Source organism: Phacochoerus africanus, chromosome 8 (genome assembly GCF_016906955.1).
Source record: "Phacochoerus africanus isolate WHEZ1 chromosome 8, ROS_Pafr_v1, whole genome shotgun sequence".
NCBI classification, from domain to species: Eukaryota; Metazoa; Chordata; class Mammalia; order Artiodactyla; family Suidae; genus Phacochoerus; species Phacochoerus africanus.
In genome coordinates this window covers 17,159,656-17,437,410 of record NC_062551.1, presented here as the reverse complement: position 1 = coordinate 17,437,410, position 277,755 = coordinate 17,159,656, and the positions used below count along the sequence as shown (strand labels likewise).

Sequence of the window (277,755 nt, the reverse complement as noted above, 5' to 3'; positions counted from 1 at the left end):
TTCCTTTTTTTTCACATTATCCTCCAACATGTTCCACCATAAGTAATCAGATATAGTTCCTTATGCTATACAGCAGGATTTCATTGCTTATTCACTCCAAAGGCAAGAGTTTGCACCTACTAACCCCAAACTCCCTAAAATGTTTTAATGGTAGTAAAACATTAATGTTAAAATGTTTTGAATGGTAAATGCCATCTTCCTCTTACTTCTTTTAAGAGCCAGGTCTTCTATAGCACTTAGAATAATAACTCCAAACTAGCCAGCATTAACTGAGGACTCTGTGGCAGGCACTGTGCTGAGTTTTGTTTAATAGGTGACCTAGTACTTAGCTGTAGTTACTCAGTAAATGTTTATCGAAGAGCTCAAAAAAAAAAAAACAAAAACCAAAAAACCCAAAAACCTATGAAAGATTGTCAAGAAAACTACAGAACAGCATTCCTTATGAATATAAACAAAAGATCCCTAAGGAAAATTATAGCGAAATGAACCCAACAATCTAAAAAAAAAAAAAAAGAAATTGGAAATTCCTCTGTGGCACAGTGGGTTAAAGATCCAGTATTGTCCCTTCAGCAGCTTGGGAAATTCTACAAAACAACCATTAGAATTATAATGAGGAGTTCCTGTCGTGGCGCAGTGGTTAACGAATCCGACTAGGAACCATGAGGTTGCGGGTTCGGTCCCTGCCCTTGCTCAGTGGGTTAACGATCCGGCATTGCCGTGAGCTGTGGTGTAGGTTGCAGACGCGGCTCGGATCCCACGTTGCTGTGGCTCTGGCGTAGGCCGGTGGCTGCAGCTCCGATTCAACCCCTAGCCTGGGAACCTCCATATGCCGAGGGAAGCGGCTCAAGAAATAGCAACAACAACAACAAAGACAAAAAGACAAAAAAAAAAAAAAAAGAACCCAACTAGTATCTGTGAGGATGTGAGTTCGATCCCTGGCTTTGCTCAATGGGTTAAGGATACGGTGTTGCTGTGAGCTTTGGCTTGGGTCACAGATGCTACTTGTGTCTGGCATTGTTGTGGCTGTGGTGTACGCTGGCAGCTGCAGCTCCGTTTCAACCCCTAGCCTGGGAAATTCCATATGCTGCAGGCAAGGCCCTAAAAAAAAGAAAAACAAACAAAAAAATAACTATCGGTGAGTTTAGCAAGGTCATAGAATACTAAGTCAATGTACCAAATCAATTGTATTTCTATATTATGGCAGTAAACCATTGGGAAATGAAATAATTCCATTTATAATAGTATAAAATCCATAAAATATTTAGAACTAATTTTAGCAAAAGCTGTAGAAGACCTCTATGCCAAAAATCACAAATTGAGAAGAGATTCAAATTGAGAGTTTCCTGGTGGCTCAACAGGTTAATGGTCCAGCCTTGTCACTGCTATGGCTTGGGTTGTTTAGGGCATTTGTGGATTGTGAGACTCAAGGTTGTTAAGGTGTTCATTCTTTTTTTTTTTTTTTGCTATTTCTTGGACCGCTCCCACGGCATATGGAGGTTCCCAGGCTAGGGGTTGAATCGGAGCTGCAGCCACCGGCCTACGCCAGAGCCACAGCAATGCAGGATCCGAGCCGAGTCTGCAACCTACACCACAGCTCATGGCAATGCCAGATCGTTAACCCACTGAGCAAGGGCAGGGACTGGACCCACAACCTCATGGTTCCTAGTTGGATTCGTTAGCCACTGTGCCACGATGGGAACTCCAAGGTGTTCATTCTTTATACATTCATCTCTAAGCACCTTTACAGAACGTAAGTGTGTGTGTATGACTGGGTCACTTTGCTGTACAGTAGATATTATCACAGCCTTATAAATTAACTATGCTTCAGTACAACTTTAAAAAAAAGGAAGTAACAGGCTAATTTTTAAAAATAATCATATTATTTTGGGATAATTTTAGATTTGCAGAGAAGTTGTAAAATATTACAGAGTTCTTCTTTTTTTCTTTTTTGGCTGCCCCTCAGCACATGGTGTTCCTGGGTCAGGGATCAGATCTGAGCCACAGTTGTAGCCAACACAGCAACTTTGGAATCCTTAACCCACTGTGCCAGGCTGGGAACCTCACAGGCATCCCAGAGTTTCAGAGACACCGTTGATTCCATTGCACCACAGCGGGAACTCCTTAGAGGTTCTTATATACGCCTCACCCTATTTCCCATAATATCTTAGATTACTAAGATGACTGATATCTTAGCTTTATTGTAGTACATTTGTCAAACCTGAGAAATCGACACTGATACATTACCTTTGCTTTAATCTGAATTTCACTTTTTTCCCCTGATGTCCTTTTTTTTTTTTGTTCTAGGATACAATCCAGGTCGCCACTTTGTGTTTAGTTGTTGTCTCCTTAGTCAAAATGGGTCCGTGACAATTTCTCATTGTCTCCATGTCTTTGTTTTGTTTTTCATTTTTAAATGCGTTTGACAGTTTTGGTTGATACTGGTCAGGTATTTTGTAGGATGTCCCTCAATTTGAGTTTGCCTAATGTTTCTCTTATGTTTAGCTTGGGCCTGCAGGTTTGCGGGATGATGTCACAGTGGGGAAGTGCCTCTTTATCACGTACCAGGGATAAGATGCTATGAACATGATCTATAGCTGGAGACGTTGACCTTGACCACTTGGTTCAACAAGCTGATTTTTGTGTGTGTGTGTGTGTGTGTGTTTGCTATTTCTTGGGCCGCTCCCGCAGCATATGGAGGTTCCCAGGCTAGGGGTCCAATCAAAGCTGTAGCCACCGGCCTACACCAGAGCCACAGCAACGCGGGATCCGAGCCGCGTCTGCAACCTACACCGCAGCTCACGGCAACGCCGGATCCTTAACCCACTGAGCGAGGGCAGGGACCGAACCCGCAACCTCATGGTTCCTAGTCGGATTCGTTAACCACTGCGCCACGACGGGAACTCCTGATTTTAAAATTTATGTGGAAATACAGGAGTTCCTGTCATGGCTCAGCGGAGACGAATCTGACTAGTGTCTGAGAGGACAAAGGTTCAATCCCTGGCCTCACTCAGGGGGTTAAGAGTCTGGCATTGCCGTGAGCTGTGGTGTAGGTCACAGATGAGGCTCAGATCCTGAGTTACTGTGGCTGTAGCATAGGCTGGCTGCTGTACGTCTGATTTGACCCCAAGCCTGGGAACCTCTATATGCTGCGGGTGCGGCCCTAAAAAGACAAACAAGCAAAAATTTATTTGGAAATATAAAGGATCAAAAAGAGCAGAAACAGCCTTTTCAGCAAGTATTGCTGGGAAACCTGGACAGCTGCATGCAAATCAATGAAACTAGAACACACCCTCACACCATGCACAAAAATAAACTCAAAGACTTAAATATAAGACAAGACACCATCAAACTCCTGGAAGAGAACATAGGCAAAACATTCCCTGACATCAGCCTTACAAATATTTTCTTAGGTCAGTCTCCCAAAGCAGCAGAAATAAAAGCAAAAATAAACCAATGGGACCTAATTAAACTGACAAGCTTTTGCACAGCAAAGGAAACCAAAAAGAAAACAAAAAGACAACTTACAGAATGTGAGAAAATAGTTTCGAGTGATGCAACTGACAAGGGCTTAATCTCTAAAATATATGAACTGATACAACTCAACAGCAAAAAAGCCAACAACCCAATTGAAAAATGGGCAAAAAACCTGAATAGACATTTCTCCAAAGAAGATATACAGATGGCCAACAAGCACATGAAAAAATGCTCAACATCACTGATTATTAGAGAAATGCAAATCAAAACTACCACGAGATACCACTTCACACCAGTCAGAATGGCCATCATTAATAAATCCACAAATAACAAATGCTGGAGGGAGTGTGGAGAAAAGGCAACCCTCCTGCACTGTTGGTGGGAATGTAAGCTAGTACAACCACTATGGAGAACAGTATGGAGGTAACTTAGAAACTATACGTAAAACTACCATATGACCCAGCAATCTTGGGCATATATCTGGACAAAACATTCCTTGAAAAAGACACATGCACCCGCATGTTCATGGCAGCGCTATTCACAATAGCCAAGACATGGAAACAAACCAAATGTCCAATGACAGATGATTGGATATATACACAATGGAATACTACTCAGCCATAAAAAAGAACAAACGAATGCCATTTGTAGCAACATGGATGGAACTAGAGATGCTCATACTGCGTGAACTAAATCAGAAAGAGAAAGACAAATACCATATGATATCACTTATATCTGGAATCTAATATATGGCACAAATGAACCTTTCCACAGAAAAGAAAATCATGGACTTAGAGAATAGACTTGTGGTTGCCAAGGGTGAAGGGGAGGGCGTGGGATGGATTGGGAGATTGGGGTTAATAGATGCAGACTATTGCCTTTGGAATGGATAAGCAATGAGATCCTGCTGTGTAGCACTGGGAACTATATCTAGCCGCTTATGATGGAGCATGATAATGTGAGAAAAAAGAATGTATACATGTATGTGTAACTGGGACACAATGCTGTATGGTAGAAAATTGACAGAACACTGTAAATCAGCTATAATGGGAAAAAATAAACATCATTTTATGTATAAAAAAAGAGCAGAAACAACTTTGAAAACCAAGAGCAAAGCTTCTTCGATTTCCATTACCTGACTTCAAGCCTTCCTACAAAGCTATTGTAACCAAGGAGTTCCCGTCGTGGCTCAGTGGTTAACAAATCCAACTAGGAACCATGAGGTTGCAGGTTCAATCCCTGGCCTTGCTCAGTGGGTTGACGATCCGTCATTGCCGTGAGCTGTGGTGTAGGTTGCAGACACGGCTCGGATCCCGCGTTGCTGTGGCTGTGGTATAGGCCAGTGGCTATAGCTCTGATTTGACCCGTAGCCTGGGAACCTCCATATGCTGAGGAAGCGGCCCAAGAAGTGGCAAAAAGACCGGAAAAAAAAAAAAAGAAAGCTATTGTAACCAAGACAGTGTGGAATTGGCATAAGGTTAGACAAATAAATCACCGATATGTAATAGAAAGTTTAGAACAAGACCCGCACTTACATGGTCAATCAGTTTTCATCAAAACATGGAAACAATTCAGTGGGGAACTATTTTCATTAAATGGTGTTGGAACAACTGGGTATCCAGTTGGGAAAAAAAGAGAATGAGAAAGCTGGCTAGTTTACAAAGTTGGTAAGTAGCAAGGGTAGGGATCCAAGCTAGACTTTCTGGCTCTCTTGTGCTATAAATTGTGAATATGAAGGTATCACACATACATTTAGGCCACAGTAGTTTTTTGAATCAAATTCACTTTGAAGCCATACTTTTCAAAAATGCCAGCGTTCTTAAAGAAAAATCAAGAAATGTCCTTGATTAAAGGAAATTAAGGAGACATAAATACATGCAGTACATTATCCTGCATTGGATCCTGGCTCTCATAGACACACCAGAATTTCACTAAGGACCTTATTATACTAACTGGGATATAATACAGATGGCGTGTTAGATAATAGTCTTATATGAATGTCAGGAGTTCCCTAATGGCCTACCAGTGAAGCATTCCGCGTTGTCACTGATGTAGTGTAGGTTTGATCCCTGGCCTGGGAACTTCTGCATGCCACAAGTATGGCCAAAAAAAAAAAAGTTAAATTCCCTGAATTTGAAAATCATAGTAAGAGTCTCTCCCTTCCCCCTTCTTCTTGGCTGTGCCTGAGGCATGCGGAAGTTCCTGGGCAGGGATGGAACCTGTGCCACCGAAGTGACAATGCCAGGTCCTTAACCACTAGTTCATCAAGGAACTCCCAAGAATGTGTTCTTATTCTTAGAAGATACAGAAACATTTGGAGGCAAAGGGCCATGATGTCTGCAACTTACTCTGAACTGGTTTTGTTTCACATTAACAACAATAAAAATAGAGATGAGATGGAGTTCCCGTCGTGGCTTAGTGTTTAATGAATCCGACTAGGAACCATGAGGTTGCAGGTTCGATCCCTGGCCTTGCTCAGTGAGTTAAGGATCCCGCGTTGCCGTGAGCTGTGTGCAGATTGCAGACACGGCTCAGACGCGGCTGGGATCCCGCGTAGCTGTGGCTCCGGTGTAGGTTGGCGGCTACAGCTCGGATTCGACCCCTGGCCTGGTAACCTCCATATGCCGCAGGAGCAGCCCAAGAAATGGATAAAAAGACTAGATAGATAAATAAATAATATATATGTGAGAAATCACATATGGAAAAACTAATAATTGGTGAATCTAAGTTAAAAGTAAATGAGAATTCACTGTATTACTCTTTCAACTTTGAAATTCTAAAAAAAAAAAAAAAAGAAATTTAAATACAAATTTTTTTAAAAAACCCACTAATCTGATTCTAATTCCGGTTGCCATGATGGTGACAAATTCAGTCTTAGTCCTTGATGAGCGCATTCCTCTCCTTCTCCCCAGGGGTTTTACACAGTGCAAAACATTCAGGACAGGCCCTCTAGTCTTTACTCCACATTGGTTCCTTCCTGAAAGATCTGCTGCAGAGCTGGCAGCCTCCACACTGGAACTCAGGTCTGTCTGCTAGCCAGGAGCCCTGGTGTGGAGAGTCCAGTCTTTCTGTATGTACCATCCAGCCCTTGGTCTCCGAAATCCTGTCACCTGCCTAGGTCCCTTTGAGGAAGTTTGTGGGGTTCCTGGTACTGGAGGAATCCCAAACCATTTTCCTCTTCTGGGTCTCAGAAAGCCCATTTTTTGCTTTTTGTGGTACTCCAAATGTATTTCTCCAACCTCTCTCTCTTTGCTGAGAGTTTCTTCCATGCTTTCCTCTTAAGGAAAAAAACCCTGTAGGGGAGTTCCTCTGTGCCTCAGCAGGTTAAGGACCCGGGATTGTCCTTGCTGTGGCTCTGAGTGTTGCTTCGGTGTGGGTTTGATCCATGGCCTAGGAACTTCCACATGCCCTGGGTGTGGCCGAAAAAGAAAAAAACAGGAGTTCCCGTCGTGGTGCAGTGGTTAACGAATCCGACTAGGAACCATGAGGTTGCGGGTTTGGTCCCTGCCCTTGCTCAGTGGGTTAACGATCCGGCGTTGCCGTGAGCTGTGGTGTAGGTTGCAGACACGGCTTGGATGCTGCGTTGCTGTGGCTCTGGCGTAGGCCAGTGGCTACAGCTCCGATTCGACCCCTAGCCTGGGAACCTCCATATGCCGCGGGAGCGGCCCAAAGAAATAGCAAAAAGACAAAAAGAAAAAACAAAACACAACACTAAAAAAACACTATCGGATTCGATTTCCTAGGTGGAAGTAGTAAAGGAAATGCTATGTGATTTTAGTAATTCACTGTACAAGCGATAAAGACATCAAATATGCTTCAAAACAGACTCACAGATAAAGAGAGCAAATTAAGAGCTCCCGTCGTGGCTCAGCAGAAATGAATCTGACTAGCATCCATGAGGACGAAGGTTCAATCCCTGGCCTCACTCAGTGGGTTAAGGACCTGGCGTTGCTGTGAGCTGTGGTTTAGGTTGCAGATTCGGCTCAGATCGAATCTGACGTGGCTGTGGCTGTGGCTGTGGCTGTGGCTGTGGCCGGCAACTACATTTTTGATTCCACCCCTAGCCTGGGGACCTCCACATGTTGTGGGTGTGGCCCTAAAAAGACAAAAAAATAAAAAAGAAAGAGAGAGCAAACTCGTGGTTACCAGTGGGGAGTGGGCAGTGCTACTGGCAATACTATTGGGTATAAGAAAGGCTACAAGGATGTATTGTACCACATGGGGAATCTAGCCAATATTTTGTCAAAACTGTAAATGGAGTATAGCCCATAAAAACTGCATTAAAAATGCTTCAAAAAAAGTTGAGCGTTTTCTCAAAGTTATCCACAGATTACTTGCATTGAAATCATTTAAAATACTTGCTAAAAATGCTACTTTCTGATTCTATATCCAGACCCACTGGTCCTGAATCTCTGGTAGTTGGGCCAGGAATCTGCTTTTTTTAAGTGTTTTAAAACAATGTTTTATTATTTCTCTTGATTCTGTGGGTTGACTGGGCAGTTCTGCTGATAAAGCCTAGACACACTCATGTGTTACATTCAGCTAACAAATTGATTAAGGGGGAGGCACAGCTGAGACAGCTTAAATGGCTGATTTTTAGTCCCAGGCTCCTTCATAGTATCATGAAGAGTTCTAAGACGGTGAAGATGGAACTTTTGCTGTGATCTACTAGCCAAAGTAAGTAACAAGGCAAGCCAAGATTCAAGGTGAGCAAGAGATTCCATGTCTGGACAGGAGGGAATCTGCTTTTTTTTTTTTTTTTTTATCTTTTTCTAGGGCCGCACTTGCGGCATATGGAGATTCTCGGGCTAGGGGTCAAATGGGAGCTAGAGCCACAGGCCTACGCCACAGCCACAGCAACCGGGGAACCGAGCTGTGTCTGCAACCTACACCGCAGGTCACGGCCACGCTGTATCCCACTGAGGGAGGCCAGGGATCGAAACCCCAACCTCATGGTTCCTAGTCGGATTCCTTAACCACTGAGCCACGACGGGAACTCTGGAATCTGCATTTTTAACATAGTCTTCTCAATTAACTCATGCTCACTGGGGTTAAGTGTCAATTATTCATTTACCAAATATATGTCAGAGCTGTGTTCCTTTGCATTTGCTGCAAATCTCTATTGCTGACACTTAAATTTCTATGTATGCAAATGCTTTTCTGTCTTTCAGAAATTTCTGAAATGGTAATGTGCTTACATACTCTATGGAGATGGAATCACTGGCGCTCAGAATGGTAGCAGTTTGTGAAAAAGGTGGAATTTGAGGTGCTTGAAAGGTGAGTAGGCAGTGGAAGGGTACCTTTCTGGTTTTTTTTTTTTTTTTTCTTTTTAGGACCATACTGCAGCATATAGAGGTTCCCAGGCTAGGGGTCGAATTGGAGCTGTAGCCTCTGGCCTACGCCAGAGCCACAGCAACGCGGGATCCGAGCCACGTCTGCAACCTACACCACAGCTCACGGCAACGCCGGATCGTTAACCCACTGAGCAAGGCCAGGGACCGAACCCGCAACCTCATGGTTCCTCGTCGGATTCGTTAACCACTGCGCCACGACGGGAAGCCTGTCGTTTTTTTTTGACCCGCAGCTTGCAGCTGCTTGATGTGAGACATCAATTCCCAGACCAGGGACTGAATCTGGGCCACAGCAGTGAATGCGCCTGAGTCCTAACAGCTAGATCACTAGGGAACTCCCTGGAAGAGAGGGGATGGAGCTTGTAAGACCCCAGATGTGAATTTTTACTCGTAAGTTTAGGAGTCAGTGGCTGGTGCACAAGGCTTATAAAAGGTGAAAGAGGGTGGGGGTGGACTATGGAGAGTAGGGGAGAGTGACACGATGAAAATGACATTTCACAATAACCAACTTGGCATTTGCAATGGCAATTAAAAATGAGTAGCTCACTACCCTCCAACTTGTAATTCCAAAAGGCCAGGACCTCTACCCAGCAACAGTTGAGGCGAATTCTATTTTAGAACACATAGAAACAAAACAGTGTAGTTTGTCCTGATCATTAAAGAATTCATTTTAAAATCCAGCCTTAAGATATAGTTGACATGACAAAATCAGATTCTTAGTAGTGGCACAAAGTTAGGTGACTCCATACTGTAACCCCAGTCACTGTCTCAAGGCCTCAGGTCAGTCATTCCGCTTTTTCTAACACCGCCGGTCACTTATGTATTGTTATGTACCAAGCTTTCTGCACTCTCATTTAATCGGCCAAATTACTCTATAAGGTAGAAATTATGCCCATTTTGCTGGTGAGGAGACTGCCTTAGAGAGACGGGGTTCACGGGGGTCACAGCCTGGAGGCTGCAAACTAAAAACGCAAATCTGGGGCAGGAACAGAGAACTGTGCGGATGGTGGGGGGAGAAACGAGCTCCACGTGGCTCAGGAAGGATCCGCCGCGTGGAGAAGGGAAATGGGAATCGGTGACTCGGCTCCCTCTTTTCAGAATTCTGCGGGGCCCTACAGCGAGTGAAGAAGAAACCTCTGGCTCTTTGCCTGACTCGTCTGTCAACGTCTCTCTTCGGCGCTTTTCCAAAATCACAGTATTTCATTGGTGAGATTGGAGAGGATGGGTAAATATGATTGGTTAGTTGGACCTCGAACCAGGCCCACGCCCCTAGGATCATGCCAGTAGTGGGCGGGATTTGAAACTGAGTCCCTCGTTTCATTGGTGAAGAGAAAAAGAACCAGGAACTATCCGAGGTCATGATTGGCTGTTGCCAGGAGCCTTATGGGCCTGGTTACGGAAGCCCGGAAGAACTGAGGGCTATTTCCACCTCGAGGAAGTTAGCGGCGGAAACCGGGTTAGCGGTGGAGAAGAGGTATTGGAGACCCAATGGCGACTGTGGAAGCTAGCGGCAGCGATGGGCAAGGGGTCGAGACCTCCGTCACCTATTACCGGTTGGAGGAGGTGGCGAAGCGCAACTCCTCGAAAGAGCTATGGCTGGTTATCCATGGCCGAGTCTACGATGTCACCCGCTTCATGAACGAGGTGAGGCCCAGGAGGTGGGCAGCGAGGGGTGGTCGGGCCCGAAAACGCTGCTAGGGTCGTGTATAGGAGGGAAGTGAGGCCTCCCTGTCTGCGACCACTCGTACGAAAGCGACCACGAGACGGAGACTGGGGAGGCCTGGTCGGTATGCAATTCTGGTGTCTTCGGTGATATAAAGCGCTGCGTGTCACACATCGAGCACTTTCTGTGTGCTAGGCTAAACTCTGAGTCGTCGTTATCCCCATTTTACAGAAAGGGAAGCAGCCTCACAGATTCTCGTTAACAGAGCCATTTGAACCTCGTTTAACAAACAGAGCCATTTGAAGGCTCTAGAGCCTTTGCTCCTCGCCCTGTACTTTGTGAAGTAATACCATGTTTGGTCTTCGTTTTCTTAAGAAGCTGAGATTTCTTCCCCCCCCCCCCCCCAATCCCTCCATTATGCCGCCTCTATTTTTTTTCTATTTTGAGTTGACCTTGAGGCCGGAGGTTGTGAGTTGGTTTTTTTTTTTGGCCATTGATTTAGGTCTGTCACCCTCTTTTGTAAAGTCTGTTGTGTCAGGTTTTACAAGTTCTCCTTGAGACCTTCCCTGGTATAACTCTTTCTTAAAGGAAACAGACTTCTCTCTCTCTCTCTCTTTTTTTTTTTGCTTTTTAGGGCCACACTCTCAGCATATGGAGGTTCCCAGGCTAGGGTTGAATCGGAGCTGCAGCTGCTGGCCTACACCACAGCCACTGCAGGATCCAAGCTGCGTCTGTGACCTATACCACAGCTCAGGGAAACGCCAGATCCTTAACCCATTGAGCGAGGCCATGGATGGAACCTGCAACCTCTTGGCTCCTAGTCGGATTCGTTTCTGCTGAGCTGCAACTGGAACTCCCAGACTTCTCATTTTTTTAAACTCTATTTTGAGGTGTAATTTACATAGAGTACATTGTGTTCCTTTAAAGTGTACAGCTTGTTGAGTTTTGAAAAATGTATTCACCCAAGTAATAAATCAGCTCCAGTTAAGAAAACGTTTCTAGGAGTTCTCGTCGTGGCACATCGGAAACGAATCCAACTAGGAACAGTGAGGTTTTGGGTTTGATTCCTGGCCTCGCTCAGAGGGCTAAGGATTGAGCGTTGCCTTATGCTGTGGTGTAGGTTACAGACTCAGCTCCAATCTTGTGTTCCTGTGGCTCTGACATAGGCCTGCGGCTGCAGCTGAAATTGGACCCCTAGCCTGGGAACCTAAGTATGCTACGGGTGCGGCCCTAAGAAGACAAAAAAGAAAGAAAGAAAGCATTTCCACTACTCTATTTTTAATTTCCTTTTTTCTCCTTTGCAGTCATTCCCCTCCAAATCCCTGAAGGTTTGGGATATTTGAAATATAAATAAATTAATTAATTTATTCATTTATGGTGTGCATTATTTTGTCTTGAGTAATACATTAGTAATCTTGTAAATAATTCCTTGGAAGTTCTTTCATAATATAACCCTATTATAACTGAGAAAAAAGTTCATTTCTATTAGTTCTTTCTCTGAAGTGAATATAAAAAAGGTAAATATTTTTCCTTTTAATTTGGGGCTTGGGAAGAGGAAGCTTTGCATCCTGATTCACAAATCTATAAAAGTTTTTAAAACTTAAGTTTTCCCCAAAAGGACATTTTATTTATTTTATTTTTTAGAGCCATACCTGTGGCATCTGGAAGTTCTCCCAGGCAAAATTTTTTTCTTCCCTTTTTAGGACCACACCTGCAGCATGGGAAATTCTCCCAGACTAGGGGTCAAATTGGAGCTGCAGCTGCTGGCCTGTGCCGCAGACAAAGCAGCACCAGATCTGAGCCACCTCTGCAACCTATGCCACAGATTGCGGCATCCTCATGGACACTAGTTGGGTTCTTAACCCAGTGAGCTACAATGGGAACTCTAGAAGGACGTTAATAAATCTTTCTAGTGGCCAACAAGTTAACTTATTAGAATGTAGTAACTTTTTGCCTCTGTAGGTTGTACAGCATTTTTTTGCTTTTAAAAGTTCTTTCCCATTGTTTCAGCCTCAAAATAACTAGTTGTGGAGTTCCCATCGTGGCTGAGCGGTAAACGAACCCGACCAGTATCCATGAGGATGTAGGTTCGATCCCTGGCCTTGCTCAGTGGGTTAATGATCCGGCCTTGCCGTGAGCTGTGGTGTAGGCTGGCGGCTGTAGCTTCGATTCATCCCCTAGCCTGGGAACCTCCATATGCCCCAGGTATGGCCCCAAAAAGCAAACAAAAAAACAACTCCCCCAAATCAAAATAACTAGTTGAGAGTGAGTTGGATAGTAGTGGTTCTTATTTTAACAGCGGTATATTAAACAAGTTCAGCGAGATTTGGGGCAAAGAGTTGATTAGTGTGCAGGGTGCGCTCTAGATAAATCCTTTGACTTCTCTAACCTACACAGCATTATTTCAAAATTTTGGCTTTAGCTGTGTCCTTTGGTGTATGCCTCATTATGTAATAAGTTTCAAGTGTGGGTTGTAGCATGTTAAAGCATAGTTTGTAATGGGTAGCCAATAATGTTTTTCATCTGTGATTTCATTTCCCTCCAGTTTCTTCTTGATTGATTTAGAATAGAAAATGAACTTGCAAGGAACACTCAAGTCGCAGATATTAATCTTGAATGGTGGTGGTTAATCTGGTTCACCACATGTGGATGGAGCCAGAGATAGCACCTGCGAGCCAAGGCAGCCCTTGAAGCTTGAGCTGCAGATCTTAACCTGCAGTTAGTCTTTCTTACTTGGCTGTTGCAGAATTGTCTCTGTCCCGGTTTTCTTGTTCATTCCACATCTATTCATTCATTCACTTACTCTTTCAAAGCTTTATCAAGTGTCTGCTAAGCACCAGATGCTGTTCTAGGTGCTGAGAATGCAGCAGTCGGTAATGTTTATGCCCTCGTGGAGATTACAATCTATGGGAAGTGATTACAGTCTATAAGCAAAGTAAATAAAATGTACACTCTGTCAGGTGGTGGTAAATGGTAAGAAGAAAAATAAAGCAAAGAAGAGGACTGTGGACGGTGTTCCCTTTGTGGCTCAGTGGTTAAGAAACTCGACTAGGATCCATGAGGGTTTGATGCTGGCCTCCCTCTGTGGATTAAGGATCTGGCGTTGCTTTAAGCTGTGGTGTAGGTCACAGATGCAGCTTGGATCTGGTGTTGCTGTGGCTGTGACATAGGCCGGCAGCTGCAGCTCTGATTCGACCCCTAGCCTGGGAACCTCCATATGCTGCGGGCGCGACCCTAAAAAGAGAGAAAAAAAGAAGAGGACTGTGGACATGTATGGGATGAGGGCGTGAGGATGAGGGATTGAAATTTAGATATGATGGCCAGAGATGGCCTTATTGAAGAAAATGACTAGTGTAAAGGCCCGAATGACGTTCCAGGAGCTAACAGTGTGGATATCTGCAGGAAGACCTTTTTGCGAAGAGGGAGCAAATTTAAAGGCCTTGATGTATGTCTGGTGTGTTTGAGGAGCAGTGAGCGAGCTCATAGTGGCTGGCTGGAGGTAGATGAGGTTGCCATCATCAGAGGGGCACAGATGAAGTACAGCTTTGCCGGTTTGAGAAAGGATTTGACTTTTGTTTTGAGATGGGAAAGCACAGTGGAGCAAAGGAGTGATAAGATGTGACCTAATGGTTTTGGAGTATCACTCTGACAGACTGAGCGGGGCAAGGGCAGAATTGAAGAGCCCAGTTGTGGGGCACTTGCAGTATTTGGGGCAAGAGATGGTTCGTGGTTTGGACCAGGGTGGTGGCAGTGCGGGTGTATCAGATTTTGGATGTGTTGTGTTGGTAGAGCCAGTAGGATTTTAAATGATGCATTAGATTTGAAGAGGGAGAGAAAAAGAGTCAAGAGTGACCAACATTTTTGCCTGCAGGTCTGGAACAGTGGGGTTCTTATTAGATGAGATGAGGAAGACACATTGGTTTGCATCCTTCTCTTTCCAATTTGAAATCACTTTGGGGCTCCTCCTTAGAAAGGGATTCCTGATCTGAGTATCTTGCAGGAATGCTGGATTCTTTAACCCACTGTGCCAGGCCGGGGCTCAAACCCCAGCCTCCACAGCAACCTGAGCCACTGCAGTCAGATTCTTAGTCCACTGTCCTACAGCGGGAACTGCTCTTTTTTTTTGCCCTTGATTAATGGATATGGTTAGTGTTATGCTGGAGGTTGAATGTGATAATTTAGAATTGGTAGGATAACTGAATTATATTTACTCTAACAGATTAATTTTGCATTTTTGAATTAGTCGTATTAGTTCAGTTAATGAATTACTATTTTTTTAGATCTGTACCTGAGGCCTATAGAAGTTCCTAGGCTAGAGGTTGAATCTGAGCTGCAGCTGCTGGCCTACACCACAGCCACAAATAAACTTGGTTCTGCCCTCTTGAAGCTACCCTTCTTAGGGAGACAAAAGAAGACAAAACAGACAAAAGCTAAATGCTGGTGCTTTCTAGGAAGGAAACAAGGAGTTGAGAAAGAAAAATGGTGGCAAGGGGTAGGTCTGCTTTAGTTAGAGGACCTGGAAAGCTTCCATGAGAAGATGACTTAGTTGATGAGAAGGAACGAGTTTTTCGAAGACCAGACAAAAGAGCATTCCGGCAGCATCTTCAGGGTCCAGCAAGAGTTCGGCACTTTAGTGAGACTGAAAGTGGCTGCGGCTTTAGTGCGTGGGATGAAGGTCGAGAATGGCCAGCGAGCTCAGCAGGAGCCAGAACAGGCACAGCTGGGTAGATGTTACCGATTTGATCCGAAGTGTGGTGGAAAACCGCTGAAGCCTTTTAAGATGGGGTGACAGCGGGAGTTCCTGCTGTGGCTCAGCAGGTAAATGAAAACAGCAAGGCATACTATCTGTGGGGATGGTATGCTGTTACTTTTTGGGTGAAAAAAGAGAAGTGGGAGGAGCTACAGTTTTTGATTATGTGTGCAAAACAAAAACTCTGGAAGGGTTCACAAACAATAGTAGTTCATGGAGTTCCTGTCGTGGCTCAGTGGTTAGCGAATCCGACTAGGAACCATGAGGTTGTGGGTTCAGTCCCTGCCCTTGCTCAGTGGGTTAAGGATCTGGCGTTGCCATGAGCTGTGGTGTAGGTCGCAGACGTGGGTCTTGGATCCCGCATTGCTGTGGCTCTGGCGTAGGCCAGTGGCTACAACTCCGATTCGACCCCTAGCCTGGGAACCTCCATATGGCGCAGGAGCAGCCCAAGAAATGGCAAAAAGACAAAAAAAAAAAAAGAAATAGTAGTTCATTTTAGGATGAGGCAGAAGTGGGTGGATAGGAGGAAGGCTTTTGCCGGTATACCTATGTGACCTATTCAGAAAGTGAAAAAAATGGACCTGCATCCCTGAAAAAAAAGGTTTTTGTTCTAACTTCCCTATCTTGTATCTCCAATCCTTGAAATGATATCAAAAATATGGGAGAAGGTGGCTGTAAAACAGACCTAATTCCATACCCTGCAGCCATGGGGAAAAAATTGAGGCAAATCCTAATGTCATGGGCATAGGCTGTTAGGTTAGCCAGAGTTCAAACTCTTCCTGGACCACTTAACATTATGACTTTGTGATTCTCTGCTCTTCAGTTTTCTCATCTCTAAAATGGGTTATTGTTGGGGGGATTAAAAGAGCAATTACATGTAAAGGCCTTAGAATTAAGCACCCAGGGAGTTCCTGTCGTGGCTCAGGGGTAATGAACCTGAGTAGTATCCATGAGGATGTGGGTTCAATCCCTGGCCTTGCTCAGTGGGTTAAGGATCCGGTGTTGCTGTCAGCTGTGGTGTAGGTCACAGACGAGGCTCAGATTCTGAGTTGCTCTGTCTGTGGTGTAGGTCAGCAGCGATAGCTCCGATTCGATCCCTAGTCCGGGAACTTCCATATGCTGCGGGGTGCAGCCTTAAAAAGACCAAAAAAAAAAAAAAAAGAATAAGCACCCAATAAATACTATTACTACTAAACCAAATCAGTGGTGACACTATAATTTTATTACGGAATACTATGAATCTCTCTAGTCCTACATAGTCAGTATATATTGGTATATTCATGGAAGATGTTGAAGAATTAAAACAAATTATTGGCATTGAAAGAGTTTTACTTTTTTCCCTTCGGTGTTGCTTTTCCCTCCAACCTTCTTTCAACTCAGCAAAAGTAATCTATTTGAAAATAACTGCTTCATTGCCACCCCCATCTTTTTTTCTTTTTTTTTTTTTTAGGGCCACATGTGTGGCATATGGAAGTTCCCAGGCCTAGGGATTGAATCTGAGCTGCAGCTGCCAGCCTATGCCACAGCCACAGCAGTGCCAGATTCACACCACAGCTCACTGCAACGCCAGATCCTTAACCCACTCAGTAAGGTCAGAGATTGAACCCCCATCCTCATGGGTACTAGTCAGGTTCGTAACCTGCTGAGCCACAGTGGGAACTCCCATTCACCTGTTGCTTGACATTTGGGTTGTTTCCCTTTTTTGGCTATTGTGAGTAAAGCTGCTGTGAACTTTGATGTACAAATCTTTGTGTGAATGGATATTTTCATTCCTTACACCTAGGAGTGAGATTTTTGGTTTGTATGGGGTTTGTTGTTTTTTCTTTAAACTTTTTAAGCAACTGTCAAACCTTTTCCCAAAGTGTCTCCATCATTTTTTTTTCCGCATGGCTGCACCCATGGCATATGGAGTTTCCTGGACCAGGGATTGAATCTGAGCTGCAGCTGCAGCCTATGCTAGATCCTTTAACCCAGTGCTCCAGGCCAGGGATCGAACCCATGTCTCCACAGCAACCCGAGCTGCTGCAGTCACATTCTTAACTCACTGAACCATAGTAGGAACTCCCAAATTGTCTTCATTATTTTACACTCCTATTAGCAATGCATTGGCTTTCCAGTTTCTCCACATCCTCATTGACGTAATGACGTTTGCCAGTCATTTTGCTTTTAACTATTCTAATGGATGTGTGCCAGTGTATAATTTTTTTTATTTTTTATTTGTGTGTGTGTGTGTGTGTTTTGAGGGCTGCACCCATGGTGTATGGAAGTTCCCAGGCTAAGGGTCATACCAGCGCCAGATCTGAGCCTCGTCTGCGACCTACGCCACTGCTTAAGTCAATGCCAGATCCTTAACCCACTGATCGAGGCCAGGAATCGAACCTGTGTCCTCATGGGTCCTAGTCAGCGTCGTTACCACTGAGCTACAACGGGAACTTCTATTTATCCATTTTGCATGTGGGTGTGGGTGTGGCTTACGCACTAGAGAGCAAGCCAGGGCAAGATGGGAGGGAGGGGAGGCAGAGTGAGCCCCCTCTTGATCTCAGGGTGTTCCAGGTTCCTTGTTATGTTCAGGAATACAGTCGTGAATAAGACAACCATGGCCCCTGTTCTTAGGGAGCTTATGGTCTAGTGGGGGAAGAAAGACATTAAATAAATAATTGTAGTTATGATAAATTCCATGAAGGTGCCTAAGGAATTGGCAGACTCTGTAGCACTTGGACCTAATCTGGTAGGAATAAGTTATGTTTGGAACTGTAGACCTGAAATTCAGATCCTGGGCAGTGGTGACTGCCAAGATTACACCCTTTCCGGCAGCTATCACGTTAGCTTTCCCTAGGTGACACCCCTGCCTTAGTAGGTTCTTTCTTTCTTTTTATTTTTTGTCTTTTTGCCGTTTCTAGGGCCACTCCCGCAGCATATGGAGGTTCCCAGGCTAGGGGTCGAATCGGAGCTGTAGCCGCCAGCCTACGCCAGAGCCACAGCAACTCGAGATCCGAGCCATGTCTGCGACCTACACCACAGCTCACGGCAACGCCGGATCCTTAACCCACTGAGCAAGGCCAGGGATGGAACCCCCAACCTCATGGTTCCTAGTTAGATTCATTAGCCACTGAGCCACACGACAGGAACTCCTACTAGGTTCATTATAATCCAAATGCAAATACCTGTGGACCTGCACCACTTCCTGTTGTTCACCACCCAGGTCTGTTATCTTTCTCTGCCCTGTGGGGCTGTTTTTTAGGAAGTATCTTTTGTGCTCTGCAAAACTTTAACCTCCGTATCTTATTCCGATGAAGTATTCTGCTAATCTCTTGGGCTAGCCCAACCTCATTTTGCAGCTTCCGCAATCTTAATGTTTCTAGATTTCATTTTCCAAGTCAGGTGGTCTTGGGTACGTCTCTGTTGTTACACTTTTATTACGTCAGTATGGGATTCCCATTCACAAAGAGAAAGTGTGTAATTTTTTTCCCAACACGATTTTTATTCTGTAACTGTCCTTCTTCACCTTGTCTTCTTTTCTGCCCATCTTGTCCCCTATCCTTTTCATAGAGTTAGTAATCTGGAAGTATCATTTTCTGTTGGCAACTTGTCTTCTTTCTTTTCTATAGTGAAACAAATTTTCTGTCCTCCTTTCAATAATCCTTAGTAAAGGAACGTAAGGAAAAGCCACAGGGCTTCCCCTGCTCCCGACTGCATACTCTGTGGACTGATGGAAACGTCACAGGAGGACATTACAAAGTTGCCTTTGTGTCTTTTTCACTTGATTATTGCTGGACTGGGATAGAAATGAATCAGTCACAGTCATTGTTTCCTCAATTGAAAGTTTATGATCTTGGTTGCCGTGTAGTTTATTTGAAGTATTTGTGGTGTTATATAATTGTTCATGTAGTAAGAGCTGAGAAGAGATCCATTCGTTTTAACACACAAGGGCTATCCAGTTCAAAAGACTCTTTTTTGCAAATTTATGTGAGATTTTTAAAAAAGCAAGGCAGATCCTAGAAAAGAATGGGAACTATGTACTGCCTTATATTAGGTTTACTTAGTAAAAATAAGGAGAAATGTATGGTTGTCCAGTAGGTTTATTTTATTTTTCTTTTAGGGCTGCCCCCTTGGCGTATGGAGGTTCCCAGGCTAGGAGTCGTATCAGAGCTGTAGCCACCCGCCTACGCCACAGCCACAGCAGCACCAGATCCAAGCCGTGTCTGCGACCTACACCACAGCTCGCGGCAATGCCAGATCCCCGACCCACTGAGCAAGGCCAGGGATCGAGTCTGCATCCTCATGGATACTAGGCAGATTCATTTCTGCTGCGCCACAACAGGAACTCCCTGGTCTTGTTCTGTTTTGCTGTGATTCAGACAAAAGTAAGATTTTTGGCTTACACTGATGGTAGTTATGTAAACCTAGCTTTGTGTGTGGTGAAATATACATAACATAAAATTTACGATTTTAACCATTTTTAACCGTACAGTTCAGTGGCATTAATTGTATTCACAGTGTTGGGTAATCAATATTGCTATTTCTAAAATATTGCCATTACCCCAAACAGAAACTCTGTAGCCATTAGGTAGTAACCACCCCCTCATCACTTCTCCCAAGCCCCGGATAACCTCTAATTTACTTTGTGTCTCTCTGAATTTGCCTCTTCTAGGTACCTCATATAAGTGGAATCATAAAATATTTGTCCTTTTGTATTTGGCTTCTTTTACTTAGTATATTTTGGTTTTTAAGTTTTTTTTTTTATTGTAAAATGTATATAACATAAAGTTTCTTATTTTAACCATTTTAAGTGTATGGTGACGTTAAGTCCACTCACATCAGTCTGTGCCCATCGCCACTCTCCCTCATCATCCCAAACTGAAGGTCTGTACCCATTAAACCATAACTTCCCATTACCCTCTCCTCCCGGCCCCTGGTAATCCCTGTCTGCTGTCTGTCTCTCTGACCTTGACTATTCTAGATACCACATAAGGATGGAATCTTATAATACCTGTCCTTCTGTATCTGACTTATTTCACTTAGAATACTGTCTTCAGAGTTTGTCCCTAATGTAGCATGTATCAGAATTTCGCTCCTTTTAAGGCTGAATAATATTCCATGATGAGTATATACCATCTGTTTCTTGTCTGTTCATCCATTACCAGTGGCCACCTGGATTGTTTCCACCTTTTAGCTCTTGTGACCAAAGCCGCAGTGAACATGGGCATACAAGTATCTGAGTGAGTGCTTTTTCGGTTCATTTGGATATGTAACTAGGGGTGGAATTTCTGGGTCGTATGGTAACTATTATTATAATTAGCTTTTTGAGAAACCTCCAAACTGTTTTCCACAGCAGCTGTACCATTTTACATTGGCACCAGAAGTGAATGAAGATTTTATTTAAATCTCCGTGCAACTCTTGTTATTTTTATTTTTCTTTTTTTTTAAATTGTAGCCATCCTAGCAGGTATATAGCATCATCTTGTTATTTTTGAATGTGCGTTTCCCTGATGATTAATGATGTTAAGTATCTTTTCATGTGCTTGTTGGTTTTCTGTATATCTTCTTTGGAGAAATGTCTATTTAACTTTTTTGCCTTTTTTTTTTAATTTTTAAAAGTTTTATTGAAGTATAGTTGATTTACAATGTTGTGATAATTTCTGCTGTACAACAAAGTGATTCAGTTATACATGTAAGCACATCCATTCTTTTTCCATATAGATTATCTGTCATAGAATATTGGCTAGAGTTCCCTGTGCTGTACAGCAGCAGGTCCCCATTGGCCAATCATTCCATGTTCCAATCTCAAACTCCCAGTCCATCGCTCCACGTCCCCTGACCTGTCCCCTTTGGTAACCATGAATTTGTTTTCAAAGTCTGAATCTTGGGAGGTCCCTTCTTGACTCAGTGGGTTACAAACCCTACTAGGATCCATGAGAATGCAGTTCAATCCCTGTCCTTGTTCAGTGGGCCTCCTCAGTGGGTTAAGGATCTGGTGTTGCCGTGAGCTGTGGTGTAGGTCGCAGGCGTGGCTGTGGCGTAGGCTGGCCTCTAGCTCTGATTTGACCCCTAGCCTAGGAACGTCCATATGCCACAGGTGTGGCCCTGAGAAGCAAAAAAAAAAAACAAGTCTGTGAGTCTGTTTCTGTTCTGCAAATAAGTTCATGGGTATCCTTTTTTTAGATTCCACGCATAAGTAATATCACAATGATGTTTGTCTTTCACTGTCTACTTTCACTTAGAATGATAATCTCTAGGTCCATCCATGTTGCTGCAAATGACATTATTTCATTCTTTTTTTGTGGCCGAGTAATATTCCATTGTGTGTTATACACATCTTCTTTATCTATTACTCTGCTGATGGGCATTTAGGTGGCTTCCATGTCTTGGCTATTTTAAATAGTGCTGCAGTGATCATTGAGGTGCATGTATTGTTTGAGTTACAGTTTTCTCCAAATAGATGCTCAGGAGTGCTGCCCATTTTTAAATTGGATTGCTTATGTTTTTGTTGTTAAGTTATATTTCTTTGTATATTCCGTATAAATCCTTGATTAGATATATGACTTGCAAGTATTTTCTCCCATTCTGTGGGTTGTCTTTTCACTTTCCTGATAATATCCTTTGAACTATGAACGTTTTTGTGTTTGTTTTCTTGGGGTTTTTTTTTTGCCACACTTTGTGTGATCATTGGCCTGGATCAAACCCATGCCACAGCAGCAACCCAGGCTGCTGCAGTTACAATACCAGGTTCTTAACCCACTGCAACACAAGGGAACTTCCAAAAGTTTTATATTTTAATGGAGTAAATCCTTCCTTATCTGCAATTACTTTAAATGTATATGAATTAAATTCTCTAATCAAAAGACAGAAGAGTTCCCGTCGTGATGCAGTGGAAAAACGAATCCAACTAGGAACCATGAGGTTGCTGTTTTGATCCCTGCCCTTGCTTAGTGGGTTAAGGATCCAGTGTTGCCATGAGCTGTGGTGTAGGTCGCAGACGTGGCTCGGATCCTGCGTTGCTGTGGCTCTGGCGTAGGCCAGCACCTGTAGCTCTGACTTGACCCCTAGCCTGGAAACCTCCATGTGCCAAGGTTGTGGCCCTAAAAGACAAAGATGGGCAGAATGGATTAAAAGTACAAGATCTAACCATATGCCATCTACAAGAGGCTCACTTTAAAATCACAGATACTAACTAATAGGTTGAAAGTGAAAGAATGGAAACATAGTCCATGCAAATAGGAACAAAATGAAAGTAGAGGTGGATATGCTAATAATAGACGAAAGAGATAGTAAATCAAAAAGGGTTTTAATGGGCAGAGTTTTTGCTTTACAAGATGAAAAGAGCTCAAAAGATGGATAGTGCTGGTGGTTGCGCCATCTTACATACCCACCAAGAGGGCACAGGATTATAATATCTTCACATCTTCTTCACCAGGACTTGTTTTCTCTTTTGTTTGTGTGTTTGTTTTGGGGTTTTTTTGTTTTTCTCTTTCGACACGCTGTGTCATATGGCGTTCCAGGCTGGGGATCAAATCCAAGCCACAGTTGCAACCTGTGCTGCAGTTGTGGCAACACTAGATCCTTAACTCACTGTTCCATGTCAGGGATTGAACCTTTGTCTCTGAAACACTGCCGATCCTGTTGCGCCTCAGCAGGAACTCCTTTTTTTTAAATTTTTTATGATAGACATCCCAAAGATGGGGGATGTAAAGGCAAATTTATTTATTTATTTATTTATTTATTTATTTTGTCTTTTTGCTATTTCTTGGGCTGCTCCCACGGCATATGGAGGTTCCCAGGCTAGGGGTGGAATCGGAGCTGTAGCCACTGGCCTATGCCAGAGCCACAGCAACGCGGGATCCAAGCCGCGTCTGCGACCTACACCACAGCTCACGGCAATGCTGGATCGTTAACCCCCTGAGCAAGGGCAGGGACCGAACCCGAATCCTCATGGTTCCTAGTCGGATTCGTTAACCACTGCGCCACGATGGGAACTCCTGTAAACGCAAATTAAAAAAAAAAAAAAAAGCCTTTTTTTTTTTTTTAAAGGGCTGTACCTGCGGCATATGGAGATTCCCAGGCTAGGGATCGAGTCAGAGCTGTAACCTCGGGTCTACACCACAGCCACAGCAATGCAGGATCTGAGCCGCGTCTTCAACCTATACTGTAGCTCACTGCAATGCCAGACCCTTAACCCACTGAGTGAGGCCAGGTATGAGAATCTGCATCCTCATGGATAGAAGTGAGATTCGTTTCTGCTGAGCCACGACAGGAGCTCCCTCACTGTAGTTTTGGTTTGCATTTCCCCAGCATCTTGAGCATATCTTCGTAGGCTTATTGGCCATTTCTGTGTCCATCTTCAGAGAAATGTCTATTCAGCTCCTTTGCCCATTGTGTAATCAGATTATTTGTTGTTTTTGTTGTTGAATTTTAGGAGTTCTTTATATATTTTACATATTAACTCCTTATGATTTATGTATCTTTTGTCTTATTCTCTAGGTTGTCTTTTTCATTCTGCTGCTTGTGTCCTTTGATGTATAAAAGTTAAGTTTGATGTAGTCCCTTTTGTCAGTTTTTGCTTTTGTTGCCTTTGCTTTTGGTGTCACATCTAAGAATGTATCACCAAGTCCAGGGTCATAAGAGCTTTTCTCCTATATTTTTCTTCTGGGAATCTTACAGTTTTGGGTCTTACATCTAGATCTTTAATCCATTAAGAGTTAATTTTAGTGTATGATGTAAGGTAAGGGTCCATCTTCATTCTTTTGCATGTGGATATTCAGTTTTGCTGGTACTATTTGTTGAAGACTGTCCTTTCCCTATTGAGTGGTCCTGGCATGCTTGTCAAAGATTATTGGACTTTACATAGTATATGCCAAGGGTACTTGTGTCTGTGATATTTTGGAACTTATTTTCCCACTATTTATGTGGGAAACATTTAGCCATTTAGTGTCACTCTAGTAAGAGACCACATTTGGATAAGCACCATTTAGAACATTGTAATATCCTGGAACCCCCTCCTGGTACCCCTTCCCAATTATTGCTTCCTTCCTCATTCCCAGAAGTACCACCTGCTCTGGACTTTTAGCACTGTAGATTTATTTTGCCTCTTTTTGGACTTTTTACAAATGAGCGTCACAGTATGTATTGTTTTGTGTCTGGCATCTTTGGTTCTATGTATTATATTCTTTTGACTTGTGCATATTGCAGTGGCTCATTCTTTTTCATTGAGGATTAGGATTCCTTCGTATGATTATATTTCAATTTATTCGTATTCTCCTTATGGACTTTGGGTTGTTTCAAGTTTAGGGTCATCCAGTGTTGTCACTGCCATGGCTCTGGTTACTGTTGTGGCACGAGTTCAATCCCTGGCCCAGAAACTTTTGCATGCCCTGGAAGTGGCCCAAAAAATCAAGTTAAGTGTTATAATGAATAATGATGCTCTGATCACGTGTGTGTATATGTTTGTGTGTGTTTAAGTTAATATATCTGTACATATTTCTCGGATATGTACTTTGAGTTGATTTTTTTTTTTTTTGCCATGCCCATGGCACATGGAAATTCCTGGGCCAAGGATCAAATCCATGCCACATCAGTGACCCGAGCCGCTGCAGTGACAACGCTGGATCCTTAACATGCTGCACCGTAAAGGAAATCCTTGATTTCATGTTTAATTAAAATTTTTATTGAGATAATAATTCATATGAAGTTGTAAGAGAAGTAATAGATCCTCTGAACTTTTTTACCCATTGCCCTCTAGTAAAATTTTTTGTCTTTTTTTTTTTTGTCTTTTCTAGGGCCGCACCCACGTCTTATAGAGGTTCCCAGGCTAAGGGTCGAATTGGAGCTGTTGCTGCCGGCCTACACCAGAGCCACAACAATGTGGGATCCTTAACCCACTGAGCGAGGCCAGGGATTGAACCCACATCCTCATGGTTCCTAGTCAGATTTGTTAACGACTGTGCCATGATGGGAACTCTGCCCTCTAGTAAAATTTCGCACAGTGTAATACACTGTCACTATCAGAATGTTGACATTGATACAATCCACAGATCTTATGCTGACTTCCCCAGTTTTACTTACATAAAATTGATCTTAAAGAGAAAACAAGGGAGTTCCCGTCATGGTGCAGTGGTTAACGAATCTGACTAGGAACCATGAGGTTGCGGGTTCGATCCCTGCCCTTGCTCAGTGCATTAACGATCCGGCGTTGCCGTGAGCTCTGGTGTAGGTCACAGACGTGGCTCGGATCCTGCGTTGCTGTGGCTCTGGCACAGGCTGGCAGCTACAGCTCCAATTCGACTCCTAGCCTAGGAATCTCCATATGCTGCGGGAGTGGCCCAAGAAATGGCAAAAAGACAAAAATAAAATAAAATAAAATAAAGAGAAAACAGTGAGTTCCCGTCATGGCTCAGTGGTTGACAAGTCCAACTAGGAACCATGGGGTTGCGGATTCCATCCCAGGCCTGCCTCAGTGGGTTAGGGATCCGGTGTTGCCATGAGCTGTGGTGTAGGTTGCAGACGTGGCTTGGATCCAGGGGTGCTGTAGCTGTGGCATTGACCAGCGGCAATAGCTGCGATTCGACTCCTAGCATGGGAACCTCCATATGCTGTGGGTATGGCCCTAGAAAAGGCAAAAAAAAAAAAAGAGGAAAAAACGGGATGGCTTAATTTGTTGAGTCAAGAGTTATTTGTTTTTGATTATAATACTCAACAGGCAGAGTACATTTATCTCTTGGTATAGAAATGGTACCCTGCCACTTCCCGGGACATTTAATAAAGACAGAATGATTTCTGGGCATCAGTTATCTATGTATCTGTAAGCAGTTGCCCTCTCTTCCTTCTTATGACAATACATGAACTCAAATTTCCAGAATAACTGGGTTTTTAGTTCAACTGAATGGTTACATATGGTATGGAATAGTTGCTTTTTTGTTGTTGTTTTCCAGTGATTTGATATGTGTATTCTGAGCTCCAGTCAAGAATCTCCCCTTATTTAATCTATCTTTTTTCTTTTTTTTTCCCCTTGGCTGTGGCAAGAAGCAGCTTCTTATGGGAATCTCAGGTCCCAGATCAGGGTTTGAACCCAGGTTGCAGCAGTGCAGGTGCTGAATCCTAACCACTAGACCACCAGGGAACTCCCATTTTTAACCCATCTTTGATCATCCCAAAAGAACTTGAGAATCCATCAGTGTCTCAAGGTCATCAGTTCTCCCTGGACAGTACTGAGAGATATAGAAGTTTTGCTAAGTCTGTCCTGGCCTTCAGTATTCACTCTGAAAAAAAAAGTTTATTTGAATAAAGTTTTGATACCTTTGCTCTTTATGTCATTCTTTAGGGTCAAAATGAATGCTGGAGACTTATTTTGCTCATACATATAGTTTCTAAATTTTCAGTAATGAAGATTATTACTTGGTAAAGGAAGTTATAAAAATACTAGCACATAAATTAAATATAAAAATACAAGGTATTTGGAACCCAAGGAAACAGGAGTGTACTGTGGTCTAGAAGTCAGGCTAATTGCACATGATAATTAGTTATAATTGGCAATGTTTCTTCCAAAGATTGAATTTTGGCTAAGTTTTTATATATTGTCACTAGTTTGAGTTTTCCTCATTCTCTTCCTTTCATTTCTACAGTCACCAGAAGGAAGTTTTAAAAATACCTCTTTCCTTGTAAGTCACCTAGCACATAGTTCTCATTTCTTCTGGTTTCAAACATAGAAGAGCACCTGGCTCAAACAAGAATGATCCTTGTTGTACACCTACTGGTCCGTGCATTCTTCTGTTTACTCTGAGTCTCTAGCACAAACAGGTTACAAGGTGAAGGACTTACTCTGAGTTCCCGACAGTTAATCCCCAGCTGGCCTCCAAAAATAGAGGTCTGTAATTCATTTTCGAACTTTCCTTCAGAATGGAGATGTTTGGCCATGAGCTCTTCTTTTACATCGTCTGATGTCCGCCGGGGATCTGTTAGCTCCCAGACTTTTCAGTCTTCGTCTTTGTTGGTTTCCGTGGGAATGGCCGGGGCGACCCCAGGTGTCTGTACCTGCATCATTTCTGATTAGTCATTGGTGTCATCTTGGCCCAGCATCAGGGTGAATTGCCCTGAAGCTTAAATATGAAGAACTCACCAGGGTGTAGCTGTTGTGGGTAGTTGGATTCCTTGCTGTAGCTCAGGCTTAGGACAGGTCATTGGCAATCGGCCTTTGTGACAAAGTCTGGGAATGTCATGTTGATCCATCCAATAAGAATCGTAGTACGTTGGTGACGTTCCCTTTCACTATGTCGTGAGTGTAATGGACTCAGTCAGAGGAGAAGGTGGTACTGTTTTCCCTTTATTTAATTTTTATTTTTTGAAAAATCCATCCTCTGGGTTGTTAAAGTAATATTTCGTGTCAAGGACTGTTTGGGAGTACAATTTCTATTTTCCCTGAGGGCTGTGCTTTGAATTAGGACTTGACCGACTCAGATATTTGCTCCTGGGTGAGCTTCTTGTCACTCTGCAGTCAGATGGGACACTTCGTGGTGGATCGGCCTGTAATGAAGGTGATGATAAGAAGGGCTAGACTACCCTGAGGCTCACGTTGGAGGTCACAGCAGCTCCCGTAGTCCTCACTGAGAGCCAGACCAGCCAGGATCATGGGCTTCTCCCAGGGCTCTGGGACTTCTCTTCAGAGTCTCCTCAGGGTCTTCTCCTGCCCTACAGCCTGCATACTATCTTGGCTCTGGGCTGGCCTGGGCTCTGCTGCAGCCTCAGACTTAGTGCATGGCCTCAGGCTGGGCTGCTGTCTTATTGAAATATCTGAAGTTTATAGAGTCCTAAAATAGTAACCAAGAGTTCCTTGAAATATTTTTGCCTGCTCTAAACCATCTGTATTAAGACCACATTTTGGAGTGAGAGTAACCAAACCTAGGGGGTTTTTTGGTTTGGCCACCCTGATCCTCCTTGCCTCCCTGAAAATAAAGCAGGCTATAAAACTGTGTATACCCTATGCATTAATTTTTATGAATACACAATGAATGAATGAATGAATGAATACAAAATGAATGCATAGGGTATATACAGTTTTATCACCACCCAGTACATTAAATTCTAATCAACTATAGTTCTAAAACAGAAGTACATATAATTAGTTAACATTCTGGTGCTTAAAACTATTTTATAGGAAAAAATTATGCTATACTTTTTCTTGACTACTTAGAATTATTAATGTACTAGGTGGTGATAAAACTGTATATACCCTACAGTGGGGAAAAATCTATGTGTGTTCTAGAGTATTGCTTATTGATTTATTTGTGATGAGAGCAAATACTTTGCAGTTGGAGAAGGAGCTGTGTAGGAAGTCATAATCTCAGCCATTTTCTGGAATCTCTCAAACCACTAAGACACTTTGTGTCCTTAAATAGTTGGAATGTGTCATTAAGGAAAAAATATCTTCCATAATTGAGATACAGAGCAAAATGGGACACACTCTTTTATATATATATATATATATATATATATGTATTTTTTTTGTCTTTTAGGGCCACACTGGTGGCATATGGAGGTTCCCAGGCTAGGGGCCAATTGGAGCTGTAGCTGCTGGCCTATGCCAGATCCACAGCAACTCAGGATCCGAGCTGCATCTGAGACCTACACCACAGCAATGCCAGATCCTTAACCCACAGAGCGAGGCCAGGGATCGAACCCGCGTCCTCATGGATGCTAGCCAGGTTCGTTAACCACTGAGTCATAACTGGAACTCCTAGGACACACTTTTAAAACGAATAGCTTCCCAGGGCTGAGAGGGTTCAGATGTGACAACAGGTGAGTGATGGCCATCTTGCTCTTGCTTTAAAGCAGGGTGCTTCATGCTGGGATAGGAGACCCATCGCTAGGCGGAGACCTCTTAGGAAAGAAAAACAGAAGTTTCCTTAATCCTCAGGGGGCTCAGAGGCGAGTAACTGCCTGGGAAGTTAACCATTTGTGCTTCAGTTGAATTCATCTTTAAAATAGGAATGATAGGAGTTCCCGTGGTGGCGCAGTGGTTAACGAATCCGACTAGGAACCATGAGGTTGCGGGTTCGGTCCCTGCCCTTGCTCAGTGGGTTAACGATCCGGCGTTGCCGTGAGCTGTGGTGTAGGTTGCAGACATGGCTCGGATCCCACATTGCTGTGGCTCTGGCGTAGGCCAGCGGCTACAGCTCCGATTGGACCCCTAGCCTGGGAACCTCCATATGCCGCGGGAGCGGCCCAAAGAAATAGCAAAAAGACAAAAAATAAATAAATAAATAAATAAATAAAATAGGAATGATAGCGTTATTCCTGCTTAAAAGACTGTTATGAACAGTAACTACTTAGAAGCATTACTTGATATTTCAAAAATATAAATTTGGATAAATTTGGATAAAATATAAATTCTAAATTTTCTAGTTGTAAGTCAGTATGTTTTGAGTGTTTAAGTCAGGGACTGTGCAAAATGTAATTTTTTTAAAAGTTATTTTCTCAGAGTTCCCCTTGTGGCTCAGCAGTAATGAACCTGACTAGTATCCATGAGGATGCAGGTTTGATCCCTGGCTTTGATCAGTAGGTTAAGGATCCAGCATTGTCATGAGCTACGGTGTAGGTCAGAGAATCAGCTTGGATCTGGCATTGCTGTGGCTGTGGCTTAGGCCAGCAGCTGCAGCTCTGATTCAGCCCCTAGCCTGGGAACCTCCACGTGCTGTGGGTGTGGCCCTAAAGAGACAAAAAGAAATATTGTCTTGAGTAGAGTCATTCTGTAGTTGGTAAAATAATTTCAGAAGAATATACAGTGAAGAGTCTTACTCACACCCATCTCTTGGCTGCCAGGTTCTCTTCAGTGTTTCCAGAGGGATTTTTATGCATAGGCATACATATATGTTTCTGCCTTTTTTTTTGTCTTTTTGTCTTTTTGTCTTTTCTTGGACCGCACCCACGGCATATGGAGGTTCCCAGGCTAGGGGTTGAATCGGAGCTGTAGCCACCGGCCTATGCCAGAGCCACAGCAATGTGGGATCCGAGCCATGTCTGTGACCTACACCACAGCTCACGGCAACGCCAGATCCTTAACCCACTGAGCGAGGCCAGGGATCAAACCCACAACCTCATGGTTCCCAGTGGGATTCATTAACCACTGAGCCACGCCGGGAACTCTTGTATCTGCTTTTTAAAATCATACACACTTGCACATTATACAAAGTAACTTTCTCTTCTTGAGAACAAGGTGTTTCATATCCTGAGTTTATTTCATATACAAATAGTTAAGGTAGATACTCATATTGTTTCCATTTTACAAATAAGGAAACAAAGCCATCTCAGTTTCTTAATAACTCATCCAGGGTCATACAGCTTCTCTGTTACAGACAGATCTGCTTCCTAGGTCTAGATGCAGTTATTCAGATACTACTTATTTACTTAACTTTTTAAAGTTTGAAACCATTTCAGACATAGAGAGAGGTTGTGGGAATGGAATGAAGAATTCTGTATACCCTTCGCCCAGCATCTCCGTTAGGGCCTCCGTAGCTGTGTCAGTCGTGGTGGTGAAAGGAGTCACACGTTGCTCCCAGCTGTCATGTCTTTTTAGTTTCCTTCAGTCTGGAGCGGTTCTTCAGTCTTTCCTTGGCTTTCACGACCTTGATATTCTGGAGCTCACAGGCCCGTCATTTTGTAGAACATCTCTGTTTGCAGTTGTGCTGGGTTTCCTCACAGGTATACATACCCATATCACCCATTTTGGGCCAGAAGACACAGAAGTTGTGTTGTGTTCTCCCCATTGTTGTGTACAGTGTTAATTCATCCCATTGCTCCCATTAAAGAGAGAAAAGGGAAAAGGAAGAGGGGAGAGAGGAAAGTAGCTTACTTTAGTCTGCTTTTCTTTCTTTCATTCTTTCTTTCTTTCTTTCTTTCTTTCTTTCTTTCTTTCTTTCTTTCTTTCTTTCTTTCTTTCTTTCTTTCTTTCTTTCTTTCTTTCTTTCTTTCTTTCTTTCTTTCAGGGCCACACCCAAGGCCTATGGAAATTCCTGGGCTAGGGGTCAAATAGGAACTGCAGCTGCTGGCTTACACCACAGCCACAGCAACACCAGATCCCAAGCTGTGTCCGTAACCTGTGCCGCAGCTTGTGGCAATGCTGGATCCTTAACCTACTGAGTGAGGCCAGGGATCAAACCTGTGTCCTCATGGGTACTTGTCAGGTTCATTTCTACTGAGCCACAGTGGGAACTCCATACTAGTCATGTTCTTAATTTGCTGAGCCACAATGGGACCTCCTAATTTACTTTTTAGAGAGCCTTCTGTTCATTAAACATTTTTTCCTTGCAGCATCCTGGTGGAGAAGAGGTTCTGATGGAACAGGCTGGTAGAGATGCAACTGAAAGCTTTGAAGATGTAGGCCACTCCTCTGATGCCAGAGAAATGCTCAAGCAGTACTATATTGGTGATGTGCATCCGGTAAGAACCCACTGAGCTGGGAGTGTTTATAGAGAGGAAGCTGCCTAACAGCTGCAGAACATGGTGAGGCAGTGAATTATTAAAACTGAAATTCATTGGACCCAACCATGAAGCTAAAATTTCTCCCAAATCATCTAGCCTTACTATGCTAGATGATAGCATAGTAGACAGAAGCTTCTTGTTATAAATCAGCATATACAGTGTCTCTGAAAAACTAAGGGGAACTGATTTTGGAGGGTTTTTGATTGATTTTTGAAATACAGTTACTAAAACCTCTACCTAAAATATATGGACTTTTAGGAGTTCCCATCATGGCTTAGCGGAAACGAATCTGACTGGCAGCCATGAGGACGCAGGTTTGTTCCCTGGCCTCGTTCAGTGGGTTAAGGATCTGGCATTGCCATGAGCTGTAGTGTAGGTCACAGTCTTGGCTCGGATCCCGCACTGCTGTGGCTGTGGTATAGGCCAGCAGCTACAGCTCCCGTTTGACCCCCAGCCTGGGAACTTCCATATGCTGTGGGTGTGACCCTAAAAAGACAAAAAAAAAATTAATTAATTAAAATTAAATAAAATATGTGGGCTTTTGAAACAATACCTTTTTTTTAACCCCTGTATCCATAGCATGCAGAGGTTCCCAGGCCAGGGATCAAACACATGCCACAGTAGCAATCTGAGCTGCAGCAGTGATGACACCAGATCCTTAACCTGCTGAACCACACAGGAACACTCAAACCATCCGATTCTAACGAGGGACCCTGATAGGCTCAGAGTCAGGGATGTGGGGCTGAGGTGGGGGAGTGGGCAGTGCCCCTGGAGGCCCTGACAACTCCCAGAACATTGCTGTTACCCGAATGTAGTCTCATGTTCCAAAGCTAGAAATAAGCATATAGTAAGAGTTCATTTGGATATGTCTTAAAATATTATTTGTTTTCTTCTTTAAACAGAATGACCTTAAATCTGAAAGTGGCAAGGTAAGAAGTCCTCTGTTTCTCTAGTGTGTTTCAAGTGTTTATATTTCTGTTTACTCAAGTAGAGTTGCTTTTAAAAAAAATGTTTTAACAAGAGAAGTGTTTATTCTCCACTCCCCCCCCCAAACAAAAATCCTATTTTTCAGGAATTTGGACTCAGTACCATCGCAGAAAAAAAGAATAACTGAGTCTTGAACAGTAGGAACATTTTGTTCATGCTTCTCTTTGCTCTTTTAAAAAATTGAAACTCTAAAGCCATGCCCTGTGTTGTTTTGAAAGAAATTAGTTTATAGGTTCAGTTGCAGAAAAGTCTCTCTTATTCTTACATTAAATAGCGTAAGTGATAATAATGGCTTCTGTCTTGGAAAAAAAATTGGAAAGTCGATTTTGTCCTACAAGTCTTAGAGTGAGACTGAAGTAATGGGCTGGGACAGGCCTTTCTGTCCCTAGTCCCCAGTCTAGTCCTTTGAGTGAGGTGGCTCAGACAGGCCTGCACACCCTTCCCCTCCCCTCAGTGATACAGCAGAAACAAAATGTTAAATATTTGAAAACCTTAACGTGTGCTGCATAATGTACCAGGAAGAAAACACGAATGCCTTTTTGCTTCCCACAAGCTGGGGTGGTTCATCTCCCTGATTCCCTCCCTCTTTTCCTGAAGCTTCTCCTTCTCTAGTGCCCGGCCCTCTGTGTTAAAGGGGCCGCAGCTCAGTTCTACCCAGAACATCATGGAGGCGATGCTGTCTCCCCTTTTCCAGCCTCTTGCTTCCCTTTCCTCGCTGAGCTGGAAATACTGAGCATGTGTGACACAGCAGTTCGAGTTGGCGGAGACACAAGAATTCTTTCAACACAAGAGATTGCTTGACAGTGTCTGCCGTCTGTGGCCCTGCCACCCAGAGTGTGCCTGTAAATGAACTCTGCTGCGTTGCCGCACTCTGCGGCTCGGAACCGCTGGCTTGTTTGCGAAAGGGAGTGAAATGGTTCTTTAAACGCTTTGTGAGTGCTGTCGGTTTGTTTGTCCTCCCCTCCTAACACACGTGTACTAGCCATTCTTGAACCTACACTTGTGGAATTAAGGTAAAACTGGACCTGTGTAGTACATTGACCATGTCCAGAAACCATTGCTCTCAGAGGTCGACACTTGATTCAAGGGGTGTTCCCTTGCATACAAGAGCTGCGCCTTGTGTCCAGGAGCCATAAATAACCCTTTGTGCACAGCACTGTGAAAGTGCCCTTTATATTAAAGCAATAAAGACATTTATTTGAGGAGTTCCCGTTCATGGTGCAGTGGATACAAATCCGACTAGGAACCATGAGGTTACAGGTTTGATCCCTGGCCTCGCTCAGTGGGTTAAGGATCCCGTGTTGCCGTGAGCTGTGGTGTAGGTCTCGGGCATGGCTTGGATCTGGCATTGCTGTGACTCTGGCATAGGCCAGCAGCAACAGCTCCAATTCGACCCCTAGCCTGGGAATCTCCATATGCCACGGGTACGACCCTAAAAGGACAAAAGACAACAACAACAACAAAAAAGACATTTATTTGAAATTATAATATCTAGAAGTCTGCAAATTGCTGCTTGTTGCTGGTTTTCTTCTTTGGTAGTATAGTATGTAGTTAGGACTATTCTTAGGAATAGAGAGCAGTGTTTCTCAAGTTCTGTTCTTGGTACCACCTGTATTGCCATCCCTTGGCATGTTTTCTGAAATGTATATTTCCCGGGTTTCCACCACTGCTGATTCCTGAGCTCTGGAGTTGGGAAGTAGGAATTTGCATTGAAAGAAACCCAGGTAAGCCAGGCACCAGAGGTTTTGCTGGATAACATGCCCATCTGTTCATTTGAAACCTTTGGGAACTTTAGTTCTCTTCTGTGGAAAGCACTGTCTGCCTTCTGTAGGCTCAAAAATGCACTAGAGGTGTCGCAGATAATGCAAACCGATGAGCCTTGGACTTTAAGAGAGGTGGAAAAGGAACCACTTTCAGCTGGTGAGATTTGGTGAACTTCTGTGATCATTTAGAAGTTCCCAAAGGTAGTTTGGCCCCTGCCTGGCTTAACCAGTGATTAAAAGCCATGTTTTCAAGGCTCTATTTGCCTTGTGTCTGCTGTACCGAAAGGAGAGTCCACATGAAATAGAGTCTGAGTGTTGAATGTTTGTGGTCACACTGCCATACTTGAGGCACGTCAGCCCAGGAAAACCTTCGGGAACATTTTCAAGACCATCTACATAAGTTATCATAGAACCGTGCCATGGTCCAACCTGACTTTAGTTCCAGGAAGACTTTTTTTTTTGCTTTTTAGGACCCCACCCACGGCATGTGGAAGTTCCCAGGCTGCAGCCTACACCACAAATCACGGCAACACCAGATCCTCAGCCAGGCCAGGGCTCGAACTTGCATCCTCACGTATACTAGTCAGATGTGTTTTCTTATTTTTTTTACATTCACCATCAAGTAAATGTAAAGTTCATTTCATTAACACTTTCCTGCCCTTTGGTTAAGGGTTTCAGAACCTCTGTGAAGAAGTGATTTGTTTGTTTATGCCTAATTAAGAGATGTCTTCTGCCTTGTGGGGCAGTTTCCCTTCTTTATCTCTCCCCCTCTCTCCTTCCTTCCACCGCTCCATATCTCTTCCCTGCCTGAAACTACTTCCCTGCCCTCGCAAAAAAAAAAAAAAAAAAGTTTTTTAAAAATGCGTAAAACATGCTAGTCTGGATTATAAATCAGGAGTTGTCCTCCAGTATACTGCCTTTGCTGGGACTCGGGTAAATTATTGATGCTCCCCTTTGCTTTCACATTCAACTGATAACACCTGAGGTTCAAGACCCTGAAACGTTCTCATACTAAAACTTTGAAAGCTTAGAAGCTACCAGTCTGGCAACAGATGTTTTTCTTAGCTGCTTCCATCAAAGATAACTAACTAGAATTAGAAAGCTGGCTGTCTGTGCATCTCTTCCTGGTTGGATTAGTCTTCTTTCTGAGAGCCATCAGGCATACTTGAGTTAACATTTTCTGGTCTGCTTTGAGTTATGGAAACTCACCTTAGAAACTGTTTTTTTTTTGTGCTAGTTTGCCTGCCTGTTGGCCCAAATGTACTAAGTAACCTAGACACATTCGTGATCCATGAAGTCTCTCTTGATTATGCGTCTACTTCTTGGTTCACATTTTTTTATCACTCATTCGAGAGATAAGGTACATACAAATGCTAATGTGACCAAAAGAATGGCACCATTCCATTCACTTATTCAATAGATACTACCTAGGTGACAGGTCAGCTCTTCACTAGTTAAATCTCATGACAGTGAATAGACCCAATAACCTGACCATTTTGCTCCTTTTTTTTTTTTTTTTTGGCCACCCCACAGCATGTGGAATCCCAAGCCAGGGATCAATCCAAGCTGCAGTTGTGACCTAAGCCACAGTTGCAGCAATGCTGCATCCTTAACCCACTGTGCTGTGCCAAGAATCTAACCTGTGTCCCAGTGCTCTCAAGATGCTTCTGATCCCATTGTGCCACAGAGGGAACTCCTCCACTTAAATTTTTTGAATGGGTAGTTTATGGTGCACGTGGTTAAACAATCATATGGCACAGGAGTTCCTTGGTGGCTCAGCAGGTTAAGGATCCAATGTTGTCACTTGTGGCTCTGGTTCCGCCCCTGGTCCCAGAACTTCTGCATGCTGTGGGTGCACCCCCCCAAAAAAAAATTTCAAAAAGTACAACATAGTTTCCTATAGAAATGACTTCTGTCATCAGCTCTGTCTCCCAGTTGTCCTTCCCAGTTAGCCAGCTACTATTTTCTTCTTTACTCTTCCAACGAGAGTCTATGCATACATAAATACAGATGGATGGCGAGACCAACAATCCATACAATAAATACAGTTGATGGCGAGACCAACAATCCATCCCTATAACAATCTGCTTTTTAGGGCCGTACCTGCAGCATATGGAGATTCCCAGGCCAGGGGTGGAATTGGAGCTACAGCTGCTGGCCTACGCCACAGCCACAGCAATGCCAAGTCAGTTATGTCTGTGACCTATACCACAGCTCATGGCAACGCCGGATCCTTCGCCCACTGAGTGAGGCCAGGGATTGAACCTGCATCCTTATGGACTCTCGTCGGGTTCATTGACTGCTGAGCCACAAAGGGAACTACCCTTTAAAAATCTTACATGTACTGTTCTGCACCTTGCTTCTTTTAACTAAAAATTTTCCTAGTATCGATTATTCCTTATCACTTCATAAGATTGTCCTCATTCTTTACATAGATACTTAATATTTTCTATAAACAAAAGCTTTGATGAGGTGACATTTGCTATAACAGGATTTGATCTAGTTTTTTTGTTTTGTTTTGTTTTTAAGCAACTAAGATTTTCTCCGTTGGAGTTCCTGTGGTGGCTCAGTGGAAGCAAACCCAACTAGTATCCCCGAGGATGTGGGTTCGATCCCAGGCCTTGTTCAGTGGGTTAAGGATCTGGCGTTTTCGAGAGCTCTGGTGTAGGTCGCAGACGAGGCTTGGCCGGCATTGCTGTGGCTGTGGTGCATACAGGAGATTGCAACTTCAACCCCTAGCCTGGGAACTTCTATATGCCCTGGGTGTGGCCCTAAAAAGCAAAAAAATAAAGTCAGATAAATTTTTTTTCTCCCAAGTGCTACAAACTTTTGTCGTGCATATAGTTTTCCGTTACACATACATAAAGTATACGTACATAACATTCAGTTTATCTTCTCTTTTATGGGAGAGAAACTAAAAAGAATACACGCTTTATAATTATGTAATGCAGTTAGTTGTTTGCCGCATACTAAAAGTTTCCTTTTAAGAATTGTTAAATATTCCTGTCATATCTACAACCTGATTTAATGTTCGGAATGAGTATGCGTGTGTCCTTTAGATGAGTGATGATCGCTATTCACCAAAGGATTTTGTTTGGTTGTTTCATTGTTCCGTGGTTTTATCTAACATTTGGATTTTGTAACATAGTCTTTTGAAATAAAACAGGATGTAATGGCAAGATCACTCTTGAAAGACAAAATACCCTTTCTTGGGGAATCTCAAGGATTAATGTCCCTTCTTGTAATGCTTTATTCAGAAATGATGTGTAGTTTTGCAAAACAAGATGTCAAAAGGACAAGGTAACATCCTTTTCAAATCAGCCGTCCAATGTCACAACAAGGTTTTCACTTCTTAGGTCCCGGTAGAAATTATTCTGAGGTTTTTTTGTTTCGTTTTTTTTGTTTTTTTTTTTCCCTTTTAGGGCCACACCCTCAGCATATGGAAGTTCCCAGGCTAGGGGTCGAACCGGAGCTGCAGCTGCCGGCTACGCCACAGCCAGAGCAGGGCCAGATCTAAAGCTGCACCTGCAGACTGTGCCACAGCTTGTGGCAACGCTGGATCTTTAAGCCACTGAGTGAGGCCAGGGATCGAACCTGCATGCTCGTGAATACTAGTCAGTTTCTTAACCCACTGAACCGCCGTAGGATCTCCTGAGTGTTTTAATTTTTTTTTTTCTTCAGTGATGTCTTATGTATCTTATCAGAATGGGTTCTAGTTGTATAGAAATTGATTTTAGTGATTGTTTTTTATCTTCGAACTTTGCTCTTATCTACAGGGAAATATTTGTTTACATGACTGGGCTGACTCTAAGGATTTATGCTTTACAAGACAGTAGTAGTTAAATTGTATTCTCTTCTAGAAAGAAATTTTAGTACCTTGGAGCTTCATGAGAAAGCTATCTTCGAGATCCATACTACATGGCCAGATAGTCGGGACTATAAAATACTGAAATCATGGTTTTTAAAAAATCAAACATTTCAGGTTGGACAATGAACCTAATACTAAAATTCAGTGATAGCTAATGCTCTAAAAATCCATTGTCTTATGGGGAAAAAATCCTTTGCAGTAGTGTTTGAAGCCCAAAGTTCCCAAGGTGCTTTTCATAAGTTACTGGCCTCATAGAAATCAAACTATTCTAAATAAAAAGGTGCAAAAGGTGCCGGACAACCAATACTCCTTAAATTTGCTGAAGGTGTCCTCTGGCTTAAAATTCACTTCTTCCAATTTTAAATGCTTAGAATTCTCTTGGAATGGCAGACATCCAATTTAGGATTTAAAACGTAAGCTTCTTAGATACTTTAGATTTCTCTTTTATTTAAACCCCTGAAGGTCTAAATCTAAACTATGTAGGCCAAAGATACATTTACAAGGCCCTGCGTATTTATTTGAATACATCATAACCATAATTTTGGCACATTTGTTCCTTCGTTTATGTTCTGGTGACAAGTACACCATTCCTTAAGCATACCTTCTCCTCCCATGGTTTTTTCATAAACAGAGTTCATAGTGAAATCACTGTGTATGACCCTCAAATCACTTCCCATGTGTTTGCCAGTTATGACTTTTCTTTGTCGTTCTTGTAACACATCAGAGAGTCAGTATGGACAGTGCATTGCCTCTCAGAAGAGTGTCTGGAAGAAAACAACTTCACCTGCGTGCTTGGACAGAAACATTTCTGAGTGGTCTTGTTCCTCCAGTCTTCCCAGGCGTGGGAAGGTGGTATTAAGTCTCTCTAATCTTTAGAAAGCTGATTTTGTAGATTTTGCTAAAAATGCCCTTGGGTCAGAAAATTGTGTTGAGCTCATTACGTATGACTCGAATTCGAATTCCTGTGATCTGAGTCTTTCAATTCACAAGTGAGGAAAATGATTTAACATTGAGCCTGCAGACACTAGGCATAACTTCATTTATGAGCAGCTTTAATAAAAAGGTTACTCAGATATTGTGACCTAGTTCCTTTTATCCTGCAGAGTACATGTTTAGTGTTTATATGTATATAAATATATTTATTATTTATTTTATGAGGGAATTCAAGCCTTAATGAACTTTGAACTTTAGGAGTCACTTTACCTAAACAGTTAACTTCTCTGTTAATTTTGAACTAACATCAGAGTAGACTTAAAGCAATTTGATTGTTTGGAAGTGTATTCCAAACTCCTTGGAGAATCAAGAACATGCATATTCATTACTTGGTAAGGCTTTTGGTAGAATTCCGGATTTGAACTGCTCTTTTATAACTAAAATCATAGAGCACCACAGTTACTACTGTCCATGCCGAAGATGGAGAGCATTCACTTCTCCTGACCAGTCTTGCATGTAAATTAAAATGTGGGCAAGAACGTAACCAGCCAGCTACGCCTGAACACCCAAAGGGGTACATTAAAGTCAATCATAAACTGTAGGAATTTCAGCTCAGTGGCCATTGGCTTCAGCTCTGGGCTCTGCCTTGGAATTGAGGATGGGGAGCTGTGCACGAAGAGGACAGAAAGGTGGAGGTGAGGGAGGGGTTTGTGTTCATAGAACTGTTTGCTTTTTAATTTAGTTCAATTAAAAATGAGCTTATTTGGCCTCTCTCCAAACGTGGCAGAGGCACTTGGCTACCCAGAGCAGCGCCTTAAACAGCTCTTTCATTTATAGTAGATTAAGAGCGGAGTCACTGCAGTGTGGCGTTTCCTTGGCTGTCACTATGCCAGAAAGGATTCGCTTCTTTCTCCTCACTTTCCTCCAAGCTTAGGGAAGTTGATCTTTTTGCCTCCCAGGATAAATTGATTTAAAAGCAGGGATTGAGGTGTTCCCGCAGTGGTTAACGAATCCGACTAGCAACCATGAGGTTGCGGGTTCAATCCCTGGCCTTGCTCCGTGAGTTAAGGATCCGGCGTTGCCATAAGCGGTGGTGTAAGTTGCAGACGTGGCTCGGGTCCCGAGTTGCTGTGGCTGTGGTGTAGGCCTGTGGCTACAGCTCCGATTCAACCCCTAGCCTGGGTACCTCCATACGCCACGAGAGTGGCCCTAGAAAAGGCAGAAGACAAAAATAAATAAATAAATAAAAGCAGGGATCAAGGTACTTCATTAAAAGAAAGAAAGAGCGGGAGGGAGGGAAGGAAAAGGAAGGAAACTATGGAAATTTAAAGATTTTTTTTATTGCTTATTAGGAAGGATTACATTTCAGCATATTATGGTCTTGGTTCCTTCTGGTCTCTCCCTGTCTTTCGTCTCTCACTTGCTTATTCCATTGGCCGAGGCTCCCTCGGCTTAGCACACACCCAGTGCCTCTGGCTATAGAAGAGGCTAAAAAACTTTGGAATCTAGAGAATCCATTTATATGACTAATGGCTTTTAATGTGATTATAGATTAAACATAATACATATATTACCCATTATGCACTCATGTAAGCCTTTCAAATTACCTGTTTTTTCTTTTAAATACTAATTCTCCATTTTTTTTGTTCTATAAATCATTGGTATATGTGTGGATAAAGCATGGAAGACTGTAGCTATTTTCTTGATAGAATTCAATTACTTCTTGGCTACTGTATGGGAATATTTTATTTTATTTTTATTTTTTTTAATATTTAACTTTATATATATATTTTATTATTACTCAAATGAATTTATCACATTTGTAGTTGTATAATGAGCATAACAATCTAATTTCACAGGATTTCCATCCCATTTATGGGAATATTTTAAAAGGCAATATTATAAACTAGATGCACGCAAAATCATCACTCCCATGACCACCTTCCAGATCTAGAAAACAATTGCTGTATTTCTCAGAGATTGACCATAATTTGTTTGAACTAGCCTGATTCATGCTCTTCCCGGAGAAATGTCCCAGATAACAGTAATCCTCAAGATCTCAAGAAGTGTAGTAATGTCTTAATGTGATTTATCTAAAACTTGTTAGAAGTTTTACTTGCCTATAAGCTAATTTCTCTTCGGTTTGGGGCATGTGCTCATTTGCATGACAATGTTTTAGATATATAAAATTAAAACTCTTCTCGTGGTCTGCTCTAAAGTATCTAGGCCAGTATGTAGGGTTTTGGGCAGTCTTGGCGATTACTGAAAACCGTAATTAAAAAGAATTACCACAGCCGGCATACTGCTACATATTGGCAGAGATGATGTTTCGGGCTGCAATAACCTGTGCTAATGGGCTCTTGTCCTCTGGCAGTAAGGTGGCAGGCTTTTTTTTGTATTATGCAATAAATGAAGTCTGTTAACTTCGTTTGATATGTCTATAAACTGAATTAAAAAATTTAATACCAGCTTTAAGGTCTAACTCACATGCCATCCAACCTAAGATGTACAAGTCAAGGGTTTTTAGTATCTTCAGAACTGTGCAACCATAATCACAAATCAGTTACGGAGCATTTTCATCACTCCAAAAAGAAGCCCCCAAAGCTATTAGCAGTCATGTTCCTTTTTCCTCCAACTCCTCTTCCCCCAGCCCTCGGAAGCCACTAATCTACTTGCTCCCTCTCAATTGGCCTATTCCGAACATTTCGTGTAAATGGATTTATATGTAATACATGGTTTTTGTGTCTGGTGTCTTTCACTTCATATCACGTGGTCAAGGTTCTTCTGTGTTGTCACAGGTATCACTACCTCATCACTTGTTACTGCCAGAATTTTGTTTTTAAGTTTAGTTTGGTATTTTCTTTCCCTTAACTCTGTTGTTCCCATTTTCAATGTGCTAGAAGCCCTAAGGTCTCTAATCATAACTGGTATGATTTCAGAGAGCACACCAGTTCATTCCTCTAAGCCACAAAGCAGTCACCTGCATATGCTCCAGCATTTCCCAGTTGATCTCTTATGTTACAAGACAGCATTTTTTTTTTTAAATATGTTTTTAGAAAATGTAATCTTAGCTACTGCCAGTGACAAGCCCAGCTGAACCAGGCTTATCATTGTGACTTCACATTAGTCCATTGCAATATAGTTTGTTGCATTGGCATTTTTTACACCATAAAAAGAGCTGAGGTCATTTCTCTATGCTTTTGTTAGTGGTTCTTTACTAGAAACCAGTATATTATCACAAATAGAGTTCCTGGTTCTCCCACTGCATATAGATTTGTCAACATCAAATTGCATGAAAGGTGACGTTCTTTTATTAGCTTCAGAGTTTATATGAATATTCAAGAAGATTTATATACTCTATGTTAATCTCTTTTTGTTTGTTTTGATTATGCTGCTTCTTCAGGAGCCTCCGACAAGTGGCGTGTGCAAAAGGTTGGTATTCCCCTAATAGACTTCCTGATGCTCAACATGCTGTCTAGCAAAGAGTGTGCTCCGTAAATATACACGTGTAGCATAACTTAAGAGTGAGGTTTGACAGCTGATTATTTTTTGACCAAAATTATTGCAAATTCAATAGTTGCTTAGCTTTAACAAGATTAATTTTTTACGGTTTCAGTCATTTTGAGTAATCTCAAAGCAGTTCATGCCTTCAGTAATTTTTAAATCTCATTGTGGCATAAATTAGAAGAATCAGATTTAGTAAGAGGCAAGTATGCATGGACAAGTACTACTCTTAATGCAGGCCCTCTGCAGCCCAGCCCAGCTATGCAGCTTCCACTTAAAACCTAATCTCATTTAATCCTCACAATCCAGTCTATAAGGTGGGTGCTATTATTACATTTTACAGAAGAAAAAATAATTACGTATTGCAGTCATATTCAGGAATTCAAAGGTATACTTACAAATATTCCTTGCAGTAATGTTAGTAATATAGTAGTATTAGCTCTGACAGGTATAAATTTGTCATCCTTTAAGTCGTCTACTTGAAATGACTGTGAAATCCTTGGCTTTTAAAAATTCTTTTTTTTTTTTTTTTTCGCCTTTTCCTGAGCCGCCCCGAGGCATATGGAGGTTCCCAGGCTAGGGGTCGAATCAGAGTTGTAGTCACTGGCCACAGCGACATGGGATCCGAGCCGTGTCTGCGACCCACACCGCAGCTCACAGCAACGCCAGATACTGAGGCCAGGGATCAAACCCGCAACCTCATGGTTCCTAGTCAGTTTCGTTAACCACTGCGCCATGGTGGAAACTCCTAAAAATTCTGTATAGAGATTATATAGAGCTATTTGTTTTATCTTTCTGAAATCCCTCTTAAAGCATTTCAGAGAGAGAGAGAGAGAAAATGTCTTTTTTCCCCTTAAAAGCATCACGTCTTTTTTGTTTGAGGTGATGGACTGTATTTTTAAAAGGTGCAAATTAAAGGAAACAGTAAATTCAGCTTCCTTAATTTTAAGGATTTATGCTAAGCCATATGCTCTATAAAGAATTTGAAAATACAGGCCATAAACTTGCAGTAGAATCACAGGGTGTGGTTCACACCTACTGATCGGCAAAAAATGAAAAATTCTAAAAATAAGGGGACTTGTTTAGGGAGTGTGCCACCAAGATTCCTAGACCCTCTTAGGGGAATGTAAATGGGCATTATCTAGTAAATTTGACACTATGATAACTTTTGACCCAGCAATTCTACTTCTGGGGACAGATATATATATGTATGTTCAAAAGAAACGTGTGTGCAAGTATACCAGCAAACACATACAGGAATGCTCATAGCAGCGTTATTTGAGATAGTTAAAATTTGGGAGTTCCCTGGTGGCTCAGCAGGTTAAGGACCCAGCATTGTCATTGCCGTGACTCTGGTTGCTGCTGTGGCACAGGCTCTATCCCTGGCCTGAGAACTTCCACATGCTGTTGCACAGCCAAAATATATATACATATTAAAATTTTGGAAATAACTCAGATAACCCTTCATTTATAAAGTCTGTGAATTCATTCTGAGATATTCATACAGTGGAATACTGCAAAGCAATAAAACTAAATGAGTCACAGCTACATGTAGTAACCTGAATGCATCTCCAAGAAGAGAGTTCTGTGTAATGGCCAGGAAGTTGTTGTTGAACCCGTGCCTCCTTTGGTGCAGTATAGCCACGTTTCCTCTGGTTCTCTTCTCAGAGGCGGTTAAGTGTTATGAAGGATTCTATGAGGCTTGGTGGTCAGCCATTTACAGTCTTTTGCCCTGAAGAATTTATTTTCTGTGTTTTCTCAAGGCTTCAGCTTTTGAACCCTTCTTTGTCATATGGTTGCTCTGCAAGATACCCAAATTCATCACTTTCCTGGGGAGATTACTTCTGAGTTTCCCTATGCCATGTTGCTGTTGTACATGCCAGCCACCTTGGTTTTGGTTGTGGTTTTGTTTTTGTCTTTTTGCCTTTTCTAGGGCCGCTCCCGCAGCATACGGAGGTTCCCAGGCTAGGAGTCCAATCGGAGCTGTAGCCACTGGCCTACGCCAGAGCCACAACAACACGGGATCCGAGCCACTTCTGCGACCTACACCACAGCTCATGGCAACGCCAGATCCTTAACGCACTGAGCAAGGCCAGGGACCGAACCCTCAACTTCATGGTTCCTAGTCGGATTCGTTTACCACTGCTCCACGATGGGAACTCCACCTTGCTTGTGTTTTTAAACAAAGCTCCCTGGCTAACATTCTCAACCTGCCCAGAGCAGCTTTCTGCCATACTTAATGTACAAAGTGCTAGGCGTGTTTAGGCAAAGAGAATCACTTTTGTTATTGAACCTCAGCTGGGTTTTGGGCCCAAAGCCTTTTAGTACCAAGCCTGCATATGTCATAAGTAGAGAGGCAGCCAGGTCATCAGGATCATAGAAGAATTTTGCCTTAAAACTAGCTCTGTTAGAGAAGAAGGATTATTTTAAGGAGAAGAATGACTGTCCTCAAACTCCTGAAAAGGTTTCTTATAAGGCTTTTTAAGCCAACTACTCACTTACTTAACTTTATGGGAACCAGCAGTATGTTCTCTGTGTGTCTGTGTGTTTTTATTAGTGTCCAAATTACACAAGGGATCAAGAGGACAGCTTGGCTAACTTCCCTTTGTGATTTTGGGTGCAAAGCTTGTATTTCTTTTGTATGAAATGAAAATAATAGTAGTATCTTTTTCATAGGACTGTTGTGAGGATTAAATTTTAAAAATACATGTGGGGCAGATATAATATTGCCATCCGTTGTACTAGGTAACATTGCCTCTAAATTTATGATATAGATAATATTTATATAAATATTTGTATATTATATGTGTTTATTATATTCATATCTAACATGGCCTTTTCGTTTTTAAAGCATAAAGAAAAGTTAACCTGTCCATAATCCCATAACCTAGAAATAACCACTGTTATGTCTTTGTAAAAAACAGATATTGGGAAGTGTCATACCATACATTCTGGTTTTAATCCTTTAAAAATTTTTGTTCAGCTTTGTCCCTCTGATCCAAATATTTGGGTTTTTTTTTTCCCAATTACTGTGTGATTAAAAACAGTTCAGTTTCCCCAAGTAAATACACATTCTTTGCTCATAAAAATATTAACAAATGTGAATGTTGAAAGGTAGCACCCATTTGGTCTGGAATGTTCACGATCTTATTGCTTCCTCCCCACCCCCCTACCCTTTTAGCTACTGGTCATACTGGATCTTCCCCATCCTGGGCGCCATCCTCTTAGGTTTTCTCTATCGTTACTACACGGCGGCGGAGAGCAAATCCTCCTGAGGAGACTTTGTTGACGTCGGGAAAGCACATCCACTTGGGAGCAAGAACCACAGACTCGATTGGAGGCTGCGGCTGTGCCCTCTTCTCGAATACTGCCAATTATATCCTCCCCCTCGGAGCCCAGACTGTTGGCCAGACATCCGCCTCAGCCCTGGGGCCAGTTGCGAAGTCATTTCTCAGAGCCTTACTCTCAAAGCACCTGCTCATTGTTCTGCGTCTTTGCCATTGTTTCCTCTCTTCATGGTTTCCACGAGCACCCTTGTCTTTCAAAACTGTGTTTTATAACCAGAGTCCGCACGTCCTCGAGACACTGCCTTTTGGTGTCATTGCCTGCTTTCCAGTACTTTGAACGCACATTAGACCTTCTTAATGGGGCAGCCCACTCTGGTTTTGAAGCTTTTCTTTTTCCCCTTTTGTTTTAAGTAAATAGTATCTTTTAAATTATAACTTCATTCTATCGTTTATCATTGGAGGTTTCACTCATGATGTCAAGTTCCACACCTGTGACTTAAAACACAACTGCAGGATGATCCCATTCCTTGTTTATATTTGTTAAAATTGAGCGAGCGTGGCAGGGAGGTCTTGTCACCCCCTTAGGCCGCCAAATGGTGCTGGGCAGAAAGCTGCCTCCCTCCTGTTTATTGGGAGTGGAGAGAACTGGGAACGGGAGGGCTGAACTGGGATAATAAGCTGAATTTAATCTTTCTTTTGAAAAATAATCGAGAGACACTACTTGAGGACAGGCATTTAGAAAAAGCACCAAAAACTTCATCCTTTATTTGGGTTTCGCACCAATTCCCAGCCATCTCTTTTCTTTTCATTTTTGGCCTCACCCTCAGCATGTGGAAGTTCCTGGGCCAGGGATCTAACCCACCCCATGGCAGCAGTAACAACACTGGATCCTTAACCTGCTGCGCCACATGGGAATTCCTTCTTTCCTTTAAAACCCCTTACCATCTTTTATTGGTAAAATATAAACTTATAGTTATGCCCATAGAGCTTTACAGTTTTATTAAAGGATTTTCCTGTTTTTTTTTGTTTATCCATTAGCCGACTTTTTTTTCTCCAGTTTACAAAAGGAAGAGACTCCGAATGAGTGAAAGATTGAGTGGTTTGATCTTCTGATTGCCCCAGTACAGTAACTTCCACGGAAAAGTGGCAGAGGGAAGGCAGAGAGCATGACAAGAGAATGTTTTTCATTTCATCTGTATTTTACCTCCATGGTTCCAATTTGTGGTTTTGTTGTTTTTCCACAGAGAATAAAAAAGCTAGCAGTTTTTTCTTTTTTCTTTTTTCTCTTGGAAGACTGTCTCATTGAGGAGTAGGTTCTTATTCCTCCTCGGTTCAGGAATTTCTCTGGCATATTTAACTACCTTTTCCCCCATGGAAGCACCTGGGGAGACAGTCCATGGGCAGTTTTCTGCCTCCCACTGTGGTGACTTTTTTCCCCATCCTTTGAGGGTCACCAGCCTGCTCTGAGCCATTGTCACGGGCAGCAGGGAGCAGCAGGCAGTTCAGGAAGGACCACAGGCACTGTTCAGCATCTCCTCCCCCCTTCAGCCTGCCAGGGACTTGACAGGGCAGGAAGGTACACAGAATACCAGTGTCTGCCCCTGCAAACTATTTAAGAAGTTCAACCTGGGTCTTATAACCTGTGATTTAGCAGTTGAGTGACTTTGGAATTCATAAAAATGACATTGACCTGGTTCTCGCACACTTGGTCATGACATAATGGAGTAATTTTAGGGGGTTTCTGGCTGACTTTTATGTCAGGGATATGGGTAAAGTTTTAAAGCTTTTATCTTTAGAAAATGTTGCAAATGGATTATAAGATGCCACTTTAAGACAGTCTATTGAAGGAAAAATCTTTGGTGTGTAACGGAAGTGGTGTGGCTTTTGATGCTCCTATTTGAAGGCAAGGGAGGGTTGCTTTGAATAAAAATTGATATGTAATTGCTGTGATGATTAAGTTGCATGATCACATGGGGCCACCCTGAGGTAGAAAGGACAAAGGAGTATTGAGGAGCTGGAAAGGGAGCATTCAGGCTGAAACTAAGCCAGAAGATAACTTGGGTCAATTAAAAGTGTGTTGGCAGTCCCCAAAACGGAATGAAAAACATCTGGCTTAGAAGAAACGTTAAAGAATGATATTTGTAAGTAAAATGTGTGTTTTTGATATTTTTAGGGTAAAGATCAATGCAAAAGATAGGCTTTTCTATTTCATATGGGTTGTCTTTTTCCTGTTTATATGGGGACTTGTTTTTATTCAGAGCCAGAGGAAAAGATTTTCAGACTTGGTCTCACCATCCATGAAATCCATCCAGTACCCAGGGCTTCTTTTCATCTGTTGCTAATGTGATGTCACTTTGTATTATAAAAACCACTTGTAGGTCCATTTACTATTTTCCTGCTTCCTACAGAAACAGCCAGGTGAAAGGGAGAGCTTGTGTGAGAGTTTGCAGAGGTTTTTCTAAACAATAAAGTAATACAGTATGTGAGCCAAATCCATCAAAAAGGACTTTTGTTTTAAGAAGTAGACTCAAGTTCTCGAGAAACAGTCTCAACTTTGCTAGGTTGTGAATCCTGCCTGGAGAGCCAGTGGAGCCAGTCCCTGCTGGATGGCGGAGCCTCCTGGGGGGGTCTCTGGGGTGTTTGGCTGTTTATTCCCAAGGAGGACTCAGTGCTGCCACCCACCGTTCTGTACTTGTAATGGCTGCTGATCCCAGGGAGAAGGTGAGGGGAACTGACTGCCCCCCAAATGGGGATGCTAGTTCGGGGGCCCGAATGTCCTTGCCTCTGTCTCTCAGAATTGGTTTTGGTTTCTTTTTTGTTTTGTTTTGTTTTCTTTTCTTTTTTTTTGTTATTGTTGTTTGGTTTTGGTTTCTAAATGACTTACATTTGTAAAGACAGGAAAGTGGTGGGGACAAAGTTTATATATACTGTGTTTAGTTCTTATGTGACCACTTGAGCAGAAGCAAAAATGCATTGGAACCTATCATTTGAGCCTGTGAAGTTCTTTGAGCAGTTGTCATGAGGCCCATGTTGGGAAATAAGAACATTGTTGAGTGTATACTCATTCAGTTCCCATGGGGAGCAATGAAAAAATGCTTTACAGGCCAGCTATGTCATTACTTATGTTGTATCTCATGCTTAAAATCTCAAGCGATATCTCTCTGATTAAATTCCAGTTTAGAAATGTACACCATTAATGCTCATTACTTCTGAGGGAGAAATGGATTCAGACCTGTTGCAACAGGAGGTTAACACTTTTTTTTTTTTTTTAACCATCTTATTCTTTTGCCAGATATCACAAAAGTAATGGGGAAGTTAGTCCCGTTTGGCTCTTGTGCTCTGAAAAAGCTGGGTTTGGAACTTGTGGGAGTGCTCCCAGCGGGAGGTTCCAAGAAGCAGAGAGGTTGTCAAGTTACCCACCCTACATCCAGCCTGTCACTCGAGAATTTTCAGAGCTGCACGTTGCCTGCACCTTTTTTCTACATTGGCTATTTTGGCAAAACATGACTATGATTATCCCCCCCCCCCACTTTTTTTTAACTTCACCCTCAACTATGAGCAAGTAATATTAACATTCCTTTTGTGTATTCAATAATGGAGTTTGTTTACCTATTTTATTTCAGCATATTTTGAACAAAGATCTTTGTCTCTTTCTGCTGGAATGTGCACACAGTGAATGTTTGTTAGAACGACACACAATAAAGATACTGTTTTCCTTTTCTTGCCCTGGCTATGGTTATTTAAAAAAAAAAATTTTTTTTTTTTAATTTTATTTTAAGTAGAAATGTTGGCTCTGGAATTCTCAGGTGTCTGGAAGAAAAGAACTTGAGAAGCATAAAAGTCATCTCTCTCTGTGCTAATCTTGTGTTAGCGTAACTTGATGGGGGGAGTTCCACGCTTCTTCGGGAGTCATGCTGCTGCTCTTTCCCCAAAATGAAAGGCGAAGATTGTGAGACGCACAAATTAAGAGTTTTGCTGTATTAACGGATGTGAAGTGGCAACCAGGTAGACAGCTTGGGAGTTCTGTTTTTACTGAAACCATCTGATAAAGAAGTCATTTCAAGGTAATAATACTTGTTATCTATAGCGCCACTCTTTAAATGCTTGTTTTTCTTGGAAATGGCTGAACTGTTGGGGAAAGTGAAACATTGAGCTCGAAGTTCTAGTGACTGTGTTAATAAAACAAGGGAAATAAACCATTTTTATAATTACTTTTAAAACCTACTGATAGCCTTCTAACATGACCAGTGAGACACAGTTCGTTAGGGCTTGGTATTTTCGCTGTCACGTGAATTGATGATTATTAACAGGAAAGGAAAGTCCCATTCTTATTACTCGTGTTTGAATCTGTTGTTTCAATGTCAGTCCTCATAAGGCACATGTCTCTTCCTGATGCTGAGTATTTGGCAGGTACTTGACAAATCCTGGTTGACTGGTTGAAAACTTGAGGTAGAAGATTGTGATTTCAGTTACGTAAATTTAAGGTAAGAAACACCCACACAATCTCCTAAATGATTGGTAATTGTAAGTAACATCAGTCACCTAACATTAATTAGCTTAGTGGATGTCTATATACTCTATACAGATCTTTCTTCACTTACAATGTGGTCATGTCCCAGTATGCTAGAGAGTATCGTACTGGGTCTCACTAGCACAGAAAAAGACCAACATTCAAAATACGGATTTTGCTGAATGCATATCACTTGCACCATGGTAAAGCAGAAAAATCCTAAGTTGAACCATAATAAATTGGGGACTGTATTTTAGGGACCGAGTTAGCTTAATCATGTATAACAGCATTTTAAAACAATTCTTTAAGAAAAAATTTTTTTTAAATTATAGTTCATTTAGAAACAATTCTTGTATGTAGCATTCAGGAGAGGCTAGAATTGCTTTTGGGGGAACCATGAGGATACAGCTGTAATATATTTATCACTTAGGTGCCACCTACTATGTGCTGTGCAGTATCTTTGACAGCTTGCAAGCTTTTTTTTTTTTTTTTTTTGGGTGTCTTTCTAGGGCTGTGCCCGCGGCATATGGAGGTTCCCAGGCTAGGGGTCCAATCGGAGCTGTAGCCGCCGGCCTACACCAGAGCCACAGCAACTCGGGATCCGAGCCGTGTCTGCGACCTACACCACAGCTCAGGGCAACACCTGATCCTTAACCCACTGAGTGAGGCCAGGGATCAAAGACATGTCTTCATGGATGCTAGTCAGGTTCATTAACCTCTGAGCCACGACAGGAACTTTTTTTTTTTTTTTTTAGGCATTTCTGATTCTTTGTGCCATGTAACGTGGGATTTAGAAACTATGTATGGCTTTTGAAATTGTTGTATCGTGAAAGGGTGATTCAGGCTGATTGGAGGAAGCACAAGATAATGCAAACACAAATACTCCTGTTTCAAGTTTGACAAGTGGCTTTTTTTTTTTCTTCAGGGCCGCACCTGTGGCTTAAGGAAGTTCCCAGGCTAGGGGTCAGATCAGAGCTGCAGCTGCTAGCCTAGACCACAGCTCCTGGCAACACCACCAGATCCTTAACCCACTGAGCAAGGCCAGGGATCAAACCCACATCTTCATGGATGCTAGTTGGGTTCATTACATTTAATTTCCCTCTGGAAAGATCCTTGTCTGTATTGGGTCTTGGCATCATGAAATGTTCAAATTGGGAACTCCACAAGTGGCATTTTTGATCCATCAGTTCCAGTCTCAGAGCAAAGTTCCTATTATCTGTTCCTGGTCCTAATCTCTGTGACTGAAACACTGATACTAAGTTTAGAACTACCTGGACCTGGAAAGAGACAAATTTTTAAATCCAGGTGCCTAAATTTCATTTTCCTTAGAGAAGCTTGCTTTCGGAACCTTTTCCTCTGGTTTCCTCATCTAAGTTTTGCAGAAGGGGAGGTGGCATTACCTTACAAACAATAGGATGATGTCCACAATAAAATCGGATCTTCTCACAAACCTGCCCGCTCTAATTTAATTATCCAAAAAATCTAATCAGGAAAATGGGGCTTTCCAAGCCTGCCAATATGACCCCCTTCTCCATCTCTCTCTCTCTCTTTTTTTTTAAGGTTTTTAGTTTTGTTGTTGGCTCTTGGATTCTTCCTACACTTTCATCCTCATCCATCTTACCCCCTATTAATACACCGTGCTCTGTCTCATGTTTTACTAATATGACAAGGTCACATCTCAGCTGCGCTTCTCTTCATTTTTAAGTATTATGGTACAAAAATGTACTCGCTAGCCTGTCCTACAAAACATTTGGAAGACATAAAGCTGATTTGTTTATAAACTGAACCATCCATGTAAACTAGTGCAGATCTGTTTGAACATCTTTGTTGACCTTCGTTTAAGTTTTGCTAAATTCTACCTCTGGACCTTTCGTGTATGAGTCAATGAATTTGCTTTTTGTCTTAAACTAGTTCAAATTTAGTTTCTAAAGCATACCCTGACTACAGTGACCTCTGCAACTTGCCTGATCTTAAAATGCTTGCCTTGGTAGCATCTTTGAAGGGATTCTGCCTCTCTAAGTATACCATAGGGCAGAGGCTCATTTTTTTCTTCTGTGCTAAGTCTTGAGCATCTGTGAAGAAGAAATAGTCTTTTTTTTTTTTTTGCCTTTTCTAGGGCTGCTCCCACAGCATATGGAGGTTCCCAGGCTAGAGGTCTAATCGGAACTGTAGCTGCTGGCCTACGCCAGAGCCACAGCAATGTGGGATCCAAGCAGCATCTGCGACCTACACCACAGCTGACGGCAATGCTGGATTCTTAACCCACTGAGTGAGGCCAGGGATCGAACCTAAAACCTCATGGTTCCTAGTCGGATTTGTTAACCACTGAGCCATGATGGGAACTCCAAGAAGAAATATTCTTTAAAAAGGTATGCACCCAAGATTATCTTTGTCATAGAATAAGATACATAAATAAGAAACGTATTTAAGCTAACAGAGGTAAAAGGGAACTTACTCGTTAGTGGGTTAGGAATGCGTGACGGAACTCAAGGGCAGAAAGCTCAACTGGACCTCGAGAGGAAGCAGGACCAGGAATCGAAAGCTGAGAGGAATCAAAGTGGCTCCATTATTTTCCAGTCCCAACACCCAGTGAAATTAATTCTTAGAAGTGAGAATGTGATTGGCCAGATAGTATCAGTGTCTATTTCTAGTCCCATTAAGGGCCTGGGGACCCATTCCTCATGTTTGAATGGGAGGGGGATTGTACGGGAAGCAGACACTCAAGGTAGATACTTTGATCACATACTTTGTGTATTTTGTTGATGTATCCTCATTACTGGACTATATATCCTCTCGAGGAAGCATCTTCTGCACCCCATAGGGAGGGTTAAGTAGATTCAGGATGGTTCATCTGAACGAACAGTCATGGCCAAATTTGTTCAACTATCTAGCTCTCCCAAGAAGGCTGTTGAGATCCCAATGCTACTGCCCCCATCGCTAAGAACCAAAACCCCCATTCATGCCTCATCTCCACAAACCCATTGTATTTTCTGTAAATACATTCAGCTGCCGGTATTCATTTCCTTCATAGAAATATTTTAAATAAATTCTGTTTTTTTAGAACAGTTTTAAAGTTGGAAAAATTTTGAAGGTAATACAGAGAGTTCCCATAACTGCAGCACTGGGTTTCCCAGTTTCTAACATCTTAAACATTAATGTGGTTCACTTGTTACAATTAAGGAATGAATATTGACACATTATTGTTAAAGTCGTTCATGGTGCCTCAGTTTTTATCTAATGTCTTTTTTTCTGTTCCAGTGTTTCATTAAGTCATCCTGTTTCCTTAGCCTCCTCTTGACTGTGATTCTTGTTTTTGTTGACCTTGACAGTTTTGAGGAGTATTGGTCAAGTACATTGCTGGATGCCCTTGATTAGAACGTGATGTTTTTATTATAATTAGGCTGCGGTTATAGATTCTTTTGGGGTTCGGGGAAGGCTCTAGATGTAACTTGCCGTTATTATCCCATCATATCAAAGGTATGTATGTATTATCACTATGCTTTGTGATTGGTGAGATTGGCCTTGATCACTGGGCTGAGGTCATGTTCATTGCATTTCTTTCTTTTTATGTTTGACATATAATTGATATATATAGTATTGTGTTTATTTCAAGTGTACAGTTAAGTGGTTCGGAGATAAATATATATATGCTTTTTCAGATTCTTTTCCATTAAAGGTATTTATTAGGTTTCTTTACTATAAAGTTACTCTTTGGAAGGAACCTTCTAGACTGTTCCACAGTAGGAGGAAATCACTATGGGCAGCCCACATGTCAGGAGAAGGGAGTTATCTTCCACCTTCTTGAGGGTGGAGTATTTACAGAAATCATTTGGGGAGTTCCTGTTGTGGCTCAGTGGTTAATGAATCCGACTAGGAACCATGAGGTTGCAGGTTCGATCCCTGGCTGTGGTGTAGGTTACAGATGCGGCTTGGATCCCGCGTTGCTGTGGCTCTGGCATAGGCTGGTGGCTACAGCTCCGATTCGACCCCTAGCCTGGGAACCTCCATATGCCACAGGAGCGGCACAAGAAATGGCAAAAAGAAAAAAATAAGAAGAAAAAAAAACATTTGGAATTCTGTATGGAAGATTGGTTCATAGAAATTTATAGATTGTTTTTGACCACTCTAAAAAAAAAAATGGCAGTTAACAGGCTTTAGATTGAACACAGTAGTTTGACAAACTTGTTTATCTCTGTTCCCTTCCAAAAGCCACATAAGAGAGTAGACCTCTGTTGAGGAAATTTCTCAAACAAAATTTGGAAGATTGAAGGCCAGTAAACTTAGAAAAGTATAAGTAAACAAATTAATTAATTTATTTGTCTTTTTGTCTTTTTAGGGCCGCACCCGAGGCATATGGAGGTTCCCAGGCTAGGGGTCTAATTGGAGCTGTAGCCACCGGCCTACACTTCAGTTCCCTACAACGCCTGATCCTTAACCCACTGAGCGAGGCCAGGGATTGAACCTGCAACCTCATGGTTCCTAGTCCGTTTTGTTTCCACTGCACCATGACGGCAACTCTCAAATTTAAATTCCTAAAGGAGGAAAAGGCAGTGAGAATGAAGTCATACCACAGATGTTGGAAAAACTCATCCATAAGCACCATCTACCTCTGAGCAAAGATCCCCATCCCACCTCCATCACTAAGTCTAGCCTGTATAGCTAGGCAGTGACCCCTCTCCTGTGATAACAGCTGGGGGTTTAACCCCGGGAAAGAGTGAACCTGAGAGCATCTTGATGTGAGATTACAGGGCAAAGCTGAGGGCAGTGATGAGGATGGAGCTGCAAGTGGGAATCGAGAGGAAGTTCAAACTAAGTGTTGAGATACCCTGCCCCCTTCGCTTGTAGAATACTGACAGCCAAGTTTACACCCCCAGGCAGGGGATAGAAATCTTCCTCTCTGGAGCAACCCACCAAAACGAGAGAAAAGATCAACAGACACTGACACTTGGTGGCTTCCTGACACCTGAAATCCTGAAATCCTTCAATCAACACGCCCTTCTGGATGCAAAGCATCCAAAAAGGGTTTTCGTTTGTTTGTTTGTTTGTTTGTTTTTTGTCTTTTTGCCTTTTCTAGGGCCGAATCCTCGGCACATAGAGGTTCCCAGGCTAGGGGTCTAATTGGAGCTGTAGCTGCCAAGCCTACGCCAGAGCCACAGCAACACGGGATCCAAGCCGAGTCTGCAAACTACACCACAGCTCACAGCAACGCCGGATCCTTAACCCACTGAGCAAGGCCAGGGATCGAACCTGCAACCTCATGGTTCCTAGTCGGATTCGTTAACCACCGCGCCACGACAGGAACTCCAAAACCCCCAATGTTCTTCAAAAGTGTCAAAGTCATAAAAGACAAGGAAAGACTGAAGTGTGACAGCTTGGAGGCGATTAATGATACGTGAAAGGACATCAGTAGAAAGACTTGTGTGTGAATAGGCCATACTTAGTGGTATTGTCACAATGTCAGTTTCTTAGTTTTGATAATTGTACTTTGATTTTGTAAGACGTTAACATCAGGGGAAGCCGGGTGAAGAATCCATGGGGAACTCTCTGGATTATCTGCAAATCTTTGTAAGACTAAAATTATTTCAAAATAAGGTTTTGTTTTGTTTTTCTTTAGTGAAAACAGAAGTTTTTTTTTTTTTTTTTTAAAGGCATCAGAAGGGTTGGAAAATAAAAATGAGAAACTCTCCCACGTGGTAGAACAAAAAGGAAAAGAAGGAAAATGAGAGGTTCTTACAAGGGAATGCCCTTATTAATTAAGAGATCTAGAAGTAAGAAATGAAGAAACCATTATGGAAATAATACAAGAAACATCCCGGAACAAATTATGATTTTTGAGGTTGAAAGGATCTCTGAGTGCTCAACACAATAATGAAATCTGACTTTCCAAGGCATATCCTTGTGAAATTTCAGAACAGAGGAGACAAGAAGAAAATCCAAAGCCACCGACCATGGCCACACTTTGGATGGTCTTGAAATCACCTTGAGTCAAAAAATGTTTCCTGCCAGGGGTCAGTTAAAACAGAAGCTTTCTTTCAGGGAATGCCTGCTGAGGGTTGAGAACCACGGTCCTAAAAGCTTCCAAAGAAAAGAAAAGCAGATCACTTAGAAAAAGTCAGGAATCAGTATCACAACTTCCCAAGAGAGGCAGGGTAAACAAGAATCCCAGAACCCAGTGGAGCAATGCCTTCTGAAAGAAAATGTCTTCTAACCTGGAATTCAGATTTTATTACCTAGACAGTCTGCTCTCAGCCAGCTACTTCTCCTCCTAATAATTCCACCTTGCCCTTTCCTATCTCTTGCACCCTTCAGAGTTCTTTTCCTTGAGCCATAATATCCAACCCCCACCCCAGCCATCCCTGGCGCCAAATGGGTATTGTCTTGAGCTTTGACTCCAGTTGACTGGTCTGGTTTCTTGTAGCGCTGTGTTTGATCCGAGCTCAGCGGCAAATGGAGCCACATTGGCATTCATTCACTGTGCCTGCCGTGGGCATGAAGAGTGGCAGACTGCAAAGTCCAACCCAGAGCCCACTTTCTCCACGGAATCTCAGATTGCTCCAATCCACCATTCGCCTTTCCCTTTTCTGAGTGCCTGGCACACTTAGAGTGATTTTCCTTCTTTGGCACCATGTTAGTCTTCCCAGCTAGATGGAGAGTCTTCAAGGACAGAGATTGGGCCATCACTGGGCATTATTTTGTGTTTTTTCCCTGCACCGAGGGCCATGCTCTAGACACTGTAAATGCTCAGAATACATTTGATTGGTTTGTGGAGGTGAAAGTGAAGTGGAAAATGTGCCCTCTGCAGGTATGGAAGGAAAGCATTCCTCTGAAAACTTCCACCACCTTGATCTGACCTTTACAGAGCAAATTAACAGAGGCTTCTTCATAACATTTAATATCCTCCCCGGACATTCTTGTCTATATTGGGTCTTGGCATCATGAAATATTCAACTTTCAAAAAGGCCTACCTATACCAAAAAAAAAAAAAACCCAAAAACCTGGGGTAATACTGACTTATAAATAAAATACATTCCCAGTTGACATAAGAGGAAATAGTAAAATATATTTGCCTCATATATCATTCTTGAGAAAGAACTGAAATTCTAACAAGAATGGACCTTGAAACATCCAGGGGATATTGGTTGGCTCTTGGGTATCAAAAATGCAGCTAAAATGATTGATGATCACAGGATATTATATTTTTATTGAGTAAAAAACAATGCATTTTCTGGAGTTCCTGTCGTGGCTAGATGGTTAACGAATCCTACTAGGAACCATGAGGTTGAGGGTTCGATCTCTGGCCTCGCTCAGTGGGTTAAGGATCCGGTGTTGCCATGAGCTGTGGTGTAGGTCAAAGGTGTGGCTCGAATCTGGCGTTGCTGTGGCTGTGGTGTAGGCCGGTGGCTACAGCTCCAATTCAGCCCCTAGCCTGGGAACCTCCATATGCCACGAGTGTGACCCTAGAAAAGACAGACCAAAAAAAAAAAAACATTTTCTAAAAGATGAGGGGGTTTAGGTCCATTGAGATCAAGTGTGTTATAGTGATGTACTTTCTCATATTGGAACTGTACTTATTAGATACTTTAATATTTGTGATCATATAGTAGCAATTAAAATTAGAAACATCTGTGAGAAAAAAATTTCCTCAAGAATGTTAGTTTTTTGGCAAATATTTTTCTGAAAGGTAGGCTTTCCTACCTTTGGAAATTGTAGGAAATTTTACTCTTCCTTTGGAATTGTCCTTGCTTTCATCCTTTCTTGATGGTGCTAAGAATACTATCAGTTGTGCCTTTATTCACTATGAATGATTATTTGAAGACCTTTTTGTTTTCTTTTTAAAAAATTTTTTTTAAAAATTTTATTGGAGTATAATTGACTTGCATGTTGTATTAGTTTCAGGTGTACAGCGAAGTGAATCAGTCATACATGAAGACTTTTCCCTACAAAATATAAAATTATTAGTACACATACACTAATGTATATAAAATGTATATACCCTTGCAATGTAACTTGTTAGCTTTGAAACCTATTATTTGTCTGATCTTCCATAGGGCATATATATTTTACCACTTATAAAAAGTATCCAGATTTCCCATTGTGGCTCAGTGGTAATGAACCCAACTAGTATCCATGAGGACTTGGGTTCAATCCCTTGCCCCACTCAGTGGGTTAAGGATCTGGCGCTGCTGTGGTGTAGGTGGGTGCGGCCTTAAAAAGAATATATGTATATATCTCACTCTTGTATCTATTGTTATTATGATTGCTTTTCCTTGTGTGTATAGCTCACTTACCCAGATCTTTTTTTTTTTTTTGGTGTTTTTAGGGCCACACCTACGGCATATGGAGGTTCCCAGGCTAGGGGTCCAATCGAAGCTGTAGCTGCCCAGATCTTTGACAATAGATTTCACCAGCAGGTATTCATCAGATAATATGTGACTAGCACATTGGTAAAAGGCATGTAAACATGTTACATTCCCAATAACTGTAAACAAATGAACATATAGATAACTTTCATATTAATTCAAAAATTGATATATATATTTTTTTTTTTGGCTGCACCTGTGGCATGTGGACATTCCCAGGCCAGAACCCATGCGACAGCAGGACCTGAGTCACAGCAGTGACATCGCCGAATGCTTAACCTGCGAGGCCATCAGGGAACTCCCCTAAATTTGTATTTTTAACATGGTGAATATTCAAACATCTAGGGGGACAGGATGGCTGGGGTCTTACCGAGGTAACTGAGGGCGTGGGAGCATTCTGAGGAGCCGTGACTCACACCTCATAGCGTTTAAGTGCTGTGCTCCGTGTGCCCTGCCTGCCATCGTGTGATTTTTTAAAGGGGTAGCATTTGTCCCCCGAGGATCCTGAAACATTATGTTCTGTGCCTCACATGACTGGTAACGGGCGCTATCCTGATAACTTTAAAAAATATGTTTATGATTCAGTGCCCAAATAGGCAATTCAGAGAGGAAGGATCATTGACATTCAGAGGGGAGAGGGGGGCAAGGGCTGCTGTGTTTATTTTGCCATGGTCAGTTTATTCTTTCCTCCCAGAGAGTTACGTAGCCCTAACCTTGAACCTCCAACAGTATGTTCAGCCACAAATCTCTGTTTGTGACCTTTGTTACCATTTATCAATATAAAGCATATTTATAAAAGAATGGAGTTAGGCATTTTCCTTTTTTTTTTTTTTTTTAACATGGCTTTCTGTATGGGGCGGTTGCTGAGGGGGCGCTTCCCAGCATCCATCCCACACCAGATGATAAGTCTGAGACAGGTGGGGCAGTTCTATCCCACATGGTCACACATGTGACCTAGTTCTCACCCGCGGGATGAAACCTCTGGGAGAAGTTTCTTCTCCAAAGAGAGACTCAGAGAAAACTGCTGTAGCTACCCTGCTGCCAGCCAGAGAATGAAGCAAACCCGAGATGGGAGCAGGAAAACACCCAAGACTTGGCTGACTCCAGGGGCTGATGCAATGACCCCTGCAGTGCGTTTGCGCCCCACAGCAGGTCTTCCATTTATGTGGCGGTCATAAATTTCCGTATTGGTTAAGCCATTTGAGTTGGAGTTTCTATTACTTGCAGCTGGAAGCATCCTCGCCCGATAAACTATTCTTAAGAGGAATGACTCACGGGGAAAGAATCCTCCTAGCTTCTGATTAACTCTGGCCTCCAGAGATAATTATCTGGGCCATCAGATACATAAAAAATATGGAGGTCATAAGATTAAAATTATGGTGGTTACATTTAAGGAGAGGGTGGAAATAGTGACTGAGAGGGGGCCTGAGAGGGGCTTCTGGAATGTTGGTACTATCTTGACCTGGGCGGTGGTTAAATGGGTGTTTACTTTGGGATAAAGGCATTGAGCTGTAGATTTATGATTTGTGTACTTTGCTGCAGGTAAGTTATACTTCAGTTTAACAAAAAGTTTACTAAAAAATATTATCTTGTAACTAGACCTCCAAACCATTTTATCTTGACTGAAAGGATATGAATGACATAATGTGGTCATTTTATCAGGCCACAAAGCTAAGCTGTTGGGATATGCTTTCTCCAATAAATTTCCTGAAGCTCATTTTAAAGACCTCCTGTCCCTGCTGTGTGGCCACCCTTCTCTAATTTCAGCCAAAAGTGTGTTCCCTGAGGGTTCAGATGGGAAAAGCCTTGCAAATGAAGGACTTCATTAAGAATTCAGTCACAATGACTATTAAAAACCAGAATAAAAACTAACAGGATGGCATCCGTCCAGGTAGGGCTTTGTCAGGCAACATCCTCACAGAGGCATTTTTGTTACAGGAGGGTCCACTCCCTGGAAACCACGAGTTTGGAGGATGCACAAACCTCAGGCGGTGTAGGTTGAGTCCTCAAGTTCATGGAGGAAGAGATGGAAGATGTTTAGTTAGCTGTTTATGAGAGAAGATACACGCTTTGGGACCAAATTATCTGGAAAAAAGAGTTGGCTCCATTGGAAGAAAACTGGCAAAGTAAAGTTACCATAACCCATAGGTTGGAGGGTGGAATTGGACATGGGGTAGCAGGTTCCTGCGACTCAGTCTCTATGAGGGAGAGGATTTGGAGAGTGATCACATGGGACTAAATGGGGAATCTGATTGGTTGATGGCCAGACCCATGGAACTGAAATTTCTTAGCTCTGTAGAGCCCTGGCCTGATCAAGGAGTTGGAGTCACATTGATCCACAGAGCTGGAACCTCGGAAGAAGGCAGAGACCTCTTTTTTTGATCTTTTTAGGGCCGCACCTGAGGCTTATGGAGGTTCCAGGCTAGGGATCAAATTGGAGCTGTAGCTGCCAGCCTATACCACAGCCACAGCAATGCAGGATCTGAGCTGCATGTGTAATCTACACCACAGCTCATGGCAATGCTGGATCCTTAACCCACTGAGCAGGGCCAGGCATCAAACTCGCGTCCTCATGGATGCTAGTCAGATTCGTTTCTGCCTAGCCACGACGGGAACTCCCATAATCATTTATTTAGTTATGTTCCGCCTCACACTTCAAGGTGCTTGCACGTTCAATATATCCTCACTAAACCTTGTGAGGTGGGTGAGGCAGGTATGATCATAAGAGATAGTGACTAAGAGAACAGGCTTTAGAGTCGGACCAGCCTGTGTTTGAATCCCATCTATCTTACCTGCAGAGGATATTGTGAAATTGACTCAGCCTATGTCAGTGGTTCTCACCTCCAGCGGCATTGGGCAACATACAAAGATGTTTCTGATTGTCATAACAGGAGGAGGGCCATTAGCATCTAGGGGGTGGGGTAGGGGCCAGGGATGCTGCTAAACATCCTACAGTGCACAGGACGGCCCCTTACCACGAGGAACTGTTCAGCCCAATGTGACAGCAGTGCTGCCATTGAGAACCCCTGGACCCCATCTGATTCTTAGTCTCTTCATCTATGCAGTGGGGATATTGACAGTAAGTCATCTGGTTGTTAGAGTAGACGAAATAACAGTTGACGTTTGGTTGTCTGTCCTTCCACTCTCCTCACTGTTCTAAGAGTTGCCCTCTAGGACTATATATCTTTACAGAATTTAATTTCCGTAGGCTGACTGCAAACCCTATAAGGTCCCCATAGTTTCATGATGTCGGTCCCCCATAGGCATTTTGTGTAGTATGACTCTGTGTCTGCCACAGTCGATTGGATCAGGGGTTGGCCTCGGGATCCAAGCTAGAGCCGGAAGAATTCTCTTTCCAAGGAACTTGGTGATTTGTGCTGAGAGATGCCAGGCTGAGTCTGGCTGGTGCCTTGAATGGAGAAGATATAAACCTGGGAGTTGTGGGTGGTCACTTTCTCACATGTGAATGGGAGGCAGAGACAGTCAGTTTATAGAAGAAGAGAAGAATGCAGCAGGTACAGAGAGAAAAGCAGTAACAGGAGACAGAGCCCTGAGTATGGTCCCTGCTGCCCCCTTGCCCTTAGGTTCTAGAGGCCCTTTCTGCATCCATGTCATACTTTTTTTTGTTGTTGAAAAGTAGTGATTTTATTTTTTTTTATGCCATACTTTTTTTTCCCCTTTTTAAAAAATTGTGTACCCCTGATATATGGAAGTTCCTGGACCAGGGATTAAATCTGAGCTGCAGCTGTGGCAATGCTGGATCCTTTAACCCACTGTGCTGGGTCAGGAGTCAAACCCATACCTCTGTAGTGACCCAAACCAATGCAGTCAGATTCTTAACCCACTGTGCCATGGAGGGACCTCCCATGTCATCCTTTTTGCTTATATTGGCTTCCCTTAGGTGTTTCTTGTGCTCAAGGGATACATTACTAATGTCTGATGACATATGTAAAAGCACTTAGCATGGAGACTAGGAGTAGTAAGCCCAGAATCAGTGGCAGTTGTTATAATCATTCCCATTTTAGAGATAAGAAAGTTGAGGCAGAGATGAAATAATTTGTCTTATGTCATACAGCTCTTTGGTGGTAACCTGATCTGGGACCCAGGCATCCTGATCCCTAGACCTGGGTTCTGTTTTGTCTCTTCTTTGAATTGTGAAATAAAACGTTCAGAATAGGGCATGAGTAAGTAAGTACCTATGCACGGTTAAAAATAATTCAAAGTGAACCCTGGTGTATCCATCACCCAGGACAAGAACCAGAAAATTGGCTGCCACTCAGGAGAGCTTCCTGTGTCCCTCCCTGACACGTCTCCTGCTTTCCTTGCCAGAGGTAACCAATATCCTGTGTTTTTTTTGCTGAAATAATTTTTAATAGTTTTTCCACCTACACTTGCATCCCTAAACCACATGATTTCCTTTTGTTTTGGAACTTTATATAAATGAAATTGTGCTATACGTATTATCTGATGAGTTATTTCTTTCAAGCCTGTCTTTGCAAGGCTCATCCATGCTGTTCTGTTCATTTATTTCCTTTGATGTATAGTCTACAGTGTATTTATGCAAGCTACTCCCAATGGACATGAGGTTACTTCTGATTTCTGGCCAGCAGTATTACCACAAGCATCCTTGTTTGTATATTCTGGTGCACATGTGCAAGGACGTCTCTTGGCTGTGTAAGTAGAAGACCTGCAGTGTTGGAGACTTCCTTTGCTTCACATCCATGTCACGCCAATACCGAGGCCACAGGGGGGAAAAAAGTTCTGCTGTAGTGCTGTGGGATGCACGGATTTAAAACACAGTATCCTTCCTCAAAAAGTTACACATAGACTTTCCATGTAACCTAGCAATTCCACACCTAGGTATCTACCCAAGAGAATTCAATACGTATGTTCATATGTTAATTTGTACATGAATGTTCGTAGTAGCATTATTCATAATAGCCAATGGGTAGAAACAGCCCAAATGTCCATCAGCTGATGAATGGATAAACAAAATGTGGTATATCCATACAATGGAATATTATTCAGCATTAAAAAGGAGTGAAACACTGACGTAGGCCACAACATTACGCTAAGTGAAAGATACCAAGCGAAGAAACACAGATCATATGATTCTGCTTCTATGAAATGTCCAGAATAGGCAGGTTTATAGAAACAGACATTGCCAGGAGGTGGGGGAAGGGGAAATGGAGAGTGACCCTGCTGGGTACAGGGCTCCTTTTTGAGATGATGAAGATGTTCTGAACTAAGCTAGTGGTGCTGGTCTCACAAATTTGTGAATATACTAAAAACCACTGAATCGTAGGCCTTAGAAAGGTGAATCTTATGGTATTTGAATTATATCTTCATAAAAATGTGGATAAGAACACAGTATCCTTATCCATAACCACTTTATTCAGAACACATGTATTTAGTATCTAAAGACGCGGCAGACGTTACTTCGCCCATCGTTGGGGACAGTGGTCCATGAGTTAGACATGGCCTTTGTGGCTGACCAGGACCCCAGTCAGGTAACCAATGGCACACTTAAGTAAGGTCACTGAGGAGAGTTTAATGAAGGGACTATTTGCAGAAGTGTGGGCAGGGTTAAGAGATCCCTGGGGAAGGGATGATGAGGCACTTTGGGTTGGCAACAGATGGCAGACCTCACCCCCAGGGCCTGGGAAGACAAGGGTAAGAGTGGTTACCAGAACCCCGCGGAGCTGTGGGAGCAGGCTGCTGCGTGGGCGCTGTGGCGGGGGGGCGCCCCCACCCCACCATCCACTGTCCCAGGAATGTGGGAGCTTGGGCAACAAAGTCCCCATCAGTCAGCCTCCCGAGGGCTAGAGGAGAGGGGAGCAGGCTGGGCAGTAGCTCTGGAAAAGCAAATGGAGACTGTCTAGGAGTCTCTACTCTCATGGACTTTAATTTTTAATTTTTTTTAATCCTCATGGGCTTCATGTTTCAAGTAGGGAGACACAGAGCAAGATAAAACAATTACAGAATGTGATCAGCAAACAGGCTGACGTGAAAGAGGGCATCTCAGGGTGGGAGTGGCTGGGCTGGGGGTGGGCGCTTTGAAGGTGTTGCCTGGGGAGGTCTTTCCAAGGAGGAGGTGCTGTTTAGCTGGGACCTAAAGGATGAGCCCCGAGGGGATGGAGGTGCCATGGACTGAGGCGAAGAAGCCTGGAGGAGAATCAGATTTGGGGAAATCAGGAAACTCCTCTGGGATATATTAAAGATAGAATATATCCAAACACGGGAAAAACAACAGCTCAGGGCGGAGCAAGACTCCAGGGGACTCTCAGAGAGGCTGAGCAGGAGAGGCGATGGCTGCAGGCTGACACCCAGTGCCTGCCTCTCGGAAGCCAGGAGGACGTGTGTGGACTGCACCCTCCCTGGAGGTTACACCAAGTGCTGGCACAGCGTGCTGGCTCTCGGCCTGCCCGCCTGCTCGTGGGGCTCCTTCCAGCATTTATCGGGCCTTCTGCCATGTCCCAGGTCCTCCCCTTGCGAAGGCAAGAAGGGCCAGGGGAAGGGAGTGTCCCTTCTGAACACCAGATGTGACACATAGCCTTAAATAGGCAGGAGCTCCAGTCTGGGGTGGCCGTAGGGAGATACCTGGGTCTGCCAGTCATGAAGGGTCCAAAATCTACTTAGAAAGGCACCCAGGCTTGTGATGAACACTGTGGCTCCCAGAGCACCCAGAGGAAAAGGCAGGCCCAACTTCCCGGCTGGAGGCAGGTCAAGGAATCAGGAGAGAATGGAGTCTCAACCACTATGTTCTTTCTCACCTGTCTGCTGTCGTGGCAGCAGCCAGCAGCCCACCTTCGGGTGCTTCTAGCCCACACATCTCTGTATCTTCTGCCATAAAGCTTTCTCGCCTCTGGCTCTCTGCCCAGCCAGTTGCCCACAGACTGGAAAACAAAGGCTCAAAGCCTTCCCTGGAGACCTGGGCTTAAGGGATGGGCCTTGGGCAGGCTGGGCGGATGCTCTGTTGATTTTTTTTTTTTTCCAAGTGCAGAGAATGTGACAGCCAATTCCTGTTGGAAATAGCTTTTGTTTTCTTTGGCGCACAAAGCACTTTTCCTTTCTCGTGATTGTTTCATTTCAGGTCATGTTTAGGATGGAGAGGATTCGCTAACCTAATTGCCTGCAGTCCAGATCCATGGTTCTTAACCTTTTAGGGCAGAGATTCTATCGCAACTCTGGTAAGAACAAAGGACCCTCTCCCTAAAACGTACATACACGTATGCACACAAATCCCCCCAATTTAATACTGACTGACCCCTGATCCCAGCAGGTTAAGATCCTCTGGGTTACTGAGGGTGAGTCCGTTCTGCTCCCCTCCCCCTCCAGCTTTCTTTTTCAGTCTATATCTTAAAATTCCCTTTCTTTAGCCCTTCTCAGGGGCCAGCATTTCTTGCTTGGCTCCTGCCGGAATTAATCCCATGTGTCCAGCCTGCTGAGGAGCAGAAGCTCTGGCTAGATTTGGGCTGCCTCTGGTTCGAAGGCTCCAGTCCAGTAGTGCTCTAATTTTTCAGGCGGCAGAATATTCCAGTGGGATTTGTAAAATCTCTGTCTCATCCAGCCTTCGCTACTACAGAAGAGCCAGGGGGGCCAGAGTCCCGGCAGATTCTAGAAGGGGTGGCACAGCTCTGGATGAGACCAGGGAGACAGGCGTTGTCTGGTTTTGTTAAATTCCAGAAACAAATCACTTTGCCAAAAATGCCAAAAATGAAAGGACTGTCTAGACACTTACACACTAGAAGCTCAAATATGAAGAAGGACCATCCTGAGGACCATTGATTTATGCCTCAATGGCGAGACAAAAGGGTTCCTTTACTTAACAGACATGGATCGCATCCCTTCCCTGTGTCAAGCAATGTTCTAGGCCCCGGGGTGCACAGTGAATAAGAGAGACAGAGAATCTTTGATAGTGACAAACACAAGGGTGAAAATAAAATACAGGGAAGGGATAGATGTGATGGCGGAGGGGCCTGGATCAGAGATGTCTCTAAGAAGCAGACTCTTGAAGCATCCGTTTGGAGGTGGAGAGCTCCAGGTTGGGGTGTGTTGGGCGGGGAACAGCTGCTGCAAAGGCCCTGGGGCTGGAACAATACAGGCTGCCTGCGTTAAAGGAAAACACATGTGGCTGGTGCAGCATGAGGGAGTGAAAAGGTGGCTGGGGCCGAGAGGTAGGCAACGGATCGACCCCTTCCGGCTTTGCTGGAAAGACGCGGAGCAGGCGTCCGCAGGGATTGGATTTGCATTTTAGGGCCGCCTCCGAGCGAGGAAGTGCATTCTGGGAGAGCAGGAGAGAGGGGCGGATGGCGCATGGCTGCCGGGCACCCGGTCCAGGTGAGCGGGAGGTGGTGGCTCGGCCCTCTTGGTGGCAAGACAGAACGGTTCGCCCGTGAGCACAGTTGGTTCACGTCACTTTATTTATAACAATTCAGGGCCCTGGAGCCCTGGTGGGAGCTTTACTGCGTGGAGGGACCAGAGTTACAGCGTTCTTGCCTGTCCAGGGTTTCCTCAGTGCACCCTTCAAGGAAAAGCAGCAACAAAAATACAAATCCCCCTTCAGAGAAAGTTGCTTGGCTGTATTTGCCTGGGCAGAATGTTAATCTCCTTGGCAGGCAGGAGGAGGGGAGGAGAGCTGGTATGTATTAAGTGCTGACTGCATACCTTGCTTTCATCTAATCCCGCAATAACCCTACAAGGCTCCTGTTATTAGCCTCTTTTTTTTTTTTTTTTTTTTTTTGAGCGGAGGGAACTGACGTTCAGAGAGGTGAGGTAAATTGCACAAGGTGACATAGCTAACATGTGACAGAGCTGGGTTCCAAACCCCAGGTCTGTGTGATTCCAGTTCTTTCCACACCATCCCAGGTGAATACACTGAGGAAACTTTAACGACCTTGAGGCTCTTGGGGTTTTAGCTATTCCTGGGGTGACAACTAGGCCTCGTTAGGCTTCCACTGATTTCTTCAGACCATGCGTGTGCCGAGGGCAGTGATAGTGAAGACTAGCCTTTCCTTGATGGTTAGCTTTAATGATGAATCTAAGGGAGAAAGAAGGAGTTTGGGTTTTGAGATAGACAGGCTCATTAATGCACAATAAGTCAATTAGAGTGAAATCAATTAGGGCTGGTGGAAAGTAGAACTTCTGCCACCTGGCTTGACCCTTTTGAAATGAGAGACCGATGGTGGCTACCAGTATTTCATGGAGGTGCAACTCAGGGACACAGACCCCAATGACAGAGAAATTCTCTGCTTTATATCCTGTCCCTGCTGCTCTGTGGCCAGTTGCTGGGTAGGATGGCTCTGGAGAGTTCTAGAGAGTTCTGGAGGGTTCTGGAGGGCCCCAGTGTTTCCAGCAAGACCTCTGGCCTCAGGTCCTCACAGCCTTAGGACTCTGTGTCACCAGAATTTCTAGAGGTCTTGGGCCTTCCATGACAAGCCAGAAGAGAGTGGGTCTTGTAGGGTCCTCCTGGCCTGATTTCCCAGGACCATCTCAGAGAGAGACTGGGGCCCCATTCCCGGTGACTGCACAGAGGAAAAGCCATCCCCTCACATCCAGGGTTATACCCAGAGGAACATGACTCTGTGCTGCTCTCTTTGGTGCTTTAAGCAGTTGGTGGTGTGCACACCCCTGACTAGACTGCAGGCTTCATGCAGGAAGGACTGTGTCTTCTTTTTTCTCTCTTATTGTTTCCGCTGTGCTTGAATGCACGAGCAGAGATCGACAGACTTTGTCTTTACCTTCTAGGATTTGACATTTCAGCTGAAATTATAATCCTATAAAAAGGAAACTGAGGCATTAAGAAGAGTATGTTTTCTGGAATTCCCATTGTGGCTCAGTAGAAACGAATCTGACTGGTATCCATGAGGATGCAGGTTCAATCCCTGGCCTCGCTCAGTGGGTTAAGGATCCGCAGTTGCCATGAGCTGGGGTGTAGGTCACAAACATGGCTTGGATCCTGAGTTGCTGTGGCTGTGGTATAGGCCCGCGGCTATAGTTCCCATTCAACCCCTAGCCTGGGAACCTCCATGTGCCGAGGGTGCAGCCTTAAAAAGGCAAACGAAAACAAACACGCACAAGGAGTATTACTCAACCATAAAAAAAAGAAATACTGCCATTTGCAACAACATGGACAGATCTAGAGATTATCATTCTAAGTGAAGTAAACCAAAGACAAATATCATGTATTATCACATGTGGAATCTAAAGAAAATTATACAAGCGAACTTATATACAGAAATAGAACCACAGACATAGAAAACAAACATATGGTTACCAAAAGGGAAAGAGGGGGGAGGGATAAATTAGGAGTTTGGGATTAACATATACACATAACTAGATATAAAATAGATAACCAACAAAGGCCTGCTGTATAGCGCAGGGAACTATACTCAATATTTTCTAATAACCTATAAGGGAAAAGAGTCTGAAAAAGCATGTATATAAAATAAATAAAAATTTTAAAACAAAGAAAAAAGAACAGCATTTTTTTAAAATTTATTTTATGGACATACAGTTGATTTACAATATTGTGTTAATTTCTGCTGTATAGCCAAGTAACTCAGCGAAATATATACGTAATTTTTCAAAATTTTTTCTATTATGGTGTTTTACGGGATATTGAACACAGTTCCCTATGCTAAACAGTAGGACCTTGTTGTTTATCCAGCCTGTAGCTAATAGTTTGCATCTCCTCATGCCCAATCCCAATCTGTCCTCCCCTCCTCCCTCCCCCTTGGCATCCACAAGTCTAAAGAGCAGTGCATTTTGAAATCAGGTAGGTCCAGCTTCCAGCAAAGATTGTAAAGCCTTTATTTTTTGGTCTGCAGAATGAGATGATAAGGCACATCCTAGAAAGTGGCCGTAAGGAGTAAATGAGATGACACATGGAAGTGCTTAGCAGAGAGCCCAGCACATGGCATCCCGCAGAGAACATACCATTTCTGCAGCTGCCACCTATGCCTTCCATGGTACTTTGTGTTTCAGAAGGACAAGGCCAGATCCTTCACTCCCTGAGCCATGGGGGGGACTCCAGGAAGTTTAAAGTGTGTGTATCTTTAAATATAACTCAAATGTAAATTCTATGAAAAATACCTTCACTCTGTGTGATGTACTCTGATAGTTTCTACTCTATTCCATTTTGTTGGGAAACAGTTGATGAAGGGGCACAGGGGTGCTTTCTGGGATGATAGACATGTTCTGTATTTTGATTTAAGGTGGTGGCGGCAGGGGTGTTTTTGTCCAAAATCACTGATTTCATGAGTTCCCGTTGTGGCTCAGCTGAAACGAACCTGACTAGTATCCGTGAGGACGCAGGTTCAATCCCTGGCCTCGCTCATTGGGTTAAGGATCTGGCGTTGCTGTGACCTGTGGTTGTGTAGGTCACTAGGTCACAGACATGGCTCGGATCCTGCATTGCTGTGGCTGAGGTGTAGGCTAGCGGCTATAGCTCCTATCCAACCCTAGCCTGGGAACTTCCATGTGCCGTGGGTGTGGCCCTAAAAAGCAAAAAAGCAAAAAAAAAAAAAAATCGCTGACCTCTACATTAGAATGGAGACATTTTATTGCATATAAATTACATCTCAATAGATTTGCTACTCTCCAAACTACTTTTTTATTGAGATACAATTCACATTCCATGAAATTCATCCTTTAAAAGTGCACAATTTGGTTATTTTTCTTAATTCACAAAGCAACCATCATTACTATCCGAGACGTTTTCATCACAACAAAAGTAACCCTGCACTGGAGTTCCCATTGTAGCCCGCAGAAACAGAGCCGACTAGGAACCATGAGGTTGCCGGTTCAATCCCTGGCCTTGCTCAGTGAGTTAAGGATCTGGCGTTGCCGTGAGCTGTGGTGTAGGTCACAGACAAGGCTCGGATCCTCCTTTGCTGTGGCTGTGGTGTAGGCCAGCAGCTGTAGCTCTGATTCCACCCCTAGCCTGGGAGCCTCCATATGCCGAGGGTGCGGCCCTAAAAGCAAAAAAAAAAAAAGTAACCCTGTACCTGTTAACGGTCACTCCCCATCCCCCCAACCCTAGCCCCGGCAACGTTAATCTGGTTTCTGTCTGTGGATTTGCCGGTTACAGTCCTGGGGGGCCAGGATTACAGTCTTTGTAGCTGCGCCAGTGCTGCCCTCTCAGGAGAGGGGACATTCACCCCTGCCCCCAAAACTGGGATTTCTCTTTTGGTCCAGGAGCATCATCGACACCTGTAGGTGATGCACACCCTCTCTCCCCCCTTTTTCCTACACCCTCCTCAGGCCCACCTGATCCTCTGGAAACGCCCCTTACTCACTCACTGCCCTCCCGTGGGAGACGTAGACACTGGAGCTCCCAGTGGGGAGTGGGAAACCCATCACAGAAATGCAAAAAAAGAGGCCTTGTGTCCAGCAAGGTGGGGGCTGAAAGTGGATTTGGAACTGGGGTTGGACAAGAGGTGGAAGCAAGGGGGATGCCACTTGGAGGTGACTCATGCCCCATTTCCCTGCCTCTCTCCCATCCCAAGGCTCCACCTAGACGTGCTCTACCTTCATCCCCCTGCCTCTGAAAGGCCACGTGGACAGGAGGCCCCCCGAAGAAGGGCAAAGGTGAGAAGTAAAGAACTGCCTGTGCAGCGTCAGCGAGGATGGGACTGACCTGGACCAACTGATGCTAGCTCTGCTCTCACCTGGAAACTGGTGTGACACAGGGGTTTTCAAAAGAGACGTGGAGGTGTTATCAAGGGCCATTGGAGAGCTAAGAGAAAGATGTCTTGGAGCTTGAGAAGCCCTCTTTTCCCAGCTGTTGTCAGTAGGAAGGGAGGTGGGACTCTGGTGGTGTCTGAGGAATGAATGCACCTGACAAGATAAAATGTCTTGAGATGGGTTAGGCCCACTGCAGAGCATGAGTGCCCATGATCCTGTTATAGAGGTATTATGTGTGATTGTCCATAACAGACCCAAGTCTGGAAGGCATCTCACGGACCTGCCAATAATAACCTTCAGGGAAAGAAATGTGCACTGTCTACTATTTAAAAATAATTTTTTTTTACAGTTGTATGCTACTTGTATAATATAAAAAGGAGATATATTTAAATTTATGTTTAATCCATTTTTAAATAGGTGGAATGGAGTTTAATTTTCATTTTAAATTCACGTGGAAAATTTCCCTCTGATCATCTGCAGCTGAGGATCTGAAATTGTTATCTGCAAAGACACCTACTCCCCATGCCATAGGTAAGCAATGCTCCTAATTTTTTTATGTATCCTTCCAGAATTTCTTTATGCATATATATGTTAATTTGTCTAGAGATTCTTTTTCTTTTTAAAAATTTTTTTATTAGAGGATAGTTGATTTACAATGTGCTAATTTTGGATAGAGATTCTTAATACAGCTTTTTTGGAGCTCTATCTCTAGGAAGGAAATTAGTCGAAACCCAATGACATAGGGCTCTGAAGATTTCCCCTAATCAGGCGTATGTATCGGGGGCGAGTGGGCATGAGGTGCACCTCTCTGAAGGGGGAGAACTTTGAAACATGAATATGTAAAACAGTAATTGATAAAGCTCATTACGAAGTGGCCAAGGAGTGCACTAAAGCGGAAAGTTGCCCCAAATCTCTCTACCCCCAAATGATAATAATTCATATCAATTGAATATCACATCTGGGCCAGTGAGGTCCAGGAGAACTTTATGTGATAGTGGAAATATTTTCTCTGCTGTTTACAATAACTACTTATGCCTGTGGAGTGCTTGAAATGTGGCTAGTGCAACTGAGGATCTGAAATTGTTTATTTTACTTAATTTTAACTTAAATATACCCAGCCACGTGTGTCTAGTGCCTGTCGTACTGGGTAGCGCAGCTCTAGACCCTTTGCAATGCATATGTGTTAGTGGAAGAATGTAAAGAGGCCGGGGAGGCCGACTATTTGAGCACTGCCTGCCAGAAGCCTCAGAAGTGTGATTACTAATTAGCCTAGGAATCCTGCTTGTGGGAATTATCTTAAAGTAATGGTTATGAATTTGCTCAAACCTAGCTCTGAAAGTATTTATTAACATGAAAAACCAGAACATTGTAGAAAAATGTTTATTGATGTGGGAATGTGTTCACAACTGTCTGTTAAGTGAAAGGCAGGTTATAAGGCAGGATGATTTCATTAAAATATAAAGAGCCTAGAAAGATATACTGCAAACTGCTCAGTAAATGGCAGGTACTCAGTAAATATGTGTTGATGAATGAGTAAAGGTTAATAAGAGTTAGCACTGGGTGGTGAGATGATGAGTGAGTTTATATTTTTCTTCTGCTCCCTTATTTATATTTTCTAACTACCCATGGTAAATACATATACCTTTGTAAGAAGAAAAAACATGTATTGAGAAGTATAGTTGCTGGGTCGTAATATTTCAGAGCTGGAAGGAACTTTGGAGACAAAGGCACACATGGCCAGTTAATGGCAGAAACCCAGATTTCTCAACTATACACAAACATCTTCTGAGCCAAGGAGAAAAGATTGCTGGATGGTCTCCTGTCCTGGACTGTCCCTGGCCAGGACAGAGGCTCTCAGCATGGCAATTCAGGAGTGGATTTAGAGAAGAAGGAACAAAGGGTATCATGCTTCTCAACAAGATACAAAACAGGATGAAAAATCTCCCTAATAAACTCTGGGCATCATGATGAGGCTTTAGCTGGGCCTGCTTCCCCCCAAAGCCCCCTCACTGGTGAATTCTTCCAAACATTTTAAGAGGAATTAATCTGATCTTTCTCAAATTCTTGCAAAAATTAGAAGAGGAGGGAACATTTCCAAACTCATTTTACGGCATTAGTCTTACTCTGATACCAAAACCAGACAAAAACACCACCAGAAAAGAACATTATAGGCCAGTATCCCTGATGAGCATACATACAAAAATCCTCAACAAAATACTCACAAACTGAGTTCAACAATAAAAGGATCATACGCCATGATCAAGTGGACTTTTTTCCAGGGATGCAAGGATGGTTCAACATATGCAGATCTATCACTGTGATACAGCACATTAACAAAACAAAGGATAAAAGCCACATGATCATCTCAGTAGATGCAGAAAAAAACATTTGACAAGATTCAACATCCATTTATGCTGAAAACTCTCAACAAAGTGGCTATAGAGGGAATGCATCTCAACATAAAGCCGTATGTGACAAGCCCACAACTAACATCATACTCATTGGTAAAAAACTGGACGTTTTCTTTCTAACATCAGGAGCAAGACAAGCATGCCCACTCTTGCAGCTTTTATTCAGCATAGTATTGGAAGTCCTAGCAAGAACAATTAGGAAGCTATATTATCTTCATAATTTTTCTGATTATCTAAAACAATTCTACCAAATAAGGTCTATTAAAACATTAATAATCTAGGCCCTTCTCTCAAGGAATGAAGTAGCTGGAGGCCTGAATTCCAAGTTGGTTTCCTGGGTTCAAACTTTGGTTCCACCAGGACCTGGCAGCGGGGCCCTAGAGAGGGCCCTTTTGGCGGCCAGTTTCTTCTTCCATCAAGTGGGGTAATACGCAGACCTACCTCACGGGGGCGCTGTGAGAACCAAATGAGATACTTGGTACAAAATGTCACCTCGTTTCCATTTAGAAATCAAGGCAGATAATAAAGGGGTTGAGAGCGTGCATTTACGACCAGACGGTCTGGATTCAAATCCTGGTTCCTCCAGGGCCTGCTCATAAAATTGTGGGCTGGTCATTTGTTCTAAGCCTGTTTCCTTAGCTATCAAATGGGATGAATAGCACTCACCCACAAGGGGGGTTGGGAGGATTGATTGGGCCCCTGCGTGCAAAGCACCAGCACAGTGTGTGTGCAACATAAGCATTTGACCCGTCGGAGCTCAGCGAGGAAAGTAGATGTGCAGCAAGAATCCAAGAGGGGAGGAAATAAATACGAAGGCTTCCCCCAGGAGGCAGTAGAAAAGGGCCCACTCTGGCTTCTGCACTGGGGCAGCTGATGGGCCCGCTTGACTGTCCTCCCAGGTCCTGTGTGACCTCTTCCTCCACCCCGTGAGGTCCTCTCAGGTCCCCAGCATTGGAACAAAGCCTCGGTCTGCTGTTCTGCTCCTGTTCTCTTTCTGAACTCTGATTCGGCCCTTATCTCAGCCAGCTTTGCCCTGCTTGGCTGCCTGTCACATTCAATTCCATTCCAGGGCTTTCATCCTGCCCTCGGCCGAGTGTCCCTGAGTCTGAGGCTCTGGGACGTAGGGCCTGGTCTCTGCTGTCCTTGGCTTACACAAGCCTGAGCACTGTGTCTGGAACACAGCAACTTCTTGGTTCATGGAGGCAGAACAGAATAAAATAATTGCAAAGCCAATTTCCAGGCCTTGATGTAGCTGGGTTTCAAGGCACTGAGACAGAAGGGCACACTTCCCCCACCAAAACATATCTTCCTTCTCTGGATTCCCTCTAGTCCCAGATTCTACGAGTAGAACTTCTTTGCTTTGGTTTAGGCTAAATTAGGACCTCGCGCCTGATAAAAATGCAACGTTTTCTCTATCATCGTCTCAGCAGGGAACAGACAGTACATTCAAAAGGGTTTAAGTGAAAAATAAAATCAGGCAATTGGTGACAGGACTCTTTCCGGTGAAATGGGCAGGATGGAGGAACCATCAGGGTTGGCGAGGGGCTCTGGGACTTGTGGCAGTGGACAGTTGTTAGTGTCTTAGGATGGAAGGGCCAAAGGGAGCCCCATGAGCGATGAGCTGTGGAGGAGCCACCTCAAGGGGGACGAGGCTGCAGAGATGCAGCTGCTGCCCAGTGGTGTGAAGCTGCAGTGGGGATGGGACATGTCCATGCTCTTCTCCCCTCGCCCTCAGATCGCCTGGCAGTGACCTCACTGGCCAAACCCAACCAGAAGCCAGAGGGTGAGGGGGCCTGGGTAACACGGTCCCCAGCGGTCAGCCTCTCTAGAACTGAGAAAGAGAGAAGAGGAGTCTGGGTTGGGAGTGAGGGAGGAAAAGGAGAGAAAGCCTTGAGAGGTGACATAAGCTAGTTTTATCAGTCGTATACAATTCAGTGTAAATAAAGGCATCAGATCCTTCAGGAAGCACAGAGAAAGGAGACTAGGGGCCAGGGTCCCGAAGTGTTAGAAAGAAAAGAGCATCACTGACGGGGAACTGATTTCCCTAACCCCGACCCCCGCTTAAAAAAAAAAAAAAAAAGTCAAATGTTGCTTGTTTCCAGTGGTGGCCCCGGAATGTCCATATGAGAAGCCCTAAGCGTGGCCATCTGGGTGGATGGGAAACAGCCATTGCCTCTGCACAGCAAACTCTGGGGCTTTACCTAGATTTGGGTGCCTGGGGGTGGTGCTGGTGAGGATTATAGGGGCATTAAGTCTCTTCCCCGTCCCACCCTGTCAGCTCCTGAACAAAACTTGGTCATCGCAGGCCTTCTTGAGCCTCTTGGAGATGCTGAAGTACGCTGAGAGCCTGAGTCCTGGGGGATGTGACCTCTCATCTAGGAGTTGACCTTGACCACAGGTGTCCTCTTACCACACCTTCTTTGAGACCAGTGGATCACACTCTGTGCCCTTTGCAGGAACTGCGTGGCTTTGGCAGATTATCTTCAAACTTGGTTTGAAGATAACCTGGGAAGGAGGAGAGAAATGGCATCAGTGGCTAAGGCTGTGTGAAGGGCATTAGGAGAAGTGCAGGGGCCAAGATTGAGAGTCTGAGGGTGGAATGAGGCTCTCTTGGGGTTGGGAAGGGCCAGAGATCATCGAGGGAGGGTCTCACTACTCAAATGGGGGTGCAGGGACCAGGAATATCAGTGTCACCAGCAAGACTGTGGGAAGGGAAGAATCTCTGGCCGCACTCCACACCTCCTCAATCAGGATTTGCATTTTCACAAGATCCCTGGGTGATTCTCATACATCCTTAGTTTGAGAAGCCCTGCTCAGACCCACACTGCTCAGGCACGCCTGCCTGCTCATTTCTCTTCAGTACACCGGTGAGGTTTTTCCCCTTCACAGGTATGCTGATGTCTTTTTTGTTCAGAAGGTCATTCAGCAAACCCCGAGTGACTAGTTCAAACAAACAAAGAATTCCCATATGTCCTTCATCCTGTTCACATTTTGATGACTTTATTGTGTCTTATTCCATGTATATGTATGTGTATATGTATATATGTGCATGCATTAATGTGTGTACTTAGGAATACACAGAATTTTTTTTTTGGCCGCGCCGATGGCATGTGCAAGTTCCTGAGCCAGGGATCAAACTTCAGCGACAATGCTGGGTCCTTAACCCACTGTCCCACAAAAGAACTCCCAGAGGTCTATTCAGAATGTGTAGACACATTTACCCCTTCATACTTTAGTCTGTGTTTCCTAAGAACAAGCGCATTTTATTACATAACCACAATACCATTATAAAATTCAGAAAAGGTAACATTGATCTAATGCTGTTATCTACAGTTTGTATTCCAATTTCACCAATTTCCGATAATACATTTGTAGTTATTGGCCCTCCACCCAGGATCTCATCCAGGATAAGCATTACATTTTATAGTTAGGTTTCTTTAACCTCTTTACTCTAGAATTGCTCCTCGTCTTTCTTTGTCTTTCACGTCCTTGTGCGTTTTCTAAACAAAAATAAATCTGGAAGCATTCTCATGGTTGTGACTTCTCTAAATGCTAACTCAAAAGAAAAAAAAAAAAAAAGTCCATTTCAGTTCCTTGCCTTTGAAGCCTCAAGACAGATGGGTTTGACAACAGTCTATTTTGGTCATGCCTGGGCTTTTTGGCTTATCCATCTATACTGGTCTCAAATGATTCTGGGATTTGCTCTTGGGTACACAGTAGATGCTAATAAGTACTTGCTGGTTTGCCAACGTGGATTTGACTTCTGGATTAAATAGCCCGAATGACATTCCAGAAAGATTTTGCTGGTATGGATAGCAAGACAAAGGGTTGGCTCTTCCAGAGGTGAATACCTAGGGCATTAACCCAAGGACAGCAGTAGGCTTGGAGTTCTTTGTCTTATTTCTGTTATGTACTAAGTACACTAAGGCTCTCCTCCTCAAAGTCTCCAGCAGGAAAATCAGGAGACTCCACTTCTGGTCAAATCCATCACATGGAGGGAGTGAATCACAGTGCTGTCAAGATCCTACAAACTTTGGCCTGTATTTTTTGACCTCCTGCCTGGGGTCTGTCAGTTTGGATCATCTCCTTAGAAACAACTGAGAAGAGAGCTTCGAGGTCCACCTATTGATAGTAGCCAGCCTCCAAATTGGTCTCCAACTTTGCCTCCCCAGGTTTCCCCCCTTCTTGTATCGTTAGTCCCCTCCCATACAAATCGGGGCCGGCCTGCGTGAACAGAAGAACATAGTGAAAGTGACACAGTCCGATGTACAAGGCTAAGTCATCAAAGAAAATGCAGCTTGCACCTTGGTCTCCCGGCTAACTTGATTTAGAGGAAGCCAGCTGCTCTGAGGACACTCAGCCATCCCAGTGGGGAAGCCCGTGTGTAGAGGAACTGAGGCCCCCAGCCCAGAGCCACCACTAACTTAATGAATGTCATCTTAGAAATGGATCTTCTGGCTCCAGCCAAGCCTTCAGGTGACTGCAACCTCATGAGAGACCTGGAGGGAAAACCTGTTGCAGGTGCTCCCAAATTCCTGACCCTCAGAAATAAGAGCTAACAAATTATTTTAATCCACAAAGCTTTGGAGGTTATTTCCTCTGCAGGAATAGTTTCAATGTAATTATTGCATTGAAACCGTAAAGAGGCACAGGATCCAGCAATTCTACTCCAGGTTAAATACCCACGAGGGAAGTTCTGTTGTGGATCCGTGGGTTAGGAACCCAGCTAGTATCCATGAGGATGTGGGTTTGATCCCTGGCCTCGCTCTTGAGTTAATGATCCAGCGTTGCTACGAGCTATGGTGTAGGTCGCAGATGCGGCTCAGATCTGGTGTTGCTCTGGCTGTGGCATAGGCCAGCAGCTACAGCTCCGATTTGACCTCTAGCCTGGGATCTTCTATATGCTGCAAGCATGGCCCTACAAAAGCAAAAATGAATAAATCAATAAATACCCGAGAGAATTGGAAACATATGTTCAAACAAACACATACACACCATGTTTATTGCAGCATTACTCACAATAGCTCCAAAAAGTGGAAACAACCCAAATCTTCACCAGCGATGAACAGGTAAATGAAGTGTGGTTTATTCCTACCCTGGAACACGCTTTGGCCATAAGGAACGAAGTACTGATACATGATACAACATGGATGAAACTTGACAATATTAGGCTCAGTGAAAGAAGCCAGCCACAAAAGACCACGTGTTGTAAGATTCGTTTATATGACACGTCCAGAATAGGCAATGCTCTGGAAACAGAATGTGGATTACCTAGGTCTGTGGGGCATGGGAGAGTGACAGGTGACTACCAGTGGTACAGGGTTTCGTTTTGGAGTGGTGATAAAAATGTTCTGAAATTGATTGTGGTGGTGGTTGCACAACTCTGAATATACTAAGAGCCATTGAATTATACACTTGAGATAAATTGTATATGTGAATTATATCTCAGTAAGGCTGTTATAAAAAATTATAGAGACAAGCTATGCTAGGGACCTCTTCGGGTTTCACTCTTGTTCTTTTTGGTTAAAATATTAGTTTTTTTGGGGTTCTCTTGTGGCCCAAGGGGTTTAGGATCTGACTTTATCACTACAGCAGCTCGGGTCACTGCTGTGGCTTGGGTTCAGTCATTGCCCAGGAACTTCCACATGCCATGGACGTGGCCCCAAAAAAAGATAATAGTTTTTCCTTTTCCGGGTGCTTAGAGGAGGTCCTAAGAGACTTACCTGGCCACAAGGTGGAAAAGAACTGCTGCAACTGAAAGGAAGGAGCAAAGGGAATGAGCTGCTGAAATAATTAAAGAGTAATTCTAACCTGCCAAAAATGCTGTACAATCAGAATCACAAATCGTAACCCTGACAAGATTAGACTTTGGAGAGGAAATTAATAATAGAACCTGGATTCCTAATTAAGTCCTGGGGAGAATGTGATGTTCCCACCGTCTAAGAATGACAGTCAGCCACTGCGGAGAGCAGTCCTATTCCTCTGCCTGCTGGTTGATGTTAGCAACCCAGACCGCCAGCCCAGAGCATCTGCTCTGAACTCTTCTAAAGTTACGGATTAGAAGTGGTTCCTGTTTCCCATTTGGCATATGCAGACCCATATGTCAGGCTCCAGAAAGTTTTGTAATCATTCCTTTTTTTTCATTGACTGCACCCAAGGCATGTGGAAGTTCCCAGGCCAGGGGTTGAACCTGTGCTGCAGTTGCAACCTCGGCCGCAGATACAGCAATGCCAGATCCTTAAACCAGCTGTACCACATGGGAACTCCTATAATCATTACTTTTAAAACCATACTGGGCTCAACCTCTTTCTGTCTCCTTTTTTCACAGTGTTCCCTAGAAATAATTCTTTATTTTTCAAAATTAGCTTTCATGGTTTTAGAGATCAAGCGTAATCAAGATAGCCTGTAATTATTTAGCATAAATAAAGGATGGGGCAATTATGAGTTTTTTTCCCTATACTCTTTTAGAGGTTTTTTCATTTAGATGTCATTAATGTTCAGATTAAAATATTTTTCTAGTTTTATTGAGATATATTTAACATACAGCACCCTATATAAGTTTAAAGTGTGCAGCATGAGGTAACTTACATATATTTTGAAATAATCACCACAGTTAACTTTCATTATCTCATATAGATAAGTGGGTTTTGTTTTTTTTTTTTTTTTCCCCGCTTTTTAGGGCCGCACTCGCCACTCGCAGCACATGGAGGTTCCCAGCTGCTGGCCACAGCCACAGCTGTGCAGGATCTGAGCTGTGTCTGCAAGCTACACCACAGCTCATGGCAACGCCAGATCCTTAACCCACTGAGAGAGGTCAGGGATCAAACCCTCGACCTCATGGTTCCTAGTTGGATTGTTTTCTGCTGCGCCACAATGGGAACTCCAAGTGTTTTTTTTTTTTTTAAGTGACATGGTATTTAAGGTAAGTTGTAACATCCTTTTACAGATGAGGAAAGTGAGACCCAAGGACATTTAGTGATATGAGTAATACAATTGGGATTCTCAATCCAGAGTTCTATTGTTATGCCATGTTATGCCTCTATACACAGGCAGTGGCATTGAATAAAAGGGTTAAATATTTTATGAGTGGCACCCGTGATGACCATACTCAACCACTAAGTATCTGACCTGAGATTTAATTAATCTATCCAACTGAAGCCTTGAATACATAACACATACATTAATGTGCATTATAAGAAACAGGATGAAACATACTCAAATTTCTTGAATTTCTCAGCCTCAACCCTTCGTCTTTTATGTTGAACGAGAAGTGTTAGGATCGTTTTTAATTATGAATTTTTACTCTGGAACCCAGAAATCTGTTAGATTTCCTACTTATAAAACTGCTAAATGGATTGTGCCAGGAACTTACCCCAGTTCTTTATTTGGCTGGTATTATTGTCACCAGTAAGCTTTTTATTTTTATATATGAAAATGCCTTCTTATCATCATGGTGTGCTGGCAGATTTCTTTTGGTGGGATGGGGGTGTGGAAGGAAGGATTTTAAAGAGGTTCTTACTGATGTTCAGGGCTGCTTTGAGAGTGAGGCAAGTGCAGAATTTAAGGATGTGCCAAAAACCACAGTAATCAAGATCAATGCCATTTTAATGGAATATTTTTGAGAAATTAAAATTAATTCAAAGAATCCACGATGAACAAAATACTAACATTTTAAGTAAAGGCAAGTCCTGGCAGGGTTGGGATCACGAGATGACAAATGATGTGTTATGCAAGTGCGGAGTCAGATTCTGTCTTATTTAAAAGTTTGGTATTTTGTTCATCATAGAGGTTTCTTTTTCTAAAAGAAAACATCACTGTAAAATATCATTTGTCTTGATTGCTGAGTTTTTGGCACCCCCTTAAATTCTGCACTTGAGACACATGCCTCTCTTGCCTCACCCTAGCTTTGACCCTGCAGATTGGGTCCCGAAAGTCTTTCCAGGGAAATCTGAAAAGAAGCTCCCATACCACTCGCCCCATGTGTGTCTGGCTTTGGTGAGCTGAACAGCATGTGTCTTGGGAAAAGCTCTTTCCCTGGTATCACTGATGGTGAGAGGAACCTTTTTTTCACCTCTTTCCGTTTGCGTCCCTGGACCTGGGGCGCATCCAGCAGCCTCTGGCTGGCGGGCAGCTTTCCCAGGTGTTGTTGTGGAGTCAGCTGACCTCATAGATCAACTCCGGAGGGAATCTTCCTGCTGAGTCTTCACATTCCCCGAATGAAAAGACTCCTGAAAGTCCTAACAGAGGCCCCAAGCTGCCCATTATGCACTTAATGATACTTCGCAAGTGGAACTAAACTTTTCTTTTGTGCAACCTTAATGTTCTTAAATGTTCCATATTTCTTTTTTCTTAAAAAAAAAATTTTTTTTAATGGCCGTACTTGCGGCATATGGAAGTCCTTGGGCCAGGGATTGAATCGGAGTGATAACTGTGACCTGTGCCACGGCCGAGGCAACCCAGGATCCTTTAAACCACAGCAGTTGGAGCCACTGCAGTCGGATTTTTTTTTTTTTTTTTTGTCTTTTTAGGGCCACACCTGCAGCATATGGAAGTTCTCAGGCCAGGGGTCAAATCAGAGCTGCAGTTGCCAGCCTACGCCACAGCCACAGCAACGTGGGATCCAAGCCATGTCTGTGACTTACACCACAGCTCATGGCAATGCTGGATCCTTAACCCACGGAGCAAGGCCAGGGATCAAATCTGCGTGATCTTGGATGCCAGTCGGGTTCATTACCACTGAGCCAAGATGGTAACTCCTGTAGTCGGCTTCTTAACCTCCTGCACCATAGTGGGAACTCCTTGCTCCCCCTTTCTGAGATCACTTTTTCTCTAACAGCCAGATGAGAGACTTGGGCATCGTCACATAAACCCTGGGATGCTCCCGAGGGGAGAGGAGGATGGTTTGCATTGCCTCTGTGCTGCTCTCAGTTTCTGCTACCGTGACTATCCCTGCAGGATGGCCTGGGCATGCAGTTGTGGTCCTCTGGGCAACGCCTTTTGCCCCATGCAGACACTTCTCTCACAAGCTCCCCAAGGTACCAGTAACAAAACTTTTTGTGAAACAGGCTTTTCCTGAAGGTTAGTGTGAAACAGAGAAGGGCACTCCAGTGTAGTCCAGGACAGCAAACTATTTAAACTTTTAAAAAGAGGGAGTTCCCGTCGTGGCGCAGTGGTTAACGAATCCGACTAGGAACCATGAGGTTGCGGGTTCGATCCCTGCCCTTGCTCAGTGGGTTAACGATCCGGCATTGCCGTGAGCTGTGGTGTAGGTTGCAGATGCGGCTCGGATCCCGCGTTGCTGTGGCTCTGGCGTAGGCCGGTGGCTATAGCTCAGATTCGACCCCTAGCCTGGGAACCTCCATATGCCGAGGGAGCGGCCCGAGAAATACCTAAAAAGACAAAAAAAAAAAAAAGATATGTTTGGGAAAAAAAAGCCTAAGAGAATTCATTACCAGCAGATCTGCACTGTAAGAAATGCTAAGGGGGAGTTCCCGTTGTGGCTCAGTGGTTAATGAATCCGACTAGGAACCATGAGGTTGCAGGTTCGATCCCTGGCCTCACTCAGTGGGTTAAGGATCCGGCGTTGCCGTGAGCTGTGGTGTAGGTTGCAGATGCGGCTCGGATCCCGCGTTGCTGTAGCTCTGGCATAGGCTTGGCAGCTACAGCTCCAATTAGACCCCTAGCCTGGGAACCTCCATATGCCAAAGGAGTGGCCCTAGAAAAGGCAAAAAGAAAAGAAAGAAAGAAAGAAAGAAATGCTAGGGGGACAATTTTCAGGGTGAAAATAAATGGTATCTGATAGAAACTTGGATCTTCAGGAAGAATGTAGGGCAAGTAAATATGAGTAAATACGAGAAACCATTTGAAAATACTTCATTTCTTTAAAATACTCATGAATATTTAGAGTGAAACTTTTACCATTGTGAAGTTTACAATTTGTGTAAATTTAGCATTTTATTTTACATAAAATGACATGATATTAATTCTAAAGAAATCGTGAAATGTGAATATATTTTTTAAAATCCATAGAAGCATAACAAAAAGGCTAACAGATCGATGAAAGTAGATTTCTGAAAAAATAGAGTTCTTGCTGTGGTACCGTGAGGTGGATGGCTTCTGTGCAGCACCAAGATGTAAGTTCCATCCCTGGCATGGCAGAGTGGGTTGAAAGGATCTGGAGTTGCCACAGCTGTGACATAGTTTGCAGCTGAAGCTCCAGATCTGATCCCTGGCCTGGGAACTCCATATGCCTTGGGATGGCGAAAAAAGGAAAAAAAAAATCAGTTAATTCAAAAGAAGGCAAAAGAGGAAGGTGAGAAACAAACAAAATAAGGGGCAAAGAGAAAACAAATAGGAAAATGGTTGTACCTGCATCCAGCCGTATCAATAATTACATTAAAAGTTAATAGTCTATAACACTTCAATTAAAAGACATAAATTGTCAGAACAGATAAAACATAAACCAACCACACTTTGTTTATAAGACACACAAGAGAGGTTTACAGGAAATGAATGGAAAAAGATGATCCTGTAAACGTAAGCATAAGAAAGTTGAAGTGGCTAAATTAATATCAAATAAAATAAACTTCAAGACTATCCTCAGAGATAAAAAGGGAACTCTCTTAACAGTAAACATTACCAGGAAGGTATAGCAATCATATGTAACAGAGTTTCATAACACATGAAGGAAAACCAGAACGGCAGAATTTAAAGAAATATACAAATCTCCTGTCATAGTTGGATAGGTAACATCACAGCAATTATAAAACACCTAGACAGGGAGTTCCCGTCGTGGCGCAGTGGAAATGAATCCGATTAGGAACCATGAGATTGAGGGTTCCATCCCTGGCCTCACTCAGTGGGTTAAGGATCCTTTGTTGCTGTGAGCTGTGGTATGGGTCACAGACACGGCTCAGCTCTGGCATTGCTGTGGCGTAGGCCAGCAGCTATAGCTCCGATTAGACCCCTAGCCTGGGAACCTCCATACGTTGCAGGTGTGGCCCTAAAAAAAAGAAGGCAAAAAAAAAAATCCAGCTAGATGAAAAATTAGTAAAGACATAGATTTGATTAGTACTATCAACTCTCTTGAGCTAATTGATATTTACAGAACAATGTATGTAACAGAAGGCACGTTATCTTCACATTCAATGCCCGTGATATATTCACCAAGATAGATCCTATGCTGAGCCATAAAACAAGTCCCAACAAATTTTTTTTTTTGTCTTTTTGCCATTTCTAGGACCGCTCCCGAAGCACATGGAGGTTCCCAGGCTAGGGGTCTAATTGGAGCTGTAGCCGCCGGCCTACACCACAGCAAAGCAGAATCCGAGCTGTGTCTGCAACCTACACCACAGCTCACGGCAATGCTGGATCCTTAACCCACTGAGCAAGGCCAGGAATTGAACCTGCAACCTCATGGTTCGAATTCGTTAACCACTGAGCCACAACGGGAACTCCCCAACAAATTTAAAATGGCTAAAATCATGAAGGGAATATCATCTGACCACAATGAAATGAAATTACTAATCAGTGACAATAATATATGTAGAAAATGCCAAATACTTGGAACTTAAAGTTTACAGATCTAAATAATTAGTCCAAGAACCCTCAGAGACTATTTTAAAATATTTTGAATTGAATGATTATAAAAATAAAATGCACCAAATTTTGTGATATAAAACCAAGAAATTCTTAGTGATACATGTATAGCTTTAAAACCAAGTAACAGAAAAAAAGGCTTGGGTTTCCTTTCAGAAGCTAGAAAAAGAAGAGCAAAGTAAACCTAAAGTAAATGATAGGAAGAAAATAATAACAAGAAGGACAGAAATCATAAAAGAGTAAATAAAGAATAAACAGATTTAACAAAGCCCAAAGTTGGTCATTTGAAAAGATCAACAAAATTAATCTCTAACTGGACCAACTGCTTTCCTCCCACTCCAGGTAAATTGAAGACAAATTATCAATATCAGAAATAAAAGGTTTATCACTATAGATATTAAAGACATTAAAAGGCTAATAAAAGAATGTCATAAACAACTTTACACTAATAAGACAATGTAGATGAAGTGGATAAATTCATTGAAAGTAACATCTTAGGAGTTCCCATCGTGGCGCAGTGGTTAACGAGTCTGACTAGGAACCATGAGGTTGCGGGTTCGGTCCCTGCCCTTGCTCAGTGGGTTAAGGATCCGGCGTTGCCGTGAGCTGTGGTGTAGGTCGCAGACGTGGCTCGGATCCCGTGTTGCTGTGGCTCTGGCGTGAGCCGGTGGCTATAGCTCCGATTCAACCCCTAGCCTGGGAACCTCCATATGCCGTGGGATCGGCCCAAGAAATAGCAACAACAACAACAACAACAAAAAAGACAAAAAGCCAAAAAAAAAAAAAGAAAGTAACATCTTACCAAAAACTGACATAAGGTAAAAGAGAGGGAGTTCCCGTCGTGGCTTAGCGGTTAACGAACCTGACTAGTATCCATGAGGATGTGGGTTCGATCCCTGACCTTGCTCAGTGGGTTAAGGATCTGGTGTTGCGGTGAGCTGTGGTGTAGGTCGCAGAGGGGCTCGGATATTGAGTTGCTGTGACTATGGTGTAGTAGCAGCTGTAGCTCCCATTAGACCCCTAGCCTGGGAACCTCTATATGCTGTGGGTGCGGCTCTTTAAAAAAAAAAAGGTAAAAATAGAAAATCTATATGTTGTTTTAGCTAGTAAATAAATTGAATTCATTATCAAAAACCTTCCTGCAAAGGAAACTCCATGACCAGATGGTTCACTGGTGAATTCTATCAGATATTTAAGAAAAAATATTACCAGCGTAACAAAAACTCTTTCAGAAAACAGAAAAAGATGAGTGCTTTCCAGTTTGTTTTGTGAGGCCAGTGTAACTTCGATACCAAAATTTGAAAAGACATTAGAAAAGAATAAAAGAAAAGAGAAGAGGAAAGTGGGGAGGGAAGCAGGAAGGAAGTTACAACCCAAAGTCCGTCGTGAACGTAGATGCAAAAACCCATAACAAAATATTAGCAAATAAAATCTGGCAGCATATAAAGAGGATGTAATACATCATAACCTGTGGGTTTTATCTCAGAAATGCAAGACTGCTCTAATATGGGAAAATCAATGTAATTCACTGTATTAGCAGGAAAAAAAGAAAAAAAAAGATCATCTCAAGTAGAAAAATAACTTGGGAGTTCCTGTTGTGGCTCAGCAGGTTACCACCCAACTAATAATCCATGAGAATGCAGGTTCGATCCCTGGCCTTGTTCAGTGGGTTAAGGATCCGGTGTTGCTGTGAGCTGTGGTGGAGGTCACAGACTCACCTCAGATGCGACCTGTGGCGTAGGCCGGCAGCTGTAGCTCCGATCCAACCCCTAGCCTGGAAACTTACATATGCTGCAGGTGCGGCCCTAAAAAGACAAAAAAAAAAAAAAAGGTAATTCCATTTACAATAATAACAAAATCATAAAATGGTTAGAGATAAGCTTAATGAAAGACAAATCCTGCAAAATGAAAACTATAAATTTTTGCCAAGAGAAACTCAAGAAGACCTGATACATGAGGAGATGTACCATGTCATGGTTTGGAAGACCCAGTATTGCTAAGACATCAGTTTTGCCCACGTTGATATGTAGATTCAATGAAGTCTCCTTCATAATCCTAGCAGACTTCTTTTTAAAATGCCAAGCTGGGAGTTCCCGTCATGGCTTAGCAGAAAGGAATTTGTCTAGTATCCATGAGGACACAGGTTCGATCCCTGGCCTTGCTCAGTGGGTTAAGGATCTGGCATTGCTGTGAGCTGTGGTGTAGATCACAGACATGGCTCAGATCCCGTATTGCTGTGGCTCTGGTGTAGGCTAGCGGCTACAGATCTGATTGGACCCTAGCCTGGGAACCTCCGTATGCCATGGATGTGGCCCTAAAAAGACAAAAACAAAAATAAGAAAAATTTAAAAATAAAACAAGCTGATTCTAAAATTTATATGGATAACCTAGACTATCAAGCAATGTTGAAAGAAAAAGAAGATAAAGGAGAAAGAGTCATGCCTCTTGACTTCAAGAATTATGTAAAGCTGCAGTAATTAGGACAGTGTGATTCTATCATAAGGATCCACAAATGGGGTTAAAGGAAGAGTAGAGCTCTCAGGGGAGTTCTCTTGTGGTGCAGCAAGTTAAGGATTTGGTGGTGCTGCTGCAGCAGCTTGGGCCACTGCTGTGGTATGGGTTCGATCCCTGGCCTGGAAACTTCCACGTGCTGAGGGGTGCAACCAAAAAAGAGAGTTCAGATATTCTTATATGATCATTTAATTTTTTTTAATGCTTTTCAGGGCTGCACCTGTGGTATATGGAGGTTCCCAGGCTAGGGGTCAAATCAGAGCTACAGCTGCTAGCCTGTGCCACAGCCACAGCAATGCAGGATACAAGCTGTATCTGCAACCTACACCACAGCTCACGGCAATGCCAGATCCTTAATCCACTGAGCGAGGCTAGGGATCGAACCCACAACCTCATGGTTCCTAGTTGGATTCGTTTCTGCTGTGCCATGACGGGAATAACCATGATCTTTTAATTTTTGACAAAGGTATCAGCAGTCTAATTGAGAAAGGAAAGTCTTTTCAATAAATGACCTTTGGACGAGTGGATATGCATATTTTTAAAAAATAATCTCAAAATTACCTTATATGTAAAAATTAATTTGAGAAGAATCATAGACCTAAATGTAGAGACTGAAACCATAGGGCTTCTATAAGAAAACCTAGGAGAATATCTTCATGATTTGGAAATAAGCAAAGATTTTTTAAAAAAAAGACATTTGGGAACATGAATAGGCAACTCATAGACTGGGAGGTATTATTTGTCAAGGAGGCATTTATCTGACAACAATATCTAAGATCGGTATTTGGGACTTCGAACTCGTATAACTCAAGAGCAAAAAAGACAACTTAATAAAAACTTACAAAAATTTAAACAGACACTTTACAGAGGAAGATGGATGAATGGCCATAAGCACTTAAACAAGTGCCCAGTGCCATTAGTTATCAGAGAAATGCAAATTGAGTACAGTGAGGTACCACCCCACACGCACCAGAATAGCTTAAGTGAAAAAGGCTAAGGCCCCCAAATATTAGCAAGGGTACTGAATGACATTAACTTTCCTGTCTCGTCGATGGGAGTGTCAGGGCCTACAAGCACTTTGAAATGAAGCTCTGGCAGTTTCATGTGAAACTACACATCCCCTTATGGTCCCCCAGCAATTTCGGTTTTAGGTTATTTACCTAAGGGCAAGAAAGCATGTGTCCACAAAAAGACGAGTATGAGAACGGTAATAACATTTCTCTTTATGAAACCCCAAACTGGAAACATCCCAGATGTCAGTCCACAGGAGGATAGATAAACAAATTGTGGTACATTCATGCGATGAAAAGAAACTACTTATTCATGCAACACCGTGAATGAATTTCAGAAACATTATGCTAAGTGAAAGAAGCCTTAGACAAAAGAGTGCATACTGTAAGGTTGCATTTATGTGAAGATCTAAAACAGGCAAAACTAAGCTATGTTAAAAAAAAAACAAAAACAAAACACAATGACTGCCTAGGGAAACTGGGAAGAGGCATGATGGGACTTCCTAGATGATAGCGATGTTTTAGATTTTGTTAGGGGTTTGGGTTACACATGTGTGTGCATTTCTCAGACTCGTGAGTGATAGTGTTAACATGCATGGATTTCACTTTGTGAAACGTTTTCCTCAAAGAAAAACCCATAAGTAAACAATAAACTTCTGTCAGTGATTTGGATATTGAAATGCTAGGGAAAGTGCAGCTTGCATCCAAAGGAGGGAAAAAGGAAAACTGGCTTTATGGATGGGTAGGGGGATAGGTACATGGTAAAGCAGATACAATAAAATGTTAATTTAAAAAGTAAGTAGTTCATGTATAGATGTCCACCATACAATTATTTCAGTTTTCTGTGCTTGGAAACGTTCAAAATAAACAGTTGGGAAAAAAATTAAATGCCAGATATGTCCAAATGTGTTTGTAGCAGCACTGTTGGCAGTGGCCTCCAAATGGCAACAACTTTTATGTCCGTCAACATTAGAGGGGATAGCAAACCAAAACTACTGTTAGGTACCACTTTACATCAGCCAGAATGGACATCATCAAAAAGTGAATAAATGCTGGAGAGATTGTAAAGAAAAGGGAACCCTCTTACACTGTTGGTAGGAGTGTACATTGGTGCAACCACTATGGAACACCATATGGAGGTTCCTCAAAAAAAACCTAAAAATAGGAGTTCCCATCGTGGCTCAGTGGTTAGCGAATCCGACTAGGAACCATGAGGTTGCAGGTTCGATCCCTGGCCTTGCTCAGTGGGTTAAGGATCTGGCCTTGCCGTGAGCTGTGGTGTAGGTTGCAGACGTGGCTCCAATCCTGCCTTTCTGTGGCTGTGGTGTAGGCCTGCAGCTGTAGCTCTGATTGGACACCTAGCCCGGGAACCTCCATATGCCGCAGTATGGTCCTAAAAAGAAAAAAAAATATATATATATATATAGGCAAAACTAGTCCATTCTGTTGGGTCAGGATAGTGATTGACCTTGGATGGAGTCACGATTGAAAAAGAACACGAGGAGTTCCCGTCGTGGCACAGTGGTTAACGAATCCGACTAGGAACCATGAGGTTGCAGGTTCGGTCCCTGCCCTTGCTCAGTGGGTTAATGATCTGGCGTTGCCGTGAGCTGTGGTGTAGGTTGCAGACGCGGCTTGGATCCCGCGTTGCTGTGGCTCTGGCGTAGGCTGGTGGCTACAGCTCTGATTCGACCCCTAGCCTGGGAACCTCCATATGCCGCGGGAGCGGCCCAAGAAAAGCAAAAAAAAAAAAAAGACAAAAAAAAAATGAAAAAGAACATGAGGGGGGCTCCTGGAGTGCCTGAACTTGGTGCTGGTTATAACCAGTGTGTGAAAATTTATCAAGTGGTACATGTTTATCTCTTCATCTATTATTACTTCAATACAGAGTTCCAGAAAAAATTAATGTTAGACCTTGTTAGCTCTTAAAACAGATACCTCAGCTCAGCCCCTCCCCTGGGAATTCTTTGCCAGCCGTCCTTCTCCCATCTCTCTTCTCCCAGGTCCCAGGCTCTGACACGCCTGTCTCCCTGACCTGCCAGGGAAAAACTCAGGGCAGAGGAATTTTGTCTCAACCTCTTCTCTACCCTATTTTTGGTTCCGGGATGGAGCCGCCTAGAAGAGGCTCATTAATGACTTTACTTAAACCAAAGAGCTGGCAGCCCCAAGGTAAACTGCTTAGCTTCCTGACAACAACAAAATTGCTACAGGCATTTCAAAGCAAAATTATCTTCCTCTACTGTCTGCATCTTCTGCTTCTGCCCCACCTTCAGTACATCCCTTATTCCCTCTCCTGTTTGTTTGTTTGTTTGTTTGTTTACTAATTTGTTGCTTTTTAAGGTGACACATGCAGCATATGGAAGTTCCCTCGGCCTGTAAGTCCATCCTCAGATCACAGCCAAGTCTGAGGTGGGGCTAGGGTGGGGGTGGACCACAGGAGGAAGGGAGGAGAGGGGTTCAGAGGGGAAGGGAGGGGAGTAGCTTCCGAAACCCCAAAGGGGTTGGGGTGGGTGAACTCTGTGGATTGGTTGGGAATTGGTTGGGAAGTCGAGAGGAATATGCATCTGAACAAAAGAGAAAAACCCTTTAATGAAATTAAACAAAAAATCTGATGGGTGCACTTTCCATCCTCTTGTTACTTGACCAATGGGAAGCATTTGACAGTGGATCTGTCTTTCCCCCTTCCTTGAAAGACTCTTCCAGGTTGCTTCTTGGTCTCCTGCTGGTTCCTCTTCACGTCTTTGATCTCCAAATGCTGGAGTGCCCTTGGCGTGACCCGCATACCTCACTTCTTTAGTTACTTTCACTCTCTTGATGATTTCCTTCAATTTTATGGCTTCAAAAAATACCATCCACACCCTAATGTCTCTACATTGGTATTTCCAGCCAGATCTCTCCCTGAAACTCCAGAACTGTTTGTTTAACTACCTACACACCTAGATCTCGAGTAGTCATCTCGCATTTCTTGTATCCAGTCCCCAGCTCCTGATTTCCCTCCTCCAAACCTGTTCCTCCCACAGTGAGCTCAGTAAATGGCAGTTCCATTCTTCCAGATGCTCAGGCCAAAAACTTGGGTGTCATTCCTGACTCCTCTCTTTCTCTCACCTCCCACCTCCAATCTGTCAGGAAATCCTGCTGACTTCAGTGCAGAACACATCCAGAATCTGACTGCTCGCACTGCCTTCGCTCGCTCCCTCCCTCCATCGCAGCCCTGGTCCTTTCTCTCTAGGATCCCAACCTTGTGCCCCTGCAGCCTGATCTCAACCCAACATCCGGAGTGACACTATTCAAATGCACGTCTGCTCAAAACCCTCCCAGTGGCCTCCCTGTTCACGCAGAGTGAATGCCAACCTCCTGAAAATGGCCTGCCAGGCTCCGCACAGCCAGGCCTCCTCTCTTAACCCCTCTCATCTCATTCCCGACTGCTCTTTCCCTCGCTGGTTCTACGCCAGACCCTCTGGCCTCGCTGCCATTCCTCCAACACACTGGACACACTCCTGCCTCTGTGCCTTTGAGGCTGCCCTTCTCTCGGCTTCAAGTACCCTCCCGCCTCCGAGGCTCAGTCTCCTATTAGAGCTTAAGGCTGGTATCATTTTCTCAGTAAGGCCTGCCCTCGGCCATTCTGCCTAGAATTGTATGTTATCTCACACATTCTCTTATCTCCTTTTTCTGCCTTAGTTCTCTTTAGCACTTACAGCCGTCTAGTGCATATATTTTTATTCTTTAGGATCTCTCTCCCTCCACTAGAATGTACAGTCCACGGAGGCAGGGATTTTTCCGTGTTTTGTTCACTGCTGAGTCTCCTAGAACAGTGGCATGTACCAGTGTGCAATATTTGTTGCAGGAATGAATAATTGTTTCAGAATGGCCTGGGCGGAGCTAAGAGATAAGGGCAAGTCAATCAGATAAGGGAAGGCCAGAGAGGCCTGCAGATACCTGGGAGGGGGTAGGACTTTCTGCAGCCTTTAGAGAATGGGGAGTCCTTGGAAAGGGGACCAGGGAGAGGGAACCATTAGCATAGCGAGTAAGAGCTTGTGTCACTGGTGTGGGTTCAAGTCCTGGCTTGGCCGGTTACTAGCTGTGGACAAGCCACCTAATTCCTCTGGTTCTCAGTTTCCATGTCTATAAATTAGAGATGACCATAGCACCTGCCTCATAGTTTTCTCTTTGTTTGTTTAGTTTTTAGGAACTAATGAGATAACATATAAACAATATTTATCAAGGGCAGGGTACTTAGGAAGGCTTTGCTCCAAAAAATGATTGCATTTAGCATGGATAAACAAGGAGGTCCTATTGTACAGCACAGGGCACTATATCCAATCTCTGGTGATAGTACATGATGAAAAATAATAGGAGAACAAGAATCCATCTATGTGTATGACTGGGTCACTTTGCTGTACAGCAGAAATTGGCACAGCATTATAAGTCAAATATGCTTTATGTTTTAATTACCCAAAGAATTTTATTACATTTATAGTTGTGGGAGTTCCTGTCGTGGCGCAGTGGTTAACGAATCCGACTAGGAACCATGAGGTTGCGGGTTCGGTCCCTGCGCTTGCTCAGTGGGTTAACGATCCGGCGTTGCCGTGAGCTGTGGTGTAGGTTGCAGATGCGGCTCGGATCCTGCGTTGCTATGGCTCTGGCGTAGGCTGGTGGCTACAGCTCCGATTCAACCCCTAGCCTGGGAACCTCCATATGCCAAGGGAGCGGCCCAAGAAATAGCAACAACAACAACAAGAACAACAACAAGAACAAAAAGACAAAAAAATAAAATAAAATAAAATAAAAAAATATATAGTTGTGCAGTGATCATCACAACCAAATTTTATAGCACAATCAAATATACTAATAAAACTTTTTTTTTGTCTTTTTGTTGTTGTTGTTGTTCTTGTTGTTGTTGTTGCTATTTCTTGGGCCGCTCCCGCGGCATATGGAGGTTCCCAGGCTAGGGGTCGAATCGGAGCTGTAGCCACCAGCCTACGCCAGAGCCACAGCAACGCGGGATCCGAGCCGCGTCTGCAACCTACACCACAGCTCACGGCAACGCCGGATCCTTAACCCACTGAGCAAGGGCAGGGACCGAACCCGCAACCTCATGGTTCCTAGTCGGATTCGTTACCCACTGCGCCACGATGGGAACTCCAAATAATAAAACTTTTTTTAAGACAAAAACCAAAAACAGCTAATGATTATTATTGGGTAGAGATACCTATACAGTAAGACTTCCTTACTTGAGGAGAAGCCCTTGTGGAGAAACGAAGGACACAGAGAGATGGTGCTAGGTGGGCTTGATCTTTAGACTCAAGAGGAACAGTCCCTAATGGGTACAACAGTTTCTTCCTCAGAACCATCAGTCCCTGGACTCAGCCAGCTGGGTTGAACCTAACTCCTGTCCTGCCTTAGTTAAGATGGCCCTGCTCACACACAAAAGTGGAATCACGATTAGCCGCAAATGTGGTGTGAGGCCTCTGCTGGGGACCAAGTAGCTCCTAGCCGCCTGTTGCTGATGCAATCAGAGCAAAGAGAAATGATTCACTTGGATCCTGCCATCGACCTCAGGATTTCAGCCAAGTGCAGGTTTGGGAGTTGGTGGGTGGATTATTTTTTTCCCTCCCTGAGTTGAAAGAGTAACTTTGTGTTTCAAAAAGGTGCTTTCTTTCTGCGGAGAAATTCTGTGGTGAGGGCTGCTGCGCCGGGTTTGGGATGAACCCCTTTTGCTTATGTCTGGGGAGCGAATGCGATCTAGTGCCCCGATTTTTCTTCCCTCCCACCCAGTAGAGACACCGAGCTGAAAGGTGTCTTTCAGAAGGCCTGGAGACAGGGGAGTTGACTCGTAAGTAAAAGGACGTGGTACGGGAGGCTGCCAGAGAGAAGTGGCTTCTTGTTTGTTAGCTAGGTTTGCGGCGTGGAGGTCTGTGAAGGCCTCCCCCAGAGTACCTGGGACCAAACAGAACAAATGAAGCCTCTATTTGTTCATCTCTGCCCTGGATTCAGATGGTGCTTTATGGTCAGGGTTATTGGGATCAACTGAAACCCAGGCTGGTATTTATTCCTGGGCTTGCAAAGACAAATACCTCTCTGTCCTTCCATTTTCCAGGCCAAGAGGGCAGGAGACACTCTCAGTCAAGCAGCCAGGCAGTGAAGGATTATTTTTGAGGTGCCCACTGTGTCCCCAATGTGGAGCCACACAAATATAAATAGAAAAATTACAAAATTCAGGCTCCAGCCCTCAAGGCACATAAAATCCAGTTACCAATAGACTTGGTGGGCAAAACAGACCCAGAGAAACTAAACAAACAGTGGTGTGAGGTACTAAGAATTAATCTTAAAGAGGTAAAAAGAGGGAGATGAGTGGGAGAAGGCTTTGTTGACAGGAAGCAACAAGGTGACAGCCTAGCTGCTTTGTTCCCTGCCATAGCCTGGCTCTTAGCATAATGCCTGATATGGAGTGGGCCTTCAGTATATATTAAAGGAATGAATGAAGAAGGAGGGGGCTGATATTAGGAGGATAAATAGGTGGAGAAGAGGGAGGAGGGCATGCCAGCATGAAGAAAGGCCCAGAGACATGAGTCGGATGTCTTGGTGAGACTGGTTTAACCACAGTGAAGGGTGTGTAGTGAGGAGTAATGGGAAATGAGGTTAGGGATGGGGCCAGATGGGGAAGGCTGGAAAGCCAGGCAGAGAAATCTAGAGGAGGTCAATACTCCTCCATCAAGCTTCTATTGAAAGCAGACCATTTTGCTAGGTGCCGAGGCGAGGGAAGGTGGTGATGAATTAAAAGGCATCACCATCTGTTGGCGAGAGGCAGATTAGCTGCACTTTATTGTAATAACTGCAAATGATGGTATGGGTGAAATATTTTGATGCTCTAATCATAGTTTGTTTGCAAGAAACCGAGGCCATGTCAAACTTGCTCGGATTAATTGAGAATCTATTGAAAGGTATACCAGGTATCCACGGCTAGGAAGTAGAGCCCAAAAGGGAGACCAGGAGGCTCAGTCTGGTAACTGGGGCTGCTTCTCCTCCCTTCCTTTCTGCCTGCAAGACGACCTAGATGGTCTCTGATCTCTACCACTTTATCCAGGCCTGACTCCATTCTCCTGCTTCCCTCTCTTACCAGGATTTTACTCTGTGCAGGCTTTAGCACCACAATACCCTTCCACTCACGGGCCAGCCATCCTTGCCAGCTCTCCCAGCCTTAGATCAGAATATCAAGGAAAGTGAAGCTGATTGGTTCAGCTTAGCCTATGAGTGGGTACCCTGGGTCAGCTGATCCCTCACAACCAATCAGCTGTGGCCAGGAGGCAGAGCATGTGATTAAAATATGGCTGCCTGGGAGTTCCTGCTGTGGCTCAGTGGAGGCAAATCTGACTAGTATCCATGAGGATTCGGGTTCGATCCCTGGCCTCCCTCAGTGGGTTGGGGGTCTGGTGTTGCTGTGAGCTATAGTGTAGGTTGAAGATGTGGCTTGGATCCTGCGTTTCTGTGGCTGTGGTGTAGGCTGGCCAGTGTACCTCCAGTTAGACCTCTAGCCTGGGAACTTCAACATGCCACAGGTGCGGCCCTAAAAAGAAAAAAAAAGAGAAGAAAAGGCTGCCTAAGCCTAATAGGTACTACTACTGCCAATAAAGGAGAATTCCAGAGAAGGGATGTGAGCCAGAAGCGAATAATAGGTTTAAGATAAAGATACAGAGAGCAAATCCACATAGTGGGGGGTGGTAAAAAGAGAAGGATATCAGACTTCTACGCAAGCCTGGATTTAAAAGTCTGATTTAGTCTTGGGGGAAAAATTGACATTCCCGGTGTGGATGAAACCAGCATTTTAGAGCATTTAGGCTGGCTACGGCCCACAGGACTTTTCCAAAAGTCTAAAAACTGATGGGACCCAGACCATAGAGAAAGTTTTTGCCTAATCCAGAATGGAGCGATTTAGAAATAGGGATTTAAAAAAAAAAATGCAGCCTAAATTTTTTTAGGGCAGAGTCTGCTTCTCATTTAATTGCTATAACCCTGGCCTCCTAGTTAGACTCACAGTAGAAATTCCCTACACATTTGTTGGACTGAATCAAATTCCCCTAAAACCCAAACAAGGAACACATTGGTATTTGTAGTCTGCTGGAGATGGAGCCAGGACCAGGAACACGAATCAAAACAAAACAGAGTCAAAATATGATTTTTCTGATTCTTGATTCAGGGCTCGGGTCACTGGATAAAGACTTGGTGAGAAGCAAAAATGGAGCAGGAGACTCAGGGCCAAGCTGCCAGGCAGAGGACGAGATGCACAGATAGCCTGTGCCCAGTGACTCGGAGGCAGATCAAAGCTGGCCTTCCCAGCACAGGCAGCAAGCATAGCAGGAATCCGGGGGACCTCTCACCCAATCCCCCACCCACACTCACAGATGGAAAACCATACCATTAATGATCACACCTTTGAACACTGCCAGCACACAGGCATTTGTGACAAATCTTTTATGGTCTAGTAGGTAGCCCTGTCCAGATAGGCAGTTGTGGTACAACTGGGCCACGTGATTTCTGGCCAGACTATCTGGGTTCACAGCCCAGGTCTGCCACTTGGGCACCTTGCTTTACTGCTTAACTACTTTGTGTCTCAGTGTCCTCATTTGTGAAACAGGAATAATAACCTCCCTCAGAGGGTCAGTGAGGAGATTAAATGAGATAATATATGCAAAGCAATTAAAACAGTACCCCGGTACATAGTAAGCGTAATTGGTACCGAAAAGTTGGACTGCAGAGAAGAGCTTCCCAGACTGGAAGGACCTGGCGATCATTTAAACCTACAGAGAGCAATCTGTCGGTGGCTGTGTCCTGGGCCCATATAATACCCATCCGTCTTTTCCTCTGGGAATAGATCCAGGAACAGCCATAGAAACCAAGTGAGACCAATCAGAATTTTTCGCTAGGATTTTTCCAAGTGGATCTTTTTCTTCTGGCTGTGCCCATGGCATGCAGAAGTTCTCAGATTGGGCTAGGGATCAGGCCCTAGCCACAGCAGTAATCTGAGGCCCAGCAATGACAGTGATAAATCCCCCAACTGGATCTTTTAACTGGTAGAAAAGTTAATACCAACCCCACTCACCACTCTGCCCCACTTTGGGGTTCACAAAGTTAATATGCGGAGTTCCCACCGTGGCGCAGTGGGTCAAGAATCCAACTGCAGCAGCTCGGGTCGCTGCAGAGGTGCATTTGATCCCCAGCACAGTGGGTTAAAGGATCTGGCGTGGCAGCAGTGGCAGCATAGGTTGCAACTATGGCTTGGATTCAATCCCTGGCCCAGGAACTTCCACATTTCAACAAACAAACAAAAAGTAAAGATGTGAGTCTAGAGCTACTTTTTCTTCTTTCTTCCTCTGTGTACAGACCCTGGCCTCAGAGACTAAAGCTGATTTGGAGAGAGAACCTGGACCAGGGTCCTAGCTGGGCAGACAGAGCTAAGTCTCTGAATCCTGGTGACCCTGAATCCAAACCTCCACTCCCACTCGTCTGCAGTTTGGTTGCAGAAGCCATTAAATCAGTCTCTCTTATTCTCTTTCTCCTTCTCTCATTCTCGCTTTCACTTTCTTACTTTTCCCCAACCCCCCCCTCCTTCTCTCTTCCTCCTTAAACTGCTTTAGATGACATCTCTGCTACTTGCAAATCAAATTTGTGCCTGAGGAGGAGAATTCAGGAGAACATCCGAGTTTGCATTTTCTTTTACATTAGAAAATGACAGTACGTTAAGTTTTATGGCAAAACAATATAGGTTATTACAGTTTACGTTACTTCACTTTCTAGTAAGAATACTAGTGGAAAATTGATGGTGCTTTGTAGCCACTAAAGTGTTCCTGTCTTGGACCATTTGAAAGGGAGCAATCTAGGGGCAACATTTACAAGCTTCATCTCCTAAATTTTTAAGCTCTTCAGAGGTCAGAGGGAGTTTACACCAAGAGTTGCATACCTCAGTGCTATAGGAGCCAGGCAGGTAATATGAGTGAGTGAAGTGGATGGATGGTGTAACACAAAAGGGAGTGATGGGGCCTGTGGCAAAGGGATGAGTGTTTGACGCATCTTAAAAAAGCTGCTACCACTCAGTCCAGCCCATTGCTTCCATGTATAAATATGGGCGCAGAGTTGCCAGATCCCCTAGTTTTTAAGAGATTCTGGACGTTTGGAATTTTTAATGTGAACTTCTAAATTTTGAACTTTGGCTCTTAAAAAATGGATGTGTAGGTAGGGTGACCAGCTGTCCCAGTCTTCCTAAAACTAAGAGGTTACCTGGATGGGGAACCTTCATTGTAAACCACCACAGGTTGGTTACCTGACGTGTAGGCCAAATAGAACTCAGGTGAGACCTGTGACTCACACACAGGGTCTCATTTCCCCCCAAAACAATCCAGTGAGGTAGTATGTAATCATTAAGGCCTCTCCCTACTGCTTCCTCTCCATGATTGTAAAATCTCATCTCTGCTTAAAGAGGACAGGGCCCTCTGGGCAGCCAGGAGATTAAGGATTTTCCCCCTTAATCCCTGTGCTTTAGGCTGAAAGAAAGGCTCCATTTATAATTACATTCCATATAGTAAACTTGGACCTGGTCCACTTTTATGAACGTAGAGACCAAAGGCACACAGTTGGGAGGTGACTTGCTTGAGGCATACAGCACGTTGGTGGTAGAGGTTAGCCTCTGGTGTCTTGTTTTCTGGCTTCGTACCTATCTCCTCTATTAGGGAAAGGGAAGAGGGCCACCATTTGCTGACTGCCTCCCGGCACCAAGTCCCACGCTGGGCACTCACACAGCCCTCCTAATTCCCAGTAAACTCCCGGGGGGAAAAATTAGAGTCCCAGACCTGTGCCCTTTCCAGGCCACCACCCTGCCAATCCAGGCGTGCCAGGAGGGCGTTCGGAATTGCCAGCTTATTGTTGCACAAAAAGGAGGGGTGTGCAACTCAGGATAGAATGAAATAATAAGGGTCACAAATAGGCTCCTTCTGCCCAGTGCTCACCAGCTGTCAGCAGCTCCGTGGGTGGGTCTCAGGGAGAGACAGGTCCGCCTCCTTGGGAAATGATTCTCTGATGAGATGATGCATGTCAAGTGAACTATAAACTTTGAAGAGCGTTCCAGACCTGCTCATGAACATTAGGAATCATCCCCTTTGGGAAAGCTGGTATTCTTGAGGCAATAGACCGAGCTACCAGCCTAGAGAGGGCCCCGCTGGGATTTCCTCTCAACTGGAAGTCTAAATTCTTTTACACTTTTGTATGTCTCTGACCTCTTTCAACAGAGTAGCAGAAAGCACTTAGCAACAGTTACCAGACGAGGCTTCTTCTCTCAGATCTGAGTTGGCATCCCAGCTCTGCCACTTACTTGATGCATGATGTGGGACACAGCCTGCTAAACCTCTCTGGCCCTCAGATTTCCCCTCTAAGAATGAGGTGAACAAGACCAGAACATGGGGCCATTGTAAGGATTAAAAGTGCGATGATAGGAGTTCCCGTCGTGGCGCAGTGGTTAACGAATCCGACTAGGAACCATGAGGTTGCGGGTTCGGTCCCTGCCCTTGCTCAGTGGGTTAACGATCTGGCATTGCCGTGAGCTGTGGTGTAGGTTGCAGACGCGGCTCGGATCCCGCGTTGCTGTGGCTCTGGCATAGGCCGGTGGCTACAGCTCTGATTCAACCCCTAGCCTGGGAACCTCCATATGCCGCGGGAGCGGCCCAAGAAATAGCAACAACAACAACAACAACAATAACAACAAAAAAGACAAAAGACAAAAAATAAATAAATAAATAAATAAATACATAAAAAATAAAATAAAAGTGCGATGATATATACTCTCCATACAACCCAGAAGTACCATTCCTATATATTCAAAAGAAAGGAGAAGGCGTATTCACACACAGTAATAATTCACCCAAAATTATTTGTGAATGCTTATAGCAGTTCTGTTCATAATTGTCCCAAGCTGCGAACAACCCAGATGTCCTTAACTGATGAATGGATAAACACACTGAGGTGCCTCCATACAATGGAATATAGCTCACCCCAAACAAGAAATAAACTATAGTTGACCCTTGGATCAACATGGGATTGAATTGGGCCGGTTCACTGATATGCCCATTTTTTTCAATATGAATACTGTACTCTCTGACTTTGATCGAATCTGTGGCTGTGGAACTGTGGGTACTGGAGGAACTGCATTTGTGGAGGAACCATGAATATGGGGTGGGGGGGCGGCGACTTTTAAGTTATACATGGATATTTGGGTGGAGGGTTGGCGCCCCAACCCCTATGTTGTTCAATAGTCAATTGTATTGATACAACATACACAATAATAATGGGGATGAAGCTCAAATGCATTCTGCAGGTAAAAAAAGGCAGACATAAGAGACTACCTGTTGCATGATTCCATTTATATGAGAGTCTGGAGAAGGAAAAACTATAGGCCCAAGAACATATTAGTGGTTGCTAGGGCTGGAGAGCAGAGTGTATATGGAGGGGCTGGGGTGGGGTTAGTGGATGGCTACAGAAGCTCATGAAAGAATTTTTTCCGGGGAGGGTGATAGGCCCTTTCAGCATCTTGGCTGTAGTAGTAGCTGTACAAGTATATACATTTGTCAAAACTCACAGGACTCTCCACTAAAAAGGGTGAATTTGGGGGAGGTTCTTGGTCTGGTGATTAGGATTCCGTGCTTTCATTGTTGCAACCTGGGTTCAGTCCCTGGTCTGGGAACTGAGATCCCATATCAAGCCACTCTGCGCTGTGGCCAAAAAAAATAAAAAGGGTGAGTTTTCCTGTGTGTAAGTTATGCCTGATTAGACCTGACTTATAAAAGGTCAAAATGGGGAGTTCCCATTGTGGCTCAGTGTGTTACAGACCCAACTAGTGTCCTTGAGGATTTGGGTTCGATCCCTGGCCTCGCTCAGTGGGTTAAGGATCTGGCATGGCCATGAGCTGTGGTGTAGGTTGTAGATGTCACTCAGATCCTGTGTTGCTGTGGCTGCGGGGTAGGCCGGCAGCTGCAGCTCTGATTCCACCCCTCCCTAGCGTACGAACTTCCATATGCCGCAGGTGCGGCCCTAAAAAACAATAACAAATGAATAAAAATAAAATGTCAAAACAAAGGAAAAGGGCCTGCTTTAGTGTCCACAGGAAGAAGATAGCTATAGATTCCTTTCTACTGAAGTGTTAGTAACAACGTGTTCCTCTCTCTAGCATTTTAACTTTTGTAAAAAGAGTCTGAAACTTTAGTAGAAAAAGAAGGGAAGCAGTCTGTGTCCATGTGCATTTGTGTTTATTTGTATATGCGAAAAAGATACACTAGAAACTAATAACAGTGGTGAAGTGACAGGGGAGTGGGGTAGGCAGATGAGGGACCCAATCCGAATCAGTCTTTTCAGTATCACTTTGTGTGTGTGTGTATAATATAGTCACATGGTTTAAAATGTATATAGTTTTATTTACATTTGTATCAATGGTGCATAATTTTTGAATTATGTGAATGTAATTCATATAATATCTATATGTATTATCTATAAAAACAGTAAATTACAAAGAGATATTTAAAAGGTTTAAAAGAAAGGAAATCTTTAATCCCACGGCATGACTCCCCCCACCAGTGGAATCTCTGAGGGGGTGGCATTCTGCGGCAGCCACATCACATGAGTATCTGCTTACTTGGCCTCGGCCCCACCCTCCCTGCTAATAGACTGAAGGAAAGACTTGGCTCCTTGAGTAGGTGGGCTCCTCTTCTCCGGAGGGAGCAGGACTGAGAACCCCTTCGTTCTCCCTCAGGTCTCTCTCCCACGGTTCTCCCAATGGCAGGAATTCCTTCTAGTCTTTCACCTTGCAACTGGAGTAGGACTTCACCTACAGATGCTCCTTCACCTGAAGAAGTAATTATAAGCCGGAGTTCCCCTCATGGTACAGAAGAAATGAATCCAACTAGGAACCATGAGGTTGCGGGTTTGATCCCTGGCCTTGCTTAGTGGGTTAAGGATCTGGCATTGCTATGAGCTGTGGTGTAGGTCACAGACGTGGCTTGGATCCCACGTTGCTGTGGCTGTGGTGTAGGCCTGCAGCTGTAGCTCCGATTTGACCCCTACCTGGGAACCACCATGTGCCATGGGTGCGGCCCTAAAAAGCAAAAAAAAAAAAAAAAAAAAAGAATTATAGGTCTAAAGTCATACTTTGGTGTAAATGTGTGATATTGGACTCTTAGACTCTTTCCCAGAGACGTATTTTGGGAGAGAGAAGCAGACCACCTATGTGTCAGGTGCCTGGACATTTGAGGGGACCTGAAATACAGGGCAATGAGGGGACACAGGTTAATGACTTCTTCCTCTTGTGGGGATAGACCTCCGTGAGAGCCCTAGGAGAGGCCAAGCTGCAGGGCCTGCCTTGTTTGGCAGCACTGGCTGGAGGCCAGGCCTGGATTTGAATCTCGCCTGGGCCTCTTCCTATCAGACACTTTGATCAAGGATCTCTGTACTTCACTTTTCGCATCTTTGACGGAGAGAGCTAATAACACCTGTGTGGAATGGGCGGCTTTGCGGGTGAGAGATGATGTGGGGACCACAGGCAGCACCATGAAGGATGCTGCTTAGGTCCTGGGCACCCAGGTGCCCTTCTCAGCCAGCTCTGCCTAGGCTGTCTCAGGGCCACACATGTGGTTTAGGGGGAAAGGGTGACAGACAGAGGAGCAGTGAGGTGGAACAATACCAAGAATGAGAGCAGGGCAGCGGGGCTGACTCATGAGATGACTCATTTCCTTGCCCAGGGATGATCTGAGCATCCCCGGAGCTGCTCCTCACAGCCTCCTCACACCCTCTGTTCCCTTTTTGTGGGGAAGGCCCCGGGGAGGGTCGCCCCGCCCCTACAGAGAGCGGGGAGCCGTGTCAGACCTTCCCTCGCAAACCCGAGACCCGAGACGGAAGGGGAGCTCGGCCCTCTACAAGATCATCTACCTCTCCACGAAAGAGCAGTCCCCGGACGATGCACTCATTTTGAGAAAGGACAGTTTTTGTCCTGGAATACAGGAGAGATTCTCGACTCTTTTTGCCCATTTTCAGATTAGCACAAGGCTATCTGCATCCCCACAGAATGCTTGGAAAGCACAGAAAGGTGTGAAGAAGCTGAAAAATATCACCCATCATCCTTTCATTTCGATACAGTTATGGTGATGAGTTTGGTATTTTTCCATTCTTTTTTTTTTTTTTTCCTCTGTGTTTTTTTCCTGACATGGGTCAAGTTTATGTTGTTTATACTTGCAACAGCAGTATTCAGAAGAGATATGTGAATCAGAAATGTGAGCCACATGTGTAGTTGAAAATGTTTTGGTAGCCTCATTAAAGAACATGAAAACAAACAGGTGAAATCGATTTTAATAATAGATTGTACTTAACCCAAAAGATCTAAACATACTACCATTGCCTCATACAATCAATATACAAATTATTGATGAAATAGTTTACATTTTAAGTCTTTGAAATCTCCCCCACCCCCACCCCCAACTATAGTGCATCTCAGTTGGGACTGGCTACATTTCAAGTTCTCAGTAGCCACATGGGCTGGTGGTGAGTATATTGGGCAGCACAGCTGTACACAATTTCTCTCTCGCTTTAGTTTTTGCTTAAATCGCATCCTAAATATTTTCCTCCGATCATAAAATATCTTTGAAAAGTAACGTGTTTGAGTTTAAGTAATACACATGCACTAATTCCAAAGGTAATTTGCTTCTGTTTTGCTTCTCCTCACTCAGGGACAATTTATGTTAGCCATTTGATACAATTATATCTAGACTTTTCTTGGTAGGTATTCATACTGAGCAAAAATTGGACACATACAATATGTTCTATTTTATAACCACTTTTTTCACTTTATGATACAATGTGAACGTGCAAACAGTAATAGTGACAGTGTCACCTTTGAGTCTGTACAAAGAGTCAGGCGTATTCATACACCTGTCCTCATCTCAGCCGTGGGAGGGGGGACATTTCTATCCCCATTTCTCAAGAGTGGACGTGGGGGCTTAGAGAAGTCAAGTGATTTTCATTATTGCAAAGTTGGAATTCCACCCAGATCTTCTGATTTTATATCCACAGCTTTTCATTTTCACCATATGGTCTCCTTCTGGAGGCAGGCAGGCAGGGGATCCAAGACATGCCAGTGAAGTATTTACAAATTAACTTTTGGAGTAGATGCTCAATACACTGGAGCTGTCTCTACCCATGGGTTTGCCTAACAAACGCTGAAATCACGCAGGTAAGTCCTCTTCCTCCCAGGGCGTACACACGACCCCAGGGCTGCCATCTTCTTGTGGGACATCCTTCTCCTTCCACTTTTCGTCTTCTCTGTAACCTCCAGGAAGGAATCCTGAGAGTCTCTCTAAGTCAATTTTCTCAGCCTCATCACTGTTGACGAATGGGCCAGATAATTCTTTGTCTGGGAAAGGGTGTGTGCAGCTGATCTGGGCTTTAGAGGTTGTTTAGCAACATCCCTGACCTCTGCCCACTAGACACCAGTAGCACTTCCCCCTAAGTTGTGACAATCAGAAGTGTCTGCAGACATTGCCAGATGTCTCCTGGGGTTGGGGGGAAGCCACTGCTCTAAGTATTATCAGATGGAGGAGGCTTTCCTAAACCAGTCCCTTGGTGTGATCCAGAGACAAGGTAGGAGGATTACTTCCTACCTAGACTGCCATCCTCCACAAAGGGAGGAATCTTTTCTCTCTACCACTGAGTCTTGGTGTCTGCATCTACTAAGCACTCAGTAGATTTGCGCACAATGAAAGATGCTGGTGATTTTTGTTGTTGTCGTTGTACCTTATACTTCAAGACGGAGTGAACTGTGCCTGATACATGTCCTAGATGATAGTGCCCGTTACAGATCCTTTTGCCCTGGAGTTCTCCATTGTTCCGATTCTGATATTCAGTCTGTTATTTTCCTGCGCCAAAGAGAATGATATGCGGTCTTTGCATTTACATCCCTGACTATCACATTACATGTGGATCATGCTCATATGTCCTGTGCTAGACTGACAAATATTTCTATGAGGCAAAGGAAAGATAATTTTTTTTTTTTTTGGCCGCATCCATGACATATGGAAGTGCCTGGGCCAGGGATTGAACCTGTACCACAGCAATGAAGGAAAGACAATTTTTAACATTTGCATCATATACCATATTTTGAGCATTCCTTCATCAACTTTTTCTCATTTAGGGTATTTAGACTGTTTTCAATTTTTTCTCATTTTAAATAACACTGCAGTGAACATCTTTTTGTATGTGTCTCTGCTGTACACTTTTTTTTGTCTTTTTAGGGCCACGCCCATGGCATATGGAAGTTCCTAGTCTAGGGGTTGAATCAGAGCTGCAGCTGCCGGCCTACACCACTGTCACAGCAACTCAGGATCTGAGCCGAATCTGCCACCTACCCCACAGCTCACTGCAACACTGGATCCTTAACCCACTGAGCGAGGCTAGAGATCAAACCTGCATCTTTGTAGATGCTATTTGGGTTCATTACTGCTGAGCCATGATGGGAACTCCCATGCTGTACACTTTTTAAAGTAAAGAATTCAAGAACAAACCCAAGAATAAAGAAATAAAGATCAAGCCCTTCCTGCTCAACACATTGTCTCCTTTGCTGAATTTGACACATGGAAACGTCTCTGATTCTGGAAAAAACAAAAAAACAAAAACAAATCTCCAACATGAACTGAGCTAATAAAATTCTGCCAAATTCAGCTCAAGTTGGCCTTGATCTTTGTGACTGTAACTAGAATAGTGGTTTTGTGGACAAACGGATTGTCTTTCTGTCCAACTTTTTGAGCTTCAACTTACTCCTCCATTAAATGGGAGTAATAATAGTACCAGCTTCAAAGAGCTTTTTCATGGAATAAGTGAGATGATGCTTGCAAAGTTCTCCGCACCTATCGAAAACAACAAAAAGTTTAAAGTATAGTAAAATGTTAATGATGGAAACTTGCTGGGTTTATGGATTCCCTACATAACCATTTCAATTTGACTATATGTTTGGAAGTTTTCATAAGGAAAGGTTGGGAAAGAAAAACTTCATAGATAACTGAACTGTGGATCTCATGATTGTTTCCTATAAAGAGAATGGGGCAAATCTTAGAGAAAGTCAGGTGCAAGGTAAATACATCACACCAAGATTGAAATGTGGAATCTGTTCCTTGGGTACCACATTAAATGTATGTATTTGGAGCTTCCTTGAGTGTAGAAAAGTGTGACCAGAACTTGTGTGAGTGCTAGAAAGGACTGTTGGTTATTTTGCCATCTGGTTTCAGAATATAAACCACACAGTGGGGATAGCATATGCTGTAGATGCAGTTTTTTTTTTTTTTAAGTTTAAGAGATTAAAAAATTATATATATATCTATATCTATGTATGTCTCTCTATATATTGTTTGCAAAGTTACTTTGTAGCATTTAGAAAAAAACGCTTGATTCAGAGTCAAATGCATCTGAATTGCAACCCTTTTCATCTGCTTAGTCGTCGTGTGACATTTGGGTGAGTCACCTCTCCTTTTTGGGCCTTAGTTTTCTCGCCCGTAAAATGGGGCTGATAATAGTATCTTCATCACAGAGATGAGTGGATTGAGAGCACATAAAAGTGCTTGATGACCAGCTTGGCACAGGTGAAGGTTAGTGCCAGCCTAATTGTCTCCTTTCTTTTTTTTCTTTCTTTTTTTTTTTTTGTCTTTTGTCCTTTTAGGGCCTCACCCACAGCACATGGAGGTTCCCAGGACTAGGGGTCTAATCGGAGCCACAGGTGCCAGCCTACGCCAGAGCCACAGCAACGCCAGATCCTGTCTGCAACCTATACCACAGCTCACGCCAATGCTGGATCCTTAACCCACTGAGCAGGGCCAGGGATCGAACTTCCAACCTCATGGTTCCTAGTTGGATTCATTTCTGCTGCACAATGACGGGAACTCCTAGTTGTCTCCTTTCGAAGGGGCAACACTTATGCTTTGTTTTGCTAGTGCATGTTTCAGAGCACTGCTCTGCTAATGTAACCAAAGGTGACTTTTTCTGTTGGGAAGGTCACGCAGGGCTCAGGAACTGCCCACGGGCCAGGGTTGAAAAAGGCAGCATATTGTTGTTCCGATTTCCTCCTATTCAGAGCCCCTGCACGTGGTGACTGGCTTTATGATTCAGAGATCCCGCCCAGAAATTTCACTTTGACCTTAAATGTGTGAAAATTCCATCCCTGGCAAGTGGAGCACATTGCTTTGGGAAAGAGAGCTGAACATATTTTGTGTTTTGAATCCTCTGCTATGGGTTAACATCAGAGGACCCAAAGTGTGTGCCCATCGCCAGCAGAATATGGGCTTGCTACTATAGATTGTGAAATGCCACGCCCTTGAGTTTCCTGATATTTACAGAATACACCCCTCTCCCCATCCTTGGCCATTGGCAACACGAAACACATCAAATTTTGCACTCACTACTTCTGTAAGTCATGGCCATGGCGAGCATCACCATCCTCTTTGCAGAGGAGAGAGGGAAATAGGGTGGCAGATGTTAGTCCTTATGGAGGCTTCATGCCAAGTAGAAGAGAGTCCCTGCCTTCCAGATGGATGCAGTCCTTGTCCGAGTGCAGGACTTGCAGAGGCTAGAGTGGGACCCCTCACCCCCTGAACTGAGTGCCCTTGTGCAGGGCACAGCCTCGTGGGCCCTGGGAACAGCTTGGATTTGGAGTTAGGTAGAGCCCGCTTTGAATTTAGTACCAGTCATTTACTAACTGTGACCCCGAGCCAGTCGCTTAACCTCTCCGGGCCTTCTTTCCTTATGTGATTATAATGTCAATCTCAGACATTATGGTACAATGAGAGAGAATATTTTAAAAACCTGTATGTATGTGTTTGAAGGAGCAGAAAAGAAAATGCCTGGAAAGAGGTCCACTGAGCTCTTAAAAGTGGTTAGAATCTAGGGGGCGGAATGACAAGGCCCCTTTGTGGTGATGGTTTCCTCAAGCACTTCTGTTTTGTTTGAACTTGTTTTAATACTCCTTTGTTACTTTTATTATTATTAAAAATGATGTTATTTGGGAATTATTAAGATTTATAGAAGATATAAAAAAATAGTACTGTTTTGTTGTTTTTTTTTTTTTTTGGTCTTTTTGCCATTTCTAGGGCCGCTCCCATGGCATATGGAGGTTCCTAGGCTAGGGGTCGAATCGGAGCTGTAGCTGCTGGCCTACACCACAGCCACAGCAACATGGGATCCGAGCCACAGTCTGCAACCTACACCACAGCTCACGGCAACGCTGGATCCTTAACTCACTGAGCGAGGCCAGGGATCGAACCCGCACCTTCATGGTTCCTAGTCGGATTCGTCAACCACTGCGCCATGACGGGAACTCCAATACTGAGATTTTTTAAAATATTCCCCATCCCCTCTTCCCTACTGTAAACATCTTACATCATCTTGGAACATTTGTCAAAACTAAGAAATTAGTATTGGTATATTATTCCTGTTAAATTTCAGACTTTATTTGGACTTCACTGGTTCTCCTCTAGTGTCCTTTCTGTTCTAGGATCTCTCACACCACATTACATTTAGCTGTATCACCTTGCAATTTGTGTGTGCGTATTTGTGTATGTGTGTGTGTATATGTATATATGTGTGTATGTATATATATACCCCTTTATTTGGGAACAATGAAAGAATATGTGTCTATATGTATATATGCCTCTGCCATGAATAGCTAGATGCTTTCCCTCTGGGGGACTTAGGTTTCTTATCTATAAAATAAGTGAGTAGGGCAAGAGATTGGTGAGCTCCCTCTTTTAAGTCCAGGTATCCCTGTTTTTCAGGGGAGAAGAAAATTAGGAAGTTGAATTAGGATGCAAAGGTGCTTTTAAACACAATTCTGAAAATGTTAAAATAGATGCCTTAGCTCCAAGGAGTCCCTTTTGGCCTCATTAAGGAAAGGTACAAAGATCCGATCACATCTTCCAACTGGGGACTCCCAACTCCCATGGCCACTGGGGATGGAGGCATTTGGTCTTTTCCATTTCTCTCTACTAGGATTTGTTTTTGTTGTCAAGGCTTGGAGTAGAGCAGAGGGAGATTTTTGTCTAAATTCTTAGAGAAGAAAAGAAACGTAAATCCTGAATTCTCTCTCTCTCTCTCTCTTTTTTTTTTTTTGTCTTTTTAGGGCCGCACCTGCAGCATATGGAGGTTCCTAGGGTAGGGGTCTAATTGGAGCTGTAGCCACAGGCCTACACCATACCCACAGCAATGCCAGATCCAAGCCGAGTCTGCGATCTACACCACAGCTCACGGCAACGCCAGATCCTTAACCCACTGAGTAAGGCCAGGGATCAAACCCAGAACCTCACAGTTCCTAGTCGGATTCATTAGCCACTGAGCCACGAAGGGAACTCCTCATTTATTTTATTATTTATGACCTCCAGATCTCTGATGCGGAGGACAAAACCTGTAGCTGATCTCCATTTTTTACTAGCTGGTTTAGTTTTAAGTTCATGGCAACTTGCACAAGCTATGCCAATTGATTAAGCTGTAGATAGTAGAAGTCACATCTGAGGTCTGTTGCCACAGACCGTTGGCATGAACTTACTTATTCAGAATTGTGTCCATGGCAGGTACATTCTGTCCATGGTTTGCTAAAAGATCAGGCACTACTGTCACTTCTTCCAGGAAGCATTCCTCAGGCCCCCGGTAAATGCACTCAAAGCACCCACATCATAGCCCTCAGCACTCAGCATACTTGCCATCATTTAAATAATTTGTTATAATTTGATTAATGTCTGTCTTTCCTTGTTGTTCTCAATGGGTGAAAATTTTTTTTTGTCTTTTTTTTGCCATTTCTTGGGCCGCTCCCGCAGCATATGGAGGTTCCCAGGCTGGGGGTCTAATCGGAGCTGTAGCTGCCAGCCTACACCAGAGCCGCAGCAACTCGGGATCCGAGCCACATCTGCAACCTACACCACAGCTCACGGCAACGCCGGATCGTTAACCCATTGAGCAAGGGTGGAGATCGAACCCGCAACCTCATGGTTCCTAGTCGGATTCATTAACCACTGCGCCACAACGGAAACTCCTCAATGGGTGAAATTTTATTCCCCAGGGGACATTCGGCAATGTCTGAAGACACTTTTGGTTGTCACAACTGGGGCGTGGGTCCCACTGGTGTTTAGTCAGTAGAGACCAGCAATGCTCCTAAACATCCGCAGCACACAGGTCAGCTCCCACAGCAAAGGATCACTCATCCCACTGTCCAAAGTGTCGAGAAACCCTGCTGTGGATTGCGACTTGCACGAGGGCAGAGACCTTGTCTGTTTTGTTCACCCCTGACCCTGGGCCTCACGTAGGGTCTGTGCAGAAGAGGCATTTGGTGCACAGTCTAATCTGTTCTCTGGGGCTGGGGTGACATCAGATTAAACTTTGTTTTCCAAGGCTGAACCCAGGCCTTAACATTTAGTAAATAAGCAATGCTGAATGAACGAACGAACAAACGAACCCATCTACCCATCCCTCCATCCACTTACCCATCCACTCATCATCCATCTGTTTATGAATGATCCAAGTGGGCCCTTCTTCATTCCAGGAATACTTTGGTAGTTGTCTTCTTTTTCTTTAGCTGTACCTGTGGCATTCAGAATTTCCCAGGCTAGGGACTGAACCTGCACCTCAGCAGTGAAAACGCAGTATCCTTAACCAGCTAGGCCACCCGGGAGCTCCTGGTAGTTGTCCTCCAGCACCATGGTTTTACTAATACCCAACTATGTGATCTTATGAATTTGACATGTATTTTTCCAGGTGAGCATTGTGCAATAGAATTTTCTGCAGCTATGGAAATGTTATATATCTGTGCAGCCCAATATAGTAGCCCTCAGTCGCACATGACTACTGAACACCTGAAATGTGGCCAGTGCAATTTTACTTAATTCTCTTAATTGCTATTTATTTATTTTTTATTTTTATTTTTTGTCTTTTTGCCACTTCTTGGGCCGCTCCCGCGGCATATGGAAGTTCCCAGGCTAGGGGTCCAATCGGAGCTGTAGCTGCAAGCCTACGCCACAACCACAGCAAGGCGGGATCCTTAATGCACTGAGCAAGGCCAGGGATCGAACCCGAAACCTCATGGTTCCTAGTCGGATTCGTTAACCACTGAGCCACGATGGGAACTCCTTAATTGCTATTTAAATAGCCAATAGACAGCATAGTTCTGGACATCTTAAGAGTTTTTTATATTCTGTATCATATCACATGGTGTATATATTGTACCCATGTAAGAACAGGAGTGGTGTATACATTTTTATAGAAATATATTTGTCACAGTTTTCTGCAACTCAGCTCTTGGGTTCATTCTGGTTTTGACATCTATCTGCTATCATAATATCTAATATCATCTATTAGATCCAGCTCATTCCTTTTATCTTCTGCATTGTGCTTCATGGTATGACCATGATGTGCTTTATTAGCCATTTTCCTACTCATGAATATTTTAGTTGTTTCTAATTATTATTATGTTTTCTTCTGTAACCAGTGCTGCAATGGATGTCTTTGTTTCCCTGGGCTTCTCCTTGGTTGCTCTCAGGATTGGAATTGCTGGGTCATAGAGCATACCTAAGTTTAACTTTGCCAGTTCCTGCCAAAATCATGCCCCAATTTTTTTCACCTTTAAATGAGAGGTCTTCAGTGATTTCTAAGGTTTCTTTCCCCCAGCTCTCAAATGCAGTCAGTCTGAAACAATAGAGGGGAGAGGCAGACTTTCAACTCTTGGCAGTGACCTCATATATACTGTGCTCGGTCAGATGCAGCGGAAACAGATAATATCCAGGGTCATGTGTTCCCCGTTGTTCCCTCCGTAGGTCCCTGGGAAGAGAAAGCTCCATAAAACACCAGATCAGATTTTCTTTTAATCCTCTAAGTAATGAAGTGGATGAAAGTTTCTGACAGTGGAAAACTCCAATTATTCAATTACATTAAAATAAATCTGTCACTAGACTTGGAAACTCAAGCTTTGCTTACTCAGATAGCTACAAAGTAAAAAGGTTTCCATGCTACGCACAATTTTTCTAACTCCCCCCCATGTGATTATGATTTAGAGTCATTTTAGCCACTCACACCTGCTGTTACCCAACTGTTAATATCAAGGCAGTGAACGATAAAACAGTTTGTAAGAGGAAGCCTATCTAATTCCGGTAAAGACCTCATTTCTGCTTGTTTTGAATGTGTCCATTGTCTCTGGGCAGTAACCGCAACTCAGGATATCAGAATACATACATGTGCAGGCAAATCTATATCATATCCTTTAGAAATTAAGATACAATGGACATTGACATCTTGTTCATGACTCATGTCCTCCTGAGAGGGCTTTAACCCACTTATCTGAGTGGGGGAAATTATTAGGATGGTATGGGCTTTTCCATCATCATCGCCTTCATTGTAGCTGCTAAGGACAGGGATTGTATTCTTAAGAATGTATATAAAAATATATAAGATGATAGCTCACTGTTGATTCTTTACTGACCTTATCTTTGGATATTAGGATTATTTCTGCTAAAAACATAACTTTAGAACAAGACAAAATGATTCGGTGGTTTCCCTCCCTTATTACAGAAACTTTGGAAATTATGATAGAAAAGCAGAAGGAAGAATACAAGGATGATCACTATTACTATTTTGGTGTAGTTCCTTCCCGTTTTTCTTTTTTTCCTTTTTTTGAGGGCGGAGGGGGGCAGTCATGCCTATAGCATGTGCAAGATCTCAAAAACATGCCACACATTAGTGACCTGGATCACTGCACTGACCACACAGGATCCTTAACCCGCTATGGCACAGCAGAACTCCAAATTTTTAAAATACTGAAAAGTAGGGAAGTTCCTGTCGTGGCTCAGTGAAAATGAATGTGACTAGCTTCCAGGAGGATGCAGGCCTCGATCCCTGGCCTCACTCAGTGGGTTAAGGAGCCACCATTGCAGTGAGCTGTGGCATAGGCCTGCAGCCGTAGCTCCCCTTGGACCCCTAGCCTGGGAACCTCCGTATGCTGTGGCTGTGGCCCTAAAAAAAAAAAAAAAAATAGAGAAAAGTAGGAATTCCCTGGTAGCCTAGCAGTTAAGGATCTAGTGTTGTTACTGCTGTGGCTCAGGTCACTGCTGTGGTACAGGTTCAATCCTTGGCCAAGGAATTTTTATATGCTGCTAATGCAGCCATTAAAAAAAGGTAAACAGGAAAAAAAACACAGAAAAGTACAGGTAACAAAATGAAAACCAGACCTATATTCTCACCAGTAACTCAGAAATAACCATTGACATTTTATAATATTTGCTACCAATCTTTATTAAAGAAAGACAGACAGACAGAAAGAAAGAAACATTGAAGATAAAGTGAAAGACTGATTTAACCACCATCCCTATCATGGGGTTGGAGTTTTCCCTTCTAGTTTATTATTGAATGTGTATAGACATGTGTGTGTGTGTGTGTATATATATATATATATAATGTGTATATATATGACATACATACATTTTATATGAACAGTATATAGTATTCTTTTTTTTTTGCTTTTTAGGGCCGCACCTGTAGCGTATGGAAGTTCCCAGGCTAGGGGTTGAATCTGAGCTGCTGCTGCCGGCCTGCACCACAGCAACAGCAACTCAGGATCCAAGCCATGTCTGCCACTTACACTGTAGCTCACGGTCACCCCGGATCCTTAACCCACTGAGCATGGCCAGGGATCAAATCCACATTCTTATGGATACTAGTCAGGTTCATTTTCGCTGACCCACAGTAGGAACTCCCGAGTGGCTTTTTAAAAAAATTTCTTATTTATAGTTTTGTTTTTGAATTTCTGGTGACATATAGTGTTGTTTCCAGGTACTGATAATGTACTATACCCATTGTTCTGCATCTTAACATCCCTCCTGAGGAATGAGAATCCTGATGAGGATAAGGGAATAAAACCTTAGTCCCATCATCTGTAGAATGGGAACAGTAATAGAACCTAGCTCAGAGTGGATGTAAAAATTAATGAGATGTAATGATGATATGAATATTGAGAACTCACTCTGTGCCTGGCACATGTGCTCCCTGCATTCCCCTGCAGCACTGAAGAGCTCTCCAGTTGCTTGCTTTTCTCATATCTATCATGCAGATAATAATAATGTGTATTTCTAGGTTGTTGTGACAATGACATGAAATAATAAAATGCCTTGCATGGGCCTAGACTTTGGTAGGCAATAAGGAACTGACAGCTATTATTCGTAGTAGTGGTAGTACTACCTCCTTAACCTTTAAAATTTAAACTTGATCATGCTTAACAGAGAGTAATGGCTGAAAATAAATCCATGGAAAAAATGTTCTCAGTGGTCAGATGAGTTGGGGAAATCCTGTTAATTCTAGCCAGCACCTGATTTGTGCCTTCTAAGATATCAAAAGTAAAGAAATCCAAGGTAAAAAGAGTTTTAACCCAACATTTCCCAAACCTCTTTAATCACAAAACCCTTTTGCTCTACTAGAAACATCCCAAAGAATTACTGTTCTCTGTGGAGCACATTTTGGGTTTTTGTTTTCGTTTTTTTTTGCTTTTTTAGGGCCACACCCATGGCATATGGGGGTTCCCAGGCTAGGGGTCCAATCAGAGCTACAGCTGCCGGCCTACACCGCAGCCACAGCAATATCAGATCTGCACCGCATCTGTGACCTACACCACAGTTCATGGCAAGGCCAGATCGTTAACCCACTGAGCAAAAGCCAGGGATCGAACCCTCAACCTCATGGTTACCAGTCAGATTTGTTTCCGTTGTGCCACAACAGGAACACCTATATGGAACAGATTTTGAATATTAGTTTAAGGCATGGACTCCCTCAGATAACACAGATGCCTCTGAATTGGGAGACTTCTCTGTGTCTATTCCAGAGAGCTCAATTCACTCAAGAAAGTTTAGCTGGCTACTCAGAGTCTCTGATGTAAGAATACTGGCACAAATTATAGTATGTGTTGACAACCATGTATTAATTCTCAGACTCTCAGACATCTGAATACCCTACAGATTATCGGTCCTATAACAAACAGCTTTCTTTTTTTCTTTTCTTTTTTTTTTTTTTTTTTTTAATTTTTAGGGCTGAACCCACGGCATATGGAAGTTCCCCAGGTTAGGGGTCAGATAGGAGCTACAGCTGCTGGCCTATACCACAGCTCACAGCAACCCCGGATCCTTAAGCCACTGAACAAAGCCAGGGATCCAACCTGTGTCCTCATGGATACTAGTCGGGTTCTTTTTCACTGAGCCCCAAGGGTAAAGCTCCACAAAGAGCTTTCTTCAGTTAGTTTGTGAACAGTTGCCCATTCATATATTAGACAGAGCTTTGTGACCCAAGAGCAAATATCTATAATATGGGATGAGACCCTTTTTACCCAAAGCTTGGCTTTCAAGTCTGAGATTTTTCACATGTCCTTGAGACACTACAAACTGAGGGAAAGACAAGCTGTGGTTAGGGAGGAGATATTTGCAACACATATAACCAACAATGGATTTGTATTCAGATGTAAGACTAACAAAAGTCAAACAGTCCAAATGAAGAAAAAAAAAAATAGCCAAAGAAAACAAAGAGGACCTTTAATGATTAATAAATATCTGAGAAGATGTTCACACTCATTAGTTAACAGAAAAATGCAAATTCAAGCAATGAGGTACATATATGCAGTAAAAGTACAAAACCGAGTCTGGGATGCCACACTCCAACTTCAGAATGGTGGTTCCGATAAGGAGAGGAAAAGGGAATGGGAAAAGAGACGTCAGTGCTAAGTAAATAGTGTTCTCTCTCTTTCTAAAAACTGTGAAGAAATATAGGGAAAAGTCAACTTTGTTGTGTGTGTGGGGGGGTAGATACAAGGCATCCGTTTCCTGCATATTTGAAATATTTCCTATTGCAAAGCAAACAGAAAAAACTTCACCTTGATTATATGAATGTCAAACTTTGTAAGCTGTCACTTTATAAAAAAATTTCAAGTATTATTTTTATTTCATTTATTGATTTAATCAAGACTTGTCTGGAATAGTTTGTATACTGTAAACCCCAGAGATGTTGGTTGTTGTGGTTTAATAATCCTCTAGGGTCTGGAGTCCAGGCATTTAGGCTTTGCTTAATAGTTGTTGCCTTTTTCCTTTTTTGAAAAACTAGGCATGGATTTAGATGAACTTGACAATAATATTTAGTTGTATCAGTTAGGACCCATTAAGATTGCAAGTGACAGAAAAATCATTTCAAATAGGCAGAGATGGAATATTATTTGGCCATATATTGAAAAGCTCTGGGTTACCAGGGAGCTGGTCAGGCTTCAGGTACCAGTGGTTCCAGGATCTTAAAAGATGACATCTACTCCCATTTTTCTAGTTTTTCAGTATTATAAATAATGTTGCAGTAAGCATGTTATTGCATGCTTATCTACACGAGTGAGAGTTCCTCAAATCTAGAAGTAGGATTGGTAGGTCAAGAGTGTAGTAGACATTCCCAACTTTCCAACCATTATTACCAAATTTCCACTTAAAGCGAGGGGTTTGTTCATTGTTTTGTTTTGTCTTGTCTGTGTATACTTCCACCAGCATCAGCGGTGTGTGAAAGTTCTCATTTCCTTTCCTTTCATCCTGATTACATTAAGAATTTTAAGAACCCCAAGTGTTTCTCCTCTTCAGCCAGGTAAGGTCCACATCAATATCATAAATCATGTTGATAGTATGTACCCTTGATGATGGGATGAAAATGGCACTTCAACTCTGTGGTCTTCCTCCAAAACACCTAAGGCCCCACTCTAATTACAAGGGCAACGTCAGACAAATTCTAATGGAGGAGTATCCTACAATGCGCTTGTCCAGAGTCTTCAGAACTGGTCATCAAAAACAAGGAACGTCTGAGGAAACGTCCCAGCCAAGAGAAACCTAAGGACACATGATGAGTACATACAAAGTAGTATCCTGACTGGGAGATCCTGAAACACAGAAAGGACATTAGATAAACTAAGGAAATCTGGATAAACGGTGTGGATTTCAGTGAATAATGATGTGTTAACACTGGTGCATTAAATTGTTAACAAGTGTACCACACATGGTTTAACATCCGGGGAGCTTGGGCATGAGGTATATGGAAATCCTGCACTATTTTCTCAGACTTTGTGTAAATCTAAAACTGTTTCAAAATATAAGGTCTATTAATTTTCCTCTCCTCCTAAAAGTGTTTCATTATTGTTTTAATTTTCATCCCTCCAGTTACTGGTGAGGTTGAAGATCTTCTCATATGTTTATTGACCATCCGGGATTCTCTTCTATAAATTTTTTGTTTGCAGACTGTGCCTATTTTAAAAAGTAGCTTGCTTATTTGAAAAAAAAAGATTTGTTGAAATTTATATGTATTTAGTGTATTAATCTTTTGTTAGATAATCTATTAATATTTTGTTGTATTGAGTTTCAACTATTTTAGTTTGTTGATATTTGATATTTTCTATGGTACATGATGGTATGATAGCAATATGGTCTGGCAGATATTTTAAACTTTTTTTTTTTTTTTTTAAAGGGCTGCACCTACGACATACGGAGGTTCCCAGGCTAGGGGTCAAATGGGAGCTGTTGCTGCTGGCCTACGCCACAGCCACAGCAACACGGGATCTGAGCCACATTTGCAACCTACACCACAGCTCACGGCAATGCTGGATCCTTAACTCACTGAGCAAGGCCAGGGATCGAACCTACATTCTCATGGATGCTAGTCAGATTCATTTCCGCTGAGCCACGATGGGAACTCCAGTCTGGCAGATATTTTAAATTTTACTATAGTCAAATACATTCCTTTATCTTTGTACTTTTGAGTCTTGTTTAGAAAATCTTTCCCTGGGAATTCTCTTGCGGCTCAGTAGGTTCAGGATGCAGCATTGTCACCACAGCAGCTTGGGCCGTTGCTGTGGTACAGGTGATTCCTGGCCTAGGAACTTCAGTATTCCTTGGGCGTGGCCAAAAAAAGAAAAAAAGAAAAAAGAAAATCTTTCTCTAATCTGTCACAAATATTCCTTGTTGTATTTTAACCATTTTTATGTTACTGTTTCCCTTTAATTTTTTTTTTTTTGCCTTTTCTAGGGCCGCTCCCACGGCATATGAAGGTTCCCAGGCTAGGGGTCTAATCAGAGCTGTAGCCGCTGGCCTACACCAGAGCCACAGCAATGTGGGATCCGAACCGAGTCTGCAACCTACACCACAGCTCACAGCAATACCGGATCCTTAACCCACTGAGCGAGGCCAGGGATAGAACCCGCCACCTCATGGTTCCTAGTTGGATTCATTTCCACTGTGCCATGATGGGAACTCCTCCCTTTAAATTTTTTAATCTGCTTGTAATTTCTTTTTATCTGGTATAAAGTAGGGAGCTGTTTTATTTTTTATGTAAGTAGCTAATTGTTCCAGCACCATTTATTGAGTTTTTAATCTTTTCTCCCTGATATATAATGCGATTTCTATTTTATACCAAGTTTTTATATGTGTTCCAGATGTTTCCTGGCCATCTCTCTCTTTAAGCTGTCTATCCCTAAACAGAAGTCAAATTATTTTTTTAAAATATGGCTTTATGATAAATGTTCCTTATCTGATTTGGTAGGTCAAGTTCCCTCCTCCTTTTTTTTCTTTCAAAGTTATCTTGGCTATTTTGGGCATAGTTGTTCTTTGTTATGAAATTTAAGATCAGTTTATCAAGAGCCATAAAACATCCTTTTGGAATTTTGATTATTACAAAGAATTTATAGACTATCTTATAGACTAATATTGAGTCTTTCTCTTCATGAAAAAAGTATAATCTTCATTTACCTAAGTCTTCTTTCATATCCTTCAGTAACATTTTGTAAATTTCTCCTTAAAAGTCATGCCAATCTTTTACCTGTTTATTCATGGGTATCTCATAGTTTTTGTTGCTCTTGTAATTATATATATATATATTTATCATTAACAGCATTATTGACTTTTGGGTGTTGTTTTTACTGGCAAGTTGCTGAGCTGTTTTAATGTTTTTCTTGGACTTCCTATGTAGACAGCCATTTCAGCAGCAAATAACAAAGATTTTTCTGTATTATTTTTGAATCCTTATTCCTCTTATTTATTTTTTCTTACTACATTGGCTAGGATTTCTAGGACAGTGTTTAATAGCAGCACAGAGGGGAAAGCATCTTTGCCTTGTTTCTTATTTTAATGAAATGTTTGTAATTTTCAGCACTAATAATGAGGTTTTTGGTAGATAGTTGTCTCCCATTATCTGTTGTATTCTTCTTACAGTTATAGAGCCCCAGATTTTTCGTTGATTCTATAGCCACCCAAATGCATACTGCATTTCTCAGCCTTCCTTCCGGTTGGTAGATATGGTTATTTCTAAGCTTTGGTCAAGAAGATATCATTAGAAGTGGTACATATCCTTAAAGGGAAGAGGGAATGCTCTTCTCTTTCCTTTCCCTCCTCCTTTCGATTGACTGATAAACCTTCTTGATCGCTCATCTTTTGATGTTGGAGTTGCCATGCTAGCCAAGATTGCCCACTTTCCCATGACTAAGAATTAAATTCTTACCTTGTTTGAGCCATTGTTTTTGTTTTGTTATTTGTAGCTAACCTTATCTTACTTAGACCTTTATTAAGTAAAAGAAATCCCCCCCCCCTTTTTTTTTGTCTTTTTGCTATTTCTTCGGGCCACTCCCGAGGCATATGGAGGTTCCCAGGCTAGGGGTCGAATCAGAGCTGTAGCTGCCAGCCTACGCCAGAGCCACAGCAATACGGGATCTGAGATGCCTCTGGGACCTACACCACAGCTCACAGTAACGCTGGATCGTTAACCCACTGAGCAAGGGCAGGGATCGAACCCGCAACCTCATGGTTCCCAGTCGGATTCGTTAACCACTGCGCCACGACGGGAACTCCTAAAGGAAATTTTAAAAAAGAAAATCTAGGAGTTCCTGTTGTGGCTCGGTGGAAACGAATCCAACTAGGAACCATGAGGTCGTGGGTTCAATCCCTGGCCTCGATCAGTGGGTTAAGGATCTGACATTGCCATGAGCTGTGGTGTAGGTTGAAGACATGGCTCGGATCCAGCATTGCTGTGGCTATGGTGTAGGCCAGCAGCTGTAGCTCTGATTCGACCCCTAGCCTGGGAACCTCCATATGCCATGAGTGTGGCCTTAAAAAAGCCAAAAAAAGCTTAAAAAAAAGAAAAAGAAAAAGAAAATCTATAAAGCTGCCATTTAGGTACACATATCCTTATTGTTGCCTACTGTCTTTCAGTCCTTGTTCACTTGTTCATATACTCTTGTTTTTTGCACTTATGATTATAGAGACACTTTTTGCATTTTGAAAAGCTACTTGTTTTTAAATTTAGGTCCTTTAGGTTTCCATGTAAGAATACACTACTGAATAATAATAATAAAAGTTCATAGAATAAGTGTCCCTTCTCATTTGTCATGGAATAAAAGAACTTTAAGAACTGAAGGGAATTTTTTAATCCCCCCCTCCTTTTTTTTCCCCACATAAGTTCCTGGGCCAGCAATTGAACCTTAGCTATGGCATTGACCTGAGCCGCAATAGTGAAAACACCAAATTCTTAACTGCTAGGCCACCAGGGAACTCCATAACAATAGGTCTGATGGAGTGCTCTCAAACCATTACATTTTTATATTTAGGATTGCATTTATGCTATCGGATCTTTGTGACAAACTCAGTTCTAGTAAAGCTTCAATTTTTCAACACTTTATCAATAACAGTAACCATTACCAGGAACATTTTTGTGACAGTATGACACTTTACAAAGCACTTGCCCTGATTTTAGTTCCTTTTCTCTTTATAATAACTCTGTGAATGACAGAGGTACTATTTTAAACCCATTTCGCAGAGGAGGAGATTTAGGCTTCTGAGGGATGAAAAGATTATGCATTTAGTAAGTGGCAAAGGGGAAGCTCAAAATGAGCTATTCTGCATTTCCACTTGCACTAGTACTTTTTGAGCTCCACCAAATCAAATGAAGCCAGCCGTTTTTCAGTTTAGAGTAGAAAAAGTTAATTAATGCGCCAAACTTTCTCAGTTATACATTTTTCTCTGATGCATATTTCCTAAATGGATACCTCCTGCTTGTCTGCCCTAGATGCTGGCATAGGATGGTTTCTGCTGGAGCATGAAGTTACGTGTTTTGTGATTTTTAACTTTCCCTATCAGCATTTCTGTGGTGTTTTGCAGAGAGCTCAGATTTCCAGGTGTTGAGCCATGGGGATATAGTTTAAAATTGTTGCATTATGTTATGCTGAGTAAGCCCTGGAATCTGCTAGCGAAACACATTTTAGGTCCCAAAATAACAGTGAAGAGCTACTCTGGACTTGGCTCACTCTTTCCCATTTCACACATTTTTTCTTCCTTACTGCTCATCATAGTAAAACCTATTGAGGGGTATATTCAAGGGAAATAATCAAGAAAAGGTTATAAACACAGGTGAGCTACAAGGATGTTCATTGCAGTGGTGTTTACAAAGATTTTCAAAGGAAAATAAAATGACAAAAATAGGTGATTGGCTATTAAGATATCCTATAGTGACGGACTCCTCTGCCATTGAACATGATTAAGAATATTTAGGGACGGAGTTCCCGTTGTGGCTCAGTGGTTAACGAATCCGACTAGGAACCATGAGGTTGCGGGTTTGGTCCCTGGCCTCGCTTAGTGGGTTAAGGATCCGGCGTTGCCATGAGCTGTGGTGTAGGTCGCAGATGCGGCTTGGATCTGGCGTTGCGGTGGCTCTGACATAGGCTGGTGGCTACGGCTCCAATTGGACCCCTGGCCTGGGAACCTCCATATGCTGCGGGACTGGCCCTAGAAAAGGCAAAAGGACAAAACAAACAAACAAAAATGCATCAGTGATACTGATCTGGCACATCCCAGAGAGCTGAGAAGCAAGTTGGCTGTGGGGAATGGTGAGAATCAATCTGAGCTGTCTGTAGAAGCCCCAAAAGGCTCAGGAGTAGTGGCATCAATTATCTTCGGAAGTGAATGCAAAAGGAGGGGGAAAAAAAAAAGAATATTTAGGGAGTTTGGAGTTCCTGTTGTGGTACAGCTGAAATGAATCTGACTAGTGACCGAGAGGATGCGAGTTTGATCCCTGGCCTCGCTCAGTGGGTTAAGGATCCAGTGTTGCCATGAGCTGTGGTGTAGGTCACAGACACAGCTTGGATCTGGTGTTGCTATGGCTATGGTGTAAGCCAGCAGCTACATCTGCGATTCAACTCCTAGTCTGGGAATCTCCATATGTCTTGGGTGCCCTAAAAGGACAAAAAAAAAGGGGGGGGGACAAAAAAAAGAAAACTTAGGGAGTTCCCTTGTGGTACTGCAAGTTAAGGACCCGGCATCACTGTAGCAGCTCTGGTAGTTGCTGTGGCATGGGTTTGATCCCTGGCCCAGGAAGTTCCACATGCTGTGGGTGTGGCCCCCCCAAAAAGAATATTTATTGATGTATACTGATGTTCACAGTTACATCAAGAAGGCAGAAGAGCACAGAGAACTATATTCAGTCTCCTGAGATAGATCATGATGGAAAGTAATATTAAAAAAAGTGTATAGGAGTTCCCGTCGTGCTTCAGCGGAAACAAATCTGACTAGTATCCATGAGGACACAGGTTCAGTCCCTGGCCTTGCTCTATGGGTTAAGGATCCAGCGTTGCCATGAACTGTGGTGTAGGTCACAGATGTGGCTTGGATCCCGAGTTGCTGTGTCTCTGGCGTAGGCTGGCGGCTACAGCTCCCATTTGACCCCTAGCCTGGGAACCTCCATATGTCGCAGTTGCGGCCCTAAAAGGACCGAAAAAAGAAGGTGTGTGTGTGTGTGTGTGTGTGTGTGTGTGTGTGTGTGTGTGTGTGTATGACTGAGTCTCTTTGCTGTGCAGCAGAAGTTGGCCCAACATTATACATCAGCTATACTTTAATAATAAAAAAAGGCAGGCTGATAGTATACACAGTGTAGCCAGTGTTTGTATGTGTAATGCAAATATACACAGAAAACTTTCAGGAAGCTATATACTAAGTGCTTTTCTCTATGTGTTGGTTTAGAAGTTTTGGACTAATTGTTATTTAGTAACTTTTTTTTTCTTTTTCTTTTTCGGCTATCCCGAGGCACATGGAATTCCCAGGCCAGGGATCAGATCCAAGCCACAGTCGTTACCTATGCTGCAGTGGCGGCAACACCCGATCCTGAATCCACAGTGCCTGGCCAGGGATCGATCCTGCATCCCAAAGACTCTGCTGATCCCATAGCGCCACAGCGGGAATTCTTATTAACTCCTTGTTTATATTTTCTGCTATCATTTTTTATTTATATTGCTTTTGCAGTATATAACCCCAATATAACTTTTTTTTGGTCTTTTCTAGGGCCGCACCCACGGTATATGGAGGTTCCCAGGCTAGGGGGTCTAATCGGAGCTGTAGCTGCCGGCCTACACCACAGCCACAGCAGTGTGGGATCCGATCCGCATCTGCAACCTACACCACAGCTCATGGCAATGCTAGATCCTTAACCTGAGCGAGGCCAGGGATCGAACCCGCAACTTCGTGGTTCCTAGTCGGATTGTTAACCACTGAGCACGACAGGAACTCCCCATATAACTTATTTTTGATTAAAAAAAAAAACCTACTCAGGGCTCTATAAATCATTGGTATTTACCTACTGTGTCCTATTTAGAGAGCAAAAGAAGAAGAAATGGCTATGTACAGAATTTGATTTAGACATAAGAATTTCCAGAAGATAAGAACTTTAAACTGTTAACATGATAAGGGGTCTAGGTAAAACACTTAGGTGAAGGGAGGTGTTGGGATGCCGACTCCTGAGGCTGACTTGGATGTACAATGGCAGAAAGGATTTAGAGGCGGAAAATCAAAGGCTTTCTAAGGCTGGCTTCCTGGGATACAAATTGCCTTGGTAATGACTCTGAGATGCAGTCGGTTAACAAGTATGCATTGAGGACAGGAGTTCTGAGGAGAGAAAAGAAATAGAAATTCAGATTTCAATTATTCATTCATTCATCCATTGCTCAGCCATTATCGATTGCTCACTACAAATCCAGCATTGTGCTAAGTGTTGGGCTCTGTCCTTTTACAAGTTTACAATTTAGTTGGAGAGATAAAAGATGAGGCTATATATCATTTGAGAAGTACTGGATCCTAGAAGGAAAAACTAGGGAATTTAGTGCAATTAAAGAAGGCATCTGGATAGTTGAGATTAGTGAGAATGGGCTTACTGAAAATTGAAAATTTAAAGTTTAAGGAAGTTTCAGGGGAGAGGAAATAAAGAGTTTTTTCACTAAGTGTGATATCTCACATGCAACTGTGTGGTCTTTTCATTTTTTTGAGATGAACTCTACTTCTCCAAAATGGGAGATCTGAAAAATGTACTCTTTTGCCACAAAATATTTGGCCCTTTTCCATTAAGAAAGGATAAGGTAAAGCAAAATAGAAGATGAGAATCACAGAATTTCAGAGAGGAAGATTACCTTTGCTGGTATGCCGTCTGTGGCAGATGCTGTAATTGCCTCACCTAGCATCTATTCGTTCCCCCCTCCCTTGCCAGCTGGCCCCCCAATTGTGTTCAGAGCATCCATGTCGCCATCTAATGTACCTACACATTTCCTAGCCTTCTTTTCAGATGGGATGACCATATGACACTGTCACACTATCCTGGCCAATAATGTCAGTGGAAGCCACTCTGCATGTCTTCCAGGAACCAGAGTTGTTCCTTTCGCTCTTTGCCCTTCTATTTTCCTTTCGCCTAGAATGCAGGCAACATGCTTAGAGGTGACAGCTGTCTTGCAAGCATGAGAATAAGGGCCCCACTCTTTAAACTCTGGCAGAGGGGAAAGCCTGTGTGCCTGATGTCAACATCGTGGGGCTGCGAGACTCGCCCTGGACTGCCTGATCCAGGCTCTCTGCGTGAGAACAATACAAGCGGTAAGCCGCTGGTGTTTGTTACTAGCAGCCAAACACAATGCTTGCCTGATAAATAATCTAACTCACTTATTTCACAGAGAGGAGACAAAGGCCCAAGAAAGTTCTACAACCGGGGCAGATGGTATCAAGTTAAGACTTTCTCACTTTGAAGTGCCTGAAAACCCAATCTCAAACCTCTTCAGAGAAAAAAAAAAAAAAAGCCGGGGGTGGGGGGGGATTTATCATTTCAGATCATTGAAGTCAGGTGTGGCTTTCTCCAGGCACTCAAATGTTTTTTTTTGTTTGTTTTTTTCAGGTTCTGTTTTTTCTCTCTCTCCAACTCTTGGCAGTGCCTCCTCTGCTCCCTCCATTTCAGACAGGCTCTTTCCTCTTTGTGGCAAGGTAATGCCAGCCACTTCAGCCTTACCCCACCCAGGATTAAGACCAGAGGGAAAGCAAAAACTCCTTCCTGGAGGAAAATCACACCACTCAGAAGAACTGTTTCTGCCTGCTAGGCCTTGCAAAAGTGGACACCCTCTGCTGAGTATACGCTTAGATCTGGAACTCAGAGGACTCCTGCTTCCAAGTCTGTTCCCTGTCCACTTCATCAAATAACCTCTGATAGATTTAACATACCAGAATTCTGTATCTGCCAGAGATTTCCTTAGGTCATGTGATTACATGCTCCTTGGGGAGCTTTTGACCACTAAGATGTGTGAAGATGGTGGAGAAAATGCCACGTCTATGTAGAAGCAAGTAGAACTCTAAAGATGGCCCCAGCTCTGAAGATGGAGTCAGATTCAGCGCTTATCACTCATGAGCTATAACAGATTACATCTTTCTCTGCTCTGGAGGGAAATCTACTGGATCAATTCTCTGTAGTTTTTTTCTTTCATTCTCTCATCTCTTTCTCTTCCTGAATTTCCCACTCTTTCATATTTCTTTTGCACCCGAAAAACACTTTTTTCTTTTCCTCTTTTTAGGGCTGCACCTGTAGCATATGGAAGTTCCCAGGCTAGGGGTTGAATAGGAGCTGCAGCTTCCGGCCCACGCCACAGCCACAGCCACACAGGATCTGAGCAGCATCTGTGACCTACACCACAGCTCAGGGCAACACACCAGGTCCCTTAACCCACTGAGCAAGGCCAGGGTGCGAATCCACATCCTCATGGATACCAGTCGGGTTGGTAACTCTCTGAGCCACAATGGGAAGTCCCAAAGACACGTATTTAATAACTATAAAGGGCAGGCAATCCACTTGTTCCTTATGGCTCCAGTTCAGTCATTCAGGGCTAAGTTCAGCATTCCCTCAGCCTACCTTTTAAATGCTTACATCCTTGGTCTGGGCCTTACCGAGTAAACCTTAGATCTGTTATTACCCAAGTCTTCCATGAATGGAAGGTTTGCAAAATGATCCCCTTTAAAGACATTGTGACTGCTTTTTATTTCTACAAGACTTTTTTTTTTTTTCTTTCTTTTTTCAGAATTGTTGGCCTTTAGGATTCTTGAAATTCTTCCACGTTAACTATGAAAGTAAGCATTTAAAGGCTTAAATGTTAATGCTCCAGTATGTTTAGAGTGAAAATTGGGAATGCAAGCTCCTGTAGATTTGTTTCTTATCAATTTACTCCCTTGCTGAGTTTCAACAGGTTGTGTTTACTGGGATTTCCTACTTGTAAGAAGTAAATCTAGGATAATTTCTTTTCTGGTTAGAGTTGTCGTTGCTCCCATTAACCAATATAAAGTCTCTGGGGTAATTCATGTTGAGAGGTACTTGCTTCTTCCTTAAATATATTTTTTGGTAAGTTAAGCTCTTGGATTCCAGGGATGAGGGGAATATTGGTGGATAATAACCTTTGTCCCATCATCACCTTTTCTTTAACCTTCTGGCTTTTCTCTTTCCCATGCTCAACATTTAAGCAATTTTGTGTTCTTTTGGTTCTACTTCCACGATACGTACCAAATCATCCTTGCCAATTTTTTTCGGACTTTTCAGGGCCTCATTCACTCTTGGCTAGGTTCCCTTTCCAGGCTTAGCTGCCAGTTTAATCACCACACTGCTGCTTCTGTTAAACCCCCCCCCCCTTTTTTTTTTCTTCTTAGGGCCGCATATGCGGCATGTGGAAGTTCCCAGGAGAGGAATCCAATCAGAATTGCAGCTGCTGGCTTACTTCTCAGCCGCAGGAATTCGGATCCAAGCTGTGTCTGTGACCTACACCACAGCTCACGGCAATGGCAACGCTGGATCCTTAACCCACTGAGCGGGGCCAGGGATTAAATCCTCATCCTCATACTAGTCAGGTTTGTTACCTCTGAGCCACAAAGGAAGCTCCCCTGTTACTTTCTTAAAATACAGTTCCAGGCAGGTCATTTCTGTCCTCAAAAATCTTCACTGGTTCCCCGGTGCCTGTAGGATAAAGAACAAAATCTTTAGCGTGATGTTTAAAGCCTTTCACCTTTGCCCTTTTCTTTTTTAGTTTTCCCTTTCATTCTATCCATCTCTGTACCCAGCATCAAATTCCTAATACAATAGCTACAAATGGCTTATTAGAGAGTTTGTTTCATTCTGTCTTGGTGCTAAATTATGTGCCCACAGTCAGTTATAAGTTATTTAATGCAAGAATGTGTTTTCTTTCTTTTGGTCTTAGACACTGTACAACCAAGTGTTTGAAATATTTTAGGGAGACACTAGTGAGATGTAATTCACTGTGTTAATTGATATACCAACAGTCTGAACAAAATGCTTTGGGAACCCAGAGGGGAAAAAAATTAATATTGCTTGGAAGGGTTCAGGATGAATTCACACATGAACTAATATCTGAGTTAGACTTTGAAGAATAAATAGGGTTTTTGCAGGTAGAGAAACTGAGTGAATAAATGGATTCTAACACCTGTGGGTAGATCCCTTATTGCCTCCCATGTTTGGAGCAAAGTCTACACTCAGCTGAAACAAATGCTTTTCAGCTGGAATATGTTATTTCTAAAGTCAGTCTAGTTTACCCAATAACTCAACTTAGCCCTTCACTTCTGGGACTTAGTTGTGGATGACTAATTCAACCAGTTTATCATTGCATCCCTAACCTAAGTATTAAGCCATAATCCTTAGCAAAGCTGAAAGAAAAAAAAAAAAGTAAAAAGGCACTCAATTTCTTTGACCATCCACTGACAAAGTCCAATGAAGTCCAGGTATTTCTTGGACTGTTTGAATCAACACATAATAGCTGTGAAGCATCACAGTGTAAACACTTGTGTGTCAGAACTTTGCCCTGCACTTATCTAGCCTCTTTTAACCATTTTAGATATTAGGGTTGAAGTAAAGAGATAGCAGCTCTGGGGGATAGTAGGTGGAGAGCAAAGACAGATGTAGTAGGTGGCGTTCTTTCCTCTTCCCCTCTATCAACTAAGAAAGCAAAAGGGTAATGTATTTCTAGGTAGCTGTACAGAGCTCTAACTTGGCACCTGTCCTAATATGAGTTTGTTTACAAATCATCTCCCTCATCAAGCTGAGAGTAAGCTTCTCATATTCATCTGTATAAAAACCTTTGTGTTTCTTGAACACAGCATAGTTCCTGGAGCCCACTCATGGAAAGAAGGAAGATGAATCTGCTTTGTATCAAGGAATGGTTTTTCATCTTTTCTGAGATATGGGTTTTTTTGTTGTTGTTATCTGTTTTTTTCTTTAGAAATCTTATGGAAGTTAAAGACCTTCATCCCAAAGAAAGCGATGCATGGAGGTGCACACTTGCAAAAATCTGAATACAAGTTTAGCAAGATCACAGATGTCTTGAAGCAAACCCATGGACCTCATGTTAAAACTCCATGAGTTAAAAGAGAGGGTAATAGGAAATTGTAAAGCCATTTCTAATTTGTACTCTTGGTTAAACTAATGTCACAGCTGAGGTGGGGCTACTAGACTGAATAAATATTATAATTAAAAAAACAAAAAAACGGAGTTCCTGTTGTGACTCAGCGATAATGATTAGTATCCATGAGGATGCAGGTTTGATCCTTGACCCCACTCATTGGGTTGGGGATCTGGCATTACTGTGAGCTGTGGTGTAGGTCACAGACATGGCTTGGATCCAAGTGTTGCCATGGCTGTGGTGTAGACCGGCAGCCACCGCTCCAATTCGACCCCTAGCTTGGGAATTTCCATATGCCACAGGTGTGGTCCTAAAAAGCAAACAAACAAACTATGTATATATATAATATTATATATATAATATTATATATGAATATAATTAATTAGATGCGGAAAGAGAGCATCATGGCAAACATAGGTGGTGGTGTCAAGGCCAGTGTGAAAAAGGACGTGTGCAGCTTGAACGAGTCTAACCTCCCACTCTTGGGATGGGATGACTTAGAGGCATCTTCTTTCCTTTCTTGTTTTAGTGGGCTCAGTGGTTTCTATTTTCTCACTAAAATGTCTCCTCCCTAATCCACCCCTTGAATTCCTCTGGCATTTACCTCCTCTCTCTTTTCGAAGTCTTCCCGATTCAAAATGATTGCAATCATTCTAGATCTTGAGAGACTTAAACTTTTCTCTATGAGACCTCAAAAGAAAACTCTCACTCAGACCAGCCAACTCATAAAGTCCCAAAGTACTTTTTCAAGTGAATTAGAAGCTTAATTATAAAATTCAGGCACTTTGAAAGATGTAAGAAGTGAGAGTATTCTAAACCCAATGTTGAAATTAACTAATTTTGCCTTCAGAAATATTTGCTAGAATGTGTCCTAAGGGTGAAAATTGACACATAAACATAATCAAATAAGAATTTGTGTACAGGAGTTCTCATTGTGGTCCAGCGGGGAACGAATCCGACTAGGAACCATGGGAGTTTGTGGGTTCGATCCCTGGCCTCGCTCAGTGAGTTAAGGATCCAGGGTTGCCGTGAGCTGTGGTGTAGGTCACAGACTTGGCTCAGATCTGGCGTTGCTGTGGCTCTGGTGTAGGCTGGCAGCTTGTAGCTCTGATTAGACCCCTAACCTGGGAACCTCCATATGCCACGGGTGTGGCCTTAAAAAGACAAAAAGACCGAAAAAAAAAAAAAGAATTTGTGTACAATTTCAGCACAAATGCTGTCACTGCTATTTCCCACCACTATCAATTCTCCATTATTATTAAGGAGTGCTCCCAAGGTGGGGTAAAGATAATTTGTGGTCTAAACTTTTTCTTGTCTATGACTTGAATCGCTCTGGAAAATTTTCCTTTCAGGTTTTATGTTTGCTTAGCAGGTTCTCTACAGTATACGTGTGACTAAAATTATTTTAACAGCTTTAATTGTATTACAATGACGAAAATTCTGTATATCTTGTGACAACACATTCCTCTGTTCTGTATGAGTTTATTTAATTCCCTTTCAGTGGTTGATATTTGAACCTCTTCCATTGAGAGCAGATCCAGCTACACAATTCACTAAGTGCCTAAGCAGGTCCAGGAGGGGTTAACACACCATCAATATAAAAACTGCCCCTCTGTTGTATAATCTACACAACCCTGTAGTTGAATCTGGGTTTCTCATGAGATTTTAATCAAATAACTAGGGAATGTGATAAACAGTTGAGAAGTAATGTAAAGAAATTCTACAAACTACTAAATCTGCCTTATGTTTTGTTCCATGAACCTTTGTAATTTTCAGTGAGAGGAAATTTCCAAATATTATATGCTTAAAGCTTTACTTTTTATTGTGAATAAAGGTTTTTATAAAGGTGTATGTTTTGGTGATAGAGTGGCTTTTAAAATATAATGTGAGGAGTTCCTGTTGTGGCTCAGTGGTTAACGAATCAGACTAGGAACCATGAGGTTTCGGGTTCAATCCCTGGCCTTGCTCAGTGGGTTAAGGATTAGGCGTTGCTGTGAGCTGTGGTGTAGGCTGCAGATGCGGCTCAGATCCCGCGTTGCTGTGGCTCTGGTGTAGGCCGGTGGCTACAGTTCTGATTAGACCCCTAGCCTGGGAACCTCCATATGCTGTGGGAAGCAGCCCTAGAAAAGGCAAAAAGACAAAAATAAATAAATAAAATATAAAGTGAGACTACTTTAAATATCAGATAAAAGGGAAACAAGTAAGATATTAATGACCAGAGAAGGAAGTATCATTGGAACTTGAAGAAGCATATACTTCAAGACAACATGGTCAGATAGTTTATTTTCAGTACCCCTGAATATCAGGCAGGTCATACTGTATTTTGTGATAAAAGCAAACACTGTTTACTCCTGAAATTTGTAAATGTTTATTTGTTTGTTTTTTAGGGCCACATGTGCAGCATATGGAAGTTCCCAGGCTAGGGGTGGAATCGGAGTTGCAGCTGCTGGCTTACTGCAGAGCCCCAACAACACGGGATCTGAGACTGCCTGTGACCTACGAAGCAGCTCATCCTTAACCCACTAAGCTGGGCCAGGGATCCAACCTGCACCTTCAGGATACTAGTTGGATTTGTTACCGCTGAGCCACAATGGGGACTCCTTATTTGTGCTTTTAGTCGCTGAAAATTTAAGGACAAAGTGAAAATCTAGCTTCCAAGCTATTGTAAAGCATGACCATGAAAACCATTTAAGCAGTTTTTGAAAAAAATATAGCTCTGTAAAAGAACAGGAGGTGGGGTTAGCCACTGACTATTCACCTATTTATTTAGATACAATCACTGCTTCATTCAGGACCTGATGGGTGTGGGCCCTGAGCCCAAGGAATCCCTAGAATTCATAGCCTAGCTGAAGTTGCACTGTGGGGGGACCCCTGATCACTTTGCTCTTACTTAATCGGGAAATCTGAGTAACATAAATAACAGAGCATCAGTACTGGGAAAAAAAAGTCACAAAAGGATAGAGAAGTATTGAGGGAAAGGGGAAGGAAAAGGCCTTGCCAATTCTTGACTTGTTAATTAGGGTCAGGACAGCAGTGGGGGATTTCCTATACTTGAAGTTTGTTGAATGATTACATAGGTCTGGGGAAGAGGTTCTGCCTGTTGCCTGTTGCAATTTCCTCTCCTCACATTAGGTATTGACTAAGGGGCGGAGGGTGGGGTGGGGGGGTGTCTCCAACAGGTGTTTACCCCTACTCAGATTCAAAAGCCTTTGCCTGTTGGGCAATGTGGGGTTTGAATCTTCTTCTCTCCAGTGAGTGGGACCTGGACCAGCTTTGAAGGGACTTCCCTTGGGACTTGTTACAACAGTGTACAGTGGGGTGATGGAGATTTGAGTAGTTTCCTGTTCTGCTTTGCCATCTTGGGGGGGCTCTGAAAAGCTTTGTTACTTCTGACAGGAAGAAAATGTTCACAGGGTTGGTTATTTACTACACAGAATGCAGTGAAGAGAATTGGGCAACCTATATCAGATGTTCAGATGGAAAGATAGGTAGACTCTGATAATACAAGTTTAAATTCTAGGTCTGTAGGTAAAGCTTTGCACTGGGCCCTCCTTTGCTGAGAGCTTCTCCCTCATCTGAACCATGCCAAGTCCAGGTGAACTGCTCAAATTCCCAGGGGAACGGCTCTATAAATTGTATGTGTTGTGTGTGTGTATATATATATATATATATATATATATATATATATATACTCAGTAAACTAATTTTTGTGGTTTTTATCTTTGTAAAGTAACAAAAACTAAACCAACTCAAAGAGCGTAAAAACGTGGCCCCAGTGGATGCTGTCATTAATATTCCACACAAGATTAAAGTTATTTCCCAGTCAGTATATCCTGCACTCCAATTGATATTTTAATAACTATTAAATTTCTCAGAAGTCTATTAGAGTCAGGAAACGGTCTGCGGTGTAGGTGAGGATTTTCAGTTTTTGCAACGGAAACTTTTGGCCCCAAAAACAGAGTAGCAAAAGCTCAAATGTGTTCTTCCTTCATCCTTGCCTGGTCCAAAGGTAAAAAAAGAAAACCTGATTGGCAGAAGGGTGTTTAGGTTTGCTTTTTTCCCCTCTACAACAGCCACGTGGATTCATGTGATTCAATTTTTAAATCGACTTTCATCTCCCACTCCGAATAAAGCCGGCGATCCCAGCACAATCAGAAAGATGTTTTTTATTTTTTTAACTTTCAGCCTTTAAAGGTTGGGGGAGGGGTGGGGAGAAGGTAGGGGAAGGGCAAAGGTAGGAGGAGAAGGGATTTCAATTAAAAAAAACCGAATAACTCGAGCCTGTCATTTCCTAATTAAGAGTTTGACAGCAGTTTGGCCAACTCAGTTCAGACATTGCTATGAAAACCCCAAAAGGGTGGTGGCTGTGCAAGCAACGAAACTCCATTCCCCTGCGAGCCCCCAAGTCAGCCCACCCCGGGCGTCCCGGCTCTGGGGTCTTTCCCCTACTCCCGCAGACACCTCGGCCCCCCCAGGTCTGTCTCCTCCAGCGCTCAGCTCGGCGTTGGGACCGCCGCCGCCGGCTCGCCACCACCAGGTCGGTGCAAATACCTTTTCCCTCCCCGGGGCCCCAGGAGCGGACACCTCCCAGCCTCCCTCCCTCCCTCCCTGCCGGCGGGGCCCTTTCCCGGCTCGGGAACAGCGGCCCTGGCCAAGGCGGCAGGAAGCGAAGCCCTTGTTGTTGCTGTTCTGGGGCGCACCTCTCCGCCCTCCGGGGGCCGCCTCGGCTCTTCCCTGCTCCGGGGCGCCCCCCTCCGCGCCTGCGCAGTGCCCCCCGGGGGGGCGGGGCTCAGATTCCTGTCAGCGGCGGCGGCGGTGGCGGCGACCGTCAGTTTTCGCTGAGGAGAAGAACGAAACGGACCCGTTGGCTCTCCTCCTCCCTTTCCCCGCCCTGAACCCCCCTCCTGGCTCGCCGGGAATTCGTCTCCGTGGAGTTTCCCCTCCACCTCGCCGCCTTTTCCTCGGCCCTCGGCTCGCTGGAAGTCTCTGCCCTCGAGGAGGAGGCAGCGGCAGCCGCCCTCGCCTGCCGCCCCCGGTTCGGTGCCCGCGGTCCCGGAGAGGAGGTGCCGCCGCCACCGCCGCTCCCCCCCTCCCGCTGCCCTCGGGCCGGGCTGGGTCGAGCTGCGATGCCCTCGGACTTCATCTCATTGCTCAGCGCGGACCTAGACCTGGAGTCGCCCAAGTCCCTGTACTCGCGAGGTGAGTCAGGCTGGGGGCTGGGGCGTGGGGGCGGGGAGGCCCGGCCCGGGGAGCCGGGGGGGGGGGGTCCCCGTCGGGGGCGGCATCCGAGCCCCGGCCCGGCTGGCCTGTCTTGGGGGCTGGGGAGAGGCCGATGGGGTCAACTGCTGCTGGAAGGGGCCGGGGAGGAGGACTGGCCCCTCCCCCGCGGAGCCGCCGGCCGCACGGGGCCCAAATGCCGTCGGCCCCCGGGTCTCTGCGGCACCCGGGGCTGAGCGCCCCTCGGCGGGTCGGGCCCTGCCACACTCCTCGAGCGGCCGGCCCTGGCCCTCCCGGCTCGGGGATCACCCCGGACAGGGCCCCGGCCGCGATCGGAGCGCCGCGGCTCCTGCTACCGGGACCATCCTCCCCGGTAAAGTTGCCTCCACACGGGCGGCGTGGCCTGGAGCCGGTTCTGGGCGCAGGGTCACCATTTTCCTCCCTCTCCAGGTTGTTTGTGCGCCGTCGTTCTAACCCCCTCTCCCTCCGGCCTAGTCCACTCCCTCCTCTTGTTGGGACGGCCCCCCTCGACCAGGCGTTCTTCTTTCCTCGTCATCTTATTGCTGGAAAGAACCCGAATTTTCTTTCTTTTTTTTTTTCCCCCTCTCTTCCCACCTCTGTGGCGTTCGAATTACTTACTTCTCCCTCTCTTTTAGAAAGAGAGGGGTGTTCTCTCTGGGTTAGTTTTATTCCTCTCCAGTCCCAGGGGTACCGGCTGAGGCTGTCCTTTGAGAATTTTCTCTTTGGTTGCCTTTCAAGGGCTCGTTGCGGGGAGGGGGCATTGGACAGAGTTCCCCACTTTCAAACTTCTTTGGCTAAGACCTGAAGGGGATTCCCGGGATATAAAATATTAACACTTGAGCTGGTCTCTTCAGGGGTTAAATTCCTATGCTGGACACCACAAGAATGTGTTAGAACAGGTTCCCTGTGCGAGAGCCTGCAAACCAAAATGTTCCCACTGCACTCTTCATCACTTTTTAAATCACTGGGAGGGGGCCAAAGACATAGCTGGGCTATTAGCTTTGCATTTCACCATATTAAAAAAAAAAATGTGTGCCGTTGTGACCCACCTTCTGAGGAAATTCAGTGTTTTCTTCACTTTTCACTTTGCTGTATCCATCCGCTGATTTCCACCTCCTCCAGAAAGGGGGGCTTCAGCTTCTCATAAGTGTATTTAAATCGCTTAAGTGAATCAGAGTGAGATGGTTTACTCTGGAAGGTACTGGACTTTATGTAGACTGAGGATTGAGTTTGTACACAGAGTCCTACTTAGTAACTGTAGCCATTGTCTGTTGCTCTGATGATTTTAATTGGCAGTCATCATCCTTTAGGATTTTTTTCGGGCAACGTTACCTGAAGTAGTTTGTAAATATTGCAGTTTTGAGTCTTATAAGGAAGGAAGAGAAGATATCAAGAGGTGATTCTTAGAGGAGGGCTAATGTGGTACAATTGGGTGCTAAAAATAGTCAAGACATTAACACCATTTGTGCAGTAATCATCAGATAATTTTCCATGAAACAAGTGGTTTATGAAAAATCTAAGTTTAGCATAGAGACTGGTGTAGAGGCAATTTAGCCTTCTTTTGCAGATAATATATTCATAAATATGAACTTTAGCTCTTAAAAATACATGGCAGTTATATAAAAGATGTATGCTATCCTTGGCTTTTTTTTTTTAATCATTCAGCATAAAAAGTACTTAATGCTTTTTGTGTTTTTCAGATTCTCTGAAGTTACACCCATCACAGAATTTTCATAGAGCTGGACTATTGGAAGGTCAGCAAAGTGCCATTTTAAAGCTTATTGTGTGGGCATGCAAAGGCTTTCTCTGAAATGGGAGTTTAAATGAGAAAGTGTGAAACTTTGCAAACTCATACAATGTAGTTTTCTCTTAAAGAGCCTGATCCTTCTTTTAGAGCAGCTGAGTGTTTCAGTGGATTTTGTTGCTGTGTTTGATGTCCTAATTAGCTATTGTATCTGTTTTAAGAAGTCTTGAAAAAAAAAGCTCCCATGAAGTCATTAAAAATAATGTGTTGGGTGTTTTACTTTAGAATTCCTATCTTGATTCTAGTTTTTTACAAAACAAACTGAATATTAAAAGGCTCAAACATTAAGATCACGAATATAATAGAGTGACACCAAACACATATTTAGTTTAAAAAGTCAGAATTTAGAACTTTTTTGTGCTGAGCATTTCAGAATAGCATATTAATTATTTATTACAGAAGCATTGATGTCATTACTACTGCATTATTTTTAAGGATAAGGAAAGCCAAGTAATAAAGATGATGATTGAGCTGTGCTTAGGGAAGGGGTTTTAGAAAGTTCTGGAAATGTTAATAGAATGTGTAGGATAATTTAAACAGCTGACAGGACTTTAGAAAGCTTTATTTTGTGTTATTTTTAGTATTTAAAGACAAAAAAAGGCTATTTGTGTTGTTTTGGTGGTTTTTGAAGTGATTTCACATACGTTATCCTTGAATCTTATAATCCTGGGAATTGGACAGCCAGGATATTAATTTCCCTATTATAAAGATGAGTAACCTGAGCTAAAATTAAGAGACTTAGAGGGGGGAAAGTCATACAGTTGCAGAAACAATGCTTTTGTGTTGTAGTTGGTGCTCTTTACCCAAAGCCAAGCTGCCACTGTAAAATATATTTGTAACCAGTAACTTAAACATTTTATGTTTCACTTAAAAAGACCCTAAACATATAAATTTGACTTGAGTGTAGGCGTTTGCCTCCTATGTGGTAGCCTGGTATAGCAAGGGAAAAAGTGGGTTTTGTAGTTAAGCTTTAAGTTTGAATACCGATTTAGCTACTTATTAGCTCTGTGACCTTGGGCAAGTGATTTTACTTCTTTAAAATTTAATATTCTTTTCTAAAAATGTGTATAATCTCTTAAATTTAGTGAGCTAATGTGTATGAAAATGCTGGTGTCTAGCTTAATGAATACTGGGGCTTGTTTTCCTCTAGTATCTGCTAAATTGTGTTAACTGTAATTTCAAGCATAAAAATTTTCTCAAATTAATTATTGATTATATTTATACTTAAAAAATCCACAGATATATATTAATGTGAAAATCAACTACAATTTGAGGTGAAGAATTTTTAGAAGTGTTTCTTAGTGAAGGAGATTTGTTGTTTTTATTTATATTGTTCATTTTGTGACCGTGTTGTAGAGTCATATGTGTCTGTACAAAAACGCGTCCATTTTCTCGGCAACAAGTCAGAGTGTCATAATTCTAGAGATTATCAGGCAGGAGAAAGATAAGGAAGAAAAGAGTGTTAATTATTTAAGCAAATATTTTTAACAAGTTGATGGAAAAGCAAACATCCACTTAATATGTATGTTTACATTTTTATGCTTAAATACTAATTTTTCATTTTGGTAGAGAAAATCTTCAATTATTTAAAGAAAAACCTCCCTATACAGATTTTATATAAATTGTAAAATGTGCATCAAGTATATCATCCTTTTATATCTTTGATATGAGGTATCATAAGAAAGTCATTTGCTTGTATAGTGAGGGAATTTAATCTATGAACTTTATTTTCAACCTTTTGTTATTGTGTATTCATTATAAAGAATACACCAAAGTGGAGAGAATAAAATGAACCCATCACCAAACTTTTAACAGTTATCAATGTATGTCTAATCTTGTTTCTTTTATCCTGGCTCCTTCTCCAAACTGTATTATTTTAAAGCAAGTATCAGATTTCGTAATCATTTCATGTATAAATACTTCTGTATTATAGTAATAGTTCTTAAATTACTTTTAAAAATACCCCATTTTATTCCAAGAATGCATATTCTAATTTATTTTAGGAAGATGTGGTACAGCAGGAGGCTACTACTTCTAGCATATAGGAGCAATTTATGCTAAAATTGTAGGTTGTGTGGTCAGACTTGGGTTCAAATCCTTGTTGGACATTTGTATGTGACCTCAGCTTAGTCACACTTTTTGTCCTGCAGTTTTCTCATCTTTAAATAGGGGCAATAATAGTATCTTCATCAGAGGTGTTACAAAGATTATTTGAGGGAAATTCATGTAAAGCGTTTAACCTAGCACATAGTAAGTGCTCAATAAAACTTAGCTAAATTGTAAAAATTTAAACAACATATAGTTCTTATTATGTGCCAAGAATTTTACAAATAGGAACTCACCGAACTCTCATAACGACCCCTTGAGACAGTTACTATTATCCCATTTCACAGGTGAGGAAGCTGAGGAAGCTAAGGAAGCATAGGGAGTTTGAGTAACTTATCCAGAGTCACAAAGCTGGTAAGTTGTAGAGTCAAGATCCCCACTCAGGTAGTCTCACTTTAAAGTCTCTGCTCTTAAGTATTGTGCTGTACTGACTCCCTAGATGTCTAATATGAAGTATTGTCCAGTAATGTTTATGTATGTATGCTTTACAACAGTAGTCTAGATTTCTATCTGATAGTTAAAAACTCAGCCCACAGTACAGGGAATTTAATTATCATACAATTTGTTAGTTTTTTTTTTTTAATATAACATGAATTTTACAAATTAAAGTTCTTTTTTTTTTTAGGAAAACAAGGTTGGAAAATCTGCAGTTGGGTATTCAGCTTTAGAAATAGATTCAATACCCTTTTACCATTCATTTTATTTGATATCTTACATATCAGTGCTGTTCCTTCCTTCCATTCCCTCTCCCCCTTTTTAAGAATATGAAGTTGTTTCTTTTTGTTTGTTTGTTTTTCCTTGAGGTATAGTTATCATGTAACATTATATTAGTTTCAAGTTCACAATGTAATGATTTTATATTTATATATATTGGGAAATGATCACCATATGAAGTCTAGTTTATATCCATCACCCTCTGTAGTTGTGCCACTACCTTTTTATTTAATGTAATTGCCTGACAGTGGGAAAAAGGTCAAGCTACTTAATGCAATAATACATAGTCATTAACATAATGTTTCTGATGGTCCCATAATTACACGTGAAACTCTTAATATATAAATAAATCTTTAAAATTTTTTTCCAACAATAGAATTTTATTGCTTATTACAGTAAGAGAATACAAATTCCTATTTAATCAGATGGTTCTTGGTCTGCTCTTAATTCACTCTTGACTCTATTGTAACTTGAAAATGAAACTTGAAAATGATAGTACAGAAAAACATTTTTTATTGCGATCAATATTATGTATAAAAATAGGAGTTCCCTGGTAGCCTAGTGATTAGGATTTGGCACTTTTACCACTGCAGCCCAGGTTCAGTCCCTGGTTTGGGAACTGAGATCCAACATCAAGCTGCTTCATGCCACGGCCAAATAAAATAAAATAAAAGGAGCCATTTTTTATTAGAAAAAGTTGACTCATCCGATTATTTTCTATTAAGTGTAATAGGCAATTAGAAAAAATAAAGATGAAATTGTTCTGGGCTGTTAGTTGGGCCTGATTATATGGTGTCAGAGGATAATTCTTTTAACTTTAGAGAGGTGAAAGGTGTTTTTCAGTAGAAATGTTGCTATTAACTTACGTTTTTTTTTAAGTTTTATTGGAGTATAATTAACTTACAATGTTGTATCAGTTTCAGATGTACAGCTGAGTGAATCAGTCATACATATACATATATCGATTCTTTTTTACCCATATAGATTATTGAGTAGATTTACCTCTGCTATGCAGTAGGTTCTTGTTAACTATATATTTTATACAGTAGTGTGTATATGTTATTTGCATCCTCCTAAATTCCTTCCTCTTTGCCACAGTTTCCCCTCTGGTAACCATAAGTTTGGTTTTGAAATCTGTGAATTTGTTTCTGTTTTATAAATAGGTTCTTTTGTATCATTTTGTTTTTAGAGTCCACATATACGTGATATATAGTATTTGTTTTTCACTTCTCTTACTGTGATAATCTCTAGTTCCATCTGTGTTGCTGGAAAGTGGCATTATTTTGTTCCTTTTTTGGCTGAATAATATTCCATTGTATATATGTACCACATCTTTATCCATTACTGTTGATGGACATTTAGGTTGCTTCCGGTTCTTGTCTGTTTTTTGTTGCTAAGATTTCATATCAAGTTACAGAAAAGAAATTAACATGTCTTTTGTCTGCTTTTGTCTTAATAAAAATCAATGTTAAAAAAACTAACGGAGTGGGTGTTCCTGTTGTGGCTCAGCAGTAACGGACCTGACTAGTATCCATGAAGATGTGGGTTCCATCCCTGTGGCTCACTGGGTTAAGGATCCAGTGTTGTCTTGTAGTGTAGTGTAGGTTGCAGACACGACTCAAATCTCTTGTTGCTGTGGCTGGGACATAGGTTGGCACCTGCAGCTCTGATTCATCCCCTAGCCTGGGAACATCCATATGCCACAGGTGCGGCCCTAGAAAGCAAAAAAAAAAAAGAAAAAAAAAGAAAAAAAAAAGAAAACCTCCAAAGCCCCTGAAAACTAAGAAAGTATAGCATACTAATTATAAGCATGCATTTGAATGAAAAGGTAGAAATATTCTTTATGGATTAACTGTAGATGATAATTTCAGCTTCAGCTTCCAAATACAAATAAAACCTGATGTTGTGATGAAGGAGCTATATTTTCGATGATTTGAACTAAAGATGTGATACATGAGATTTTTTCAGTTACTTTCATATGTTCTTAACTCTTAAAATAGATTTTTTTTCTCTTGCTTTTTTAATTTATTCTTTTTTTTTTGTCTTTTTTCTTTTTGTTGTTGTTGTTGTTGTTGCTATTTCTTGGGCCGCTCCCGCGGCATATGGAGGTTCCCAGGCTAGGGGTTGAATCGGAGCTGTAGCCACCGGCCTACGCCAGAGCCACAGCAACGCAGGATCCGAGCCGCGTCTGCAACCTACACCACAGCTCTCGGCAACGCCGGATCGTTAACCCACTGAGCAAGGGCAGGGACCGAACCTGCAACCTCATGGTTCCTAGTCGGATTCGTTAACCACTGCACCACGACGGGAACTCCTTTTTTTTTTCTTTATTTATTCTTTTTTTTTTTTTGTCTTTTGTCTTGTTGTTGTTGTTGTTGTTGCTATTTCTTTCTCTTGCTTTTTTTAAAAGTTTTATTGAAGTGTAGTTAATTCACAAGGCCGTGTTTTTCCTCTTTCTTTTATTTTTAATTCTTATTTGATAAGTAGGTAATGATTATTACTGCTGGCCAGCCATGAATCCTTATTGCTCTTTTCCCATTCAGAGACATTATTATTAGTCCTTTAGTAAATTTGGTACTTGATTTTGAAAGAGACAGGAACAGAAAAGTTACTAATAAATAGTGAGCCAAGTTGTTGTTTACTCTTATCTTTATAAATTTAGTTTTATTTATTTATTTATTTTTTAAGGGAGAGGGGGCCACACCCATGACATGCAGAAGTTCCAGGGCCAGGGATCAGTCCTACACTACAGCAGTGACCTGAGCCATAGCAGTGATGACACTGGTTCCTTAACCCACTGAGCCACCAGGGAACTCCCAATTTAGTTTTAGTTTAAAAAAATCTATGTGAAGCAGTCTTTGTAGGACATGTCAAAAGAAACAGTATTGGCAAAGAGAAGAAAGAATAATAAATTCCATGTTAGTAATAATTGAAAGCATTTTTGAGCAATATGTGTATACCAGCATTTTATAGATATTTTTCACATTTATCAGTAGTGAAAATGTCACGTAGTATTGGTATCCTTATTTCATAAATGAGCAAACTGAGGTACAGAGGGATTCACCAATTTTCCTGAGGTCACTTAGCTAGTGGAGGAGGCTGGAATTCGAAACTTCACTGTTTTAACCCCAGAGTTTTGAATTTATACTGAGTCTCTTATAGTACAAACATTTGATAATTGGCACTTACACTTCAGTCCCTAATAAAGGATTACACCACTGCTTAGATGATGTAAAGAGTGCTTTGTGTAGATTTCTTTAGCTTTGCAATTCCTATAATGAGGGAAATTCTATAAACCACCCATAAAAATCAGTTAAGATGATGATGATGACTCTTGTGAAGAACATTTTAACTTTCAAAATTAGCAAATCATTACCTGGCTTTGGTGGGTGTTTTTAAGATTTAGCTGAGGCACATCGCTGGTTGAACTACCTCTGTTTTGACTGATGATGGTGTTCAGAATAGAAAAGGCAGGGGAAGGGTAAGCAAGCCACCTACTAAGGAGAACCGCTGTAAAAATGGAGAGTACCATGGGGCTCTTGATTTCTCTGGTAGTAGTTTTATGGAAGCATACAAATCCTTACACCTTTTTTCTGCTGGTACGTTTTGGAGCCTAACTAAACCTCAGAAGAGATGAGCAACAGAAAGAAGCAGTACTCAGAGTGTTGGGAATTAGTTCTTTCTTATTGTGGTTGGTGTTTGTTTCTGAACTTCCTGAAAATTCCGTTTTAGGCAGTAGAATATTTGGATTTTAATTTTAGTTATGCTTTGAGACCATGTGGAAAATCGTGTAAGCATTCCTTTTCAGCAGAGACGTTATCAGTCTTGCTTACCTAAGAGCTGTGAGGAAGAACAACTGAACTAATGTTACAGGATTTTGAAAACTATGAAATGCTATATGAATAGTGAGTGATACTTTGTATAGGGCCGTATTAATTTACTTTGGTCCTTCTTTCAAATGTCTCTCTCTCTCTTTTTTTAAGTCTTCCCATTCTACCCATGTCTCCATTTCCTCATGGTATTCTACATTTTGTTTGTTGGTTCTGCTGTTAATCTCTGTATGCTTTCTCTCTTTGCCCTCTGTTTTAAAAAACAAACCATCTTTATAGAGGTACACGGGGATACTCATTTTAAGTGCTCCTTGAATTCTTAACACATGTGTATACTTTTATGTAATCACTGAAGACAAGGTGTAGAACATTTCAGTCATCTTTTGTAATCAGTTCTGCTCACTGCAGCCCTTCAGGCAACTACTGATCTGTTTTTCCTTACCATAGATTAGTTTTGTCTTTTTAAGAATTTCGTATACATGGACTTATACAATATACACTATATATATACTTTTTTTTTTTTGTCTTTTTGACTTTTCTAGGGCAGCTTCCCACAGCACATGGAGGTTCCCAGGCTAGGGGTCTAATCGGAGCTGTAGCCACCGGCCTACACCAGAGCCACGGCAACGCGGGATCCGAGCCGCGTCTGCAACCCACACCACAGCTCTTGGCAACGCCGGATCCTCAACCCACTGAGCAAGGCCAGGGATTGAATCTGCAACCTCATGGTTCCTAGTCGGATTCATTAACCACTGTGCCATGATGGGAACTCCCAATACACGCTATATTTATATATATACAGTGTGTACTCTTTTCTCTTTAACTTTTGTTGTTCAACCACCATAACTTTCTAAAAAGGAGAACTAGTTTTTTAAAGGACATAAAGTTAATGACATTTTAAAATCGCTTAGGTAGTCCTATATTCTATAATGTAGCAAGTGTAGTTTTTTAAAAAATGTTTTTATACTTATGTATATATAGGTTACTTATAATGTTATTTATTCATTCACTCAAAATGAATTTACACTTATATCCTGGTCACGTATTGCTTGTAGTTCAGTAGAAGAGATTTTATGTAAATAAATAGTGATAACGTAATTTTAAAGGGTTTTGTAATTCAGTCTGGAATGAAGAATGAAGTTAATATGAAGTTCTTATTTGTTAATAGGAAAATACTTTGGTGTAAAGTATACTTGAGCATATAGTTTGCCTATATACTTAATAATTGTGAATTGAAGTTTAAAACTTCAAACTTTTTTTTTTTTTTGTCTTTTTGCCTTTTCTGGGGCTGCTTCCCACAGCATATGGAGGTTCCCAGGCTAGGGGTCAAATTGGAGCTGCAGCCACTGGCCTACGCCAGAGCCACAGCAACTCGGGATCTGAGCTGCGTCTGCAACCTACCCCACAGCTCACGGCAACGCCAGATCGTTAACCCACTGAGCAAGGGCAGGGACCGAACCCGCAACCTCTTAGTTCCTAGTTGGATTCGTTAACCACTGCGCCATGACGGGAACTCCCTCTTTTTTTTTTTTTGAATAGTATGTCTTCAGAGGGTTATAGAGTTGCAGAGTATGTAGGAGCTCTACTTTTTAATACTCTGGTCATTTCTGTAGGTTAAGCATAAAGGTATAAACAGAATATGAGCTTTTCATCCCATGTAAGTGAGTACTATCTTGTGCTTAACTATTAAAGGTAATAATTTTGAATAAAATCAAGTTTTCCTGCTAATCATATATGCTATACACTGTACTGCTAATTTGGACATTAGACATTAAAATACTTTTGTTAAACAGTGTAGCAGAACAATTAAATATTCATGGGGACCTAATTAACCTTAAATATTTGTTGAATTAAAATTTTCGTTATAGTTGTTTAGGTAAGTCGATAAAACATCTTGTGTTTAAAAGTGTGTCTCCTGGGAGTTCCCGTTGTGGCTCAGTGGTTAACGAATCCGACTGGGAACCATGAGGTTGTGGGTTCGATTCCTGGCCTTGCTCAGTGGGTTAAGGATCTGGCGTTGCTGTGAGCTGTGGTGTAGGTCGCAGATGGAGCTCGGATCCCGCCTTGCTGTGGCTGTGGTGTAGGCCTGTGGTGTAGGTCGCAGATGCAGCTCGGATCCCGCCTTGCTGTGGCTGTGGTGTAGGCCGGTGGCTACAGCTCCGATTGGACCCCTAGCCTGGGAACCTCCATATGCTGCGGGTGTGGCCCTAGAAAAGGCAAAAAGACAAAAAAAAAAAAGTGTGTCTTCTAATAGTGAAACATCCAGACACAGGCTTAAGTTAACAAACAGTTGCCCTTCACAATAGAGTTGTAAATAGAAGTCTTAGAGGATTTGTTACTCTCCTTTTTTCCATTTTTTAAGTAGTGAGGTGGTTTGTTGGGTTTTCACTTTGAAAGGAAGATTTTACTTGAAAAAATACAACTGTAGGAAGTTTCCTTTTGGTGCAGTGGATTAAGGATCTGGCATTGCCATAGCTGTGGCGTAGGTCACAATTGCATCATGGGTTTGATCCCTGGCCCAGGAACTTCCACATGCTGTGAGCGCAGCCAAAACAAAAAACAAAAAACCTACTGTAAATTGAAATTAATGATAAATTAGTGTTCATAAATGTAAATATTCAATTTATAAGCACCTAGGTAATAGGCAATTATAGGGACTTTAGAGGCAATGTAAATTAAAAGTTTACTTAGAAGTTTTTATAAAATTGTACTGTGAGCTGCAAGGCTTTTTTCTGTATATTTTTTTTTTCCCTTTTTATGGGCACATTTGTGGCACATGGAAGTTCCCAGGCTAGGCGTCAAATCAGAGCTCAGCTGCTGGCCTACACCACAGCTGCAGCAATGCCAGATCCAAGCTGAGTCTGTGACCTATGCCGTAGCTCATGGCAATGCTGGATCCTTAACCCACTGAACAAGGCCAGGTTGCAGATACAGCTCAGATCCAGTCTGGCTGTGGCTGAGGTAGGCCTGCAACTGCAGCTCAGATTTGACCCCTAGCCTAGAATTTCATATGCTGTAGGTGCAGCCATAAAAAGAAAAAACAAAACCCCCCCAAAAACAACACTTGAGAGCTTTAGTATTAAAGTATTAGATTATCCTTGTGTTCAGGAAATGAAACCCAAACCATAATAAGATAATTGGCTGTAAAATATTAGAATCAAGGAGTTCCTCCTGCTGTGGCACAACAGGCTCGGTGGCATCTCTGCAGTACCAGGATGCAGGTTTGATTATTGGCCCAGCACAGTGGGTTAAGAGGATCTCGTGTTGCCACAGTTGTGGCACGTAGGTTGCAACTGTGGCTGGCATCTGATCTCTGGCCTGGGAGCTCCATATGCCATGGGGTGGCCAAAAAAAAAAAGAAGAAAAAAATAGAATCAGCTGTAGAATTAAAGTTGCAATAGACCGTAATGAACTTTTTTTTTTTTGTCTTTTTGCTATTTCTTTGGGCCGCTTCCGCGGCATATGGAGGTTCCCAGGCTAGGGGTCGAATCGGAGCTGTAGCCACCGGCCCACGCCAGAGCCACAGCAACTCGGGATCCGAGCTGCGTCTGCAACCTACACCACAGCTCACGGCAACGCCGGATCATCAACCCACTGAGCAAGGGCAGGGACTGAACCCGCAACCTCATGGTTCCTAGTTGGATTCGTTAACCACTGCACCATGACGGGAACTCCCGTAATGAACATTTAATAAAGTCCAGTATTTGTTTAAAAAGTTATACTGGATGGTATTTTTCTCAAAGACAGGGATTATACCTTGCATTTTCTTAACATCTGTCGTAAGTGCTTTGTATCTGCAATTGATATTTATTTATTTATTAATTGCTTTTTAGGGCTGTACCCACGGCATCTGGAAGTTCCCAGGCTAGGAGTCAAATTGGAGCTATAGCTGCTGGCCTACGCCACAGTCACAGCAACACCAGACCCAAGCTATGTCTGTGACCTACACCACAGCTCATGGCAACGCCAGATCCTTAACCCACTGAGTGAGGCCAGGGATCAATCCAGCAACCTCATCACTATTCGGATTCGTTTCCCCTGCGCTACAGCGGGGAACTCCTGAAATTGATGTTTATCGAATAAATGAATGAATACCACATCCAGAAAAGAAGGAAGGAATGGTATTGGAAGTCCGAGAGGATTGTGCTGTAGTTATAGACAACTGTGTAGAAAGCTTTAATTGGAACAATGGCATTTAAATGATGACAGATTGAAGCCTAGGCCTTTAAAGAATTATAGCTATTTCGGAGTTCCCGTCGTGGCGAAGTCGTTAACGAATCCGACTAAGAACCATGAGGTTGCGGGTTCGATCCCTGGCCCCGCTCAGTGGGTTAAGGATCTGGCATTGCTGTGAGCTGTGGTGTAGGTCACAGACGCGGCTCGGATCCCGAGTTGCTGTGGCTCTGGCGTAGGCCGGCGGCTACAGCTCCGATTTGACCCCTAGCCTGGGAACCTCCATATGCTGCAGGAGCGGCCCTAGAAAAGACCAAAAATAATAATAATAATTATAGCTATTTAATCTGTAAAGACAAATGTTTACATGATTAAGATGAAAATAGAGGTGGATTTGTTCACTAAACTCAGAATATTCAAATAAGAAGGTTCTTTTGAAGCTTGAAACACTCTAGGACAAAATGTATGACAGTGTAATATAGTGAGCAAAAGTTCTCTTCAGGGAACTTTTAAACACTGCAGAATCTAATAGAATCTCAAATGGTTAGTTAAAGAGATATTAGGACCATTATGGATAATTGAGAAAGTTAGAGATGTGACATTATGGCATAGAAGATGTCTGGTGCCTTTATCAGAAAATAAAATTGTTCCCAACAGGCCATTTTCTCCCCTCAGTTTTTGGGATGATTATTTTTTGGAAGGTGGTCTTAATAAAAAAGGGTTTTCAAAACTCTGTGCTCCATAGAACAGAATAACCAGTTAACACGAGATAGTTACAGAACTGTAGATAGACCTTTTTTTTTTTTTTTGTCTTTTTTGCTATTTCTTGGGCTGCTCCGACGGCATATGGAGGTTCCCAGGGTAGGGGTCGAATCGGAGCTGTAGCCACCAGCCTACGCCAGAGCCACAGCAACGCAGGATCCGAGCCGCGTCTGCAGCTCACGGCAATGCCGGATCATCAACCCACTGAGCAAGTGCAGGGACCGAACCCGCAACCTCATGGTTCCTAGTTGGATTCGTTAACCACTGCGCCAAGACGGGAACTCCCTAGATAGACCTTTTGAATCAACTTCAGCTCTATATAACCTAGCTTTCTCAACTCTTAATTGGCCTACTTTATTTGGGACTTTAGTAAAGTAGGGTCTGGGTGTGGGTGTATGTGAGGACCATTCCAGTCAAACTCTGCCCCCCAACAACTGTTAAAATTTCTCTTGTGATTTTTAACTGCTATTTTCCAGGAGCAAACCTCACTGTAAAAATATAAGTCAGTGGGAGGTAGAACTTAGCAATATTATTTATAGGTACATTTAAAAAATATATCTCTCTGTGTCTACATCTATCTCTATATATCTCTATATTTTTCATGTACAGAAACACTGCATGGTAATATTTTTAGCCTTTAATTTCTGCTGATCCTAGGAATAGCATAACATTTGAAACATTGACTTGGGGCTGTGTTATATACCATACTTGTATTGATTTCATTGGTGTAATACTGCTACTTTTGGAACAACTGTGTTAAAAGTTAAGAATACTTTTTAGGGAGTTCTCATGCAGCATGGTGGTTTAAGGATCCAGCGTCGTCGCTGCTGTTGTGGCACGGGTTTGATCCCTGGCCTGGGAACTTCCACATGTTATGGGTGCCGCCCCCCCATCACAAAAAAACCCTTCTTAAATATTATTTTCTGCTAGAAATTAGTCTTTGAATAATGGATTATGAGATTCTTAACTCCAGAAGAGTTGTGTTTTGTTTGTTTTTTTTGTGGGTTTTTTTGGTCATTTTATTGCTATTATTGACATTCTTCTTTTTTTTCTTTGCAGAAGTTACTGGGCCAGAGATCATACTTGACCCACAGCAGTGACAGTGCTGGATCCTTAACTTGCTAGGCCACCAGGGAACTACTCTTTTTTTTTTTTTTTAATGAAAAAACATTTCATAGAGATATAATTGACATGTAAATTGTATTAGGGAAGTTCCCATCATGGCTCAGCTGTAATGAATCCAAATAGTATCCATGACGATGGGGGTTCAACCCCGGGTCCGTGGGTTAAGGACCCGGCATTATTGTGAGCTGTAGTATAGGTTGCAGACATGGCTCAGATCTGGCATTGCTGTGGCTGTGGTGTAGGCCGGCAGCTATAGTTCCAGTTTGACCCCTAGCCTGGGAACCGCCATATGCCATGAGTATAGCCCTAAAAAGACCAAAAAAAAAAAAAAATTTGTATTGGTTTTAGGTGTATAAATAATGATTTGATTGTTATATATGTTGCATATGATATGTTTTTATACTAAATAGCAAATTTTGTTAACATCTGTCAGTGCATATAGTTTTGTTTTTTTTTTTTTTTTTTTTTCTGGGATGAGAACTTTCAACATATACTCTCTTAGCAGCTTTCAGATGGACAATGCAATATTGATAACTAGTCACTGTGCTACACTGTGATATATTTCCAGAACTTATTTATCTTATAACTGGAAGTTTGTACCATTGATGACCTTCAACCATTTCATTCCCAATCCTCACCCTTCCCCCGCCTCCACCTCCCCTACCCCTCAGCCACCAGTCTGTTCTTTGAGTTCAATGTTTTTTATTTTATTTTATTTTATTTTATTTTATTTTATTTTATTTTATTTTATTTTATTTTATTTTATTTTATTTTATTTTATTTTATTTTATTTTATTTTATTTTTTGTCTTTTGTTTTTCTAGAGCTGCACCCGAGGCATGTGGAAGTTCCTAGGCTAGGAGCTGAATTGGCGCTGTAGCTGCTGGCCTATACCACAGCCACAGCAATGCAGGATCCGAGCCATGTCTTTGACCTCCCCCACAGCTCACAGCAACGCTGGATCCTTAACTCACTGAGGAAGGCCAGGGATCGAACCCATATCCTCATGGATACTAGTTGGGTTCGTTAACCACTAAGCCACGACAGGAACCCCATGAGTTCAATGTTTAAAAAAATTTTTTTTGATTACCCATATAAGTGAGATCGTACAGTATTTGTCTTTCTCTGATTTACTTCACTTAGCATAATGCCCTCAAAGTCCATTCATGTTGTTAAATGGCAAGATTTCCTTCTTCTTCTTTTTTTTCTTTTTTGACCACCCTCGGCATATGGAATTTGTGGGCCAGGGATCTTGTGGCAGATCTGAGCCAAAGTTGGGACCTATGCCACATCTGCAGCAACGCTGGATCCTTTAACCCACTGTGCCAGGCCGGATTGAACCTGTGTTCTGGTGCTGCAGAGATGCTGCCAATCCCATTGTGCAACAGCAGAAACTCCCTTTTTATGGCTGAATAATATTCTTATGTGTGTGTATCATATCTTATTTATCTATTTGTCAATGGACACTTAGGTTGTCCATGTCCTGACAGTTATAAATAATGCCACAGTGAACATGGTGTGGCTATCTTCTCAAGATAATTTCATTTTTTTTCAGATAAATATCCAGAAGTGGAATTGGTGCATTGTATTGTAGTTCTGTTTTTAATTTTTTGAGGACCTTCATACTGCTTTCCATAGCAGCTACCCCTGATTAGCACTTTTTATTTGGCAGTACCTGTGGCCTGTGGAAGTTCCTGAGCCAGAGATCAAACCTGTGCCATAGCAGTGACCCAAGCTGCTGCAGTGGCAATGCCTGCTCTTTAACACGCTGTGCCAAAGGACAACTCCTAGTTGGCATTCTATTTTTTTCCCCCTGATTTTTAGGGCCACACCTGCGGCATATGGAAGTTCCCAGGGTAGGGGTCTAATTGGAGCTACACTGGCTAGCCTACACCACAGCCACAGCACTGCTGAGATCTGAGCCACATCTGCGACCTCCACCACAGCTTATGGCAACACCAGGTCCTATAACCCACCGGGTGAGGCCAGGGATCGAACCTGCATCCTCATGGATACATTAGTCAGGTTCATTACTGCTGAGCACAATGGGAACTCTCTGATTGCCATTCTTGAGCACAGGATTGATTATATTTAAATAAAAATGTATCAGTTAAATGAGAGAAACACTTAAGACAATTGTCTATAAACAAACATAATATGAAGAGTCTGACTATTTCATTTTGTTGGTTAGGACAGCTGTTTCTCTATATTTAGTTTAAAAGCAGCAAAATATTGCTTGTGCTAGTAAATATATTTATTTCAGTTATATCTAAGAACATTGAGTTTAGGAGCTCCCGTCATGCTGCAGTGGTTAAACGAATCCAACTAGGAACCATGAGGTTGTAGGTTCGATCCCTGGCCTTGTTCAGTGGGTTAAGGATCTGGTGTTGCCTTGAGCTATAGTGTAGGTCGCAGACTTAGTTCGGATCCCGAGTTGCGGTGGTTCTGGCTTAGGCCGGCGGCTACAGCTCTGATTTGACCCCTAGCCTGGGAACCTCCGTATGCCGTGGGATTGGCCCTAGAAAAGGCAAAAAGACAAAAAAAAAACCCCAGAAAACCCCCAAAAAACCAAAACATTGACTTTAATATATTTTTCATAAATTTGCTAAACATATAAATGTTTTAAAATGAAAACATTGATACAATAAAATATATTAAATATTGATAAGTACAGGAAAAGATTTTCAGTATCATTAGTCATTAGGGAATGTAAAGCAAAGCCACATTAGGATACTACTTCACACCTGCTACAATGGTTATAATCAAAAAGACCAGTAATAACAAGGATGTGGAGAAATCATCTCACACACTGCTGATGGGAATGTTAAACAGTGCAGCTACTTTGTAAAATAATCTGATAGTTCCTCAAAAATTAGACAAAGCTTTACCATGTCCAACAATCTCATTTCTAGGTACATACTCAAGAGAAATGAAAACATTTTGTACTCATAAAATCTTGTACACATATGTTCATATTAGCATTGTTCATAATAGACAAACTATGGAAATAACCCAAATGTCCATCACCTAATGAATGGATGGATAAACGGAATGTAGTATATCCATTTAATGGAGTAATATTTGGCCAGAAAAGAAATGAATTACTTATACATGCTATAACATGGATGAAGCTTGAAAACATGCCTAGTGAAAGAAGCCAATCATGAAAGACCACATATTGTATGATTCCATTTATATGAAAGATATAGAATAGGCAAATCTATAGAGTTAAAAAAAGTAGATTTGTAGTTCCTAGGGGTGGAGGGAGATGAAGGGGGTTTTAATGAAAGGGTTCGAGGTTTACTTTTGAGAGCAATAAAAATATTCTAAAATTTATTGTGATGGTTGTACATCTCTGAGTATACTAAAAGTTAAGTGTCCATCAACAGATGTGGTATATTCATACAAAATGTAGTATATTGAAGGAATATTATTCATCCTTAAAAGGGATTGAAATTCTGATACATCTTACAAAATGGAGTAACCTTGAAAATATATGGTAAGTGAAATAAGCCAGACACAGAAGAATAAATATTGTAAGTTTCTATGAGGTATCTAGAACAGAGACAGAAAATCAAATAGTGGTTACTGGGGACTATGTGGGAGAGGGCAATGAAGAATTATTCTTTAATGCGTACAGGGTCTATGTTTGAGATGAAAAAGTTGTGAAAATGAATAGTTATGATTGTTTCATAAAATTATGAATGAATTTAATGCCATTGAATTGTATACTTAAAAGTAATGGATTCAGGGGTTCTCTTAGGGCGCAGCAGGTTAAGGATCTGGCATTATCCCTGCAATGGCTTGGGTCACTGCTCTGACATTGGTTTGGTCACTGGCATATGCTGTGGGCATGGCCAACAAAATAAAACAACCCAGAAAAATAATGGATACAGTGGTAAATTTTGTTATGTGTATTTTACCACACACACACACACACACACATTATGTTAAAAAATATAATTTTAAGTGTGAGATACACTGATTTCTCTAAATTTAATAAGAGGTAATTGTGGGGTGGCACATGGAAGTGTGCATGTTTTCATTTTCCCACTTAATACATGATATTTTAGTTGTCTAAATCATTTAAATGTGGTTTAAATGTAGATGGGATGACCTAAACACTGAGTGTGCTGTATACATGTGAATAATCAAAAACTAAATTTTGATGAGTGGGACTAGACTACAGATGGCTGTGAAAAATTCATGAAGTAGATAGATTAAGTAGACTTCATTTAGATTGGAAATTTTTTTGACTATTAGTATGCATGGTTGATTCATTTTGTTGATTTCTGGAAAGCAAATGTTTATATTTAGTAGAAGCGGGAGGATTGCACTTTTCCAATAAATGTCACAGAGTTGTGACAGTGAGCCAGGAGGAAGAAAAGCTGCATTAGTGAAGTGAGATACACTTCTGTAGCTGTGGAAACTATGAACCCTACTAAGTTTCAGAAAGGTATTCTCTTTGAATTTGTATTATTAAATAGACATTATAGAGGATAATGAGGACCTTGGATAACTGCTAGGTTAAATGTCAGTGTAATTGGGGAGTTCCCATCATGGCTCCGGGGAAACGAACTCAACTAGTATCCATGAGGACATGAGTTCGGTCCTTGGCCTCACTCAGTGGGTTAAGGATCCAGTGTTCCTGTGAGATGTGGTGTAGGTCGCAGACGTGTTGCTATGGCTGTGATATAGGCTGGCAGCTGTAGCTCCAATCAGACCCCTAGCCTGGGAACTTCCATATGCCGAAGGTACAGCCCTAAAAAGACAAAAACAAACAAAAAGGTATAATTGTATTCACCAAAAGACCTGATTAAGAGGCATTGTTGGGTAGATTAGTATTTGTTTTGTGTGAACATTGAAGTGCCTATTTTTGAAAAATTTATTTATTTTTTGGTCTTTTTTTTGGGGGGGGGCGCACCCTCGGCATATGGATGTTCCTGGGCCAAGGGTCTAATCAGAGCTGCAGCTGCTGGCTGATGCCACAGCCACAGCAATGCCAGATCCAAGCCATGTCTGCCACTTACACCACAGCTCACAGCAACACCAGATCCCTAACCCACTGAGTGAGGCCAGGGATCGAACCCGCAACCTCATGGTTCCTAGTCGGATTCATTAACCACTGAGCCACGACAGGAACTCCCTGAAGTGCCTAATTTATTTGATTTGTTATGGTCTTCAACTACTAAAATACTTTTTATTCAAAAGGATATTTTCTTACATCATTGCCACATCTCAAGTTTTAAGTTTGAGAATAAATGAGAACATGGACATGATTCAATTTAGTGAAGTTAAGTTAATCTTGATCAATATCTGTATGTTTACTGATAAAAGTAATGTGTACAAGTAGGCTTTATGAATAAACAATGTTTTAGGTATAACTTAGGCACTTTGGTAGTTTACAATCATTTTTGTAGAATGCCCAGTGCTTTTAGCAAATACTGATTTGATGATAAATACCCTGACTAGACTATAAGCTTAATATTTCCCCTAATTATGTAGGGGGAAATATATAATTATATAAGGGAAATATACTCCTAAGAATATTTAAGATTAGTTCTACAATCAGGGTTGCCTTTGCTCATTCGGTGGAATTATAATGGGCTGCTTGAGAAGCCAAGCCTCTGAAGGGAGATGGCTGCTAATTCTAAAAATAGAAAGGTAATCTAGAGATGAAAGGTAAATCATTCAGTATTTGTGTTCTCACCGTACTTGTTTGCTTATTTGTATGTAAGTGCATTTCCCCTTAAATTTAGATGTGTTTTGTTTTCTTAAACACTTATACTAGGAAGTATTTCTTGAACTTATTAGGCCTTCTCAGAAACATTAGCTATCATCCAACATAAAAGCAAATTTTTGGAATCTCCCAAATCAAATAGATTTAAAAGTGAAATTTAGCAGTCCTTTATTCTAAGAGCAGAATGAAACAGAAAAAGTAAACTGCAAGAAATTGGAAAAATATTGTAGGTTGGTCACTGTTGTATTGCCCAGAAGAGAAGACCCATCAGATAAGCCAAATTAGAGGAAAATTGGTGGGTAAAAGGTTCTAGGCTTTCTTCCATTAAGAACAATTTGAATATTCACCACTGTCTCTTTCTGGAACAAAGACTAGAGCATTACAGCAGCTCCCATGGCATTTGGAAATTCCCTGGCCAGGGGTGGAATCCAAACTACAGCTGGGACCTACACTGTAGTTGTGGCAATGCCAGATCCTTAACCCACTGTGCCACAGTGGAAACTCCCTTACTTCCTTTTTAGTCAGATGTGGTTCGTCTAGTTTTCCATTAAATGTATTTTTCAGAGATCATGGATTATAGTAAAGATAGTTCTTCATAAAGGGACTGGATAGTGTGTCCTGTGAGAAAAGTACCATTTTAGAAATCCAAATATGCCTGGGCTATACTAGGACAGACAAGCAAATCCACATTTGGATTGCTAAAAATCCTTAAATGTAGTTAAAACGGCAACTCAAATTCAAAGCATAAAATTTGATAAAAATAAGAGAGTATAAAAAGTTTTATGAGGGGATGTTCCCATCATGGCTCAGTAGGTTAACGAGCCCGACTAGTATCCATGAGGACTCAGGTTCGATCCCTGGCCTCACTCAGTGGGTTAAGGATCCTGCTTTGCCATGAGCTGTGGTGTAGGTCACAGACACCACTCGGATCCTGCGTTGCTGTGGCTCTGGTGTAGGCCAGCAGCTATAGCTCCGATTTGACCCCTAGTCTGGGAACCTACATGTGTGGCAGGTGAAGCTCTAACAAAAAAAGACTGAAAGAAAAGTTTTATGAGGAGTACTGTGGTGGCTCTGTGGGTTAAGGATCTGGCATTGTCACTGTAGCACCCTAGGTCACTGCTATGGTATGGGTTCCCTGGCCCAGGAACTTAGACATGCCTTGGGCATGGCGGGGAAAAAAAAAAAAAGGTTTTATGAGTTAAAATAGAATGAAAAGAGTAGACAGAAAAGCAGTGCCCTTAATTTTGGTATTTAACTACAATGAGCAGAAACTTCAGATTTCGGAATCTGTACCTCAGGGTGATTCAGATACCTCCTTTAAGTCTTCAGGGTAAGGCTCTTGAATTCCAAATTCAGGAATTAAAAGCCTAAAGTATCTTTTTTTTATTTTTTATTTTTTAATCTGCAGCAGGAAGGTTTTTTTTTTGTTTGTCTTTTTTTGCCTTTTCTAGGGCCGCTCTCGTGGCATATGGAGGTTCCCAGGCTAGGAGTCCAGTCGGAGCTGTAGTCGCCGGCCTATGCCACAGCCACAGCAACTCGGGATCCGAGCCACGTCTGCGACCTACATCACAGCTCACGGCAACGCTGGATCCTTAACCCACTGAGCAAGGCCAGGGATCGAACCCGAAACCTCATGGTTCTTAGATTTGTTAACCACTGAGCCACGACTGGAACTCCAGGAAGGTTTTTTTCCCTGACAGTTTGTATTTTGTTTTCTTTGTGTTTTGTTTTTCGTGTGACTCTTTGACACCCCAGGTAAAGAGCTCCTTACTTTGGCATTTGTAGGTCTTCTCAGTATGGATTTTAATGAGTGCTAAATACTGGGTTACTTAATACAGGTGTTGTGTTCCATTGCCTCACTCATTTTCTCCATTGAAATAGCATCATATATGCCTAACTTCATAGGAGCATTTCATATCCCATTTTGTGGGGCCAGCGTTCTTGTTTACCGGCAATATTCTTGTTATCTTGACTATGTAGAATTTTAAAACATAAAGGCAACTTGAAAAAACTTTTCTTCTCATTTTTACCGTATTCTCTCCCATAATTGTATATTAATAGTGAGAAGGCATTGTGTGTAGTGGTTAAAGATACGGGCCTTGGAGCAAGACTCCTGGGTTCAGGTTCAGATTATATTGTTCACTAGCTGTGTGGCAGCTTGGACAGGTTCATTGATCTCTCTATGCCTGTTTCCTCATCTGTAAAGTGCTGTTGGTGATAGTGCTTACATCATAGCATTGTGAGAGTTACACGAGTTAAGTAACATGCTTAGAATGGGTGTCTACCATAGGCTACTTAAGTTGCTATTGTTATTACTGAAATACAGTTTCTACATACTTTTTTTGAAAGGAATAAAAAACATACTTTTATTTTACTATCATTAGCACCAAATAAAAAGTGGAAGATGTCACACTCTAAGTGAAGTAGAATAACATCAATATTGGTTTTTTTTGGCATTCTTTGTTTATGGCCATATTTCTTTGGGTGGTTTCTTGATTTATCTGATTGGAGGAATAGTTAAGAGTGCCAAAGTTTCTTAGGTTTGAAAACAAGAATTTGTGCTGGTGCAAGAGCAACTAGACTGCCAGCTATCTCTTCTTTACTAATCTTTATTCTCCAGGGTGTCTGGTTTTCAAGGCTTGGTTTTCTTATTCTGGGTGAAGGGGAAAAGCTTTTGTAGTTGGTTCCAGGTAGCTACCACGGAAAATTTACTTACTTTTGTATTTTATTTGCAGTTCAGTTCATTTGGAGTACCTGTCTGTTGGGGAGAAAAAGTACAGATATTATAGTTAGGAAACAGTATTTTCAGTATCATTTTCATATTTTGCTAGTTGTATTTCTTTTTATCCCTTTATGCTCATTTCTTCTTTAGCAGGGATATTCTGATGTTTATATGAAATAATGGTTTTCATTATGCTAGTGCTTTTACATTATTTGAATGCGAGTCTCCAATTTTCTTTGGATAGTTTGAGAAAAAGATGAAGATATATTGAAGGAAAAAATGTTAACTTTTCAGGACAAGTTATTCTTTTTGGGTGTTGAAAGTATTTCAATAGAAATTTTTCAAAAATTAGAAAAACATTCTTAGATTCAAATAAAATTATACTTTTTTTTTTTTTTTTTTGCTTTTTAAGGTCACACTTGAGGCATATGGAGATTCCCAGGCTAGGGGTTGAATCAGAGCTGTAGCTGCCAGCCTACACAACAGCCACAGCAACGCAGGATCTGAGACGCATCTGTGACCTACACCGAGCTCATCGGCAACACTGGATCCTTAATCCCCTGATCAAGGCCAGGGATCAAACCTGTGTCCTCATGGATGCTAGTCAGATTCATTAACCGCTGAGCCATGACAAGAACTCCCAAATTATGCTTTTAAATACTTACTACAAAAAAGTTAGGCCACTGTAAAAACTCTAAAGCATGTAAAGTAGAAAAGGAAAATAATGTGTAATCCTACCATAAAGAGATAACAACTGTTCACATTTGACAAACAGCATGTGATTCTGTACTATTCTGCTTTTTCTATGCATATGTGGACAATTTATATTTATTTTTTTTCTAAAATAGAATCATAATGTGCTTTTTTCTCTTGGAATGTTTTGAATACCACTCTCAGTAACTGCGGCACAAGTTAGCTTTTTTTTTTAATTATAAGAACTTCAAACTATAAAAAATATAGAGAATAAAATAAGGAGTTCCCGTTGTGGCTCAGAAGTTAATGAACCTGATTAGTATCCATGAGGATGAGGATTCCATCCGTGGCCTCGTTCAGTGGGTTAAGGATCAGGCACTGTTGTGGCTGTGGTGTTGGCCAGCGGCTGCAGCTGCAATCCTGGGAACCTCCATATGCCGCAGGTGTGGCCCTAAAAAAAAAAACACACACACACAAAAGAAGTAAGTGGGGATTACTTTATATGATTTATAAAATCCTTCACTCAAGAATATATGAACAGATATTTTCTATGATTCAAATAGATCTTTGTCTTTATTTTTAATTGTATTTCATAATATGGATGTACCATTATTACCATCATTTATCTAACTCCTCTATTGATGACGTTTAGGGTGTTTCTAGTTTTTGTTTTTATAAACAATGCTGCAGAGACCGTTTTTGTATACACGCATTTTTATATACTTAACCATATTTTTTCCTTAATTAACATTTATCCTAGTATAATTACTGGGAAAAAAAATGTACATATTTTAAATACAATGGCCTGTTGCCTTATTGCCTCTAAAAAGCTCTTATCAATTTATATATATTATATATGTATTAGCAATACAAATTTCCCTGAAACCCTTGCCAACACGAAGTATTACCTTTTATTTTTATTTTTTTTCTTTTTGTAAGTATTACCTTTTAAAAATTATTACATTTTCATATGCTATGCTGTCATATTCTTTTAGCCATTAAAATTGAATATTTTTTCATGTATGTATTGGCTCTTTGTGTGTCTTTTTGAATTATCTATTCTTTTTTTAATAGTTATTTCCCCAATATAATTTTTTTTTCTACTGTACAGCATATACATACACATTCTATTTTTGCACATTATTATGCTCTGTCTTAAGTGACTGGACATTGTTCCCAGTGCTACACAGCAGGATCTCATTGCTAATCCATTCCAAAGGCAATAGTTTGTATCTCTTAACCCCAAGCTCCTCCCCCCAACCCTGTCAACCACAAGTCTGTTCTGCAAGTCCATGATTTTCTTTTCTGTGGAAAGATTTATTTGTGCCTTATATTAGATTCCAGGTATAAGAGATATCATATGGAATTTGTCTTTCTCTTTCTGACTGACTTCACTCAGTACGAGAGTCTTTAGTTAGATCCATGTTGCTGCAAATGGCATTCATTCGTTCTTTTTTATGGCTGAGTAGTATTCCATTGTGTATATATACCACATCTTCCTAATCCAGTCTTCTGTTGGTGGACATTTGGGTTGTTTCCATGTCTTAGCTACTGTGAATAGAGCTGCAATGGACATGTGGATACATGTGCCTTTTTTAAGGAAAGTTTTGTTGGTATATATGACCAAGAGTGGGGTTGCTGGGTCACATGGTAGTTCTATATATAGATTTCTGAGGTACCTCCATACTGATCTCCATAGTGGTTGTATCAGCTTACATTCCCACCAAAAGTGCAGGAGGGTTGCCTTTTCTCCACACCCCCTCTAGCATTTGTCATTTGTGGACTTATTAATGATGGCCATTCTGACTGGTGTGAAGTGGTATCTCGTGGTAGTTTTGATTTGCATTTCTCTAATAATCAGTGATGTTGAGCATTTTTTCATGTGCTTGTTGGCCATCTGTACATACATCTTCCTTGGAGAAATGTCTATTCAGGTTTTTTGCCCATTTTTCAATTGGGTTGTTGGCTTTTTTGCTGTTGAGTTGTATCAGTTCATATATTTTAGAGATTAAGCCCTTGTCAGTTGCATCATTTGAAACTATTTTCTCCCATTCTTTTTTTTTTTAATATATATATTTTTTTAATTTTGTTGTTGTTGTTGTTGCTGTTTCTTGGGCCGCTCCCGCGGCATATGGAGTTCCCAGGCTAGGGATCCAATCGGAGCTGTAGCCACCGGCCTTCACCAGAGCCACAGCAATGCGGGATCCGAGCCGCGTCTGCAACCTACACCACAGCTCACGGCAATGCCGGATCGTTAACCCACTGAGCGAGGGTAGGGACCGAACCCGCAACCTCATGGTTCCTAGTCGGATTCGTTAACCACTGCGCCAAGACAGGAACTCCCTTTTTTTTTTTTATATATATATATATATATATATATTTTTTTTTTATTTTGTTGTTGTTGTTGTTGTTGTTGTTGCTTCTCCCATTCTTTAAGCTGTCTTTTTGTTTCCTTTTTGGTTTCCTTTGCTGTGCAAAAGCTTGTCAGTTTGATTAGGTCCCATTGGTTTATTTTTGCTTTTATATCTGTTGCTTTGGGAGAGAATTGTCTATTCTTATCCTTTGCTAAATTTGCTACTGGAGTGTCCATTTTCCTTGTAATTGATTTAAAAGTTTTCTGAAAAGGGAAATAATTATTCTCCTTTGGATGAAATGTGGCTCTTAGTTGTCATTGATGTTTTCCTGTCAAAAGTTGTTAAAGTGTCCTATGAGCTTGTGATCATTTCAAACTCCAACGATCCACAGATCTTGAGTTGTTTAAATGTGTTTTATAGGATTAAGATTAAAGTAGATTATCATATTTTCATTTTCAATACAGTATGTACTGATACAAAAACAAACATATAGATCAATGGCACAGGATAGAAAGTCCAGAAATAAGTCCAAGCACTTATTTCAATTAATCTGTGACAAAGAAGGCTAGAATATATGATGGAGAAAAAAAACAATCTCTTTAATTCATGGTACTGGGAAAAGAAGAGAGCTACGTGTAAAAGAATGAAATTAGAACATTCTCTGGGAGTTCCCATCATGGCGCAGCAGAAACGAATCCGACTAGGAACCATGAGGTTGTGGGTTCGATCCCTGGCCTCGCTCAGTGGGTTGAGGATCCAGCATTGTCTTGAGCTGTGGTATAGGTCACAGATGTAGCTCAGATCTGGTGTTGCTGTGGCTCTGGCATAGGCCAGCAGTGATAGCTCCGATTAGACCCCTAGCCTGGGAAACTCCATATGCCACAAGTGTGACCCTAAAAAGACAAAAAAACAAAAAGCAAAAAGCATTCTCTGACCTCATATACAAAAGTAAAATCGAAGTGGATTGAAGACCTAAATATAAAGACCAAGTACTATAAAACTTCTAAAGGAAAACATAGAACACTTTTTGAAATAAATCACAGCAATATTTTTTTTGGATATCTCTTTGAGTAATGGAAATAAAACAAAAACAAACATTGGCACAACACTGTAAATCAGCCATACTTTAATAAAAAAATAAACAAATGGAACTTAATTTAAACTTAAAAGCTTTTGCACAGCAAAGGAAACCATAAACAAAACAAAAAGACAGCCTACAGAATGGGAGAAAATATTTACAAAGGATGCTCATACAGCTCAATATTAAAAAAATAAATAAATAAACCAATAACAACCCAATCACAAAGTGGCCAGAAGATCTAAATAGACATTTCCACAAAGAAGATATACAGATGGCCAACAGGCACATGAAAAAATATTCAATATTTCTAATTATTAGAGAAATGCAAATTGACAGTGAGGTGTCATACCAGTCAGAATGGCCAGCAGCATAATGTCTGCAAATGATAAATGCTGGAGAGGGTATAGAGAAAAAGAAAATCTACGATGCTCTTGGTGGGAATGTAAAGTGATACAGCCACCACAGCAGACAGAGTAGAGATTCCTTAAAAACTTAAAGTCGTTACCATATGATCCAGTGATACCATTCCTGGGCACATATCCAGAGAAAACTGCAATTTGAAAAGATACATGCACTCCAGTGTTCATTGCAGCACTGTTTACAATAGCCAGGACATGGAAGCAACCTAAATGTTCATCAAGAGATGAATGGATAAAGTAGATGTGGTAGGAGTTTCTGCTATGCTGCAGTGAATAAAGAATCTGACTGCAGAGGCTCAGGTTGCTGCAGAGGCAGGAGTTTCGTCTCTGGCCTGGTGCAGTGGGTTAAAAGGATCTAGCATTGCAACAGCTGTGGCTTAGGTCCCTGGCCCAGGAACTTCCATATGCCACAGGTCTGGCCAATAAATAAATAAGTAAATAAATAGTTGCTGTGGCTCTGGCATAGGCCAGCAGTGATAGCTCGGATTAGACCCCTAGCCATGGGTGTGGCCATAAAATAAATACATAAATTTATTTATTTATTTATTTATTTATTTATTTATTTATTTATTTAATGGCTGGATTCAGTCCCTGGCCCAGGAACTTCCATATGCCACGGGTGCAGCCATTAAATAAATAAATAAATAAATAAGTAAATGCATGAATGTGGTGTGACCATATGCACATGTGTATCTACAATGGAATATGACTCAGCCATAAAAAAGATTGAAATAATGCCATTTGCAGCAACATTGATGGCCCTAGAGATTATCATACTAAGTGAAGTAAGCCAGAGAAAGACAAATATCATGATAATCTTGTATGTGGAATCTAAAAATGATACAAACAGAAACAGACTCACAGATATAGAAAAGAACCTTATGTTTACCAAAGGGGAAAAGGGGGGAGGGATAAATTAGAAGCTTGATATTGATGTATACACACTACCAGAGTTCCCATTGTGGTGTGGCTCAGCAGTAACAAACCCAACTAATATCCATGAGGATGCAGGTTCAGTCCCTGGCCTCTCTCAGTGGGTTAGGGATCTGGTGTTGGTGTGAGCTGTGGTGTAGATTGCAGATGAAGCTCAGATCCCGAGTTGCTGTGGCTGTGGCATAGGCTGGCAGCCGCAGCTCTGAATCAACCCCTAGCCCAGGAACTTCTGTATGCCTCAAGTGTGGCCCTAAAAAGCAAAAGAAAACAAACAAAAACATATATACACTACTATATATAAAAGAGATAACTAATAAGGACATACTGTATAGCACAGGGAACTATATTCAATATCTTATGATAATCTATAAGGGAAAAGAGTCTGAAAAAGAGTATCTATCTATGTATGTATGTGTATAACTGAATCACTTTGCTGTATACCTGAAACTACACAACATTGTAAATCAACTATATTTCATTAAAAAAAAAAAAAAAAGGATTAGAAGTTCCATAGTGGCCCAGTGGTTAAGGACTCAGCATTGTCACTGCTGTGGCTCAGGTTTGATCCCTGGCCTGGGAACTTTTGCATGCCATGGGCAGTGCCAGAAAAAAAAAAAAAGATTATCAGCATTTTAATTTTATTTATTTATTTATTTATTTATTTATTTATTTATTTATTTGTCTTTTTGCTATTTTTGGGGCCACTCCCATGGCATATGGAGGTTCCCAGGCTAGGGGTCCGGCCTACGCCAAAGCCACAGCAACGTGGGATCCGAGCCGCGTCTGCAACCTACACCACAGCTCACGGCAACGCCAGATCCTTAACCCACTGAGCAAGGGCAGGGACCGAACCCGCAACCTCATAGTTCCTAGTCAGATTCGTTAACCACTGCACCACGACGGGAACTCCAGCATTTTTATTTTTGTGTGTGTGTGTGTTTTAGAGCCACACCCATGGCACATAGAAGTTCCCAGGCTAGGAGTCCAATTGGAGCTACAGCTGCCGACCTACACCACAGCTCACAGCAATGCCAGATCCTTAACCCACTGAGCGAGGCCAGGGATTGAACCCACAGTCTCACGGTTCCTAGTCAGATTGGTTTCTGCTGCACCACGATGGGAGCTCTTATCAGCATTTTTAAAATATAAAAACATACTTTAACCAGTTTTCATGTTAGAACTTTTTTCCCCAGGTGCTCTTTTCAGCTATAGCTCTCAGAGGGCTGACTTTTTCTCTGTCTTCCTAGTTGTTCATTAACCTGTTAGCACTTGACTACTTTAATAGGTTCAGAAAAATCTACTGCTTGTTAGTTGAAATTGCTAAGAGATAGAATTGGAATTAATCTGCTTGTAGTATATCTTGCAAATCTGATTTCATTTTGAGAAAAGTTCCTTTTAACTTTAATAGACCAACTTAACATGTTATGATAAATAACATGTAGGATTATTTCTATTATGGGAGAGTGGGCAGGTAGATAGCTTACACTAATGTTGTGTTAAACACTTTGCCTGCAACTTTGTACAGCACTTTGACATAGATTACCTCATTTAATTTTTTGCACCTAGGAGAGGTATAGTTATCATCCCTATACTATAGGCAATAAACCAAAACCCCACATGATTAAGAGACTTGCCCAAGTTGGCAGTGTTAAATCACTAGAAAAGCTAGGGTGGAAAAAAAGGATATTCTAACTTCTGTTCCTTTTTTTTCTGTAACCTTGGCCAAGCTCATTTGTTTACTGACTGACTGAAGATACAATAGTAAAGGACAAAAATATGATTCCTGCCCTAATTGAGCTTACCTTCTAGTTGGGGAGAGGACTAATAAATAATCCATTAAAAATAGTATACTATGTGTTCTGAGAAGAGAAGTATAGATTGATGAGGTGGGACATGAGAAGTCGGGAAATCAGGGCTTTTGATAAAAGGTGACATCCAGACTCATTCCTAAAATTATAAAAATTCATCAGGTAAAGGTGAAGGAGCTGTATTGGAGGAAGAATGTTTTAGACAAAGACATATCGTATCATGATTGGAATATCAAATTGGGCGATTTGGAGGTGAGCAAGAGCTTAGTATGTTGAGAATTGAAAGAAGTTCATTATAACTGGATCATAGAGCTGGAGATTGGGGAAGGGGAGAATAAGGGAGGGAAAAAGTATTGTGCAAGATGTGGTAAACCAAGGCTAGATATGAAAACCTAAATTAGTAGCACAAGGTTGGAGATAAGAGACCCTCAAATACTATATAAAGCTGAATAAATGAGATAGAAATACCATAATAAATTAGTGATATTTATACAGTTATTATATATCTTTTTGTTTTTTCTTTGTGCAGGAAAGGTTACATGATTCTAATTGAAAATGTAACTCAGCACTGTTCACCATGGTGAACTTTAGAGATCGGCTTTGGCTATCAGATTCTTTTGCTACCATTTCTGTTCTGGCTTCCCTATTCTAGTATGTCTAAGTTAATCTTCCTCCAACATGTTATGAAGTAAGTCTTGGACCTAAAGTTAATAGAGAATAAATAAGTAAGCGAAGGTTACTCTTTACAGACCTTAATAACCTCTGTCATCTAGAGAAGATTAAGGGAGAAAAAGGATTATAGGAATTATTTGGAATGGAGGGGTGTAAATTGTGATTTGTTGCTAGAATGGTATTTTTTATTTTTAAGCATAAATTTAAGTCATTAATGTATTGAGTATTAAGAGCTTTGGGAATGTGTTATTTATTCAGTATATTTTGTGCTCAGTGCTTAAGGTAAAGAGGCTCACCATTGTTAAAGGGCAGACAGACACACGATTTCAACATAGTTTGGTAAATGCCACTTTAAATTAAAACAACTGTTTCATGCTGTAAATAAGGCAGCAGAAGATAATTAGTTTTATTTTAGGTACGTTGAAATTAAGATGCTTGTGGAACATTGAGCACCTACTGTATACCAAGCACTGATCTAGGTACTGGAATTAGAGATTTTAAAAAAAGTCCCTGCCTTCAGCAGTTTATATTCAGGTGGTTGGAAAGAGATAATAAGCAAATCGCTATCAAATGTCAGAGGGTAAGAACAGGCAAATCCATAGAGACATAGAGTAAATTAGTGGTTGCCAGAACTTGGGTCATGAGGGAGTGAGGAATGACTTGCTAATAATGGCTGTGGAGTTTTTTGGGGGGTTATGAAAATGTTCTGGAATTGAATGGTGGTGATGATTGTAAAACTTTGTGAGTATACTCAAACTATTGAATTGTCTAGTTTAAAGGGTGCACTATTGTTATGTAAATTATATCAATCAAAAAGTGGTGGGGAGTACAAAAAAGAAAGCAGGATTTGGAAGGGTAAGTGCTAGAGGGTGCTGTTTTCTGTAGGGTGGTCAGAGTGCCCCAAAGAAGTGGTGCCTCGTTTATAGAGGCCTGAAGGAATTAAGGGAGTAAGCTAATACCTAGGGAAAGAATTTTCCGGATGGAGGAGCAGCAAGTTCAGAGGATTGGAAAGGTGCTTGGCATGTTCAAGAAACTACTAGTAAGGAGGCCAGTGTGATTGGAGCAGAGTGGGTAAGGAGGAGAGTTGTAAATGATAAAGCGAGAGACATGTGTGGGTGGTTAGATCATGTAGGATTTGGGATTTTACTCTTAGATGGGAGCTGAGGAGTGATCTGAATTAGGTTTCAAAAGGATTGTTCATTCAAGCTACAATGTAGATAATAAACTGTAGGAATGAAATAGTAAATCACTTGAAAAGCACTTGCATTTGTCCAGGTGAGATAGTTAGGTATTATATGCAGGATGGTAGCAGGAGGTAGTAAGAAGTGTGGGAATTCCCGTCATGGCTCAGCGGAAACGAATCTGACTAGCATTCAGGAGGACGTAGGTTTGATCCCTGGCCTCTGTCAATAGGTTAAGGATCCAGCGTTGCTATGAGCTGTGGTATAGGCCAGCTTCTATAGTTCTGATTCAGCCCCTCTCCTGGGAACCTCCACATGCCAAGGGTATAGCCCTAAAAAGATTGAAAAAAAGAAAAAAAAAAAAAAAGGAAGTGTGGTGTTCTGGATATATTGTGTAGGAAAAGCAGACGGTAATTGCTTATGAATTGTGTGGCGTGTGAGAGAAAAAGATGATAACCAAAAATTTTGAACGGAGCAACTGGAAAAAGGAATTCTCATTTAATGAGATGGGAAAGACTCTGGTGGGTAAGTAGATGGGGGGAAGTAAATCAAAAGATTGACTTTACAATTATTTGAATTTAGAGCTGCACAATTGCTATTGTTAATGTAATGTATTTTTTGTTTTGTATTCAAATTTTGGAAACCTTCCATAAGTGTCTATCATGTATAAATTATGGGATTTCAAGACACTTCAAGTTTTTTTGAGTAGCAACTAGTATTCAGTACTGTTTGAATTGACAGTAGTCATTAACCAGCTTGTCCTAACTGTCCTCGTCTTATTGTGAGTTTTGTATTATGTTCATCAATGTCAATAATTCATGTCAAACATCAACAAACTTGTATCATTTCCCAATGTGTCTGTATGATTCATTCCTCTTTGTTAATTAGATTATCAAACAATAAAAAAGATTGATTTTAGACATACTAAGAATGAAATATCTATATAAATATCCAAAAGAAGATACTAAGTAGGTATTTATATCTATAAATCTGGAACTGGAGTCCAACATAAATAGTCATCATCATATGAATATCAATGGAGTTATGATTGATGTTAAAATTAACAATAGAGAGAGGAGTATGAGAAAGAAAGAAGGTTGGGGATTCATTTCCCTGGGAAAAACACCCTAAATATTTAAGGGGCATGAAACAAGTAGTGGACTAGAATCAATGAGGGAAGAAAAGAAACAGAAGATAAGAGAGGAATTTCCGGTAGTAGAGCCAGAGGTGGCAGATAAGTCAATTAGGAGTTTATTGGTGCAGAGAAACTTTAATGGACTGGTGGCAACAGAAGCCTAGTAGTAGTAGGTTGAGTAATAGGTGTGAGTAGAGGAAGTGGAGGCAGCTAGTGAAGACAACTGTTATACTAAGTGTGTTGGAAGAGGGAAGGGGAGGTGGAAGCTAGAAAGAGATACAATAGGAATAGGAATCTTGTGGAATGAAGAGAGTTGAAAATAAAAGATAGGAATTAATTTAATAGAAGAAAATTTTTCTTCAAAAGAAAAAGGAATCTAGTACACAGGATTGTTTTTTCTTTTGGACCTAAAGGAACAGAAGTAGGGCTAATTTGTATCTGGAAAAGGAAGTATGGGGAAATTCATTCTTAGAGCTTGCCTGTTTTCTCCTTGGAGCAATAAGCAGTTATTTGCCAAGAATGACAGATACAGGTTGGTGGCTCTAAGATGGGGGAGCTGAGGAGGAATACTTGAAATAAATATATAAAAGGTTTCCTGAGCTACTTTTAGGAGGATCATGAATTCATAGTAGTAACTAGTCTGTGTATTTTGATTTTTTCCATTAAAGTTTAAAATACTGTGGATCTGGAATATTGAAGATGAGTGGTTAGGGTTATTGAGGATTGAATATGTTTAATAGGGTGATTATAATAAGAAAAACAAGGGCTGGGTAAAAGATTTCTTCAAGTCACAACCTCATCTGTTTCTTGAAGTTATCCTCCATTGCTCTTTTTCTTTTTCATTTTTGTTTCTTTTTTTTTTAGGGCCACACCTACGGCATATGGAAGTTCCCAGGCTAGGGGATGAATTGGAGCTGCAACTGCCAGCCTACGCCGTAGCCACAGCAACTCTAGATCCAAGCTGCATCTTCGACCTGCATCACAGTTTATGGCAATGCTAATTCCTTAACCAACTGAGTAAGGCCAGGGATTGAACCCACATCCTCATGGATGCTAGTGGTGTTCAATACCACTGAGCCAAAAATGGGAATTCCCATTTTTGTGTTTCTTTTCCCTGTTAATGCTGCCTTGTGTTTAATCTGTATAATTAATATGTATTTATATATTTATCTTAAGTTTGAATTTTTTTAAAACATATGTGATTGGTTAAATCCAAGGATGTGGAACCTGAGGATAGAGAGGGCTGATTGTATTCCATAGTGTAAATACCAAATATACTTAAATCAGCCAGTCTTCGATGATGGAGTTTTATTTTAACTGTTATAAACATCACTATAAGGAACACAGTGCATACTTTTTCCCCCCCCTCTCTACTGTTACAGTTATTTCCTGTGAGTAATAATAGCTAATACTTATGTAGCATTTTCTCTATGATGAGCACTAAGCACTTAAATTTTTTATTTTTACACTTTTTTCAGCTATTAAATTTCAAGGTGAATCTTTCACACATGCATCTTTTAGCTTTATTTTGAGAATGAGCTAACTAAATAAAACTACCCGCAAGTAATTAGATAAAACCATGCTCAAACCATCCTATGATATTTTGGTTACATGTTTAGGCTTTGGAGTCAAAACAGATCTGGATTCAAATGCTTGCTCTGCTACTTAGAGCAGTTGTAGGACTCTAAAATTTAATCAGACTCTAAACTTGTTTAAAATTCTAAACAAGCTTTCTAGTTTGTTAAATCAAAGGCATTTAAAAGCATAAAATCTTTTTTTATTGGAACAATGTTATAACTAAGAAGAAATAGTAATTTTTTATTTTTTTTGGTCTTTTTGCCATTTCTTGGGCCGCTCCCGCGGCATGTGGAGGTTCCCAGGCTAGGGGTCTAATGGAGCTGTAGCTGCCAGCCTACACAACAGCCACAGCAACGCAGGATCCTTGACCCACTGAGTGAGGCCAGGGATTGAACCCGCAATCTCATGGTTCCTAGTCGGATTCGTTAACCACTGAGCCACGACGGGAACTCCCAAAGTAATAATTTTTTAAAAATAGGGCTCAATGGAGTTCCCGTCGTAGCACAGTGGTTAACGAATCTGACTAGGAACCATAAGGTTGCGGGTTCGATCCCTGGCCTTGCTCAGCGGGTTAAGGATCCGGTGCTGCCGTGAGCTGTGGTGTAGGTTGCAGACGTGGCTTGGATTCCACGTTGCTGTGGCTCTGGTGTAGACCGGTGGCTACAGCTCCAATTAGACCCCTAGCCTGGGAACCTCCATATGCCGAGGGAGTGGCCCTAAAAAGACCAAAAAAAAAAAAAAAACCCAAAAAATAGGGCTCAAGAAAAGGCAAAAAGACAAAAAAAAAATCTTCGTTGTCTTTTGTCTAATAAAATTCATAAAATTAAATCTATCTTGTAACTCTAAATCATGTATTCAAGGAATAGTTGATAGTAGAAGAAAATGTCCATAACGGGAGTTTTCTTTGTGGCTCAGTGGGTTACAAACCCAACTAGTATCTCTGAGGATGCGGGGTTGATCCCTTGCCTTGCTCAGTGGGTTAAGGATCTAGCGTTGCCACAAACTGCGGTGTAGGTCACAGATGCAGCTCATATCTGGCATTGCTGTGGCTTTGACATAGGCTGACAACTCTTGCTCCAATTCAGCCCCTAGCCTGGGAACTTCCATATGCCGTGGGTGTGCCCCTAAAAAAGACACATACAAAAAAAGCAAAAGAAAATGTCCATGATGAATATTAAATTTTTTAATAGGAAAATACAAAACTGTGATCTCACTTTTATTTTTAAAGAGCTAGTAGGAAAGAGATTAAAATGTTAGAATGGTAAGGGAGTTTCCCTTGTGGCTCAGGGCGTTAAGGACCTGATACCATCTCTGTGAAGATGCGGGTTTGATTCCTGGCCTCGCTCAATGGGTTAAAAATCTGGTATTTCCACAAGGTGCAACATAGGTCACAGATGTAGCTTGGATCCGTGTTGCTGTGGCTGTGGCATAGGCCTTAGCTGCAGCTCTGATTCGACCTCTAGCCTGGGAACTTCCATATGGTGCAGGTGTGGGGATAAAAAGAAAAAATAAATAAATAAACAAAATAAAGTAAAATAAAATGTTAGAAAGGTGATCTCTGAGAATTGGAATTTGAAGTGACTTAATTTTTTCCTTTATACTTAGAAAAAATTCCACATTTCCATAATGATATATCCTTTATATATCTTTTGTCTGCCACTTTAATAACAATAAAACTTAAAAATGTTAAAATAAGAAACTTCACATATTAGAACATAGCAACCAACTGAAACTTTTATGATACCATGTTTTAAATATTTCCTCACAGGTTTTAATTTTCAGTATTTACATTTATTGCAGCTCTCTAAATCCTCTTCATGTTTTTCATTTATATAATGCATTATAGGACTTCAAACAGGACATATTTTTCTACTAAGATCTTCTGTGATGTGTATAAATTCCAGCATTATCATTTCCTTCAAATGTATTCTAAATAAAAGAACTTGAGGTATGAACATTTTGTCAGTACTATCATACAAGCAGCTTTTGGTGATTAAAATACCTACCAGTTACAAATTACCAATGGCATTAATATTAATTAAGACATTAGCTATGTTATATTAATTATATTTGGTTACATAATAATAGGTAAAATTTGTTTACTTCTTTCAAAGAGCCTCGGTCATTAAATTCTTGAATTATTTAATCTTCAGAACAACCCTTTGAGGTATAGATAGCATCATAATTCATCTATTTTTTTGGAAAACAGACTAAAAGTAATTTGTCCAGGAGTACATTGTAGCAAGCAGTGGAACTAGCATTCGGGTGGTACTCAATTTGGTACCACCAAACCTTCTCTCCTTTCCTGTCTGTGTTAACTCTATCTGTCCTGATTGTTGTGTGAGATTTGCTGAGACATTTATATATAAAACATCAGCACTACATTTGGTATCTAGTAGGTGGTCAGATGATTGTGGGATTTTGTTTGTTTTTTGTTTTTGTTTTTTCCTAATAGGAAGAGCAATTACTTTACAATTTGGTGGCATATTCCACCTGGTGGTCAAATAAGGAATTATTCTTTAAAATATCTTTATTGATGTGAAAATCACATAAATTAACCATTTTAAAGTGAATAATTCACAGTGTAATGAAACTACCACCTCTATATACCTAGATTAAAAAACTTTCATCACCCTAAAAGGTTACCCTGTATGCATTAACAGTTGTTCCTCCCTGTCCGCCTCCCCCTAGCACCTGGTAACTACCAGTTGTTGTTCTGTCTCTATGGATTTATATATCTGGTTATTATATACATAAGTGGAATCATACAATACGTGACTTTTTGTGTCTGGCTCCCTTCACTTAGCATGGTTTTTTGTTTTGTTTTGTATAGGTTTTTTTGTTTTCTTTTGTTTTTTACCACACCTGCCGCATGCAAAAGTTCCTGGGCCAAGAATCAAACCCAAGCCACAGCAGTAGCCTGAGCCACAGCAGTGACAACACCACTAGGCCACCAGGGATCTCCTCATTTAGCATGTTTTCAAGATGTATCCACCTTGTGTTAGTGCTATTAGTACTTCATTCTTTTTTAAGGATGAATACTCTTCCATTGTATAGATAGCACGATTTGTTTATCCATTCATTTTCTGATGGATGTGTAGGTTGTTTCCACCTTCTGACCATTGTTAAGTAGTGCTGCTAGTCACATGCAATGAACATGGATGCACATGTTTTGTTTGAGTAGGAGCTTTCAATTCTTTGGGGTATAGGAAATGGGGTTTTTTTGTTTGTTTTTTAAAAGTGGCCTGTATTGGATTCATTACAATTCTATAAAATTCTATAAAAATATTAGCAAAAAAGAAAGTAGGAAAGTGTTATATTGTAAAAAGTACTGTTGTACACATTTATACCTTTATCGTCGTGCATGGAGCCTTACAAATGTTAGATGCTTAGTAAGTGTTGAACATTGGTTTTGTGACTGCTTTCTGATTCTGGTTTTGCTGTCACCTCTCTAATTTGGGGCAAATTCTTCATTTCTGACCCTGTATAGATAAAGTTTATATATCTGTGAGATAGATAGGTATAGTTTTTATGTCTATAACTTAAGGAAATAGACTAAGTAAACTCTTTAAAAATCAGATTATTAAGTTCTGTGAAAGTCTATATCTCTTTAAAAGTGTTTTGGTACTGAATCTTTATTTTACCCTTTGGAAGATCAGTTACCTACCAGCCTTTGACTATCATGTTCAGTTTCTTTCTCATTAAGTTTGCCTCTGGAGAGGGATCAAGAAAGTTATGATCTATATAATAAAAAAGTTGAGACCACTGTTTTGGTCTTTAAGCTCTTGCAAAGTTTCTTCAAGGAAGACTCATCTTTTGTCTTTCTTTCCTCTTATTTCATAAAAAGATCTCAGTTGTACAATTCCTAATACAGAGATTGAAAAACTCAGGTGCCTACAGGACTTAGTGTAATGTAAGTCTGTGAAATTGGCTGAATGGTACTTTTAGTAGCTGGAAGAGTTTTCCTTGTGGCAGTATATACTTAATATTGCCAGACCTTTTGATTTTCCAAGAGAAGCCAGAAATATGGATTAGGTAAAATCCCATTATTAAATGTTGACTACTAATGCAGAATATTTTAGAACACTGTGCAGGCCAAACATCTCTTCTGCAATCCAGAGATGTACTGTAGAAAAGTACAAGACCTGCAGAAAGAAAAGTTGTGCGTTTCAAAGTGAAATTAGTCATCTTGAAATGGTCATGAGGCATTCACCTGATTGCCTTTGAAAACAAATAAATAATGCTCATGGAATATCTCAGTAAGACCTCCTCATTCATACTTTTTTGAGGGCAAGAATTATGATTTTTTTTTTTGGTCTTTTTGCCATTTCTTGGGCCGCTCCCGCGGCATGTGGAGGTTCCCAGGCTAGGGGTCGAATCGGAGCTGTAGCCGCCAGCCTGTGCCAGAGCCACAGCAATGCAGGATCCAAGCCGCGTCTGCAACCTATACCACAGCTCACAGCAACGCCGGATCATCAACCCACTGAGCAAGGCCAGGGATCAAACCTGCAACCTCATGGTTCCTAGTCGGATTCGTTAACCACTGCGCCACGATGGGAACTCCATGACTTTTATTTATGTTAGTAACTCCACTTATTATTTCTACAACTCAGTGGTTCCTGGTAACCCCCCAGTGAATGCATGTAATTTAAGCAGATGTGACTCCATATGTAACAGAGTCGTAGTAGTGACAACCATAGATTATAACCAGTTCACCTGTAAACTTTTGGTGCATTTTAGGTTGGGGGATTTTAGATTGGGGAAACAGCTGCAGTACTGTGTTGTTAGTATGTGTTTAGCTCTTGTTTACCCTCACATCTATATTTTTAGCCTTACTGGGATGATAGTAATTATTTGTGTATTTTTCACTTTGTTTCACTTCCTAAAAAAATGAACTGATTTGAATAAGTAGAACTTAATTGGTTTTATTTTTGTTTTCTTAAAGGTGCTGGCCACATCATTAGATATTTCTGTCTTCTGAGTCCTTTGTATAAACCTTCAATTCTGTTTCATGCATCCATTCATCTACCCACTAGCAGCAACAACAACAACAAAAGACAATAAATAAATAAATAAATAAATAAATAAATAAATAAAAAATAAGATCTTGACCTTATCAAAGATGCTAAGGCCTTGCAAGTTCTGCCCTCTCCCATCCCCACTAACCTTATCTCATGCTAGGAAGCAGAATCTCTTCATTACTGTGTTTTTGTTTTTTTGTTTTTTTTTGTCTTTTTGCTATTTCTTGGGCCGCTCCAGCGGCATATGGAGGTTCCAAGGCTAGGGGTCTAATTGGAGCTATAGCCACCGGCCTACTCCAGAGCCACTGAAACGGAAACGCGGGATCCGAGCCGCGTCTGCAACCTACACCACAGCTCACGGCAACGCCTGACCGTTAACCCACTGAGCAAGGGCAGGGACTGAACCCACAACCTCATGGTTCCTAGTCGGATTCATTAACCGCTGCGCCACGACGGGAACTCCCATTACTGTGTTTTAACCAGATGGTGCACCTTTCAGTTACTCAAATATGCCATGTCTTTTCCTACCTGAGGACTTTTTTACGTGTTCTTCCCTCAGATTGTCTTCTCTTTCTTCTCTTTGAGTTGCTGATTCTTTCTTATCTCCAGGAACCTTGGCCTTCCCCAGGTGTCTTCTTAGTTTCCCCATTATTCTTTACTACAGATTCTTGTTTGTTTTCTTCGCAGCAATCGTCTTACTTTGAATTGCTAAAAATTATTTCTTTGTTTTTTTGTTTCTCTCATTATAGAAAAACTCCTTAAGGACAGGGACCTTTTTGTCTTATTTTGTATCCTTGGCTCACAGTAAATTACTTTTTAATGAGTTAATTACTCATCAGCATAATAATCATATTGTATACCTACATTGTACTGGACAGTTTGTTCTACGTGTGTTGTATACATTATTGATAGTATTTGCAACTCTACAAGGTAGATAATTTCTGCCATATTATAAATGAAACAAGGCTTACTATTCTGAGTAACTTGCCCCAAAGTCAGAAAATAAGTGATGGAGGTATAATGAAAGCCCAGTTCTTAATACCCTTGCTCTTTCATAATGCCATGCTATTTAACCTCTTATTTATTGATAACAATATTGGTATCCTGACACAAGGATCATATTGCTTTTATACATTTCTATGTAATCTTGTGGCCTTCTCCTTCGTCCCTAACCCCCTATATGTAAAAAAGCTTACAGTAGTATCTGAAATGCCTAATAACTATCTGCCCTACATAGTATCTCATGATTTTGACTTCTGATACAAGCCAAATGAGAATTCATATACTTCCATTTAATAATAATATACCTTCTAGTATTAGAACTTTTATACTCTTGAGTCTTTTTTTTTTTGTCTTTTTGCCTTTTCTAGGGCTGCTCCCTCAGCATATGGAGGTTCCCAGGCTAGGGGTCTAATCAGAGCTGTAGATGCTGGCCTACGCCAGGAGCCACAGAAACGCTGGATCTGAGCCGAGTCTGTGACCTCTACCACAGCTCACTGCAATGCCAGATCCTTAACCCACTAAATGAGGAGGCCAGGGATCGAACCAGCAACCTCATGTTCCTAGTCAGTCTTTTCCGCTGCGCCATGAAGGGAACTCCTTGAATGAAAAGATTGATTAAACTTCATTAAAATTAAGAACTTCTGTTTCTTAAAGGGTATGGAAAGGTAAATCGCATATGGGAGAAGACATTTACATATGTATATTTGACATAGGATTTGTATCTAGCATATATTAATGAGTTCCTACAGATTTTTTAAAAAAGCACAACTAAATTAAAAAATGGGTAAAAGACTTGAACATCCTCGAACAGGAAAGAAGATAACCACATGACCAATAGGCATATGAAAAGGTGCTCAAAATTATTAATTTTCATGGAAGTATGAATTAAAAACCTCACTGTGTGATACCATTCCATCTCTGCCAGATCACTTACAAAAAAAGATAAAAGCATTTGCTCATGACTGAGCTTATGGAGTATTGAGAACTTTCATACACTGATGTTAATTTGAGTGTATATTGGGGCGTTCCCATGTGGCTCAGTGGGTTAAGGACCCAGCATTGTCACTGCAGTAGCTCATGTTGCTGTGTAGTATGGGTTTGATCCCTCCCTGGGAACTTCTGCATGCCATGGGCAAGGCCAAATAAAAAAAAGAGTGTGTATTGGTACAACCATTGGCAAAAAACTATTTCGCAATATCAACTAAAGATAAGTATGTATATACCTTATGACTCAGCAATTTCATAACAAAGGGAAGTACATATGTGCACATATAAGAATCTTCTTAGAAGTGTTTTTGTAATAGGTAAAAAGTAAACAACTCAGTCATTTAACAGCAGAATGGATTTAATTGTTGAATATTCACATGGCAGAGTAATACATAGCTGTCCAAAAGAATAAACTGCTGTGAGTAACAACACCAATAAACTGAACAGACATATTGCTGAGTGAAAGAAACTAAGCACAAAAGAGTATATATCCTGTATGATTTTGCAAACATGGAAAGCTACAATGTATAATGATAGAAATCAGAATATTGGTTACCTCTTGGGCTATTTCCTGGGAGGAAGCATGAAGGATGCTTCATCAGCTGGGTAGTGGTGTGTGTTCACTTTTTTAAATTCTTCAAGGTCAAGATTTAAGATATGTATACATTACTGTATGTGTATGTTGTGCTTTAATAAAAAATGAAAACTAAAAAACAATCTATTTTGAAGTTATGATTAGTAATTCATAAGATTAGTACTATCCATTTTATTTATATATGCTTTAGCATCAGCACTTTACACATATATATCAATACTAGGATTATAAATATAAAAATACTTTGTAAACTCTAAATTGTAATATTATCAGATATAACTTATTTGTAGAACAATTTTCAGTTTTCTAGAGCTATTTCTGTTTATGGACCATTGTGGCAGAAAGATTTATGTAAGCTACCTTTTCACTTGCCATTGTATAATGACAACTGAAAGTCATTATCAGAATTAATGAAAAAAATTATTATTGATCACTAAAGTCACATCTAGTCAATTCTCACAATTAAGCTATCCCTTTTTTTTTTTTTTTTTTGTCTTTTCTAGGGCCACACCTGAGGCATATGGAGGTTCCCAGGCTAGGGGTCGAATCAGAGCTAGAGCTGCCAGCCTACACAACAGCCACAGCAATGTGGGATCCGAGCCGCATCTGCAACCTACACCACAGTTCATGGCAACACCAGATCCTTAACCCACTGAGCGAGGCCAAGGATCGAACCCGCAACCTCATGGTTCCTAGTCGGATTCGTTAACCACTGAGCCACGATGGGAACCCCTAAGCTAGTCTTTTTTTGGGTCAAGAAACAAAGTATTAAACTTCTTTGTAACAAGGCATTATTTGTATTAGATCATAGCCAAGAGATGATCTGTAAGACCGGTGTATGCCATGCCATCAGGGGGCAAATTTTACCCATTGAGATTCTTTAGTTTTTGCCCTTAAGAGGTAATTCTAGATAATTTTTTTCTTTCGTCCTTTTAGAGCCACACCCACGGCATATGGATGTTCCCAGGCTAGGGGTCTAATTGGAGCTGCAGCTGCCGATCTACACCAGAGCCACACAACGCCAGATCCAAGCCCTCTTTGCAGCCTACACCACAGCTCACAGCAATACTGTCCTTAACCCACTGATTGAGGCCAGGGATAGAACCTGAAACCTCATGGTTCCTAGTTGGATTCATTTCTGCTGTGCCACGATTGGAACTCCATTTCTAGTTAATTTCAAAATGACAGCTGAGTTAATTCCATTGTTTTAGATATTATTCAAGTCTATATGCGTCGTGTCAAGTCTAAAAACTTGGAAGTTCTCTTGTGGCTCTGTAAGTTAAAGATGCAGTGTTGTCACTGCAGCAGCTTGGGTCATTGCTGTGGCATGAGTTCAGTCCCTGGCCTGGGAACTTCCACATGCTGCAGGCATGACCGAAAAAAAAAAATCTGGGAATCTAAATATCAGATATCTAATCTTATCTACCACCATGTGAAATAGCAATTGTCATTTTAGTATGAAAAGATAAACAGTGTTTCCTTGCTTTGATATGTAAATATAATCAGTTTCCCATCAAGATTTAAAAATGTAGGTAATCTGCAATAGGTAATTAAAGTCCTTTTGCTATTCTTTTCTGCTATTCAGGAAAAAAAAAACTCCAGCAGTATTCAAAGATACAACAAACTCTGTCATAAGTTTTCCCAAGCCTCAAGAAATTCCCAGGCTAGAGGTTGAATCACAGCTGTAGCTGCCAGCCTACACCATAGCCACAGTATCTCCAGATCTGAGCTGCATCTTCCACCTGCACCACAGCTCACAGCAATGCCAGATCCCTAACCCACTGAACAAGGCCAGGGATCAAACCCTCATCCTGATGAATACTAGTCAGGTTCATTACCGCTGAGCCACGATGGGAACTCCCATTACTATTTTTATATCAGTAGTGACTCCTGTGTTTTTTAGTAGATTATATCTACTTATTTTCATGCTCTTATTGTCTTATAGTGGTTAGTGGAAGCCTCTTTAAGCAGGTTTCTATATCCTTTTGACATGCCCCCCATAATTCTTTGTGTACTTCCTTAGCTTTAGCAAAACAATATATATTTTAGGCTCATCTTGTAGTTAACCAGGAAATTCTCACTTTGCTTCGACTCTAACCCACCATGGTAGATTGTCCTCCTGTGCATCAGGCTTCCCTTTGCATAGATGCTCTTTTCATCCTGCTTTCCTGGGCTTCATCCCAAGCTGGTTCATCCTTGTGCCCTCAGCAACCCCTTCCAAACATCCCCCTCCCAGATGTATTCTTCATCCTGCTTCGGCTCTGACACTGCACACCATGCTGCAGATACTTTATTTACATTGCTTGGACTCTGCACCTGATTATCTTTTTGCTCTGACTCTCCCTCCCCCATTAACGCTTTCCTCACCTTGCATGGGCTCTGAAACTCTTTGCTAGGTCCCCACTACCTCTATCCCTACCATGGATTCCCTCCTTATACCCAGCCCTGGTCCTCCTCACCCCGTTTAAACTTTGTATGCTACAATTTTTTAAAAAATTTTATTGAAGCTGATTTACAATGTTGTATAATTTTTGCTCTTCAGCAAAGTGACTCAATTATATGTATGTATATTCTTTTTCATATTCTTTTCCATTGTGGTTTATCACTGAATATTGAATATGATTCCCTCTGTTAAACAGTAGGACCTTTTTGTTTATCCATCCCATATAATAGTTTGCCTTTGCTAATCCTAAACTCCCAATCCTTCCCTTCCCTACCCGATCTTCTTGGCAACCGTAAGTCTGTTCTGTCTGTGAGTCTGTTTTTGGTTCATAAATATGTTGATTTATGTCATATTTTAGATCACACATATAAATGATACAGTATTTGTTTTTTCCTTTTTGACTTAGTTCACTTAGTATCATAATCCCTAGTTGCATCCATGTTGCTGTGAATGGCATTATTTCATTTTTTCATGACTTAGTAGTATTTCATTGTATATATGTACCACATATTCTTCATCCATTCATCTGTTGATGGACATTTAGGTTGTTGCCATGTCTTTGCTATTGTGAATAGTGCTGCTATGAACATAGGGGTGCATGTATCTTTTGTAATTATAGTTTTGTGCAGCTATATACCCAGGAGTGGGTTTGCTGGATCATATGATAATCCTATTTTTAGCTTTCTGAAGAACCTCCATATTGTTTTCCTTAGTGCTTGTACCATTTTATGTTCCAACCAGTAATGTAGGAGGGTTTCCTTTTCTCCATACCCTCTCCAGCATTTATTTGTAGACTTAATAATGATAGCCATTCTGACCAGTGTGAGGTGATACCTCATTGTAGTTTGGATTTGCATTTCTCTAATAATTAGTGATGTTGAGCATCTTTTCATGTGCCTACTGGGCATCTATATGGCTTCTTTGGTGAAATGTCTGTTTAGGTCTTCTACCCATTTTTCAGTTGGGTTGTTAGTTTTTTTTTGTTGTTGAGTCATATGAGTTATTTGTATATTTTGGAGGTTAAGCCCCTGTCCATTACATTGTTTGCAACTACTTTCTTCCATTTCATAGTTTTTTCGAGTTTGTGTGTGTGTATGTGTGTGTGTGTGTGTGGTTTTCTTTGCTGTGCAAAAGCTTGTTAAGTTTGATGAAGTCCAACTTGTTTATTTTTGTTTTTATTTCTATTGCCTTGGGAAACTGTAGGTCTTCTGCACATTTTTTAATTTACAGATGCTTTTTCCCCTTCTATAGATTGTCTTTTCATTTTGTTTATGGTTTCCTTTGCTATGCAGAAGCTTGTAAGTTTGATAAGGTGACATTTATTTATTTATTTATTTATTTATTTATTTATTTATTTATTTTATATTTGCTTTTATTTCTATTGCCTTGGGAGACAGACCTAAGAAAACATTGGTACAATTTATGTTAGAAAATGTTTTGCCTATTGAACTCTACAGTTCTTAAAGCTCTATGAAAAAGTATTTTTTAAATTGAAGTATAGTTGGAGTTCCCTGGTGGCTCAGCAGGTTAAGGATCTAGCATGGTCACTGCTGTGGTGTGAATTTGGTCTGTGGACTGGGAAGTTCTGGATGCTGTGGGTGACCCTAAGTAAATAAATAAATAGAAGTATAGTTGATTTACAGCATCCTGTTAGTTTTAGGTTACAGCACAGTGATTCAGTTATACATATTTTTTCCTAATTCATTTCCCTTATAGGTTATTACAAAACATTGGAGTTCCTGTTGCTCAACAGAAACGAATCTGACTAGCATCTATGAGGACACAGGTTCGATCCCTGGCCTTTCTCAGTGGGTTAAGGATCAGGCCCTGCTGTGAACTGTGGTGTAGGTGGCAGATGCAGCTCACATCCCTAGTTGATGTGGCTGTGGTACAGGCCAACAGCTACAGCTCCAGTTTGACCCCAAGCCTAGGAACTCCATATGCCATGGGTGCGGCCCTAAAAAAAAAAAAAAAAACACAAAAAAAATTAAGTGTAGTTCCTTATGCTATACAGTAAGTTCTTGTAAGATTGTCAAAAATTAAAATAAGCTGTAATAAGCTATTGTTGTTTTGGTGGGGGCCCCGCAGTTGCAGCATATGGAAGTTCCTAGGCTACGGGTCGAATCAGAGCTACAGCTACTGGCCATAGTAACAGCAACAGCAATGTGGGATCTGAGCCGAGCCTACGACCTACTCCACAGCTCATGGCAACACTGGATCCCCAACCCACTGAGCAAGGCCAGGGATTGAACCTGCATCCTCATGGATACTAGTCAGATTCATTTCCACTGCACCAACCTTTTTCCTTCATAAAGGTTTTACTCAATAGTTATGTCATAGATAGGACTTTGAAAGTCTTGTTCCTTCTAGAACAAACTTAAGTAACTTCTGAAAATAATGAGTAAATTAAGAAAGTATATAACCAAAATGGTTAAATAGTATACTTCATTCTATGCCTCATAAGTGTTAAGAAGTTGTATAGTATGTGATAAATTCATCTGAGTAATAAAATGAAAAAAAAAGTTGTATAGAAAATAATTGTGAAGTTTTAAAGTGAAAAGTTAATACTTAGTAGAAAAAAATGACATGCCATATTAAAATAATTGTGGAACTCAAGTTATTTTTCCTATTCCCCAAATTATTGTAATCTGTGTTGCTGTATATTATTTAAAATTACTGTAGAACACTAGCTTGAGGAAAACAATAATAAAATACAGTCAAGAAGTAGTGATATAAGTAACCGGAAACTAGTAAATGGACTTAAACTTAGATCAGAAATATTTGTTAAAAAAGAGCATCACCTACCAGTTATTCTTGGACTTAATAATCTTTTAGAAACCAAATATCCAGTAGACCTGCAGCCAGTACATTTTCCAGTGGAGATGCCAAGTGTGATGACTGTCAAGCCCGAAGTGTTTTTAACAGAATGAATGCTCTCTCTCTTCAATGCAGAACTATGTTGGCACAGTGGAATTTTATTTTAGAATGTCTGATGTGAAACCATAGTCTTCAGATTCACCAGTTTATTGAGATAGTTAATAGAGACATAGAAGAATAAGGCAATTAGTTCCCAAACCGTTTGTAAGAACTTTTTTTTTTTTTTTGGCCGCACTTGAGGCCTGTGGAAGTTCCTAGGGCTAAGGATCAAACCCATGCCACAGCAGTGACCCAAACCACAGCAGTGACCCAAACCACTACAGTGACAGTGCTTGATTCCTAACCCTCTGAGCCACAAGAGAACTCCCTGAAAGAACTTTTTGAAAGTCTTTTTACTCTTTCAGGTGCTAAAGTAAAGTAGCCTTGTAAATAGAGTTTTTTTTGAAAGTACCCCTTTTGAAAACAAGATATGAACATTTATAAATACATTTTCTAGTATTAGAGTGTTTGCATCTTATATCAGGGAGCATTCATTATTTGAATAACTAATACATGTGCTAAGTATTAATTCACCTTTTAATTTTTTAAAGCATTTCCAACATAAAGTATCATCTCTCTCTTTTTTTTTTTTTTGGTCTTTTGAGGGCTGCACCCACAGCATATGGAGGTTCCCGGCTAGGGGTCAAATCAGAGCTACAGCTGCCGGCCTACACCAGAGCCACAGCAACGCCAGATCCGAGCCATATCTGCAACCTACACCACAGCTCACAGCAACGCCAGATCCCCAACCCAGTGAGTGAGGCCAGGGATCGAACCCAAAACCTCATGGCTCCTAGTTGGATTTGTTTCCGCTGCACCACAATGGGAACTCCCAGTATCATCCTTTTTTTACCACAAATATTTCCATTTAGCTACTTGCTTGACAATTGAGTGGAAACATGTTATTTACAGAGTTTCCCACCCCACCTTTTATTGTTCATCTCTGAAGTTAAGTCTGTAATATTAGTTGTTTACAACTTTTGTTTGTTTTGTTACCTGAAAGTTAATGAGTGTCCTTAGAAAAGTTAATCAGTGGGCTCTGACAATTCTGGTCTTTACTTTCTGACCCTAAAGCAGTTAAAACAAGGGTAAGGTGGTGATAAAACATTCCTAAAAAAGAAATAATAATTTACAGAGTTCTTTTTGCTGCGCCACGATGGGAACTCCAACAGAGTTCTTTTTGACATCATCTTATTGAAGCCTTAGAGCAACTCCATGAGTCAGTTCACTGTCCATGCATAGCCTTAATTTTTATTGTATTTATTGATTTGATTACATTGTATATTTTAGTAAAAAGGACATTCATGAGCCCACTGTCCAGCCCAACTTATTTCTGTTGCTCTTTTGTCCTATATCCTTGTCTCCCCTTAAAAGGAAACCGTTGTGGTAACCTTTGTATTTATCCTTTCCTTCTTTTTTTTTTATCATATGTGTTTTTTTTCCTCTCTCTGTTTTCTTTGCTTTTTTTTTAAAATTATTATGCAGGTTTCACATTCTTTATTGGTAAAACCTACCTCATAATTGTTTTGAAATTAAATGAGAATATGTATATAACAAACCGTGCATAGTGCTTTTCCCTCCCCCAAGTGCTTAATAAATGGAAGCTGTCATTGTATTATTAATGTTGTTGCTTTGCAAAGGGAAGAACTAGAAAAGCATGCCTTTTCTCAGCTGTTTGCTTTGTTTTATCACCCTGGGCACTTCTGGGGAAAAGTAAGGGAATCTGGGGATTGAAGTCTTTTGATCTTTTGCTAGAACTGAGCAACATGCGGAATGAAATAGTAGAGAGCGGTATTTGGTTGATCAGCAGTTAAAGAACAATTACTGATTGAGAAGAAAAAAAGAAAGTGCTGCACTGTTAAGTTACCAGTTTTTCCTTCTCTCACTGCCTTGTGCCCTCAAGATAGGATTTCTACCTTGAGTTGAATGCAGTGTGGTGAAACTTCTACCCCCAGGTAGCCAATGTTGAAGGGTAAAAGACCAGATTGACCCAGAAATGACCAGTGACATAAATGGATCAGTTAAGAGTTTACTGAATGCCTAAACAAACAAGCCAGCCAACAGTTCAACTTTGCACCTGACAGTGGGAAGCATTAGTTTGCTTTCAATATCTGAAAATGATTTCTTTCCTCCATTTTTACCTTTCCCCTAATCGCCCTAGGCTCTGCACCATTGTACCAACACAAGACAAATTCTGTCTTCTGAGCTTCTTCCTTTTTCTGCCTTATTTCTTATTTCATACACTTGTTAGTAGTTTATGTTAACATAAACTATTATGTTAACATAATAATAATAATTATTATTATTTTTGTCTTTTTGCCTTTTCTAGGGCCTCTTCCGCAGCATGTGGAGGTATCTAGGCTAGGGGTCGAATCGGAGCTGTAGCCGCTGGCCTACGCCAGAGCCATAGCAACACGGGATCCGAGCCTTGTCTGCAACCTACACCACAGCTCACAGCAACTCCGGATCCTTAACCCACTGAGCCAGGCCAGGGATTGAACCTGCAACCTCATGGTTCCTAGTCAGATTCGTTAACCACTGCACCATGATGGGAACTCCAACATAATTATTTATTATATCATACTTGACCTAAGTCTACTACATGGATACTTAAGCAGTATACTTATATGGGATTTTGGTCAACTTAAATTCATAATGAACTATTAAGTGAGTTGATTTAGCATTGTTATTGCATAAATTATTAGCAACATTCATAGAAAAAAATAAGACAATAGTCACCCTAATTCTGGAAGAGCAAGAGAATAATTCCTTAGAAAACAAAAGTAAAATCATTTCTAGATTTTCAAAAAGAGTGAGAAAGAGAGTGGGTGAATTTGAGTACATTGCACAAGAGAAGTTTTTACCAGCTGTTACATTGAACATTATTAAATTTCACTTTATTCCCTTGGGCACATATTCTAGCCTTTCATGATCTGTGATGAATTATGATATATCCCCCTTAAGCCTGTGTCATTTGCAAATTCCATATTTTTGTTCAAGTTGTTGATGCAGTAACCATCTCCCTCAAGGTTGAACCTATGCATTTTGGTTACTGTTGCTTAGAGTCACATGTTTTATGAAATCTGTATTTCTTCATTTTGTTCATAAGAACTTTTTAAGATTTTCATCAGATATTTTACTGAATGTAGGATAACTATGCCTGTAGCATTTTCCTGATCCTCCAGTAGAAGAGCCTTAAAAAGCAAATTAGGTTAATTTGCAGCTTAGCCTCCATAATTTCACTTTTCACAAATAGAAGCTATATGAAGAAATTTTTTTTCTTTTTTCTTTTTCTTTTTTGGCTGCACCCAGGGCATATGGAAGTCCCCAGGCCAGGGAATGAATATGAGCTGCAACTGTGAATCACCACTGCTCCATAGTGGGAACTCCAGGAAGAGATATTTTTGTCCATGAAGTGTATTAGGAACATTGAGAGACCTAGCTTGCTCTTGCACTTCTCACTTGTCCTTGTTCTATTCCTCTTTCTTCTTCTTCTTCTTCTTCTTTTTTTTTTTTTTTTTTTTTGGCTTTTTGTCTTTGTAGGGTCGCACTTGCAGCATATGGAGGCTCCCAGGCTAGGGGTCTAATCGGAGCTGTTGCTGCTGGCCTATGCCAGAGCCACAGCAATGCCAGATCCGAGCCACGTCTGCAACCTATACCACAGCTCATGGCAATGCCGGATCTTTAACCCAGTGAGTGAGGCCAGGGATTGAACCCGCAACCTTATGGTCCCTAGTTGGATTCGTTTCCTCCGCACCATGACGGGAACTCCTCTTTCTCTTTTTTTAAAAACAGCATTATCCATGTGTAATTTTCATGTAAAGTTCACCCATTTAAGGTGTACATATTCAGTGGTGGTTAGTATATTTATAGAGTTGTGTAGCCATTGCCATAATCTAATTTGGTGATTTTTACCATCCCAAAAAGAAACTTGTAACCATTCTCTTATATTCTTTTATAATCTACTAGATTCTTTTTAAAAAAAATCTAGTAGGGATTATACTTTTGTTTTCTAAGTAAGTCTTTCCTCGGGAAATTGCCTTTCCATTATCAATTCCCATTCTCTTTCTTTATAGTCTGTGTTTATAATCTAGAATTTCATTCCTTCCTCCTCTATCTAACTGATTTAAAAGATAACACCTGTTGTGGCACAATGGGTTAAGGACCCAACACTGTCCCTGTGAGGATGCAGTTCGATCCCTGGCCTCTTTTAGTGGGTTAAGGATCTGGCGTTGCTGCAGGCTTCAGCATAGGTCACACATGTGACTCAGATCTGGTGTTGCTGTGGCTGTGGCATAGCCCTGTAGCTGCAGCTCTGATTTGACCTCTAGCCCAGGAACTTCCATATGCCCCAGGTGTGGTCATAAGAAAGGAAAAAAAAAAAAAAAAGATAACATGAGAAAAATTCCCAGCTTAACATTTTAACATGAAGTAAGACTATTTTTGTTTTCGAAGCTTTAATGTACCTGTGCTCTTTTTCAGGAGTTCTTTCACTGGCTAGTGGAAACTGTAAAAAAGTTTAACTTGGAGTTCCCGTCGTGGCACAGTGGTTAACGAATCCGACTAGGAACCATGAGGTTTTGGGTTCGGTCCCTGCGCTTGCTCAGTGGGTTGACGATCTGGCGTTGCCGTGAGCTGTGGTGTAGGTTGCAGATGCGGCTCGGATCTCGCGTTGCTGTGGTTCTGGCGTAGGCTGGTGGCTACAGCTCCAATTGGACCCCTAGCCTGGGAACCTCCATATGCCGCGGGAGTGGCCCAAGAAATAGCAAAAAGACAAAAAAAAAAAAAGTTTAACTTGGATTGAATTCAGGACTAAATGCATTAATATTAACAGCATAATTTATATTCCTTTATTATTCTTATATTTTATGGAAAGCAAGTTTGAGAGTAAGGCCAGTGTATGTGGTCAGGTTATACAGTTTTATCTTCAAGGGGATCTATTCGAGATAATAGGGTAAAAGAAGAGTTTCATTGAGGATTTAAGTCTTAGAGAAGTTATTTAAAGTAGCAGAGCCAACCCAGTGCTGTCTGAAATCAGAGCCTGTGATGGTAAGGACTGTATTAACTACTGTTTTTCTTGGGTAGATGGGATAAAACTAATGACTTCTTTAATTCCCAAACACTTGAGTCAGTTAATCAGAAAATACCTTTGGTAAAGGAATGATTCCATGCTTCCTACACCTTTCACTTGACTTATTACTTTGATTTGGGGGTAGGCTATATGGTGAGGGCTGAGATATAATAATTTCTGTAATTGCTTTCCAGTGTATTTTTTTATTTACAGTGTTTTGTTAGTTCCAGGTATACAGCAAAGTGATTCAGTTATATATATAATATTCTTTTTAAGATTCTTTTCTGGAGTTCCCGTCGTGGCTCATCGGTTAATGAACCCGACTAGCATCCATGAGGACGTGGGTTTGCTCCCTGGCCTTGCTCAGTGGGTTAAGGATCTGGCATTGCTGTGAGTTATAGTATAGGTCGCAGACTCAGCTCAGATCCCAAGTTGCTGTGGCTCTGGCCTAGGCCAGCAGCTACAGCACCAATTCAGTCCCTAGCCTGGGATCCTCCATATTCCTTGGGTGTGGCCCTAAAAGACCAAAAAAAAAAAACAAACAAACAAACAAAAAAAATTCTTTTCCATTAGAGGCTATTGCAAGATATTGAGTATAGTTCCTGTACTATGCAGTAGTCCTTGTTGATTATGTATTTTATATATGTATATTTTAATCTTATTCTTTCCCTACTTTCCCCTTTAGTAACCATAACTTTGTCTTCTATGTCTATGAGCTATTTCTGTTTTGTAAGTAAATTCATTTGTATCATTTTTTTAGATTCCTCATATAAGCAGTATCGTATGATATTTGTTTTTCTCTGATTTCATGTAGTATGATAATGTCTAGATCTATCCATGTTGCTGTCTGTATTTTTATTAACATTGTTTTTACACCTCTAATTAGACTTAACTTTAGATCCTTCTTTGGGCAAGGTAGTGCTTCAGTATACAACTGTTTGTTTTGTTTCTGTTTATTTAATTTAATAGTTGGAGAAGTGGATAAATAGCCCTGACCAGTGAAACATGATTAGTGACGAGGCTATTACTAGGTTAAGGTTTTTTTTTCCCCCTTGACATAAATGCATTTTGGTAGATCCTCTCTCTTTTTATCTAAGCTAATTTTTATTTTCAAGTTACCTTTTTGTTTGGATTCCCCTTCTCCCCAAAAAATGTATTGAGTATGTTCTCTTAAGGATCTCTTGTTTTCAACATGGAATGGGAAAAATAATTGTATTAAAATCAGTATTTGATGATACGGCATTTCTGTTTTAATTAGGTTCCCCCTTCTCTCCCTCCTATATCACTTGAAAAACGGAATTAATTTACTTAAGGCTGTTAGCAACATTTTAACAAGTTGAAAAATTTTAGTCAGGGCATGTTATATTCAGATATATGTAAATTTTGCCAAATGCTTTTAAGGTGATAATTTCAAGTTAACTAGGTATTAGAATTTTTCAAAAGAAAAATTTGATTCTTTACTATGAAAAAAGATCATTTAATACTAGAACTTTAATTTTAACTTTCCTTCATGACATCTTTCTTATTCCTATCTGAGTCAAACTCAGCATACATATTTTAATGATTAATTGGGAGGATCGAAGTATTTATGAATTCAGTAATCATTTAATTAACAATATTATTTGTTACCAAGGATAATATTATCTTATAGTACTACCTTTATTTTTAATCACTTATTAGTGCAAATAATTAATAGTCTTTAATTATTGGAATGTTACATTTCTTGGATTACTAGGCAAGTCTCTTAAACTCTGTGCCTTGATTCTTTAGAAAATAATCATATGATTCTAATGGGTCTTTTGAAGTTTTTTCCAGTATTGATTCTGCTACCTTTGGAGAATATCTTAGTAATTATTTCTGTCCAAAAACCATATAATAATAACTATAAAAGAATTTTTAAAATATTAGATCTAAATCTGACTTTATGGGCAATTAAAATATTATAAAGTGTATTAAAAAGAAAGTACTCTTTAATCTGGGATACAAAAGTAATCATAATCTAATATAGATAGTTGTGCTTTCTAATTTAAGAGTAAGGATACTTGTGCCATTCTAGAGCTGGAGGTATCTCAGAATAAGAAGTATTTCCTTAAGCTATAACATTCCTCTTTTTAGCCTCTTTAGGAGGGAAAAATGTGTTATGACAGCAAATTAAAATATTTGATAAGGGTGCTGAGTAAAAGAGCAGGAATAGACTATAATAGTCTATTTGGAGAAGCCAATTTAAAGATGATATACAGTAGTACATGCCATCTTATATGTAAAGGATGATAAGTTATCCTCTTACTTTTTACAAAGGAAGATTCTGGACCATCTTGGAATATTTGATATCTCTTCTGTCTAGTTTTAAAATTTTAATAATTTTTTCTGTAGACCGTCAGAAATATGAGGGGTAAAGCCAAGAAGAAAACAGGGTCAGAATGAATGGAAACTTCATCCTTTGATTCAGTAAAATTATATAATAAAAGAGAGTATTTGCTAATAATTTTTACAACAGTAATTATATGAAGTTTTATATGTGTGTGATTAATGTAGTTCTCCTTGTAAGTGAAAAGACATTAACTTTGTGCTCTTATATTAGGTTATTGACTCTCTTTTAAAAGAATTGTTTTCCCTTCCCCCCAACAGAATCTGTCTATGATCTTCTCCCAAAGGAGTTACAGTTACCTCCATCTAGAGAAACATCTGTAGCATCAATGAGTCAGACAAGTGGTGGTGAGGCAGGCTCGCCTCCTCCAGCTGTAGTTGCTGCTGGTATGCATTTCATTTTACTTTTTAAAGAAAACTAAAGTATTCTCTGGCCAACATGAACAGTGCTCACAAAGTTCATTTCAAAGAGTGTGATTTGAGGGTTTGTGATAGGAGGTTTTAAAATAGATATGTTTAACATTACACATTTTCAGTGTAAGTTCTTAATACAATTATTATTTCTTAAAATTTCACCTTGGCACATTAGTGCCATCTCCTAGAATGGACCTTATCTTTGAACTGTGGGAATGGATTTAAAGCTCTTTGTTAACTGCACCTAAAAAAGGTTGAATACTGAGCTATGGATAAAGAGTTATATTTGAGACTTTTAAAACAATTATTTTAAAAAATTTGCTCAAGGGGGAAACATTTTATTTTGTATAATCTAAAACAGGGCTCAAGCACTCAAGTGTCTTCTATTTGTAGCATATTACTATAGCCTTTTGCCTACTTTTAAAAAATATGTGGTTTTAGACTTATTTTAAGTTCAGTTCAAAGTAATGGAAGATTTAAATATAATATTTATATAAAGGAATTTTCTTATATCAGTGAAAAAGTATGAAAAGTAATATTTGAAATTTATCAAGTTTATTTTTACTCAGTTCTCAAATCATACACTTTTATAATTATATAAAATTGGTTCAAATTTTGATTAAGTTAAAATATTAAGAAACAAGCTAATAAAAAATCGTAATTAGTGCTAAGTTAGTAAGAATGCTCTCAATAATAGTAGATTGCCCAACTGTAATTCTTCTTTGAGTTGGGTTTATAAACTACTGTGTTTGGTTTTTTAAAAGAGCATAAAAATTATATATATTCTCTGAATTTTTATCCATCCTACTAGAGGTTACTTGTCAAATATGATACCTCTCATCTTTTAAAATGGTACTTAAAATTCATTAGAGCATTGTTTTCAGTAAATTATTTTTGTTTCAAAAAGATGGTGAAGTGGAAAGTTGTGATTTAAATGAGGATATTATTGCTGTAGTAGGACTTTGAGTATTTTTCTCATTTGTATTAACCTGTGTACCATTAACCCTGTGTACCAGTCTTTCCCCTGAGCTGTGTAGTGCAGTATGCAGCCTTCCTGGTTGAGGGCAGGAAAACTCTAAACATGACCAAGAAACTTACCAGTTCTGCTCACTGTTCATGTGTTGCCAGACATTTTCTAACAGATTCTGTGGATTTAATTGTGAACTTTTTAGTAATCAGATTGTCAGGATGACCTGGTTTCACTTTATATGCACTGAGTTCTAAAGTGTCCCTAAATAATTTTACTTGGAATTTAAAATGTTAAATCTAGTTTGAAAATTGTATCAAATAATAAAATATAAAAAAGTTTTTCAATGAAATATTTCACTTTAAATCCACAGGTAGAAATTGACTAACTGATTTCTTTTGTATCTTTTGAGATTGTTTTTTTACAGACATGTTGAATCAATGTGGAACTAAAAGTCTGTTTCTTCTGTGCTTTTTAACATCTGTTGACAGTAGATCCAGTTCCTTTTAAAAGCTGGAAAAAATTTTAGCTAGGTTTGGAAAAAGAACAACACTTCCTTTTAAATAATACCAGACTCAATTTTAGAAGTTTTTATATATAAATATTGAAAGTTCTTAAATTTGAGTCACTAGTAGAATGTTGATCGTCACTCCCTCCTTCTATAATCCTCTCCAGATAAATTAGAATGAAATCTATGTGTTGAAATATCATGAAAATAAGAATTAATCAAAGGAAGTTCTGAAGTAGTAAATTCTTATTGGATCGAGAAGTTATTGACAATGTAAAGATAGCAAAGAGAGTAGGGAGATAACCTTGACAATTTCTTATGTTCATACACAGAATGTTTCTATGATCTAAACTTATTTGTAATTTTATTTTTTTCACAAGTTACTTTTAGTAACCAACATAGTCTTATTATAGAATTCTAATGTCTTATTGGTAGAATAGAGTCTTCATCATATTACGTTATAGGTAAGACAGTTTAAATTGCAGAATAATTATTGTAGGAAGATCAGTTAGTGTGTATCATTAGAGTTGCTTTTTTTATTTGACATATTAATATCCTTAATGACATAAATGTCAAAGAGAGATTTGAAGTATATTACCAGTTACTCAATGTTTCCTGGCCAAAAGACTAGGTATTTAGGGAAAAACACATTAATTTAGACTTCTGTGATTTTTTTTTTAATCTATAGCATTTGCTGTTTAAATATGAAATGCATAAAAATGATGACTCTTGATGTAGTTAATTCTTCAGAATTTTGAAGGAGCCGGATTGGCTGCTATCAGGTATGAGGGCCTGGTGGGAACAGACTTCTAGTTCTGCCATAAAGGTTTGTGTTTCATAAATTGTAAATCAATTTAAATTTTAAAATGTTGAGACTGGGTGTATAGGTATTCATATACATTTAAAATTATTTAATTATTAAAAATGTGTTTCTCAAATTCACCAATCTAGATTTTTTTCCCTTTACATATTACTGACGGAATGAGTAAACATGATGCTGCTAATCCACAATCCAGAATATTGAGTAAAAGAATGTCTCTTAAACCCTTTTCTGCCCCTACACTATTCAGTGTTACAAACTCCCATTAATAACATCTTTTTATCTAGTAAGACCCAGGTTGGGAGTAGGGGAAAGAGGGTTTCTAACAATTCAACACAATCAACAGTATGAAATTTGTACTCTTCCCCACTTTTTAAAGACAGCTGTTTTTGTCCCACTGGAAAGGTCCTTAAGAATTTGAGGTTCAATATGTGAATGAATAAAAGTCTTAGAAGTGCAGACTTTCTTAAGGATAATGGGTTATGGAGTTCCCATTGTGGCCCAGTGGTTAATGAACCCGACTAGCATCCATGAGGACGTGGGTTCGATCTCTGGCTTCTCTCAGTGGGTTAAGGATCCGGTGTTTCCATGAGCTGTGGTGAAGGTCACAGTTGCCACTTGGATCCTACGTTGTTGTGACTGTGGCGTAGGCCGGCGGCTACAGCTCTGATTCAACCCCTAGCCTGGGAATCTCCATGTGCTGTGGGTTCGGCCCTAAAAAAGACAAAAAGACAAAAAAAAAAAAGAATGGGTTATGACTCTGTGCTTTCACCACCACAGCCCATGTTCAGTCTCTTACCTGGGAGCTAAGATTGCACATCAAGCCACTGCATGTTAACACAAAAAAGTTACCCAAATGAATTGATGGTATTTTTTGGCAGTATAAGGAGTTGGTCAAGAAGAAATGCAAATTGTGTAAGGGTTCTTTTTGTTTACTTTTTGAATCTTATAGCTTATAAAGAACTAAAAGGTAAGTATTAAGGAGAACTAAAAAAAAAAATAGTTAAACTAGAATTTTGGTTTTTTTGTCGAGATATGGCAGGTACTTTTCTTAAATAACAGCTTTACTGAGATATAATTCACACACCAATCAAGTATTTTTTAAAATCTGTTTATAGTGTTATACTTAGATTTTTAAAATTTATTTAAAATAAGAAGTTTTGGGGAGTTACCGTTGTGGCGCAATGGAAACGAATCTGACTCCTATCCATGAGCATGTGGGTTAAATCCCTGGCCTTGCTCAGTGGTGTAGGTTGCAGATATGGCTCAGATCCTGCATTGCTGTGGGTGTGGCGTAGGCTGGCAGCTATAGCTCCAATTTGACTCCTAGCCTGGGAACCTCCATATGCTGCGGGTGCAGCCCTAAAAAGCAAAAATTAAAGAAAGAAAGAAGTCTTTAACAGAAGTGAACAGTAAATTTTTATCTTCATTTTAAGAAATTATTTCCGGAGTTCCCGTCGTGGCGCAGTGGTTAACGAATCTGACTAGGAACCATGAGGTTGCGGGTTCGATCCCTGCCCTTGCTCAGTGGGTTAAGGATCTGGCGTTGCCATGAGCTGTGGTGTAGGTCGCAGACGCAGTTGGGATCCTGAGTTGCTATGGCTCTGGCATAAGCCTGGGGCTACATCTCCAATTCGACCCCTAGCCTGGGAACCTCCATATGCCACGGGTGCAGCCCTAGAAAAGGCAAAAAGACAAAAAAAAAAAAAGAAAAAAAAATTGAGTTGAAGAGATTATAAGCTATCATCTTTGAGTTCTTACTATATGATAGGAATTGTACCAGACAATTTACATATCATTATATCTCCGTCCTTCCAGACATAAGATACTTTCATCTTTCCCAGTCCTTGCCATTGTACTTTAGGGAATTTAGCATTATGTTCTGTCACTTCAGGTAGGGAAACACAAGATCCTGGGCTAGGCAGTGTGCAGGATATTGAGTTGAAAAAGCCATACCCTTTCTTCATCTCTGCAGTTTTCAGGCTCTACAAAATGAGAATATGATTTCTAGAAGAATATAATTTTTTATAAAAGTGATTCACAGCAACTAGGAGTTCCTGTCGTGGCACGGTGGAAACGAATTCAACTAGGAACCATGAGGTTGAGGATTTGATCCCTGGCCTTGCTCTGGGTTAAAGATCTGGCGTTGCTGTGAGCTGTGGTGTAGGTCACAGACGCGGCTCAGATCCAACGTTGCTGTAGCTCTGGAATAGGCCAGCGGCTACAGGTCCAATTAGACCCCTAGCCTGGGAACCTCCATGTGCTTGCTGCGAGAAGCGGCCCTAGAAAAAACAAAAAGACAAAAAAACCCAACTCTTTATTCTGTCTTTTAAAATTACATAGTAGATTCAGGAGTTCCCGTCGTGGCGCAGTGGTTAACGAATCCGACTAGGAACCATGAGGTTGTGGGTTCGATCCCTGGCCTTGCTCAGTGGGTTAAGGATCCGGCGTTGCCGTGAGCTGTGGTGTAGGTTGCAGACGCGGCTCGGATCCCGCATTGCAGTGGCTCTGGCGTAGGCCGGTGGCTACAGCTCCGATTTGACCCCTAGCCTGGAACCTCCATATGCCGCGGGAGCGGCCCAAAGAAATAGCAAAAAAAAAGACCAAAAACAAAAAATTACATAGTAAATTCAAATACATACATTTATACATGAAAGAAAATTTGTGTGTATGTATGTATAGATTTATGCGACCAACTACATTATTAGAATGAAAGAAAGCATCAGCAAACTTGGGTCATAATAATTAATTCATAAAGAACTTCCTACCAATTCAGGAAACTACCCATATTATAAATTTTCACAGACAAAAGTACACATGGCCTGTTACTGACTTATTTCCTAAATCTTTTTTTTTTTTTTTTGCTTTTTAGGGCTTCACTCGCAGCATATGGAGGTTCCCAGGCTAGGGGTCTGATCAGATCTATAGCTGCTGGCCTATGCCACAGCCACAGCAATGCCAGATCCGAGCCGTATCTGCGGCCTATACCACAGCTCATGGCAACGCTGGATCCTTAACCCACTGAGCAAGGCCAGGGATTGAACCCTTACCTCATGGTTCCTAGTCAGATTGGTTTCAGCAGCACCATGATGGGAACTCCTATTTCCTAAATCTTTACCTTTTTTGTCCTCTTAATAATTTTAAGCAATTTTTATAAATGTTAAGATTTATTCATCTTCTGATAGAATAAGCACATTTTATATTACCTGAGTCTATAGAATAGGAATTTACAACTGCCCACAGACTCTCAATCATTCATAGGAAAAAAATATATATTGCATACCCACAATTTCTTTTTTATGTGTCTTGTAGAATTTTATATTGATATTAATGCACAGAACTGAGCTTATTTTTTATGGTACCAGTAAATTGATAGATAATAAGCAAGAAAGTATTGCCATAACTAATTGTCTTATAATAATTAGTTGTATAAAAAGAGTAATTAGATTGAATAGAAACACTTCAGCTGGGGCAGTAGTGAGGGGAATGGATTAGGATAGGATGCAACGAAAGACTTCACCTGTTTCTATGACATTATTTCTCTTCTCCCATATGTGAAATATAGTAAGATTAGCATGAGCTTTGGAATCATAAAGACCTAATTTGAATCTGATTGCTGTGATATCATTTCTGATTTATAGACAGAATCTTCTGAAAGTTCAGTAAATTTCTAATATTACCCCTATAGTTAGACAGTAATAACTACTTTTTCTTAAAGGTGTTTTGAAGATAAATATGTAAAATACTTAATATTACCTGATAATTAGTGATCTTTCAGTGAACATTGACCTCCCACCCACATGGATTTCTCCTTTCATTTCTTAGTGAGGTTTTTAGAAAATAGATCTTGAGTTCCTGTTGTGGCACAGCAGAAACTAATCTGACTAGTATCCATGAGGATGCAGGTTCGATCCCTGGCCTCTCTCAGTGAGCAACTGTCCAGCGTTGATGTGAGCTGTGATGTATAACACAGGCTGGTAGCTGCAGCTCTGATTCAGCCCCTAGCCTGGGAACTTACATATGGCACGGGTGTGACCCTGAAAAGCAAAAAGGAAAAAAAAGGAAAGTAGATCTTATTTTTATAAAAACAAACAAACAAGTTTTTTAACCGTATTTTGCTTTTCTTTCCATTATCACTCAGTCTGTTTTTTACTTTATTTTGTAGTTTTGCATATCAGACAACACATTGGCCATGGGATTTCCTTTCTATTTAACTCTTTCATGTTGACACTCTAAGGACCCTTATAAATAAAAGAAGTATTGATAGGGGGTTCCCTTGTGGCACAGCAGGTTAAGGATCTGGCATCATCTCTGTGGCAGCTCCTGGCTCAGGAACTTCCACATGCCACAGGTGTGGCCAAAAAAAGGAAAAAGAAAACAAAAGATAGAGGATGATGAATCAGGGAGAACAGACATTTCCCAAAGAGATAATTCTGCAGAGTTGACTGTGTTTTTCTTAGAATTCTCTTCCCACTTTTTAAAAAACGACATGATAAAATTGATCAGTTACCAAAACTGCTAGTAGAGCAGTTTATGACTTCTGTTTTTTGCCTGGACGGTGTATTTTATTAAAAACTGGATGTAATATGCATTCTAATCTATATCCAGTTATACAACCTGAATAATTAAATTAGAACATTTCAATAATACAAATACAATTTTTACCCTTTTTTGGTCACCTCTAAAAAACTTTATGTTAAAACATTTGACTGGAAATCCCTGAATGCCTTTATTATTTAAACTACATTAAAATGCATTGTATGATAAAGCATTGAAGTAAACTTCAAATAGCATCCCTGAAAACTGATTTCTCTCCAATTCTTAAGTTAATGAGGTGGTAATCTCTCTTTTTGTCTTAAAATAACATTACCTTTCAGGTAGTGTAATAGCTGTCTTTAAACAACAACAGCAAAACACCCTGTTCTTCCTGGGGTCTTTGATAACAATAATTGTAGTCATTGGGTTGTGTAATTATTCCCTTTTGCGTTGGTAATTTGAGGATGAGGATTCTTTCTAGGCTCTGTTCTCTTCACCCCATATCACAAGTGTTGCTCCCTGCAGTACTTTATTGCTGGATGACAGAAGTCATCTTTCTCTTCCAGTAGGAAAGGATTTAAATGTAAAGTACATATTTTATGCTGTGCTTATATACTTTGGGTTGAATAGCACAAAATATGTATTTAAAACACTAAGTGTCAGGACGCTTACAAATTTTGTAAGCATTATATTTTTCAGGAAACATTTTTTATTAAAATATAATTGATTTACAGTGCTGTGTAGGAAACTTTTTTATTTTTTGGCTCCCCTGTGGCATATGGAGTTCCCAGGCCAGGGATCAGATTTGAGCCGTGGTTTTGACCTAAGCCACACCTGCAACAATGCCGTATTCTTAACCACTGTATGGGCCGGGGTGGGGGTGGGGGTTTTAACCTTCCTCCCAGTGCTCCCAGGACACTGCCAATCCTATTGCACCAAAGCGGGAAGTCCAGGAAACGTTTTTTAATAAATACTCTTGAATGTATTTACTAACGGCACTCGTACAAAATACATTTATTTTAGGAGAATTCAGATTAAAAATGGGAGAATAAGTGTTGTGAATTATTAGAACTCTGACTGGCAGTTTGATGGACTTGGAAAGAAAGATAGTCTCCTATAAATCAGTAACCTTTCAACTTCAGCAATAGTGTTAATTATATGTTTAAGTAGAGTCTCTAGGATTAAACATTTTATGCACAGTATCATATCTAATTTAAATGTGTAAATAGTAACCGTTTTTGAGAGTTAGAATGAGGAATTGTATGGAAGTTGGCCTGAAAAATTAAAATACTCTTTTGCTGCTGAAATGTAGGAATTTTTTACTGCTTGAGTGCATTGGTCAGCACATATCCTCTTCTACTCTTTAAGGAACTTTGGGTAGTGGCACAGCCTAAAACACCTAGAGAGAACATTCTGGCTTATGGATTAGATTGCATTAGTAAACAAGAAAACTAATTGGTGAATATGAGTTAACAAATTTTTTTGAGTAAAAAATTTCCCCACATGCACTTATTTGGATGTTAATAATTTAATTTTTAAAAATTTGTTTTAAAACATTGATTATTATAGCATGTAGACTTATGTTGGGTGGGAAAAGTACAGATGGGAAATTGAAACTGTTTTAAACATGTAAATTAAATAATCAACCCTACAATTTTTGTTTTTTGTTTTTTTGTTTCGTTTTTTTGTTTTTTGGTAAAGTAATCTGGATTGCTTATTTTATATGCTGGGATGCTAGATGTTTTTTCTATTAATACACTTAACTTGCATTCTAGCTTCGCCATTCAGAGACAGGCATCGTGTGGTGGGTTGTGTGACAGTGTCTGTCAATAGTGAAGACAAATAGTGCCAGAGACACTTAACCCATCCAATCTCACCCAGGGTATAGGTCGGTCTCGTTTTCAGACTTCTTAAGTCTATTTTTCTTTCTTTCTTTCCTCCTTTCTTCCTTTCTTTTTTTTTTTTTTTTTTGTCTCTAAATAGTGGATTGATACTGATTGAAACTAAATCTTTCTGTAAAGTTTTAAACTTTACATTAATATTATAAGAAGAAGAAAAGTAGAACAAAGTTTGGCATGTAAGGTTTTGACAAAGCAGGTTTGCAGCCACTTTGTGTATTCTAGATTTTTAATCCCTTGGCAACATGAATGTTGACCTTATAATTTTTTTCTCTCAATATCTTTCTTCTTTGATCTGAAAATATGTCCTTGTATCTGGTGACTTTTATCAAATAAGATGTTTAGATTTAAAGTTACTGTTACCAGTAAGAAAAATGAAATACTTTAAGAGAATAGCTGAGATTGAACAGTGTTTTAGAACAGAAATCATTTCCAGATAAACTTCATTATTACTATTATTTTTCTGAACAGTCAGTAGTTTACTCCTTCTTTGTTCCACTATTGGTTCACTTAGCACACTTGCAAAATTTTATTGCTTTTTAAAGGAAACTCAACTGATTTTGCCCTGATGTTGAAAATAAAATGAGAGTGCATTTTTAAATGCTAGGGACCACATTTTTGTCTTGGAAACTTATTTAGTTAAATGTCATTTTGGTCATTTTTTAAATCAGTGAAAGGTATTTGTTTCTTTTGAGGACTTTAAAGAATGTTTCTAATTTCAAAGCTTTCTATAAAAAGTTTAGTTCTATATAAACTATCATCTCTTTTTTATGGTATTTTAAGAACTAAAATATGATAATTTAATTTCTTCACGAATCTAGAACTAATAGTTCTTAATTTTAAAGTATACTTTAGGAGTTCCCGTAGTGGTGCAGTGGTTAACGAATCCGACTAGGAACCATGAGGTTGCGGGTTCGGTCCCTGCCCTTGCTCAGTGGGTTAACGATCCAGCGTTGCCGTGAGCTGTGGTGTAGGTTGCAGACGCGGCTCAGATCCCTGCGTTGCAGTGGCTCTGGCGTAGGCCGGTGGCTACAGCTCCGATTCAACCCCTAGCCTGGGAACCTCCATATGCTGCGGGAGCGGCCCAAGAAATGGCAAAAAAGACAAATAATAATAATAATAATAATAATAATAATAATAATAATAATAAAGTATACTTTAAGCAAGCAATATATAAAACATACATGAGTTTCTATATGTGATACCATTTAAAACTATCTTTATCCTTCCAATCAAATTAATGATACAGTTGACCCATGAATAACAGAGGTGGAGGTGGGTAGCAGTACTGTCCCATAGCACAGTCACAAATCGATCTGTTACTTTACAGTCAGCCCTCTATATCCTCGGCTCTGCATCCACAGAATCAATCAACCACAGATTGCATAGTATTGTAGTGTGTATTTATTGAAAACAATTTGAGAATAAGTGGATCTGCACAGGTCAGCACTGTATTGTTCAAAAGTGAACTGTACTTGCAATTTCTGGGATAACCATGTTGATATCTTTTGCTATTCTTTTTATCCCAACTGCTTTGAATATTCATAATGAACCTTAATGATTCCATCAATTCTTAAAAGAAGCCAGATATACAATTTACATTCACCACCCTTACTGGCATTTGGACTGGTAATCGGCTCTTGCTAATAGTAGAATTATTAAATTTAGATATAGAACACTATAGATGCAATGCTTTCCTTAAAATTATTCTTTTAAGATTATAAATTTCTGTCAGCAATTTATAAAAATGGCCTGTCATGGAGTTTCCGTCGTGGCACATCTGAAATGAATCCGACTGGGAACCATGAGGTTGCGGGTTTGATCCCTGGCCTCTGTTCAGCGGATTAAGGATCCTGCATTGCTTTGGCTGTGGTGTAGGCCAGCAGCTGTAGCTCCGATTCAACCCCTAGCCTGGGGACATCCATATGCTTCTGGTACAGCCCTAAAAAGCCAAAAAAGAAAAAAAAAAAGGCCTGTAACTTTTCCCTTTTGGTTTACTGTGCTCTCTGTGGTCACAGAAAATGATATGGAAAAATAAAATTCTTTGAAGTTCAAAGATAATTTTTTCCTAAAAGAAAAAAATCAATAAAAATTTATTCAGATGTTACATAGGTAACAAAATGATTTTAAGAAGAAATTTAAGGAAAACTTTCAACTTGCAGTTCCCATCGTGGTGCAGCTGAAACGAATCTGACTAGGAGCCATGAGGTTTTGGGTTTGATCCCTGACCTTTCTCAATGGGTTAAGGATCCGGCGTTGCTGTGGGCTGTGGTGTAGGTCACAGATGTGGCTTGGATTTGGCATTGCTGTGGCTCTGGCGTAGGCTGGCAGCAACAGCTCAGATGGACCCCTAGCCTGGGAACCTCCATATGCTGTGGGTGCGACCCTAAAAAGACAAAAAACAAGACCAAAAAAAAAAAAAAAGAAGAAAAACTTTCAACTTTATGAAGGATTGTTAAGGGATTTAAAAAGCAAAAGTATAAGGTTATAAAATAGAATACATTATGACTCTGCTTGGTGAGAAAATAAAACAATTATTAAAACCTTTTTTTTGTTGGAGTTTTTTAACTTTAATAAGCAACTGGCTAAACATAGTCTCTGCATTCCTAACATATAAAAATGGAGATTCAAAACCGAAAAAGGTGGGGAGGGGTAGTTTACATGTTTTGTATATAAGAATCATAAGTAAAAGATAATCTATAGAAGAGACTGGGATTACATCAGCATTTTAATTCTATAGAATTAGTTAAGCTATTTCTTGATATTTAGTAACAGTGACTAAAAGTTTTTTTTAAATACTTTGAGAAGATTTAAAGTATTTCTAGGAATGTTCTTTTGTGCGTTTCTGGGAATACTTGGAAATGACAACCTAGTGTTTAGAAATCTAAAATGTTCATGCTATTATTTCATGCATTTACTTTTTAATAGAGAATATTAAGAATGTTGTTTTTAGTACATTTATGGATTAATACACAAGGAGGTGGTTTGGCTTAAATATAGTTTCAAGAAAGAAAGTTATTACCACATTCTTTGTAGAAATAATGAGTAGTTACTTTTAAACTCTTAAGTTATTACTCCTGAACCTTCCCTGTATCCAGATAATGCTATTATAGTAAGATACATTGCAAGCATTTTGAGTAGTAAATCTTTTTTTTAAAACCTAATGTGTGTCCATTATGAACACATTGGTACATTTATTTACCAATTTAACTTAATATAACTCAACATACATATCAAATACTGGCGTCCCATAAATTAGTTAAATTAAAAAATTGAATTTTTACTATATACAAGTCATAGTATGTTAGGTGTCAGGAGGCACGGTCTAATATGAGAAGGATGTTGTCCTTGCTGTCAAGGGGCCCATAGTCTTATCCCCTACTTCACCACTTCACTTGGCATTATTAATGCACTTAGGTGATGTCTTGCTAACCAGAATGTAACATGCTTATGCAAAAGGTTTTACACACTATTTTTATCATCATTAGAGAAACAATGATACTATCATAAAGAGTTTTATAGTTTAAAAAATCATCTTACTTGTTACACTCTTAAAATGAGTAGAAACTTTGTAATTTAGGGTCGAACTGAGGTAGCCTTTAAAAAGTGATTTTTTTTTTTGAATTAAAGAATGCTTACTACTGTCTTCTGACAGAGTTTATGTTTTCACCTTTATAGTATTGTGCTAATGAACTTTTTAATTTAGTGCATATATCCAGGAAACTGCAGGTAAAATATTTAAAATGTGTGTTAGGTATCCAAGGAAAATATATAGAATATTTTAACTTACGTAGGGTGTGAGATCACAGTTTGGTATATTTGTCTCAGAACAGATATTTACATACAGTGAAATCAGTTGGATTTTATAACCATGATTTTTTGACAAAATTTGCAAGATAAAATTATACATACCTGAAAGAGCAATGCTAGTTTATATCTTGCATATTAAATTCATAAATACCACATAACTTGCTTTTGAATTCATGATTACATTTCACCTAATTTTCCATCTGTCATGGACAGGATCCCTGAGATGTTTATGTTCTGCATTCTCATGTGCATAGTTGACACTCAGATTAAAGTGATAGAAAGCTGCTTTATAGAAATACAAGTCCACAACATTGATGCTGCATGCTTTGTGTTCCCCTGAAAATACTGCATGCTGCATACTTGTATTTCTCTGAAAATGAGAAAGGCTCGTACACACACAAAAACTTAGTTTGATCTTTGCCAATAGTTGGAACAGATGGAGGAATGTTACACATAATACCTTTTCTATTTTTTCTAAAATGAGTTCTGTAGAATTTTTCAAAAAATAAGGAAAAAACTTGTTATTTAAACCCAAAGTGGCTACAAATCAGCTCCTAAACTGTCACTGACATTAGCATCTAGATTTTGTAGTTTTTATAAATCTTTTTAAATATTCATTTACTAAGAAAACATTGCATTAATGCATGATACAAAATTGATAAATTTTTGTTTAAATTGGAATGCAGTTTAAAGTGACTGAATTTTTCAATTTCAGCTACTGCATTTGACAGGGATACAAACTGGAAAATGGAACTGGTATCTTCTAATTGCTCTAGGTGCTTTAACATGTGGTAGTTGGGAAAATTTTTTCTGTGTGGCATTATGTAGATCACATTGATGGCTAATATTAATAACTATTCTCCAGCTTTGACAGCAATGAAAAATGTGGATGAATTTAGTTTTTTCAAATGATTTTAATGTTTTGGTACATGTTTTCAATTTAAAAATAGATCTTTGGCACTGGCTTTTGATTATCTAATATTGGCATTCTTGCATTTCACTCTTTGCTTAATTGATATGAATGTTGTAATTCCAGTAACTATATATCACAGTTTTAAGTTTTATCATACCGCTTTGACAGTGGCACACTTGGCTACATAGATAAAAATTAATTCTAGATTTAAACATTTTTAGTTGTCACATGTTGCCTGTTTTTGTATGTGTGTATGATTAAAAACCTTTCTGTATCTTATGTAAGATAAAATTGTATAGGACAGATGACTTCCAACCTTAACATTATTAGTGTACTTCCTGAAATTATGTTGTGAAGGGCTTAGTAGTAGTATTTTTCAATGAGCTGTTCTGCCAGTTGCCACACATTTTGAAAAGATCTACTTTTAAGTTTTTTTGTTAGGCATAATAGATTCATGATTTTATTGGGAGAAAAAAAAAAAGAAACAACTTTTTGTGAGAACTCATTCTGGTTCTCTCCAGAGATTTTTTAAAACTCTTTTTTGTTAGACTTCAGCCAACATATTTTGTTGTTCCTCACCTGAGGAAATTCCCTTAAAAGTTAAAATCAAAAGAGTAAAAACAGACAGTGGTAACCAGTTGCTGAATGTGTAATCAAGTACTTTGTAAGAAAAATCCATCCAATAATCACTCCTTACTCTGCTTTTCATTCTACCTTAAAGGATGGATTTATATATTTTAGAGATCATGGTTTTGAACTGCCACTTCCAACTTCTGGAGACTGTTAGTGGTTAACTCGCTTATTAATCTTCTTACAGCCCAGCATGTTCCAAATCAAACCTTTGTCACTTTTATTTCTTCTAGATTTTACAGCAGTCATAGTGATGGTACCAGTTCCATTTTGCCTCCAATTCAGTTGATTATATATTTTTTCTATTTATTTCTCATTTTATAATTGATATCTGCAATAATCAGCAGCTCTTTTCTCATTTATTTTCTCATATTTTTATTCCAGGATTTGCCTCTGAAGCAGGGAGTGTCTGCATTAAAAATGACCTGTAGTTCTCTGCTTCATAGGTTAGAAACTTATTTTAATATTTTGTGGCTAAGCACAGTCCCACTTTTCAAATTCTATAATGAATTATTTAATTGGCATTGAATGTGGACCACAAGCATATATTCGATATTGGGGTTTTTTTATTATTTTAAATGATTAAAATTCAATAGAAAATCTATCCGAGGCAATAAAAGCTTTATTTTTGCTTTACAGCTTAAAACATTAAATTAGATTTTTAAAAATTTATCAATTATAACACAAGTAAAATAATGCTATTTGGGCATTTTAAAAAATTGCATTTCTTAGGTCTTGTTTTGCTTGAAGCATTTATATTCTAAAATGTAACCAAATTCCAACTATTCATTTTGGGGAAAAACAATCACTTCACAAATCACATTTTCAATGGGACTGCTAGCCAGTGTAGGTGATAACATGTATAGTGTATTTACTCTTAAATTGTACACTGCAGATGCTTCTTCAGCTCCCTCCTCTTCCTCCATGGGCGGTGCTTGCAGCTCCTTTACCACCTCTTCCAGCCCTACCATTTATTCTACCTCAGTCACCGACAGCAAGGCTATGCAAGTGGAGAGCTGCTCCTCAGCCTTGGGGGTAAGTAACCGAGGGGTAAGTGAAAAGCAGTTAACCAGTAACACAGTTCAGCAGCATCCATCAACCCCGAAGAGGCACACAGTCTTGTACATCTCACCACCACCTGAGGACTTGCTGGATAACAGTCGGATGTCCTGCCAGGATGAGGGGTGTGGATTGGAATCTGAGCAGAGCTGCAGTATGTGGATGGAGGATTCCCCCTCCAACTTCAGTAACATGAGCACCAGTTCCTACAATGATAACACTGAGGTACCTCGTAAATCACGAAAACGAAATCCAAAGCAGAGGCCGGGGGTCAAACGACGAGATTGTGAAGAATCTAACATGGATATATTTGATGCCGACAGTGCCAAAGCACCTCACTATGTGCTTTCTCAGCTTACCACGGACAACAAAGGCAACTCAAAAGCAGGAAATGGGTTGGTATTCACATTTTTTTAAAATTCTCTCACCATAATGCAAAACGAAAAAATAAATCATTCATTTTTCTTAATTGCTCAGCCCAAATTTGCATCTAAAGCAAAGATACTAATTTTATCACTGAAATAACATGAAAAATTTAACTTACAATCAGGTTTCACTAGAGAAGAAAACAAAGTATCAGTAGATTTTACCAATAGGTATCTTAGTATGAGCATGATTAAGTAGTAGAAAATGGAAATAATGTTTAGAAATAACTTTTAAATTTCAAATGTGTTTATATTTTAAAATAATTTTTAATGTTTTTACTCATAGAAATAATTAGCAATGCAACAACTTAGCTAAAACCACTTAAACATTTACAAGGGCTAGTTTGTGTTCTCTTTTACATTGTCTCTCCATATAGTTCAGTCATTTCCATTTTTGTGAAGATTTTAGAATTTATTTTTCTTTTTTCTTTTATTTGATGAAAACAAGAAAAAACTAAATTGATGTTTTGATTCTCACTTTAGATTCAAGTATTTATTTTAAACTTTTTCTTTAATACATTATACCAATTTGGGATTTTAAAAAAATTAAATTTTTTTTCTGTGATTTTGGGTTATGTAATCTAAAGAATGATACAACAGGATCATGGTACGCATTTGAGCTTTCATTCATCTCTGCCAGTTCACAACATTCGATAAATATATTTCGATAACTACATGGTAGGTTAACCAGGGAAAGTATAATAACATTTGTCAAGACAAAAATCTCACATGAAATAATTCATGGAACAGAAACTCATTTTGATAACTACATTGATATTCACTTCTAAAGTACAGAATACTGTGACTTATTTTTAACTTTTTAATTCCTTTAATACTTTTATTGTAATATTTAATTGCTAGACTTCTAATTAGATTTTCCTACAGTATATTCAACATAGTTTGATACAATTTAACTCACAGAATTTTCATAGATTATTTTTTTGGGTCGCAAGGTCCTTTAGTTGATCTAGGACCTCCCACCATTTCAGATTGTCACAGAATGTGATGGAAAAGTTTTTGATTGGTTCACTAACTGATTACATCAGTAAGTTAAAAATCTATTGAGTATTATAGAGAATATTCTTAATGTATATTATATTTGTCCTTAAATATTCTCTCAGTATATTTTTAAAGTACTATCTACCATTTAAGCAATGATTATTCTGTACTACTTTTCTACTCTCATTTAAAAATTCCTTGGGGTGATGTAGTTAAATTAAAAATGCAAATTTAAATGGTCTCCATTTTTAGGAAGTCCAGATTAGTAAAAGAAAACAAGGTATATCTTTTCCTAAAGAGTTGCCATTAGCAGGGTCAAAAATTCTAGAAAATATTTGTAGAACTATTACCTGTAGAATGTCTGAAACATAGTAGCACAGATCTAAAAGGCTCTTGTGTGTCTGTCATTTAATATAGATATATGTTTATTTGGGCTTTGATTGAGAAAGTGGGTTTTTTAAAGTTCCATAGTAGAGATTTTCATCTTTATACTGAAATAATGTTAAGGTTCAAATGAAGAACAAATTTTGGCTTACAGTTAGTCAACACACATGATTTGCAGTTGCTGTTAAAGAGATATCTTGACCTACATCTTTTCTGCTTCTGCTTTTGTATGATAGATATATCTTAGAAATGATTTGAGGTTACCCAGGGAAAGTATAATAACATTTGTCAAGACAAAAATCTCTCATGAAATAATTCATGGAACAGAAACTCATCAAGCAGCAGAAGAAATGTCCAGCTTCTTAGGTAATGGAAAAATATTTGACACTAGCATATGAAAATGATGGAAGAAGTTTAAATTTTGAATTTATCAGAACAATATTGAGGAAAGGATAAAACCATATGTAAATACAGAAAAATAGGCCTTCGAAAACAGTTGTTAAGAGGATCTCAAACTAAAGTCCTGTATTCTTCAATAAGAAAGATGTTAGAAATATGAAAGAAATTTTGCCATAGATTTACAATTTATAGGGAGTTTCTGTTGTGGCTCAGTGGAAACGAATCTAACTAGCATCCATGAGGACCCAGGTTCGGTCCCTGGCCTTGCTCAGTGGGTTAAGGATCCAGCGTTGCCATGAGCTGTGGTGTAGGTTGCAGACGTGGCTCAGATCCTGCCTTATTATGGCTGTGGTGTAGGCCGGCAGCAATAGCTCTGATTCCACCCCTAGCCTGGGAACTTCCTTATGCTGCACCTGTGGCCCTAAAACAAACAAACAAAAACAACAACAATGAAATGAAGCCAAAAATGCCTTAAAAACTAGTAATTTGAATGACTGCTTTTCTAAGAATTAGTTGATGTTTTTATTGTTTGACACAGCTAGAGATCTAAATATGTATGTATTTCACTGTATGTTTAAACTTTAAGAATAAAGTTAGTTTTAAGGTCTTTTAAATGTATCATTTCAGAAATTGTTTGATTACATGTGCTGTTCTTCTTTAAGTCATAATGCATATACTTTAGCAACTTACTCAATGGTCTTCATCCTAAATGAAACATTTTATTTTACTGAGATAGTAAAATTAACTATCATCTGTTCACCCTCATAAGTATTAGCATGGCTAACATAAGTGAGTGTAGAAACCGTATCTTGGGATTTCCTGAAGTGGCTCAGTAGGTTAAGGACGGACATTGTCTCTGTGAGGATACCAGTACCATCCCTGGCCTAGCTTGGTGGGTTAAGGATCTGGTGTTGCCACAAGCTAACATGTAGGTTGCAGATGGGGTTTGGATCTGGTGTTGCCATGGTTGTGGTGTAGGCTTGTAGCTGCAGCTCCAGTTCAACCCCTGGCCTGGGAACTTATATTCTGCAGATGCAGCCATAAAGAGAAAAATATGTATAAAAATAAAAGCAGGAGTTCTCATCATGGCCCAGCGGAAATGAATCCAACTAGGAACCATAATGTTTCAGGTTCGATCCCTGGCCTTGCTCAGTGGGTTAAGGATCTGGCGTTGCTTAGACTGTGGTGTAGGCCAACGCCTATAGCTCCAGTTGGACCCCTAGCCTGGGAACCTCCCTATGCTGTGGGCTGGCCTTAAAAAGCAAAAGATAAAAAAATAAATAAAAGTAGTAACTTGCCAAAGTAATGGTCTGCTAAATTTTCCTTATATTTCAGACCAAAGTGTTCCCTTTTCTATTATAAAATAAATAAGTGTTAATTATAATCATCGGAAAATTCAGGAAAATAAATAACATATAATCTAGTAACTCAGTGTAACTCCTATTAGTATTTTGCTATATTTTCTTTTGTTCCCTTTCAGTGGTTATTTGGGGGATGTTTTTACATAGTTTCAGTAAATGAATATTTTTGCTTTGTCTTTTAAAATGGGTAAAAAGCACGAGTTCCCATTTGGCTCAGTGGGTTAAGAACCTGACATAGTGTCACTGAGGATGCGGGGTTAAATCTGTGGCCTCTCAGTGGGTTAAGGATGTGGCATTGCCACAAGCTGCTGCATAGGTTGAGGATGAGGTTTGGATCTGGCATTGCTGTGGCTGTGGTGTAGGCTGCAGCTACAACTCTGATTCGACTCCTACCCCAGGAGCTTCCTTATGCCACAGGTGCAGCCCTAAAAAGAGAAAATAAATCAATAAAAAATAAAATGAGTAAAAAACAGTTCATTATAGAATTTCATATGCAAAGTACTACACATTTTATTCAGTGCAAATATTTTAATTTCTACCCAGAATGATGAAAAATATAGAATTTATTGCCCTTTGTTCCAGCTTCAGTTCAGTACTTTTGTTCATAGAATAGAATTGTTCATAGAATTCTTCCAGGGCCTTTTAAATTACTTACATGGGTAATCTTTGACTTAATTATGTCAAACGTCATCAACAAGTTTGTCTTCATCAACAAATACTTTTTTCAGCATCTTTTGTTTCAGGAATTGCACAGAGTTTAGGAAATATGCAGATGACTGAGCATAGTACTTCCCCTCAAAACCCTTCCTTTCATCCAGTCAGTCTTACTGCATTCCTTTGCATTCTTCTTTCCTCTGTCCCACTCTTAGAGGTTCACCCCAACCCCAGCTTCCATTGAGTGTATAGCCTTTCTTCTGACTCAGGCAACAACTTGTTTAGAAATAGAAGGTAAACATTAGCCCTAGGTTTAAGACTGCTTAGTGATTTCTCTTGTGGTGCAGTGGATTAAGGATCTGGTGTTGTTGCTGCACCGGTTGCTGCTGTGGCGCAGATTCACTTCATGGCCTGGGAATTTCCGTATGCTGTGCACCCCCCAACACACACAGCCCGCTTACCTACTATTGCTCCTCTATGTTTTCTTTTGTTTGCTTTTTGGCTGCACTTGCAGGATATGGAAGTTCCTGGGCCAGAGATGGGATCCAGGCCACGCCTGTGGCAATGCTAGATTCTTACTTAATCCACTGTGCTGGGCCAGGGATTGAACCCATACTGCCACAGAGACAAACGCTGGGTCCTTAACTCACTGCACTGCAGTAGAAACTCCTCCTCTATGTTTAAGTCATAATAGTCCTCCTGGGACCTGTTTGCTTTTGGAAGGGATTTTGTCCAAGGTAATCTCTTGGCTCTTGTATCCTCAACTCAAGTGTAAATTTAGGACTGGGGGAGTCATTTGGAAAGCATTATAGGCCCTGACTCTATTTTTAAATATGCATAGGTAATTTTTAAACTAATAATATTCTTTGCTCTTTATTTTTATCACACATTTACAATACTAAATGTGTAAGCACTGATTAGATTAAATGTGTTGACCTGAAGTCCTATCCACCATTTGAAATATTTTTCTTTGAACATACATTCTGAATAACAAATGCATTATATACAAATAAACATTAGAAACACAACTTTTTAAAAATTAGATTGCCTATCTGTAAAGCCCAGATTACATTTTTTTTAATATGCTAAATGTTTATTTATTTAGCAAATCACAAAAATACTTTGAGAAATTAAACTTCTGGGAAAGATTGTTTAGAGTAAAGCTAATTTCCCGATAAAAACTGAGTCACTGATTTTTTTATTTATAATTTTTCCAATTTGATGTTCTGAGGAAGATATCCAAAAGAATATGCTATATGTACCTTTGGTTTTTTAAAGGCCTTTTTTTTGTTGTTCATTTGTTTTCGCTATCCCTACTTTTCTTTTGCTTTGCAAGTGTTACTAGAAAATAATGGTAATTTTGTAGCTTTATGTAACAAACATGTGTAATTTTTAAACTTCATTTTGACTGAAGTACACTGTGAAAGGTTATAGTGACATTAGCTATTCTCTTTCCTGTTTTTCTTGGTTTATTGCATTTAGTCTCCCTCCCTTACTCCTGCCACACATATGTGTTCTTTGTCTTCTCTGTCCAACTTTATTACAAATATTTCAATTCTATGGAATGTATCATCCCTTAGGCTGCCTTTTACTTTGTCAGTAAGATAATCAGTTGTTTTTAATGTTCTTGCCTATTCTCTTTCTTCCTTCACCTTAGATGACTTTTGTAGAAAACTCTTATTGATCCCTTTTCCACATTGTGCTTTGACTTCTCAGAACATTGGAAAACCAAAAAGGAGCTGGAGTAAAGAAGAGCCCTATGTTGTGTGGACAGTATCCTGTCAAAAGTGAGGGAAAGGAGCTGAAGATAGTTGTACAACCTGAGACCCAGCACCGAGCTCGATACCTGACTGAGGGTAGTCGTGGCTCAGTAAAGGACAGAACACAGCAAGGCTTTCCTACAGTAAAGGTAGTTATTTTACTTAGCAGTATATAGAGAATTTTACCCACTTTTACTTTTTAGTTATTTTGCTTTTAAACAATAAAAGCTGCCTAAAATAGAACTACTAGCTATATAAGAAATGAAAGTAGGGAGTTCCCATTGTGGTTCCTTGGTTAACGAATCCGACTAGGAACCATGAGGTTGTGGGTTCAATCCCTGGCCTTGCTCAGTGGGTTAAGGATCCAGTGTTGCCATGAGCTGTGGTGTAGGTCACACAGATGCAGCTTGGATCCCGCGTTGCTGTGGCTGTGGTGTAGGCTGGTGGCTACAGCTCCGATTGGACCTCTAGCCTGGGAACCTCCATATACCGCAGGAGCAGCCCTAGAAAAGGCAAAAAGACCAAAAAAAGAAAAGAAAGAAATGAAAATAAAATTCTGACTGAATCATAGGCTAAATATTGTTACTCTGATGTAATTTGAATTTCAGTTTAAACGAAAAGAGAGGTGAGGATGTTTTAACAAGTAAAATATATGGAAAACATGACTTACCTTTCCCTTACATTTGAGATTGGTAGCAACTGTATTGGATTCTTCCCAAACCTTATATTTAAGAAGAAATTGTAAAGCGAACTCAAAGAAATATTGTAAATTATCATGGACTTGGAAAATAAGGTTTTTAGGTGGCTGAAGTAATCAGAACTACTCAACTTAGAAAAGACGATTAATAGGTAACTTAAGTCTTTAGTTTAAGAAACAGGATATCAGTTGAGTCTTTACCTTTTCAGAACTTAGACTAAAAGAAAAAGTAGGGGGCATTTAAATTTTAGCACCTGGGATACCTTGTTATAAAGACTATTTCTCTTTGAAGACTAAGCAAAAAAAAAAAAAAAAAAAAAACCAGAGTAAGGGATGTTTAACAATATTCTTATCCCTTGAAAAATACTAAACAGGGAAGAATTTTGGCTAGTCATATGATTCTTATAAACGCAGTTGGTATAAATGGGTTAGTTGAATGATATTTAATTGGGCTGCCTTTTGTTTTATACTTGAATTAAATAATAGTAGAAACTTCGGATCAAGAAACTTGTGACCATTTATAAGATCGGTTAATAGTCACTCAATATACAATATCATTCCTACCCTTCTATTAACTCACCACACCAACATTTCTTCAATCCTCCAAATTCAGGACAAGTAATAGGCAACTGAAAAATTTAAATTATACTTTGTGGAAATATTTGTCTAATGAGACATTTTGATAGTTTGGTTAATATTTTTAACCTAATTTCTCTGGCTTTAAGTTATGGTTTGTCTTCAGAAGCATTGTTAGATTAATTGCCTATAGTAGGAAGTAAATTGACTGATCTTAAAAGTTTATTTACTCATTCATTCATTGTCAAAATATTGTACCCTTTTATGTACCAGACACTGTTCTAGCTACTGCTGATTAACAGTTTGGGTAGACTGCTTATTTGCCTGCTTATTTGACTCATTATAACAATACACATACAGAGGTATAGCTATTCTTGGATAGAAAAGTTATATGAGGTTTTTTTAAGCGCTTTAATGTACATTCTACAAGTTTGTGATTTTTCTGCATTCTAATTAGCAGCTTCAATGTTTAACTATAAACCTTATCACGAACTAGCATTGGAAACATTTGTTCCCAAAACCCGTTTTAAATATTTCTTCTTCAGCATACAAATTATAATTTAATTTATGAAGGCTTGCTAGAAACCTCTAATAACCCAAAGATCCTCATTCGAACCAGCAGTTTTTCATAATGTTTTGGCCTAGGATTTTTGCGATGTTGTTTGTATACATCTAGTCTATGAAAATGAGCTTCATTTCCCTATTATTAAAATAGGTGAACTTCAAATAGTTTCCTACTCAAACAGCTTTGAAAGAGTAAAAATTTAGTATATATACTCTCACTTAATGATAATAATGATGCCCCTAGTACAGTTTTCCATTAGTGGTAATGGTATGTCCTGAGTAACCCATGTGCTTCTTTGGCAGTCTAATTTATAAATACCTTAAAGAATTGTGTATTTATTCTTAACTGGATGTAAGAAATTAATTACAAATGATAATTTATCATTGAACATCTAAAGTTTTAATTAAAATGTAATTATTACAGAACTAAAACAGAATTTTCTGCAGAAACTTAGCCAATTCTCTCTTATGAAAATATTTAACCTCTGTTTTTCTGGGGGATTTGAGGTATTTCTTTATTATAATCTAGTTATAAATGTAGGACTTTGTCTTAAATATTTGTTTCACAATTAGATTATTTGAAATGCTGATTAATGTATATGATCCATGTTATCTCACTCCAGCTGGAAGGCCATAATGAGCCAGTAGTGTTGCAGGTGTTTGTGGGCAACGATTCTGGTCGAGTGAAGCCACATGGATTTTATCAGGCCTGCAGGGTAACTGGGCGAAATACAACTCCCTGCAAAGAAGTAGACATCGAAGGCACGACTGTTATAGAAGTTGGCCTTGATCCAAGCAACAATATGACACTGGCGTGAGTACTTAGTAAATAATGTTTTTATTGCTCATTACATTTTTGTGGTAGGCAGGAAAAATTTTTAGTTTCTAATGTATAAAAGATTTTTAGCATTGTACAAAATGTTTTAAACATTACAGATAAAAAGAATAGATTAGGGAGTTCCCGTCGTGGCGCAGTGGTTAACGAATCCGACTAGGAACCATGAGGTTGCGGGTTCGGTCCCTGCCCTCGCTCAGTGGGTTGACGATCCGGCGTTGCCGTGAGCTGTGGTGTAGGTTGCAGATGTGGCTCAGATCCCGAGTTGCTGTGGCTTTGGCGTAGGCCGGCGGCTACAGCTCCGATTCGACCCCTAGCCTGGGAACCTCCATATGCCTCGGGAGGGGCCCAAGAAATAGCAAAAAAAAAAGACCAAAAAAAAAAAAAAGAATAGATTATTGCAGAATGGTAATGCTGAAAATGGGGATTCTTTTGTCCTTTACCAAAGAATTCTCATGGTGAAAGGCCAGGATATAAAAGCCAGGTGGAATGCTGGCTTTTTGGAGAATAATCCAAACTTACACATTGGAATTAACGATATTAACATTAAAAAATAAAATTATAGGCAGTTTGATGTACTTTCCTAAATTCCATTTCCTTAGTGTTTTCAGTAGAAACTGACAGAGACCATTCATGCTACCTTGACCCATCTTGGTATGAAAAAACATATTGCTGGTTTAAATTTACCTTTTGTTTCTATTTTCCTGTGTTAAAAAAATTATGTCCTAGTCCTACCTGTTTTTCATCTCATGCATTTTCATTAACTGAGAAATATTAGAAATGTTAATGATTTAAATTAAATTTTTTTTCCTTAATCCTTTTGTTAGGACCTTTAATCCTAAAGAAGAACCATAACAGCAACAAATACTGATATGGGATATACCTGTGTTGTAATTTATTTACATTGGATAGCTAAAGAACTATTGTCTACTTGGTTTTTAGGGGTTTGGGGGAATAAGTTTAGTAAGAAGATGATTGGAAAAGGGAAATTTTGAAACATACTTTGTAAAGATTTATTTTTTTAACTTGAAATTACAGATTATTATGGCGGAAGGTAGAGAGTTAGTGTAAGTTGAAAATATAGAATAATAAAACAAGTAAAAATTAGTAATAATAAAATGCTAAAAAATATGTCCCTCAAAAGCCAACTAATTACTAATTACCCAGAACTACTATTTCTACATTTATTTTTCCATTTTTTTCTGATAAAATTGAAATAGTACTGTATTTACTATTTTGAATCTTGCATATCATGAGCATTTTCCCATAACATTAAATATTATTTACAGCATATGTTTTAATGACCGAATATGTTCCATTTTGGGATGAGACAGTTACTAATTTTTTTTCAAGTAAAATTCATCCCCTCCATTTTAATATCTGAATTAGCTGCAAAAAGAAAGAAGTTAGGAGTTCCCGTCGTGGCGCAGTGGTTAATGAATCCGACTAGGAACCATGAAGTTGCGGGTTCGGTCCCTGCCCTTGCTCAGTGGGTTAATGATCCGGCGTTGCCGTGAGCTGTGGTGTAGGTTGCAGACGCGGCTCGGATCCCACGTTGCTGTGTCTCTGGCGTAGGCCGGTGGCCACAGCTCCGATTTGACCCCTAGCCTGGGAACCTCCATATGCCGCGGGAGTGGCCCAAGAAATAGCAACAACAACAACAATAACAACAACAAAAAAAAAAAAAAAAGAAAGAAAGAAGTTAAATTTAATTTTCAAAGCAAAAAAAATCTCTTGTAAACAATTACTTTTGTTCAGATTTTGAAATAGTCATTTTACTTCTCTATTCTTTTTTGCATTATTATTATAAATGAAAAGTTGATCAGAATTTACCTTCCTGTACTTTTAAAATTTGGAACTATATGATTATATCACATGTTCAAAAATGTTATAAGGAATCAAATTATTTTTAAAAAAACTTTTTTGATTAAGAATATTGTACTACTGGAGCTCCCGTTGTGGTGCAGTGGAAACGAATCTGAGTAGGAACCATGAGGTTGTGAGTTTGATTCCTGGCCTTGCTCAGTGGGTTAAGGATCTGGTGTTGCTGTGGCATAAGCTGGCGGCTACAGCTCAGATTCGACCCCTAGCCTGGAAACCTCCATATACTGTAGGTACGGCCAAAAATAGATAAAAGACAAAAAAAAAAAAAAATATATATATATATATATATATATATAGTACTATATTGTACTACTTATACAACAGAAAATACCAGTTAATATATTTTTTTTCTGTGTTAGGGTGGACTGTGTGGGGATATTGAAGTTGAGGAATGCTGACGTTGAAGCCAGAATAGGAATTGCTGGTTCCAAGAAAAAAAGCACTCGTGCCAGATTGGTTTTTCGAGTAAATATCACAAGGAAAGATGGCTCTACTTTGACATTGCAAACACCTTCCTCTCCAATTTTATGTAGTAAGTAAGAAAATATAGAGATATTAAATATCTGAGGCCTTTTCATTTTCTATTAATCTTTCAGACATCTCTAAATTTTCCATTCTCCAGTTTGTGATCGTGTAAAATTTGAAACACTTTAAAAGCTATAGTCAAATTTTCTGGACTAAACTAAAGGTGGGTGATTTCTAATAAAATTCGAAAGGTATGTAGCAGTTTGTAGTTTCCTATTATCATTCTGTAATGATTTAAAAAGTAATTTGAATAGTTTGCCTGAAGTAAATTGCAAAGCCAGAGGATTTTCACAGCATCTTCATTGTGTGATTAATTGCTGTGATTCTAAGTGTTTTGTGTTAGAACAAAAGAAACAGTAAGGTCAGCAGAAGTTTGTAAATATAGAGCAGTTGGAGTTTTGATTCCAAATTAAAGTATAGTATAATGGGAAATGAAGTTCTTATTTTGCTAACCTTGGCATAGAAAATAAATGACGTGTGTATGTGTTTAAATTCAATCATGTTGTATGTGCTTCACCACAGTCTGGTTTCCTTGTAATGAGTATTATTACAAGTAATAAATAGGAAAAATTGTCCTTTCTACATCCCTTAAGAAGATTTTCTTTTTCTTTTCTTTTCTTTTTTTTTAAGTGTTGTGGTCACATCTGGAAGTTCCCAAGCCAGGGATTAAATCCAAGACATAGCTGTGACCCACGCCACAGCACCAGATCCTTTAACCCACTGCATGGGGCTGGGGATTGAATCCGCACCTCTGCAATGACCCAAGCCACTGCAGTCAGATTCTTAACCTGATGTGCCATGGCAGAAACTCCAAGATTTTCATTATGTAATTTTCTTTGGCCTTACTTTGGAATTCAGAAGAGCAGAAGAGACTGAGTTCCATTCACTTAAATTTCCTATTGGTTTGTTATGGGTATTACTGCCTTGGACAGTTACGGAGCTGTTACTCTTTAATTGTAGCTTAGTTTTGTCAAATTATTCACTCTTAGTAGATTTTATTTTTTACTTTCTTTTAATTCATCTCAGCAGTGATTATATCTGTACTTTATCTTAGCAAACACCCTACTTTTATTTTATTTTTAAACTTTATTTTATTTTTTCTTTAGGGCCACACTTGCCACACATGGAAATTCCCAGGCCAGGGGTCAAATCAGAGCTGAAGCTGCTGGCCTATACCACGGCCTCATCAGATGTGAGCCACTTCTGTGACCTACACCACAGTTCTCAGCAACACTGAATCCTTAACCCACTGAGTGAGGCCAGGGGTCAAACCTACATCCTCATGGATACTAGTCAGGCTCGTAACCTGCTGAGCCATAATGGAAACTCCCAAACAGCCTAATTTTAAAAAGAAAGTGATAAACATTCTGATCTGAAGAAAAGCTCGGATTTCTCTATTTTTCATTATTATGAAAATTTTATTTTAATACTAGTATTTCCTCTGGATGATGTTCAATTATAACTATGCTGCTTTTAAAGTTTGTAGATTCCGGAGTTCCCGTCGTGGCGCAGTGGTTAACGAATCCGACTAGGAACCATGAGGTTTCGGGTTCAGTCCCTGCCCTTGCTCAGTGGGTTAACGATCCGGCGTTGCCGTGAGCTGTGGTGTAGTTTGCAGACGCGGCTCGGATCCCGCGTTGCTGTGGCTTTGGCGTAGGCTGGCGGCTACAGCTCTGATTAGACCCCTAGCCTGGGAACCTCCATATGCCGCGAGAGCGGCCCAAGAAATAGCAAAAAAAAAGACAAAAAATAAAATAAAATAAAGTTTGTAGATTCCATGTCCATTCTTTTGTGTTCAGATAGGGACAGAAGAAATAATCTGTTGATGGTTTTAAAACTTTTCTAATTTGGGTGCTATTTTACTATAATCCGCAGTATGTCTCAACTTGAATATTGTTAGGATGTAGCTTCAGTTTTAATGGGGCATGATGTAGTTCTTTTATGTGATATCATACTTTGAACATGACCATAGCCACATTCTGAAGGCCAGATCCAGGATATGCTAGATAATTCAGATCATACTGCCTTAGTAGGAGCTGAGGAATAGTTGCCAACTTTGTTTCTTTTTTTCATTTCATTTCTTTATTTCCTATTTAATTAAAGTACTGTTGAAGTATGAATATATCCAGCTAAAGATAGATAATACAAAAGAAATAGGAAACATGGTTTTCTGAAACTTTTCATCTGTAATTATTATTTGTTAATTATCACCATTAATGGTAATATATGTTCACATTGCAAAAAAGTATTATCTCCTTGGGATGCTGTGTCTGGGATAGATATGATAGTCATAAGAAGCAGCCGCATACCCATGGAATGCATATATAGCTAATAATAAAAATTACGGGATTCCCATTGTGTTGGCAGCAGAAACAAATCCAACTAGTATTCATGAGGACATAGGTTCGATCCCTGGCCTCGCTCAGTGGGTTAAGGATCCAGGGTTGCCGTGAACTTCATTTTAGCTGCATAGATGCAGCTCAGATTCCAAGCTGCTGTGGCTGTGGTATAGGCTGGCAACTGCAGCTCCAATTTGACTCCTAGCCTGGGAACTTCCATATGCAACTAGTGAGGCCCTAAAAAGCAAAAAAAAACCCCACAAAAAACAAAAAACCAAAAAAAAACAAAAACAATGTTTTGAACTCTGACTTTATGCTGGGAATTTTATTAACCACTTTATAAGCATTGTATCATTAACCCTCACCATCACCTTTTGTGGCTTCTAGTCTACAGCTGATGAAATGAAAACTTAAAGAGATTAAATAACTTCCTTAAGGTCACACAACTAATAAATACTAAGACCAGGATTAAAAGCCTCTTCTTTTAGCCACTGTGCTATATTGCCACAATCACTTAAAATTGCCGTGCTCAAACAATGTTGAATGATTCATTTCATCCACGCCATAGCCTCTGGATTATGAGGACTATGGTTATAGTACAAAATTATATTAGAAAACTGTTTCCTCTACCAATGGGATTTATGTTGCATAATTTAGACTTTTTATGAATTTAGGGAGATCTCAATTTATATTAGGAGATTTTACTTGAATACCTATCTTGTACCTTCCATTTACTTTTGCATTTATTTATTTTGAATGCATAGTATATATATTTTATCCCTTTAATTGACCATTTGGCACTTACCTTGCCATCTTCTTGGAGAAACTGAATTAAATATGGGCAGTACTTTCTTTTAAAGACAGAGGTACCTTTGCAGTAATAGTTCCGTCTTTTAGAAGAGAAAGTGGTAAAATAGTCATTAGTTTGCTGTTACGTTTGCATGATAGTGTTCACATTTGATTTTACTGTTACTGTTTTTGTAGAATTTCATGCAGACTGATTTTTTTCTTAAAACATATAGTATAACTAGCTTAAAATACTTCTGTATTTCTGTGACTGTTAAATAGATCTAATCGTTTAGGCAGGAGTGTGTAGATCATTCCTCCTAATGGGTTAATGATTTTTTTTTAATCTGTCATTCTTTTTAATGAATGTCATCATTCTTGGTTCAAAATATAATTCCACTTAATCTTCATGGGTTTTTATTAAATATACCATGCAGAAGTCTATACGTTGGTCAGACAGTCTTGCTTTTATTGGTTAACTGTCAACAAAATGAAATATTTAAAAATTTTTATTACATTTTAATTTTTGCTTAAATATTAGACTAGACAAATAAGGAAAAGGCATTAACTTTAATACTACTTTCAGAATAATACTTTATATTATACTCTGTGGTTCATAAAGTTGAGGTTTTAGGAAGTTAATATTCCTTTTGTAATTGAAGTTAGATACCTAGGAGTTAGGGAAATTGAGATGAAACTTTACTACTGATAAAACTGTTAGAAAAAGGACTAGTTTCTTCAGTCTAAATAGGAAATGTGTATCCACTGTCAATGCAGCCCTTTATAATTGCAAGTCTTTTACCAACCAGCAGAAAACGGTCTAAAACGTATGCTTTGCGTAGGTAGGTAGATGTAGAAGGGGGAGGGAAGAAGACTGGGTTAATCCTGCCCAAGTCCTGCTTTTGACTCCTCAATAATTAAGTCATTCTTTTTTAGTGATTATTACACTAATGGAGTTTCCCACTAATAATTACGCTACATTATTCTGTTTGATCCTGGTAACAATTCAGTGTTGTTAATAGAATAGAAGTGATTTTGTTTCACTTTTTATATAACAAGACAGGGAAGAAATCTTATTTGTTCAAGATTGGCAGGATATGGCAGTTGAAGGAGACATCTGATTTTATTCGTCCACTGTTTTGAGCTGGTATCTATTATAGGATATAGGAAGGGTTTTATTTTGATCAACTGTAACATAATAGTAGATACAGCTTTTAAGTTGTATAGCTTATAATTTATCATTTAGATTATTGGCATATAGGCATTTAATTGGTTATTTTATTTATTTATTTTTTGTCTTTCTGCCTTTCCTAGGGCTGCTCCTGTGGCATATGGAGGTTCCCAGGCTAGGGATCTAATTGGAGCTGCAACCGCTGGCCTATGCCAGAGCCACAGCAATGCCAGACCCGAGCTGCGTCTGCAACGTACACCACAGCTCACAGCAATGCTGGATCCTTAAACCACTGAGCAAGGGCAGGGATCGAACCCGCAGCGTTATGGTTCCTAGTCGGATTCGTTAACCACTGAGCCATGATGGGAACTCCTAATTGGTTATTTTAAATTTACATATAATCAGGGTCATGCTTTTTGCCCCATAGAAGACAGTTGTTTTTTTCTTTTCTAATAGCTTACATTATAAAGATGTAATTTGTATACCATATAATTCAGCCTTTTAAAATGTGCAACTGAATGGTTTTTATTTTATTCACAAAATTGTACAATCATCACCATTATCTAATTTTTGGTCTTTTTTTTTTGGCTTTTTAGGGCCGCACCTGCTGCGTATGGAAGTTACCAGGCTTGGGGTCAAACAGGAGCTGTAGTTGCCAGCCTGTGCCATAGCCACAGCAATGAGGGATTTGCACTACGTCGGTGACCTACACTACACATCAGCTCACAGCAACACTGGATCCTTAACCCACTGTGACCCACTGTGCGAGGCCAGGGATCAAACCCGCATCCTCATGGATACTAGTTAGATTCGTTACTGCCGAGCCACAACAGAAACTCCTAATTTTGGGTCATTTTTAATCACCACCTCAAAAAGAAACCCTATAGGAGTTCCCATAAATTAAGTCATACATTTTGTGGCCTTTTTGTCTGGCTTTCACTTTAGCATAGTTTTTTTAAGGTCCATTGATATTGTAGCATATATCAATATTTCATTCCTTTTTATTCCCCAGTGACATTCCATTGTTTGAATATACCATATTTTGTTTATCCATTCATCCAGTGATGGACATTTCAGTTGTCTCCATCTTTAGGCTGTTATGAACAATGTTGCTATGAACCTTTGTGTACAAGTTTTTGTGTGGGCGTATGTTTTAGAATTATCTTGGATATATGCCTTGAAGTGGAGTTGTTGAATCATGTGGTAGACAGTTTCTTGCTTAACATTTCTCTTAAATCTATCTTATGACTCATAGAAAATAGTTAAAAAATTTTTTTTCAATGTACTTCCACTCCCTGTTGTAATATCGGTGTTCTGAAAATATTGACGGATATTGAATTCTTTGTTTTAGTTTTATCATCATTTTGTCTCTGTTCCTTAGTGATTTTATTTGACATATATATATATATATATATATATATATATACACACACACACACATATATACACACATTTTTTTTTTTCCGACCGCACCTACAGCATTTAGAAGTTCCTGGGCCAGGGATTGAACCTGTACCACGAAAGTGACCCAGGTTGCTACAGAGACAACACTGGATCCTTAAACTGCTACATCATAGAGGAACTCCTCTTCGACTCATTTTTAAAAACAAACTGTGATACACTGCTTAAAATTTTCCATATTCAGGCAAATTTTGGGAGACAGTAAATTTGTTCAGATGAGCTTTTTAAAAAAAAAAAACAGTTGTGTTTATTGAGGCTATAATTTAGTTCATAGAAACAGTGCTATATTCTAAGAAAATAATGCCTTATTGCCATTCTGTCAGTCATATATACAATGTAAATAGCCTGGGGGAAAAATAGGCAAGTAAACTTCCTATTATATTATAAAGTACTATAGAGGCTGTAGTACATACTTGAATAGGATACAGTGGAAACATAGAAAAGAACATCTAATCCAGAGTGTTTAGAAATGGTAAAAACATGTACTGTACCCTGAAGGACAAATAGAAGTAAGCCAGACAGAAGGGAGTGTACAGGGAGGTCATTCTGGGCAGAGGAAACTGTATAAATATACTGCATGGAAAGATATGTTTCTTATAGGGAAATTAAAGAGTTTGATATGATTGGAACAAAATGATACCAATGAAGAAGTGGTAAGATTTGAGGCTAATAGAACTAGGCAAGATCTTTCATAAAGAGAGTTACAAGTTCAGCTGAAGAATTTGAATTTTCTCCTTTTTTTTTGTCTTTTTGTCTTTTTGTCTTTTTGCCTTTCTTGGGCCACTCCCGAGGCATATGGAGGTTCCCAGGCTAGGGGTTGAATCGGAGCTGTAGCCATTGGCCTACGCCAGAGCCACAGCAGCATGGGATCCAAGCCGTGTCTGTGACCTACACCACAGCCCATGGCAACGCCGGATCCTTAACCCACTGAGCAAGGCCAGGGGTCGAACCCACAACCTCATGGTTCCTAGTCGAATTCGTTAACCACTGAGCCACTATGGGAACTCCAGATTTTCTCCTGTCTTCTTTAGGGAGCCTGAGGCTTGAATTTAGGCCCTGAAGTGGTGGGTGGGAAGGGAGAGGAAAAGTAAATATTGTAAATAATACACCTTGAAACAGAAGACCCACAAAATCTTTTTATTAAAAAAAAATCAAAAATAAGAATGTTGCATTATGGGCTTCTGGTTTGTGTTTATTTCCATGAATATAACCTTTTTTTGCCAGGTTTGAGGAGTTGGGGTAGAATGAAAGGTGAAAAGGAAATATGTTAGAAAAAAGGTTTAGAATGGGAATGGGAGGTAGAAGGAAACAGGAAGATGAGAGGGAGGTAGAAAAGGAAAAGCTGCCAAAAGGTGCTAGAGGTGAAAGAGAAGAGAGGAAACAGATACTTGATTTTCCATCTAGAGCTGGTCAGTGGAAAGAAGGCCTAATGCCAGAATTCATTTTATGCATTGTGACCTTAGAAAAACAGTCCTGCTTTTTTACTTGTTGGTTTAACAGTGATCATTGGATCTGTTATCTTTTTGTCTGTTTTTAAGGAGATAGAAAAATCATCCTCTTACATTTTTTAAAAAGTTTATTGAAATATATAGTTGGTTTACTTTTTTAATATCTACTCTTCTATAGTAATTTTTTAATATGGTAAAATTAATTATAGCATTCTTCAATTTAATGTATATTATATTTTATCATATTAATGGTTATTGTGTTAAATCTTACTGAATTAACTTTTCTTCACAGACATTAAAAAGCCTCACTAATTATGTTGACAGATTAAAGTATTTGTTTTGTTATTTTTCAGTATTCAGATATTCATTAATTGTTTTTCAGCTTTATTTTTGAGGCTGCTATTTGAACAGCATCTAATTGCACATTACTTTCATAACACCAGAAAGGTGGCTGCTTTATTTGTTATAATTTTTTAAAACAACATGATCATTTTCAAGAATCTGCTTACTAATTAAAGGTAAAAATAAAGCAGTTGGAGTTTTCACTGTGGTGCAGCAGGTTAAGAATGTTGGTGTTGTCTCTGTAATGATGCATTGGATCCCCACCTGACACAGTGTGTTAAGGATCTGGCATTGCCACAGCTGTGGCATAGGTTGATCCCTGGCCTGAGAACTTCCATGTGCTGCAGGTGCAGCCAAAAAAGAAAAAAGAAAAAGAAAGGTAATGCATATATAATCCTCATTTAAGTTCTGCTTAGTATGGAGTCTCTCCTATTAGGTAACCATTAAACTTTTTAACAGAAAAGACCTTTTAAGGTCAAAGGTTAAGTTATCTTGAACAATAACAGACTAGTTCTTTGCGTAATGTAAGTACAAATATACCTTCAGATAAAGATAAACATACCTTCAGAGGAGTATCATTTGGCCATCTTATGCTTTTAACACATAAAAGGAAAAAATGAAATAGAAAAAAAGTTTTGATGATCATGAGTGAAGTAGTATTTAAAAGTGGGAGGAAAAGGTAATGGACTTTCCATTCATTTTGTTAATATATCCATATAATTTTGTACCTCTTATTGTTTTCTAATCATGATGATATTTATCCGGAGTTCTCTTGTGGTATATTGAGTTAAAGATCTTTGGTTGTCACTGCAGCAGCTTGGTTGGCTGGGGTCACTGCTGTGGCACGAATTTGATTCCTGGCCTGGGAACTTCCATATTCTATGGGCTGGCCAAAAAAAAAAAAAAAAATTATCACATTTTCTTGAATGTTTTTTAAAAATGAGTATCTAGTTCTAGTATTACTCCAAAAAATTAATAAATTAGTTACATTAAATCTTTATTTTAAAAGGGTTTGTAATTTGTTGCATCTTGCCACACCTAGGGACTAGGTCCTGTATGAAGAACAGCCCTTCATCCTGGGACAGGGACCACAACCTGAAAAGCAGCCACCCTCCCTTCCCCCCATGCATTGCACATTTGTGGTGAACCTGGTGCTAAACCATTCGTAAAAGACCTGCTTATGGGTTGGGGTTTTCTTTTCTTTTCTTTTTTTTGTTTTTATGGCCACACTTGCCGCACATGGAAGTTCCCATGCTAGGGGTTGAAACAGAGCTGCAGCTGCCAGCCACAGCAACAGTCACAGCAAGGAGGGATCAGGATCCATGCCCTGCCTGTGACTTACACCGCAGCTCACAGCAACGTCAGATCCTTAACCCACTGAGCAAGGCCAGGGGTTGAACCCATAACCTCATGGATACTAGTCAAGTTCTTTACTACTGAGCCACAATGGGAACTCCCTCCTTTACTTTCTTTTTTTCTTTTTTCTTTTTTTTTTTTTTTAGTATTTATTTTATTTTATTTTTTTGTCTTTTTGTCTTTTCTAGTGCTGCACCTGTGGCATATGGAGGTTCCCAGGCTAGGGGTGGAATCAGAGCTACAGCTGCCAACATACTACGCCATAGCCACAGCAACTCGGGATCCGAGCCATGTCTATGACCTACACCACAGCTCAAGGCAACACCAGATCCTTAACCTACTGAGCAAGGCCAAAGATCGAACCCTCAACCTCATGATCCTAGTCAGATTCATTAACCACTGATCCACGATGGGAACTTCCCATTTCTTTCTTTTCTTAAATTGCCGCACTCATGGCATATGGCAATTCCCAGGCCAGGGATTGAATCTGAGCCAGTTAAGACCTGTGTCACAGCTGTGGCAATGCCAGCTTCTTTAAGCCACTGTGCCAGACCAGGGATCAAACCTGTTCCTCCACAGCAACTCAAGCCACTGCAATTAAGAAATCCACTGAGCCTAGGGCAGGAACTCCTAAGTAGGAGCTTAATATAGAGCAGAGCAGCTTTGATCTGTTGACAGTTAGCCCTGGATACATGGTTTGTTTTTTATTAAAAATAAATAGGAGATCCCTCTGTGGTGTAACAGGATTGTCTCTGCAGCACCAGGACACTGGTTCGATCCCTGGCCTGGCACAGTGAGTTAAAGGATCCAGCTTGGATCTGATCCCTGGGCTGTGAACTCCATATTCTGTGGGGCAGCCAAAAATGGAGGGGGAAAAGATAAATAAAAAATTAAAATTAAAAAAATAGGAGTTCCCATCCATCGTGGCTTAGTGTGTTAAGAACCCAATATAGTCTCCATGAGGATGCAGGTTTGATCCCTGGCCTTGCTCAGTGGGTTAAGTATCTTGCATTGCCACAAGCTGCAGCATAGGTTGCAGATGCTGCTCTCATCCTTAGTTGTTGTTGCTGTGGCGTAGGCTGGCAGCTGCAGCTCCCATTCAACCCCTAGCCCAGAAACTTGCATATGCTGCAGCTGTGGCCGTTGAAACGAAAAAAGGGGAGTTACAGAATTATCAGTGTATGACAAATAAATGTTTCTGCTCTGTTCCTACACTAATCCTGTGGGTTCTAGACACTGTGTGTGTGTGTGTTTATACAAAATGACAATTTCTTTTAAATTCTCAGACATTGCTGCAAATATTATTTTCCATTTAAATATCTACTTAGGATAAGATACTTGTTTGTATCACTAAGTGAGGCTAAATGATGCTGCAATAACAAACAACCCAAAAAATCTAAGAGATATACATAATAGAGTGTTACTTCTTCCTCATTTTATGATAATATTGGCTACAGTTTGGAAGCAGCTCCATTTTTTTCCACTCTGATATCTAGTCTGAAGGAGCTGCCCTTTTCTGGGATATTGCCATTTTTGTAACAGAAGAAAAAGGAGATGGTGGAACCATGCAGGGTTCTTAAAACTTTTGCTTGGAAGTGGCATGTTAGTTCAGTTCACATTTCATTGTAAGAACATGTCACATAGCCAGTCCTTATATGAGTGGAGCAAAAATGATGTTTAGTGGAGCAAGAGCCTTCCCACAAGGAAGGGCTGACCTAGGGAAAGAGGGGCAGTAAATATTTTGACAAGAATAACTTCCCATATTACATTCTTGTAAAGATAAGATTAACCATAAAATATATAGGTATCTAAGGGGGAGAAAAAACTTTTCTTAAAGTTTAGTAGAATATCTCATTAATTTAGAAGTTAATGAGTTTACAGCCATATTTAAGTTTACCTTTCAAGTATGTATGTTAGGGTGTACTGAAATAACAAATAGCAGGAGTTCCCATTTTGGCTCAGCAGGTTATGAACCCAACTAGTAACCATGAGGATGTGGGTTCGATCCCTGGCCTCACTCCATGGACTAAAGATCCAACATTGCTATGAGCTATGGTGTAGGTCACAGACACTGCTCAGATCCTGCATTGCTGTGGCGTGGGCCTGCAGCTGCAGCTCTGATTTGACCTCTAGCCCGCATATGCAGCACTAAAAGAAAAAAAATATATATATATAGTAATCTTTTTCAAAGTGCTTGATCTTAAGGGGAGCAGTCTTTTGACCACCTAAAAGGTATTTATTTGTATTAACCAGTATCCCAGGGAGTGTTCCGGTGGAAAACTAGTCCTTAGGTGTCAATATGGAAGAATGTTTCTGGAGTCAAATGTATTGGAGAAACTATACATGACATGAGGAAGTTGGTAGGCCAGTTATGATTTATTACATCTGGGTCCTCCTCAGTACTTGTCAACCTCTTTGTTAATTTTAGTAGTGGTTAGTTAGTCTTATTAACTGAAAAACAAGTGCATTTTATTTTTAACCTTAGAATGTCCTAATTCATGGAGATCTTCTGGTAGAAAGATTACTCTGAATTGGATTCAGTCTGTTTTCAGGTGATCTTTTGATTTGGGGGCCCTGAGTCTTGAGTCCAGACTCTTTAAAAAGTACTCAATACATCTAGAGGCTCACATTGCCTCAGAAGTCTTGTAATGGGAGTTCCCGTTGTGGCTCAATGGTTAATGAATCCGACTAGGAACCATGAGGTTGAGTGTTCATTCCCTGGCCTTGCTCAGTGGGCTAAGGATCTGGCGTTGCCGTGAGCTGTGGTGTGGGTTGCAGATGCGGCTCGAATCCCACGTTGCTGTGGCTGTGGCGTAGGCCAATGGCTACAGCCCAATTAGACCCCTAGCCTGGGAACCTCCATATGCCGTGGGAGCGGCTCAAGAAAAAGGCAGAAAAAGACCAAAAAAAAAAAAAAAAGTCTTGTAGTGGCATATCATAGCTGCATGTTTAAGATTAGGATTATGAGACAGGCTTGTTAAACACAGTTGAATTTTTTAAAAAAATATTAAGACAGAAACATGACCAGCTTCATATTTTACACTTTTTTGTTTGTTCACATAATGAGAAAACAAAGATGTCATGTAATAAATTAAAACATCATCTTAGACATTAATCCATTCCTATAAAATCTTACAAGAGTTAGTAAAAATTAATGTGGACTTTGCTGGGTTTTTTTCTTTGCTTTCTGTTAAGGTAAAATTTAAGTTACAGAATAGGAAAGTCAAATTTAGGGGTCAGGGATTTCCTGTCGTGGTACAGTGGAAACGAATCCAACTAGGAATCATGAGGTTTCGGGTTCGATCCCTGGCCTTGCTCAGTGGGTTAAGGATCTGGCATTGCCGCGAGCTGTGGGGTAGGTCACAGACACGGCTCAGATCCCACGTTGCTGTGGCTCTGGCGTAGACCAGCAGCTATAGCTCCACTAAGACCCCTGGCCTGGGAATCTCCATATGCCATGCCCTGGGTGCATCTAAAAAGACAAAAAAAAAAAAAAGAATTTAGAGGTCAACAAGAATGACCTGGATAACTGGGTAATTGAGAGTTGATTTTAGATTTTAAAAAATGTAATTTTTTTTAATGAAATGCTTATGTATACTTACAGCTCAGCCAGCAGGAGTGCCAGAGATCTTAAAGAAGAGCTTACATAGCTGTTCAGTGAAAGGAGAGGAAGAAGTATTTTTAATTGGCAAGAACTTTCTGAAAGGAACTAAAGTTATTTTCCAGGAAAATGTTTCTGGTGAGTAGGCATAATACTGCTTTAGAAATTGTTGCATGTTTCACTTTGTTATAAAGTTATAATTATAGCTACAAAGTAGAAAATGTTTCAAAAATTTTGTAAGTCACTGTTTTTGTTTTAATCAGATGAAAACTCTTGGAAGTCAGAAGCTGAAATCGACATGGAATTATTTCATCAGGTATAATTTAAACTTTTTATAGTTTATTCTCTGAGAAATTGAGTTTTGTTCTAAAATCTTCCTGAATCAACAGATTAAATTTCTTTTTTATATGGAATTTATGTAATTCATTTTAAGTTTCTTTCTTGAATTTCTTTAACTGAAATAGATTTATTACACTGATGCTAGAAATGACAGTTATCTATTTGGAAAAGTTGAGAGCATTAGTAAATTACCATTGTTAATAAATGAAACATTTCTTTCATAATATTTATGTGCTCTGAGGATTTGGATTATCTTAACCTACTATTTAATTAAAAGAAACTTTCTTATTGAGTACCTGCTGTGTGGCAGGTGTCTTTTATGTGTTAGTTACTTTTGTGTGTTCAGAAGCACTATTTGTTACACTTTTATTAAAGAGTCTGTATTTGTAGACCTTGCTATGTATTGTTTTTCAAATGGTACAGAAAAAGAACTTGAAAGTAAGAATAAAGAACTGACTTAAGAATTACTTTGGGGAGTTCCCGTTGTGGCGCAGTGGTTAACGAATCCGACTAGGAACCATGAGGTTGCGGGTTCGGTCCCTGCGCTTGCTCAGTGGGTTGACGATCCGGCATTGCCGTGAGCTGTGATGTGGATCGCAGACACAGCTCGGATCCTGCATTGCTGTGGCTCTGGTGTAGGCTGATGGCTACAGCTCCGATTCGACCCCTAGCCTGGGAACCTCCATATGCTGAGGGAGCGGCCCTAGAAATGGTAAAAAGACAGGAAAAAAAAGAGGGAATTACTTTGGGAGTTCCAATTGTGACAGTGGAAACCTATCCATAGTTTCCATAGCAGAAGTCGTAGTATCCATGAGGATGCAGGTTCAATCCCTGGCCTCACTCAATGGGACAGGGATCTGGCTTTGCTGTGAGCAGTGGTGTAGGTCGCAGATGCGGCTTGGATCCTGCGTTGCTGTGTCTGGCTGTGGTGGTAGGCCAGCAGCTGTAGCTCCAATTTGATCCCTATCCAGGGAACCTCTATATGCCGCAGATGCGGCCCTAAAAAGCAAAAAAAAAAAAAAAAAAGATTTTGTCTTTAGAGCAGATGGGGCCAAACTCATGAAATGTGAAACTAGCAAAGAGAAGAACAAACTCATGAGTAAATCAGAAGGCATATGCAGGAGATTAGTATGTAGAGGTACAGCTCAGAAAGAGCAAAGAAGCAGGAACAAACCAATATGTAAAATTCACAAAGCCTAAAATTTTGCATAAAATGCTGATGAGAATAGAAAAAGGACATGAAAACGAGCAGAGAGATGGAAGAGGCAAAAACTGGAAAATCTATAGCCAGTTTAATCAAAAAATGTTCATGGAGTTCCCATCGTGGCTCAATGGAAACAAATCCAACTAGGAACCATGAGGTTGTGGGTTTGATCCCTGGCTTGCTTAGTGGGTTAAGGATCTGGTATTGCCATGAGCTGTGCTGTAGGTCACAGACTCGGCTCGGATCTCATGTTGCTGTGACTATGCTATAGCTCCAATTCCACCCTTAGCCTGGGAACGTCTGTATGCCATAAATGCAGCCCTAAAAAAAAAAAAGAAAAGAAAATGTTCGTAATTTGTATTTTAAAATTTTTAAAAAATTATTTTGTGCTTCAAAAATATTTAATAAAAAATTTAAACATTATATATCCAGTATATTGCCAAACTCAAAGCTGAGGGTATAGTGCTCCCTAAGATTGTCCTCACTTCAGACACCAGCCACAAGTTCAGGGGTCTCCTGGCCATTCTCACTTTTGAACTTGGCTTTAAATCCAGGGATTCTGGAGTTCCCGTCATGGCCCAGTGGTTAACGAATCTGACTAGCAGCCATAAGGACACAGGTTCGATCCCTGGCCTTGCTCAGAGGGTTAAGGATCTGGTGTTGCCTTGAGCTGTGGTGTAGGTTACAGACATGGCTCAGATCCTGCATTGCTGTGTCTGTGGCGTAGGCCAGCAGCTGTAGGTCTGATTGGACCCCTACCCTGGGAACCTTCATATGGCACAGGTGTAGCCCTAAAAAGCAAAAAAAAAAAAAAAAAATGAAGTGTTCCCATGACCCCCTGAGATTTGCTAGAACAACTCACAGAACTTAGGAAAGCATTATAAAATTTCAGTTTTATTATAGCCAAAGGACACAAATCAGAACCAGCCAAAGGGACAGACACATAGAGTAAGGTCTGGGAGGGTTCTGAAGGTGATGCTTCCTCTTCCTCAGGGATGCCTTAGCCTCTCAGCACATTGATGTATGACATTACACAGAGTATTGGCAATTAGGATGCTCCTCCAAGCTGTTGGTATTCTGAGTTTTTATTTGGGATGGATCACATACTGCCCATGCAGCTAACCTTTAGTCTCTGGTTCCACCAGAGGCTGGAATTGTTATGACGTGTTTCAAATCCCCCTTCATAAATCACATCGTTAGAGTTTTCAGTGGTCAAAGCCCCTAAACAGACAAAGTTACTAATATCAGACAGGACACTTTAGGGGCCTAGAGATCACTTCCTGGTGGCTAAGGGAAAAGACTAGACCTCACTTTGAGTTAAATTAGTTCTCCACTACATAGTATCATGTAAAGTGGAGTTTCCTGTATACCTAGACAAATGCTGTGTAAGAAGTTTTCCTCTAGCCTTATGCTACTACATGCTGGCAGAAAGACGTAGTGGTGCAGCAGGTCAAGTATCCAGTGTTGTCACTGCTGCAGCTTGGGTCCCAGCTGTGGCACAGGTTCAGCCCCTGGCCCCAGAACTTCTGCATGCTGCCTGGGCACTGCCCCCCCCCCCGCCCCAAAAAAGAGGTAGTGGAACTCAGCAGTCATTCCTTTGTCACATTTACCATTAGATAATCTCTGCTACAGTAGCCTTTTTTTTTTTTTTTTGCTTTTTAGGGCCACACCTGCAGCATGTGGAGGTTCCCAGGCTAGGGGTTGAATTAGAATTGTAGCTACCAGCCCACACCACAGCCACAGCAACTCTGGATCCTTAACCCACTGAACGAGGCCAGGGTTTGAACCCATATCCTCATGGTTACTCGTCAGATTCATTACTGCTGAGCTGCAACAGGAACTCCCTACACTAGTCTTAACTGAAGTTCTAGTACCTGCTTTGTCACTAACAACCTCTGTTACCTATGTAAGACAAGTCACTCTTGTGTCCCAGTTTTCTAATCTATAAATCAAACTTTTATAGATTATTTAAGGCTCCTTCTAACTCCGACATTTATGATTTCTTGTATAACTTGTTGATCAGACTATTCCCATTCCCTGAGAACAAAGAGTGGCTTATATTAGATGACTCTTAGAGGTTTGAGGCCATGTGTTATGACTCTTCATAATTATGTGTTCTTCATAATATTAAGCACTTAATAGGTACTTATGAAAAACTTGTTGGTTCATTTTATCATTTTGAAGAAAAAGAGGAATCCAAGGTCTGAGGTCCCTGCTCTTCTTTCTGAGGGCTCTTCAAACCCTAATTTCAACCAGTTTCTTACATGCCTGTAGTTTGGTTCTAATGCTTGATTTTCCATGCAGTACTTTTGTGTGCCAAGAACCTGTTTTGTTTTTCAATAAGTTGGTTAGATTGATATAAACTCCTTTGCTAGTAATAATCTATTACAGTTATTATTCCTTACCTTGTCTTATGATGCAGTTTTATTGATAAGAACATGAGTTCTGGAGACCAAGAGACCTGCCTTATAAATTATATAAAATATTAATAAAATAATTACAACAAATTATAGTCTTAACTTGCTGTTTCACATAGAATTTAAGTCTTTGTTTCCTCCTCCTTCTTACGCCCCATCTCCTTCTTCCTCTCTCCTTCCATCCTTCTTTCTTTACCGTTGAGGTATGGGGTAGTTATATTATTAAAGCATTTTTTTCAGGCCATTTATGCCAGCTACAATAGATTAAAGAAGAATAATCATAAAAATAAGACATGTGGTAGAATGGCAAGGAATTAATATCCTTATTTGGTGGCTATATTTAGAGGTCCTGGGGTTTTTGCAAGCAAGTATATAAACAAACCAAATCATAATGTGATCTTTCATTAATTCTGTGGTTTGCAATTCATTAAAAATTTTTGGTCTTTTTCAGAGAAAGCTTTTCAACTTTTTTTTTCCTAAGGCCTTTCTGGGAAGTGTTTTAGAGTGGAACCAGAGCAGAGATAGAATTGATCCTAGAGATTATATTAAAGAAAAAAAATTAAACATTTAGAATGAAGTGTGACCAAAAAATATATTAAAAGCAAACAAACTTTGAGTGTGGTCAATAACAAAATAGCCCTATAATGAAAAGTTGAAATGGCCTCTACAATATTAAAAAATGACCAGAAGATGGTATGGTATAAGAGACAATTTAAAGATAACTTTGCAGGAGTTCTCTTATGGTGCAGTGGGTTAAGGATCCAGCATCATCATTGCAGCAAATTGGGTGGATGCTATGGCGTGGGTTCGATCCCTGGCCTGGGAACTTCCACATGCTGTGAGCACAGCCAAAAAAGAAAAGAAAAGAAAGATGACTTTGCAGATTGCAGTTATGAATAATTTTGATAGCTATTCATTCAAAAGCCCAAAATCAACTCATCAAGTATTAAACTTTGTCTATGAGTTAAAAATTGAGATTAACAAAGTCTGGGGAAATAGTTCTTTGTTTAATATTTGGCTCTTCTAGTCAGTGCCATAATTATGTCTCATGCTCATGTAATTTCATATGTGACAGGCACTTGTGTCATTGTGTCTACTCCCATTTTAACAACTTTAGAGGGATTCTATAGGACTTTACTTGCCCATTAAATGTATATAAAAGATATACATCTTATCTCTCTATAAATATAGTTTAAGGTAAATTTGTTTTGAAAGAGAGCAGAAGAGTTTTAGCAGCTTGAAATGTAGAGGTAATTTTAAAAGGACACTAGAAGCTGAAAACAGGTGTTTTAGAAACCAGGAAGAGGTCTATAATTTGATTTAAGAATAACTTGTTTTAGAAAACATGAAATAGGCAAAAGTAGGAAATTGTAGATTATCATTTCTCAACTTTTAGTCTTCTGGGTTTTTTTCTCTTTTTTTTTTTTTTAGGATGTAAGAAATAAAAAAAAAAAAGGAGTTCCCATTGTGGTACAGCAGAAATGAATCCAACTAATAACCATGAGGTTGTGGGTTTGATTCCTGGCCTCACTCAGTGGGTTAAGGATCATTGTTGCCGTGAGCTGTGGTGTAGGTCGCAGACACTGCTCAGATCGTGAGTTGCTGTGGCTGTGGTGTAGGCAGGCAGCTATAGCTCCTATTAGACCCCTAGCCTGGGAACCTCCATATGCCTCAGGTGTGGCCCTAAAAAGCAAAAAAAAAAAAAAAAAAAAAAAAGAATAAAAAAAAAATTAGATGGAGCTTTGGAGAAGATGGAATATTCAGTAAAAATATGGAAAATTAGTTCTTGGAAGAAATTCCCAAAAAAATCCTTAGAATTTGTGGGAACAACTAGATTATATAAAGACTTGAGAGTTAGAGGTTTTATGTTTTCAAATTGGTTTTATTAGGAATTTTGTGTCTCCAGTTTTTTTGTTGTTGTGTTGTTTTGTTTTATTTTTTGTGGGTTTTTGCCTTTTCTAGGGCCACTCCTGCGGCATGTGGAGGTTCCCAGGCCAGGGGTCCAGTTGGAGCTATAGCTGCCAGCCCACGCCAGAGCCATGGCAATGTGGGATCCAAGCCGCGTCTGCAACCTACACCACAGCCCATGGCAACGCCGGATCCTTAACCCACTGAGCACTGCCAGGGATCAAACCCACAACCTCATGTTTCCTAGTCGGATTCGTTAACCACTGAGCCACAACAGGAACTACTGTCTTCAGTTATTTTTATATGTATGATCCCAATTGTGCAATGAATGTGACAATGATCACTTATCTCTTAGAAGAGTGAAAAATATCTAGCACCATTGTTTGTAAGCTCTGAAAAAGATTATCTGCTGGGAAAAAGAAAATCATTATTTTGAATCAAAGAAGATTTTTCAAAGAAATTATTTTTTAATGATTTTTATTTTTTCCATTATAGTTGGTTTACAGTGTTCTGTCGATTTTCTATTGTACGGCAAAGTGACCTAGTCACACATATATATACATTCTTTTTCTTACATAATCCTCCATCATGTTTCATCATGACTAAACAAAGTTTTCCATGCTATACAGCAAGATCTCATTCCTTATCCATTCCAGATGCATCTATTAACCCCAGACTCCCAGTTCATCCCACTCTCTGTCCCTCCCCCTTGGCAATCACAAGTCTGTTCTCCATGTCTATGAGTTTCTTTTCTTTGGAAAGGTTCATTTGTGCCAAATATTAGTCCATACATAAGTGATATCATATGGTATTTGTCTTTCTCTTTCTAACTTCCTTCACTTAGTATGAAAGTCTCTAGTTCCATCCATGTTGCTGCAAATGGCATTATTTTGTTCTTTTTTATGGCTAAGTAGTATTCTCTTGTGTATATATACACCACATCTTCTTAATCCATTCATCTGTTGATGGACAGTTAGGTTGTTTCCATGTCTTGGCTATTGTAAATAGTGCTGCAGTGAACATACTGGTACATGTATCTTTTTCAAGGAAAGTTTTGTCTGGATATATACCCAAGAATGGGATTTCTTGGTCATATGGTAGTTCTGTATTTAATTTTCCGCGGTACCTCCATATTGTTTTCCATAGTGGTTGTACCAATTTACATTCCCTTTTCTCCACATTCTCTCTAGCATGTGTTATCTGTTGCCTTGTTAATGATGGCCATTCTGACAGGTGTGAGATGGTACCTCATAGTAGTTTTGATTTGCATTTCTCTAATAATTAGTGATGTTGAGCATTTTTTTCATGTGCCTGTTGGCCATCTGTATATCTTCTTTGGAGAAATGTCTATTCAGGTCCTTTGCCCATTTCTTATCAATTGGGTTGTTCATTTTTTTTGCTGTTGAGTTGTGTAAGTTGTTTGTATATTTTAGAGAATAAGCCCTTGTCACTTGCATCATTTGAAACTATTTTCTCCCATTCTGTAGGTTGTCTTTTGGGGTTTTTTTCATGGTTTCCTTTGCTGTGGAAAAGCATGTTAGTTTGATTAGGTCCCATTGGTTTATTTTTGCTTATATTTCTTTCTTTTTTTTCTTTTCTTTTTTTTTTTTTTTTGTTTTTTCTAGGGCCACACCCACAGCATATGGAGGTTCCCAGGCTAGGGGTCCAATCAGAGCTATAGCCACCGGCCTACGCCAGAGCCACAGCAACGCAGGATCCGAGCCATGTCTGCGACCTACACCACAGCTCACAGCAACGCTGGATCCTTAACCCACTGAGCAAGGGCAGGGATCGAACCCACAACCTCATGGTTCCTAGTCGGATTCGTTAACACACAATGGGAACTCCCAATTTTTGCTTTTATTTCTGTTGCTTTGTAAGGTTGATATCAGAGAATGTTTTGCCTATGTTCTCTTCTAGGAGTTTGATGGTGTCTTGTCTTACGTTTAAGTCTTTAAGCCATTTTGAGTTTATTTTTGTGCATGGTCAGTGTGTTCCAGTTTCATTGACTTACATATGGCTGTCCAGGTTTCCCAGCACCACTTGCTGAAAAGACTGTCTTTTCCCCCATTTTATATTCTTGCCTCCTTTGTTGAAGATTAATTATTGTAGGTGTCTGCATTAATTTGGGGGTTCTCTGTTCTGTTCCATTGGTCTGTATGTCTGTTTTGCTATCAGTACCACACTGTCTTGATTATTGCAGCTTTGTAAAAGTCTGGGAGAGTTATGCCTCCTGCTTGGTTTTTGTTCCTCAGGATTGCTTTGGCAATTCTGGGTCTTTTATGGTTCCATATAAATTTCTGGATTGTTTGTTCTAGTTCTTTGAAAAATGTCATGGGTAATTTGATAGGGGGAATTGCACTGAATCTGTAGATTGCTTTGGGTAGTATGGCCATATTTATGGTATTAATTTTTCCAACCCAGGAGCATGGAATATCTTTCCATTTTTGAATCCTCTTTAATTTCCTTGATTAATGTTTTATAGTTCTTAGCATATAAGTCTTTCACCTTGGACAGTTTTATTCCTAGGTATTTAATTATTTGGGGTGCAATTTTAAAAGGTATTTTTTTAATTCCTCTTGTAATATTTCATTTTTAGTATACAGAAATGCAGCCAATTTCTGAATGTTAATCTTATATCTTGCTACTTTGCACAATTCATTGACGAGTTTGAGTAGTTTTTGTGTGGAGTCCTTATTAGGATTTTCTATATGTAGTATCATATCGTCTGTATAGAGTGACAATTTTACCTCTTCTCTTCCAATTTGGAGAACTTTGGTTTGTCTGATTGCTGTGGCTTGGACTTTCAATACTTTTTTTTTTGTCTTTTTGTCTTTTTGCCATTTTTTGGGCCGCTCCTGCAGCATATGGAGGTTCCCAGGCTAGGGGTCCAATCAGAGCTGTAGCCACTGGCCTACACCAGAGCCAGAGCAACGCGGGATCCCAGCTGAGTCTGCAACCTACACCACAGCTCAAGGCAATGCCGGATCGTTATTAACCCATTGAGCAAGGCCAGGGATCAAACCTGCAACCTCATGGTTCCTAGTCGGCTTCGTTAACCACTGCGCCGTGACGGGAACTCCTGAACTTCCAATGCTGCATTGAATAAAAGTGGTGAGAGTGGGCATCCTTGTCTTGTTCCGGATTTTAGCAGGAAGGCTTTCAGCTTTTCTTCATTGAGTATTATATTTGCTGTGGGTTTGTCACAAATGGCTTTTGTTATGTTAAGGTATGTTCCCTCCATACCCACTTTGGTTAAGAGTTTTTGTCATGAATGGATGTTGGACTTTGTCAAATGCTTTTTCTGCATCTACTGAGATAATCATGTGGTTTTTGACTTTTGTTAATGTGGTATATGACGTTGATTGATTTGCATGTGTTGAACCATCCTTGTGAACCTGTAATGAATCCCACTTGGTTGTGGTGTATGATCTTTTTTATATGGTGTTGGATTCAGTTGGCTGAAATTTTGCTGAGAATGATTTTTCTAAGAAATTATAATTCAGATATTCTTCTCTCTTTACCACAGAGAATATTCTGCCTGCTCCAGTGGTCTCCTATCTCTTTGTATGTTTTATCTATATTGTACTCCTAGCTAAGTGGTAGCTAATTGCTCTTAATTTTTGAGAGTTTAAAAACAACTTGCTATTGGAGTTCCCACTGTGGCGTGGTGGGTTAAGGATCTGGCATTGTCTCTGTTGTGGCTTGGATTCGATCCCTGGCCCTGGAACTTGCATATGCTGCAGATGCAGCTGAAAAAGGAAGAAAAATAAAACCTCCCTATCACTACTCATCGCGAGATCTGAGCTGTGTCTGTGACCTACACCACAGGTCATGGCAACACCAGATCCTTTACCCACTGAGCGAGTCCTCATGGATCCTACTCGGGTTTGTTAACCGCCTAGCCACGACAGGAACTCTGGCGTCTGACTTTTATATGCTAATTCTGTTACCAATTGCCAAGAACAAGTTTTTATTCAGAAGAATAGTAACAGTTAATTGAGTTTGTGTAATAATTTTAAGATGGAGATCACAAGTCCATCCATTCAGCCATCTCCTTAACTGTAGGTAGGACTGCTTCGTGATGTAGTTGCAGTGTTTAACCAAAGGAAAAAAAAAGAAGATGGACAAGATTTTAAAACTCTCTTTTTTAGAAGTTAGATCAAAGCAGGTACATTTTTGATGGCCTCATGTGCAAAAAAAAAAAAAGTATGTGCTTTCTGATTTTGCCCCCTAATACCTGTTGATACACACACATTTATACATGTTTTTTCATCTGACTTAAAGGTGTGATTTTTTTTTTTTTTTTGAGATGGCTAACTGTACTCAGGAAGCATTGTATTAATGCCATAAATAAGAAGCTATTTTTGGAGTTCCCGTCGTGGCGAAGTGGTTAACGAATCCGACTAGGAACCATGAGGTTGTGGGTTCGGTCCCTGGCCTTGCTCAGTGGGTTAACGATCTGGCGTTGCTGTGAGCTGTGGTATAGGTTGCAGACGCAGCTCAGATCCCGAGTTGCTCTGGCTCTGGCATAGGCTGGCGGCTACAGCTCCGATTCGACCCCCAGCCTGAGAACTTCCATATGCCGCGGGAGCGGCCCAAAGAAATAGCAAAAAGACAAAAAAAAAAAAAAGCTATTTTAAAAATTTATAATGTGATTATTTCAGAGAGTAGTTTACAATGGCTTAGAAACAAATTAGGTACTCAGAAATTGAAATCTTAGTCTTATTTGTCACATGTTCTATTCATCTGAGTCAACCAGCTATTATAGTCTAAGTAAAAAATGTCACCAGATTCACTTCATCCTCACCACTCAGCATTGACCTCCTGCCTGTAACATACTTGATACAAAAGCATAATCACTACCCCTTGATGTTCCGTCCCATGACTATAATATGCTAGGGAAGAAGAGAACAAGTCAAATGTGGTTCACAGTATCTTTTAAGAAACTGTAGTTCCCTTGAGTAAGTGCTAGTGAACCATCTATGGAACTCTTCCCTTTTCTTTCTTTTTTAAAAAATTTTTATTATAGTTGATTTACAATGTTCTGTCAGTTTCTGTTGCACAGCAAAGTGACCCAGTTATCTATCTATCTATATATATATATATATATATATATATACACATTCTCTCTCTTATCTTTCATCATGTTCCATCACAAGTGATTGAATATAGTTCCCAGTGCTATACAGCAGGATCTCATTGCTTATCCACTCTAAATGCAATAGTTTGTATCTTAGACTCCCAGTCCATCCCACTCCTCCCCCCTGGCAACCACAGATCTGTTCTCCATGTCCATGAGTTTCTTTTCTGTAGATAGGTTCATTTGTGTAATATATTAGATTCCAGATATAAGTGATATCATATGGTATTTGTCTTTCTCTTTCTGACTTACTTCACTTAGTATGAGAATCTCTAGCTATATCTGTGTTTCTGCGAATGACATTATTTTACTCTTTTTATGGCTGAGTAGTATTCTGTTGTGTGTATGTACATCTTCTTCACCCTTTCATCTGTCATTGGACATTTCGGTTATTTCCATGTCTTGACTCTTGTGAATAGTACTGCTGTGAACATAGGGATGCCTTTATCTTTTTAAATTATCGTTCTGTCTGGATGTATTCCTAGGAGTGGGGTTGTTGGATCATATGGTAGTTCTATTTTTAGTTTTTTAAGGACCCTCCATATTGTTTCCCATAGTGGTTACACCAGCTTATATTCCCACCAGTAGTGTAAGTGAACCCTGTTGACTTTGAATGAGAATTAAAATGATTGGAAACAGTGAACTGTGTTGCAAAGTACATATCACTGTTAAGGTTGTACAAAACATATGGTAACTGACATTGTGCTTAATGACCACACTTTTTTCCTGAAAATTTATTCATTTTTTTTCCAACAAATATATTTGCATGTGTTTTGTGTGAGGTGCTTAACATTGGAGATAGAATGAAGAACAGAACATCCTGGGTCCTCATGTAGCTTACATTCTTATGGTTAGAAAGGAACAAAAAACAAGCAGATAATCACAGTAATTTCAGGTGGTGATAAGTGCTATTTTTGAAATAAACAGGAGTTCCCATTGTGGCTCAGTGGAAACGAATCCGACTAGTATCTATGAGGATGCAGGTTCGATCCCTGGCCTCTCTCAGTGCATCAGGGTTCTGGCATTGCCATGAGCTGTGGTGTAGCTCATAGACGTGGCTTGGATCCTGTGTTGTTATGGCTGTGGTGTAGACCAGCACCTGTAGCTCCAGTTCAGCCACTAGCCTGGGAACTTCCATATGCCACGGGTGTGGCCCTAAAAAGCAAAAAACGAAACAAATAAAAAAACCCCAAAAAAGTGAATTTAATGTATCAGTGTGAAACATTACTGTAAAAGTCTTACTGACCTTCTAGTATGTCTGGAAGGTCAGTAACAAGCTTCGGGAGAATGGAAATGAGATAAAGTTGACAGAACACCGACCTTGTAAGCCATTGTAAAACATTGGTATTTTGACTTAAAAGCAGTTTTAAGATTAGTGTATTAATGTACATGAATTTGAGCTTTTAAATAACGCATATTCCCCCGGTCAGACTTTTTAAACTTTACAGCTAACAAGAAATGTACTAAATTTTAGTATTTCAAATTTTTAAATGTTGCTTCTTTTCTAACTCATAATTTTCTTTCACTTAGAATCATCTTATTGTGAAGGTTCCCCCATATCATGACCAACATATAACTTTGCCAGTATCAGTGGGAATATATGTAGTGACCAATGCTGGAAGATCTCATGATGTTCAGCCATTCACTTACACTCCAGACCCAGGTATGTCAAAATAAAAAGTTCTGAACCAAAAAAAAATATTAACTTCTAGTTGTTTGGATGAATATGAAGAAGACCAGCCAACTTAAAAGTTGTGTGCTAAGGTGAATTGATACTAATATTTTTTGGAGATGGCATTATTTCCTATGAAGATAGTCACCAAACACTGCTTGTACTATTATGTTAAGAGAATAATTTCTGGTAGTTCCCGTCATGGTGCAGCAGAAATGAATCTGACTAGGAACCATGAGATTTCGGGTTCAATCCCTGGCCTCACTCAGGGTTAAGGATTCGGCGTTGCCATAAGCTGTGGTGTAGGTCGCAGACACAGCTCAGATCTGATGTTGCCATGGCTGTGGTGTAGGCCGGCAGCTATAGGTCCAATTAGACCCCTAGCCTGAGAACTTCCATATGCCTTGGGTGTGGCCCTAAAAAGCAAAAAAGAGAGAGAGAGAGAAAGTAATTTCTGCCTTATGCTCTGATAATGAAAGAAATGCTTTGAAGTTAGGCTCTCCAGAGTTACCATGTAGGTTTTTCCTTAGTGAGAATTATCATTCATTGAGTACCTCTTATGTGCTGAAAGATGAAAGTAACAACTTTGGGAAACTGCTAATAGTTTTTAGTCTGGCTAGTTTATAGGATGCATTTTGGGAAAAATGAGGGATGAACTTGGAGTGATAGGTGATAATATCATAAATAGAGTTTATGTGCCAGTAACATTTTCTAATTTGTGTAATCAAAAATATCAAAGACTTCTGGTAAATAAATATTTTAAATTAATTTTAAGCATTTAGGTAAAACATGTGCTTTAGAAACCAGAGCAATTGCTTAAAAAATTAAAAAGATCTCTGAGTAAGAAGTATCTAGTAAATGTTTTGCCTACATTCATATAGTTACCTAAAGAAGAGAAGCCTTCTCCTGGCAGAAGTAGGGAGAACATTTTGGATGTGGAAATTCTTCAGATGTTTTATTGACCCCAGGCTTGGTTTCAGCCATGCTTACCATTGGTTTACTCCATTCCTATTTCAGGCATGCTTTAGAATTAGCAGTTCTTCCTTATATCCTAAGTTTATTGGTATATTATTGCCAAATGATTCAGGCTTCATTGAGGTACAGAGTGAAAATGGTGGCAAGGAAAGAAAGCCCTGGCAACAAAAGATGGAAATAGTAACTAAGAGTTATGATTAATCTTGATGATTCTTTCTATCACTTAATGTTATCTACTCCCTTTTTCTTTTTTTCTTTTTTTATTTTTATTTATTTATTTATTTTTGTCTTTTGTCTTTTTTGTTGTTGTTGTTATTTCTTGGGCCGCTCCCTCGGCATATGGAGGTTCCCAGGCTAGGGGTTGAATCGGAGCTGTAGCCACCGGCCTACACCAGAGCCACAGCAACGCGGGACCCGAGCCACGTCTGCAACCTACACCACAGCTCACGGCAATGCCGGATCGTTAACCCACTGAGCAAGGGCAGGGACCGAACGCGCAACCTCATGGTTCCTAGTCGGATTCGTTAACCACTGCGCCATGACGGGAACTCCCCTTTTTCTTTTTTTAAATCATGACTGGGGTTCCCATGTGGCTCAGCAGGTTAAGGATCCAGTGTTATCACTACTCACTACTGTGGCAAGGGTTCAGTCACTGGCCTGGGAATTTCCACATGCCACCAGTGTGGCCAAAAAGAAAAAGGGAAAAAAAAAAAGAATAATCATAATGTTATAGATTTGGGGGGTTCTTTGGGTTTTTTTTGTTTGTTTGTTTTGGTCTTTTTGCCTTTTCTAGAGCCACTCCTGCGGCATATGGAGGTTCCCAGGCTAGGGGTCTAATCGGAGCTGTAGCCGCTGGCCTTTACCACAGCCACAGCAACTAGGGATCCGAGCCGCATCTGTGACCCACACCACAGCTCACGGCAACGCCGGATCCTTAACCCATGGAGCAAGGCCAGGGATTGAACCGGCAACTTCGTGGTTCCTAGTCAGATTCGTTAACCACTGCGCCACCACAGGAACTCCAAGATTTTGTATTTTTATCACATTTTTTTAATTTAGCTCTTTGACTATTTCTGAATCATTTATGTAGGTGAATAGTTAATTTTTTTTCATGCTAGTGAGCTACAGTTATTTGGTAAATTTTTAAAAATCTCATATCAATCTTCTACTCATCTAATATCATCATTGTGTGTACTGTCAGAAGAAAAATTTTTTAATGTTAGAAGAAAAAATGTTTTAAAGTTGCAGTTGCTTTTATTTTGTTTTTGTTTTTGTTTTTTTTTTTAAAGGAGCATTATGCTTCTCCCTACCCAGAGATTGGTGTATTTTACAGTGTAGCCTGGTATTTATAAAAACTCATCTTAACCTAGAATTTCTGCTAAACAAATAATTTAATAATGCTTTGTGAGAAAATAGTCTAATTAAATAATTAAGATACACATCTTGTTAGGATAAGTTTAAATAAATACATTAATTTTGTGTTTGTTTTAATAGCAGCAGCTGCTGCTTTGAATATAAATGTGAAGAAGGAAATATCTAGTCCGGCAAGACCTTGCTCTTTTGAAGAGGCCATGAAAGGTACCAAGTTGATTCTTCTCAACAACTGTAAATTAGTGATGCTATGTATTTTCTCTAGCAAACCTTGCTATTTTATTTTCTCTTGTGTACTTGAAACATGAGCAGAATATCTTTCATATTATAAAATAAATACTTATTCAGCTTTACTGAATGCAGAGACTTGCTTCCCAACTTGGTATTTCCCTTCATTCACCACATAAACAACTTTTTTTTCCCCCCGTCTTTTCTAGGGCCACGCCTGAGGCATATGGAGGTCCCAGGCTAGGGGTCTAATCGGATCTGTAGCCGCCGGCCAACACCACAGCCACTGCAACGTGGGATGCAAGCCACGTCTATGACCTACACCACAGCTCATGGCAACGCCAGATCCTTAACTCACTGAGTGAGGCCAGGGATCAAATCTACAACCTTATGGTTCCTAGTTGGATTTTTAACCACTGAGCCACGATGGGAACTCCCCAACTTTCTTTTTAACATATGTTGGAGAGGAAGAGTTTTTTAATTTTGTTTTTCATTCCTTAATATTAAAAATCTTTTAAAAATTTATAAAGTACAATCATGTATGTAAAATAGTCTATAAAACTTCTTGCTGCCAATAAGAGTAGTAGTTGACAATGAGGCTAAAGAGACCAAAATAGGAATGACTGGCATTGAAAAAAGTTGTTTTAGGAGTTCCTGTCATGGCTTAGTGGTTAAGGAATCTGACTAGCATCCATGAGGATGCAGGTTCCTGTTGTGGCTTAGTGGTTAAGGAATCTGACTAGCATCCATGAGGATGCAGGTTCCATCCCTGGCCTTGCTCAGTGGGTTAAGGATCCAGCATTGCTGTGAGCCGTGGTGTCAGAGTTGCAACGCAGCTCGAATCCTATGTTGTTATGCCTGTGGTGTAGGCCAGCAGCTGCAGCTCCAATTTGACTCTCCTAGCCTAGGAACCCTCCATACGCTGCGGTTGCGGCCCCAAAAAGCAAAAAAAAAAAAAAAAGTTGTTTTAGGTTTTTTCATTATCATTCATTTTTCTGACATCATTATTTCTAAATAGTAAAGGTATCCTCAGGGTCTCATCATAGGTAGAGTATTCTTTTCTTAGTAGATTTATAGTACAACTGTAATACTCCATTAGGATCCTTTTTGCCATTATGTATGGCCATTGATTTATTCCTGTAATTCTAGCTTTTACTTTTATTTTTTCTGCCATGAAATTAATGAGTTAAATTTTAAAATTTTAAATATTTACATTTTTAAGGGGCATAAAATATTTAATACATTTTATCAGATGCAGTAGGTTTTTTCCCAATTGTCAGTAGTAAAATTCAGCATTCATATATATAACACGTTCAGTATAGCTTGCCATTATAATTTCTGACCATGAATACTTCCATAATAGATTAATGAGGAATTATGCACTAGTAAGTAAACTGCCAAGATCATCTGATTTAATAACTACAGGACAGTTTACAAATCTGTGCTGTGGATAACTGTAGCTAATGTTTATTGAACATATATTAAATATGAGGCAGCATACATACTCTTTACCAGCGTTATCTCATTTAATCTGCCAAACTGGTAGGTAATTTATGATTCTCATTTCACAGATCAGGACATTAAGGTTCCAGAGAGGTTAAATAATACCCCAGAAGTCAACTTAGCTAGGATTTTAAAAGAATAGATCAAGCTTTAGTGTGTAAGGTAACATCTAAGCAATAATAATATTTATTAGGTGAACCATAGTTAATCATTTATTAAAGAAAGTAAAGGACATTTGTGGTTTATCCTTTACCAACTTTGATGCATTCATGCTCTTTCTCCAAAAATTCTTTGATGCTCCTTTCATAGATTATCAGGCTGGAAGGACACTAATCTGATCCAGTGTGAAATTTCTCATACAAGATGACAAACTGAAGGTTAAAAGGTTTTTAGCACTGTGTTTAATTTTGGTAATAAAATGATTTACTCATTTGATCAAAATCTTATAAGCCTAAGAACTGGGTAAGAAACACACATATACATATAATTCTTTTCCTCAATTCACACCTTCTTATTTTGACAATTTTGTGAACTAAAATCATATAATTTTATGAAGATATAAAATTAAGTTGAATGTTAAACTACCTTATCAGTTCAGATTTTTCACTTGTCATTTTTAAATACAGTATCATTTAATTGGAGATTACCAATCAATTTTAAAAAACAGTAGCTTTCAACTAGAAATTTCCCTTGACAAATGATGTATTTTTGTGATTCTTTGAAATCGAAGTTTTAGTATAACACTCAGGTGCCATCTGAGAGATTTAATTAGGTATACTTTAATGATGAGGACTGAGCAACATAAATGACTCTCTCATTCCCTGGAGAGGGTTTGCAAGGGCAGGTAGAGAGTAAGGAGGATAACTGCATAGTTACTTGAGATATTAAGGCTACTGCTAAAGTGTGGATTCATGTTCAGTTTTACCCAGCTGTGTGTATATCCTTAACATAAAAGTAAGAGAAATTAAATGAAAAGATCAAGTGTATAGTGTAAACAGCTTCTTGGGAATATTTATAGAAAGCTCTCTCTCTCTCTCTCTCTCTATATATATATATATATGTATATACACACACACACACACATATATATGTACATATATACACACAGGAAAATACGAGTGAAAATTTTACATAAATCAAAGACTATGTGATGAAGATTTAGAACCCAGGGATAAAGTATTGATGTACAGTCTCTCAGTTTCACCTTTGTAAGGAGTGGTTAATTGGACGATTGTAAAAAAATAGCTGCAAGCATATATTTTTCTTTGCAGCCATGTGAAAGGGTTTAGGAGCTTGAAGGAGTCAGAGATAATATAGTTCAGTCTCATTTTACAGATTAATAAACCAAAGTTCAGAGTAGTTAAAAGATTTCTAAGCTGTATTCTATAGTACATCATGGCCATGTTAAGCACTGTAATTCAGGGCACCTTGAAAGGGTCCTGATGCATATCACTTGATAATTAAAATGCTCAAACTTCTTGATTTTTGACTCATAGTCTCAGGCTCTCACCAGGAGTCCTCAAGCCACTGCTACTTAAAAAAAGAGGGAGGGGAGTTCCCATTGTGGGTCAGCAGGTTAAGAACCCAGCATAGTGTCTGTGAGGATGCAGCTTCAATCTCTGGCCCTGCTCAGTGGGCTAAGGATCTGGCATAGATTGTGGATGTGGCTCGGATCCAGTGTTGCCATGGCTGTGGCGTAGGCCTGTAGCTGCAGCTGTAGCTCTCATTCCACCCCTAGCCTGGGAACTTCCATTTGCCACAGATGTGGCTGTACAAAGAAAAAGAGTAGAAAAAATAAAGAGGGAGAGCACATTTTGATTCACCAGTTTTTATCTCATGCTGCCATCATAGCATCAAAAAAGAGATTTAAATCCATGAATAATGTGACAGCACATATTAGCGTGAAGGAGTTAATTTCAGTGGTTTTAAACTTTTCTTTCTTTCTTTCTTTCTTTTTCTTTTTTTTTTTTTTTTTTTGGTGTGTGTGTGCAGCAATGAAAACTACTGGATGTAACTTAGATAAGGTGATGCTTCCTAATGCTCTGATCACTCCACTCATATCAAGCAGTATGATTAAGAGTGAAGATGTTACTCCAATGGAAGTAACAGCAGAGAAAAGATCTTCCCCTATTTTTAAGGTGAGCTATATTGATTAGTGCTTCACAACCTCAAATATAAAAAGTGCTGTATTTTGAGTAGTTTGATTTCTTTCTCCATCTTTATACTTTTTACTTTTCCTATTTGTTTCTCTTCAGATGCACTTGATGATGACGTTTGCTTTGCAGAATGATTGATTTCTTTTTCATTTCTTTTTTCTTTTTAGTGCCACATCTGCAGCATATGGAAGTTCCCAGGCCGAGGTGTCGAATTGGAGCTGGAGCTGCTGGCCTATGCCATAGCCACAGCACTACAGGTTCTGAGCCACATCTGCGATCTACACCATAGCTCATGGCAACACCGGATCCTTATCCCACTGAACGAGGCCAGGGACTGAATCTGCGTCTGCAGAGTGAATGATTTTATACTCAAATAAAACAGCCAGCAAAGCAACTTCCAATATACATTTTTGCCAAGGGAAGAATTAATATGTTAGCTAGACCTTTGCGATGTGCGATATTAATGAAAGTACTAGTTTAGCATTTTCAGAATTAGAAACATTTAATTTCCTTTTCTCCTCCAGACCTTTCCTGTAACTCCTTTTCCCTTTTTCCCTTGCCACCCACCCCCATAATGTTACCAGTGATCTATAAATGGAGATATTTTTAAATTTGCTATTATTCATAAACCATAGAATTAATAGTTTTACTGTCCTGAGCATATCAGTAGCTAATTATTCTTCCCTTCCTATTTATTTATTTATTTATTTTCCCTTCCTTATTTGACTATCTCTGCTTCTAATACTTTAAAATCAGGATTGTAGTAAAACATCATGTTATCACTGTGAATCATAGTCTTATACCAATTTTCCAAATAATCATACAGAGTGGAAAATTGGTCCTGTATTATGTTTTAATAGTAATAATAATTTTTCAAGTATCAGGTGAGCTCATTTAATATTTATATATACATGTTATTTGGTCATTTTTATTTTTTAGGCTGCAAAAACAGTTGGATCAACTCAACAAACATTAGACAATATCTCTAACATAGCAGGAAATGGGTCTTTTTCATCATCATCATCTTCTCACTTGCCTTCTGAAAATGAAAAGCAGCAACAGATTCAGCCCAAGACATACAACCCAGAGACCCTGACGACTATCCAAACACAGGATATTTCACAGCCCGGTACCTTTCCAGCAGTTTCTGCTTCTAGTCAGCTGCCCACTGGTGATGCACTACTGCAGCAGGCTACACAGTTTCAGACAAGAGAAACTCCGTCTAGAGAGGTATTGCAGTCAGATGGTTCAGTGGTTAATTTGACACACCTGGCTGAGGCATCACAGCAACAGCAGCAGTCACCACTACAAGAACAAGCACAGACTTTACAGCAGCAAATTTCATCAAATATTTTCCCGTCACCAAATAGTGTGAGTCAGCTACAGAATACGATTCAACAGTTGCAGGCAGGAAGTTTTACAGGCAGTACTGCCAGTGGCAGCAATGGAAATGTTGACTTGGTCCAACAGGTTTTAGAGGCACAGCAACAGTTATCTTCAGTTTTATTTTCTGCTCCAGATAGTAATGAGAATGTTCAAGAACAGCTTAGTGCAGACATTTTTCAACAAGTCAGTCAAATTCAAAATAGCGTAAGCCCTGGAATGTTTTCCTCAACAGAGCCAGCAGTCCATACCAGACCAGATAATTTAATAGCTGGAAGAGCTGAAAGTGTTCACCCACAGACTGAAAATGCGTTATCTAATCAACAGCAGCAACAACAGCAGCAGCAAGTGATGGAATCATCAGCTGCAATGGTGATGGAGATGCAACAGAGTATCTGCCAGGCAGCTGCCCAGATTCAGTCAGAGCTATTTCCTTCAACTGGCTCAGCAAATGGAAACCTTCAGCAGTCCCCAGTTTACCAGCAGACTTCCCACATGATGAGTGCATTATCTACCAATGAGGACATGCAAATGCAATGTGAATTGTTTTCTTCTCCTCCTGCAGTTTCTGGAAATGAAACTGCTACTACTACCACACAGCAGGTTGCAACCCCTGGCACTACCATGTTTCAGACATCAAGTTCAGGAGATGGAGAAGAAACTGGAGCACAAGCAAAACAGATTCAGAACAGTGTCTTTCAGACTATGGTCCAGATGCAACATAGTGGCGACAGTCAACCTCAAGTTAACCTTTTTTCATCTACCAAAAGTATAATGAATGTTCAGAACAGTGGTACTCAGCAGCAAGGTAATGGTTTATTCCAGCAAGGCAATGAGATGATGTCACTCCAATCAGGGAATTTTTTGCAGCAGTCTTCTCATTCACAGGCTCAACTTTTTCATCCTCAGAATCCTATTGCTGATGCTCAGAACCTTTCCCAGGAAACTCAAGGTTCTATTTTCCATAATCCAAATCCTATTGTCCGCAGTCAGACTTCTACAACCTCCTCTGAACAAATGCAGCCTCCAATGTTTCACTCTCAAAGTACCATGGCTGTGCTACAGGGCTCTTCTGTTCCTCAAGACCAGCAGTCAGCGAACATATTTCTTTCCCAGAGTCCAATGAATAATCTTCAAACTAACACAGTTGCCCAAGAGGAACAGATTTCATTTTTTGCAGCTCAGAATTCAATTTCTCCACTTCAGTCAACATCAAACACTGAGCAACAGGCTGCCTTCCAACAGCAGGCTCCAATATCACACATCCAGACCCCTATGCTTTCCCAAGAACAGGCACAACCCTCCCAGCAAGGTCTGTTTCAGCCTCAGGTTTCCCTGGGCTCCCTTCCTCCTAACCCAATACCTCAAAATCAACAAGGAACAATCTTCCAGTCACAGCACTCAATGGTTGCCATCCAGAGTAACTCTCCATCCCAGGAGCAGCAGCAGCAGCAACAACAGCAGCAACAGCAGCAACAGCAACAGCAACAGCAGAGCATTTTATTCAGCAACCAGAATACCATGGCTACAATGGCATCTCAAAAGCAACCACCACCAAACATGATATTCAATCCAAGTCAAAATCCAATGGCTAATCAGGAGCAGCAGAACCAGTCAATTTTTCATCAACAAAATAATATAGCCCAAATGAATCAAGAACAACAGCCCATGCAATTTCAGAATCAGCCCACAGTTTCCTCACTTCAGAACCCAGGTCCTGCCCAGTCCGAATCATCACAGACATCCTTGTTCCATAGCTCTCCTCAGATTCAGTTGGTCCAAGGGTCACCCAGTTCTCAAGAGCAGCAAGTAACTCTCTTCCTTTCTCCAGCATCCATGTCTGCATTGCAGAACAGTATAAACCAACAAGACATGCAACAGTCTCCTCTTTATTCCTCTCAGAACAACATACCTGGAATCCAAGGAGCCACATCTTCACCTCAGCCACAGGCTACTTTATTTCACAACACTACAGGAGGTACAATGAACCAGCTACAGAATTCTCCTGGCTCTTCTCAACAGACTTCAGGAATGTTCTTATTTGGCATTCAAAATAGTAAGAAACACTTTCTAATTTCTTATTTCCTAAATGTCTTTGGTTGAAATGGTCACATTATTATTACTACTAGAAGGAAGCAAAACATAGATTATACTTATACCAAATTAAGTTCAAGTCCCAGCTATACCACTTATGGACTAAGACCTTAGACAGGTTATTTGACTTAAATGAGCCTCACTTTCCACATCTAGAGTGGTGGTTATATTATACACTTGATAAAGATATTAGGAGGGTTAATGTAATGTCTATATGTGTGTGTTTATATATATACATGTATGTATATAAATATGTGTATATGTATATATATGTATGTATATAAATGTTTGCCATTTTAATCTATAAACTTGAAAATGAAGTAAGAATGACAGAAAATATCTCAGCCAATTGAAGTAGGTAGTTTCGAAGGAGATAGAAACCCATCTTCAATGTTTATATACCTAGAAAATTATATAGAACTTATGATACCTAAGCATTTTTTTTGTTTGTTTTTGTAAAGGCCATACCTGCTACATATGGAGGTTCCCAGGCTAGGGGTCAAATCGGAGGCGTAGCCACTGGCTTACACCACAGCCACAACAGTGCCACATCTGAGCCACATCTATGACCTATACCACAGCTCACCTCAATGCTGGATCCTTAACCCACTGAGCAAGGGCCAGGGATCGAACCTGCTTCTTCATGGATACTAGTCAGATTCGTTTCCACTGAGCCACGATGAGAACTCTGATAACTAAACAATATTGTATTTGTATACTGCTGAGAGAAATCTTAGGATTAATTCCAGTACTAGTCAATGAAAACCTTTTTGGAGGCTTCAGGTCCCTTACTGCTCTTAGCTCTGTACTGAATGATACACTAATTATTTCTCCCAGCAACTAATAAATATCTTATGAATCTTAACAGAAAGTAACTAATCAGGCAGTTTCTCTATTTGAAATGTCTCTGCAGATTGCAATCCACTTTTAACTTCTGGACCAGCTACATTACCAGATCAGTTAATGGCCATAAGTCAGCCAGGCCAACCACAAAATGAGAACCAGCCACCTGTCACAACACTTCTTTCTCAGCAAATGCCGGAGAATTCTCCGCTGACATCCTCTCTAAACACCAACCAGAACATTGAAAAGATTGATTTGCTTGTTTCATTGCAAAACCAAGGGAACAACCTGACTGGCTCCTTTTAACTGGATATGTAAGTATTGCATTTTAGTTTTTTGTTTTTTGTTTTTTTCCTTTGTCTTTTTAGGGCTCCACCCTAGGCATATGGAGGCTAGGGGTCCAATTGGCGCTAAAGCTGCCAGCCACAGCCACAGCCACAGCAACTTGGGATCCAAGCTGCGTCTGCCACCTACACCATAGCTCACAGCAGCGCTGGATCCTTAACCCACTGAGTGAAGCCAGCGTTCAAACCCACGTCCTCATGGATACTAGTTGTTAACCACTGAGCTACAACGGGAGCTCCATTTTAGCTTCTTTCTTGCTGAAAAGCATCAATAAATTGTATTATTCTTAGCAGATTCAAGTAATGACACCGTTTAGACTCTGATCTTTTAAAATGTGGCTTTCTTACAAGACAGTATTTTTTTTAACCCCAAATCAGTTACTCTGAAAAATAGCTTAAGGTTGCATTGTTAGTAATACAGGGCATTCCCTCTAGCTCTAAGCTTCTTTGCCTTGGAATGATAGACCATCTGATGAATGTACTATATATTAGAGATAATTATGTCTTTTATTTTTCCCTTTCTCAAGAAATAGTCTAAAAAGCCTGACAGTATAAATATGATAAAGTATCATGTATAGCACTGTAATATACTTTGGTATCATTCAGGGTGACAGGAAGTTTATAAATGCTTTCCCTCCCTAGTGAGTTACATTAAACTTCTTCTTTTTTTAGAAATTCCATGAAGAAATCCTGATTTCAAGATATCCTGAGATCTTGTGATTCCATGAGGATTATCGAACTGTTACTTTAAAAACAAAACAAAATATGAAAAACTGTGACTGAGTAAATGGATAGATTTTACTCTGACTGCAAAAGAGCACACCTGTGCTGCCTATTGCAGTCTACCATTATTAACATCTTTTTATTTTATATTCCTAATAACAGTGATGACTGAGAAACTATTTGAGTTTCCAGCTGAAAGAATTAATTGTTACTATTTTCCTAGGCACTATTTCTTTAAAAGAACAGTTTAAATTGATAAGCTGGACCACTCAGTTATTATTGCTATTAGAAAAGAATTCATGTTGTCATGTTTACTTTTGTTCTTCATTCATATTTTCTTTCCTGCCTTGTTTTAGTCAAGTAGTGGTTTTTGAAAAAGGAAAGTTCAAGTAATAACTAAGGCTGTGACTTTTTAGTATAAAAAACACAGCCATTGGCCAAAGTGATGAAGGAATCTTTTTTCAGTTTTTATGGAAAAACTGAAGGAGTAACATTCTGACAAGTAAGCTGTATTAAGAGCTCTACACAGATAAGAGGCTTCTTTATCACAGACAACACACTTACAAACTGGGAACAGCTGGAATGCTATTGATGTTATTTTTCAGAGAATTATTACTTCTCTGTATTTCTGGTGAGGGTTTTAGCCATAACTGTGCATAGAAAAATAATTATCTTGCTCTATAAAAATGAAGGGGGTAATGTATGGTAAATTATGTTCTGATATCCTCCTACAGTCATTAAAACTGACAGAGTAATTTGCTTTGTTATCCCAGGCTTGGACTGGTATTCCCTTTTTATAGTCATCTGTTATTCTCTCCCTCTTCTTCTTTATTTTAAACAATTAATATACTAATAGGTTTGTGACCCTCTAGTAACTAATTGAAAAGGCCACTTTGATCTGGGGTAACCCAGCAACTCCTGCAGCACAAGCGGCCGGGGGAGGAGGGGGTGCCCTTTCAGGAATAAGGAGAGCTGACTGCTGAGAAACAAGAAAAACAATGCATTTTTTTTTCCCATGAACGGTGCTGTTCTGAAGTCTTCAAATTTTTCCCTCTGTTAGGAAGCAGTGTAAATTTTAATTTAAAAAAAAAAAAAAAAGGAAAAACTAGCCCACTGGATCCTTGGGGCAGAGCCTCCTTGCCTGCCCGCTTGCATCTCTCACAAGCATCCTATCCTAATAAATCTATTTCTTGCCTATCCAAAAAAAAAAAAAACTAAAATGTTTTGAAATATCACTTCTCCCTAAGCTGCAGTGAGTGTAATTCACCTGTCACCTCAGTGCTTTACAGTTTGAAGTGGTCACTTACCTGATGGTTCCCACAAGCCTTAGGCTTTACAGGGTCATATCATTGACTTAAAATGAAGAATTAAATTGTGTTACATCTATAGAAAGCAAAATAACACACTCCAGAATTTGCCGTTGTAGCATTAGTTATACAGTTTTGGGTGTTCTCACCACCCATGGGATGCCTGCTTCTCACTACAACCTGTTGTCTGGACACATGCTTATGTCTTGTTCTCCTTTTGGCATGTAGAAAGCTGTTAATACAGTTTAAGGCCAAATTGTGTGTGGCTTCTATATGTAGATAAGATGTTTTGGCATTCTTGTCCATTTCATTTATTTTTAAGTGTATAAAAAATAGCCTGTTAATTGTTTGTTGAAGGCTACTTTTCTGTTTTTTATTTTTATTTTTTCTATCCTATACATTTAGTTGAATTTTGTGGAAGTGTGGTGTTGGTTTTGTTTATATGGTCAGATTTTTTTCCCCCTTTTTGTGATGGTCTTCCTTGTTTCTTTGAATGTACTCTAATTTGTTTTTTCTCTTTGTTCTCATATATTCTTCCCTCCACCTCCAAACCTTTCTTTCTTTCTCTCTCTGATTGAGAGGCATTGAATTATGTTTTCAGTAGTACAGGCTTCTTGCCGATATGAAGGGAACTTTTCAGAAAGAGACCTACTCTGGGTCATTTAATTTTGAATACAGTTTTCAATCGTTCAAGTTTTGGATGGTTTATATCTAATGTGTGTTTCATTTTTTTGGAAAGCTATATTTTGTATTTAGGAAATGGTATACTATTTTGCTATTTGTACTGAGTGAGTACATTGGCATAAATATAGAAATTTATATATATACATATATATAAACTATTCTTTTTTTGCCACACATTTTGTGGTAAATTTGTGAGTTTGTCTGATGTTCTACCACATCGTGGCGTCTGATATCAGTGAGGGGGGGTTTGTTATGTCTTTATTGAGTATTTAAGTATCTTTTGAAATAAATGACCTGTTCATCTGTGGCCATTCCATCAGGCAGTTCCTTGATGTGATTAGTGGGCTAAAGGCAGCTTACTTTGTGTTCGCTGGATCTTTCACTCAGCAAAATGTTAGAGTAAGGAAACCCATTTAGGCAGTTGTGTCAAATGGTGTTTCACAAGAATGAGCCATTCAGTCTTTGCTCACTATATATTTAATATTTTATTATTGTTATTGCTATTATTAATTGGCTTTCTGTATTCTATGCCTTTTATTTATAAAGACACTAAAAAAACCATGTTTGTAATTTTAATAACATTTTCCCCATCTTGTAAGATCCAGAGCTACTTTATAAATTCTCTAAACCAAAAGCATTTTCCTCCCCACCCCATCAGGAAAAATTACCCAATATAGTTCAGGTTATGAGAAGGACCAGCCACACAATCCAGTGCTTCAGTTTTAAAATTTAAAACTTTCACTACAGAGGGTCGACTGAGGTCAGAAAGCTTCTCCACTGGTATAAAAATAAGAAGTAGAAATAAAATGTTGTAAGTTTATTTCTGAGTTTTCTGAATTTTTTTCCCAAGAGATTTTGCAGGAGACTCAGAAAGCCTGTTTGTTCATCAAGTTCCAGCTAGACGTTAACACTGCTTTACAGATGAAGTGGTGGCAACAAGACTGGCTTGTGTGCTGACTTCTGTTCTGTTGTTTAGCAAGAGGTTTATCACTGTAAGATGCTGATTGCCAATGCCAAGTCACCAGGGACCAATTTTCTGTTTTATAATATCTAAGTTTAGAACAGAACATGCAACCTGAACTGTAGTGGTTTGATTGGATGGAGGCAAAAAAAAACAATTTTTATTTTCGTAAATTTTGTGGTTATTTATACAAGGGCTGTGCTGAGATACCGTATTCTTATTCAACACTGATGGATTTTTTTTTTTAATCATTGTTAAATGTTCCTCACCCCAAAAGGTCAATGTTAAGTACAGCATTCAAAATATGCTATTTGGTTACAGAAAGTATTCATCTTCTTACTGAAGAGTTAGTTAGCTCAGTAGTCAGTGGTTGATAGTTGTGCTAATGCAGTTTCCACATTACTGTTAACAAGTTATAGCTATATACAGGAAAGACTCCATGAGCCGGCCGAGGCCTTGAAAACAACATATTAAATTTACTTATGGCAGATGGACCTAAATAAACCATGAACCACATTTTATTCCTTTATATTTTTGCATTCGATTGTTCTTGGTTTTAGCAGCTCACATGCTTGGAGCTTATCTGTGTGTCTCTTTTAAGTGTGTGTGCACACACATGCGTGTGGTTTATTGCTTATTGTCATTCCATTAATGATCTGTACCAATAGGGAGAAGATAATTAGAATTAATATTCTGCTTCCGAGCTTTATCATGTTACCTTTGTGATTAGAGTATGATGTTGTTACTTAACCGACGCAAATCTGTTTTCGCCAGTCTCTCTAGAACAAGGTTTTAAAGGGCTTTGTTTATTATAGAAGCAGTCTTAATAAGGGACCTTCCTTTCTTTTTTTGTAATATTGTTTATGCGATAGTTGGGAATTTCATTATAGTCCTTTTCTTGCCCATTAGAACATCAGTTAATCTGCCCAGGGAAAATTGTGTCAAAGGAAATAAGAAAGAAGTTTTATCTGAGTCCCCCTACAACTAAGATAATTCCTTTTGACCATTTAAGCCATTATAAATGCTTGTCTTGGAAAAGTGATGTCTGTTTAGAAGCATCAACAATTACAGACCAGGAGTTCCCGTTGTGGTGCAGCGGAAACGAATCTGACTAGGAACCATGAGGTTTTGAGTTTGATCCCTGGCCTCACTCAGTGGGTTAAGGATCTGGTGTTGCCGTGAGCTGTGGTGTAGGTTGCAGACGTGGCTCGGATCTGGCATTGCTGTGGCTATGGTGTAGGCCTGTGGCTACAGCTCCGATTAGACCCCTAGCCTGAGAACCTCCATATGCTTCAGGTGAGGCCCTAAAAAGACAAAAAAAGACAAAAGACAAAAAACAAAAACTATAGACCAGAATTAAGTGCTTTAACAATCCAAGTCTCAAATTCAACATGGTTTATAAATATTCACTCCAAGTAACTTGAGAATTCATCTTTCTGGTGAAAATTTCTTTTCTGATATCTTTCTAGTTGATTTTTTTCTAATTAATTGAAAACTATATGAGACCTATTAGCTTTACTCTGCCTCATGACCACTGACTTCATCTCTAACCAAGACAGCCCATTATATCTGCAAGCCTTTAGTTATATGGAGGGACTTTTAATGAAAGAGAAACTGTAGTTCACCAGCTTTGTTAGAAAAATAACTCAGAATATACAGCCTAGCAAGTGAGTTAGTAGAATCTCGTAAAACATATTAAAAAGAGGTTTTTTTCTGTATTTGGGTCACTAGACCAAGTCATGAGGATAATGTTCATAATGTAGTGAATATCAGAATAATACTTAGAATATCACTTCTGAATTGTCTCAGTACTCTAATTTTTTAATCCCCGTTTATTTTATGTCATTCTAGCCTCATTAATGAAATGCTATTTTTACTCCACTATCTCTTTCAGGAAGTTTTTAAAAATTATTTTGTGTCTAGATTAAATGCTTATGGAAAAGTGCCTTTTTACCATGATAATGTTCCTTTCTTAGAATTTTATTTTTCACTGTTGCCAAAAACACAGAGACAAGTGACTTTAATCGTCCCAACTTTCATTTTTTCTATTTAGTCATTCTTGTCTCCATTTCATGATTACCATAGAAAACAACTTCCTAACTTCCTAACTCCCTTTGACATAAGAGGAACAGAAAAGACACATAACTAGGGAATTCCCGTTGTGGCGAAGCAGAAGCAAATCCAACTAGGAACCATGAGGTTGCAGGTTCGATCCCTGGCCTCACTCAGTGGGTTAAGGATCCACCCGTGAGCTGGGGTGTAGGTCGAAAACGTAGCTCGGATCCTGCGTTGCTGTAGCTGTGGTGTAGGCTGGTAGCTGTAGCTCCGATTCAACCCCTAGCCTGGGAACCTCCATGTGCCACAGGTGCAGCCCTAAAAAGACCAAAAAAAAAAAAAGATACATAAGAATTGTTTCTTTGAAGGAGGATAAGTAAAAGATCACAGAATTATACTGTTTAAGCTTTATATAAATTAGTTAAATTTGTCTTCATCTTGACCAAGTAATAATAGGCAATGAATGCTAATGAAAATTTTACTTAAGGTGAGACTCTGTGTACACAAATGTGTATAGTTAAATTTCACAAAGGAAGTGTTTGAAGTGCCTTCTCTGATGTTAATTATAAGATGGATGAAAATAAAGTCATTAACACGTAGTTTAAGTAAAGCTTGGTCATGTCAATTTTCCTAACTACACAGAGTCAAATAATTCATTATAGTATACTTGTCCATCAGAACCCTAGTAATCTACCTATGAAAAATAGTGTCAAAGGAAATGGAAGTTTTATCTGAGTCCCTCCAGAACTAAAATAATTTCTTGCACTAGATACAGTTGGATTGAGTATCCTTCTGTTTTTGGTTAATTTTGCCTATGTTCCAGCTCCTTACCAAAGTGATGATGCCTAAAGAAAGGGTCATCAGCAGCAGGTCAGGCAGGGTAGTAGTAGTTTAGAGATAGAACTGCTTCTTTCCCCGTGTATTTCTCTGACTGTTAGTAGCACTAATGACTGCAAATCTTTATGCAATATTCTTAATACCCTAAGGATATTATGCACTTTAATCATTCCAAAGAAGTCAAGAATGCTGTATAGTGATGATTCCTTCTTGATGAATACATCTTAGCTGTTTAGGATATTTACATCCCTTTTTATTTTGGATAGCCAATTCAGTGTAAGTGTTGTGCAGATATTTTCTAAAATGACTGTAGAATAGGACTTAAGACTTTGAAATGTAACTGATTATAAGGGGAAATGATTACACTTTGGAAAGTCATTTTAGAAATGTTAAAATGTTCAGCTTTCTAATCTGTGTTTGAGAGTTAATTAAAGCCAGCCTTCTTTCTGTATATTTGGTTTCATATTGATGACGTTATAGTTTTCCACATACACAGTATGTGTAAACCAGAGGTTCTCAAAATATGGTCCTCAGCCCACCAGCCAACATCAGTATCACTTGGCAACTAGTTAAAAATGCAAAGTCTTGAGCCCTGTCCTAGACATAGTGCATCAGAAAACTCTGGAGTGGGACTTAACCACTTACAGTGGTAAGATCTAGAAAGGGCTTTTTTTTTTATTCAAACACAGTGATACATTGTTTTTAATGTACATCCAATTTAACCTGGTTATCCGTAATCATTTATTGGCAACAATAATTTATTCTCAGTATTGCCTATAGCATATTTTATGTACATATACAATTAGTCTAGTTATTGATAATTCAGTTAACTTTGGCATTTTCCCACCACTTACTAAAAAGTTCACGTTAAGCGACTGATTTAAATATATAGGTGCAGTGTTCTATGTTTATTTTAATTAATATGACCTTTAAGTAGCTAATATAATTGACGGGTGCTAAAGTCTCCTGTTTATCCAGAAAATGGGTATATTGTAGGCAGTGATAATACAAGCTTTCTTTTCATTGCCTCTTACTTACCAGCAGACCACAGTTTTGGCCTGGCCAGACTAACTCTCAGAACAAAATTATTTATCATTCCTTGTATTTACATTTGTATCTGGGATTTTAAACAACATGACTGGCCAGGTCAACAAAGCACCTTATTTAATTTCTTTTTTTTTTTTAATAGAAAATCTTTTAAAATAGCTTGTTTTGTTTGAGAACTGGTGCACTAGAAGTATAGCTATCCTTGGAACTTATGCTTCATTCAGACCGGATATTAAACAAGACACTGTATTATATAATTTAGGCATTTCTGCCTTCCTGGTTGTATGCATCATGGTAAATATAAACTAACCACAAAATAGGTAGGTTTATTCATTCATTTTAATCTCCCTGTATAATTCAGTACCTCCATAATTGTTCTAATCTTCTTTCCACTGTTTACAAATCACCGATTAATAAAACTCATGAAAGAAAAATGCACATTTCAAAATAAAAATGATCATATACTCGGTTGAAAAATTACCTCTGCTGTCTTTGTCTAATACTGGCAGTGGAAATGTAAGTGACTTACTGTACAAATTTTGGTGCTGGAAATACATAGGCAAAACTGTTGGGAGATGCTCTAGCTACATTCCTCCTTTCCAATTCCCTTTTCCCTCTTCCTCACTTTACTGCATAATATATTCCCATACCCATGGCATTCTACTGTGCCACAAATCTATTCGACTCCAACTTATAATATTTCCTTTAAAAGCTCTATGTTTAACCATATCTTTTTTCCAGAAGTAATTTGCCTAATTTGAAATACTTTGTAGAAGTTGCTTATTATTATTATTATAGCTAATGAACCTCAGGACAACACACACACACACACACCATCTCAAATGTTTGCAAGTGGCCTTGGAATCAGACTAATGTGCCCGATAAAGAAGTGTCCTGGAGTTCCCATTGTGGTGCAGTGGAAACGAATCTGACTAGGAACCATGAGGTTATGGGTTTGATCCCTGGCCTCGCTCAGTGGGTTAAGGATCCAGCATTGCCGTGAGCTGTGGTGTAGGTCGCAGACGCGGCTCGGATCCCGCGTTGCTATGGCTGTGGCCGTGGCTGGCAGCTGTAGCTCTAATTGGACCCCTAGCCTGGGAACTTCCATATGCCGCAGGTGCAGCCTTAAAAAGCAAAAAAAAAAAAAAAAACAAAAAAAACAAACTGTCCCACATGGAGGTGACTTTCATAGCTACAAACTGATTCCAATGACATTGAGCTAATTTCTTTTGATCTGATGAATGTATCTGCTCACCTTGTTCTTTTACTTCTAATTGATAAGCTCCAAGTATTTGTTACTTTTTGTGGACATTTTTTTACTGAGTTTCATACATTTCTTTTACTTTGTCTTTTAATGAATATACCACAGTTATTTCATTAACATGTTCTCAAGTGGTTTATCTACCATTCTGCCATTTTTTAAATTTAATTTTATTTGCTTGAGCACACTGATCAACCACTGAACTGCCTTCTTCCATTGTTCTGCAGTGATATAAGGGTTACATTTTTGTGTATATGGCTTTCATAGTTGGGATTTCAGAGCACTGACACCAGATATTTTCAGTTTGTTCTCTGGGGGAATTTCATTTGCATCTATGTTTTTAGCTATCTGTGATAACTTGTTAAATATTAAAAAGATATTTTGCTTCTATTGGAACATTTGTATACTCGCAACTATATTTCTGTAAACAGCTGCAGTCAAAAATAAAACATTGAAAGTTTTCATTTTGTGGTGGGTCACTGTCTTTATTCTCAAACTTTGTGAATGAATCCACATCCGTGAATGTCAGGTTTTTTTTGTTTTGCTTTTTCTTTTGGGGCATGCCTGCAGCTTGTGGAAGTTCCCAGCCAGAGATCAAACCTGTGCCACAGCAGCAGCCCAAGCTGCAGCAGTGACAAAGCCAGATCCTTAACCTGCTAAGCCACAAGGGAACTCCTGTGAATGTCAGTTTTGACCAACTTGAGTATGTGACTGAACTTATAAAATCATTAGGAAAAGGTATGAAATTTAGAAAATATTTTTGAGTACTTACATTGTGCCTACTGTTTTGCCAGGCTGTATACCAAGTGACTTAGTATGATAGAATTTTGGTTTTGTTTTCCTTAGTTTAAGTGTTTCCTCTTTAGTAAAATCATACATATATGTGGTGTCAAATCATGTGGCATGGAGGTGCTTTTGATGAAAGTCTCCCCAAGCTCTCAGTCCCACATCCAGAGGCAATCTCTATTTTTCTGTAAGTTATTTCCATATATATTATTTATGAATCAGAATGTGGTACATATATATAGCATATCCCTAGTTGTACTAAAAATGATCTCAGATGATATATGGATAAACATTATTTTTATTTTTTATTTTTACTTATTTTATTGATTGATTGATTGATTGATTTTGTCTTTTGTCTTTTTTTGTTGTTGTTGTTGTTGCTATTTCTTGGGCCACTCCCGCGGCATATGGAGGTTCCCAGGCTAGGGGTTGAATCGGAGCTGTAGCCACCGGCCTACGCCAGAGCCACAGCAACGCGGGATCCGAGCCGCGTCTGCAACCTACACCACAGCTCACGGCAACGCCGGATTGTTAACCCACTGTGCAAGGGCAGGGACCGAACCCGCAACCTCATGGTTCCTAGTCGGATTCGTTAACCACTGCGCCACGACGGGAACTCCTGGATAAACATTATTTTTAAACATACATACATATATATGTGTGTGTTTGAATGTACTTTAGAAGAAAAATATAATTCGTCTTCCTGCTAGACTATGGGGAAATGTGTCAAAGACAAATACTAGGGAGTTCCCATGTGGTGCAGCAAAAATGAACCCGACTAGTATCCATGATGATGCAGGTTCAGTCTGCTCAGTGGGTCAAAGTTGTAGCTCCGATTGGACTCCTAGCCTGGGAACCTCCAAATGCTGTAGGTGCAGCCCTAGAAATATATATATATATATGAATACTAAATAAATACCGAGGTGATAATGTGAGTATTATGTACGTGATACATAACTAAAGAAGCTTGAAAGTGCTGCTTTAAACAGTATGCCTATATCTTCTTGTTAAATACAGGCAGTGCCTGTTGATTCTATGAAAGTGACTGAATTTTTAACATGTCCAAATGTATACATCTAAATGAGTTGTCACTTTAGGACAACCATGCTGCCTTTGCTCTTAATATGTTTAAAAGTTATCTTTTGGCTTTTTTTTTTTTTTTTACTTCAGCACTGGAAAGAAGTAACCAAATGAAATTTAGTAAGTATAAATATCAAAAAATACTTGGGTTCGGGAGTTCCCGCCCTGGCGCAGTGGTTAATGAATATGACTAGGAACCATGAGGTTGTGGGTTCATCCCTGGCCTTTCTCAGTGGGTTAAGGATCCGGCGTTGCTGTGAGCTGTGGTGTAGGTCGCAGACTCGGCTTGGGTCCTGCGTTGCTGTGGCTCTGGCGTAGGCTGGCAGCTACAGCTCCGATTAGACCCCTAGCCTGGGAACCTCCATATGCCACAGGAGTGGCCCAAGAAATGGCAAAAAGACAAAAAAACAAAAAATAGCATATGTGGGCAAAATACTGATCTGGAGGTGGGACAAGTGGCTGCTAGAAAAGCTGATGCAGTCCTGGGTTACATAATTTACAGTGTACATAAGTTACTGTGTCCAGAGCAAGGGCAAGAGTTGTCCTGCTTTACTGGTAAGAGTCCTCTGTCATCTTTTGAGAAGCAAACAATTCTCAGCCTCCATATAATCAAGTCAGGCCTGTAAGAGAACTGAAAGTCATTTATCCCTGCTCAGGACACAGGGACTCCAGAAATATAAAATAGCAGTAGTTTCTCCACAGCAACACTTAATGGTCTTTCTCTCAGGAAGATGATTCCTACTCTTGTGCTTTATTTTGTGGTGTCATTGTCCCTGCTTCCACTGAGGCATTAGAGTATTTAAAAGCATCAGTTTTTGGATTTGCTTGTTTGGGTAAAGTTCTGGCTCTTATACCTACTATATTTAACTGCCCCATTCCTCAATATCCTTACCTATAAAGTAGAAAGACAAATAGAACCATTCTCTTAGGGTTGTTATAAGAATTAAGTAAATTTGTGTGAAATTACTCAGTTCCTGGCACACTAATAAATTCCTAATAAGTGTTACCTTGTAGTAGTATTACTAATCCTGATACTACTGTGCTCTTCTGTCTCCTGTGCACTGGATCCACATCCTCTTGCTTTTTCAAATACATATTCCCTTTATTTTAGTTTTTAGGGACACACCTGCGGCATATGGAAGTTCCTAGGAGAGGGGTTGAATCAGAGGATAGGAGTCGAATGTGGCTGCTATACCACAGCCACAGCAACATGGGGATCCAAGCCACATCTGTGACCTACACCACAGCTGATGGCAACACCAGATCCTTTACCCACTGAGCAAGGCCAGGGATCAAACCCACATCCTCATGGGTACTAGTCGGGTTCTTCACCTGCTGAGCCACAATGAGAACTCCCAAAATACATGTTCCTTCAGTTGTCCTCTTTAGCTAGCATAAAAACCCTGAAGCCCCCAGCCATCCGCCATTGTGGGTCCTGAAGAGGGAAGGAATACCCAAGTGCTTGCTGGCATCTGGCACACTAGGTTCTCCAGCCCAATGTCATCATTTCCTTGGCAGGTAAGAGGCTGTTCACAGTTCCAGGCAAACTTGCCTTGCATCATTTCTCATGTTTTCTTTCAACGCACCACAAGAGGGCGGTCTTTCACCACTCTACTTAAATTATACCAACCGTGAGTAGAGAGGCACGTCAATCATTTAAGAAGTTAGAATATTATACCAAAAATCTCACCAAAGTTGGATTTCTTAATCATTGCCAATCGACTTATTGGGAGCAAATAAATAGCCTGTTTTGGAAACGTAAAAAAAAAAAATCTCACCAAAATTAATGAAACTCTAGGCTTACAATTTTGTCCCAAAATTCATCCTTATAAGGGAAGTCAACAGTTTGGTAACAATACAGGAAAAACTTCCAGACAGCTTTGGACCAGAAATAAAATACTGTTTGTGGAAGGCTGTTTTTAAGTACTGGGAATGCCATTTTCTTTCGTGAATTCATTCTCTGTGGCAGATGTAGTATATAAATATGTTGGTTTATTTGCAGACATTAAATTTGAAGATTGAGGTAAAGACTTTTATTAGCTTTTTACTTCAAGGATCTGTGTATACTCATGACAAGAGTTGAAGGAAGAATGACACATATTAGGCGTAATTAGTCACTGGGTAGTAATTAAAGGCAATATATCTCACAAACAAGCTGAGTGGCAACTTCTAAACAAGTCCCTTAGGTCAGACAGATTCTGTCTTTTCTTTCTCCGAGCAATTCTCTTCTGCCATAAACCACAGAGATGTAATTCAAAGAAAAGTAAGACCATTGAGGAGTTGGGTGCTCTCTAGCCAGATTTACTCCAAAAAATATATCCCTAAAGAGAGGAATTAAATTGTGTAGAAGACCTTAAAAAAATACTGTCTGGCATCTTTTTACACCTTTTCCGGCTTTACATCCTAAGAGGCCTCTTGAGCCTAATCAGATTTTGCCATGGTAGAAATCATAGGAATCAGTTATGTTTAATGAAGCTATCCAAAATGTGTGAATACAGTCTGTTCTCTCCTATCCAATCCTCATAGAAAAAAAAAAAAAAATCTTAAAAACGAAAGCAAGTCAAGGAAGGCAGAAAAAGAAACCTAAATTTCGATACATTTTAGAAGGAAATAAAAGTCTTGTAAATCTTATTTTCTAGCTTTAACCTGGTTGTCCGTCGGGATGGATTTGCCCAAGTGATGGCCCACAGAAAGACCAAATTTGTTACTTTTTTGCTCATCCTGCACCTCCTTTTTCATTAAGAATCCTGCCTGGAAGTTTAGGTCAAAGAGGCTGCTTGGAGCAAAGTACAGTGGCGTCTCATCCCAAATATTCTCCAGGCGTTTCTTCCACTCTTCCAGGATCTGGATTCGGGCATCCTCTGGAGTGTGCCCAATGCTGTACGTCAGCTGAGGTTCTAAGACTTGGAAGCCACAGAAATGCAAAGTGCCACTCTGGGGATACACAAAGCACACTGGTGAGTCACAGAACAAACCCTGTATGTCGTGCACCATGTGCAAACAGTGTAAGTTCATCTGAGCTTCCCAACAGGACACCCTGATATGGAGGCCTGAGGCACCCTGGAAAATTCAGTCACAGCTCCAGTCCCTCACTTTGTCTCATTGTACCTGGCTGTCACCTATTTTAGCCTATTCAGCTGTGCTCTTCTTTTTCTTTTTTTATTTGCTTTTTATGGCTGCATCCATGGCATATGGAAGTTCCCAGGCAAGGGGTCCAATCAGAGCTACAGCTGCCAGCCTACACCACAGTTCATGGCAACACTGGATCCTTAACCCACTGAGTGAGGCCAGGGATCAAACCCAAAACCTTGTGGTTCCTAGCCGGATTTGTTTCCCCTGCACCACAGTGGGAACTCCCTGTGCTCTTCTTTAAGTGAGTAAAACCTTGAAACTGTGCCAGCCTTGCATTCTCTGCCAAAAGTGCCGGAAGTTCCATTACCTAAGGGAGAGGTTCAGCTTCTTAGTATCTGACTCTTGCCAAGGCGTGCAGATGTGCATTTCTCTGCCTCACCTTAACTAGATGAGACCTTTTTTTTTGTCTTTTTTTGTCTTTTTAAGGCCACACCTGCAGCATATGAAGGTTCCTAGGCTAGGGGTCGAATTGAGGCCATAGCTACTGCCCAGAGCAACAGCTGTGTGGGATCCGAAACACCTCTGCAACCTACACCACAGCTCACAGCAATGCCGGATCCTTTAACCCCCTGAGCAAGGCCAGGGATCGAACCCGCATCCTCATTTGTGCTAGTCAGGTTGGTTAACCGCTGAGCCACGAAGGGAATGCCAGATGAGTCTTAATAAATTATTTTTATCATCTACTCTCCAATATGAATATTAACTCTCCAATGTTATGGGTGGCCCCTTATGTGCTCTTCTCTCCAGCCCTCTTCCTGAGATGAGATTATCTTGAGGGTCCAGTAACCACCAGAAAGTCTCCTTCAGACTTGAGTTTTATTAGCTGGACTAAATCATTTCTTGACTTTTCTTAGGCTCTAATACTCTGTGAGACTGTAGCAGCAACGTGGAGAAGGACAGGAAGATTGGAGAGAACCCAGGTGTCATCCGCACTAGTCCGTAGTTAGGACAGCGTGGTGTTTAGACACGTGCACATAAGGGTAATTCTCTGAGCACGGGGTCCTAGGAAGACAGGTAAGGAAGTAGTTCTGAGTCATCACTGTGCTTTCATCTTCACACCTCAGGTCTGTTTCCAGCTGTTATCTGGAGTATTTGGGCCCTACAGAAAGCTCCATTAATTAATCCCCTGAAGGGGAACTGAAAATGAGGTACCTGAATTGGCCAGAGGAGGATGTTCATGTCCCCGTGGATACCCTGCAGAGAGTACATGGAGCCACTGCCGCCAGTGGTGATGGAAAGCACTGCTTTCTTATTCTGTAAAAGAAAAGTCATTACTTGCCACAGCTCCTTGATGCCAGAAAGTTAATGCAAAAGAAAAGTACGCCCCCTTCTGCTGTTTATGTTACTATACACATTGGCTCCTGGGAGCCACTCAGAATGACTGTGCAGAAGTGCCAGCCTGGAAGATGGCACACAATTGGCGAGAGGGGCAGGCCCAGGATTCCATACCCCTGGATGTAGCAAATCAGGTGAAGGTTGGCAGGGCAATGCAAAAGCCGTGCTGGGTGGAGTTACTTATTTGTGGTTTTTTATCTATCTCTTCACATTGCTAGGCATGTATCTAGGCTTATCATCCAGAAGATCTCATAATGCTTCTTGTCTAGTTTTGGGTCTGTGGAAAATGAAGACAGACTTTCTTTTTTTATTATTATTTTAGGACAATTTCAAATATATATAAAGAAGATAAAATTGTATAATGATGAATCCACCATATAGCTTTAACTCTCAGTATTTTGCCATTCTAGTTTTATCTAATTCCCTCGCCCATCTTTTACCTGGAGTAAAAACATCACATCAGGATATCTATATAAGGAACTAGAGTCAATATCCTATGATAAGCCATAATGGAAAAAATATTAGAATATATGCATATGTATAACTGAATCACTTTGCTATATAGCAGAAATTAACACTGTCAATCAACTGTACTTCAGTAAAATTTTTAAAAATCTATGAAAATGTCTATAAAAATTTGGGGAGAGACATGCATCTTTCCCAAAGAGATCTAGACCCTGATCATGGTATCTAATTGTGCTCAAAACTCTGCCTTAGGAGTTCCCACTGTGATGCCACAGGATCAGCAGCATCTCTGCAGCACTGGGATACAGGTTTGATCCCTGGCCCAGCACTATGCCGCAGCTGCAACATAGATTGAAACTGTGGCTTGGGTCTGATCGCTGGCTCAGGAATTCCATAGGCTGTGGGGAAGCCAAAAAGAAAAAACAAAATAAAACAGAACAGAACAACTCTACCTCAAGATAGAATCTACCCAGAATCCAGGTGTCAGAAAAAGCAGAACCATCCACCTACCCGGAAAGGTCCCTTGTCATACATGGCAGCATATGTGTAAGCAAACTCCCCTATGAGCACTCGTTCAAACCAGCCTTTCAGAATAGCAGGGACTCCAAACCACTGCAGTGGGAACTGTGGGGCAGAGGACAAAGAAGTCAGATCGGGAAAGCAGAAGAAAATCCATGGCGCTAAGCTGCCGCCTGTGATGTCACTGACGGCAAAGCATTCTTGAGGTCCTGTCGGTCATTCTCAAGAAGTTAGCACATGCCAGAAAAGAAAATTATTGTCCTTGGTCAGTCAACTTGACACTCCTGTTTCTGCCTGAAAGTACAAATATTGGGTGGGTGTGAAGAAAGCCACACGCGATAAGATTTGTTCCCATGAAATCGTGTTTGGCAGCAAAGTCTAAACAGAAAGGATTACAGGCAAATTTGGCTTTAGTGTGTGATGACTATAAATCAATATTTTCCCAAGAGCTTAGTGAGTGTGGTATCAAAAATATGAAATACGTGCCTTGTGCTCACAGAGGTAAAATCCTATCATTTAGAATAAACAGAACCACTCATGTATGCAAACAAATGATCAGTGTGACTAAGGTTCATCAGAGAATTCCCATGAGAAAGACATGCTGGGCTTCTCATCCTGATCAAAAAGCCAACTTGACTTATGAATTTTTTCTTTTTTGTATTTTTAGTGCCTCACCTGCAGCATGTGGAAGTTCCCAGGCTAGGGGTCCAAGTGAAGCTGGAACTGCCTGCCTACACCACAGCCACAGCAGTGCAGGATCCAAGCCACATCTACGACCTACACCACAGCTCACGGCAACACCAGATCCTCAACCCACTGAGCGAGGCCAGGGATTGAACCCGCATCCTCATGGATACTAGTCAGGCCAGGGATTGAACCCGCATCCTCATGGATACTAGTCAGGTTCGTTGCTGCTGAGCACACTACAACAGGAATTCCAAACTCATTATTTAAAGCAATGACAACAGGAACATGCCAGAGGTTTAAAAAAAAAAAAAAAAGCTAGGATAGAGAAGAAATGTTTTTAGGCCTTGATAGCAGCTCTCTCTTTGAAGGGCAGTTGACCTCTAAGAAAGGAGGCAAGGAAGTAGGGTTTTAGGACAGAAGACATGTTTGAGAACAAGATCTGCATACTCAGCCCAAACCAGCCAGGAACGTGATGCATGACCTTTGTCACACAAGCCCCATCCTTTCTCTCTGTTTCATTTGCCTCATCCATAAAAAGAGGGGCTCAAGAGATTGCTAGTGGCTTCTCCCATTCTCACATTTATGATTCTCCAATTGTGAGGGGCCAGATCTTTAGCTTTTAGGATATATGCGTAGGTTGTTTAGGCAAGTGGATCTGGTCCCCTGTGAATGTTCTACAGTCATGGCTGAAAACACAATTGGCTGGCTTACTGGGTATTAAAAGTGTACTCTCTCAAGTTGTTCTTGGAGAAGTGAGACCACTGAGCAGGGGGGCACCTTGGTATGAACTAAGGCACTCCTTCCTCGGGACATTTATTTCCATGTTGAAAGGCTATCATGTATAGTACACTGATTTTGCTAGAATAAAACTCTTCCTATCATCTTTTGGGAAAGTGTTACAATAAATATGCACATCTGCAGTGTTTACATTGCCCTTCAGTGTGTCGATATTCTGCAGTATGCAACCTGCACGGAAGTATTGGTAGTAAAGAAAACGGAGGCATTGGATAAAAGCTGAATTTAAAGGCCGAGGAACATTCCAATTCTAAGACAGGTGATTCTTAGATCTAGAAACTGCTACTGGAGTTCCCGTTGTGGCTCGGTGGTTAGTGAATCCGACAAGGAACCGTGAGGTTGTGGGTTCGATCCCTGGCCTCACTCAGTGGGTTAAGCGTTGCCATGAGCTGTGATGTAGGTTGCAGATGCAGCTCGGATCCCGTGTTGCTGTGGCTCTGGCATAGGCCGGCGACTGCAACTCCAATTAGACCCCTAGCCTGGGAACCCCCATATGCCGAGGGTGTGGCCCTCGAAAAGCCAAAAAGCCAAAAAATAAAAATAAATAAATAAAAACTGCTACTGTCGCTGCCTTGGCTGCACTACAGTAAGAGAGAGTAGAAAATGTGGACCAAAACGGGATCTTTTGGGGCACCGGCTAGTGGCCTGTGGCTTTGATTCACAGCAACAAGTAGAATAAGAGACTTCAAAGGTTAGAATCTTTGCAGCTGATGGAATAACTGCAAAAACCACAGCCAGTATCACCGTCTTGTGAAGTTTCCAGTGTCACATACATTCCATGTTCAAATCAAAAGGCTGGTTGAGATTGGTAGCAGCAAAATCACTGAGTCCAGTCTGGCATTTTCAGGAAAGGTGACTTACAAGAAGCACACACAGCTTCAGTACGGACTGCTACATGGTGAGGCAGCTTCCGGCAGGAGAAAGGCTACGGTTTGCCGCTGAAACACACTAAACAGGACAATGCACACTGCAGCCGGGATCTCCCACGGCACAGAAGTCTCTCTCTCATGCCCTGCTCCATGGACTATTGTCAGTATGTTTACGGAGATGGGGAAGAATTGGAAACTTGAGTGATTCCAACAAGAAGTCCCTACTTGAAGAAGAGACTAAACATGCTGGGGGATAAAAGCTCAAGGCTGGCATGTCGTCTGTGCAGTCACAGTCATATTTTCCAATAGTAATACAGCCAAACTCACAACATCTGGAAATCTGTGTAATACTGCATCTTTGAAGGGATCACCCTTCTTTATAGAGGATGCAGGCAAGTGGCTAAGGGACTTTTCTGAGATCACATAGCTAATTAGGTGACAGGTCTAGGACAAAAAGCACCCAAGTGTCCCAACACCCCTTCTGATGTCTTACCACACCTGAAAAATCACAAGGTCTGCGGCTTCCACCTTCTTTTGTTCGGCCACAATATCTGGGCTCAGACGGCCTTCTTTATAAGCCAGAGCAGTCTCGACAGGATACTGAAAGTTCCCGGGGTCCTTCAGTTTACCTGCAGAGAGGAAAAAGAGAGGCTGATGCCAGAGAACCCGCAGGCAAGACGTCCCACAAAGCCCTAATTAAAGGGGAGCGCTGCCCCCACCTGTGATGTCCTTTCTGGAGATGACGGGATTGAAGTTCATGGCATACAGGTCCGACACGGCGACCTCCCATCCTCTCCTCTTCAAAGCCTCCACGGCGGCCTCCTTCATGGCATAATTGAAGGACGTCTTCTCAGAGTGGGCCAGTATGATCAGTGCTTTTCTGACTGTTTAGACACACACACACACACACATGGAACATGGAGAAAATCAATCACCAACCAGCAAAGCTCTGGCTGCAGGGGAGCCCAGCTGGGCTCCATGATGGAAGGTGTGACTTTTGTTAGAGACATGGAGTCATGCACTCCATCCACCACATCCAGAAATATATTTCCTTCCTCTAAGTGCCATTAAAGGAGGTATGTTAACTCAGTGGAAAGGCAGTGGCTAATTTGATAAATGGGGTTGGCGTACTTCATCAGCCATCTGCATGAAAATAAAATCATCCCCTTAGAAAACGAATATAAGATGTCACAAGTCAGTACAATGGGGACTCTTGTCAGGGGGTAGTGACTGGAAGGGGATAAAAGGGCTTTGGGGGGTGCTGGCCATGTTCTGTGTTTTGACTTGGGTGCAAATGACACAACTGCGTGTTCAGTTTGTGAAAATTTGCTTAGAACTTGTGCCCTTTTCAGGATGTCTGTTGTAGTCAGTAGAAGGTTTTTGGTTTTAACTATCCCGCTAACAAACTACATAGAGCAACAGTTTGCTGGCAGATTAAAGATCCAAATTTTTAAAAAGGAAACTATTAGAATAGTATGGGATGAAAGGGAGAATTTGAACAACCTCTGGATATAGGATATTTTTAAAGAACGACTCAAGATCTAAAAACCGTAAAGGAGAACTTGACAAATAAAGCCACATAAACATCAAATTTGTATTTAATAAAAGGTTTCATGAACAGTCAAAAGACAATCAGAAGATATCTACAACCCATCACAAAGAGTTAAAAATCCCAAAGAATGCTTACCAATAACTGGAAAAAGACAGACAACCCAATAGAAAAATAAGTCAAGGATATGAACACATGATTCAGAAGAGGAAATTGCAAACGACAATAAACAAATGAGAAGGTGCCCTGCTTAGCCAGCAAGGAAAAGCAAATTAAAATGAGATATCATTATTTATCTATTAGATTGGCAAAGCAATTAAAGAGTAAGACTGCAGTCCAGGAGTTTTCATCGTGGTGCAGTGGAAATGAATCCGACTAGGAATCAAGAGGCTGCAGGTTCGATCCCTGGCCTCGCTCAATGGGTTAAGGATCCAGTGTTGCTGTGAAATGTGGTGTAGGTCCCAGACGCGGCTGGGATATAGGGTTGCTGTGGCTGTGGCATAGGCTGGCGGCTGCAGCTCCGATTCAACCCCTAGCCTGGAAACCTCCATATGCCACGGGTGTGGCCCCCAAAAGCCAAAAAAAAAAAAAAAGACTGCAGGAAAACTGGCACGTTGCCAGTGGGAATATGAATTGCCTCAGCCTTTGGGGAAAGCTGGGAGCACCCCCCCCACTCCCCCGCCACAGTGTTTCCAGGGGGTGGAGCTAGAGCGGAAGCATCCACGTTAGAGGCAGTTTCCCTCTAGTTGATTCATTCTTCTGCTGTCTGGGGGGCACCAGCACCCCATCCTGAAATACTACATGGTTTACTGAGTACCTACTATGCTCCAGGCATTTGGGATACTTCAGTGTAGAAAAAAGACACAGATCTTCGTGAAGAGTGCATTCTGGTGGCCCGGGCATCCTAACTGTCCCCAATGATTGCTCTGACATTACAATTCTGTCTTCAAACTGCAGCCAATCTGAATTAAGGAGTTTTTACTAACCTTTCAGACTGAACTGTACTCTGTTAACATGCAGTTTCATTGATGACCTATATAGAACTGAATGGCAAGATATAAAGCTGACAGAGAAAGAAAGGGATTGTGGGAGTTCCTGCTGTGGCTCAGTGGTAACGAACCCATCTAGGATCCATGAGGATGTGGGTTTGATCCGTGGCCTCGCTCAGCGGGTTAAGGATCCAGCGTGAACACAAGCTGTGGTGTAGATCACAGATGCAGCTCGGATCTGGCATTGCTGTTGCTATGGCTGCAGCATCGGCCAGCAGTTGCATCCCTTTTCTCAGAGTTCAACTAGCTTGTCAACGAAGGGAACAACCCCCCCCCCCCTGTCCATCCCTTACTTTTAACAAGATGAGGTGTGTTTTGAGTGTGTGTGTTCAGAAAGCAGAACTAGGTTCAGAGGAAAGGAAATTACAGAAAGGTAGAATTCTGCCCCCATTGAGGAAATAGATGTCTGGACCTTAGCACTGTGCAATCTCAGGGCCAGGCTTTCTGGGTGGTCCTGGTGTTGCAGCTGGTCCAGGATGTGTGAAAGGAGCCCAGGCATCAGACTGACAGGAGAGGAGGGAGTCTCTGTCACTCCACCCGCACCCAATGCCAATACCAGATCAGGTGTGCCCACTCCAAAGGTCACAGTCGAAAATGATTCCTGGCTTGGGAGCTGGGAGCTGGCTCTGGCATCTGTCCAACTAAAGGGAGCAGCTTCCCCAGCCAATTTTCCTCCTATTTGCTCCAGATTTTTATGTTCAAATCTTAGTAACTTACTCTAAAATGCTTTAAATACTATTAAGGCCAAACGAGTTGTGCCAGTGGGTCAGTGTGGCCTCTGACGGCCGATTTCTGACCGGTTTTGGAGAAATTGTGTTGCTTTCAAGGTCAATTCTCTCTTAAACGCCCACTGCGGTTTGTGCGATCAGAGTATTAGCGGGAGTTCCCCATCTCCTGGTGTTTGGTTAGGGCTCATCCTGGGACCTAATGCCGTCACTCCTCCAGTCCTGCGTCAAGGAAGAAGAAAACGCAGGCTGAGCCCTGCAGGGCTCTGGGGGGGCCACTCACCCGCCATGGCTCCGGCGGCGCGCAGATTGGCTGGGCTGCTGGTTGCCGGGCCGACTCAAGCTGGGAAGGCGGGGGGGTGTAGGTCCTCTGGCTGCGACCTGGGAGGTGTCACTCGTGCTGCCGGCGGAGCGCCCGGCTACTTTATACACGATCTGGCCCGGCCCACAGACTGGGGGACCAGCAAAGGCGGAGCCGCCCCATGGGCCCTGGGGTGCAGGGCGGGGCTCACCTCGGCAGCTGGCAAATTTAGGGACCCGCGTGCGAGAAGGGTGCCCAGGGGGCAGGGAATGAGAGGGGCCTCTGGGGTCGGGGCGAAGGTGGGAGGATGTAACCAATGGGGTCCGGGTTCCGTTGGGCGCGTCATTCGTGCCTCCCCAGCCCCAGGAAATCGCTTCCGCACGGAATGGGCCGGACAAAAGGAGGACGCGGAGGACTCCCATCCTTTCGCTCAGAATCTCGCTGAGTCACTGTGACTAGACGTAGATTTTGAGGGCTAAGGCGACCAGAGAGACTTGCTCCTGGGGAAATGAGTTTGTTTCAGCTTTTGCAAGGTTTGGATTCTGCACTTGATGCGCGCAGGGTGGGGGGGTCCCCTAGAATGTACCCCTCCTCCTCTCAATGGGGGAACTTGTGCAGGAGATAGCAGTAAGGAAAAGCATTTAAAGAATAGTCCAGACAGATAAAAGTGTAGTGGCTTTACTCAAAACCCTGCTTAGAGCAGTTGAACAGCATAGAGCAAAAGTTTTTAAGTTCTACAAAGTTAAAAGCTCAAGTCTTTGTCCTAAGAACAGAGAGAAGTCAGTGTCAAAAGGCTGAAGAAAAAGAAACAGAATCTTAAAGTGTACCCTTCAGAAACCTTACAAAGGGTAAGTAAGAAAATTCAGAGGGGGCCAGAACAGTTCAGGTTGAGGTTCTTGGGGTGAGGGAGAGGCAAGATTTAAGAGAATGAGAAAACTCAGTAATCAAGATAAAGAACTCTTGAGTGCTCTATTAAGTCAATTTGCAGAAAAAAGTCATGGCAGATTAAAACACTAAAATGTGGGAGTTCCCGTTGTGGCATAGTGGAAACAATCTGACTAGGAACCATGAGGTTGCAGGTTCCATCCCTGGCCTCACCCAGTGGGTTGAGGATCCTGCATTGCTGTGAGCCATGGTGTAGGTTGAAGATGTGTGCTATAGCTGTGGTGTAGGCCGGCAGTTGTAGTTCGGATTAGACCCTTAGCCTGGGAACCGCCATGTGCCGAGGGTGTGGCCCTTAAAAAAAGAGCAAACAAGAAAAAAAAAAGTGATATTAATAAAAAAGAAACCCCCCTAAAATGTGGAGTTCCCATCATGTTTCAGTGGAAACGAATCTGAGTAGTATCCATGAGGACACAGGTTTGATCCTGGGCCTCACTCCAGCGTTGCCCTGAGCTCTGGGGGGGTAGGTTGCAGACACAGCTGGGATCACAGGTGCAGCTCTAAAAAGACCAAAAATATATATATATATGTTAAGGAGTTCCTGATACTGATAGGGATGGAGTAGGCACAGGTAGCTGTGGGAGTTCCCATCGTGGCGCAGTGGTTAATGAATCCGACTAGGAACCATGAGGTTGCGGGTTCGATCCCTGGCCTTGCTCAATGGGTATAAGGATCCAGTGTTGCTGTGAGCTGTGATGTAGGTTGCAGACGCGGCTCGGATCCTGAGTTGCTGTGCCTCTGGCACAGGCTGGTGGCTACAGCTCCAATTAGACCTCTAGCCTGGGAACCTCCATATACCGCAGGAGCGGCCCAAGAAATGCCAAAAAAAAAGGAAGTCCCGATAAAGGATCTTAGAGAGGGAAACATAGGGGACTTTGGGAAATCACTGTAAGTTAATAATTGTTCAAGAACACTATCAAAACAATGCAGGCTTGCTGGACGAGTGTAGGCGTGAGATTTGCCTCAGGTCTTTGGGTGTGGGTGGGTGGGGATGGGATGGGGTGTGCATTCAGGTTCAGACCTAGAGCTGGAGTTTAAGGACCACCTGATTTGAATACCGGATGATCAAGGAGGAGCTGCCACACCCAGAAAGGAAGAGGCGGGCTTTTCCCACCCCACTCCCCTGGATGATAAAACTAGCCCACCTGGTCCTGGGGCAGAGTCTCCTTGCTGGCCCACTGGCCTCTCTCCCAAGTGTCCCATCTCAATAAATCTGTTTTTTGCCTATCCTTTTTCTCTGGCGGAATTCCTTCTGCGTGGAGGCATGAAGAACCTGAACTTCAGTGAGTCCAGACACCAGGTGAGTGATTCAAATTTAAAACCCTGGGTTCAAGTCCCAGTCTGGGTTTAGGGTGGGTTCAAGTCCTGGCACATGGGTTCTGATAGGTTCCCAGGAGGATGGAGACAGACCCCCACCCCCCAAATGTGACTGTTCACCTTGCAGACCTGCGGAAAACACCTGCCTGCCCAGATTAACCACCTATGGGTTAAGTGCCCTCTGTCACGGGAATCGGCC

At 40.6% G+C, this 277,755-nt stretch overlaps 3 protein-coding genes, 1 long non-coding RNA gene and 1 pseudogene across 10 annotated transcripts; 2 read left to right on the top strand and 3 right to left on the bottom strand.

Annotated features, from left to right (window-relative positions):
* Positions 1 to 10,218: 10,218 nt before the first annotated feature.
* On the top strand, positions 10,219 to 49,767 carry LOC125132742 (cytochrome b5 type B). Its single transcript, XM_047790396.1, has 5 exons — positions 10,219 to 10,469; positions 31,535 to 31,663; positions 32,608 to 32,634; positions 42,660 to 42,688; positions 45,942 to 49,767. The coding sequence occupies exons 1-5, from the start codon at positions 10,314 to 10,316 to the stop codon at positions 46,033 to 46,035; spliced, it is 435 nt and encodes a 144-aa protein (XP_047646352.1). The 5' UTR covers positions 10,219 to 10,313; the 3' UTR covers positions 46,036 to 49,767.
* LOC125132150 (ER membrane protein complex subunit 3-like) lies at positions 26,951 to 29,088 on the bottom strand (annotated as a pseudogene).
* Positions 49,768 to 127,567: 77,800 nt separating the features above from the next.
* On the bottom strand, positions 127,568 to 136,542 carry LOC125134469 (uncharacterized). The gene is made up of 2 exons (XR_007136640.1): positions 136,247 to 136,542; positions 127,568 to 128,503 (listed from the first exon to the last, which is right to left on the bottom strand). It is a non-coding gene; the product is annotated as an uncharacterized LOC125134469 (long non-coding RNA).
* Positions 134,669 to 255,124, top strand: NFAT5 (nuclear factor of activated T cells 5). Of its 7 annotated transcripts, none has more exons than XM_047793807.1 (15): positions 134,669 to 135,158; positions 136,898 to 136,951; positions 190,690 to 190,815; positions 205,820 to 206,378; positions 211,922 to 212,114; positions 214,426 to 214,616; positions 216,881 to 217,053; positions 229,554 to 229,688; positions 229,814 to 229,866; positions 242,092 to 242,224; positions 244,706 to 244,786; positions 248,303 to 248,448; positions 249,406 to 251,905; positions 252,857 to 253,100; positions 253,803 to 255,124. In XM_047793807.1, exons 1-14 carry the CDS (start codon positions 135,086 to 135,088, stop codon positions 253,090 to 253,092), a joined length of 4,653 nt encoding a protein of 1,550 aa, XP_047649763.1. In that variant the 5' UTR covers positions 134,669 to 135,085; the 3' UTR covers positions 253,093 to 253,100; positions 253,803 to 255,124. The 7 variants fall into 7 exon arrangements, with proteins under 7 accessions (XP_047649763.1, XP_047649762.1, XP_047649765.1 ...); XM_047793806.1 differs by having other exon boundaries at positions 134,670 to 135,158; positions 244,703 to 244,786; XM_047793809.1 differs by lacking the exon at positions 136,898 to 136,951 and having other exon boundaries at positions 134,670 to 135,158.
* Positions 255,125 to 265,889: 10,765 nt separating this feature from the next.
* On the bottom strand, positions 265,890 to 275,596 carry NQO1 (NAD(P)H quinone dehydrogenase 1). The gene is made up of 6 exons (XM_047791619.1): positions 275,280 to 275,596; positions 272,393 to 272,557; positions 272,172 to 272,302; positions 269,314 to 269,427; positions 268,156 to 268,257; positions 265,890 to 266,805 (listed from the first exon to the last, which is right to left on the bottom strand). The coding sequence occupies exons 1-6, from the start codon at positions 275,284 to 275,286 to the stop codon at positions 266,500 to 266,502; spliced, it is 825 nt and encodes a 274-aa protein (XP_047647575.1). The 5' UTR covers positions 275,287 to 275,596; the 3' UTR covers positions 265,890 to 266,499.
* Positions 275,597 to 277,755: the final 2,159 nt, after the last annotated feature.

Coding starts and splice junctions, on each gene's coding strand:
- LOC125132742 (XM_047790396.1), top strand. CDS start 10,314: ATGGCGACTGTGGAAGCTAGCGGCAGCGATGGGCAAGGGGTCGAGACC. Junction 31,664..32,607: donor ATATTGGTGATGTGCATCCG/GTAAGAACCCAC, acceptor TTCTTTAAACAG/AATGACCTTAAATCTGAAAG. Junction 42,689..45,941: donor ACAAGTGGCGTGTGCAAAAG/GTTGGTATTCCC, acceptor CTACCCTTTTAG/CTACTGGTCATACTGGATCT.
- NFAT5 (XM_047793806.1), top strand. CDS start 135,086: ATGCCCTCGGACTTCATCTCATTGCTCAGCGCGGACCTAGACCTGGAG. Junction 190,816..205,819: donor TCCAGCTGTAGTTGCTGCTG/GTATGCATTTCA, acceptor TGTACACTGCAG/ATGCTTCTTCAGCTCCCTCC. Junction 248,449..249,405: donor GATCTTCCCCTATTTTTAAG/GTGAGCTATATT, acceptor TTTATTTTTTAG/GCTGCAAAAACAGTTGGATC.
- NQO1 (XM_047791619.1), bottom strand. Junction 269,428..272,171: donor CAGACCTTGTGATTTTTCAG/GTGTGGTAAGAC, acceptor TCTGCCCCACAG/TTCCCACTGCAGTGGTTTGG. Junction 268,258..269,313: donor ATGACAAGGGACCTTTCCGG/GTAGGTGGATGG, acceptor TTTCTTTTACAG/AATAAGAAAGCAGTGCTTTC.